This window comes from Salvelinus namaycush, chromosome 21 (assembly GCF_016432855.1).
Source record: "Salvelinus namaycush isolate Seneca chromosome 21, SaNama_1.0, whole genome shotgun sequence".
Lineage (NCBI taxonomy): Eukaryota > Metazoa > Chordata > Actinopteri > Salmoniformes > Salmonidae > Salvelinus > Salvelinus namaycush.
Genome location: NC_052327.1, coordinates 20,211,930 through 20,438,184, shown reverse-complemented (window position 1 = coordinate 20,438,184; position 226,255 = coordinate 20,211,930). Strand labels below are relative to the sequence as shown.

At 42.7% G+C, this 226,255-nt stretch overlaps 4 protein-coding genes and 1 pseudogene across 6 annotated transcripts; 2 read left to right on the top strand and 3 right to left on the bottom strand.

The window, feature by feature from the left end:
- Positions 1–5,967: 5,967 nt before the first annotated feature.
- LOC120066167 (serine/threonine-protein phosphatase 6 regulatory subunit 3-like) lies at positions 5,968–24,841 on the top strand. 3 transcript variants are annotated; one of them, XM_039017335.1, is made up of 25 exons: positions 5,968–6,196; positions 9,829–9,981; positions 10,112–10,345; positions 10,572–10,758; positions 10,884–11,021; positions 11,114–11,179; positions 11,262–11,374; positions 12,964–13,077; positions 13,163–13,292; positions 14,808–14,960; positions 15,215–15,367; positions 15,453–15,517; positions 15,683–15,798; positions 15,916–16,001; positions 16,176–16,262; positions 17,786–17,832; positions 19,679–19,733; positions 20,414–20,544; positions 20,681–20,796; positions 20,917–21,130; positions 21,340–21,437; positions 21,529–21,703; positions 23,636–23,758; positions 23,885–23,968; positions 24,084–24,841. In XM_039017335.1, the coding sequence occupies exons 3-25, from the start codon at positions 10,119–10,121 to the stop codon at positions 24,133–24,135; spliced, it is 2,730 nt and encodes a 909-aa protein (XP_038873263.1). In that variant the 5' UTR covers positions 5,968–6,196; positions 9,829–9,981; positions 10,112–10,118; the 3' UTR covers positions 24,136–24,841. The 3 variants fall into 3 exon arrangements, with proteins under 3 accessions (XP_038873263.1, XP_038873261.1, XP_038873260.1); XM_039017333.1 differs by having other exon boundaries at positions 17,735–17,832; positions 20,932–21,130; XM_039017332.1 differs by having other exon boundaries at positions 17,735–17,832.
- Positions 24,842–30,873: 6,032 nt separating this feature from the next.
- Positions 30,874–48,548, bottom strand: LOC120065815 (sodium/hydrogen exchanger 10-like). The gene is made up of 16 exons (XM_039016866.1): positions 48,463–48,548; positions 46,521–46,677; positions 46,247–46,387; positions 45,695–45,792; positions 39,173–39,292; positions 38,853–39,048; positions 38,534–38,728; positions 37,720–37,869; positions 36,979–37,030; positions 34,944–35,092; positions 34,641–34,766; positions 34,426–34,524; positions 32,561–32,713; positions 31,983–32,120; positions 31,521–31,709; positions 30,874–30,903 (listed from the first exon to the last, which is right to left on the bottom strand). Exons 1-16 carry the CDS (start codon positions 48,546–48,548, stop codon positions 30,874–30,876), a joined length of 2,079 nt encoding a protein of 692 aa, XP_038872794.1.
- Positions 48,549–62,256: 13,708 nt separating this feature from the next.
- Positions 62,257–66,263, top strand: LOC120065999 (galanin peptides-like). Its single transcript, XM_039017038.1, has 6 exons — positions 62,257–62,337; positions 62,810–62,864; positions 64,651–64,722; positions 65,615–65,701; positions 65,859–65,930; positions 66,202–66,263. The coding sequence occupies exons 1-6, from the start codon at positions 62,257–62,259 to the stop codon at positions 66,261–66,263; spliced, it is 429 nt and encodes a 142-aa protein (XP_038872966.1).
- A 478-nt stretch (positions 66,264–66,741) lies between these two features.
- LOC120065814 lies at positions 66,742–68,478 on the bottom strand (annotated as a pseudogene).
- Positions 68,479–91,394: 22,916 nt separating this feature from the next.
- LOC120065813 (A disintegrin and metalloproteinase with thrombospondin motifs 20-like) lies at positions 91,395–215,215 on the bottom strand. The gene is given in 41 exon segments (XM_039016864.1): positions 91,395–91,710; positions 91,914–92,018; positions 92,420–92,511; positions 93,760–93,893; positions 96,315–96,409; positions 96,500–96,594; positions 98,485–98,614; positions 98,806–99,012; positions 99,284–99,454; positions 101,331–101,504; positions 110,431–110,598; positions 131,440–131,616; positions 132,630–132,791; positions 133,245–133,508; positions 133,865–134,029; positions 138,260–138,487; positions 139,815–139,985; positions 140,564–140,728; positions 141,004–141,214; positions 141,286–141,412; positions 145,143–145,272; positions 145,417–145,583; positions 148,228–148,323; positions 150,186–150,303; positions 150,691–150,827; positions 151,801–151,982; positions 152,348–152,493; positions 172,746–172,850; positions 173,811–173,952; positions 180,613–180,759; positions 186,367–186,472; positions 186,768–186,808; positions 186,924–187,048; positions 187,392–187,475; positions 189,811–190,057; positions 191,313–191,316; positions 197,749–197,765; positions 203,603–203,651; positions 207,452–207,593; positions 214,503–214,867; positions 215,125–215,215. Coding segments are annotated over 41 exon segments (5,772 nt in total). The 3' UTR covers positions 91,395–91,620.
- Positions 215,216–226,255: the final 11,040 nt, after the last annotated feature.

The following is a 226,255-nucleotide window of genomic DNA, read 5'->3' as shown; positions in this document are numbered from 1 at the left end:
TGTGCTTCTGCATTGCTTGCTCTTTGGGGTTTTAGGCTGGGTATCTGTATGGCTATTTTGTGATAATTGATGATGTAAAAAGGGCTTTTTTTTTAAATACATTTGAATGACTTGTAGCTAAATGCTGCCACCATATGGAGAAAAGTTGGACCGTCCTTTTTATTTGTAAATAAATGCTTAATTTCTCTCTCACTTTTCACAAGTGAACATCCATGTCTAAAAATATCAATCTACCCTAATTAAAGACTAGGTATGGCCACAGTATTTTGAGTGAGAGCTGAAAGAAGAATATACAGCAGGTGTACTTTATTGATTGTCCTAGAAACACGTCTGTGGAGCAATTGCTGCTGCATACAATGTTCTTCAGCATAACACATCAGTCTGCAGTTCGAATAAGAAGATACAGTATGTCAATATCTGTGTTCCATTGCTGAGCCAGTGTGGTATGTCACCCTCATAAACACAATAACAACCTGTGTAAGCTACTCTGTGACCTGTATTAACAAGGATTAGACTGTTTTTTTTTAATATGGACAACTCCTTAACTTCAACTCTCATCCCTTAGGTATGTAAAACTGAAGGAAACTACATATGAGGAAACAAGTTGCTATTTAATATATTTTATGCTCTCATTTTGCTCTACATTGCAGAAATAATTGTGCATACATGAAAGATTCCTGTGAAACTTTTGAGTAGGTTGGTTGAGGAGAAGAAACAACTATGTAAGACTTTAGACATTTGGTGGCTGGCATTCGAGGTTACTAACAGTGAATGGTAGGGGCACATTAGGAAACTGCTAAAGTCTCCAGGTGAAGTTGCTCTCAAGGACAGGCATGTAATGACAGGTCTAAACGGGTTGTTTTGCTCATTTGGATGTCTTCCGTCTCTGCTCAATGATGACAAAGGTATACTTCTCCTTTCCATAATCCCTGATGTTACCAATGATAACCCAATCACTGTTTTAGGGAGTAACAGCAAGAGACGGGTGGCCAAGGAGGTCCACAGTGTCTGCAGGATTTAAACATGACCACACCTATAGGTAGTCTTTACTCTGCCCCCTGCATTTGTAACATAACATACTGAAGGCCTGCAATACATCACCAGATTAAGGTCATTTCCATTTTCAGTCCCTAAGGTTACAGGTTGTGATGTCACAATAAGAGAAAAACAATTCAGAGAACAAAAAAACGAAATACTCATGACACACACACTTTACAGCAATAATAACCACGGGGACAACATCAAATCAAATCAAAAACAGCAGGTCCGGGACAAGGTAGCACGTCTGGTGAACAGGTCAGGGTTCCATAGCCACAGGCAAAACCGCATAAACTGGATCAGCGGCACGACCAGGTGGACTGGGGATGGGGACAGCAAGGAGTCATCAGGCCAGGTAGTCTTGAGGCGTTGTCCTAGAGCTCAGGTCCTCTGGGAGGGGAGAAAGAGAGAGATGGGAGAATGAGAGGGAACATACTTAAGTTCACACAAAACACCAGATAGGACAGACTGACCCTAGCCCCCCGGCACATAGACTATTGCAGCATAGATACTGGAGGCTGAGACAGGAGGCCGGGGGACACTGGCCCTGTCTGATGATACCCCTGAACATGGCCAATCAGGCAGGATATAACCCCACTCACTTTGCCACATCACAGCCTCCACACCACTAGAGGGATATCAACAGACCACCAACTTACTACCCTGAGACAAGGCTGAATATAGCCCACGAAGATCTCCTCCACCGCACAAGCCCAAGAGGGCACAAGACGGGACAGGAAGATCACGTCAGAAACTCAACCCACTCATGTCGAGTATAGCGAAAAAAGCCTGTCACGACGTGACGCACACCTCCTAGGGACGGCATGGAAGAGCACCAGTAAGCCAGGGACTCAGCCCCAGTAATAGGGTCAGAGGCAGAGAATCCCAGTGAAGAGAGGGGAGCCGGCCAGGCAGGACAGCAGGACAGTCTAAAATATATGCGCAATAATATGGTTTAACACTATCAGATTAGATTTGCTTTATGCTAAGAGATGACCTTAGATCAGTTGCATGGGCTGTAAATCCTTGAGATGCAAAGGTGAGCATCTCCTGGCCTATAATACATCAATATCATCACACTGAGAAATGATATACTGGAATACACCTTTCAGGTAATCTGGTGTAATTTTCTATTATCAACTCATAACAATGAGTGGTAATCATGTAACATTCATTGTAGATTGAACCATAGACTATGCCCACAGAAGACACGTATGTCACGTGTAAGACATGCTGCATCCCCCTGTGTGCAAGAACAATAAGAGCTTATTTTTCCAGAAGTCGGGGCGGCAGGTAGCCTAGTGGTTAAAGTGTTGGACTTGTAACCGAAAGGTTGCAAGATCAAATCCCAGAGCTGACAAGGTAAAAATCTGTGCTTCTTCCCCTGGACAAGGCAGTTAACCCACTGTTCCTTGTCCCTCATTGAAAAAGAATGGACAGCCACATGCTGCCCTAACGCATGTTTGCCTAACTCATAAATATAGAAAAGTATGTTTTCAGGGTATGCATTTGATACCACCAATCCTCTGACTGCCGCAGTGATGGACATGAGGGATTTTAGACCCATGGCAAGTGACCCAGCTCTTTTTTTTTCTTTAAAAAAAAATATATATTTAAAAAGAAATATATATATATATATATTTTTTTTAATTATCAACAACAAATCAATACATAAAGTACATGAGGGAACACAAGTATATATAGATTATATGTAACGGATGTGCAATGGCTAGCTAGTTAGCTGTGGTGCGCGCTAATAGCGTTTCAATCGGTTACGTCACTCGCTCTGAAATCTTGAAGTAGTGGTTCCCCTTGCACTGCAAGGGCCGCGGCTTTTGTGGAGCGATGGGTAACGATGCTTCGTGGGTGACTTGTTGTTGATGTGTGCAGATGGTCCCTGGTTCGCGCCCGGGTCGGGGCGAGAGGACGCCATAAAGTTAAACTGTTACATATATAGAATGGACAATCGAGCTAGGGGGTACAATATCACATTACAATTACACAAGGACCTTAAGGGACATACATACACTTACAATTCTAACAGCCTTAAAATACAGTTCAATTTCTTTTTGTAGGGTAAGAACATGTGTTTTTTTGTTTGTAAATTTACATTTGTGTATATGAAATTTGGCCAAAAGAATAATGAAATTAATTACATAAAAATGTTTCAGCTTATTTCTATCGTATGTAAAGAATCCAAACAGTACGTCTCTCCACAATAGTGTCAAATCTTCATAAATGTGTTCAATTATAAACCTACTGATGTCTTGCCACAGTTTTATTACATGAATACAATGCCAAAAAAGATGCAACACTGTTTCTGGGTGGTCATTACAAAAGGAGCAATTTGAGTTTTCCTTAAACTTCTTCATATAGTGGTAGGCAGGATAATATTCATGAATAATTTTAAAGGAAACTTCCTTAATTTTGTTAACAAGTAGGTATGTGTGTGGCAACATCCAAACTTTTTTCCAACAGATATTATCAATAAATCCATTCCAATAAGGCATGACATAAGGTATAGATACAACATCCTGCTGAAACAAGGTTCGTATCGCTCTGTTGTTGAATGGACCAAAAGAGAAACAAATCTTTCCTACTGATGAGTCAACAGGGTCAATAGAAGGTAGGCTCTGAGGGTCAGGTCTTGACACGTTCCTGAATAACATAGCAACACCTGAGGGAATGGCATCTAAAACAATTGCACAATTTTTAGGTGTTACAGGGACCTTGTAAAATGATAAGAATTCCTTATAACTGAGTAAAAGACCCTCTGCATTTACCAGTTGGCTCACCAATAGGATATTATTTCGGAACCAATATTTTAAAAACAAAGAATTATTTTTATACAATATATCCCGATTATTCCATATATAATATCTGTGTTGAGAAAAATTGTGTTTATAAATTAAGGACCATGATAAGAAAACCTGCCGATGAAAAGCAGAAAGTTTCACTGGAACTTTGTCAATATTATAATTGCAAAACAACATGAAGTTAAGGCCACCAAAAGTCGAGAAGACATGATGAGGAATACAATTCCAGATAGAAGTGGGTCTTCTTAGGAATTGTTTTATCCAATTGATCTTAAAAGTATTATTTAAAGTAGTAAAGTCCAGAAAATTCAGCCCACCATTCTCACAAGTGTTCATTACAACAGTTTTCCTCATGTAATGGTACGGTTTCTCCAAAGAAGGTTGAAAAGCATCTGGTCTATCTCCTTGCTTATTTTACTGTCAAGATATAAAGATAGAGCGCCATATGTTAGTCTAGAGATACCTTCAGCCTTGGTTATTAGGACTCTACCTTTTAAAGATAAGTCCCTCTGTAGCCATTGATTTAGCTTCTTCTGTGGTTTTTTAATAAGAGGGTTAAAATTTAGTAAGCCTCTAGACTTCTGATCCTTTGTAATGGTTATGCCTAAATATGTAAGTTCTTCTTTTACTGGAATACCATAATATGAAGGTGTCACACAATCTTTGACAGCTATGAGTTCACATTTATTAATGTTAAGATATAGACCAGACGCTTTGGAAAAGGTTTGTATCACATTGATCGATATGGGAATTTGGTTAGCGTCTTTCAGAAAAAGTGTAGTATCATCAGTCAGCTGGCTTATAATAATTTCTTTACCAGCTATGGAAATACCTTGTACAGGACTATTATTTAAAGAATTTGCAAGAAGTTGGGTGATTAATAAAAACAGGTACGGAGAGATAAGACAACCTTGCCTAATTCCTCTCTTTAACTCAAATCTAGGTGAGGTGTCATATTTCAATTTGATAGAGCTGTTACTATTTGCATAGAGAGTCTTAATAGCCTTACAGAAAAAAATCCCCAAAGCCAAGTCTCTCAAGGGAGTGGAAGAGAAACTGATGCTCTACTGTGTCAAATGCTTTATAAAAATCTAAAAATAATATGAAGCTATCCTCAGTTATTAGGTCTGAGTAGTCAAGTATGTCTAATACTAGTCTGACATTGTTAGAAATATGTCTGTTCCTCATGAAGCCAGACTGTGTTTCATCAATGATTGCATCCAGGACTTCTTTAATTCTTTTAGCAAGTAGTAAGGCTAATATCTTATAGTCATTATTAACAAGACAAATTGGACGCCAGTTATGATGAGCAGCACTTCTTTTTTAGGCTTAGGTATCAGTGTTATTAACCCCTGACTCATTGTAGGAGGGAGAACATTGTTTTAAATACTCTCTAAAAAGACTTTAAATAGGAAGGGAGCTATTTGTTCAGAAAATAATTTGTAAAATTCTTATGTAATTCCATCAACACCTGGTGATTTATTGTTCTTTAAATGTTTGATAGACTCTATAATCTCTTCAACTTTGATGGGTTCATCAAAGTTGACATCGTGGCTACCCTCAACTGACCCTGCTCTATCTGCGGAAATGGGGAGTTTCTCGACGCGACAACGTTTTTTTACGCAAGGGAGTGGACGCAGTTTAATGACCGTCAGTGCTATCCGGAATCAATGGGACGTCCCTACCCTAAACCCGAACCATTTTACTTCTCAACTTCAATGGGGTAGGGACGTCCCAAGGATCAATAGCACGGACCATTTAATGACTTGTACACTACCAAATCACAAGACTGAGCTCGCAAGAAGTCTGATTGGCATGATTAATTAGCCAATAGAGCTCAACCGGTCTGTTTGATTGACTGGTACTTTAGTTGTGGCAAAATTACTGTTGTCACTGGCACAGCCACACTAATTAAAACAAAAATGTGCTTTTTGGTCTTAATTTAAGGTCAGGCATAAGATCAGTCGTGTGGTTAAGGCTATGCTTAAGGTTAGATTTAAAATAAGATTTTAAGAAGATAAATTGTAGAAATAGGCGGGGTTTAGCCATAATTATGTCTTTGTGGCTGTGGTAACTAGTGACGACCAAAAGACATTGGTATCTGGTGTGTGCCTGCCTGCCTGCCTGCCTGGTTGTGGTGGGGGAAGGGGTCGTTGAAGTTGATGGAACCGCCATCTTGAAAAGTGCCATCTGACAGTCTAGCTACATTTTCTCGCCTGTCAGAATCCGTTGAAAACACTTTTTTTTCTTCTTAGGATTCGTGGCTTTTTTGTTGTTGACACTTTAGGCTAATGACCCAATAAGCTACATGCCGGGGACTCACCATTTACCGTTGTTTATTGGTACGTACTTGCTAGCTAGTGCATGCAGTTCAGGAGACAGGAACAGCTACTGAGCTAGCTAGCTAGAGCAACATTAACTACCCATTTCTCTTTAGCTACCGGTAACTTAGCTACACCGATGTATTTATAAGTACGAATCGTCTTTACTTGTTATTGTACTCGATAGATAGCTACGATACGTTAGTCTTATTGTGTGTGAAAAGCCACTGCACTGGGGTCCATTGAAATGCACTATGTTGTTTGCTAGATAACGCTAGTTAGCCGTATTTCAGACCAGTGTGTTATACACGGTTCGGTTTGGCCTGTCTGCGTTGGTTAGCTGGAAAATGCTAACTGACGTTATCTATCTTGCGCCCACCGTTTGGATATTGATGTTAACGATATACTGTTAGATGTTGGCTTCGGTATTTTTTTGCCAGTTAACGTTAGATAGCCATCTAGAGGCGTCAAGTTGTTGACGGGAACTGGCTAACGTTAGCTAACAAAAAAATATTTGGCTAACGTTAGTTGGCTACCTAGGAAGCGTTAGCTTTTTGGGTAACGTCAAAGTAGCTAGTTTGCGTTAATGTTAGTAGTTTGTGAAAACCACGTCAGCTGTAACTACGTTACTTCAATAACTCTGGTAAACGGACGTTGTTAGTTGTCCGCAGCGAACCTACTTAACTAGCTATCAAGCAGCTGTCTATTGTGTTAGTTAGCTAAACTCGGCAAAGTAAACGTCCTCTCACTGTCAACTGCGTTTATTTTCAGCAAACTTAACATGTGTAAATATTTGTATAAACATAACAAGATACAACAACTGAGACATTAACTGAACAAGTTCCACAGACATGTAACTAACAGAAATGGAATAATGTGTCCCTGAACAGAGGGGGGGTCAAAATCAAAAGTCAGTATCTGGTGTGGCCACCAGCTGCATTAAGTACTGCAGTGCATCGCCTCCTCATGGACTGCACCATATTTACCAGTTCTTGCTGTGAGATGTTACCCCACTCTTCCACCAACGCACCTGCAAGTTCCCGGACATTTCTGGGGGGAATGGCCCTAGCCCTCACCCTCCGATCCAACAGGTCCCAGACGTGCTCAATGGGATTGAGATCCGGGTTTTTCGCTGGCCATGGCAGAACACTGACATTCCTGTCTTGCAGGAAATCATGCACAGAACAAGCAGTATGGCTGGTGGCATTGTCATGCTGGAGGGTCATGTCAGGATAAGCCTGCAGGATGGGTACCACATGAGGGAGGAGGATGTCTTCCCTGTAATGCACAGCGTTGAGATTGCCTGCAATGACAACAAGCTCAGTCCGATGATGCTGTGACACACCGCCCCAGACCATGATGGACCTTCCACCTCCAAATCGATCCTGCTCCAGAGTACAGGCCTCGGTTTATCGCGAGACAAAACCGCGACTCGTCAGAGAAGAGCACTTTTTGCCAATCCTGTCTGATCCAGCGACGATGGGTTTGTGCCCATAGGCGACGTTGTTGCCGGTGATGTCTGGTGAGGACCTGCCTTACAACAGGCCTACAAGCCTTCAGTCCAGCCTCTCTCAGCCCGTTGCGGACAGTCTGAGCACTGATGGAGGGATTGTGTGTTCCTGGTGTAACTCGGGCAGTTGTTGCCATCCTGTACCTGCCATCTGCAGTCCTCATGCCTCCTTGCAGCATGCCTAAGGCACGTTCACGCAGATGAGCAGGGACCCTGGGCATCTTTCTTTTGGTGTTTTTCCAGAGTCAGTAGAAAGGCCTCTTTAGTGTCCTAAGTTTTCATAACTGTGACCTTAATTGCCTACCGTCTGTAAGCTGTTAGTGTCTTAACGACCGTTCCACAGGTGCATGTTCATTAATTGTTTATGGTTCATTGAACAAGCATGAGAAACAGTGTTTAAACCCTTTACAATTAAGACCTGTGAAGTTATTTGGATTTTTACGAATTATCTTTGAAAGACAGGGTCCTGAAAAAGGGCTGTTTCTTTTTTTGCATAGTTTACATGTTAGCTTGGTCGTTTTGGCATAGTTTCAGGATTTTCCGGCTCAGGCTAAGTGTTGAATTTAGCTAGCTAGTTCAGTTTCTGACCCCTATAACCACAACTAACTTGGCTGGATAGTTAGTCCCAGGCTGTCCTGAGACATGGATGTTGGTTACTTAGCTAATGCACAAAAGTATGTAGTCTTGCTAGCTGATACAGTAAGAACAACACTGAACAGCAAATGGGGCTAAATGGCAATGTAACCCTTTGCTCCCAAGGCAGTGCATTACATTTGACAAACAATAGTGTACTAAAAGAAGGTTGCCTATACAAAAACACATCAAGTTATGACACATTCTGGTTTAGTTTACATGAAACAGAATGTTACCTTGGGCAACCCCTGGGTTTCAGTTTTACACTGTCACTGGAATAGTCATATGTGTATAGTTGAGTAACCAACCATACATTACTGTGTTGTGATTTAGTTGACAAATAGTTTTTGTCTTCACCCACTGGAGATTGGCTATTCTGCATTTGTCATATTTTCGTCAATTGAGACAGATGGGGCTATTCCTTAAATCATGGAATTAAGTGTTCATAAGCTTTCTCAGTAGCTGGTAGAGCAAACACTTCAGCACCAGGCCATAACCATATAAATAACCATATAACAGATGTAAACCAGCAGCTGAAAGTGCTTATTTTTTGTTGGGCTCTTGGGTGGCGATAAAACAGTTTTCCTGTCGTTATTTGATCGCCTGTGGTAGACAGAATTTAATGCCAGACAACAACCAATGTTGTGCATGACATTCATTTTGACATCTTCAATTTATTGTATTTTATAGAGCGGTGATTGAGTTGCACACTTTCATCAAAGAATGCGCCTGGACAGGGACCAATGTCAATGGTCCCTCAGCACAGCCCCGATGCTCAGTCTATTAATACACTTTCTTTTCTCAGCCATTCACTTATCTGAGGTGCTGCTTAGCATAAGCCAAGATGGCTTCACTGTAACCTTTAACCCTATTTCTCCCAGGCTTCCCCACAAGATGGGAATTCCTAGCAAATACTTTGACTTTTATTATTTTTTTACCAGAGGGCCAGGTGTACACAGTGGGAAATTCTGTTTATCTTTTGAGGCGTATGCCTAGTGTGTGCACTGAACATGTTATGCTGCTTTGTTCCTACGGTGAGTGAGTTGACACAGTGTTCTATATTGCCACTTAAGATGTGACACAAGGTGATTTGACTAAGCACACTGTTCTGAACTAACAATGATCTTGCCAGTATGTTGAGTGTGGAGAGGTTCGCCCAGTAGTGCTTGTCTTAATGCTTTGAAGTTTAAACAAAGTTTAGACTGATTTTGGGGAGAGTTGTTGGGATGCTGACATGTCGACAAGGAAGTGCACTCTTTTCCTATGATGGAAAAGCTATGGTTTACTGGCTCTTTGCCAGAGATTTAAAGTTTGTCTCATGACCTAGACTAAGTATTTGTTTTCACCTGGTTAACACTTCTTATTTAGAAGGTAATCTAACACAAAATAATTAACTTATATTACTACTTGTTTCAGTAGCATGTGACCTTAACGTAAGAAATCTTACTGTTAGTAAGAAAATGTTCCATTACAATGAGTAATATGCTAATTTATTTTTTGTTTGTTTCAGGTGTGCGTTGATCTGTTGAGGTTGAGGTGGTCGTTCTGCTGCATGTGTCAAAAAGTCTGTCTTGTCACTGCTGCCTGTGGAGCCTGTAATGGGCCAGAACTCCCAAAGAGCAATATCATTTTATTTTTAACCTCTGGACTCTATCCCAGTCAGGTACATTTGTGAAGCTGTCTGTTTGACCACCACCTACTTTCTATTTGACCACCTCATCTCAACCCACATTGTGTACTTTGTGTCACTGAGTGCTTTCCCATTGTCTTATGAATGTTTTCCTTCCTTGCAGAAGCATCATGTTTTGGAAGTTTGATTTACACACGACGTCCCACATCGACACCCTCCTGGAGAAGGAAGATGTGACTCTGACAGAGGTGATGGACGAGGAGGATGTCCTGCAGGAGTGCAAGGCCCAGAACCACAAGCTGGTGGACTTCCTGGTACGGCCTCAGTACATGGAGGACCTGGTAACTTACATCACGCAGGAGCCAAGTGATGATGTGGAGGAGAAGATCAAGTACAAGTAAGTGGGATTCACACACTAGGCCAGGATATACTTACGGATATATGCCAATTTTGAGAACGATTTCTTGTTTTATTTCAGTTTCCCTTGCATTTGTTTACCTCAAGGGAATTCCCCCTACAATTGCTAGACAGTCAATTATATAGGACCTTTGATGTGCTCTTTTGTGTGGTAGTGGTACTGTATTAATTGATCATTAAATGTTCTACTTCTATGCTATTTTCAGGTACCCCAACATATCGTGTGAACTCCTTACCTCGGACGTTGGACAGATCAATGACAGACTGGGAGAAGATGAACGTTTACTAATGAAACTTTATGGCTTCTTGCAAAATGAATCTCCACTAAACCCTTTACTGGCCAGTTTCTTCAGCAAGGTCCTGAGTATCCTCATCGGTAGGAAACCGGAACAGGTGAGATCAATACAAAACGCTTGTATAAACCACACGGGTTTTAAAAAGTGTATGACTTTTCACGAATGCTCCGGGAGAAAAGATTGTCCTTTGACACATCCTTAAACTTCAACTATCTCTTGCAGATTGTGGAGTTTCTGCGGAAGAGGGAAGACTTTGTGGACTTGATGATTAAACATATAGGGACCTCTGCCATCATGGACCTGCTGCTCAGAATGCTGACCTGCGTTGAACCACAGCAGCTCAGACAAGATGTCTTAAATGTCAGTGTTGTTATTTGGTTTACTTCGCGTTTTGGTCTTCTTTTTTTAGTGTGTGTTCAATTATTGACCTCTATCATCTTCTCCTCCCACAGTGGCTGAACGAGGAGAAGGTGATCCAGAGGCTTGTTGATATGGTCCAGCCTTCTCAGGATGAGGATGTAAGTCACATTTCATCAGCAGTTTGTTTGGCGTCCTGTTGCTCTTTTACAGTGTTTTACAGTCTCTCTCTTCATCATCCAGAGGCACTCCAACGCATCCCAGTCTCTGTGTGAAATCATCCGCCTCAGCAGAGATCAGATGTTCCAAGTGCAGGGCTGCTCAGAGCCTGACCCATTACTGGCCACACTAGAAAAGTAAGTCTCTACAACCTGTTTCTGTTTTTTTTTCCCAAGAAAGAATACTCATTATTACTGTCATCATCGTTAATGACTTTGGCACAACAATAAAATAACTTAATTAACTAACCTACTCATTCAAGGGTTTTTCTTTATTTTTACTATTTTCTTCATTGTAGAATAATAGTGAAGACATCAAAACCATGAAATAAAACACATGGATTCATGTAGTAACCAAAACAAGTGTTCAACAAATCAAAATATATTTGATATTCTTCAAAGTAGCCACCCTTTGCCTTGATGACAACTTTGCACACTCTTGGCATTCTCTCAACCAGCTTCATGAGGTAGTCACCTGGAATGTATTTCAATTAACAGGTGTGCCTTGTTAAAAGTTAATTTGTGGAATTTCTTTCCTTAATGTGTTTGAGCCAATCGGTTGTGTTGTGACAAGGTAGGGGTGGTATACAGAAGATAACCCTATTTGGTAAAAGACCAAGTCCATATTATGGCAAGAACAGCTCAAATAAGCAAAGAGAAACGACAGTCCATCATTACTTTAAGACATGAAGGTCAGTCAATCTGAAAAATGTGCTAACTTTCAAAGTTTCTTCAAGAGCAGTCGCAAAAACCATCAAGCGCTATGATGAAACTGGCTCTCATGAGGACCGCCACACGATAGGAAGACATGGAGTTACCTCTGCTGTAGAGGATAAGTTCATTAGAGTTAACTATACCTCAGATTGCAGCCCAAAATAAATGCTTCAGTGTTCAAGTAAGAGACATATCAACATCAAATGTTCAGAGGAGACTGACTGAATCAGGTCTTCATGGTCGAATTGCTGTAAAGAAACCACTACTAAAGGACACCAATAAGAAGAGACTTGCTTGGGCCAAGAAACACGAGCAATGGACATATTAGACTGTGAGTCCAGATTTTTGGTTCCAACCACCGTGTCTTTGTGAGACGCGGAGTAGGTGAACAGATGATCTCTGCATGTGTGGTTCCCACCGTGAAGCATGGAGGAGGTGGGTGCTTTGCTAGTGACACTGTCGGATTTATTTAGAATTCAAGGCACACTTAACCAGCATGGCTACCACAGCATTCTGCAGCGATACACAATCCCATCTGGTTGCGCTTAGTGGGACTATCATTTGTTTTTCAACAGGACAATGACCCAACACACCTCCAGGCTGTGTAAGGGCTATTTGACTAAGGAGAGTGATGGAGTGCTGGATCAGATGACCTGGCCTCCACAATCACCCGACCTCAACCAAATTGAGATGGTTTGGGATGAGTTGGACCGCAGAGTGAAGGAAAAGCAGCCAACAAGTGCTCAGCATATGTGAGAACTCCTTCAAGACTGTTGGAAAAGCAGTCCAGGTGAAGCAGGTTGAGAGAATGTCAAGAGTGCAAAGCTGTCAAGGCAAAGGGTGGCTACTTTGAAAAATACACTTTTTGCTTACTACATGATTCCGTATGTTCATAGTGTTTATGTCTAAATTATTCTACAATGTAAAAAAAATAGTCAAAATAAAGAAAAACCCTGGAATGGGTAGGTGTGTCCAAACTTTTGATTGATACTGTACATGTCCCTTTCTCTCAGACAAGAGACTGTGGAGCAGTTGCTGTCCAACATCTTTGACAAAGAGAAAAATGACTCTGCAATAGTCAGTGTAATTCAGATTCTCCTGACACTCTTTGAGACACGAAGACCAGCGTAAGTTAACGATATCCCATTTGAAAGTTTTATGTGTCATATTTGTTTTGTGACACTTTCTGATGTACTGTTCTGTCGTTTGCAGGTTCGAAGGCCATTTGGAAATCTGTCCTCCTGGTATGAGCAACCCGTCCTTCTCAGTCAATCAGAGCATTCTGGAGGCTGTCAGACCCAGGCTCAAAGACTTCCATCAACTGCTGCTGGAACCCCCAAAGGTAATACAGTACTTTACATATACTATATACACAAAAGTATGTGGACATCCCTTCGAGTTAGTGGATTCGGCTGTTGCAGCCACACCTGTTGCTAGAAGGTGGGATCTCCACAGACAAACTTTGGCAGTAGAATGGCCTTACTGAAGAGCTCTGACTTTCAACGTGGCACTGTCATAGGATGCTACCTTTCCAACAAGTCATTTTTATGCCCTGCTATAGCTGCCCTGGTCAGTTGACCAGGGCAGCTATAGCAGGGCATAAAAATGCCTTGAAGTGGAAACGTCTAGGAGCAACAGCGGATCAGCCGCGAAGTGGTAGGTCACACAAGCTCACAGGACGGGATCACTAAGTGCCAAAGCTCGTAGCGTGTAAATATCGTCTGTCCTCGGTTGCAACACTCACTACCGAGTTCTAAACTGCCTCTGGAAGCAATGTCAGCACAAGAACTGTTCGACGGGAGCTTCAAGAAATGGATTTCCATGGCCGAGCATCCGCACACAAGCCTAATATCACCATGCGCAATGCTAAGCGTCGGCTGGAGTGGTGTAAAGCTCACCGCCATTGGACTCTGGAGCAGTGGAAACACGTTCTCTGGAGTGATGAATCACGCTTCACCATCTGGTAGTCTGACAGACGAATCTGGGTTTGGTGGATTCCAGGAGAATGCTACCTACCCGACTGCATAGTGCCAACTGTAAAGTTTGGTGGGGGAAGAATAATGGTCTGGGGCTGTTTTTCATGGTTCGGGCTTGGCCCCTTAGTTCCAGTATACAACGACATTCTAGACAATTCTGTGCTTCCAACTTTGTGGCAACTGTTTGGGGAAGGCCCTTTCCTGTTTCAGCACGACAATGCCCTAGTGCACAAAGCAAGGTTAATGCAGACATGGTTTGTCGAGATTGGTGTGGAAGGACTTGACAGAGCCTTGACCTCAACCTCATCGAACACCTTTGGGATGAATTGGAACGCCGACTGCGAGCCAGGCCTAATCGCCCAAGATAAGTGCCTGACTTCACTAATTCTCTTGTGGCTGAGTGGAATCCCCGCAGCAATGTTCCAACATCTAGTGGAAAGCCTTCCCAGAATAATTTAGGATGTAGCAGCAAGGGGGGGGGACCAACTCCATATTTCCCATGATTTTGGAATGAGAAGTTCATCAAGCAGATGTCCACATACTTTTGGTCATGTACTGTCGTCTTACACACACACTAAACATTGCAGATATTTCAGGCCATTTCAGTTAGCTAAATAGAGGTTTTTCACTTTGTTATTAACTTGAAATAAATATAACTACCACAATATTTTAAATAAACTATTACTACATTTCTCTGTTTGTTGTGATCCTGCTATCTTAATCTCGGTTTAACTTTGAGTCATATTTATCTTCAGAGTGGGTGGTCTTTCCTCTAAATTGACTACAAGTGCAGTCCACTCTACAAGTTCACTCCAATGGCGGTTGTTTGAGTTACCAACTGAATGAGAGCCTGATTGTTTCTTTCATCACCATATTTGCAGAAGAATATCATGAAAACCACATGGGGAGTGCTAGACCCCCCAGTGGGCAACACCCGGCTGAATGTGGTCCGTCTAGTGGCCAGCCTCCTGCAGACCAACACTCATATCATCAACATGGAGCTGATTAACCTCAACACTCTAGGAGTCATACTCGTAAGTTTCCTGTCTTTTATATTTTACACATGGTTTTTAGTACTAGTTGTTCCTGCCGTAATCAGCACCTGGATTTAGACTGCTATGCACAGGGATTTCTGTCTTTCATGACACTAGTTCCTTTACTACCCCCTTCTCATAACTAAGGTCAACAGGGATGATGCACACTTCAACAACTTGGTTTGGAACATTTTCTTATTAAATAAATGTATGGGGTTTTTTTTAAACAAAAAAAACTATCTGTTTATTCTCAGGACATGTACTTCAAATATATATGGAATAACTTCCTGCATTTACAAGTTGAAATATGCACTGCAATGATCCTAGCGATGCCCCCAGCCCAAAGTGAGAACCTCAAAATCAACAGTGATCAGGAGACTGTCAGAGAAAGCCACCTCATCAATCATGTGAGGCTTCAGCACCCTTTTCTTTACATCTAGAATGGTACTCATCAGACAAGTCAATCAACTATTTTTGTGCGCTGTGGTTTAGCTGTTTCAGAAGTGCCAGTTTATACAGAGAATTCTTGATGCATGGAGCTCCAATGAGAAAGCGCAGTAAGTACTGTTATTATTAATGATATATGTGTCTAGTTGTTACTAGACCACTGCAGATTTGTTTTTTATATCTCTTGTGAGCTCTTGGGTTTTTCCCCTTGCGAAGGCTCACAGAAATGTCACCACAATGTGCTGGTAGGCTTCAGTAAGTGTTTCCTGTTGCAGGGCTGAGGGTGGACGTAGACAGGGCTACATGGGCCATTTGACCAGAATAGCGAACTCAATAGTGCACAACAGCGACAAGGGCCCCAATGGTGCACAGATACAGCAGCTCCTCTCAGGTGAGTGGGCTTTGACACCCAAAAGGAATGAGGTTGTTGGAGCGAAAAAACAATCCTTACTATATCCTGAAAGGAGGTGGAATAGACTCATCTTGTTATTTCTCTGTGTTATTTCAGAGCTCACGGAGGAAGACAGAGAGAGATGGGAGACCTTCATTTCTGGTCAGCTAGCTGACACAAACAAGAGAAACACTGTAGACCTAGTAAGTCTGATAGACACCTCAGTTACTTAATGGCAAAATATGTTTTCAGAGTACACTGTTACACAGTATTTACACTGACGTACTGAAAGGTGAAGTGCCAGTAATGCCAAAGCTGTTTGAAGGATGTCTCGTGGTTGTCCTCTTAGTAATAAGGTTGGTTGCATTGTGCACTAGGTGAACACACACCATATTCACTCATCCAGTGATGACGAAGTAGACTTCAAGGACAGCGGATTCCACCAGGATTCCTCTTTACAACAAGTAAGTCTATAACTGGATGAGACTATATAAATGCTGCTAAATCTCCATATTGATACTTAAATTTTTTTATTGTTAACATTATTATACACTGCTCAAAAAAATAAAGGTTACACTTAAACAACACAATGTAACTCCAAGTCAATCACACTTCTGTGAAATCAAACTGTCCACTTAGGAAGCAACACTGATTGACAATAAATTTCACATGCTGTTGTGCAAATGGAATAGACAAAAGGTGGAAATTATAGGCAATTTAGCAAGACACCCCCAATAAAGGAGTGATTCTGCAGGTGGTGACCACAGACCACTTCTCAGTTCCTATGCTTCCTGGCTGATGTTTTGGTCACTTTTGAATGCTGGCGGTGCTTTCACTCTAGTGGGAGCATGAGACGGAGTCTACAACCCACACAAGTGGCTCAGGTAGTGCAGCTCATCCAGGATGGCACATCAATGCGAGCTGTGGCAAGAAGGTTTGCTGTGTCTGTCAGCGTAGTGTCCAGAGCATGGAGGCGCTACCAGGAGACAGGCCAGTACATCAGGAGACGTGGAGGAGGCCGTAGGAGGGCAACAACCCAGCAGCAGGACCGCTACCTCCGCCTTTGTGCAAGGAGGAGCACTGCCAGAGCCCTGCAAAATGACCTCCAGCAGGCCACAAATGTGCATGTGTCAGCATATGGTCTCACAAGGGGTCTGAGGATCTCATCTCGGTACCTAATGGCAGTCAGGCTACCTCTGGCGAGCACATGGAGGCCCCACAAAGAAATGCCACCCCACACCATGACTGACCCACCGCCAAACCGGTCATGCTGGAGGATATTGCAGGCAGCAGAACGTTCTCCACGGCATCTCCAGACTCTGTCACGTCTGTCACATGTGCTCATGTGGCCTGCTGGAGGTCATTTTGCAGGGCTCTGGCAGTGAGCTGATGATGGAGGTTGAGCTGCACTACCTGAGCCACTTGTGTGGGTTGTAGACTCCGTCTCATGCTCCCACTAGAGTGAAAGCACCGCCAGCATTCAAAAGTGACCAAAACATCAGCCAGGAAGCATAGGAACTGAGAAGTGGTCTGTGGTCACCACCTGCAGAACCACTCCTTTATTGGGGGTGTCTTGCTAATTGCCTATAATTTCCGCCTGTTGTCTATTCCATTTGCACAACAGCATGTGAAATTTGTCAATCAGTGTTGCTTCTAAGTGGACAGTTTGATTTCACAGAAGTGTGATTGACTTGGAGTTACATTGTGTTTAAGTGTTCCCTTTATTTTTTTGAGCAGTGTACTTGTCTAGTAATAGTAGTACTGATTTTGTGAATTTTAACGAATATTAAACGTGTCTTCCAATTGTAAGTATGCTTGTGCTCTTAATCTTTAAACGATTAACCTATAGCTACAGTATTAGTCAATTGTTTTGAAGTACTTGAAGTTTTTTGTAGTGCCAAGACTATATCATTATCGTTGGTCCTGGGTTTGCCAGGCCTTTTCTGATTATCAGATGCAACAAATGACGTCCAATTTTATTGAGCAGTTTGGCTTCAATGACGAAGAGTTTGCCGATCAGGATGATGTCGTGGAGTGAGTACTGAATCCTGCATGTTTTCTTCATAACCTGCTATTCTACTGGTTGGGAGATTTCAATAAGGGTGTGGGGTGACTAGACTGGTGTTCTATTAATACATTCTTTGCTTCCTTAACAAAGGACTGGGAATCAGTTTCTTTCTCTGTACAAAGGTTTAGGTTACATACATGTTTGCAATTAACATTTACATATGAAAATAAAATGCCACTGTTTGGATAATGATATCTCTAGTGTGGGGGAAAGTAAGTGGTAGGTTAATTGGATGCCAGTTTGAATTCAGCAACCCGTGAATGTCAAATGTTCTTATTACATTTAAGTAGCTCATATTATACAGTTCTACCATTAAAGTAGATTGCCTGTGTCACTTTCAATTAAGACTGATGCTTTGCTTGGACCAGAGTCCAGATAGTAACTTTGTAATTGGTAATTGCAAAACAGTTTAAAATAATTTTTTCTTGATCAAAATGGGGCTTGTGGTGGGTGTGGCCATGGGTGTGGCCTCTGACCAAACATTTGAGGCCCTCCTGTTGGCCACAGTGACAATGTAGCTGTTTTAAAGCTCACTTCCTGCAATTCTACACATTTTGCCATCCCTTACGCTATCTGAGTCAAATATCCCTTTTCTACCAAGATGTTTTTCCGCCAACCTTATCATCCTGCCAACTTTTACCGCCTCTTCTTTATATCTGAAAGGTATTGCCGGTATCAAAGCCCAAAAAATGTTCTGCCAAACGACCTACTAATCATTTCAGTAAAGTTCTGCCTACGGCATAGTATGAAACGTTACCGTAATGCTTTGGCACCCACTACGCTCTTAAACTCTTGGTGGTTGCTAGACAGCCAGTTATACATTTTGCAAGACATGTCGCTTCACCCATCTCTTCTCATAGCCCACCACATGCACTTTTATCTTAAACATAACTGGATGGATACAAAGAATTACTGTGGGAATAAATATCACTGAATGATGAAACTATTGGAAAAAAAGTATGTGCAATTGAAGGCATGTATCAAGTTGTTGCTTACTGAAACGTCCCAAAGTCATCCAATTCTTAATAAATTTGAAGCAAAAGCCTACTAGATTATAATTTCAGCACTGTTTTGATTGGGACGGCACAATTGCGCTGCTTTGAGACAAGTGTGGGGACTCATCTTGGTAAATCAATAAACTTTTTTAAATCTCTGTTTTGAATATTGTTTAGGATAGAATTACTTGCCTAGTTAAATAAAAACATTTTTTTAAATACCATAAATCCTATGTGAAAGCAGCAGAATATTATAAAATCAATCATAATTTGGGGAATTTTTGATTCTCCCTAACTGTCTAGCTTTTACTTAGGGGATTGTTTGTTTTGAAAGATCTTATTTAAAAATGTATCCGTTATCTTTCCTACATACTTAGGTCCGTTATCTTTCCTACATACTTTCTGGTTTTAGTAGTTTGTTTACACTGAAAAACGTCTTTCCATGTACTTTTTTTTAACTCTTTGGACATAGGCGGCCCGAGGAAAAACACTTAGGCGACCCGCCCAAGACTTTTCTATGCAGAGTAAAAACCCTGCATAATTCAGTTTAGTTTGGAGTAAATAGCGCACTTCAACCCTGCTCTGTGCCTCTGGCTCTTGTTATGTGGGTGATCTGCTGGCGGTTGGGCCCCTGAGGAGAATGACCAGATGGGAATGGCTGGCTGGAGTTTCTGCATAAAGCTGCTTTCATGTGAATAACATTGTGCCATCCTTCTACCTGTTAATGGGCCTCTGTAGGTAGGCGTCCTGAAGCCATTGTGTTTGGTCATTGTCTAATTAATATAACTAAACTAAACTCTTTTCTTTAACATTTCAGTATTCCCTTTGATAGAATATCAGACATCAATTTTTCCTTGAATACAAATGAAAGTGTAAGTATCTTAATATAATTTAATGCATTTCAAAGGTAGTGAAAGGATGTTAAAATGAATGCCATGTTGTCTTCCATTTGTACTGGAGATCTGTTCAATTCTAGTGAAAATGAGTAAGATAATTTTCCTCAAACTGCTACTTTATTATCTCCCAAAGCCTTAAAGTTTACAATTTTTATAATGCTGTTAGTCTTTACCCTGGGAATTTTTTCAGCCGCAGAGACAGAATGTCTGTTTTGAAGCTAATTTCCTGCAAGGCTACACATTTTGCTATGGCTTATTTCTTGTTCTTATGCTATCTAAGTGATTAAAACACAAGTCAATGGGGGGCCACATGACATTTTTGGAATTTCAGATTCTCCCAGACTAGTTTTTATTTTGGTAATTGTTAGTTCTCAAAGATGATCCTATTTTTAAAAAATAATAATAAGTTGCTCCATTATCTTTTCAACAATCTTTTTACCTGGTTTTAGTCGTTTTAAGTTTACACTGAAAACGTTTTACTTTAGCTAATGCTGCACTCTAGACGTCTGAAGTTCTGTTACCTATGAAAATGATGCACATACATATTTTCTTCCCTTTCCCTTTCTTCCCATTTACAGTAATGAGGAAGTGGAGGCATCATAGCATATCTTTTTGTGTATCTTGTGCTTTACCCTGGTACTGGTGTTGTCTTCCAGGCGAATATAGCTCTGTTTGAGGCCTGCTGTAAGGAGAAGATCCAGCAGTTTGAAGATGCAGGCTCTGATGAGGAGGATATCTGGGATGAGAAAGATGTCACTTTCGCACCAGACGCTCAGAGACGTCCTCGGTACGGCAGCGCCTCTTGACGGATATGTCAATCAAATGACTAACATATCTTCTGAGGCTGATTCAAAGCACCAATTTGGGTTTGGGTGATTTTGATACATTTTCTTGACTTTTGTCCATTCTGTGCCTCCCATTAGGAGCTCTGGCAGCACAGATAGTGAGGAGAGCACAGACTCTGAGGAGGAGGATGTTAAACGTGATCCCTTTGACCCCAACAACGCCAGCTCTGATGACAGAATGGAGGTGGACACTGGTGAGGGATTGTTCCGGGTTGGTGCACTGGGGTTGAGTTAGTGGTTCGTTGGGTAGGTCGGTCTGGTATGATCTTTTCAAGATGATGCCTTGCTTTTTTGTGATGGCTGCCCTGTTTCAGGGCCTCTGTGGACAGCTAACTTTGACGACATACCCATGGACACCGGGAGTTCTACGGCGATGGGAGAATCTGCCCCAGCCTCCACCACCGCTGCCCCAGCCTCCCCCTCCTCCCCTGCGGTTATACCAGAGTCTGCTGGCTGGAGCTCCCCCAACGCCTCCCCTGACAAAGCCATGGGCTGGGCAGACTTCTCTAGAAACTTCTCACCAGTTAGGTAAGGGTTTATCATCCCACCACCCTCAGTCCCAAGGCCTTAGGTGACACTATTGCCACACGTTTCCATATTGCGTTATCCTTCCATGTAGTATGAATAAGGATGGGGGTGACGGGTGTTCTGTTTATTCCCCTGCCTTTCCATGTCTTATATTTGAGTTTGGCTATTTTTAAGAGGACAAATTCAAGACCTTTTCTTGAATCTTCCAGACCCAAAGATCCTTTGAGGAGCAATTCCCCAGTAGCAATGGAGACCTGTATAGAGACAGGAGACCCCTTGGGTGTCAACGCACCAATGCAGCCTGAAGGTGAGGTTTGCCACTGAGCTATACAGGAATAAGTGTGTTACGGCTCACTCTGTGGTCACTGTTATGATGCTGTCCCTGTGTGACGTCGCAGATTCTGACCAGTGGCCAGGGGACGAGGCAGCCCAGCCAGCCAGCTCCCCTGGAGGGAAAGCCGGAGGCTCGGACGCAGAGGAGTCCGTCACCACTGAGACGGTCATCAATGGATCCATGAAGGAAACAGTTAGCCTTACTGTAGATGCCAAAACTGAAACTGCCATTTTCAAGAGGTAAGGCTTTTGATGACTCTGGTCACCAATCCTTCATTTACAACACAGCCATTCACCTCACAGAGCATGTGGAATTGACCTCTGTTTCTTGCCACGTTTTCCCCCTCCTGCACTGAGTGACTTAAATCCATGCAAGGCAGGGACACTCCAGTAGACTTGTATAAATATCTATATACCATTTATGTATCACCAAACCTGCCGAACCTACATTGCTGTCTGTCTGTGTTGTTTGAGAAACTGTCCTTCACTTTAACTGCAACACTTACAACATGAGCTTCCTCTTTCTCTCTGGCGTGCGTGTGGCTTCAGAGTGTTGAAATCTTATCGGTATGTACAGCCAGTCGGGGGGCAGACATCTGCCGTGTCTTGTTTTCATGTCAGCCACTGAGTTTTTTTTTATTATTAATTATTTTGCCATCTCCATTTGCATGTATATCTCCGATGTATTGATTTGGTCGTCGCTTGTCGTCAATGACGTCGTGAATTGGCCGTCAGCCCTCAGGATTAGCCACTCCCAGGCTTTGAGTTGGCCTTGTTCTCCTTTCTGTCGTTGTCCAGGTGGGGGTGTGGATTGGCAGAGGCAGTCTTCAAAATGTATCCGCCACCTCCTTGTGCTGGTGTCTCATTGCCTTTGGTTTGTAGCTCATGGCATTGTGAGGTGGCTGGAATAAACTGGAGAGAGATGAATCTTAGCCTAGCAGTAGTCCTGTTGTCACGCAAAACTCAGCTCTACTAGCAGTAGTCCTGTTGTCGTGCAAAACTCAGCTCTACTAGCAGTGAGCTTTGTTTTTATGCTTGGATCTCAAGTCCAATAGACCTTCAAAATGCCATCTAGCGGCCTCCCGGGTGGCGCAGTGGTCTAGGGCACTACATCGCAGCGTTAGCTGCGCCACCAGAGTCTCTGGGTTCGCGCCCAGGCTCTGTCGCAGCCGGCCGCGACCGGGAGGTCCGTGGGGAGACGCACAATTGGCCTAGCATCGTCCGGGTTAGGGAGGGTTTGGCCGGTAGGGATATCCTTGTCTCATCGCGCTCCAGCGACTCCTGTGGCGGGCCGGGCGCAGTGCGTGCTAACCAAGGGGGCCAGGTGCACGGTGTTTCCTCCGACACATTGGTGCGGCTGGCTTCCGGGTTGGAAGCGCGCTGTGTTAAGAAGCAGTGCGGCTTGGTTGGGTTGTGCTTCGGAGGACTCATGGCTTTTGACCTTCGTCTCTCCCGAGCCCGTACGGGAGTTGTAGCGATGAGACAAGATAGTAATTACTAGCGATTGGATACCACGAAAATTGGGGAGAAAAGGTGGTAAAAAAAAATTTATAATAAAAAATAAAATGCCATCTAGGTAGTTGTAAATATAGTTCACTTTGCCAGGTCATTTTAAATAAGAATGTGTTCTAAATTGACTTGCCTGCTTAAATTAAAGGTTAAATAAATCGTACATAACTGCCGGCCTCAAAGAGAAAATGAACAAGACCCTTACAAATACCCAAATATCCTGGAGTGCGTTAGTTTTGCCTAGTAATTATGACGACGTAGTCGTGGTTTTAATGACAAAAATCAAGACCGATGGCTGACACAACTTTGAATCATTTCGGTGAGTTTCAAAACTGTCATTATCTCCTCGTGTTCTGCTCTTCAAAACAAGCTCACTCTTAAAAAGAGGCAACTGCTGTAAGTGGATGGTCAGAAAATCTAAATGGACTCTTGCTGCTTCTGTCCATTTGCTGTCCATTTTGTTCCTTGCATCCATTTTTAACCGCCATACGCATTTCGACACATTCGTTTGCCCAATGCTTTGATGTGGTCTGTCTCTCCCATTCTGCATGCGTCAGTCTTTTCCGTTCTGTGTCTAAACAGTGGGGGGTTTCTGTCTACTTTTGTCATTCTGAATGTTTGAAATGGCAAGAGCTCTGTAAATGTTCCCTTTTTTCTCTGCAGTGAGGATGTGAAGTTGTCTACCTCAGAGGACGCATCTGCAAAGTACGTGGTGGGGGAGAGTGGAACACCAGAGAAGAGGGTCCCTGCATCTGTCCAGCCTGTCAGCAACTGTTCGAAACCAGGGTCTGGCTCCATGTTGTGAACTTATACCTTCACTGGAACTGTCTTGTACTAGTGAGCTATTTTCAGACATGCTGTTGTACCGGTTCTGTCTCATGATGTCCTATCTTTATTTCTTCCCTTCCACAGTGCACAACATTCAGATGAGAAATCAAAAGTCCCCAGTGACGCTGTTAATGGTCCCCTAGAAGGAACAGCAATGGACGAAGCCAAGTAAGTGTCAGCGAGAATGAGGTTGTGCTGTGGGGTTAGTCTGGCATGTCTAATCACTTGTGATGTGTGTGTCATCCAGTATGTTACACTGTGTCCTCTGTCTGCCCGCCTACAGAACAGAGCAGAGCGTAGCCTCACCGGCGGCAGCTGTGAACGGCCCAGGGTGATGTGTGGTTCCTGCCAGCCTGTTCCTGCCACGCACAGCTCTCTCCCTGGGCCACCAGTAGAGGGCATTGCAAGTCCAGAGTCAGAGCTGCTGCTGCACTAACTTCACCAGATCAGGACCAGCAATATTAATATTAGGCTATTACAGACAGTTGGAACTGAATGAAGAGATACTCTAATGGATACAGTTATTATTATTTTTTTGCATTTGTTTATATACTATTGTTATGAGGTGATCCGTCTGATATTTTGCCACTCCAAGTTAAATAGTAATGTTGCTATAGTTAAAATGATTGTATGAATAAAATATTTTATAAAAAGAAAATGTATACAGAAACGGAAGATACCTGAAATATACCAATTGGAAAACTTGGTGTGATTTTGATAGGGTTTTCCTTCTGCACAAAATCGGATAATTTTATTTCCAGCTACCATACAATGTTAATCGGCAACCCATGTTGGTATGTTTATCAGTACGCTTGTTGGTAGGAATCAAAATAATTTTAAATATTCAAAGGTTTATTTTGCCACAGCTATTATTTGTAAATGTTTCTTGTATACTTTCAACATGAGCAAGATTTGAAAACCTTTGGTATAGTTTTTAACTTAATTTATTAAGGTAGATAATGTTCTGTTACTTAGTGCCATACACATGTTCTCTCCCCGTTGACAACATTAAACTGTACAAACCCAAGGTGAACAACTGTAGGAAATGGTTTCCAGTTGCACGTATCTAGTGAGTGTTAACTGTCTGCAGTCTTGTGGTAAATGGGTTCCATTTTACAACTGTTACAGTACCACTCAAGTCAAACATTCTACCTGCATAATGATGCGTGTGTAATGAATATTCTTGGTATTGCTTCAATCATGCATCAACCATTGATTATTTTTATACAGTGCATATGGAAAGTATTCAGACCACTTAACTTTTTCCACATTTTGTTAAGTTACAGCCTTTGTCAAAATGGATGGTCATTTTCCCCCCCCTCAATCTACACACAATACCCCATAATGACAAAGCAAAAACAGGTTTTTAGAAATGTTAGCAAATTTCTTAAATACAAACCTGAAATATCAAATTTACATAAGTATTCAGACCCTTTACTCAGTACTTTGACGCACCTTTGGCAGTGATTACAGCCTCGAGTCTTCTTGGGTATGACGCCACAAGCTTGGCACACCTGTATTTGGGGAGTTTCTCCCATTCTTCTCTGCAGATCCTCTCAAGCTCTGTCAGGTTGGATGGGGAGAGCCGCTGCACAATTTCAGGTCTCCAGAGACGTTAGATCGGGTTCAAGTCCTGACTTTCCAAAGCCACTCCTGTGTTTTCTTAGCTGTGTGCTTAGGGTCGTTGTCCTTTTGGAAGGTGAAACTTTGCCCCAGTCTGAGGTCCTGAGCGCTCTGGAGCAGGTTTTCATCAAGGATCTCTGTACAGTTGTGGCCAAAAGTTTTGAATGACACAAATATTAATTTTCAAAGTTTGCTGCTTCAGTGTCTTTAGATATTTGTCAGATGTTACAATGGAATACTGAAGTATAATTACAAGCATTTCGTAAGTGTCAAAGGCTTTTATTGACAAGTACATGAAGTTGATGCAAAGAGTCAATATTTGCAGTGTTGACCCTTCTTTTTCAAGACCTCTGCAATCTGCCTTGGCATGCTGTCAATTAACTTCTGGGCCACATCCTGACCGATGGCAGCCCATTCTTGCATAATCAATGCTTGGAGTTTGTCAGAATTTGTGGGGTTTTGTTTGTCCTCCCGCCTCTTGAGGATTGACTGCAAGTTCTCAATGGGATTAAGGTCTGGGGGGTATCCTGGCGATGGACCCAAAATATCAATGTTCTGTTCCCCGAGCCACTTAGTTATCACTTTTGCCTTATGGCAAGGTGCTCCATCGTGCTGGAAAAGGCACTGTTTGTCACCAAACTGTTCCTGGATGGTTGGGAGAAGTTGCTCTCGCAGGATGTGTTGGTACCATTCTTTATTCATGGCTGTGTTCTTAGGCAAGATTGTGAGTGAGCCCACTCCCTTGGCTGAGAAGCAACCGCACACATGAATGGTCTCAGGATGCTTTACTGTTGGCATGACACAGGACAGATGGTAGCGCTCACCTTGACTTCTCCGGACAAGCTCTTTTCCGGATACCCCAAACAATCGGAAAGGGGATTCATCAGAGAAAATGACTTTACCCCAGTCCTCGACAGTCCAATCCCCGTACCTTTTGCAGAATATCAGGCTGTCCCTGATGTTTTTCCTGGAGAGAAGTGGCTTCTTTGCTGCCAATCTTGACACCAGGCCATCCTCAAAGTCTTCGCCGCACTGTGCGTGCAGATGCACTCACACCTGCCTGCTGCCATTTCTGAGCAAGCTCTGTACTGGTGGTGCCCCGATCCTGCAGCTGAATCAACTTTAGAAGACGGTCCTGGCGCTTGCTGGACTTTCTTGGGCGCCCTGAACCCTTCTTCACAACAATTGAACCGCTCTCCTTGAAGTTCTTGATGATCCAATAAATGGTTGATTTAGGTGCAATCTTACTGGCAGCAATATCCTTGCCTGTGAAGCCCTTTTTGTGCAAAGCAATTATGACGGCACGTGTTTCCTTGCAGGTAACCATGGTTGACAGAGGAAGAACAATGATTCCAAGCACCACCCTCCTTGAAGCTTCCAGTCTGTTATTCGAACTCAATCAGCATGACAGAGTGATCTCCAGCCTTGTCCTCGTCAACAAGAGAGAATAACTGACATGTCAGCTGCTTCTTTTGTGGCAGGGCTGAAATGCAGTGGAAATGTTTTTTGGGGGGGGATTCAGTTCATTTGCATGAATTAATTGCAATTCATCTGATCACTCTTCATAACATTCTGGAGTATATGTAAATTGCCATCATACAAACTGAGGCAGCAGACTTTGTGAAAATTTATGTCATTCTCAACTTTTGGCCATGACTGTACTTTGCTCTGTTAATTTTTCCCTAGATCCTGACTAGTCTCCCAGTCCCTGCTGCTGAAAAACATCCCCACAGCATGATGCTACCACCACCATGCTTCACCGCAGGGATGGTGCCAGGTTTCCTTCAGACTTGGCATTTAGGCCAAATTGTTCAATCTTGGTTTCACCAGACCAGAGAATCTTGTTTTCTCATGGTCTGAGAGTCTTTAGGTGCCTTTTGGCAAATTCCAAGCGGGCTGTCATGTGCCTTTTACTGAGGAGTGGCTTCCATTTGACTACTCTACCATAAGGACCTGATTGGTGGTGCTGCAGAGATGGTTGTTCTTCTGGAAGGTTCTCCCGGAAGGTTCTCCCATCTCCACCGAGGAACTCTGGAGCTCTGTCAGTGACCATCTGGTTCTTGGTCACCTCCCTTACCAAGGCCCTTCTCCAATTACTCAGTTTGGCTGGGCGGCCAGCTCTAGGAAGTGTCTTGGTGGTTCCAAACTTCTTCCATTTAAGAATGATGGAGGCCACTGTGTTCTTGGGGACCTTCAATGCAGCAGACATTTTTTGGTACCCTTATCCTGCTCTCTGCCTCGACACAATCCTGTCTCGGAGTTCTACGGACAATTCCTTCGACCTCATGGCTTGGCTTTTGTTCTGACATGCACTGTCAACTATGGGACCTTCTATATACAGGTGTGTGCCTTTCCAAATCATATTCAATCAATTGAATTTACCACAGGGGAACTCCAATCAAGTTGTAGAAACATCTCAAGGATCATCGATGGAAACAGGATGCATCTGCACTCAATTTCGAGTCTCCTAGCAAAGGGTCTGAATATATAAATAAGGTATTTCAGTTTTATATTTGCAAATATTTCGACAAAGCAGTTCTCGATTTGTCATTAAGAGGTATTGTGTTAAACAAATCAAAATATATTTTGAATTCTTCAAAGTTAACACCCTTTGCACACTCTGGCATTCTCTCAACCAACTTCACCTCGAATACTTTTCCAACAGTCTTGAAGAAGTTCCCACATATGCTGAGCACTTGTTGGCTACTTTAACTTCACTCTGTGGGCCAACTCATCCCAAACCATCTCAATTGGGTTGAGGTCGGGTGATTGTGGAGGCCAGGTCATCTGATGCAGCCCTCCATCACGCTCCTTGGTCAAATTGCCCTTACACAACCTGGAGGTGTGTTGGGTCATTGTCCTGTTGAAAAACAAATGATAGTCCCACTAGGCGCAAACCAGCTGGGATCGTGTATCGCTGCAGAATGCTGTGGTAGCCATGCTGGTTAAGTGTGCCTTGAATTCTAAATAAATCAGTGTCACCAGCAAAGCACCATCACACCTCCTCCTCCATGCTTCACGGTGGGAACCACACATGCAGAGATCATCCGTTCACCTACTCTGCGTCTCACAAAGACACGGCCGTTGGAACCAAAAATCTCAAATTTGGACTCATCAGACCAAAGGACTTCCACTGGTCTGATGTCGATTGCTCGTGTTTCTTGGCCCAAGCAAGTTTCTTCTTCGTATTGGTGTGCTTTTAATAGTGGTGGTTGGTGTTCTTTAGTAGTGGTTTCTTTGCAACAATTCTACCATGAAGGCCGTATTCACGCAGTCTCCTCTGAACAGTTGATGTTGAAATGTGTCTCTTTCTTGAACTCTGTGAAGCATTTATTTGGGCTGCAATCTGAGGCTGGTAACTATAATGAATGTGTCCTCTGCAGCAGAGGTAACTTTGGGTTTTCCTTTCCTGTGGCGGTCCTCATGAGAGCCAGTTTCATCATAGCGCTTGATGGTTTTTGCGACCACTTGAAGAAACATTAAAAGTTCTTGAAATGTTCATTATTGCCTTAATGGTGGACTGTCATGTCTCTTAGCTATTTTGAGCTGTTCTTGCCATAATATGGGTATTTTACCAAATAGGACCTTCTTCTGTATACCAGCCCTACCTTGTCACAACACAACTGATTATCTCAAATATATTAAGGAAATGAACTTTTAACAATGCACACCTGTTAATTGAAATGCATTCCAGGTGACTACCTCATGAAGCTGGTTTAGAGAATGCCAAGAGTGTGCAAAGCTGTCATCAAGGCAAAGGGTGGCTACTTTGATGAATCTCAAATATAACTTTTATTTTGATTTGTTTAACAATTTTAGTTACAACATGATTCCATGTGTTCATAGTATTGATGTCTTCACTATTATTCTACAATGTAGAAAATAGTAAAACTAAAGAAAAACCCTGGAATAAGTAGGTGTGTTAACTTTTGACTGTATATATACACACACGTGGACAACCTTTCAAATGAGTGGATTTGGCTATTTCAGCCATACCTGATGCTAACAGGTGTAAAATGGACACAGCCATGTAATCTCCATACGCAAACATTGGCAGTAGAATGGCCTTACTGAAGAGCTCACTGACTTTCAACGTGGCGCCGTCATAGGATGCCACCTTCCCAACAAGTCAGTCTGTCAAATTTCTACCCTGCTAGAGCTGCCCCAGTCAACTGTACGTGCTGTTATTGTGAAGTGGAAATGTCTAGGAGAGAAAACGTCTCACCCGTGAAGTGGTTGACCACACAAGCTCATAGAACGGGACCGCTTAGTGCTGAAGCACAAAAATCGTCTGTCCTCAGTTGCAACACTCACTACTGAGTTCATGCTGCCTCTAGAAGCAACATCAGCACAATAACTGTTCGTCTGGAGCTTCATTAAATGGGTTTCCACGGGCGAGCAGCTGCACACAAGTCTAAGATACGCAATGCCAAGCGTCGGCTGGAGTGGTGTAAAGCTCGCCGCCATTGGACTCTGGAGCAGGGGAAACGCATTCCTTGGAGTGATGAATCACGCTTTACCATCTGGCAGTCCGACAGACGAATCTGGGTTTGGTGGATTCCAGGAGAACACTACCTGCCCGAATGCATAGTGTCAACTGTAAAGTTTGGTGGAGGAGGAATAATGGTCTGGGGCTGTTTTTCATGGTTCAGGCTAGGCCCCTTAGTTCCAGTGAAGGGAAATCTTAATGCTACAGCATACAATGGGTGACATTCTAGACGATTTCTTCTATCTTCGTGGCAACAGCTTGGGGAAGTCCCTTTCCTGTTTCAGCATAAAAAAATGCCCCAGTGCACAAAGCGAGGTCCATACAGAAATGGTTTGTCGAGATTGTCGTAGAAGAACTTGACTGGACTGCACAGAGCCCTGACCTCAACCCCATTGAACACCTTTGGGATGAATTGGAACGCCGACTGCGAGCCAAGCCTAATCGAGGGATTCAATTCAAACAAACCTGGGGGCATTTTCTGTTCAATTAATCTAGGTGTTCAAATGCTCATGTGCTTTGCTAGTACAGTGTTATTTTCCCAGAGTAGATTTTGGATTAGTCAAACGGCAGTTAGTATAGCCACTGCACAATAGTTGAGCCTTGAACAGCTTGGATGACAAGTAGGTTTGAGCTTAAAACAGTAACACACAAACGCTATGAAATAAATATGTTTAATATTAAATCAGTATGATACATTTGAAAACATATTTGCTTATATAAGTTTTACAGATTCAGGTTGCCTGGCAGGTTGTGTCTGGGCCTGTATGGCCAGCAGCTGCACAGTCATACCCTATCATCACGTGGCCTTGTCAAGTGATGAACAACTTCTCTTTGGAGAACCCTTCTCAGACGTCACCTTCAAAGAAAGACGGATGTTCCTCTCTGGGGCCACTATTTCACTTCATTAATGTGTTAAACATGATAAGATACAGTTCATTATATTAACTTACGCTTACTGTTCTCAGCAGCCCTGATCGATCATCTCTAGATGCTGCCGGGAGAGAAAGAGGAGAGTCCGATGTCAATTCACTTCCAATACTTGTAAAGCCAGTGGTGTTGGTCGTTGTACTTAAAATATCAATTATCTAAAGCCCATTTGAAATAATAGTACTGAAGGGCTTGGTCATAATGCTAGTTTATCATTCTGCCCATCTTACAAAGACGTGCATCATTCTAGGTTCAGAAGAGAGCAGGGACACCCCACGTAATCACCCTGAGGCTGACTGCAAGCCCTCATTCACCTCTCCTATGAGCTGCATGTCTCAGACAGGGAACACTGTCCTGTCTTGGAAGCTCTGAGACGGTCCGCTTCATTTCAGAATGCTCACTTGGCACGATCAACAGTTTGGTGGTGTTTGCTGTGCCCAGTACCTATACCGAGTTGAGTTAAAACAAAATAAGTTAACACTTTCTCCATCTGAATGAAGAGGTAAAAACAATAGAAAGACATACAATAGCGCAACTTATCTGAGGATGTCGGCCATTTTTAACATGACACTGTTGCACTGACAATGTCTCCAGCAGGTGGCACTATTTCCCAGTCAGTGAATGTCAAGTTGACTAGTGTAGCCACAGTATGAGAAGGTGACATCTGAGTTGTATAGTAACCTGGTGAGTAGTCCTGCTGATGAGAGCTGGGGCGTTGTAGGAGCACTGGGACGCAAGGTCATCACAACTCCCATAGATCACCACCACGTCCTCCATGGTGCCGTCGTACACGTCAAACTTCCTGTTCACCTCCACGTCTACCAGATAGGCCCGGGCCAGATGAGAACAAATCCTGTGGTAACTCCAGCCCTGTGAGGGAAAAGTATTTTGTTCAAATGATTTTGGAACTGTCTAACAATACTGTCTGTTGTCCGCTGGTTCTACAGAATGCTAAGTAACGCGACTCACGCTCTCAATCTGTGCTGCGATTATGGCCATTTTCTTTGTTTAACTTTATAGGAATGCTACAGTGGATGTGTAACTTGCAGAGTGTGAGACTCCCATTTATTTCAATGAAACCTGGGCGTAAGCAGTTTGGCTCTTTACTACATATTGCACCATAGAGCGCTAAGTTGATAGTACCTGATAGATAATGTGCTCCATGAAGGTGCTGGTGCTGATTTTCACTGCCAGGGAGCGCCAGATCATATACTCCAGAGACGGGAACTCGGGGAAAACATCAAACGCCTCAAACAGAGATTCAATAGCAATGAAGCAGGTCTGGGGAGAAACCATGGACAAACAATCAGGAAAAATATAGACAGGGGAAAAAATGACGGATAAGGTTTGTCTAACAATTGTCTCCATGGTTACGTGGAACAGTTGGAGAAGAGGCCTTATGGCTAGTTTATCAACCTCACAGTGACGTTTTTGCACTCAATTATCTATGTCGTGAAAGATCACACCCTTGTCTGACATAGCTATTATCAGACAGCGGAGTGGATGTTCAGTTACTTGGGCTTTCTCCAAAACCTGCATCAGATACAGGGCCATTCTGGAAAGAGTCTTGATAATATTGCCCACTTTGTCCATACTATTCTCCTTTACATTTGTACTGATCTGACCTTTGAGATTGGATAAGGTTCTCAAACACTTGTTTTCACTGACATACGTAGGCCATTTCATGCGAACAAAGTTTAGTAAATTAACTGTAGAGAGACCTGAGTGGCTGTCTCACAGGTGACCGTCATCTCCATAGACTGCTGGGTGAGACAGTTGAGTTCTCCCATGATGGCCCCGCAGCTCCTGTAGTCTGTCAGTCTGGTCTTCTCCTTGGGCCTCTTGCCTCCAAGGTTTGGGCTTCCTCCAGTCATCTGCGATACAGTACGGTTCAGAGATTCACATCCATACAGTATAAGGTTATGATCACAGAGCGTCAATCAAGTGATTTTGGTATTGTTTGATGATTAGGGGAGCTTACGCTATAAGACCAGCATTGGATATAAATTACCTCGTAAATAATACAAATAGCATCGACATAAGAGATCATTTCAAGGTCCAGCTTCCATTTCAACAACCGGAAACCCTTCCATGTAAAGTATAATGTAAAAACATAAGCTGGGGATGTGTACATTTAATTACGCCTCTTGAAGAAGATGCATCAACCAGCGTCATCAATGTGACCCGGGGAATAAGGATGGGAGCTCTGACAAGAGGATACTGCAGTTTGTAAGTGTGACAGCTGGTCTACCTCATAGGTAACAAAGCATTTGCTTTTATGCCCATCGTGCTGCTCCATGACTCAGAGTCATAGAGCTTATTACACACTCTGTCTTCATACAATGTGAAAATGACCTGTGAGGTTGGTAAGTTCAAACCATTCTAGGATAAGGAGATCAAACAAACAAAAAAACGTAGCAAAAGACAATTTCTTAATACAGTAATTGCGGAAGTTCAGCTTTACAGCGTGATTGAAATTTAAAAGGCAATGTTCCCACTTAGTGGAGACTGCATTCACGGTAACCACTGCATATGTCGTTTCAATCGGAAAATTCCCTTTAAATTTCTATTGCGGAATCTGTAGAGCTTCAGTGTTAAAGATTGAATAGAGCCCTAAGTAACAAAGGGATGTTTGTGCTTTTAACATTTTACGACCTTGCTAATTACAAAAATAATTTTGAATAAAATACTGTACTACAATACAGCCCTCCTTCTACTTAGAGATTGTTGTTGCACTCAATATTTCCATTTGAGACTTCCCTTTCTAGTTTGTTTTCTACTATCCTTAATAAAGCTTCAACAAATAAGTGTCCCTGAAGTACTTTGGCTTACTGTATCTACCGAATGAGAAATTCGATATAAAGAAAATGTAGGAAACGTGTTCATCAATGTTTCTGAATATTGTTTAATATCAGGTCCTGAAACCAATGCCTTATACTGCATTAACAACATGAATGGGACAATGACTTAAAAAAATAATAATCCAGTTTTGTATTCAGAGGCAAAGAAACAAGAATTGGTATAGAAAATGAGCTGATTTTGAACAACGGCGTAAGATCACAAGGTAAGTAAAGGTGTCTGTACAAAGAGAGCGCTATTATCCCCTGCCTTTCAAAATGACCCATAATTGCACTGTCACACTGTAATGTGTTGAAATAGCTTACATTGTGTTCCATTTTAAGGTGACCAAAATGACAAGTGATTAAGTGTAATTTCCAAATATTAATAGCATTGACTGTATACTTGATGTTGTGTTCTACAGAGTTACAATGTGACGGAGAGAGGTAATTAGTTTGTGGTGAAGATTGGGAAAGAAACTACTGGTGAGTAGTAGGCAGATGAATATCAGCCAGTCATTATTTTGTTTGCTATGAAAATAATGTGTCATGCCAAAGACATTCATTCCCAACTATTACGTCTAGCAGTGATGTTTCAAGTTTGTGGTTTTTGTGTCTGATCATATTACAAATGAAAACCGCTTGATACAAAAACGGGAATTCATTTTCAGAACAGTAACCACTGATTAACACAACTTCAGCTCAGTAGTATGTTATCCCTTTTACTATTTGTGCATATCAGTACATACCTTAACCAGGCCAGAGACAATCAAGTGTATTCCTTGAGGGTCATCATTTTCTTGTATGATGGTGTCTCCAAAGTCAAAGAAAAGAAGCTTGGCCACTGTCTGAAATAACACAATAAATAGAAGAAAAAGAATTGCATGAAAGAAACATTGGTATAATACAGAAAATAAAAACAATTGTCATTCTAAGGCAAGGGTCTGGGAGAAGTGTGCTCTACCTTGATGAACTGAATCTGGGTGCTGTCTTTATTCAGCCAAGGCAAATTCTGCAGAAGCTCCTCTGCTGTTGCTGCTGGGATTGTTGGCGGAAATTTGATCAATTTCTTCATTTTTATTTCAATCATCTGCCAAAGGGAAAAATGTAACATTCATTAATTTAATTTGTCAATAATAAAACGAACTCTCTGTATAGTCAGAGGTAACAATATATGTATGTATATATTATATATATACATATATTTCTCCAATGAAGAAATTCATTGGAGGCATTGTAAATGGCAGGAGGAGCAAACTGAAAGCACCTTCTCCAGCTTTGATGCTTCTATGTCATCTAAGAGTCCCCCGGACACGAGTGTATGAATGGCGTCTCTCTCACTGTTCAGCACGGCTCGTATGGCCTGTCTGGTCTTCACCGAGATGGCAATCTCAGGATGGTCTCTCTGCAGCAAGCCTGAGAAAAGATCCCACACGGTGTCCTCAGTCACACTCCTGTCAGTTGTAAACTTAGCACACTGTGCGTAAGCTTGCTATCAAATAACAAAAAGAACCTGAGATGCACTGAGGGCTACATAATTCTATTTCACAAATAGAAAATCAAGCTGTTTTACATATACTTGTAGTGTGTAATCCTGCTTTGTGCCTGTGAAGACTCCCTAAGGTCACCACAGATCTGCTCTTTCTAAATGCTAATGAAAGGTGTTATATAGTTTTCAGAAAGAAGCATCAATCTCGTCCAGCAGGAGAGCATGCTGGGAATCTGAGAAAATGGCTCGATGAGGCATTATTACCAGTATCCTACTGAGCCCTTGTGTTCTCCCAGAACACATTTAGGTCCCCTACTTTGAGGAGTCACCTATGTCCTGTTTCTGTCTTTGATGGCGTACAATGGACTGGTAGTTACATCCCATACCTTTTCTCCAAAGCCCTGCTAGCTTCCCGATACCAGGGGCCCAATCATTAGTATTTCCTGATGTGTCCCATTTCCTTTGATGGTTGTATCTAAAAAGATAGTTGCTCTAAAAGTACACAGACTTGATCCCCCAGCCTGCTCCCTTTTTCTCCCTCTCAAGTAAGTTTGGTCAGAACGTAGGACCGTAGAATCCCTACATGCATGACTAGAACAACTTCAACTATACACAAGTTAAAATGATTGTATGATGATTGGCTAGCAGTGCATTTTCCTCCATTAACCAAGGTACACAATTAGAATATCACACATTATAAACTGGGTAGTTCGAGCCCTGAATGCTGATTGGCTGACAGAAGAATGAAGAATTCCATGAGAAGATGGAACGAGATGGATTTTGGTTGACATTCTGCACATTTTCTCATCGATTAAACATTTGATCTCAATAGTTTTCTGTTCCCAAAACTAGAATCTGTTATGAACAAAGTGTACTAAGGTTCTGTAGACTTTCGCCTTTGCAAAAAACATTTTTTTTTAAATCGCCATGGCATTGTTGAATACTTGTTTCTGATTGGCTTGAAGGGCATTGTAGAGCGTGCATTATTTGCCTATAATGTACTGTAGAATTAAATGGCTATAATTTATTCTTACATGTTCTATGTTTGAGCTGCTTTTGAATACAAAAGTCGAATTGAAAACATTATTGGCATTGTTGAATTAGATTTTAATAATGGCAAGCTAGGACTGATGGTTTGGTTAGCTAAACTAGCAAATCTGTTTGGTTACCACGGCAACTACTATAGGTATCTACTAAACATGCTAGCTACTTGTGGATGTTGAACACATTTCTACCAGCAAATTAACACATTTATACAGGAAAATGAACACATTTATATCGGCACATGTGTTAAATTATAGCCATGGTATAAAAGGGATAATAAACTGGGGACTCTATGCGTTCTTTGGAAAATAATGCAACTCGGTGGAACGTAAGTTCCACTCTGCTAGTGTATAGTGGAACACACTTTACACGTTGTTCATTATTTCCCATATAACGGATAGCCCCTCGTTGGTTATCCCTTACTTACTATAGCGGCCAGTCAAGAGCATCAACATCAGTCCATTGAAGGATTCTGTCATTGTTTCATTGAATACTTTTTTAATCTATATCAATTTAGGGGAGGTTCAATGTAGGATACTTGACATGTAAATAGGACTGAAGGATTGTTGCTGTGAAAGATGTTGGTGAGTTAAAGCCAACTAACTATACTATATTTGTGATCCCACAGTGACCCTGGTTAAGTTAAGAATAAAGTGATGGCCTTTATTTAGCATGACTGATATACTGAAGATACAGACAGTGTACACAGTAACATTGCTTGTATGTCAGTAACAGTAACATTGCTTGTATGTCTCCCCTACTCTCTTACCAATCTCCCTGACAGCTTGCTGGCAGTTTCTCTCCAGTATTCTTTTCAATTTCTGCAACACAAGATGTGGTGTGATGTACATAATCCCAACACATTATAGGGCTATGGAGTAATTATTATTTGGCTAGATACATATCTGTGTTGCAAAAAAAGCAACAAAATAGGGGCCTCCCGGGTGGCGCAGTGGTCTAGAGCACTGCGCTAGCTGCGCCACCAGACGGGGTTCGCGCCCAGGCTCTGTCGCGACCGGGAGGTCCGTGGGGCGACGCACAATTGGCTTAGCGTCGTCCGGGTTAGGGAGGGTTTGGCCGGTAGGGATATCCTTGTCTCATCGCGCTCCAGCGACTCCTGTGGCGGGCCGGGCGCAGTGCGCGCTAACCGAGGGGGGCGGGTGCACGGTGTTTCCTCCGACACATTGGTGCGGCTTGGTTGGGTTGTGCTTCGGAGGACGCATGGCTTTCGACCTTCGTCTCTCCCGAGCCCGTACCGGAGTTGTAGCGATGAGACAAGATAGTAATTACTAGCGATTGGATACCACGAAAATTGGGGAGAAAAGGGGATAAAAAAATAAAATAAACAATAAAATAAAAAATAAACCTTTACTAGAGATTTCTTTACTATGAGGTCTAAACATGATATCATTTTGTGAAAAGATGTACAATCTGATATACAGATTGTATATGATATACAGATATACAATCTGTTGTTGTATACTGTACTGTAAATGTAATTTAAAAACACCTTAGATATGCTTTTGTCATCAGAGATATGGTCAATGATCTTGCTTATGTGCTCCTCTCCGATGACATAGCCTTTCCCGATGTCATACCCAAAACTGAGCTGCTTATGGATCTGACGGTTTATGATTTCTATGAGCTTGGGAATGATGATCTGAAACATATACATTCAACAATAGATTATTAAGATTCACAGCATTGCTAAATGCAACTGGATAACCTTAGAAAAATGTACTGCAAAGCTATGTAAAATCTACACTGAGTGTACACAATATTAGGAACACCTGCTCTTTCCATGACATAAACTGGCCAGGTGAAACCAGGTGAAAGCTAATTATTGATGTCACCTGTTAAATCCACTTCAATCAGTGTAGATGAAGGGGAGGACAGGTTAAAGGATTTTTAAGCCTTGAGACAATTGAGACATGAATTGTGTATGTGTGCCATTCAGAGGGTGAATGGGCAAGACAGAATATTTAAGTGCCTTTGAACGTGGTATGGTAGTAGGTGCCAGGCGCACTGGTTTGTGTCAAATGCTGCAACGCTGCTGGGGTTTTCACGCTCAACACTTTACTGTGTGTATCAAGAATGGTCCACCACCCAAAAGACATCCAGCCAACTTGACACAACTGTGGGAAGCATCGGAGTCAACATGGGCCAGCATCCCTGTTGAATTCTTTGCCCTGACAAATTGAGGCTGTTCTTAGGGCAAAAGGGGGGCAACCCAATATTAGGAAGGTGTTACTAATGTTGTTTTTTTTACACTCAGTGTATATCACTGATCATAGATTTTATGGTCCCGTCAAACCATAGCATACCTTCACCAAACGAAGTGCCCTGGTAAGGCGGATCATTTTAGACACCTTCACAATTTTTATCATGTGAATATTGACAACATATGCTGTGGTTTCTAAATAATGGTCCAGGAATATGTCAACACAAGCCAAGACGATAATGAAGAGGTCAAACTGGTTCCAGTGATTGAAGATATAAGCCTTCCTCATGGCCAAAGCCTGTAGAACAAGAGGAAATGTGTCACAGAGGGTCTTAAAACCCAAATGTCTGACATTATGCGAAGGTATTGTGTATTAGATCATTTTTAGTTGACATGTATTTTAGTGTAGGCCTATGTCCTGCCTTCAGTATAGCCTCCACAAGATAGCCGCTGAAGAAGATGTAGTTGATAACACTGAGTTCTAGGTTATGTTTGTCACTGATCGCTGGGATGAACTCCAGGATGATGGGGAAGATGTTGAGGACAATCAATGCGTAGATGAAATACTCAAAGGGGAGGCTGAAGACAACCTGGTAGCACCGCTTGAGCATCGCATTCCTGAAATACAACATATCGTTGTGTACATTATGTGTCATTAGAGCAGTTATATAATACCGTTATTTCACTGTGTAACCTGGTGGTCTAAATTCATTTACAGTAAATCTCAGCTGTGCTTTCTTACCTTGATGGTTTAAGTTTATCAAGCTTGACATTGTACAGCCAGTCCTCTAGACTCCTCCGAAGAGACACAAAAACACCTTTCAGCTCCCAGTATTTCTTGACATCCTGAACACTCATGAACCTAAACAAAGACAGAAACATATGCATTACTCTCCCAATTTTTGCAAACATTTCTTCTCCTATACTTAAACAGTCCTCAATATATATCATATACCTATTTTTTGAACTCATATTTCCACTTTCTAAAAATAAACCACACATAACTAAAGTGCATTCGGAAAGTATTCAGACCCCTTGACTTTTTCCATATTTTGTTACGTTACAGCCTCATTCACAGTACCCCATAATGACAAAATGAAAAATAGACTTTTATTTAAAAAAATGGTAAATTGATTAAAAATAAAAAACAGAAATACCTAATTTACATAAGTATTCAGACCCTTTGCTATGAGAATCGAAATTGAGCTCAGATGCATCCTATTTCCATTGATCATCCTTGAGATGACAGTGCATGTCAGAGCAAAAACCAAGCCATGAGGTCAAAGGAATTGTCCGTAGAGCTCCGAGACAGGATTGTGTCAAGGCACAGATCTGGGAAAGGGTACCAAAACATTTCTGCAGCATTAAAGGTTCCCAAGAACACAGTGGCCTCCATCATTCTTAAATTGAAAAAGTTTGGAAGCACCAAGACTCTTCCTAGAGCTGGCTGCCCAGGGGAGAAGGGCCTTGGTCAGGAAGGTGAGCTTCAGAGTTTCTCTGTGGACATGGGAGAACCTTCCAGAAGGACAACTCCGCAGTATTCCACCAATCACACCTTTATGGTAGAAGGGCCAGACGGAGGCCACTCCTCAGTAAAAGGCACATGACAGCCCGCTTGGAGTTTGCCAAAAGGCACCTAAAGGATTCTCAGACTATGAGAAATAAGATTCTCTGGTCTGATGAAACCAAGATTGAACTCTTTGGCCTGAATGCCAAGCATCACGTCTGAAGGAGACCTGGCACCATCCCTACTGTGTAACATGGTGGTGGCAGCATCATGCTGTGAGGATGATTTTCAGCGGCAGGGACTGGGAGACTAGACAGGATCAAGGGAAAGATAAACCAGGGATGCAAACTGGTGAAGGCCCAAAAAAGTGACACTTTTTTCCCCTCCTCACTGAAACATGCAAAAAAATCCCTGCTAGGGGGAAATGCAGGTTTTAACTAATTAAACAACAAATAATGTGATCTACATGATCAGTCTCTGTGTGTAAAATAAAAAAGTGGTTAATGTGAACCTAACTCACAGCAAAAGATTTTGCCTAGACTAAAAATGACACTCAAGTCTTGAGAAAAAACAATACACTAATATTGCAGTTAGCCATGACAGCCTTTATAATAGAACGCTTGTGACCACACACATCTAAATATTGCACTTGGGGGAAAAAATCTTAAAGTAGAAATAGAATGAAACAAACAGGCATTCTATTTTTGCTCTATTATAGTGGCCACTTTGTAAGGCTACAAAAATAACATTCACTGAGTAAAAAATTTAATAATCCCCCCCACTCACACAAGTGTTACTGTCAAGTTCCACACAACAAAAGCAATATCGTTGCGCTACACTGCACGTTATTACATTGTACACTTTCTGCCTGTGGACATCTGTTCTACAATGTGCCAGCAGAGCATAATACCCTTTGTTGGCATAATTGATCTCTTTCAAGAAGAGAGTACACCTGGCATACCCCTTTTTATCCACTGTATTGAAAGAGGGAAAGTGTGTGGCATTTCTTTCACCTCTATTGGCATCCAGCATAAGCCAGGCCCAGCTCTAGCTACACTTGATACCTGAATCCACTTGTTTAAAACCTCTATGGGATCGGTGTCCCCCCTGCGGGACGGTTGAGCTAACATAGGCTAATGTGATTAACATGAGGTTGTAAGTAACAAAAAAAAAAATCCCAGGACATAGACATATCTGATATGGGCAGAAAGCTTACATTCTTGTTAATCTAACTGCACTGTCCAATTTACAGTAGCTATTACAGTGAAAGAATACCATGCTGTTGTTTGAGGAGAGTGCACAACTAACAAACCAATTAGGCACATTTGGGCAGTCTTGATACAACATTTTGAACAGATATGCAATGGTACATTGGATCAGTCTAAAATTTTGCACATACACTGCTGCCATCTAGTGGCCAAAATCTAAATTGCGCCTGGGCTAGAATAATACATTATAGCTATTATAGCTGCATTTCAAAGATGGTATAAAAAAAACTTTAAAAAACAATCTAATGTGTTATATTCTCCTACATTAATTTCACATTTCCACAAACTTGTGGAACACAAAAATGTGTTTCCTTTCAAATGGTATCAAGAATATGCATATCCTTGCTTCAGGTCCTGAGCTACAGGCAGTTAGATTTGGGTATGTCATTTTAGGCGATTTCTTTTTTAAAGGGTCGGCTCCTCCAACAAGCAACGCCTCTTTTTCATGTAATTCTCTCATTCTGAAAATTAACCACATACTGTAGCGGGAAAACATGAATTCAATGCTAACAATACTTGTTCCAGCACACTTTCTCCCTCACCTCAAATTTTCCAAATGCCAGTTGTTTTTCAGTTACAGCTCATGAAGTACACTTCATCACCTTCTCACCCCCGTCTCAGTGGTCAGGCTTCTCACCTACCTCTTCGTTATCGTTCAAGGACACACTGCTGTAACTGGCAAACTGCCTTTGCACCCTACTGCTGTCTTTCCAGAGCGAGCGCTGATTCTGTAACTAGCAAACTGGTTGTCTTTTCTCTCTTCAGTCGCATGCTGCATTCTGTTGTTATGTGAACGATTGGCTGAGCCTTAGATACAGCCAGTATTGCTCCAAACGCGCATCACTTGTTTGCTTACAAACGCGCATCACTCATTCGTTTACAGCCAGTAGGGCTCCAAGTGACCCCCCCCCCTCAAACTTTTCTCATCGAATCTACACGATTCACGTAGGTCACCTATTTTGGATTCAAAACGGCGAATTTCGCCGAAAGGTGACTAGTTTGCATCCCTGATGAACAGAGTACAGAGATATCCTTGATGAAAACCTGCTCCAGAGCGCAACATGACCTCAGACTGGGGTGAAGGTTCATCTTCCAACAGGACAACGACCCTAAGCACACAGCCAAGACAACGCAGGAGTGGCTTCGGGACAAGTCTCTGAATGTCCTTGAGGGGCCCAGCCAGAGCCCGGACTTGAACCCGATCTAACATCTCTGGAGAGACCTGAAAGTAGCTGTGCAGCAATGCTCCCCATCCAACCTGACAGAGCTTGAGAGGATCTGCAGAGAAGAATGGGAGAAACTCCTCAAATACAGGTGTGCCAAGCTTGTAGCATCATACCCAAGAAGACTCAAGGCTGTAATCGCTGCCAAAGGTGCTTCAACAAAGTACTGAGTAAAGGGTCTGAAAACTTATGTAAATGTGATATTTAAGGTTTTACATTTTTATAAATTTGAAGCAATTTCTAAAAACCTGTTTTTGCTTTATCATTATGGGGTATTGTATGTAGTTTGATGAGAGAAAAAAAACTATTTAATACATTTTAGAATAAGGCTGTAACGTAACAAAATGTGAACAGTCAAGGTGTCTGAATACTTTCCGAATGCACTGCATACTCAAACTTAATGGTTAAATATATTTGCTTTGCATAAGTAAATATATATATATATAAAGTTTGGACACACTTACTCATTCAAGGGTTTTTCTTTATTTTTACTATTTTCTACATTGAAGAATAATAGTGAAGACATCAAAACTTTGAAATAACATATGGAATCATGTAGTAACCAAAAAAGTGTTAATCAAATAAAAATAGATTTTAGATTCTTCAAAGTAGCCACCCTTGACAGCTTTGCACTCTTGGCATTCTCTCAACCAGCTTCATGAGGTATTCACCTGGAATGCATTTAAATTAACAGGTGTGCCTTGTTAAAAGTTAATTTGTGGAATTTCTTTCCTTCTTAATGTGTTTGAGCCAATCAGTTGTGTTGTGACAAGGTAGGGGTGGTATAGACAAGATAGCCCTATTTGGTAAAAGACCAAGTCCATATTATGGCAAGAACAGCTCAAATAAGCAAAGAGAAACGACAGTCCATCATTACTTTAAGATATGAAGGTCAGTCAATGCGGAACATTTCAAGAACTTTTAAAGTGTCTTCAAGTGCAGTCGCAAAAACCATCAAGCGCTATGATGAAACTGGCTCTCATGAGGACCGCCACAGGAATGGATGACCCAGAGTTACCTCTGCTGCAGAGGATAAGTTCATTAGAGTTACCAGCTTCAGAAATTGTAGCCCAAATAAATGCTTCACAGAGTTCAAGTAACAGACACATCTCAACATCAACTGTTCAGAGGAGACTGCGTGAATCAGGCCTTTTTCTGCAAAGAAACCACTACTAAAGGACACCAATAAGAAGAAGAGACTTGCTTGGCCCAAGAAACACAAGCAATGGACATTAGACTGGTGGAAATTTGTGAGACGCTGTGTGGGTGAATGGATGATCTCCACATGTGTATTTCCCACCGTAAAGCATGGAGGAGGTGTTATGGTGTGGGGGTGCTTTGCTGGTGACACTGTCTGTGTCACCAGCAAGACACACTTAACCAGCATGGCTACCACAGCATTCTGCAGCGATACGCCATCCCATCTGGTTTGGGCTAAGTGGGACCATCACTTGTTTTTCAACAGGACAATGACCCAACATACCTCCAGGCTGTGTAAGGGCTATTTTACCAAGAAGGAGAATGATGGAGTGCTGCATCAGATGACCTGGCCTCCACAAATACCAAATACCCGATCTCAACCAAATTGAGATGGTTTGGGATGAGTCAGACCGCAGAGTGAAGGAAAAGCAGCCAACAAGTGCTCAGCATATTTGGGAACTCCTTCAAGACTGTTGGAAAAGCATTCCAGATGAAGCTGGTTGAGAGAATGCCAAGAGTGTGCAAAGCTGTCATCAAGGCGAAGGGTGGCTATTTGAAGAATCTCAAATATAAATACTCTTTTTTGGTTACTACATGATTCCATATGTGTTATTTCATAGTTTTGATGTCTTCAATATTATTCTACAATGTAGAAAATAGTAAAAATAACAAAAAACCCTTGAATGAGTAGGTGTTCTAAAACTTTTGACCGGTAGTGTCAATACTTTTATTTTCTGCACTTTGAGATTCTTGTATAATGAAAATCGCTTTACAAATGGAATAAATTATTATATGTTTTTCAGCATCAGACCTGCCTAATTCTCACTCGAAACAGTTTGGTGTTTAATAAACTAAATTACACATTCTCGTAACATCTGACTCCATAGTGATCTGTACTTGCAATTTCTAACGTTAGTCTAGTTAGCTAACAATTCATATTTAGATATGATAATTTATCAAAAAGTAGTTTGGAAGTAACTAACATTACTAAGTTGTGAACTAGCTGGCTACTTTTCAAAGTAACTTTAGTTAGCTAGCTAAGTAAACTAATGTTACCAATATGTATCTTAATGGTAACTTTATCGCAGTCAAAGATTATCTATTATATTGGCAAAATAGTCAGGTGACCGCTCTAACAATGGAAATTCATGTCCTCGAAGATGGAAGGCAGGCGAGAGGAGGCGAGATCAGGTGGGACCATTCTAGCCAATGAAAAGGCAGATACGCGTGTGAACAACAGGCACAACTAAGTCATTTTTCTCAAAGTTGCGGGAATGCCACGTGCATCCGCTTATAGCAGTACGTTATTTGTAACAGCATAAACATTACGAAACTTCAATTCGATCAAATAAGACTCATGTTATTCGACACTCTCCCATAGACCTCCATACAAAAAAAATACCACTTGGTCTGCTTATCTCATGTGAACAGATTTTGGCCGTTTTTATTTATTTTTGTTTTAATTCTAAAAACCTGTTTTTGCTTTGTCATTATGGGGTATTGTGTGTAGATTGATGAGGGGGAAAAATGATTTAATCCACTTTAGAATAAGGCTGTAACGTAATAAAATGCGGAAAAAGTCAATGGGTCTGAATCCTTACCGAATGCACTGTATATTACTTGGCCTATTAACATTGCAATAGGCCAATAAACCTCTAGGACTATGACATGAACAATAATAGAATCATGACCCAGAGATGTCAAATATTTAAGGGGTGCTTAATCTAAGTACATAATAAGGTGCAATTACTGAGGTTAGAGTCTTCCAAGTGGTGCCCCCTTTTCCAAAGGGTGCCACACACTTACACAATGACTATAAAAACAATGGAAGATGCTCATCAATCATAGCCTCCATTAATTCTAGCCAAATGTCTTTGTTGTAAGCAGTATAGCTCGATCAGCTCATTCAAAAAAAGAACAGTATGTAACAGATCAGTATTTCTCACAGGTAATGATGTCATCAGCTGCTGTCTTAGCTCAACGTATGCGATTATAAACACATAGACCCGGACTGAACCAAGTGGTCCTATATCTTTTTGAGTGAGGTCAACGAGAGCAGCACTTACTTTCCCTTGTGGTCTGTCATGTTCTCAGCTGTATTGATCAGGGTCCTGGCTGCCTCTCGGTTCAGCATTCCAGCGCTGTACTGCTTCCAGTAGCTTGTCTGGTAGGAAACCAACATCAGTTTCCAGTTTAGGCACCATTCATTCTGGACTCTTAATGATTCATCTGTCAACTTCATGCTAAACCCATTACATTCACCAAAGTCAATAGTTCCTTCCCTGTGGGCTAAAAAGTTAATTATATTCTTATGGGTCATCCTAACCAAATTATAGAAGTGTATCAACAAGGCTACAACTAAGTGAGGAAAAGCAGAGGTACAGGCTGTGATTAAAGAAACAAAAACAATTTCTAACGTAATATCCTATCGAACACATTGATTTTACATATTTCAGAACAACAGAACATTCGACCTCATCCTCTTTTTAGGTGACCATTGCTTCCATGTGTTGTACATTGAACAGGCTGAACGGGCGATTAGACCCATCTCTGTACGCAAGGTCAGGGTGACTATGATGAACATTGTGGTTAGTAGGATCCAGTGGGGTGAACCATACCTTCTGAGCCTTCAGGATGCGCATGCGAGCCTCCTCCATCATGTCCTCCAGCTCCTGTGGTGATGGTGCATAGGGAATGTCCCTGTCACAGTCTGGGCACTTAGTCATCCTGGCTGTGGGAGAGAACTCTTCAATGCTAACCTGGAAGAAAGGGCACAGGCAAAGACATATATTTTCACTCATATGTCAAAGTAGGAGTAAAATATAGATATACTGATATGGGTGTTTACACTGTAACACAGTGTCAAAGAAGACAGAAAGAGACACACAATACCTTTTCATTGGGTGTTTTATAGGGGTCCTCTATGAGGACTCTCTGCTCTGCCATTTCCCAGTTAGCATCTGCTAAAAACCTGTCAATCTTCAACAAACTGAAAGTGTTCTGCGAGCTCTCCCGCACCCGCTGCACCGCACTATACATGGCCATGCGCCTGGGCACAGACACATCATACAGGCCTGGGAACACAACATACATTATATAGGCCTGGGCACAGACACATCATACAGGCCTGGGAACACAACATACATTATATAGGCCTGGGCACAGACACTTCATACAGGCCTGGGAACACAACATACATTATATAGGCCTGGGCACAGACACATCATACAGGCCTGGGAACACAACATACATTATATAGGCCTGGGCACAGACACTTCATACAGGCCTGGGAACACAACATACATTATATAGGCCTGGGCACAGACACTTCATACAGGCCTGGGAACACAACATACATTATATAGGCCTGGGCACAGACACATCATACAGGCCTGGGAACACAACATACATTATATAGGCCTGGGCACAGACACATCATACAGGCCTGGGAACACAACATACATTATATAGGCCTGGGCACAGACACTTCATACAGGCCTGGGAACACAACATACATTATATAGGCCTGGGCACAGACACATCATACAGGCCTGGGAACACAACATACATTATATAGGCCTGGGCACAGACACTTCATACAGGCCTGGGAACACAACATACATTATATAGGCCTGGGCACAGACACTTCATACAGGCCTGGGAACACAACATACATTATATAGGCCTGGGCACAGACACTTCATACAGGCCTGGGAACACAACATACATTATATAGGCCTGGGCACAGACACTTCATACAGGCCTGGGAACACAACATACATTATATAGGCCTGGGCACAGACACTTCATACAGGCCTGGGAACACAAGATACATTGTCAGAGAGAGACAACCTCTTGCTGCCTAGGTACTCCTAAGTGCAGTTTAGTTGGCCTCGCACACATAAAGAGCAATTGTAATGGCGCCTTTTTGTAGGCACTAACTCCGCTATGGTTCGTTGGACAAAGCCTACGAGGAAAATTAATGGTGTTCTTGGAGCGTTTTTTTGGCCGAACCAGAGGTAACTTATTTACGGATTTGAGGAGGACTACAAGCTGGCGAGCTCTATTGTGAACAACCTGTCAAGGAAGAGAAACTACTTGACACAGTATACCTCACCTAATAGTCTAAGGAACCAAGTCATCGATGACGCATTGATAAGAAGTGTTAGGACCACCATTCCAGAAGACAGGACCAAAATCTGTAACAGAGATGATATTCAACTGTCAAGATTGCAATTACATTAATCGAGGCCATAAGACACTGCTATCATCATGGTAGCCTGCTAAAGGGGTAGAAAGTAGCAAATACAAAAAAATCCCTACCTTTTCTCTCACTTGCTCTTCATCCAAATCGCCTGACTGAAAAGCCATGAGTGTAAGACTTAGACAAAAGGCCCCTTTGGTCCCTCCCCAAACACAGACTGCTGCCCACCGCCAGCTGAAGCCATAGCCAGTGCGTACCAGGAAGGGTGACAGTGCAATAACAGTCACAAGTCTGTAATAGAGAAAGAAGAGTCCCAAACCAAACTGATACATAACATTAGTACATGGTAGAAAAACTGGTTAAATGCCTGATGTAAACTCATTAAAACAGTGATGTTCTTTACCTTATGATGTACATAGCAAAGTAGAGCACTACAATGTTGAAAAAATCGTTGACGCCCACATGTTGAAATGCTCTGGCTACCACAATACCAACAATGAAGAAAATTAAGGTGTTGGCCAAATAGGTCAGCATCTCCCAGAACCTATAGAAAAATTAGAATCTTGTCTTTAGAAACTATTTTAAATTCAGAAAGCACCACAGAAAGTGGATTTAATTATCTATACTCACCGTAAAAGAAACACTTCAATTTCTGGGCTGAAGTTGACAGTGTCCAAGAGAAGCCCCATAATGAGGACAGCTATGACCCCAGACATGCCTAGCCATTCAGCTAAATGACATCAAAAAGTTACATAAAACATTTATTAAACAAATTATATTTATTTAAGATACATTTCTTGCTATTGAACAAACCAAATGACGTCATTTCTAAAAGGACGTAAGAAAAACTCCCTTACCGAAGTAAAATGTGATGTACGTCATTGCCAGGCTGATGGTTATTTCAATCAGTCCATCGTTGAAGATGTAGGACAGCCAAAACATAATGATCTTAGACATGATGAACCCTAAAAGAGGGCTCCCGAAGACTTTCAATATCAGCTTGATGGTGAAAGTTGTTGCTGTTGGATGAAAACATGATTACAGAATATTCCTTCTTTGTACCCAAAAATAGATACAACTGTAAATTTGACAGATAATGCACATTGTACCTTCAAAATGACTAAGATCAGTGGCAAGGTCTTTGAATGCATCAAATGTAATGATAGAGGCACCATCACTGAACAATGACTCTCCCTCTATCAGAAGTATGAGGGGTTTAGCTGTTCCTGTAGAGAGGGACATAGTGAGTTCCTACCAGTACAGCTGATATCATTAAATTGCATTATTCTGCAGAAAGATGTGTATTCTTACCGAGACTGCGTAACAAAGCCGTTGATATGAAAGGGTCAATGGTGCTTACAATGGCTCCAAACATCATGCCAACATACCAGTCCCAGTTGTAAGCATACACTTTCACAACTAGCAATGCAATCATAGAAGAACTGAGCAAAAATCCAGGTATTGCCAGCAGTAGTACCTGTTTAACACAAAGTTTAAATAATCTGTTTATGTTATTTCTTTAGTCATTTCTAGTGACGTATTTTAGTGTAGTTAACTTATGTTTCTTTTAAACACCATAAGGCTATTCACAAAATGAATTATATTGCAACCTGTTCATAATAACAACAGTGCAGGGAAGACCTCACCTGTATTAAAGATTTCCAAAAGATGTGGGATTCGATTTCGAAGGCACTACTGAATATCAACACTGGCATAAACGTGTGAATCAACAGTTTGGGGCTGATGTGTGCAATCTCCTTTGTGTAATAACTGACCTGGACAGCAATAAAAATCCATATCAGCAAAGGTATCATAATTCTGATTCTGATCATATGGCCTATGTTTAACATCAGAATTTGGTGATGTAGCCAGTCTATAGAGGACTACAGGGGCCTTACGGCAGAAGATAAAAAATAATAAAACACACTTTTCTCAACAGTATATTTTAGACTTTTAGATATTAAATAATTGGATAAATATGATACAGTTGAAGTCAGAAGTTACATACACTTAGGTTGGAGTCATTAAAACGTGTTTTTCAACCACTCCACAAATTTCTTGTTAACAAACTATAATTTTGGCAAGTCGGTTAGGACATCTACTTTGTGCATGACACAAGTAATTTTTCCAACAATTGTTTACAGACAGATTATTTCATTTATAATTCACCGTATCACAATTCCAGTGGGTCAGAAGTTTACATGCACTAAGTTGACGGTGCCTTTAAACAGCTTGGAAAATTCCAGAAAATTATGTCATGGCTTTAGAAGCTTCTGATAGGCTAATTGACATCATTTGAGTCAGTTGGAGGTGTACCTGTGGATGTATTTCAAGGCCTACCTTCATACTCAGTACCTCTTTGCTTGACATCATGGGAAAATCAAAAGAAATCAGCCAAGACCTCAGAAAACAAATTGTAGACCTCCACAAGTCTGGTTCATCCTTGGGAGCAATTTCAAAATGTCTGAAGGTACCACGTTCATCTGTACAAACAATAGTACGCAAGTATAAACACCATGGGACCACGCAGCCGTCATACCGCTCAGGAAGGAGACACGTTCTGTCTCCTAGAGATGAAAGTACTTTGGTGTGAAAAGTGAAAATCAATCCCAGAACAACAGCAAAGGACCTTGTGAAGATGCTGGAGGAAGCAGGTACAAAAGTAGCTATATCCACAGTAAAACGAGTCCTATATCGACATAACCTGAAAGGCCGCTCAGCAAGGAAGAAGCCACTGCTCCAAAACCACAATAAAAAAGCCCAACTACGGTTTGCAACTGCACATGGGGACAAAGATCGTACTTTTTGGAGAAATGTCCTCTGGTCTGATGAAACAAAAATAGAACTGTTTGGAGGAAAAAGGGGGGTGCTTGCAAGCCGAAGAACACCATCCCAACCGTGAAGCAAGGGGGTGGCAGCATCATGTTGTGGGGGTGCTTTGCTGCAGGAGGGACTTGTGCACTTCACAAAATAGATGGCATCATTAGCAAGGAACATTATGTGGATATATTGAAGCAACATCTCAAGACATCAGTCAGGAAGTCAAAGCTTGGTCGCAAATGGGTCTTCCAAATGGACAATGACCCCAAGCATACTTCCAAAGTTGTGGCAAAATGGCTTAAGGACAACAAAGTCAAGGTATTGGAGTGGCCATCACAAAGCCCTGACCTCAATCCTATAGAAAATTTGTTGGCAGAACTGAAAAAGCGTGTGCGAGCAAGGAGGCCTACAAACCTGACTCAGTTACACCAGCTCTGTCAGGAGGAATGGGCCAAAATTCACCCAACTTATTGTGGGAAGCTTGTGGAAGGCTACCCGAAACATTTGACCCAAGTTAAACAATTTAAAGGCATTGCTACCAAATACTAATTGAGTGTATGTAAACTTCTGACCCACTGGGAATGTGATGAAAGAAATAAAAGCTCAAATAAATCATTCTCTCTACTTTTATTCTGACATTTCACATTCTTAAAATAAAGTGGTGATCCTAACTGACCTAAGACAGGGAATTTTTACTAGGATTAAATGTCAGGAATTGTGAAAAACTGAGTTTAAATGTATTTGGCTAAGGTGTATGTAAACTTCCAACTTCAACTGTATGTCCATACCTCTGGATACTGGAAACTGAGTGTTCCTAGTAACATCCCACAAAGGGCTAATAGTACAGTATATGGCAGCTTCAGAGTCTGCAAGAGGGTTCTGACAACAGCTGTAGAAACCAGAGGAAAAAAACGTTTTCATGTTTGTGAGGGATTTCGGATCATCTGGGTAACACAGGGGTAATTGTAGGGGTAGTGTATATTTGTACGGCACTGACATGGTTTGCAATTATATATTACATTTAGTTTTGGGTTGTGCACAAGAAGTGACTAGTGTATACGGTCTAGCTAGTTATCTAACTTTACCTCCAAAGAGACATGCTCCAAACACAGTGAGTATGATCCCTGGTTGACTCTGGTCACTTAAAAGAATCCAGGGCATGAGGCTGGTGTCATTATCAGACGTCATATTACTGATTCCTGAATGGGATTCGGTGTGTAGGAAAGCCATTTTTGCATGCAGATAGGCTGGGAGGGAGGGACAGAAAAAAGGTTATTGCACCCATCGGTGACAACGGGTGGGCATTGTCAGCGGGCTCGGACGGGTTACAAATCACACTAGCTAACGTTAAAGATACACAGCCAGGTCAAACTGTTCAAAAGACATCAGGCTTCTTTTGGATATCTGGTGGTTAGACAAAATAGGTCTGGCTAGCAGTGTTGGGGAAGCTACTATGAAAATAGGCCTATAGTTTTCCAAGCTACCAGGTACTTCACAATGAAAGAAGTTAAGCTACACTAAAGCTACCCTCAAGAAAAATATAGCTTACTTAACTGAAGTTACTTTGAATACATCCAAACTACTTCCTGAAAAGTATCATATGTACAGTGTAAATCTGAAATGCAAGAACAGATCATTTTGTCATTTAGTCTATTAAACACTTCTCTCATATTTATTTATTTTTGAACATAAAAAGTAGTATGTAGTACAGTATCTAGCTACACCACTACATGGCAAAAAAAGTAATTAACTAAGTTACTGAAAACATTACCTAGATTTGAATTTAGTTCAACTACTCAGTGTTGGGGAGTAGTGAACTACATGAAGCTTATTCAACTAGCTAGTAATTTAACTACATTTTGCAGTAGCTTGGTGGTTGTTCAACAAGCTAAATTCAAATATTGGTAGCTAGTGTTGTCAGTAGTTAGCTAGCTAGTTAATTAGCTAGCTAGCTAACTTACTTACTTGTTTGCCATGTAGGGGTGTAGCTAGTAAGCTAACTAGAACTGAAACTACATAGCTACCCACTGGGCACAGATGTCAATTCAACGTCTATTCCACGTTGGTTCAACGTAATTTCATTTCAATGATGTGAAAAAAACATTGATTCAACCAGTGGGTAAACAAAATATAGGTGAAGCAGGCAGATATATATTAATAGTTGTTTAAGTAAATATATACAGTACCAGTCAAATGTTTGGAGACAACTACTCATTCCAGGGTTTTTCTTTATTTTTACTAGTATCTACATTGTAGAATAATAGTGAAGACATCAAAAAATATTAAATAACACATATGGAATCATGTGGTAACCAAAAAAAGTGTTAAACAAATCAGAATATCTTTTATATTTGAGATTCTTCAAAATAGCCACCCTTTGCCTTGATGACAGCTTTGCACACTCTTGGCATTCTCTCAACCAGCTTCATGAGGTAGTCACCTGGAATGCATTTCAATTAACAGGTCTGCCTTGTTAGAAAATAATTTGTGGAATTTCTAACCTCCTTAATGCGTTTGAGTTACTTCTGCTGCAGATGATAAGTTCATTAGAGTTACCAGCCTAAGAAATTGCAGCCCAAATAAATGCTTCACAGAGTTCAAGAAACAGACGCATCTCAACATCAACTGTTCAGAGGAGACTGCGTGAATCAGGCCTTCATGGTCGAATTGCTACAAAGAAACCACTACTAAAGAACACCAATGAGAAGAAGAGACTTGCTTGGGCCAAGAAACACGAGCAATGGACATTAGACCAGTGGAAACCTGTTCTTTGGTCTGATGAGTCCAAATTAGAGATTTTTGGTTCCAACCGCCGTGTCTTTGTGAGACGTAGAGTAGCTGAACGGATTAATTCCATATGTGAGGTCCACCATGAAGCATGGAGAAGGAGGTGTGATGGTGTGGGGGTGCTTTGCTGGTGACACTGTCTGTGATTTATTTACAATTCAAGGCTAACACTTAACCAGCATGGCTACCACAGCATTCTGCAGCAATACGCCATCTCATCTGGTTTGCGCTTAGTGGGACTATCATTTATTTTCAACAGGACAATGACCCAACACACCTCCAGGTTGTGTAAGGGCAATTTGACCAAGAAGGAGAGTGATGTAGTGCTGCATCAGATGACTTGGCCTCCACAATCACCCAACCTCAACCCAATTGAGATGGTTTGGGATGAGTTGGACCGCAGAGTGAAGAAAAAGCAGCCAACAAGTGCTCAGCATATGTGGAAAAGCATTCCAGGTGGAGCTTGTTGAGAGAATGCCAAGAGTGTGCAAAGTTGTCATCAAGGCAAAGGGTGGCTACTTTGAAGAATCTCAAATATAAAATATATTTTGATTTGTTTAAAAGTTGTTTAGAAGCCTTTTGAACCTAGACGCTCCGGTACTGCTTGTCGTGCGGTAGCAGAGAGAACAGTCTATGACTAGGGTGGCTGGAGTCCTTGACAATTATTAGGGCATTCCTCTGACACCGCCTGGTATGGAGGTCCTGGATGGCAGGAAGCTTGGCCCCGGTGATGTACTGGGCCGTACGTACTACCCTCTGTAGTGCCTTGCTGTCGGAGGCCGAGCAGTTGCCATACCAGGCAGTGATGCAACCCATCAGGATGCTCTCGATGGTGCAGCTGTAGAACCTTTTGAGGATCTGAGGACCCATGCCAAATATTTTCAGTCTCCTGAGGGGGAATAGGTTTTGTCGTGCCCTCTTCACGACTGTCTTGGTGTGCTTGGACCATGTTAGTTTGTTGTTGATGTGGATGCCAAGGAACTTGAAGCTCTCAACCTGCTCCACTAAATCAAATCAAAGTTTATTTGTCACGTGCGCCGAATACAACAGGTATTTACAGTGAAATGCTTACTTACAGGCCCTGACCAACAGTGCCATTTTTAAGTAAGAAATAAAAGAAGTATTAGGTGAACAATAGATAAGTAAAGAAATAAAAACAACAGTAAAAAGACAGTGAAAAAAAAACAGTAGCGTGGCTATAACAGTAGCGAGGCTACTGTATATACAGGCACCGGTTAGTCAGGCTAATTGAGGTAGTATGTACATGTAGGTATGGTTAAAGTGGCTACAGCCCCGTCGATGAGAATGGCAGCGTGCTCGGTCCTCCTTTCCCTGTAGTCCACAATCATCTCCTTTGTCTTGATCACGTTGAGGGAGAGGTTGTTGAGGGAGAGGTTGTTGTACAGGAGTCCAGTTGCAGAGGAAGGTGTTTAGTCCCAGGGCCTTTAGCTTAGTGACAAAGGAGATGATTGTGGACTACAGGAAAAGGAGGACCGAGCACGCCCCCATTCTCATCGACGGGGCTGTAGTGGAGCAGGTTGAGAGCTTCAAAGTTCCTTGGTGTCCACATCACCAACAAACTAACATGGTCCAAACACACCAAGACAGTCGTGAAGAGGGCACGACAAAGCCTATTCCCCCTCAGGAAACTAAAAAGATTTGGCATGGGTCCTCAGATCATCAAAAGGTTCTACAGCTGCAACAGAAAGAATCCTGATGGGTTGCATCGAATCAAATTAAATTTTATTGGTCACATACACCTGGTTAGCAGATGTTAATGCGAGTGGTCACTGCCTGGTATGGAAACTGCTCGGACTCCGACTGCAAGGCACTACAGAGAGTAGTGCGTACGGCCCAGTACATCACTGGGGCAAGCTGCCTGCCATACAGGACCTCAACACCATCCGGTGTCAGAGGAAGGCCCTAAAAATTGTCAAAGACCCCAGCAACCCCAGTCATAGACTGTTCTCTCTACTACCGCATGGCAAGCGGTACCAGAGCGCCATGTCTAGGACCAAAATGCTTCTCAACAGCTTTTACCCCCAAGCCATAAGACTCCTGAACAGGTAATCAAATGGCTACCCAGACTATTTGCATTGTCCCGCCCCACAAACCCCTCATTTATGCTGCTGCTACTCTGTTTATCATATATGCATAATCACTTTAACTATACATTCATGTACATACTACCTCAATTAGCCCGACTAACCGGTGCCTGTATATAGCCTCCCTACTGTTATAGCCTCGCTACTGTTATTTTTCACTGTCTTTTTACTGTTGTTTTTTATTTCTTTACTTATCTATTGTTCACCTAATACCAATTTTTTACTTAAAAATGCACTGTTGGTTAGGGCCTGTAAGTAAGCATTTCACTGTAAGGTCTACACCTTTGGTGGCACACGTGACAAATTAACTTTGATTTGATTAGTGATGAGCTTTGAGGGCACTATGATGTTGAATGCTGAGCTGTAGTCAATTAATACCATTCTCACATAGGTGTTCCTTTTGTCCAGGTGGGAAACGGCAGTGCAATAGAGATTGCATCATCTGTGGATCTGTTGGGGTGGTATGCAAATTGGAGTGGGTCTAGGGTTTCTGGGATATGAGCCATGACCAGCCTTTCAAAGCAATTCATGGCAACAGACGTGAGTGCCACGGGTCGGTAGTAATTTAGGCAGGTTACCTTAGTGTTCTTGGGCACAGTGACTATGGTGGTCTGCTTGAAACATGTTGGTATTACAGACAGACAGGGAGAGGTAGAAAATGTCAGTGAAGAAACTTGCCAGTTGGTCAGCGCATGCTTGGAGTACATGTCCTGGTAATCCGTCTGGCCCTGCGGCCTTGTGAATGTTGACCTGTTTGAAGGTCTTACTCACATCGGTTGCGGAGAGCGTGATCACACAGTCGTTTGGAACAGCTGATGCTCTCATGCATGTTTCAGTGTTACTTGCCTCGAAGCGAGCATAATAGTTATTTAGCTCGTCTGGTAGGCTTGTGTCACTGGGCAGCTCTCGGCTGTGCTTCCCTTTGTATTCTGCTCCTTGAGAGCAGCAGCTCTACCCTTTAGCTCAGTGCGGATGTTGCCTGTAATCCATGGCTTCTGGTTGGGGTATGTACGTACAGTCACCGTGGGGGGGACGTCATCGATGCAATTATTGATGAAGCCAGTGACTGGTGTGGTGTACTTCTCAATTCCATCGGAATATCTATTATATTAGCAAGAAATTCAACAATGGAAATTCATGCCCTCAAAGATGGAAGGCAGACGAGAGGAGGCGAGATCAGATAGGACCATTCTAGCCAATGAAAGGGCAGATACGCATGTGAACAACAGGCACAACAAAGTCATTTTTCTCAAAGTTGCCCAGAAAGCCACATGCATCCACTTATAGCAGTACATTATTTGTAACAGCATAAACATTATGAAACTTCTATTAGATCAAATAAGCCTCATATTATTGGAAACTCTCTCATAGACCTCCAAACAAACAAAAAAACACCACTTGGCTTCCCAAGTGGCACAGCAGTCTAAGGCACTGCAGTGCTTGAGGCGTCACTACAGATCTGGGTTTGATCCCGGGCTGTGTCGCAGCCGGCTGCGACCAGGAGATCCATGAGGCGAAGCACAATTGGCCCAGCGTCGTCCAGGTTAGGGGAAGGTTTGGCTGGCCAGGATGTCCTTGTCCCATCGCACTCTAGCGACTCCTGTGGCGGGCCAGGCGCATGCACGCCGACACAGTCGCCAGTTGTACGGTGTTTCCTCTGACACATTTGTGCGGCTGGCTTCCAGGTTTAGCGAGCGGTGTGTCAAGAAGTAGTGTGGCTTGGCAGAGTCGTGTTTCGGCGGACGCATGGCTCTCGACCCTAGCCTTTCCCGAGTCTGTACACAAGTTGCAGCGATGGGACAAGACTGTAACTACCAATTGGGTAGAAAAAGAGGTAAAAATTTAGAACAAATATTAGAATAATAAAAATGTAAAGCTCCACTTGGTCTGCTTATCTCATGCGAACAGATTTTGGCCGGAGTACTGTAAATACTCTCGCTTTGCCTCTTCCTCTCTGGTGCAGCTTAACTTCTTCCAGTGTAAAGTAATTGGTAGGTTGTAAAATTACTTTGAACTAGCTAGCTATATTTTCAGAGTACCCACTGGGCACAAACTGGTTGACTCAATGTTGTTTCAACGTAATTTCTCAGCGTATTGTGACATGGATTATGTCATCATGGTTACCAAATTTCAACATAAACAAACCTTAAAAACAATGTCAGATCTACAACGTTGTACACTATAAGAATATAAAACAGTCTGGGCAGCACATCCTACTGGAAAATGTATCTATCTACAGCTACCCTTTGGTCTCCCATCCAGGGTTTTAACCAAGCCCAGCTAACCAATGTGCTATCATGAGATTGTTGAGAGATCTCCACTTAAAAACTAAAAAGATTCACTATTGCTGTCGAAGTCATTCCAAAGAGTAGGTTTAACAGAGCAAATGAAATGTGACCATACTTTATCAAACATATATCATCAATGATGCTATTTTTATAGTATTTGCTAAGTCATCAACAGCTATTGTTTCAATTCAACACAGAATTCAACAAAAAAATAGACAATACAATAGGGCTAGGGTTTCAAGCTCTGGTTGATTTCAAATGTAATAATATTTAGTGATATTGAATTGGGTTTGGTTGTCAACGCAACCAAATATCAACATTTGAAGGAGATGTATCTTCTGCTTGGATAATTCCATCTGTGCCACTGACTTAGTCTGGCTTTAATTCCAGTTTATTTTGGATTCAAGTTAAAGTCTAATTTAAAGTTAGATTTGATTTAGTACTATTCTTTAAGTTTGATTTTTGATTGAGACTTGAATCCAACATATCAAGGAAACATGTCAAGGAAACAGCAGAGGGAGCACCCCCCCTATCCACATTGATGGGACCACAGTGGAGAAGGTGGAAAGCTTCAAGTTCCTTGGCGTACACATCACTGACTAACTGAAATGGTCCACCCACACAGACAGTGTGGTGAAGAAGGCGCAATAGCGCCTCTTCAACCTCAGGAGGCTGAAGAAATTTGTCTTGGCACCTAAAACCCTCACAAACTTTTACAGATGCACAATTGAGGGCATCCTATCAGGATGTATCACTGCCTGGTACGGCAACTGCACCGCCCGCAACCCCAAGGCTCTCCAGAGGGTGGTGCAGTCTGCCCAACGCATCACCGGGAGCAAACTATCTGCCCTCCAGGACACCTACAGCACCCGATGTCACAGGAAGGCCAAAAAGATCAGACTGTTAAATACTGTTAAATAGCTATCCCTAGCACATTAGAGGCTGCTGCCCTATATACATAGACTTGGAATCACTGGCCACTTTAATAATGGAACACTAGTCACTTTAATAATGTTTACAAATTTTGCATTACTCATCTCATATGTATATACTGTATTCTATCCTATTCTACTGTATCTTAGTCTATGCCGCTCTGACATTGCTCGCCCAAATGTTGATATATTCTTAATTTCATTCCTTTACTTTAAATGTGTGTGTATTGTTGTGAAATTGTTAGATATTACAGTTAGATATTACTGCACTGTTAGAGGTAGAACCACAAGCATTTCGCTACACCAGCAATAGCATCTGCTAAGCACATGTATGTGACAAATAACATTTGATTTGATTAATTTGTAGACAAACTGGAATTAAAGCAAGCCAAGTCTGTGGCACAGATGGTACTATTCAAGCACTAGATGAAGCACATTCTTTAAAATGTTGACATTTGGTTGTGTCAAAACGCGCATTGATAGACATTTGGGTAATGTTAACAACTAAACAAAAATCAGACATTGTTTTTCCATTGTAATTTGGTTGTGCTTTTAGATGGTTGAAAGCATAGTGATAACTAACTGTTGGCTGTTTTTTTGAGTGGGTGAATATAGGTTGTAATCTCATTGATCGACAATGTCTCAACCAAATATTACCCAATTATCCACATTGAAATGACGTGGTGTGCCCACTGCCCAGTGGGTAGCTTCCTCGATACTGATTACCGCCAAGCTACTAAAAATGTAGCTAGCTGGCTAATTACAGAAATTACTAATATTAGCTAGCTATTAGCTAAAGTTAGCTAGTTGAACTACATGTAACGTTAGTTAGCTAACTTTAGATCACTAGCTACTACACGACACTGCTGGTTAGCTTGCGTGGCAACCACTGCAACAGTTAGCTAGTTAGCTACAGTAGCTAGAAAAACACTTTTACGAGATCGAGCCCCTTTCCCACTGCGCTGATCAACGGCTTCTGTGGGCAAAATAAGCTAGCTAACGTTAGCTATGTTAACTTACGTTAGCAAGCTAAAAACACTACTCAAATAAACTTACCTCATGGATTTATTTTGGAATTTGAGACAACGTTTTTTTCTCCAAGTTCATCCAAATTTCTGAGAGACCAGTGTAAACGTTTCAATTTAACGTTGCTAGGCTAGAACGATGTTTCGATCTTTATGATCACGTGACGTCATCGTACGACAATCGACAACCTTCGCCTTTGGTTGAACAGCCAGTGCGCTACGCGACAGTGCGCTCCACACAGGAGCTGTCTCGGACAAGCAAGACTAGTAGTACGCTGTCTGTTTACATTGCGAAAACAGACATTTAGCCACTGCTATAATCTGTAATAAGCAGTCTTTCACAAATTCAGAATTTGTGTAATTAATTTAGCGCTTGTAAGATAACTGTAAAAATGTGCGATCATTGGAGACACAGAGGGCATGGCGTCTCAAAGAAAATAAGGGTTAGTGCAAATGTATGCAGACTCACGTGACGTCATTGATGCAAATAATGTATTTTGGGAATACTTTACTTTATAAATGAGTTAGGTACTTTGCTTAACTTCATCTATGATATTTAATATTGTAGAAAGTCGGAAGAAAACTGTCAGGCTTCAATGGTCCACTTGCAGAGGTTGAAATGTTGCCCAATGGATTGTCTGCTAAAATAACGCATTGTGACCTATGGCGAGAGACCTCTGATTCGGAGCAACAAAGACCATTACCTACAACAGAAGTTGCACGTTTCCCTAAAGCACAACCATGCGGAGTCCAGTTAAACAGTGACGGCAGATATGGATGTGTTGCAATTACCAAGGATGGGGTTATAGCACTGTTCCTTCCAGACAAGAGCCCTACCTGTGCAAGAGACCTACCTGGAGTCCAGGAGCTAAGGCCATGCTGTGATAGGACTTTGCAATTAAAGACAAGGCAAAGAAAGAACATCGAAAGCAGGTAGGCCTGGACTTTAGCTGGAATAGTGGTTGTATCCAAATAGATCTGTCCTGTGTGGTTGGTACAGGATGGAGTGTAGATTGTATAATACAAGGTGTTGAGTCAGGACAGTGCTCATAAAAACTTGATTTTCTCTTCAGCAACCTCTCCCTGCAGAAAACATCAACACATGGATTGTGTGGTGGTGTGATAAATACTCATGTCATCAATGTGAAAGGAGACAGCCATAGATCTTCAGCATTGAGTTCTTTGGATGGAGTTCCTTCCTCATGTCATAATGGACCAGAACATTGCCCAAGGTGTGATGCTTGTTACAATGGAGGATTTCCCACACAGACCAATGACAAATGGAGAGAAGAACTTTCAGAACTGCCAATGCCTGTTGCAGAATCAGACCGAACATCTAAAAAAGGACAAACCATTTTACAAAGAGCCCTAAGGTTCCTGCCTTTGTTACACACTGTTTTTGTCCCATTTTGCTCTCTGTTGGTGGCTGCTGACCTGTACTGTCATTGGAATGGAAGGTCATGGTGCCCTGAGAGTGGCTTTTCTAGTCTATTATTTAGTGTAGCTTGTGACTACCATCCTCCAGTATGACTAGTTAATCTCAATGATAGGATGACATTTTCATATAAGTCATGCTCTCATTATTTCTGATCTGTTAATGAAATAAAGAACTTCATTTAAATCCCTCTTATTGATCTCATATATATGTAACCTATAACCATTTCTGAAAAGTGTTATTTTAACACCTTCAAACTAATATTTTATGGCAACTATTTATGAATAAAGGCTACAGAAAAGTTCCAATGTATTATCACAAAATAGATATCGCCCTTTGATTCAGGATTTCCTGCTTTCATAATCGAAATGGGCCAGTCCACAAACCCATGGAAATATTCTAACTTTCTCCTTGTCTGTAAGGGTTTTGTATTTTGACATTTTAACCACTCTGAGAGGCTCTAAAATAAATATTTTAGATTCACTGATCTTATAGCAGTTTTAGTTTAGACATACATGATAAATGTTTTTTCTAGAAATGATATCACGTGCGATTCTGTTAATGAGAAAATTGATCCGACTTTCAGAACTATTGTCCAACTCAATGTTTCAGGTTGCAAAAAGTACATGACGATGTTATTGTAATTTCATCGTGACATGAACACTAAGCCTACAGGAGGGGGTAGGTGGTTGTGACGTCTGAATTTGAGGAACAGGTAGACCCCCCCCCTCCGCTTTATCCCCCCCTACACTTTTTTTTGTTGCTTGGGGATTATAAAAGGCTACCAAAATCATCCTAACCCAAACGAGAATCCCTACATGGACATTGAAGATCTCTCCTCATCTATGAGCATACCTATTTTGAATAAAGCCTTATAAACGTTTACATTATATTTTCTCTTCCACCGCTGAACAAAACTTTAAAGGTAAGCAGATTTAAGACTTCTTTATAAATGTTTGTTTTGCGACTTTTAACTTCTAAAATGTTGAGATTTTCCAAAACTAAAATGTTTTTTTTTATATCTTGCCTTAGATGCAGAAGTCTATTGGAGTAGTTTGCATATCACTCATTTTTTGCGCAGCTCTGTCAGAAACAATTGGATTAGTGATTGCGGTAGGTCAACGTTTTATTGTATTTGGAAAAATGTTGTCTAAAATGCTGTGATTTTCTCATTGGTTTAACTAGAAGTAGGCCTAGGCTATTGCAAACAACATACAAATTATATTAACGTTTTAATGACATAACACCATAACGTGGCATTGAGAGAATCGAGTTATTGCAATATAGTCAAGTTGAGCAATTGGCATTCAAAAAATGTAATTTATTAACAAGTGAAATACTGTAGTGTGAGGTGTGTGTGTGTTTGTTGAGTTAACTGATGAGTATACAGTGTGTATAATGAATCTGATTTAAGCGTGTGCGTGTGTGTGTGTGTGTGTGTGTGTGTGTGTTTGTGTGTGTGTGTGTGTGTGTGTGTGTGTGTGTGTGTGTGTGTGTGTGTGTGTGTGTGTGTGTGTGTGTGTGTGTGTGTGTGTGTGTGTGTGTGTGTGTGTGTGTGTGTGTGTGTGTGTGTGTGTGATCGCAGGCTAAAGAGAAGCGAGGGTGGACACTGAACAGTGCTGGCTACCTTTTGGGTCCTCGTAAGTGACTTCTAACCAGGGTTGGGGAGTAACAGATTACATAATGTAACGTTACATCTAAGGGATTACAAAAACGGTAACTGTAATCCGTTACAAGCAAAAAAAAATGTAATCAGATTACAGATACTTTTGAAAAACTAGATGATTACTTTTAAATTCACAAAGGATGTTTGCGAAAAAAGTATTTGACACTTCTGATTGCTCAATGACATTCAAATCAACATCGAAAAAAAGCTCAAGTTTCAATTTGTTCCACCTTAGGGAGTCTGACCGCAAGTCAGATGCCACTATGATGACACACCAAATGTGTTTGATGGATCGCGGGAAAAGAGCAGGGATATGATTTTGTAGGCTACAGTCCAAGCTATGTCTTCCAATGGTGCGACTGCTGTCGGCATCCAAAGATTATCCAATTTGAATCATGTTTGGAGGTAAGGATGACAGCAGTGGTGTAGTCTACGGTGATACGGATATCACTTATTATTGATATCTACATAGCGCAGTGATGTAAATCACACGGCTGCTCTCATTTAGCTATTTGCGCTTTACGGATTGTGGTTGTTGAGGATGGCTGTTCACAAATCTAAAAGTATATTTGAACCCAACAATGGTTGAATTCAATACATTTAAGCTGCCTATCAATAATTGTTTTTGAAACCAGTGGACAGCCAGTGAAAATGCGCTCTTGCAACAGCTACATAGTGCGGATCCCAGCCTATGGAATAAATGTAGGGCTTTTATTGCTCAATCTAATCCATGCTGATGAGAAAATACATCCATAGGCCTAATGGACACATGCTTAAACTCACACACTTTTGATAGACTTAAAGGGGCCATTTGTAGTTGCTATATCCATTTTTGGATTTATAAATGATATACATTAATGTAAAGATGCAGTAGAAAGCGATGGGTTAGAAGAAGTATACATAACCAACCCATAATGTAAAATGTAACATCCATGTATGGCCAGCTATGTAAACTTTAACATTGATTTATCCTGCAATAGATGTCGTTCAATTGGTAACATACATTTGTGTCTTCTTCTAATGCAGCTTAAGGGGAAAGTAATCTAAAAGTAACTGAATGTAATCAGATTACGTTACTGAGTTTGGGTAATCCAAAAGTTAAGTTACTGATTACAAATTTCTACAGGTAACTAGTAACTGTAACAGATTACATTTAGAAAGTACCCAACCCTGCTTCTAACTTATTAACAATATATACATGTACAGCCTCTCAATCACAACAGTCAACTCCTTTCTCATAGTCTTAACCTCCTACACACCTGTGCTATCTAAATGATCATGCTCTTCTCATATTTGTTTGCCCATTGTATACTTTTTCACCTTTCACCTGGCTGTGTGATGTGGCATGATGGTTTCCAACATACATGTTCTGTGTAATTATTGGACTTTTAAGTTGTCATCCCGGACTATATTCACTATATTATAATATTTTGGAAGGTATCTGCTTTAAACAGGATAACCTATTAATTCCAAAGGTTAATGGATTCTTGTTAACAAAGAATGAGGATGTGTCCTAAACTAGTTTAATTTTCAAACACAAATGCAATATGCAGTACCTCTGTCATATGCAACTTTGTACTTTTAACTGAGGATTTATTTAAATATCACATTTAATCCAATCTGTCTGCTGAATGCTAATGATGGTAAGTGGTTAACTGCACAATGTTAATTTAAACGTCTCAATACTCAGTGTGCACTACTTTATAGACACAGGTCAGTGTTGTAAGTTCAGGTAAAATGCCATCATCCCTGTGTTTCAGGTCGTATTGATCACCTAATACAGATAAAGGATAATCCCAGCGTAAGGGGGAGAGAAGAACTGCTAAGTCAATGTAAGATAGCTCCTGCAGGACATTGGAGTCAATGGAGGAATTGCTCTGTGACGCATTGCTCTGTGTGCTTATTTATTGTTTCCAGATTAAGCATATTTCATGTCTCATAATGTATTAAACGACCAAGCAGAGGTGTTTTATCACGGCCATGGTCCCTTTGTTAGTTTATTTTTCTACCTGTTTATGAATTATTAAATTGTCATACAGGAGCTTAAATCTCAGAAAGGCACTGTGAGAACAAAGACAATGATGCTAATGTTATTTTAGTATTTAATTATACTTGATGTTTGATGACTGAGGCTATGGGTTAAGGTAAAAATTCAAGGATTACAATTCAGATAATTAGTGCACTTACATGATTGTTCAGTGCATTTTTCCAAGCCCTCTTGACTTAAACCTCTATTAAAGTTGTGAAAGGGGAGTGGTATTGCAACCATTTTCTGGTCTGCACCTTGCCCTTTTGGCTATAAATTAAAAACATAAGCAATGTGCTCTCTGAGATGGACAGTGAATGAAATTACTCTCCAAATGTTAATTTAGCCTAGCTTTCTTGGTTTTTGTTTGAATTTTTTTCTTAGCATGTGGTTGGACTGTTCCTTAATATTTTTTCCTTTTTAGGTTCTGTTTCCATTCTCAAATGTGTATGTGCCTATCCTTCACTTATTCCATTGGTGAATATAAGTTGTAAAGCAATTCCGAGACTCAAGCCCTGCAGGTTGCTTTTCAGACTCATGACAGATAAAAGGAAAAATGCACCCTCATAAATTACAAGGGTGCCTTGAGGCTTTAGGCAGGGCTGTGGTGTTTGTGCGTGGTGTGCAATGAAGGGGATTTCATCTAGGGAATGGGTGAAAGTCAGCTGTGCAAACTATGATTTTGTCTTGTTGTTCAGATGGCATCGACGGTCACCGGACGCTCAGTGACAAGCATGGCCTTGCTGGTAAGAGAGACATGCCCCGGGACTATGACTTCAAATCAGGTGAGAAGCTCTAACAGCCATGTAAAACCTGGGGCATGTATCCTACAGTTTATAGACCCTATGAGGGCAAATACAACGTTTAGAGTACTGCAGAACAGTAAGTCTGCTTTACTCAGTATACGTCTTCTACACCTCATGAGGATCTTTAATTTTGCAGGTTCCTTGAGAATAACAGATGAGGATGTATTACACAATGTCATTGACTTCTTAACATACATGCAACTTAAAGGTGAGTTAATGAAGGCTGTTATGAATGTTTAATTACAGCAAAATATATGACTGCATACTCCATCAGGAGTTTTATTCATATCATAAACGGTTATGTTGACATGTTCCAGAGTAAAATTATCATATTTTTATTTAATATTTACATTTGTAGTCAGATTCCTGGCAATATATAGTTCAAACATATTTGGAACAGAACAACTTACTAGCATAGTCCTAATCAGATATAACCATCTGACTGTGCTCACTCAAATGTTTTTTCATCTACTTTGCAGAAATCGGAGCTCTGGATACCCTGCCTTCCTTGCTCACATCAGAAGAGATGAGTCAGCCCTAGTTCAACTTCAACATTCATTGATCTATTCTTTACGCTTCAAAAGCCTGCAAACTACAGTGTCTGTGCATATCCCATTATACTGGATACTGGTGTCATGATTTACAACAATCTACTATACAGAGTAAACATGTTCCTATTATAATTTGAAAGAAATGTATTGAATAAAACTTTTTGAATGGCAAAACTTTTTTGTTCCTATATATTGATTATACACTATATAGTTGTTCTATGCAAACAGTGAGATTACCTTAGAAAGTGCAACAACCCAAACCACTCAGATTTAAAATGTCAAGTCTCCAGCTTCTCTCTCACACCAACTAAATACAAAGAAATCAGAGATTGCAGAGCAACCTAACAGCATGATGTTGCAATTGTGCATTGTATTCTATGATCTCTGCTCAGTGTTTTGTCCCAGTGAATTGTCGGCAGTACAACTACACATAACACATTCCACAAGTTACTGTTTCAAAGTTGAGGTTCACCATGGTAGCTTGTTTCCAGAGTTGTCGAAGAATCCTCCATGATGCTTTTCTGTCAGAGAAAGCAAAGATGATACGCTCTCTTCCGCACTCAAATCTGCCTAATCCATAATAGACAGGAAATGCTGCATAACAGTCAATTTATTGAGATACACAGTAATATATTATAATGTATTCATAATAAGGACCCAATCATAAAACACCTCAACCAAGAGTATGGGACACTCACATATGGGCCACCCACGTCAGTGCGCACCCAGCCAGGGAGAAGGGCTATATACAGAATCCCTTCAGATTCCAGGTCAATGGCCAGACACCTTGTCGCCATGTTCAAGGCAGCCTACATATGTAAACAAAATGAGATGGACAGGACATGTAATGACTGTGTACACATACAGATTAATTATCTTCACACCCAAACATCCTATGGCCAATATTGCAACCGGAGATGGTCTGTAATGTTTATATGGGCTCTGTTGAAAGGACAATTACTGTTGCTGTTCACCTTTGAGGTCCTGTAAGCATAGCTTTTGAAGGCTGCTCCGGCTCCCCAATTGGCCTTAATGGAGCCCAGTATGGAAGAGATGTTTATCACAGCTGCCCTATTGATCCCCATTACAGTGGTCCATGCAGCAGCTGCCTGGAGCAATGTCCGAAATGCCTACAAGAGCCAACAACGTAAACAACTCAGTCAAAAACATGACAATGTGATCTGAACAGTTACAATGTAGGTTTCTTAGATGAAGTAGGGAACCGGTCATAAAACCTGGGTATGTGAAGATCCTCTGTACTCCAACAAAATTAAGAGGTTTCTCATTCATGCTCGTCTAGAGGTGAAACAAATACATTTACCTTGGTGGCAAAACGAGTAGAAACAGTATTACTCTCGAAAGTCATCAGGTGTCACTGTCTTCAGGTCAGTGGATAAACTGATGGCTGTGTTGTTTATGAGGCAGTTGAGCCCATCACCTCCCAGTATGGATGACACCTCGTGAAATGCTGAGTCTATACATGACTGGCTGACAACATCTGATAACAAAGAGATAGCATGACCATTTAAAAAGGAACATTCTTCACAAGAAACAATTTTTGTTGTTGCTTTTTTAAATTTAAGAGTATAAGATTTAATTAGCTAATGGTTATTTCAGTTTGGTATCTCTTCATGTTCTGTTGAGTACTTGAAACATAACAAATTGAGTATGTAATCAAAGTTACTTGAATGTTTTAATTAAAAGAAGCCCTGAGAGGAACCTCAAGCCAAAACCCAATACAGTGCCTTTTGCGCCATCTGCTGGAATACCAAACAAGGCACATGATACACATAGGATCATATCCCCAACAAAATAATGAATCCATCCGCATTACACTGCACTCTCTTTTATGTGTCCAAGTTATAATAATTATGTTGGCTATGTTACTCACCAAGCCGTACAATATAAACACCTTTGCAGGATTTGGCAATAGTATGAAGATCCTGATGAATAACAACTTTTATCATGCATCCCTAGGTTTACAGTCAAGACATATCCTCACACGTGTATTCCCATTAGATGGAAATTCATAAAACAAGTTGAACATGATGTTCTCCTACCTGTGCTGCGGCTGGTTTGCGCACAGTCACTTATTGTCGTCGGTCGCTCCGTGCTTCTCGCCAGGTCTTTCACAATTTGTAGACCGAGGCCTCTGCTCGCCCCAGTAATTAGTACAGAATGACATTTTCAAAAATGTAGATTCATACTATTTATAATATGTCTGTCAGTTAACTTTGTTTGATGATTAGGAAGTATGATTGGCCTGTCCAGACAGAACTTTAGTAGCGTTTCAATCTGAAGTCGTGGTTATTAAACAACCCGACTGGACCAATGAGTGGAGGTGCGCTTGATTTAGTGTCTGTCAACTCTTTTTTATTTCTTGCCATTTTTACAGAAAAAAATGTCAGTTTGACCTGCCTGTTGCCTTCTAAACGTGCAACTTTGTAAGAATATACAATCTTATTTTATACACAGGATACTATGAAGGGTGATCAGAGCAGGTTCAATTTAATTGTGGCATGAATCATGCACACTGATTTGAAAATACAAATGCATTTACCATTTTCACATTAATATTTAGCGTTTAAACATTGTATTTTCGAACTGACACTGATCACCCTCCATAGGATACTAACAAAATATTCAATAATAACAAATATGTATTCTATTTAGATGTGTAAAAATACAAAGGATGTGTGTTTTTGGCAAACCCCACAGAATTAGTAAACTATACAAGCCAATCAAAAATGATTTCCGTCTTAAATCGGTCCAATCCCTATTCATTACTAATTTAAATTAAATAACATTATTACTAGTCCCAAAGTGCAAATCCAAAACACCCCCCCTTGCACCAGCCAAGCCATCGAACGCATCCATTTTGAAAGATGGATGTGGCTCGTGCCCCCCTCCCCTAATCTAAATAATTTCTATCGCCAGTCACTTCGCCTCAGGAAAGGTTCTTCCACAACTGACTGTCAGGTAAAGTTATTGGTGGAGGTAGCTAGCTAGTACTAATTAGCTTTGAAACACCAGGATATTGTTATTTGTTGTGAACTGTCCAACTAATAGCTATTGGAACAAGAGAGGTCGAGAAAAATCCCTTAAAACATGTATATGAATAGTATTGTACTAAGTTAGCTAGCTACAGTAATTAGCTCAACTATCTATTCTAGCTAAGCTAACGCCTAAAACCATGACGAAGGAAAGCTATATGTCAAATGTATTATTGAATGGTGAACTGACTGATTTTCTAGCTAACTTAACTAGACTAGTACATCTGGGCCGCTTTCCCAAAAGCATCTTAAGGCTAAATGAATCGTTAGAACCATGCTCATTGATTCTAACCATGAAGTCAGCCTAAAATGCTTCTCTGGGCCAGTATTTTACTACCTACCAAGGCTAACACCACTGCCACTGATTTGTGCTTCTGTCAGGTAGGAGCCTTGTTTAGAATGAGTTGCCTCAAAGAACAAAACCAAAGAAGTCTGGACAATGGATCCGAAACCTCCGCTGTCTATTCCTCTGAGAACTATGGTCGCCACCTAAGAACATTGGACGTCAACATTGATTCAGGAGATCACACTGACTTCAGTGTGCCAGGAGTGATGCCCCATGGTTCAGGTGGAGAGTGGTCAGGGTACAGCAGAGAAGCTGGGTCCAGCAGGATGGACCACCACTGTACCAACTACAGATTCTACCCACCTCCACATGATGCTGAGCCCTCACTTCCTCAATACCAATTTGCTACTCATGGAGATTATGTGCTCCCCCAGTCTAGCCCGTTCCATTTAATGAACCCCAGTTTAGCTAATAACAGTCATCTCAGTTCACTTGGTGGCCAGTGGTCATCGGAGGGCCCAGTCCACAGCAATATGTTGTCAGTAAGTTGTTCAAACCAACAACAAACCTTAGAAATTACATTAAAATCCTCAATCTATGGGTGAGTTCGTATTGCAACGCCTGGTGCCCCGAGTGGGGGGAGATTTTTTAAATGACCAATAGAATGGTCTAAAAGGTGCAAACCCTGGGCATCCGGCGATGCAGAATGTACTTACCCAATACACTGATATTTTATTGGATATTTTGATATCACAATCAATTATTGAGGTGGTACAGTATATTACTCTAATTGAAGTTTGTGTTATGTTACATATTCATTTTGTTTTGTCCAGGGTGAAATCTATGATGCTGTGGCGAGCATTTGCCCAGACAGCAAGGATGACCACGGACCAGAGTCCTATCGCAAACAGGAGACTATGGCCGAGCTAATGCCTCAGAATCAAATGGACATCAGTCAGTCTGTAAGAGGATTTCCAACTTACTGTATGATGTGTACAAGTGTACATGTAACCTACATACTGCACATGCTTGCAATGACACAGATAAATGGTCATGCGTAATAATGTATAATGCAGGACCATATACAACCTTTACCAGAAAGCATTTATTTCATGAATTTTGCACTGTAGGAATAGACACATTCTTGGATTCATGTGATCAATGAAAAAGTGTTGACTCTGAAAAACAGGCTAAATGTCAGCATGACAATTCGAATATGCAGTCTCGCATAGCAAAGAGAATTATATGATTTTATCTAGCCTTGGAAACCTGATTGAATGGTTATTATTGAATAGGGCTCTCTGAGTCAAAAGAAAGAGCAGTATTCTAAACATGATCGCAATGACCTTACAAGAGTCAAATGGTGTGTTAGTTTGTGTTAATAAGCAATAATTCTAACAAGAGGATATGTGAAGGTCCTTTCATAACAACCATAACTCAAGACCATTACTGTGTGGATTCTCAGTGATATGCATCTTTAGCTATGAAATGCCAGGCATCTCATTATAAAATCTCTGTGTTTCCGGTCTCTAGGCCAACGGGCCGCTCACTGTGTATCTACAGCACCTAGACCACCAGCTTGGGGAGAATGCCACTGTGAGTGTCTAATTGTTTAGCTGAGAGCTATATATAAAACCCACTGGGCACAGACTTCAATTCAACGTCTATTCTATGTTGGTTAAATGTAATTTCATTGAAATGACGTGGAAACCATCGATTCAACCAGTGTGTGCCCAGTGGGAAGTTTCCATCATTACACAACATGTATTACCTTCAGGCACTACAGTACACATTCAATTCCACAATGAAGGCCTACTCTACAGATGGACATAGTTCTGTGAGTGTGTAGAAGTCAACTGTAACTCCATAAGAGTACCACAGTATGAGTCATAATACCCATAAACCTAGCAATTAAACAGAAATAGTTGAAATAGTTTTTTCCCCATCCATTATCCCATAAGGGATTTTAGAAACACTTAAATAATGGCTGTGTTTCGTGTAGGCTTACCCTGGCGTGACGTTTTGATAACGATGGAAATCTCTCTCGGGCAAGGTGACTTTTATCAATATATTTGCCTGTATTTACCCCCTCAAAATGAAACGCTAATTAGCTCATACAGAACTACAAATGCCATGATCTGGATGAGACTGCCGAATCAAGGCAAAGGTAAGAATCTCTGGATTAACTATCTAATGTTAACAACATTTACTAATGAATAAATAAGCAACATTTCCTTAAATTGACAATTCTGTGAACTGTCTCGGCAAGTTTTAAATTGACACAATGCCTGTTAGCAAAGATGTCAGCTAAAAATGATGTACAAAAGCTTGCAGGGATTTGAAGTCTTGCATGATGTCTACTTTGATGCTAATTAGCATTTTCGAATCTCAGAGTAGAGCTGAATATATTGATAAAAGTCACCTTATCCGAGAGATTTACATGGTTACCAAAACGTCACGCCAGGGTAAGCCTACACAAAACACAGCCCTTATTTTAAGTGTTTCAAAATCCCCTATGGGCAAAAGGAATGGTGGAAAAACAATTGGAACCATTTCTTTATTTGACTGCTTGGTTTTATGGGTATTATGACACGTCCACTGTGGGGCTTTATCTAGGTTGTGTGCAACATGAGTGGCCGAGGGCAGATGGTGGTAATGAACCACTGTAGCCCAGGTCAGATGCTCCACTCCCTGCCTCCTGGCCACCCTGACTCCAGTCCAGAGACCCACTACTACACCACATCCTCTAAGGAAAACTCAGAGCAGAGCTACTCAATGGGAAAAGGTTAGAGGCAGGCAGATCACATCTTAGTGCTGTGTTGTTGATGTGTAGGCTGACATGAAGAATCTTGATCATCCCATACAACATAGGCCTACTGTTGTTGAGCTGTTCTGGTTATTTGAATACGTTTTAATAAGTAAGCCAATATTGATGTATAAACTATTTAATCCCAGAATGTTTATTATGTATTTGTAGATACATAAATATTCATAGCAGGGTATAATGTGTTGTGGTATCGATCCTGCAATCTCATTCTTCATGTACTACAGCTTCTCAGTCCTACCTGCCCTCTATGAGCCTGCCTCCCATTGGGCCCAACCACAGCCTCCTTTCCCCCAACCATCTGGTCTCCTCTGGTCCTCCTGGCTCTGGATACAGCTACAACCACATGCCTGCACCCTACTTCTCACAGGTCAGTAGCATGTCTGTCTCATCCTCAAGTCTCATGACCTGCATAAGATCAACTGTGGCTCTAACAATCAAAACATATAGGCCAGAATGTTTGCTTTTACTACTGATAAATAACACTAAATCAACCATCAAACTTGAAAAGCTAAAAAGAAAAATGAACTTCATAACAATTGACCATGAAGTTGAAAGGTGACATGTATATGGTTGTCCTGCCAGTACCACCAGTATCCTGAGTATCCTGACTCCCTATGTCTGGTCCCTGATGGCCAGTCCACGGCAAGCAGTGTCTTACGGTAGGAACACTAGGGATGTGACAAATGGAAACTGTTTCTTAATGTTTAAACTGCAAATTTTCCCCCCCGTTTTCCATTAAAACGATAAGGAAAATGTAAAAGATTCCACATGAATCCACTTAAATACTACTTTACTAAAAGCCTAAAAGTATCTGGTTTTAGATGTACTGAAGTACAGTGGTGGAAAAAATTATCCAATGTCATACTTGAGTAAAAGTTCAAAATAAATGCTGTACATCAAATTACCTATATTAAGCAAACCAGACGGCTCGATTTTCTATTTTCTTTATTTACGGACAGAAGGACACACTTCAACACTCAGACATCATTTACAAACGCAGTATTTGTGTATAGTGAGTTTGCCAGATCAGAAGCAGTAGGGAGGGCAACCTGTTATATTGATATGTGTGTGAATTGGACCAGAATTCTGGCCTGCCTGAGCATTCAAAATGTAACAAGTAATTTCTGGTGTCATTGAAAATGTATGGGAGTAAAAAGTACATCTTTTCTTTAGGAATCTAGTGGAGTAAAAGTTGTGAAGTTTCAATATTTACGTTTTTGGGCGACCTGACCAAATTCACATAGAAATGTTGGTTATAGATCTGTAATTTGCATTGAAAGCAAGTCTAAGAAGTGGTAAATCTGTTCTATGTGTGTTATGTCTATGCTTTGCGGTCTTAAGTAAAAAATGTGTCTCTTTCGTTTTTGTACACTAGCTCCAAACAGCTGAAAATACAATATTTTTGGTTATGGAAAATATATTTCTGTGGTTTAGATGTTACAATGATTCTCTACACTATACTTGCTTGTTTTGTCTGCATAGTGCGTCTTTAAGTACTTTACATCACTAGTGGCCACTTGCTGTTGTGTTCAATAGTGATCACTCAAGTCTGAAAGTGTTTTGAGAAGGGTGTGACTGCAGCCCGCAATTCGGGGCGTTCCTGCATGTGGGCATTCCTGCATCTGCAGGAACCCCTCTTTATACTTGTATTTGTCAATTTTTAAGCTATGACTGCAGTACTTAGGCAGGAGGCAGAGGCGCTCCAGTACAGTAAATGGCGGTAATTGACCATAACGTTGAATGCCAACGGCTGATAAACCCCACAGAAGAAAAGTACACACCGGTAGTGTCCCTCGCTCCTGTTCTGTTAACGATGCCGAGGACACTGTGTTAGCTTAGCCAGCTAGTCCTAAGGAGGACTCCGGTACACAGCAGGCGGGAGGCGGGGGCGACACCGTGTGCTAGCTAGCTGACTATGACACTGCAGATATTGTCATAGATCATATGGTCAGCAGGTCATGGTAGTAACTGTGCATCTTCTCTTTCACCTTGATCAAGTCTCAGTGGATCTCTATGGGACTCCAAATCCAAGAAACCCTGCAACTGCACTAAATCTCAGTGTCTCAAACTGTGAGTTGTATCACAACCAGTGACATATACAGTAGTTTCTTTCCTACTCTGTTATCTGTTATGTAGACTGACAAGTGTGATCTCACGTGTGAATGTTTGTAGAATGACCAAGCAATGACTCAGCAATTATTGGGTGTGTCCTAAGACCTTCACTCATGTTATTTGCCATTGTACACTATGTCATCATGACTGGTCTAATCACTGTGTATGCCGTCTTTGTAGTTACTGTGACTGCTTCGCTAACGGCGACGTCTGCAGCAACTGCAACTGCATCAACTGCTGCAACAACAATGAGCACGAGTCAGAGAGATACAAGGCCATCAAGGTACAGTGAAACACTTGTCTCATTAGAGTTTTTCCTGGTTAGGAACAACTCCTGTCCCTACTGATTACAAGTTGTCCATTCTGTGGCAGTCATGAAATTTTGCCAGCCGATAATTGTCATGCAAAAGACTGCCGGTCTCACGGTAATTGTCCATTAATTAACATAAACACGTTTAGTATCTCCAGGCCTCCACACACACACGCCGCTGATGCATGCCTTTGGAACATTTACGTTTAAAAAAAGTATAATAAATCAATTTAATATACACCATCACAATAAATCCATTCTATATTTTAAGCAGGTCTAAAGAAACATGATATGAAGAAAATGTATTTCAAAAGAACAGAATATGAGTTGACCTTCTGTATGTTATCTGGCTATGCGCCATGCTATGGGCTTGTTCATTTAGCAGACAAGATATGCTTACAAGTCTGCCATTCTTTTATATTATATGATTTTATAGTAAGAAGAACATAATTGAACATAGCTGAATAAAATAGAAAGGATATTTTTCCCATTCCGGAATGCATATGAAGTGGCTATGTTGAGCGTAAAAGGGATAATTTGAAACCGGTCCTATACGCTAGATTTAGACTTATTTGTCAACTTTAGACGTGAATGATACAAACCGTAGAATGTCTTAGAAATCAGAACATATATGGGCTTTATGATGTAACTATAGGCTAGGCTATTGATGATTTGAGAAGCTTGCGCTCTGTTCATTGCCTCAGGCTGCACACGCTGTTCTCTTATCAAGTGTTCATATTATTTTCACTATTCTCAATTTTATCTTGTCTTTATTTCGATTTAGAAAAAAGAAACAACCCACACGCTGCTCTTGCTAGTATCACTGTTCTTTTTTAAGCTCTACGCATCGGCCTCAAGGCCTAATAAAGAACAGTGACACTAGCAAGAGAGGCATGCAGCTTTCTTCTGTCATGTTATTAAATTGTTACCATACACCTGCAACAAAGATAACTTAAATGTGCGAGTTCCTTTTGAATTTAGAATGGCCCATTATCAAATAGGCAGGGGAAAAAGACGTCAGCCATATGCACTCGAATAGCGAGTGGAGCCCCCCGTTGGTTCCTTTTTCAATCATGCTGGTAGGCTTCTCCAGTTATTTCACTCCGCCGCTGTTTGAGGAGCATGCAGACTCTCACTGTGCGACAGGTGATATTCCGCCTAAACTCTGTATGCCATGGGCTCTCCAATTATGTTCCTGCAGCTACCCAGTGCTTAATTTGCGAAACCAAGTGAAATCTGTTCGGGAACATCGATGTTTTCACAACTAAACATATTTCATTAAACTATTGACAGCCCCTCTCTCTGCTCGCTGGAGAGAGGAATTGAGGAGAGAGAGGAGATGGAAATGCACAGTGGTGAGATATTCTGTAGCTAAAGGCCATGTCAGCCTTTTAATTATGAAAATATTTAAAAAATGCCCTATTCAAATACAAATTCACTATAACTGTAGGCTTATCCGCCCTGCACAATTAATGAACCAACAGCATTGCCTAGGCCTATAGGTTCTCTCCCAGACTCATGATTAGAAAGTTTAGAGCGTAGCATAAAGGTAACCAGTCCATCCAGTATGCATAATAATACAGTCCACACAAAGGTGATTACTATAATTTAAAAAAAAATTGGAGTATAGGCTGGACCAATTATGTACGAAATAAATCTTTAAATATATATATATTTTTTTTGTATGTTTTTCTGTCATGCGTAGGGTATGTATTGCATAACAGCACAATCATTATTTTAAATCAGGATTTTCCGGATTGGGCTCATAGGCCTATGTGTATACATGAGCTCTAATATGCGAAGGGATGTTTTGAAGTAATCATCACTTTAGAAAGCACAGTCCATTTCGTTGTGTTAGGCTTTAAAACAACATCCACAACTACCATGTTTTACACTCAGTTTCAACTTATTGTTGAACTTCTTTCTTCATCTTGATCAAATCAAAAAGATGATTTATTATTAACCGACTTGCCTAGTTAAATAAATAAAAAATCGAATAACATTTTATTTGTCACATGTGCAGGTGTAGACCTTTACAGTGAAATGCTTACTTACAAGCTCCTGGCTCTTAACCAACAATGCTTTTAAGAAGTTTTAAGAAAAAAAGTGTTAAGTAGAAAATAAAAGTAACAAATAATTAAACAGCAGCAGTAAAATAACAATAGCGAGGCTTTATACAGGGGGTACTGGTACAGAGTCAATGTGCGGGGGCACCGGTTAGTCAAGGTAATTGAGGTAATATGTAGGTGGAGTTAAAGTGACTATGCGTAGATAATAAACAGAAAGTAGCAGCAGCGTAAAAGAGGGGTCTGGGTAGCCCTTTGATTAGCTGTTCAGGAGCCTTATGGCTTGGGGGAAGAAGCTGTTAAGAAGCCTTTTGGACCTAGACTTGGCACTCTGGTACCGCTTGCCGTGCGGTAGCAAAGAGAACAGTCCATGACAAGGTTGGCTGGAGTCTTTGACAATTATTAGGGCCTTCCTCTGACACCGCCTGGTATAGAGGTCCTGGATGGCAGGAAGCTTGGCCCCAGTGATGTACTGAGCCGTATGCACTACCCTCTGTAGTGCCTTGTGGTCGGAGGCTGAGCAGTTGCCATACCAGGCAGTGATGCAACCCGTCAGGATGCTCTCGATGGTGCAGCTGTAGAACCTTTTGAGGATCTGTGGACCCATGCCAAATCTTTTCAGTCTCCTGAGGGGGAATAGGTTTTGTCGTGCCCTCTTCACGACTGTCTTTGTGTGCTTGGACCATGTTAGTTTGTTGTTGATGTGGACGCCAAGGAACGTGAAGCTCTCAACCTGCTCCACTACAGCCCCGTCGATGAGAATGGGGGCGTGCTCGGTGCTCCTTTTCCTGTAGTCCACAATCATCTCCTTTGTCTTGATCACGTTGAGGGATAGGTTGTTGTCCTTGCACCACACGGTCAGGTCTCTGACCTCCTCCCTATAGGCTGTCTCATCGTTGTCAGTGAATTAGGCCTACCACTGTTGTGTCATCAGCAAACTTAATGATGGTGTTGGAGTCGTGCCTGGCTTTGCAGTCATGAGTGAGCAGGGAGTACAGGAGGGGACTGAGCACGTACCCCTGAGGGGCCTACGTGTTGAGGATCAGCGTGGCGGATGTGTTGTTACCTACCCTTACCACCTAGGGGCGGCCCGTCAGGAAGTCCAGGATACAGTTGCCGAGGGAGGTGTTTAGTCCCAGGGTCCTTAGCATAGTGATGAGCTTTGAGGGCACTATGGTGTTGAACGCTGAGCTGTAGTAGATGAATAGCATTCTCACATAGGTGTTCCTTTTGTCCAGGTGGGAAAGGGCAGTGTTGAGTGCAATAGAGATTGCATCATGTGTGGATCTGTTGGGGCGGTATGCAAATTGGAGTGGGTCTAGGTTTCTTGGATAATGGTGTTGATGTGAGCCATGGCCAGCCTTTCAAAGCACTTCATGGCTACAGATGTGAGTGCTACAGGTCGGTAGCCATTTAGGCAGGTTACCTTAGTGTTCTTGGGCACAGGGACTATGGTGGTCTGCATGAAACATGTTGATATTACAGACTCAGTCATGGACAGGTTGAAAATGTCAGTGAAGACACTTGCCAGTTGATCAGCGCATGCTCGGAGTACACATACTGGTAATCCGTCGGGCCCTGCTGCCTTGTGAATGTTGACCTGTTTCATGTCACTGGGCACCTACTTTTTAGTCTGTAACTGTTTGCCAGCCCTGCCACGTCCGATGAGCGTCGGAGCCGGTGTAGCACAGTGAGGTGAGTTTTAAAAGCACGATACTGTCTTGATGATGAGTGTTTGATGTGATTTTCGAATGCATTTGCATAGATGTCAGAGTGGTTAGAGGGACAATAGAGACCTGAGTTCCAGGCCATTAGGACCTGATGGAGGGACACTAGAGCCCTGAGTACCAGGCCATTAGGACCTGATGGTTGTTAGTGAGTTGGGTACAACCAACGCGTGTCCAGAGTGTATGAAAGGAGATTAGTTGATTAGTCACGTGGAATTTTGTTTACCGGTGTGCCAATGATATGGTCACCACAACAGTGCTAGTCATTTCTTGAAACAACTGATGAAGTTGTTGAGAGGACACCCATAGTATCTGCCTGCTGTCATTGGTAACAGGCACTACACTGCTTGAATGAAATCATCAGGGTTTGTATTGAACCATTTTTAAGGATTCGCCCAAGGTTAGAGGGTCAGACTATTAGGGGAGTTTGATGGCTCAGTGAGCCACTGGAGTTAAGGCCAGCAGACAGGAAGACAACAGCTTCAGTGGACCAGGGTTCCCCTACACGCGTAGAAAAAAGGGTTCCAAAAGGAACCTTTGGCTGTCCCCATAGAACACGTGTCCAACTCATTCCACAGAGGGCTGAGTGTTTGCGGGTTTTCGCTCCACCCTTGTACTTGATTGATGAATTAAGGTCACTAATTAGTAAGAAACTCCCCTCACGTGGTTGACTAGGTCTTAATTGAAAAACCCGTAGACATTCGACCCTCCGTGGAATGAGTTTGACACCCCTTTCATAGAATAGCACTTTTGGATTCCAGATAGAACCCTCTGTGGAAAGGGTTCTACCTGGAACCAAAAGGGTTCTCCAATGGGGACAGTCGAAGAAGCCTTTTAGGTAGAACCTTCCTTTGTGTGTATGCTTTAGTGTTAGTCTGTATCTTTCATCTTGTAAGTGAAAAATATTGTCAAAGTCAACTGAGCTAGATGTATAGGGAGTTGGTGATAAATAATGTTTAATTATTATTGGTAGACTGGTTTCTATGTTATTTTAAGATTGATAAACATATAATTTTCCTGAAGATTTGTCTGGACAGAAATCCTGAGGCGTTCAGACCAAAGATTGGAAACGGGAAACTGGGAGAGATCAAAGGACGCCACAACAAGGGCTGCAACTGCAAACGCTCAGGCTGTTTGAAGAACTACTGCGAATGCTATGAGGTACGTATGGATAAAGCATTACTCTGTTTGACTTAAGAGGAACTGAGAACTGCAACGCTGCTGGGTTTTTCACGCGCTACAGTTTCCTGTGTGTATCAAGAAGGGTCCACCACCCAAAGGACATCCAGCCAACTTGACACAACTGTGGGAAGCATTGGAGTCAACATGGGCCACCATCCCTGTAGAACGCTTTCAACACCTTGTTAGAGTCCTTGAGGCTGTTCTGAGGGCAAAGGGCACTGCAACTCAATATCAGGAAGGTGTTCCTAATGTTTGGTATAGCCAGTGTAGAATACTAGTCTGTAACAGTAGTGTTTCTATTGTCCCATACAGGCCAAGATAATGTGCTCATCCACCTGTAAGTGTGTGGGCTGCAGAAACTATGAGGACAGTCCAGAGAGGAAGACCATGGTGTGGGACAGCCCTGACACCACCTTCTACAAGAAGGCCAAATGTGACAAGGACAAGTGAGGACATCTAAATTAATTCAATGTCAAATAGATTTAAAAAAATGTTTTTTTCGAAAGCAATCATTCCCTGGTTTCTGTCCAACTCCCTTACCCCCCCCCCCCCCCCAGGTTTAGTCAATTAAATCATGAATCGTTTAAAAAATCATAATACATGAATCCTAAACATGATGGCTTAATAAGTAATTGACTAGGAAGTAGGCCATGAATGAATATCAATGCATTAGTAGTGTAAGATGATTTTGATTTCACTTGACAAACAAATAATTTGGTCTCTTCAGGCCTTGCTAATTGCATTATGTTGTTGTTGTAAGGAGAGGAGAATGGTCTCCTGCCTCCTTCTTTTGGTCACTGTTGGTCTTTTGGCTGATAGGTGTCCTCTGTCGTGCATCACGCTCGACGTCGTGGAAGCCACATGCGGCTGTCTTCTGGCGCAAGCAGAGGAGGCTGAGAAGGAAGGCTACACGCTGTGTCAAGCTGAGAAAATGATTTTGGAGGAGTTCGGCCAGTGTTTGACGCAGATTGTTCGGTCAATATTTAAATCTACTAGCTTGTAGATAGAATCTCAGGTAGGACAAGTTGATTAACATTTTGGATATGGTCTGTTCTAGACATGGTGACATTTAAGCTGCCATTTTTTATCAACATGTTTATCAACAAGATGTTGTGAATTGTGTATGCGTATGTATTTATTTGTTACATAATTGATTTATGCATGTATTTATGCATTAATTTATTTAACTTATTCACTCACTTTAGTTTAAGTCTCAGAATGGAGGACAGTTCCATCAGCTCTGGGTCATATGTCATTGGTTTGAAATATGAATCAAAAATGAGTTCTTGTGAACAATTCTTTCCATTTCTTTCATCCTTTCCTTTTTAAGATGTAGAAAGAACATTTAATTTTATGCAAATGTCTCTGTTAAAATACAACATCCAAATGTACTGATGAGCATTCTGTGAAAATAAAATATTAAATACAGACAATGTGATTTGTTTTAATGTTTCTAAATGTCTGCAAATAAATGATATGCAGAATCTTTAAAAACAGATCTAAAGATCCAGGCTACACCAAGATACTCTAATTGTATTGACTTTCATTATGTCAATTGAGGTCCTGACGTAAGCTTTTTGTTTTTGAGCTAACATCAACAGCCTTCCTAGGAGAGCTCAGAGTACCTGCAACAGTTGTCTCACACAGGGGGTACTATTGAACCTGAGACCCTGTTGCTATCCCTAACAATAAAAGGGGACAAGAACATTGGCCCAATCATAGATGGTTTGGCTTGGCTGTAGACAGGCAGCTCTTTTGTAGACATGGTAAGTATTAGATATTACAATTTTGAGTATTTTCAACAACAAAAAACATAGGCTATAAGGAGAAGTAATGGGATGTTTATTTATTTGTAGAGGTCAAGAACAACGATTCAATGGACTTGCACAATCATTGTGATTTTGTTGATTGTGGAATCACATGCTCAAAAGGTAAATCATTTTATTAATCTTGTTATTTTCTGAACTGTTTTTAAAGAACATGTATTGATATACTTGTACTGCTAGTGAATGCAGCAACTACAGCCATGTGATCTAAATTAGTTTATCTCTACGTTGTTTGACAGATTAAACTTAATCCAAACCGCTGGGGCCCTCAGTCAATGATGTATCTCAAAGGAAAATGTAAGTTTAACTTCTGGCTCTGCTTCCATGTCGTGAGAGCATTTTTTCTCGTCACATATTGTTTCCCAAAAGAGATCGATAATGGATATTGTATTACATGACTTTCAGATGGCACAAGAGATGTACCTGACTATGATGACAGTGTTTACAAATCAGGGTTGAATGGCTGGTACACACTTATTAAAGGTTTGTCTTCATTTTAGAATATGCCAAATGTGAAATGGTTATACAATGTCATAGCCTATTGTATATATTGAACATCATTGACAGACTTTAGTAATGTGAGATTGACTACACATTGTCATATTCCAATTTTGACCATAGGGTTCCAAAGGTTGAGGTCACTGAATTTCAGAAAACCCAGAAGACTTCGAACAACTAATCCACTACTTGGAGTATTGAAGATAGATGGATATTTTGAGGTTGAAGTAGTTTAGTTATGGGACAATTTTACCTCAAAGAATTGTCTTAAGATGATGAAGGCTTAAGTATTTTTTTCATTTACTTTTTCACTGCTGACATTGTTGATATGTTCTTTATATGATAAAATGGTAGTAATTTGTGCTGTGTAAATTTGTACATGTTCTCTTTAAAAAAATATTGTTGGAGAATTTCAACTGAAAATGACTTAATATTGTAATAAATTATTCAAACGGTGAAGATAATGATCCTCACGTGTCTGTTGATGTTGCTCTGAGTGCTCACAACAGACAGTCACGTAGTAGGCATCATCTGTATGTCTAGCACAGACGTGGGCTAAACTGACCATGAACTGTGCTAAATTGTTAACAAACGTCCTATACTTGTCATCTGATTAAATGAGACTAGCTTCAGGCTGTTCTTCACACAGCGTTGAATGTTATTATTATAAGTCTATAGAGCAGCTCCAGTTCTTTCATATCTAGGAACACCAAAGGTGTAAGGGCTGTGGATCAGAATGGAGCCAGGTAGGGAGTACTAATGTGTTTTAGCATAGATCCTTCAGTTATTATTTGGCATTTCCTTAAGATTCATATTTATACAAAGAACAGCAGTTGAAGTTCTCCATACTATTTGTGTTTATTAACCCAGAGCCCAGTGATACACTATATACAAAAATATGTCGACACACCTCCAAATTAGTGGATTTGGCTATTTCAACCATATCCGTTGCTGACAGGTGTATAAAATCGAGCACACAGCCATACAATCTACATAGACAAACATTGGCAGTAGAATGGCCTTACTGAAGAGCTCAGTGACTTTCAACGTGGCACCGTCATAGGATGCCACCTTCCCAACAAGTCAGTTTGTAAAATTTCTGCCCTGCTAGAGCTGCCCCGGTCAACTGTAAGTGCTGTTATTGTGAAGTGGAAACGTCTAGGAGCAACAACGGCTCAGCCGCGAAGTGGTAGGCCACACAAGCTTACAGAACGGGATTGCCTCGGTTGCAAAACTCCCTACTGAGTTCCAAACTGCCTCTGGAAGCAACACCAGCACAATAATTCTTGGCTCCGCCTGACTCACTCATTGACCCAAGGTGCAGGAGCCTGGCTCCGCATTCCCCCCAAGGTGCAGGAGCCTGACTCCGCCTGACTCTCCCATTAACCCAAGGTGCAGGAGCCTGACTCCGCCTGACTCTCCCATTGACCCAAGGTGCAGGAACCTGGCTCCGCCTGACTCTCCCATTGACCCAAGGTGCAGGAGCCTGGCTCCGCCTGACTCTCCCATTGACCCAAGGTGCAGGAGCCTGACTCCGCCTGACTCTCCCATTGACCCAAGTTGCAGGAACCTGGCTCCGCCTGACTCTCCCATTGACCCAAGGTGCAGGAACCTGGCTCTCCCATTGACCCAGGGTGCAGGAGCCTGACTCCGCCTGACTCTCCCATTAACCCAAGGTGCAGGAGCCTGGCTCCGCCTGACTCTCCCATTGACCCAAGGTGCAGGAGCCTGGCTCCGCCTGACTCTCCCATTGACCGAAGGTGCAGGAGCCTGACTCCGCCTGACTCTCCCATTGACCCAAGTTGCAGGAACCTGGCTCCGCCTGACTCTCCCATTGACCCAAGGTGCAGGAACCTGGCTCCGCCTGACTCTCCCATTGACCCAAGGTGCAGGAGCCTGACTCCGCCTGACTCTCCCATTAACCCAAGGTGCAGGAGCCTGGCTCCGCCTGACTCTCCCATTGACCCAAGGTGCAGGAGCCTGGCTCCGCCTGACTCTCCCATTGACCCAAGGTGCAGGAGCCTGGCTGCGGGAAGCTCCGGTTCAATTTCACAACTGCTTTAGACCTACACCTATATCTAACTATTTAACCTATGATTTATGGACTTGTTAACAAAATGTTGCTGTATGTACAAATAAATGAAGTGCACAGTCCAATGACTGTGACACGGCTTGTGTAGTCTCACTGTACCTCCAACAGAGGGCAGTGTTTACCCAAATCAGGAATTTGTTACCCAATGAACCAGGGCCCAATGCGATTTGATCAGATTATACGTTTTTATACAGACCTCTTTTTATAACCTTGACTGTCACTGCATGTACATTGTAATATTAAACTAATGTACTTTCTAATGTGTGGGGAGAGAGAATGATCTTTCCATTGTATACAGTAAAATACTCAGTGGAAAAGCTTTTAGAATGCTCCATGTTAGAAGCAATGATGTACTGTGATAAAACCTGAATTGCTTATGCTACGCATTGGCCAATGAGAGGCTTTGAAGCCACCACCGGTCGGCCATATTGGCACTCCTCAGAAGACCAGTCTTCCATAGGAATCGCAATGCGTAGTCTGACCTTGAAGTTAAGCATGAGAATAGCATGCTATTTATCCGTTATTCGTTCGGGGTGGAGATCTAAGAAATGAAGGCGTGGTGGAGGTGTGTCTACGGAGACAACATATTCTGACTGACTTAATCCCTCATAATTCCACCATCTTTACACAGGAGGAAACTATGAATAAGCATTAACAACAAAAAATCTGATAGAAATGACAGCACTCTCCATAAACTGTCATTTATAATTGAGAAGAGCTATTGATAAGAGCTAGTTAAATGAGTAATCCGTTTGGAGAAGCGGATTGTAAATACACAGACATCGTTTTAAATAATTTTTCCTTATGATCCCTGGAGACGAATGTGAAACCAGTCATATGGAAGCAAAGTGAAAATCATATCAATATGACATATATTGTGGCACCTTTTCCACAGTGAAGTAGGCTATAAATAACTGTTTGGTCAGAATTTTTATTGTGTGCCCTCATAATTTTTGTGAATGAAATTTGGAGACCCAAGCTATGCTTCTGTAGGGCTAAACCTGCCGAGTTGATGTATGTGCTTTAGAATGTTTTAATTTTAATATACCCAGACTTTTCTCCATTTTATTTTACAACTTGTATCATGTTAAATATTAACCTCTATCAGGAGCCACCGTCAGTAATACCCACATACATTTATAATTGTCACTTTAGTGTTAGTTTTCTTACATTTCTAGCTTACATTTTGCATCATTCCATTCCGTTTACCTTTCTGTCCTCTGTCACTTCTATGTAGTTGTTCCTGAGGGTCACTAGCATTACTGGATCATATTAAGCTAACGTTGGGCAATAATTTAGGACTTGTAGTCTATTTGAATCATTATGGAACTCAGACCTTGAGCCTGGCGCACGGTTCAGTTGTCATACTTTTCCATGATTAGTGAGGATTAGGGTAGATTTATATTGTTCATCCCTTATTGTACACTTTTTTCCACCTTCTAACATTTCCTGGATTGCACTTGAATATGACAACTTTCAGCATGAATCAAACCATTGTATTTTTGATTCATCAATATATTTTGTGCGTAAAGGCTCTCCAAACCAGTTAGTTTTTTTCTTGATTCATACATACTTTCCTATCCCAAAAATGTGCCTAAATAATCTACAAGATCAGAGTATTTTTAAATCTACCAGTTGGTGCTGAAACAGAGACAATTACGCATATATTTAGATGTCTTTCTTTCATTGATCCCTGTATTCTGAACCCGTTCTCTCAGTGTATTCTAGTCTGACAACAAAATTCTAATTAAAGGTAGGCCTAGACCATATTTTAAGGGATGGCTTAAGATATATGTACTGAAAACCCTATTGAATGAAAATTGCATGAGAAAATCTGGGTTTTCAGCTGTTTAATTTAATGTATTCAGCGCCCACAAGGGAACCACGTCTGCAAAGCCTGTTATGCACCTACATAAGGTGTCTGAATACCAACTACTGAGAAGTGCATAGGAAAGGCGTGGGTAGTTAAGCCGTACATTTCTTAAGTCTGAATCGGGCCCATAGTGTATACCATATATAAATCATTGGTTAGAAATGATGTGGTAATAGAATGCAGAGTGGATCAACTAGCTGGGCCGCTTCCTTTAAGTATTATGTTTTTCATGTTTAACATCAATCATTAGTTGCTTTTATGAGGATCCTCTGTGCTGGTCTATGTTTCTCAACACATTCATTAGGGATGTCTGGTTTCTCTGAGCATAGAACAGAGGAGCCCAGCACATCTAATCTGACTTCTCTCTCTTTAGCCAGAAGACTCAATGTGGACTTCAGCACAGCTTGGCTTCCCTCGAAAACTGCTTTCGGGGAGTTCTTGTTGTGATACAACCCTTCTTCCAAATCATTAGATTAACTTTTTGGGGAACCAAGCTAGTTTTTTTTTTTTTTTTTCTTCTCCACTCTACTGGCACAGAATCAAAGAAGTTCTTTAGGGATTACGGTATCTGGTTTTATTTAATGTACAAAGCTGAGCCTGCCTCATACATAAACAGCTCTTCTCACTAAAGTACCTGTGCCTTCATTGTCAAGTAATTTTCAGTGACATAATTATTTAGAATTTTGCTTTTTTAGTCATGTTTTCAAAGAGAATTGGAGAACTGTACTCACTTTTTGATTTGACATATAGATTTGGTGACTCATTGATAAGTTGACAGCCCAAGCTGTAGGGTTCAACACTGAGTGTGCCTGGTGTAGTGAGAAACTACAGCCAAAGTATTTGAGTGAAATTGAACTCAAGTCATGTTTTGGAAATGCAACCTGCACAAATAAGTGAATCCACATGGACCCACAAGCCAGCGGACACAGCCATCTAACTAGCTCTGACCCTCTGCCATTCATGTTTAACCAAAGGCCACCTCTGTTGAAGAGCACACCAGCATTGATCTGTTAACCATTCACTCTGTATGAAGCAAGACAAAAGCATTGTAATATGGAAGCGTTCAACACACGGCAATCAATTGAAAAGCATTAAAATATTTTATTATTTCTTATTTTACAGTATTAGTAAAGTAGCAAGACCTACGATGTTGATACAATTACAATTAGTGACCATAGCACCAGGATCATTCCATTTTATATAACCTACAGTGAAGGAAAAAAGTATTTGATCCCCTGCTGATTTTGTACGTTTGCCCACTGACAAAGAAATGATCAGTCTATAATTTTAATGGTAGGTTTATTTGAACAGTGAGAGACAGAATAACAACAAAAAAATCCAGAAAAACGCATGTCAAAAATGTTATAAATTGATTTGCATTTTAATGAGGGAAATAAGTATTTGACCCCTTCTCAATCAGAAAGATTTCTGGCTCCCAGGTGTCTTTCATACAGGTAACGAACTGAGATTAGGAGCACACTCTTAAAGGGAGTGCTCCTAATCTCAGTTTCTTACCTGTATAAAAGATACCTGTCCACAGAAGCAATCAATCAATCAGATTCCAAACTCTCCACCATGGCCAAGACCAAAGAGCTCTCCAAGGATGTCAGGGACAGGATTGTAGACCTACACAAGGCTGGAATGGGCTACAAGACCATCGCCAAGCAGCTTGGTGAGAAGGTGACAACAGTTTCTGCGATTATTCGCAAATGGAAGAAACACAAAAGAACTGTCAATCTCCCTCAGCCTGGGGCTCCATGCAAGATCTCACCTCGTGGAGTTGCAATGATCATGAGAACGGTGAGGAATCAGCCCAGAACTACACAGGAGGATCTTGTCAATGATCTCAAGGCAGCTGGGACCATAGTCACCAAGAAAACAATTGGTAACACACTACGCCGTGAAGGACTGAAATCCTGCAGCGCCCGCAAGGTCCCCCTGCTCAAGAAAGCACATATACATGCCCGTCTGAAGTTTGCCAATGAACATCTGAATGATTCAGAGGACAACTGGGTGAACGTGTTGTGGTCAGATGAGACCAAAATTGAGTTCTTTGGCATCAACTCAACTTGCCGTGTTTGGAGGAGGAGGAATGCTGCCTATGACCCCAAGAAACCATCCCCACCGTCAAACATGGAGGTGGAAACATTATGCTTTGGGGGTGTTTTTCTGCTAAGGGGACAGGACAACTTCACCGCATCAAAGGGACGATGGACGGGGCCATGTACCGTCAAATCTTGGGTGAAAACCTCCTTCCCTCAGCCAGGGTATTGAAAATGGGTCGTGGATGGGTATTCCAGCATGACAATGACCCAAAACACACGGCCAAGGCAACAAAGGAGTGGCTCAAGAAGAAGCACATTAAGGTCCAGGAGTGGCCTAGCCAGTCTCCAGACCTTAATCCCATAGAAAATCTGTGGAGGGAGCTGAAGGTTCGAGTTGCCAAACGTCAGCCTCGAAACCTTAATGACTTGAAGAAGATCTGCAAAGAGGAGTGGAACAAAATCCCTCCTGAGATGTGTGCAAAGCTGGTGGCCACCTACAAGAAACGTCTGACCTCTGTGATTGCCAACAAGGGTTTTGCCACCAAGTACTAAGTCATGTTTTGCAGAGGGGTCAAATACTTATTTCCCTCATTAAAATGCAAATCAATTCATAACATTTTTGACATGCATTTTTCTGGATTTTTTTGTTCATATTCTGTCTCTCACTGTTCAAATAAACCTTCCATTAAAATTATAGACTGATCATTTCTTTGTCAGTGGGCAAACGTACAAAATCAGCAGGGGATCAAATACTTTTTTCCCTCACTGTACATACACACTGTAAGTACATATGATTCTTAAAATCATCTTTGGATAATACATAGCAAACAAGCATCTTGTTCAATTCAGTACCAATTCCCATTACATTCAAAACACAGCACGAATATTAAAAAATAAACATACATCATAAGTTACAAATCTGAACTATTATTTTTTTAAAGAAACAAACAGGATTACTTTTCTACAAAATCTATGGCACATAGTGCATCAAGTATTCTTTCAATTTCTGATACAGACCTCATCATAGTACAATTGCCTATCAAACATGAATGATAGCCAAAGGTTTTCTAGCTGCTCCTTGACTTTTGTAAGGGGTTTTCTACCTACCATTCCTTAAATCAAAAGTAGCTGCATTGTCTGACAAAAGTTCTAATCTGCATCTATGAAACTTTGGTTAAAGCTTAACATCGGCGTACCAGCGTGGCAGGGTTGCCAAATCTGCCCCAGTTATAGTGGTGAAAAAGAGTTCCATTTACCTAAATGATGATAGGGCTACTTCAGGCAGGTTCCCTCATGTAGTTCTGCATATCTGGCAACCCTCCAGGTTGGTCTTCAGCTACATTAATAAAAGGACCATGACATGTTCTGCAAAGCATTGTGGGCATTATTCTGTAGTAGTACATTTACAATAGGCATGAAGCTAATGGCACTTCGAATGCCAGTAGTGAGTTCTTTCTCAAGATTAGTGGTGATGTCAGTGCTATTAAAGCACCATTCAAAGAGCCTTTTTCAGGTTAGTAGTTACTCACCCTACACACTGTAATACCTTTTCAGCAACAAAAAGTAAACCAAACAATAGCTTCCCGGCTTCTAGTAGTCATTGTAGTACAAAAACATGTATCTATGTATCATTACAGTATAAATATGGTCAAAGAAATATTTGACGATATAATGAAATACATCTCATGAGTATGGATGCTTGTGAGAGGTAGGGTCGCATGCACCTATAGGACCTAGAAGAGACATGATCTGGAAAACAATGTCACAAGTGAACTAAGCCAAACTAGTTACTGACTGGAGATGAGAGCTCGGCCTTGACTTTCCACCTCTTAAATGATGTAGACAACAGTTACTACCATATGAATTCATTTAAATATATAAACAAACTGTTTTCCAGGGACAAACAACCCATTTTTCCCCCCCAGGCCACATCACCAATGAGTTAGTGTCTATTGGTTGTCTCTCTATGACCTGCTAGAGATATCGTTCTAATCACATTGTCAGTCAGTAGTCAGTAACATTGGGTTCTGAACAGTGAGGACTAGTCTGAGATGGTGGTCAGAAGGCATAGTACTCCTCACTGTAACCTTTGACCTTTGAGATAAGGCAAGTCTGGGTGACCATTAGTAGAAGAATGCATAACAACAGTAGTACACAAACCCTAGCTAACTAATTGGTGAACAAATATTTCCCGAAAAACCCATGTCTGGACGTATCTCCTGATCTGTAGCTTTCTTCTTCCTATCATTTTGGATGAATACTAATCACAACAAAAACAGCCTTTTGGCAGGAATGAGTAATAACCCACGTGTCATGACACTATTAGCGGATACAATTCAAATATTTAGCGAGATGTTCCATTTTAAGAACAAAATGTTCCTCGCTGACGGGATAGAAATAAAAATACTTTGTGCCAGTTCTATAATGACTATTTCACGTTTCTTTTGAGCGCCATAAGAAAATGGTACCTTTGTGAGATGAGGAAGATCTCACTTCCAACCATGAGAGGATTCTTCCCTAAGCTCTGTACTATGCAGTGGCTACCTCAGTGTTGCAACTTCCGACCAGAAATATGATTGTGGCCCTTTAAGACTGTACAATGCTGGAATATGTGAGAGTGTCTGACAAATTCTGCTTTTCATATTCCAATGCAGATTGGTAACCACTACAATTACAAACACTAGCGAGGACGGACATAATACGGTTGTCTCGTCTTCTTTTAAAGGACCCTGCATAGCTAGCGGTGTGTACACTGAGTATACAAAACATTAAGGACACCTGCTCTTTCCATGACATAGACTGACTAGGTGAATCCAGGTGAAAGCTATGATCCCTTATTGATGTCACTTGTTAAATCCACTTCAATCAGTGTAGATGAAGGGGAGGAGACAGGTTAAGGAAGGTTTTTTAAGCCTTGAGACAATTGAGACATGGATTGTGTCATTCAGAGGGTGAATGGGCAAGACAAAATAATTAAGTGTCTTTGAACCGGGTATGGTAGTAGGTGCCAGGCGCACCGGTCTGTGTCAAGAACTGCAACGCTGCTGGGTTTTTTCCGCTCAACAGTTTCCTGTGTGTATCAAGAATGGTCCACCACCCAAAGGACATCCAGCCAACTTAACACAAATGTGGGAAGCATTGGAGTCAACATGGGCCAGCATCCCTGTGGAACGCTTTTGACACCTTGTAGAGTCCATGCCCCGACGAATTGAGGCTGTTCTGAGGGCAAAATGGGGGGGGGGGGCAACTCAATATTACTAAGGTGTTCCTAATATTTGGTATACTCAGTGTAGATTCTTTGAGCTGTCCCTATGTTCTAGCTGCCGGGTGGGGAGGAAGGGGTGATGAAGGGAGGAGTTAGTGGCCACATTCACAAATGAAGTGCATTGGATCCCCGGAAGCTCTGGTCTGGTGTATGTTTCACTGCCTGGTCTGACGTTGCTCCGACCCTTACTGGACCTGAACCAGCAGGCCGTTGTGAGGCTGGGGAATGCACTTCCCACAGAAGCCACCACAGCGACCGTAGATTCTTGCCCCGTCCTACAGACAGAGAAATGAGAATGGAATGGAGTGGGACAGCACAAAAATTAACTTTCCATAGAGAATGAGGATTTTTATTAATGCCTCTAGAAATTCCTCTTGAATGAATCAGATTCGAAAATACAACAAGTGACAATTCAGACGATAGGAGGGTTTAGAGTACAGTCATTCAGAACACCCAGAATTTCTAGAGTCCTCCTTACCTCTGATCTGTGGACTTTGACAGAGACATAGTTGCCCTGTGAGGTCCATTTGGTTGCCTCAGCCACCTTCAGACCAGTCCCTATGAGGTTGATGCTAAACTGGCCCTGCGGAAGCACACCAGAGTGATTACAATAGACCAACAAACTGAAACTGTTTTAAGTGGACCTGATCAGGAATCAAATACATTCAATTAGGCTGTATCTAATTTCCATTCCGGTGGCTGACAACTAAAGCACCACGGTACAGTGGGCAGACACACTGAGCTCCACTGGACGGTTAAATGTGATTCTTTGGTTACTACCCTGGTGGAAACTGGGAAAACGTACGATTTCACACTTCTCTCCAGTTAACAGACTGGACGGGTCAGGTCAGTAAAACCCAGTCAGACAGAACTGAATATCAACACCCGCCCAGCAAAGGTTGGCTCAAGGCCCCCATCAAGACATACAGGCATACAGATTATAGTCTGTCATTTATAGACTCACAAATGGTCTCTGTTTCATACCTGAGGACACTTGGCAGCGCTGTAACAGTCTCCCGCCGTGGCGAACGGGACGGGACGGCCAAGCAGGGTCTGAGAGAACTGCAGGTCTGTGACTGGTACACAATGCAGAGACACAGAGCATATGAAGGTTACAGTCAATACACAGACACATGAGTTGCTGTAGGAGACGAGGGGCTCTAAACAACTACCTTGGCTTAAGGCCTAACGACAGGACATTTAAGATGATCTTAGTTCCCCTGTTTTTACGGCTTTTTCACGCATGGTGACCATGACCAGTGCGTTCCCTCCCTGTCTCCCTCCCTCTCTCTCCCTCCCACCCTGTCTCCCTCCCTCTCTCTCTCTCTCTCTCTCCCTCTCTCTCTCTCTCCTTCCCTCCCTCCCTCTCCCTCCCTGTCTCTCTCTCTCTTTCCTTCCCTCCCTGTCTCTCTCTTTCCTTCCCTCTCTCTCCCTGTCTCTCTCTCCTTCCTTCCCTCTCCCCCGCCATCTCTCCCTCCCTCCATCTCTCTCCCTCCCTCTCTCGCTTTGTAAAGTTAATGAGAAACACATTGCACAGCTAGAGCAGCTCATAATCTAAGTCATTCTTCTTCTTTTTTTTTTATTTTTTTTTTAGAGTCAAGCCCAAATGAGTTCCTTGCAGTGGGAGGGGAGGGCCTGGCGTAGTGGGAACATGTGCTGTCAGGACCAGAGTAGACAGGGAATGGGATGGGATGGGAAGATGACTGCATGGGTTCTGTGAAGTGGTGGATTGGAGTGGTGGGCTCCCTCCTCCTAGCCGCACACACATATAATTACCACATATCCTGACCACGCCACATGTGCACTAATCTAAGGCATGCTCAGGGACAACAGGAGAGGTTGGCCTAGACGTCGTAATGGGCAGAGGATAGGAATATCGCCTGGAGATGTTGCGTGTGTGTGTGTGCGTGTGTGTAAGAGAGAGAGAGAGAGAGAGAGAGAGAGAGAGAGAGAGAGAGAGAGAGAGAGAGAGAGAGAGTATGTGTGACTCCCGATGTGTGTGTCAGAAGACACAATCGATTTTGTGTGTGTGTACGAGCATTTGTGTGTTTGTGAGTCTGTGAGTCTGTGTCTCAAAGGGGACCATGCTGCTTTGACTCTATCCCAGTGACATGATCAAGGCCTGATGAAAGGTGATTATCGCGATTTCTGTGAGGAGTATGGCGAAAGGTGTTGAAAATTGCATTCGGTGAGTAATTCCCTCTTAGCAAGACGTCATTTAGTGCTGTGGGTAAGAGGAGTGGGGTGTGTGCAGGGCTAAAACAACATGGATGTGTGGTCTCATTACAGTAGAGTGGTCAGGCAATCACATGGTCATTACTCACTCATTATCCTCAGGGAGCTGATGTCCAGACGGACCTTGTGGAAGAGAGTGTATCCGGCTGCAGAGTAATCGTTCCTGCAGTCACAGTCCTGCCTTCTGCTGCCATTATACGGGCACTCAAAAGGGTTCAGCAACCTAGACGTTAAAAATAATGTTACAGATAAGGTACATTCCTTATATGGAAAATACAGTACATTCTGACCGTAAACAGAACATGTTGCCTGGTCAGGCTGTATCACAACCGGCCGTTATGGGGAGTCCCATAGGGCGGCGCACAATTGGCCCAGCGTCGTCCGAGGTAGGTCGTCATTGTAATTAAGAATTTGTTCTTAACTGACTTGCATATATACATTTTTTTATTTTTTTTATTTAACCTTTATTTAACTAGGCAAGTCAGTTAAGAACAACTTCTTCTGGCTGCAAGCCCGAGGCCGGCCACAATATGACAACAGCCACTTCAAGTGCAGGGCGCGAAATTCAAAATATATGTTTTAGAAATATTTAACTTTCACACATTAACAAGTCCAACACAGCAAATGAAAGGTACACATCTTGTGAATCCAGCCAACATGTCCGATTTTTAAAATGTTTTACAGCGAAAACAGCACGTATATTTATGTTAGCTCACCACCAAATACAAAAAAGGACAGACATTTTTCACAGCACAGGTAGCATGCACAAAGCCAACCTAACTAACCAAGAACCAACCAAACTAACCAACAAACAACTTCATCAGATGACAGTCTTATAACATGTTATTCAATAAATCTATGTTTTGTTCGAAAAATGTGCATATTTCAGGTATAAATCATAGTTTACATTGTAGCTACAATCAGAAATTGCACTGAAAGCAGCCATAATAATTACAGACACCAACGTCAAATACCTAAATACTCATCATAAAACATTTCTTAAAAATACATAGTGTACAGCAAATGAAAGACAGGCATCTTGTGATTCCAGCCAATATTTCCGATTTATTAAGTGTTTTACAGCGAAAACACAATATAGCGTTATATTAGCTTACCACAATAGCCAGAAACACAAGCCATTCCCCAGTAGCAAAGGTTAGCGATCGTAACAAACCAGCAAAAGATATATAATTTTTGACTAACCTTGATAAGCTTCATCAGATGACAGTCCTATAACATCAGGTTATACATACACTTATGTTTTGTTCGAAAATGTGCATATTTAGAGCTGAAATCAGTGGTTATACATTGTGCTAATGTAGCATATTTTTCCCACAACGTCCGGATATTTTTCTGACACTTTTTCTGACACACATATTCTGACCAAATAGCTATTCATAAACATAACTAAAAAATACATGTTGTATAGGAAATGATAGATACACTAGTTCTTAATGCAATCGCCGTGTTAGAATTCTAAAAATAACTTCATTACGACATACAGCTTAGGTATAGCGAGAGAGTACCCAAAAGCTAGGCGCAAACGACTAGCACAACATGTTCGACAGATATATGAAATAGCATCATAAAATGGGTCCTACTTTTGCTGATCTTTCATCAGAATGTTGTACAAGGGGTCCTTTGTCCAGAACAATCGTTGTTTGGATTTAGAACGGCCTTTTTCCCTCTCGATTTAGCAAGCACACTTGCCAAGTGGCGCGAATCTCTCCATGTCAACAAACGGAAGAGAACGGAACACGGCAAAACTCCCGAAAAATTTCAATAATCTGATTAAACTATATTGAAAAAACATACTTTACGATGATATTGTCACATGTATCAAATAAAATCAAAGCTGGAGATAGTAGTCGCCTATAACGACAGCTTTTCAGAAGGCAATCCCCGGTTCCTTCTCGCGCCTTCCTGAAAACAGGAAATGGGTGACACGTCATTCCAAGAGGATTTATTCCACCTCAGACCAAGATAAACACTCCATTTCTTCTCTCACTGCCTCTTGACATCTAGGGGAAGGTGTATGACGTGCATGTATACTAATACGTATCATGCCCATTTATAGGCAGGACCTAGAACAGAGCATAGTTTTCAGACTTTCCACTTCCTGGTCAGGAAGTTTGTGCCAAATGAGTTCTGTTTTACTCACAGATATAATTCAAACGGTTTTAGAAACTAGAGAGTGTTTTCTATCCAATAGTAATAATAATATGCATATTGTACGAGCAAGAATTGAGTACGAGGCCGTTTGAAATGGGCACCTTTTATCTGGCTACTCAATACTGCCCCTGCAGCCCAAACAGGTTAATTAAGAACAAATTCTTATTTACAATGGCGGCCTACACCGGCCAAACCCGGACGACGCTGAGCCATAATAAAGGTACATTTAAAAAAATATAAAACACAGGAAGGAACCCTATACATGTTGTCACTCATCACATACACTGGAAACAGGGTGGCTCAGTTGGTAGAGCATGGTGCTTGCAAGACCAGGATTGTGGGTTCAATTCCCATGGGGGACCAGTATGAGAAAATGTATTACACTACTGTAAGTTGCTGTGGGAAAGAGTGTCTGCTAAATTACTCAAATGTAAATTGTTGCAGGAGAATAATCTGATTTCAACTTGCACACCTGTATCCATAGACCTCAGAGTAGTTGTCTGTCTGACCACTCCGCAGAGTAATGTATTCTTTAGGGAAATCAGTCTGCATCTCAGCACAGAAGATCTAGGAGGAAACACACATCGAGACAACAGATGATGAGGATGTGGCTGAATGAGGAAGTGATAGGAAGTTATTTTGACAGAGCACACACACCTGCAGTATCCTGGACTTGACCTTCAGGTAGAACTCCCCATCCATCCTCACTCCCTGTCTCATCTGGATCTCTCTGCAGGACATGAACAGCTGACCTGTGATCAGGAATAAGAGGGAGCACCTTTGGTTTTACAGTATTATAGGGGATGGTGCTGGACTGTAACGTAGGTCAATTTGAACATAACAGGATACTTAACACGAAAATGAAAATTACCTACCATGAAAAACAAAGTTAAAAAGTACCGGTATTAGAAGGTTATTTAACTAATCATTTAACATACATTACCGTTCAAAAGTTTGGGGTCACTTAGACATTTCCTTGTTTTTGAAAGAAAAGCACATTTTTTTATCCATTAAAATAACATAACACTACACCCTTCTGTGAAGGGAGTAGTACACAGCGTTGTACGAGATCTTCAGTTTCTTGGCAATTTCTCGCATGGAATAGCCTTCATTTCTCAGAACAAGAATAGACTGACGAGTTTCAGAAGAAAGCTCTTTGTTTCTGGCCATTTTGAGCCTGTAATCGAACCCACAAATGCTGATGCTCCAGATACTCAACTAGTCTAAAGAAGGCCAGTTTTTTTGCTTCTTTAATCAGAACAGCAGTTTTCAGCTGTGCTAACATAATTGCAAAAGGGTTTTCTAATGATCAATTAGCCTTTTAAAATGATAAACTTGGATTAGCTAACACAACATGCCATTGGAACACAGGAGTGATGGTTGCTGATAATGGGCCTCTGTACGCCTATGTACATTCAAAATCAGCCGTTTCCAGCTACAATAGTAATTTACAACATTAACAATGTCTACACTGTATTTCTGATCAATTTGATGTTATTTTAACGGACAGAAAAATGTGCTTTTCTTTAAAAAACAAGGACATTTCTAAGTGACCCCTAACTTTTGAACAGTAGTGTAGATGTAGCGTATAATGGAAGAGTCCCCGTAGTGCTACAGTAGACTTCACATAGGTCAAATGAACATGTTACACAAAACGTTAGAAGCATTCCAATAAATAAACAGCAGGAAAAACTCAACGAAAATGATTTGTATCTGGCCAAGGTGTGAGTAGGAGTTCAACACTGGGGGGCCTTGTTAAAAACATCTCTCTTTGTTTACATTCCCCCCACAGTTGTTCCTGTGCGGTTGGAGGCCAGATCTCTCTGATTAGCTGATAGTGTTAATACTTTACTGGTGACCCGGCTGTCAACCGAGCATTTTAATTTCGCCCGATGCCTGACTTGGCAAGAGACTTAACGGCAGAATGCTCCACAGTGAGGCCGTGTCTAAACATCTGAGATGTGGGGAATGAACCTGCAAACCTGGAGCCGACTCAGTTAACACACAGCCAGGGTCAGGAGTGAAGGTCTCCCCCAGCCTCAGCCCCGGACCCAGTCACGGAACCAGACCCAATCTCAGACTCAACTCCAGTCTTAACCCCAACCGTAGCACATTGCAAGCTGTCTGTCACCAACTCACTATATATTGTTTCAGAAATCAATTTCTCAGAGAGAGGCTTAAAGTCAAGGTTAACGTAAAGTGTTAAAATAAAGAAACAAGTTGACATTCTATAAACACTATCAGCCAAATCACGATGGCAGTAGGCTGATTTATACAGCACAGTCTATTTAATACTATTACTATACACATTCCTGTTTGGCAATAAGCACTGCATGGATCAGAAAAGTTGGCAAGGAAAGCACATCTATGTTTTAGGCCTAATACTTCAGGGAGAGGCTGTGTAGAAATAGTGGAGATGAGTAGCAGAGAGGCTGTGTAGAAATAGTGGAGATGAGTAGCAGAGAGGCTGTGTAGAAATAGTGGAGATGAGTAGCAGAGAGGCTGTGTAGAAATAGTGGAGATGAGTAGCAGAGAGGCTGTGTAGAAATAGTGGAGATGAGTAGTAGAGAGGCTGTGTAGAAATAGTGGAGATGAGTAGTAGAGAGGCTGTGTACACTAGAAGTAGTATTGTAGAGACTCACACTCTCTCTCTCGGCAGGCGGCCCGTGGCTCGGGCCTCTCGGCTGGACGGCAGTGTTTGGACGGTTGGCCTTTAGAGGCCAGACACTCCAACCTGCGCTCCATCACTCCCGCTCCACACGTCTGGGAGCACTGAGGAGCACATAAAGGACATCAATTACATGGAAACTACTGACACATTACACACTCACCGTACAAAACAAAACTGTATCAAGTAACTGTTGTTTCAATATCATGACCTGATACTGTTTACCAACCCCTCTCTCTCTCTCCCCATTCTCTCCATCCCCCTCTTTCTCTCTCTCAAACACACTGAAACACACCTTGCTCCATGGGCCAACTTTCCAGTAGGCAGCTTGTGGGCAGTCCCTAAGGAGGCACTGTCTGGTGCCAGGCGGGTGGGGCTCTGGACAGTGGGGGCGGGACTGTGCAGAGGACTGGGCATCATATGGGTGCAGGGTCTGGGAGGATGGCATCACGGAGCAGGACACTATACGCTGCTGGTAGCCCACTCCACAGCTGGTAGAGCACTGGAAATCACACACATTGGAGATCACACCTTAGCGGATATAGAGACACGTGGAATAACACAATATATCCATTTGTCTTTGACGACCTAGGCTAGTCAAATACTGTTGGTAAATCGTTACATCGAATGACGCAAAGGTAGGCCTATCTAAAGGTATAATAATACATGGGATTTGAATAGCGCTTTTCAAGGACGCAAAGTCGCTTTGCAATTATAGAAATGAAAAAGCGACGCAAACAGGAGGCAGGGGTTTCCTAAACCAAGGTTCCTACCTGTGACCACTCCCCTGTCATCCACGTGTAGTGGCAGGCTGCTCCGCTGCAGGGCTGGCGCAGGGCAGGGCAAGACGAGGGGTCACAGAGGGCGTCCTGGACAGGGGTCAGCCCAGCCCTCACGCACAGAACCTTCCTGTTCCTCATACCCTCTCCACAGGTGACGTTACACTGCGGAGAACAGACAGAGGACGAGAACAATATGAAGGTCAGTCATCGTGTCAAAATCAAAAGGCATTATACGTAATACAAGTGTAAACTTGTCCTCAGTCTCAATTGCTACCGCATATAGATTCGACAGAGAGAGAGAGAGAGAGAGAGAGAGAGAGAGAGAGAGAGAGAGAGAGAGAGAGAGAGAGAGAGAGAGAGAGAGAGAGAGAGAGAGAGAGAGAGAGAGAGAGAGCGAGAGAGAGAGAGAGAGAGAGAGAGAGCGAGAGAGAGCGAGAGAGAGAGAGAGAGAGAGAGAGAGAGCGAGAGAGACAGAGAGAGACAGAGAGAGACAGAGAGAGAGAGAGAGACAGAGAGAGAGAGAGCCGGCTGGCGGACGAGATGAATACAGTAAAGTGTGGAACAAAGGGTAATGTCTTCAGATTGGCATAGGGGGCAGTGTTGGACCGCTAGCAGAGATAACCCCCGAGAAGTTCTGTTTCCTCCAGATGGTCAAACTCCAGCAGAAAACGGTTCTGTCTAAAAAAATATATTCTACACTTTATCCAGGAGAGGAACAGTAAGCATGATATGACATCTCACGTTGCTTTCAAGAACAACCCCAAAGATAAAGCAAATGGCACGTCATGGGTGGAGACTCGAGTTGGTTTTGAGTGAATTCAAAATGATGGTTTAGAGAGGTAGTCAAGAGTGAAGACAGGTATGCCGATGTGAGAGTAGGCACACTACAGCTTGAATGGCTAAAGCATTATGTCCTACGAAATCAAATAAGATATCAGTTTTGTTTGTAAGAATCTCTCATATTCTAAGCCCGAAATAGACAGGAGGCTGTAAACGATCAGTGGAATGCACAGCAACACAGGCAGACAGGATCTGAGTGCGTGCAAACATTCCTGCACCAGGAAGCAGCACAAAGTCCTTACATGGCGCTCATCTTTTTGTATCCTGAACTTTGGCGACAGTGTAGGGGGGGACATGAAAGAAAGAGAGGGGCCAAGAGTAGAAAACACTGAGTTCAAGGGGACTGCTCAGTGCTCACGTCACACAGTGTAGAGCCCCTCGACAAGACAAAAGCCGCAGATCTGATACGGATCAGTGCTTTGAGGTTTGGATGTGATTTATCATAGAGTGATGGTTATCATTCAAACCCTCGTTGTGTGATGCAGGAGTGCTGGGCTACCTTAGCGACCTCACAAACACAGCTGGTCTGGTCCACTTGCTCTAGTCTAGTGGAAAGAGCTGTGTCCGAGCGCTGCCAATAACAAATCTCCAGTATGATGATTTTATGTCTTTCTCTCGCACACAAACACCATAACCGCTGTGTATTCATTAAACACACATGCTAGCAACTGGAGTCTGCCTCTATTAACAAATGTATGCGAATATAATCTAATGATGAAATCGTATTTAAAAGCACATTGGCTCTCTGAAGTTCTGTCTCGGACATTCAACAAATTCTCTTCCCCTTGTGGAAGCGATGCATTCTAAACTGAGGTTCCACTGGGGGCTTGGTGTTTTGTGTGCTTGTCCAGTTACCCATTAGACAAACACGTCCAGTGGACAGCCCCACTCTGTCACTGTGCCTCACACATGGCGGCCTTGCCTGGGTATTCTGGAGTGTTTTGGGGGGGGGAGTTGGATAGTAAAGAGAGCACGTTGACGGTCGGCTACTGTTCAAACCCTGAACAGGACCAATAGTACATAGAGGTGAATTTGAAGTTTGATGGGAGAAACCCCAAACCTACAATAAGACAGTTATATGGAGGGGCTGGTGACGAGCCCCTGTTTGTGTCAAAGAAGAAGGAAGAAGAGAAAAGGGAAGTGAAATAGAAAGGAGATGGAAAGACAAAGAGAAAGATAGACAGCGGTCAATACTTACATCTTGCCACTCTCCGGCTGCCCAGGTGTAATGGAGACACTCAGTAGCCTGGCAGGGCTGGGCAGTGGCAGGATGGTTGTGGGCACCACACAGCTCTTCTCTTACCCGTCCTGTACCCTTCAGTCTGCAGTACACTTCTCTGTTCTGGACCCCTACTCCACAGGGGACAGAGCACTACAAATACACACAAACGTTAGATTGCCTGGCACACAACACACACTGACAGAAAGAAGCACACACTATATAAGTCTGTACACAAAGGCGTTTCACGAACACCTTCAGCAGCCACTTGTTATTCCCAAATGCATGCAATGTTTCAAACTCAGAGTGAGAGTTAATCATCTGATTACATTTCCAGCTCAGAGAACCTTTTTTGTCATTCCACTGTTACGCCGAATACAACAGGTGTAGACCTTACAGTGAAATGCTTACTTACGAGCCCCTAACCAACAGTTAGGGGCTCGTAAAAATATATGGATAAGAATATGAGATAAAAGTAACAAGTAATTAAAGAGCAGCAGTAAAAAATAACAATATATACAGGGGGGTGCCGGTACAGAGTCAATGTGCGGGGGCACCGGTTAGTTGAGGTAGTATGTACACGTAGGTAGAGTTAATTAAAGTGACTATGCATAGATGACAACAGAGAGTGGCAGTGGTGTGGAGAGGGGAGGGAGGGGGGGTCAATAAAAAATAGTCTGGGTAGCCATTTGACTAGATGTTCAGGAGTCTTATGGCTTGGGCTGTAGCAACCAGATTTGAAATTAAACTAAAACACATCCATTTTCCCATCATGTCCCCTCTCACCCTCTCTGACCAAGACTAAGTGTGACTGTTTTGTAACATAAACTCAGCAAAAAAGAAACGTCCTCTCACTGTCAACTGCATTTATTTTCAGCAAACTTAACATGTGTAAATATTTGTATAAACATAACAAGATACAACAACTGAGACATTAACTGAACAAGTTCCACAGACATGTAACTAACAGAAATTGAATAACGTGTCCCTGAACAAAGGGGGGGGGGGGGGGGGTCAAAATCAAAAGTAACAGTCAGTATCTGTTAACCGATGAATACAGATGCACAAGTAACAGTCAGACTGCATTAAGTACTGCAGTGCATCTCCTCCTCATGGACTGCACCAGATTTACCAGTTCTTGCTGTGAGATGTTACCCCACTCTTCCACCAAGGCACCTGCAAGTTCCCAGACATTTCTGGGGGGAATGGCCCTAGCCCTCACCCTCCGATCCAACAGGTCCCAGACGTGCTCAATGGGATTGAGATCCGGGCTCTTCGCTGGCAGAACACTGACATTCCTGTCTTGCAGGAAATCACACACAGAATGAGCAGTATGGCTGGTGGCATTGTCATGCTGGAGGGTCATGTCAGGATGAATCTGCAGGAAGGGTACCACATGAGTGAGGAGGATGTCTTCCCTGTAATGCACAGCGTTGAGATTGCCTGCAATGACAACAAGCTCAGTCCGATGATGTTGTGACACACGGCCCCAGATCATGATGGACCCTCCACCTCCAAATTGATCCCGCTCCAGAGTACAGGCCTCAGTGTAACGCCCATTCCTTCGACGATAAACGCGAATCCGACCATCACCCCTGGTGAGACAAAACCGCGACTCGTCAGTGAAGAGCACTTTTTTCCAGTCCTGTCTGGTCCAGCGACGGTGGGTTTGTGCCCATAGGCGACATTGTTGCTGGCGATGTCTGGTGAGGACCTGCCTTACAACAGGCCTTAAAGCCCTCAGTCCAGCCTCTCTCAGCCTATTGTGGACAGTCTGAGCACTGATAGAGGGATTGTGCGTTCCTGGTGTAACTCGGGCAGTTGTTGTTGTCATCCTGTACCTGTCCCGCAGGTGTGATGTCCGGATGTACTGATCCTGTGCAGGTGTTGTTACATGTGGTCTGCCACTGCGAGAACGATCAACTGTCTGTCCTGTCTCCCTGTAGCGCTGTCTTAGGCGTCTCACTGTACGGACATTGCAATTTATTGCCTTGGCCACATCTGCAGTCCTCATGCCTCCTTGCAGTATACCTAAGGCACGTTCACGCAGATGAGCAGGGACCCTCGGCATCTTTCTTTTGGTGTTTTTCAGAGTCAGTAGAAAGGCCTTTTTAGTGTCCTAAGTTTTCATAACTGTGACCTTAATTGCCTACCGTCTGTAAGCTGTTAGTGTCTTAACGACCGTTCCACAAGTGCATGTTCATTAATTGTTTATGGTTCAATGAACAAGCATGGGAAACGGTGTTTAAACCCTTTACAATGAAGATCTGTGAAGTTATTTGGATTTTTACAAATTATCTTTGAAAGACAGGATCCTGAAAAAGGGCCGTTTCTTTTTTTGCTGAGTTTATATGCTTTGTTTAGTCTGCTGGGTTTGATTCACAGGCTTTAAAGGAAAACTCCACACAAAAACGATATTTTGGTATTTGTTTCATAAATCCATTGTTGACATAGTCCCAAAATGTTTTGCTTGTCATCAAATCACATTTTCAATATATGGAACTTCCAAAATACAGAAATACTCCCCATTTGATGCATTTTGCATCATATGATGCTGCGTATTGACCAATACAAACAGAGAAATATGTTTTCCTCTGAGCCTGCATTCGTCGTGCCTGTGTGAGCCGTATTGTCAGTTCACTCACAGGTCTATCACATGGCCCATCTCTTTGAAGCCATTGAGAATCCTACCTGCATGCCGAAGAAGCTCTCCAGAACATTAGAAAGAGGTTTCCTAGACAAAAGATTAAGCCTTATCCTGGACTAAGAAGCATGTTCAATGGAGACTCTCCACTCAAAGTGCTTTTTAGTCCAGGACTAGCTTAATCTGGGTCTGGGAACCAACCCCCAGGGTTCAAAAAGAAAGCTGTGTAAATACTATAGAGCCACATGTACTGTGAGTACCATTTGTCCCGTTCGATCATTTATACAGTAGGCTATATCATGTTGTACTACAACTGTTTGCAGGCCTACGTTGTCGTCTCTATGGTGTGCGGTTAGGTGAAGTTTTACTCCTTATGTTTGGAAGGAGAACAAAAGGCATTAAGGGGAATCTGAACTCAGATGAAGGTCTAAGCCAAAGAACGAGGCCTCATTTAAAGGCTTGCATTTTTAACATCCCATAGCGGGGTGTAATAGAGCCTCCAATTGCGATTTGAACAACAGTTATGGGTTAAGAAATGTGATTCTAATCTCTTTCCAAGAGACTTTTGGTTTTCATTGCTGAAGATCAAACTTATCACAGTTGAGCACACTATTCAATGTTGGAGACTATTCACTATTCAATGTTGGAGTTGAGCTTCTCCACAGACTGCTGCTCTCTACCCATCTGCAGTACGTCTGTTTGACATAAACATAGAATTTAGAATAGAATTAGAATAAGAATATACTAGAATATGAACTAGTTATTCTAATTCTATGGGTTTTGATTGGATAGGACAGCGGACCCCAAAACACGTCTTAGCACAGTGTGGTTGACCATAGAGAGGTGGAACATGCAGCTGTCACAGACGAATCAGTGGGATCGCCGCCACTCCACTCCCGAGCACGGGCCACCCCACACCAAGAGCTCTACAGGCAGTCCTCACCCCTTCCTCATTTACCCTTCTCACACCCCCTTGTACCCCTTCACAGACCCCCATTCAGGCGAATGTGAGGGGGTTGATTGGCTAGCTGCTGAAAAGCCCAAACGGTGGGTGCTGAGGTTTCCAAAGTTGTCACAGGCATGAACGTTTAGATATAAAACATGTCTTTATGTTATAGTTGTGGATTTCATGGTTTCTGGTGGTATGTGGAGGGAGATGATTGCTTCCAGACACCAGGGAGGAAGAGTGAGAGGGAGAGTGAGGCCCTTAAGGGGAGTGGTCTCATGTGGGAAGACAGAGATGGGTTACCATTGCAAGCCCAATTGCGATTTCACAACCGCAGTTTAGGCGTGGAGAGCAGTGTGAGTTCACTTCATACAAGACCTGTTGATCTCACTTTACTCCCCATCCTATGTCCAACACAAAAATAACTTAAATATATCATTAGAGTGAGAGAAGCAGTGAAAAGGGGGGGGGGGGGGGGGGGCTGGGGGGTAATATAATATATTAGCATGAATATATACTGACAAAAAAGCACATATCATAGCATACTACAGGTTGCAGAGGGACCTACCATTTTTGGGGGGAGAATGACTGTGAGAACGTCATAAGGTCAGACTTTTGAAAAGGGTGTTTTACTCCAAAATGTAGGAAAATAAAAGGATGCTGACATCTAAAATATAATTTCCCCCTCCAGAAATGAGCCCAATATAACATATTGGTCCATATTATCAGGCAGGTGTGCTATTTAGCAATAAGCATCATCACCTGATGTAGCCCACCTGATGCAGCATAGTGGCTCTAAATAAACAGGCTGAGGGTTGCCCATCTGCTTTTATCCCATTGGGCTAATCATTAGCTAGAACTCACATTCTAAAGTCTAAACATTAGGCTCTTGTTGCTAGTTAGCACCATATTGATTACTTGATACCTTCCACTGGCACTCAGCCAACCAAGGATCATGTACTGTGAATATCATTTAGGCCGACCTGTTACAGCTGACCCTTGTTACATTTAGCCCTGGTCTTCCATATGCATTCAACGCCATTGGGGAGCGAATAAACCATGCTGCTGCTGAAAACTCAGGTTCTAAAATGATGCATTTTAGCCAACTAATTTATTGGATTTAAGAAATAAGTGTAGCCGAGTAACACTAGAAAGCTCCGTGATCCTCCTCTTTTAACAGTGGCCTTCACAACTCCTTTGAAAAGTGTGTTTTCCTGCGACTGCATTAAGAATGTACAATGATGACTGGGTATGCATATTTCTCCCCTGTGCGGCACTCGCAATTTGAATGCGCCTCGAGATTAATATTATTTTATCTCGCATAGAATACGACAGGCTGAACAATTGAATAGGTAAACTACTCTACTACAGTATGGGGTTGTCTGATTTTGCTGTTGCTTACTCGTGTTGTTGGCTGTGGAAAATGTAATGTGTACAACAGTTTTTCATTAGATCATTCAAATAGTTTAATGAAAGGTACCGGATTTCAGCTCTGCCCGGCTCTCATTTGGATCGTAGGTGTCGGTTCTCGGACCTGGCGGGACCCAGGTCTCAGACCCGGCCGGACCCCGGCCCAATTTAACCCCTGTGTATATCTTCTCTAGAGTGTGTTTTATGGACAGATACAGATACTCCCTATGCTCCCTCCACCTCCATCTCCTTTACTCTCTGGTGGTGATACATTTAGGCTCATGGCCTTTCCCCTCTCCCTCCGCTGGCCCCCCGGCTGTGCCTTCTGACCCAGTGTGACTCTGGTTCCATAAGTGCTGTCACACCCCTGACACAGTCGCCGCACGCTCGTTCGGCAGACACCAAGGAAGAGGAATTGGCTTGGGGGTGACCATATACCTGCTGGGGGTGAAATATACCTGCTGGAGCGGGTGCTACGGGTGGGTGCTGCTATGGTGACCAGTGAGCTGAGATAAGGTGGGGCTTTACCTAGCAAAAACTTAAAGACTTGGATTGGAGATGCTTAATGTGAGTCTGGAAGGAGAGTTTACAGTCTAACCAGACACCTAAGTATTTGTAGTTGTCCACATATTCTAAGTCAGAACCGTCCAGAGTAGTGATGCTGGACGGGCGGGCAGGTGCGGGCAGTGACCGTTTGAAGAGCATGCATTTAGTTTTACTTGCATTTAAGAGCAGTTGGAGGCCACGGAAGAAGAGTTGTATGGCATTGAAGCTCATCTGGAGGTTAATTAACACAGTGTCCAAAGAAGGGCCAGAAGTATACAGAATGGTGTTGTCTCTATAGAGGTGGATCAGAGAATCACCAGCAGCAAGAGCCACATCATCGATGTATACAGAGAAAAGAGTCGGCCGTAGAATTGAACCCTGTGGCACCCCCATAGAGACTGCCAGAGGTCCGGACAACAGGCCCTCCGATTTGACACACTGAACTCTGTCTGAGAAGTAGTTGGTGAACCAAGCGAGGCAGTCATTTGAGAAACAAAGGCTGTTGAGTCTGCCTAAGAATGTGGTGATTGACAGTCAAAAGCCTTGGCCAGGTCGATGAATACAGATGCACAGTATTCTCTTATCGATGGTGGTTATGATATTGTTTAGGACCTTGACCAGCTCGGAAACCAGATTGCAAAGCGTACGGTGGGATGTGAAATGGTACGGTGGGATGTGAAATGGTCGGTGATCTGTTTGTTAACTTGGCTTTTGAAGAACTTAGAAAGGCAGGGTAGGATAGATATAGGTCTGTAGCAGTTTGGGTCTAGAGTGTCTCCCCCTTTGAAGAGGGGGATGACCGTGGCAGCTTTCCAATCTTTGGGGATCTCAGACGATACGAAAGAGAGGTTGAACAGGCTAGTAATAGGGGTTGCAACAATTTCAGCTGATCATTTTAGAAAGAGAGGGTCCAGATTGTCTTGCCCTGCTGATTTGTAGGGGTCCAGATTTTGCAACTCTTTCAGAACATCAGCTATCTGGTTTTGCGTGAAGGAGAAATGGGGGAGGCTTGGGCAATTTGCTGTGCGGGGTGCAGGGCTGTTGACCAGGGTAGGGGTGGCCAGCCGTAGAAAATTTATCGGTGGATTTATGGATTTATCGGTGGTGACAGTGTTTCCTAGCCTCAGTGCAGTGGGCAGCTGGGAGGAGGTGCTCTTCTTCTCCATGGACTTTACAGTGTCCCAGAACTTTTTGGAGTTTGTGCTGCAGGATGCAAATTTCTGTTTGAAAAAGCTAGCCTTTGCTTTCCTAACTGCCTGTGTATATTGGTTCCTAACTTACCTGAAAAGTTGCATATCGCTGGGGCTATTCGATGCTAATGCCGTACGCCACAGGATGTTTTTGATCTGGTCAAGGGCAGTCAGGTCTGGAGTGAACCACGGGCTATATCTGTTCATGGTTCAACATTTTGCTTATTTAAGATTGTGAGGAAAGCACTTTTAGAGAATAACCAGGCATCTTCTACTGACGGAATGAGGTCAATACCCTTCCAGGATACCCGGGCCAGGTTGATTAGAAAGGCCTGCTCGCTGAAGTGTTTTAGGGAGTTTTGACAGTGATGAGGGGTTGTCGTTTGACCGCAGACCCATTACGGACGCAGGCAATGAGGCAGTGATCGCTGACATCCTGGTTGAAGACAGCAGAGGTGTATTTGGAGGGCAGGTTGGTTAGGATGATATCTATGAGAGTGCCTGTGTTTACGGATTTGGGGTTGTACCTGGTAGGTTCATTGATAGTTTGTGTGAGATTGAGGGCATCAAGCTTAGATTGTAGGATGGCCGGGTGTTAAGCATGTCCCAGTTTAGGTCACCTAACAGCACAAGCGCTGAAGATAGATGGGGGCAATCAATTCACATATGGTGTCCAGGGCACAGCTGGGGGCAGAAGGTGGTCTATAGCAAGCGGCAACGGTGAGAGACTTGTTTCTGCAAAGGTGGATTTTTAAAAGTAGAAGCTCAAATTGTTTGGGCACAGACCTGGATAGTAAGACAGAACTCTGCAGGCTATCTCTGCAGTAGATTGCAACTCCGACCCCTTTGGCAGTTCTATCTTGTCGGAAAATGTTATAGTTATGTATGGAAATTTCAGGGGTTTTGGTGGCCTTCCTAAGCCAGGATTCAGACACGGCTAGGACATCCGGGTTGGCAGAGTGTGCTAAAGCAGTGAATAAAACAAACTTAGGGAGGAGGCTTCTAATGTTAACATGCATGAAATCAAGGCTTTTTCGGTTACAAAAGTCAACAAATGAGAGCGCCTGGGGAATGGGAGTGGAGCTAGGCACTGTAGGGCCTGGATTAACCTCTACATCACCAGAGGAGCAGAGGAGGAGTAGGATAAGGGTACGGCTAAAGGCTATAAGAACTGGTCGTCTAGTACGTTCGGAACAGAGAGTAAAAGGAGCAGGTTTCTGGGAGCGGTAGAATAGATTCAATGCATAATGTACAGACAAAGATATGGTAGGATATAAATACAGTGGAGGTAAACCTAGGCATTGAGTGATGATCCAGGTGAAGAGGTTCAGAGCTTGCGGTAGGAATCCGGAGATATGGTGAAAAAGGAGTCCGATAAGCTCTGGGTTGAATCACGCTGTGCAGACTGGCAGGAGTTGTCTGGGCTAAAGGTTAGCTGATGACCGGTTCTAAAGTAAATAAAATAGCAGATCCATACCACATTGGGTGAGGCGGATTGCAGGAGAGTATTTTGAAGTTGGGGATAAGAAAAATATAAAAAAGATATGTGAAGAAAAAAAGATATATATATATAAAGATATATACACGGTACACGACAAGACGAAGACAAAAGACGCCTGACTGCTACGCCATCTTGGAGAAGAAAAAAATATACATATTTAAAAAAAGTGTCTCTCCTGCGCCTGCCCTTTGCACTGAAGTGTCTTGATTGCAGCCAGTCCAGCACTTCAGTAACCTGCTGTGCTTCGTGAATGATGATGTCTCTCTTACCACCATGCTTTTATCTGTGTTGGACCGCCAACCGGGCTGTCCAAGTCTGGAGCCATGTGCAGTGTGTCGTCCGTCTGTAGAAAGTAGGTACCTTCTTGCATTTGTGATGTTTGAAAAGTGTGAATTGCACGTTCAAGATGTTGTCTAGCATGCTGCATCGGAGCAGCAAAATGCACCAGAAACGCATTGGTCAATTAGCCAATGCTGTCTTGAAAATAGTCCAAGAAAGGCAAAGGAACTAGCCTGATAACTAGTCAACCCCAGAAGAGGAAGAGAAAGCACAGCACAAGCTTTTTAGTATTCCCATAACATTTCCTCTCTCAAGTATACATGTCTAGTGAATTGCATAAACAGTTATGTAAATCCAGCCTGTGGTGTTTAACTCACATCGGAAGGACATAAGAATATGTAAACTGCTTAGTGATAGGACAGGTTCTTATTGAGTACAGTACTCTACATCATCTACATCTGTGTTTGAGTTGTGTGTCCCAGCTGCTAGAGGTGACTGTTAGCGTTAGAGAGGCCCGGGGGTATTTTGAGAGTGTGTGGGGACGGGGTGGCATGAACACATACCTCGCTCCACCTGTTGGCTTTCCAGCTGGGGCATCCCCGGGCTCGGCAGGCCTTTTGTGTCCGGGGACGTGACAGATGACTGCAGTGATCTTCCTCTATTTGGGTTTGGTTTGAGTAAACACAGGCTATCTCCCGCTGCTTGGTCCCACGGCCACAGCTCACAGAACACTAGAGAGAACGACAGGGAGAATTTTTTTTAAATGGCGGCAGTGAGTGTAGAGGTTCTACTGAAAGCTTTTCCAACGACATTTGTTGAAATAATGCTGATACCCGCTGCTCGGAGCCATGTTCTAAAATGTATATAAGTATCCAACACACTGCTTTGCTCAATATAGAATCTTCAGTGTATGAGATGGAGATAATCGCTCTTGATTTGTTACTGCATCTCATGGCCAAGTAAACAAGCTATAAACCACTTTTGGCTAAACTAATCATGACATGGATCTCTGTAAAGCATCCACTGAACACCCAGGTTTGAATGCAGTCCCGTCTTTAACCTGTAAACACTGAACTTAGTGTAGGGCACAAACTAGAGAGAGAGACACACACACAAGCTTAGGAGAGAGAAGACTCACAGGGCTAAAATACCAGGATGCATACATATGGCTAGACAATCATCTGGTTTCAATAAGAAGCTGTACGATGCTTCAGGAAAGCTACAGAGAGAGAAAAAAAAACTAAACGAATAAAAGCAGAGACCCTGATGAGACAGGAGCCTTCATAAAGCCCCATGCCTGAGATGACAGTCGGTTGGTAGATGAAAATATTCTAGATTATTGCGTCTTCATGAGGCCAGACAGCAATTAGAGAGCCAACTATTTCTGCTCTGCTCTCAGTGAGAGAGGGAGTGAGCCCCCTTACACAAAGACACTCCAAAATGGGGTATTGGAATAGAGTACAACAAGACGAGGAGAACTCTGTTTTGTCTTTAGCATATGTTACAGCCCAGATAACATAATATGCATTTTCCCTTAATTATGATGTCAGAATGTTGTATAGCACCAAATGCCATGCATTTTCCTGCGTCAGGCCTCATGGTAAACATGTGGTGGTTATAGTACACTCTATTGGACTGACTGTGCTGTGATGGAACTATTTGAGGAAAATGTATTTGAGACAAGTAGACATACTGTAGTGAATTCTAAGAAAAGCTGTTCCTTTTTTTTTTAGGTTTGGACAACAGGATCTGGAAAATAAGATTTTTTTCACTAACGGAGGAGAAGCATTCTAGCACTCAGAGAGACACACGTCTGCGCAACACTCGGTGAGTGTACTCTAGTACCCAGTAACCCCTTCAAACGGAGGCATCTCCTGCTCTCTTCTCTTCTTTACTGTGGTGCGGGCAGTGCTCGACACCACACACACACACATCGGACACAGTGTAATTACCAAGGTATTTTAAACACAGGGCTTAGCTCGGGTGACAAGGAGACATCAAAGCTGCCCGCGTTGACTGACTACTCCTAAACGTGGCAGACTCTCATACCCGCTGCACGCTCACTCAGAGATGATAACACTACGCCTTCCACTTCAGGCAGGAACAGAGACAGGCAAACATGTATGGGCGGGGGGAGCGGGGGGTGTTAGCCCCTCCTTACTGCTGTAAGAGAAGAAGAAAAAATTTGAAAAAGAAAAAAAAGCAGGAGGAAGAAAGCAAAGCAGAGCCATACGGGCAGTGCTCCTCCGCTGAACTGTATCTCCTGCCTGTTTAACGGCGGGGAGAAGACACTATATGGCGGCGTGCTCCTCCCTCTCCCCAGCCAGGCAGCCTCATCTGTCAACCATTAGTTAATCAGGGCGGGTAACGCACAAGGAGCGCAGAAAACTGGCACAGCGCGTGTGACCCAAAGGACAGCTTCACCTCTGAGAGCAGAGCAGGAGGAGGGCAAGGACCCAGGGGACCGACGGAGTCCTCCACTCTGCACTCTACTACTGCCAGGCTCACTCTACTCAACACTGTCTCAGGTAAGTCTACTATCCACTTCAACTGCTCAATTGGCTTATCTGTGAATAGCTTCTGGTCTGCTAACTAACATACTAAGGTCAAAAGATGTGATTGAAAATGAGTAAATCAAATGAATATGACCGATGAAGGTTTTACAGGCTGGTAATGCATGAACAGTAACTGAGCATGGATGACTAAATGCAATGGTTTGAAATCCATTGTTTTACTAGTGGTGCTACTTCATTATTGCATGTGATCAAAAATGTGTTTTACAGATATCACTGCTGCTTTTATCAACTTTTAACAAAGAGCAATGTTACTACAGTATTGACTACAGTGTGAGAATTTCTAACAAAATAGAGAATTAATGGGGTGAGGGGGAAGACTCAAGGTCACATTCACAGAAAATGAATATCGAACACAAACCCTTAGCCACTAAAATGTAAGCATTTACTGTACTGTAAGTCACTTTGGATAAACGTTCCTGCTACAGGTTGTAAATATTATCATTATGAAAACTTTCCTGCTACAGGTTGTAAATGTTATCATTATGAAAACTTTCCTGCTACAGGTTGTAAATGTTATCATTATGAAAACTTTCCTGCTACAGGTTGTAAATGTTATCATTATGAAAACTTTCCTGCTACAGGTTGTAAATGTTATCATTATGAAAACTTTCCTGCTACAGGTTGTAAATGTTATCATTATGAAAACTTTCCTGCTACAGGTTGTAAATGTTATCATTATGAAAACTTTCCTGCTACAGGTTGTAAATGTTATCATTATGAAAACTTTCCTGCTACAGGTTGTAAATGTTATCATTATGAAAACTTTCTTGAAAAGAAAAGAAAAAACAATCCGCATTAAAAAATGACTTTCTCGCAAGACAGATTTGCCCTCCCAAGTTGTAACAGCAATTCATTTCACATGATTAGGTGGGTTAATTCTAGTATAAGCCAGTGACATTCATCTGGAAATAATATGGATTACTATAGTAGACAGAATGGGATTGTTGCCTGAAAGCAACCACATAGCTGTGGTTTTGTTTAACAACGTTTTTCAACCAGAACGGGAGATGTATTAGGCAGAAAGACATAGGCGATGTTTAACCATGTACTGCATTGTGCTAACAGCTAAGCTGCTTGTACTTGTTCTGCTTCTTTCAACTGCTTTCCTGCTTTTCTAGTGTTTAAGGGTTCTGGAACAGTTGACTTAATCGATTGCCAAACCAAACCAAATCCAGCTATTTCATGTTTATTCTGTGTGGCATAAAGAATATACTAGAAAACAGCATGTAGCCCTTGAAGTTAAATAGACAGAGCTGCCTTTCTTTTTCTATGGTGTTGATAAGAGCATGTCTTTGTCTAGGATTGGCAGGCTGCAGTCGCAGGATGACCCCGCCCATTCCATCCCAGAGGACAGGTAAGCCAATGGCATAGAGCGACCACGCTATTGGGTAACCTATGAGACCATTATCTGTTGTTCAGCCTATACCACTATGCCAGGGTATATGCAACTTTAACAGAAAGAAGAGAGAAATCCCTACAGAACAACTAACTTTAAATTAGTAGTTCACTTCAAAAGTTTGTCAGATGTTTTCAAACCTCAAAAGGCACCGTACAATTTCCCAAATGTTCTTAAGTATCTATGTTATCCATTAATTTGGGGTTGAAAAATATAGCTGGATGTGCACAATAAATTACTTAGGTTGTGGACTAAGGGTGTGGCTTTTAGGAATGGTTTATTGATATTTCATGCTGTCCACTCTGACTTAAAACCAGTATAGGGATGTACAGTTGAAGTCGGAAGTTTACATACAATTTAGCCAAATACATTTAAACTCAGTTTTTCACAATTCCTGACATTTAATCCTAGTAAAAATGTCCTGTCTTAGGTTAGTTAGGATTACCACTTTATTTTAAGAATGTGAAATGTCAGAATAATAGTAGAGAGAATGATTTATTTCAGCTTTTATTTCTTTCATCACATTCCCAGTGGGTCAGAAGTTTACATACACTCAATTAGTATTTGGTAGCATTGCCTTTAAATTGTTTAACTTGGGTCAAACGTTTTGGGTAGCCTTCCACGAGCTTCCCACAATAAGTTGGGTGAATTTTGGCCCATTCCTTCTGACAGAGCTGGTGTAACTGAATCAGGTTTGTAGGCCTCCTTGCTCGCACACGCTTTTTCAGTTCTGCCAACAAATTTTCTATAGGATTGAGGTCAGGGCTTTGTGATGGCCACTCCAAAACCTTGACTTTGTTGTCCTTAAGCCATTTTGCCACAACTTTGGAAGTATGCTTGGGGTCATTGTCCATTTGGAAGACCCATTTGCGGCCAAGCTTTAACTTCCTGACTGATGTCTTGAGATGTTGCTTCAATATATCCACATACTTTTCCTGCCTCATGATGCCATCTATTTTGTGAAGTGCACCAGTCCCCCCTGCAGCAAAGCACCACCACAACATGATGCTGCCACCCCTGTGCTTCACGGTTGGGATGGTGTTCTTCGGCTTGCAAGCCTCCCCCTTTTTCCTCCAAACATAATGATGGTCAATATGGCCAAACAATTCTATTTTTGTTTCATCAGACCAAAGGACATTTCTCCAAAAAGTACGATCTTCGTCCCCATGTGCCGTAGTCTGGCTTTTTTATGGCGGTTTTGGAGATGTGGCTTCTTCCTTGCTGAGCGGCCTTTCAGGTTATGTCGATATAGTATTCGTTTTACTGTGGATATAGATAATTTTGTACCCGTTTCCTCCAACATCTTCACAAGGTCCTTTGCTGCTGTTCTGGGATTGATTTGCACTTTTCGCACCAAAGTACTTTCATCTCTAGGAGACAGAACGCGTCTCCTTCCTGAGCGGTATGACGGCTGCGTGGTCCCATGGTGTTTATACTTGCGTACTATTGTTTGTACAGATGAACGTGGCACCTTCAGGTGTTTGCTCCCAAGGATGAACCAGACTTGTGGAGGTCCACAATTTTTTTTCTGAGTCTACAATATTTCTTCTTGGCTGATTTCTTTTGATTTCCCCATGATGTCAAGCAAAGAGGCACTGAATTTGAAGGTAGGCCTTGAAATACATCCACAGGTACACCTCCAATTGACTCAAATGATGTCAATTAGCCTATCAGAAGCTTCTAAAGCCATGACATCATTTTCTGGAATTTTCCAAGCTGTTTAAAGGAACGGTCAACTTAGTGTATGTAAACTTCTGACCCACTGGAATTGTGATACAGTGAAATAATCTGTCTGTAAACAATTGTTGGAAAAATGACTTGTGTCATGCACAACGTAGATGTCCTAACCGACTTGCCAAAACTATAGTTCGTTAACAAGAAATTTGTGAAGTGGTTGAAAAACTAGTTTTAATGACTCCAAACTAAGTGCAACCTAAACTTCCGATTTCAACTGTACCTATTTACTGTAATTCAATACATTGTGGTCAAATTGTGGTACAAAATGTAAAGATTGAAAGATTACATAGAAAAGGAAATAATGTAATAAAAAAATCTGTAATATTGGAACAGACACTGGATCAGATTACTGGTACTGAAGTCTTATGCCTTCAACTTCACAGGTGGATTTTGAAGATGACTAGTGTAATGTTTAGTAGAGGTGGACTTAACATGGGTTAATAGCACGTGTAGTGTGGGAGCAGACTTTTCCCCCTAATATTTATCCTATATTCCCGAGTTCTAAGAAATACCATATCTCAGAACATGTGAGTGCCAAGGCTGAATTCCTATCACATTGCGGAGTGCTCGCAGTGCAACTGGAATGGTAATACCAAGCACATGATAACCATAGTGACTGTACACTGTCTCTTCAAAGGGGATCAGAGCTGACCTGAATGAAGAACAAACTCACGATTGTGTGAAGATTGTCCAGAATATTACAATCTGTTTTAGCAAACAGATACCCAAATACTCTTTATAGTAATTGGCAACAACTTCTTAAAAAATATTGTCATCTCAGCCGTATTGAAAATAATCAAGGTTTATGATCCTCCTAACAATGCAATATGTACACATTTCCCCAGGGCCAAGAAATATCAGTGAACAAGATACACTGATAGAGAGATAGTAATACTATGATCTCATTACAGCTTTGTCAGTGTCACTGTGGGGAAAAGAAGATGTTTGCAGAGCTCAGAGGGTAAGACATACGCCAGTGAGCCGTTGCAGGCTGCTTTTACAGTTCAAGGTCCTGTTTTGCAGGGAAGTTTCAAAGACACAAGTCAAAACAACACGTTGTCGACGTGGGAATAGCTGGTAAGGGCAGAGCGTTGTGGTGCGGAAGAATGTTGGAGTCATAGATCTTTCATCCTCATGGCCAAAATAGCCACACACAGGCCTGATCATCTCCATGCATAGGAAGAAACACTAACCAACACCTCACTAACACAAATACAGTCCAATCCAACCCTGGTCAATGCGGTCCAAATCTTGCATCCAGAAATCCTTAGATAATTACTACATGAGTAAGTAGGTTATATTTATTCAAATTAACTGGTATTAACTCACAAATAGGATTCCTTCACAAAACAGTTGGTACAAACCAATGACATAAGTATATTTAGGTACCAAATGTCAAAATAGGGACTTTTCTTTAAGGGTCCTTCCACGAAGAAAATCCCTTTTGCTTTCCTTTGATATTTTAAGTAGGAATTGTACACCAATATTGAATTTTAAAAGCATGGTATATTAAATTAAGTACCCTTTAATATAGACCACATGGAGAATTCAATAAATATTATTTAGTATATGAACAAAGACTTGCTGTCCCTCGGTGCACCCTGTGACCTTTATGCAGATTTGAACCCTCTTAATAAATCATTGTAAAGCCATAGTTCATTTGTTGCTATGACAATGCCATTTCTGAACATTATAATTGATTTCATGTGATTAATGATTAATTGTAAGGGGGAAAAAACCTGTCCCTCATTTTAAGGTCAACCCTGTTACGTGAACTGAACTCTAGTTTTAATATAGTGAAACTATTCCTTCTATTCCTTTAATTTGTGGAATTTCTTTCCTTCTTAATGTGTTTGAGCCAATCAGTTGTGTTGCGACAACGTAGGGTTTGTATACAGAAGATAGCCCTATTTGATAAAAGAAAGTCCATATTATGGCAAGAACAGCTCAAATAAGAGAAATTACAGTCCATCATTACTTCAAGACATGAAGGTCAGTCAATCTGGGATATTTCAAGAACTTTGAAAGTTTCTTCAAATGCACTCGCAAAAACCATCAAGCGCTATGATAAAACTGGCTCTCATGAGGACCGCCACAGGAAAGGAAGACCCAGAGTTACCTCTGCTGCAGAGGATAAGTTCATTAAAGTTAACTGCACCTCAGATTGCAGCCCAAATAAATGCTTTACAGAGTTTAAGTAACAGACACATTTCAACATCAACTGTTCAGAGGAGACTGTGTGAATCAGGCCTTCATGGTAGAATTACTGCAAAGAAACCACTACTAAAGGACACCAATAAGAAGAAGAGACTTGTTTGGGCCAAGAAACACAAGCAATGGACATTAGACCGGTAGAAATCTGTCCTTTGGTCTGATGAGTCCAAATTTGAGATTTTTTGGTTCCAACAGCCGTGTCTTTGTGAGACGCAGATAGGTGACGGATGATCTCTGCATGTGTGGATCCCACTGTGAAGCATGGAGGTGTGATGGTGTGGGGGTGCTTTGCTGGTGACACTGTCTGTGATTTATTTAGAATTCAAGGCACACTTAACCAGCATGGCTACCACAGCATTCTGCAGCGATACGCCATCCCATCTGGTTTGCGCTTAGTCGGAATATCATGTTTTTCAACAAGACAATGTACCAACACACCTCCAGGTTGTGTAAGGACTATTTGACCAAGAAGGAGAGTGATGGAGTGCTGCATTAGATGACCTGGCCTCCACAATCACCCAAACTCAACCCAATTGAGATGGTTTGGGATGAGTTGGACCGCAGAGTGAAGGAAAAGCAGCCAACAAGTGCTCAGTATATGTGGGAACTCCTTCAAAATGGTTGGAAAAGCATGCCAGGTGAAGCTGTTTGAGAGAATGCCAAAAGTGTGCAAAGCTGTCAAGGCAAAATGTGGCTACTTTGAAGAATCTAAAATCTAAAATATATTTTGATTTGTTTAACCCTTTTTGGGTTACTACATGATTCCATATGTGTTATTTCATTGTGTTGATGTCTTCACTATTATTCTACAGAAAATTCAGTGGAAAATAATAAAAAATAAAGAAAAACCCTTGAATGAGTAGGTGAGTACAAACCTTTGACTGTTACGTGTAACCCATGTACTTTATTTTGCACTTAATAGGCACTAGGGCTGGGCGATATGGCCAAAATATCATATCACAATATTTTCTTATTTTTGACGGTATGACAGTATTTTATGTTTTTGAATAATAAAACGTATGTATATGCTTCATGGGTAGCGCATGACCTTAGGTTGCTAACAAATATAATCTAAGTGGTTTTAATGGGTCTTTCTCTCTTCTGATTGTTTTATCAATCAAACTTCAACCAAAGATTATTTAAAGCATTTGTATACATTTCTGCATTTCCTTTACTCATTTGCTATAATTTCAATATGCTCTATTTTGTGAAAAGGTAACTTTTCCTTTCTCAGAACCATTATTATCCTTTATGATCATGTATTTTGAATAGATTCAATGGCAGTTCTTACTTTTGCCACAAGGGGGCGGTGTGTCGACTAAGGCACCTGCACCTGCACTGCCTCACAGGCAAGATTCATGGCAAAACCAAACATTACATTACATTACATTTAACAAACCAAACATTATCTTTTTAAAATTGTATTTTTTATTTTTTACTTTTTACCTCTTAAGGTCTTGTCCCATCGCTGCAACTCCCGTACGGACTCGGGAGAGGCGAAGGTCGAGAGCCATACGTCTTCCGAAACATGACCTTGCCAAGTCGCACTGTTTCTTGACACACTGCTCGCCAGCCGCACCAATGTGTCGGAGGAAACACCGTAACACTGCTGACCGAAGTCAGCGTGCATACGCCCGGCCCTCCACAAGGGATCGCTAGAGTGCTATGGGACAAGGACATCCCGGCCAGGCAAACCCTCCCCTAACTCGGACGACGCTGGGCCAATTGTGCGCCGCCGCATCGGTCTCCTAGCCGCGGCCAGCTGCACAGCCTGGGATCGAACCCGGGTCTGTAGTGACGCCTCAAGCACTGCAGTGCCTTAGAATGCTGCGCCACTCGGGAGGCCAACAAACCAAATTGAAAAAAACGTTATGTAAGGAAAAGTACAAATCCAATCCGGTATATAGTAAAATGCGGTTTACTGCCCAGACCTAATAGGCACTTACTAGTCAGTTTTCGTATTTAAACCTCTCTGGGATATGTGGGACGCTAGCGCCAAATTCAAATAAATTACTATAAAAATCAAACTTTCATGAAATCACACATGCAATACACCAAATTAAAGCTACACTTGTTGTGAATCCAGCCAACATGTCAGATTTCAAATAGGCTTTTCAGGCGAAGGCAAAAGATGCTATTATCTGAGGATAGCACCATAGTAAACAAAGAGAGAGAAGCATATTTCCACCCTGCAGGCGCGACACAAAACGCAGAAATAAAAATATAATTCATGCCTTACCTTTGACGAGCTTCTTTTGATGGCACTCAAATATGTCCCATAAACATCACAAATGGTCCTTTTGTTCGATTAATTCCGTCGATATATATCCAAAATGTCCATTTATTTGGCGCGTTTGATCCAGAAAAACACCGGTTCCAACTTGCTCAACGTGACTACAAAATATCTCAAAAGTTACCTGTAAACTTCGCCAAAACATTTCAATCTACTTTTGTTATACAACTTTAGGTATTTTTTAACGTAAATAATTGATAAAATTGAAGACGGGATGATCTGTGTTCAATACAGGAGGAAAACAAACAGTAGCTAGCTTTCTGGTCATGCGCCTCTATCTAACAGTACACTTCAAGATACCCTCGTTCAAGATGGCCGTACTTCTTCATTACACAAAGGAAAAACCTCAACCAATTTCTAAAGACTGTTGACATCCAGAGGAAGCGGTAGGAACTGCAAGAAGGTCCCTTAAATCTTAAATCTGGATTCCCAATGAAAAACCATTGAAAAGAGAGTGACCTCAAAAACAAAATCTGAATGGTTTGTCCTCAGGGTTTCTAAATAAGTTATGTTATACTCAAAGACATGATTCAAACAGTTTTAGAAACTTCAGAGTGTTTTCTATCCAAATATATTAATAATATGCATATCTTATCTTCTGGGGATGAGTAGCTGGCAGTTGAATTTGGGTATGCTTTTCATCAAAACGTGAAAATGCTGCCCCCTATCCTAGAGAAGTTCCTCTTGGGATAGGAAAACATGTTTCTATTAAGTTGAGCATGTGCTCTTCAGAATGTTAAAATTAGGTGAAATACAACTTTTTTTACCAAGTTACCAAGTTAATTTTGTGGAATGACCCACCTACAGTCATATTGGGATCACCATGGAGTTCACTGTCAGGGTAATGATGATTGAAAAGATTATTGCAACGTCTAAACAATTCTAGCTCTGTGTTAACAAAGTTAACAAAATGTCCACTACAGGAGCTTCAGGCTGCTTGTGATGGAAAATTAAAATAGTCAACTAAAATCAAACGCGTAGTCTCCCATTGTTGCCAAACTGTGCCTCTGCCATGGCCAGAAACTCAAATAAACAACCCAAAAAGAGGGCATATTTAGTTTCCCCAACACAATTCTCTTTTTAAGTCAACACCACTCCGGACATATAAACTGAGCAACCATAAGTCAACTTTTGGAATGACAAAAAACAACCAGTTTGTCAGCCTGTCCAAACATTCACCTGGAACCAATTTCCATTTCCATGTCCCATTCCAGAAAAAATCCATTGGTGCTCAATTGAGCAAACCACTACTGTCTCGTAAAGTTATGCCAGACAATGGTAGTGAACCTGATTTCTAACAGCCAAACTAAAAAGACGGATCAGGTGTGAGGTTCTAAATGGACCTTTTAGCGCAGGATCTCCAAGGGTCCCTATTCCTGGCAAATTCTATCCTTCCAAATTCCATCCAGCCAATTCTTCTTACTCAACGCCGGTTTACTTTGGGTCTGTCAAAACCCCAAACTCTAGCCTAATTTATTGTAGAGACGAGCTCGCAAGCCAAAGACAAGGAGCGCCTTCACAGCCAAGCTCGCATTCTTTTTTGGCCTGGTTCGTCCTGGTCCTGATAATGGAATTGCGCCACAAAAAAACAACGACGTTTACCTTGCTTTTAAACCAAATAGCTACAGTCCAGTTATCAGTCAAAGGGTAACATTTTCCTCTCTCAAATAGACAAGAAAAATGTGAAAGTGTTGCATGTTCATCGTGGGACGATCCCATTGTTGTTAGAGGTCTTTGTACTTTAGAGATGGTTGAACGTCAACACCTGGTCTGTGTGTGTCTCATTAACACATTCCTCTAAGCTGAACACTCTGTTTACACCGCTAGCTTTTATGGGGGCGTTATGGGAGAGATGTTGTTGTGTGTCGCTGGTGTGTTTACCAAGCCTGCTATACTATCTCCCTTTGATTCCACCCACCCCCACTTCAGCAGTCTTTGAAGATGTGCAACAAAGTTCAGTCTGCAGCTGGGCTCCGCGGACTCAAAAGGTGGTTTTAAACCTTGAGAATAACTATGTGTCCTCAACAGTAAAATGTATGTTTTTTTCCATAATAGCAGTGACTACAAAGTCAAAAGAAAACTATTCATCCTTGGTTTGGAACACATCAGATTTCATATTTGCCCACCAATGGCTGCCTCAGACTTCAGCACTGTATATTTTTAAGAACCTAGAGCCTTTAAAATGGGCTTGCAATTTACTCGGGCGAATACGACGCTGTAGGACGATATGGGAGGAGAACTGAACGTTGCGCGATGTGAACTTCATATAAAGGGTAATACACTGACGTCTATTGTATAAAGGGTAATACACTGACGTCTATTGTATAAAGGGTAATACACTGACGTCTATTGTATAAAGGGTAATACACTGACGTCTATTGTATAAAGGGTAATACACTGACGTCTATTGTATAAAGGGTAATACACTGACGTCTATTGTATAAAGGGTAATACACTGACGCCACATCAGAAAGCAGCGGTGTCGAGTGCCTATGGTAAGATGTGAGGTGAAACGTGATAAGCCCTACTTTCAAGGGAGATCTGTTACTTTGAGTAGGTTACCACGCTCTTCTAGGACACTTCATCCATCAAACTCTTTCCCACTAAACCAAGTAAAAAAAAAAAGAGTTTAATACAGTCCAACTCCCAAGGTACAGTATATCAACCTGATAGCCACCAACAAACCCCAACTTGAATCATCCCATCACGTCTCCGGTAAAGACGAGGTGAGAGGAACATGCATTTAAGTCCAATTTCAGAGAGGATTCACCACCCCATAAGCTTTAGAGACCTTCTCTCAGATGTGTTGCGATGCCAGTTGAGAAAAAGCAGCCGCTCTTCAGAGGGGACCTGTTCCCGATCATTGGAAGAGCCAGGGAAAGCCTGGGTTAAACGCTTCCAGATCTTTACCCTACATCTCTCATTCTATCCCCCTGCATTCATCCTCAGCTGAAACACCAGCGAAACAAATTTCTGCCTAAACTAGTCACTTCCCCTCTCTTGATCTTTCTCTTTCTCCCCTTTCTCTGCTCTGTATCCAGATATTCTTTGTGGTCGCGAGGAAACTCCTGCTCTCAAAGGTTTGGGCCATTTTATGTCATCACCCTCCCTCACTGAGACTGCATTAGCGGTTATGTCTATATGAGTGAATTCAGAGGACTAGGCCACATACAGTAGAGCCGACTATATATCACGACTATATATGACGTTGACCGTGCTCAATGGCAGATGTCCATAAAGAAAGTAGGGTCACTGGTTTACATAAAATACTTTCCCCACCACTGATGTTTAATATTTATTCTCCATATGTAACATATAAATATCGTGTCTATTTCTCTTTCAGTCAAACATGTCAAGATATGCTTGTTTTGCTAGTCGATCTGGGATAAAAACAAATCCATCTTTGTATGCAAGACATGTCTTTTGTTGGTCATTTGTTTGTATTGAGGCCTGGCAGCATAATTTAATTGCTCTCTAAATTGCAATAAATTGGAAGAAAGAAAAGCTTGGACACATCAATGTTGGCGAAGAGCATCATGCTATTATTACAGTTGTTTTGGAATGAAATCCCATGCCAAAAACGCCTTACTTTGATTTGAAACAGACAGGAAATTGAATAATGGAGAAACTTAAAAATAAAAAACAACTTTTCTCTATTTCTCTTCTTTCAATATATATGTTATTCTCCATGTTATTCTCCATGTTTTCCCAACTCTTTGGCCTTCTGATACAGACTTTACTGCTGCTGTCAAAGCTCTACTCATGTCCAAAGATTTTGCCTCAGATAACATAACTGAAAGCAGCATCTGGTTTGGTGTCTCCAAAGGCTTCAGCCTCCTGGCAAGCCAAAACCTACAAGATACAGCAATCAACTATTGACCAATACAACTAATGAATTGCATAATTTGGTTTGATTTAACATCAAATAATCAATCACTAAAGGGCCCAAATGTAACATTAGCCGCCTGCTCTGGTTTCAAACCTAAGCTATGACAAGAACCATGCTTGAAGAACTGGGGCTGAGGGAACCTCCGAGTCTCCAGGTCCTAGCTAGTTCCAGTTGCTAGACTGGCATATGGGCTGGATCAGGAAACACAAGCTCAATGATGTCATGACCATCTGACCCCAGGGTGACAGGTTTGGGGAATTTGTCTGCAAGTGGCCTAAGGCCAAAGTCAAGTATGTCTATGTTGTGCATGTGGATTTCATTTGAACCAATGCGATCTCTCCAACCTAGATTGCTCTCCTTGGGAACCCTCACTCACAGCAGGAAATGGTTTTCATTAGCAACAAAATAGGCACAAATGACTCAAATGTTTGCCAATTCATCACACACTGCATTATTGTTGGTTAATGTTGCTTCACACACATTTTTTTGCAAACGGTTTTTAAAACAATCATCATTACTTAAAATGTTTACATTGTTGCCAATCTGTTTTGTGTGGAACTTTACTGCTCCTAAACTGTGTTTGACCACCAAAATCTGTGCAATAAATGTCAATGATTTTCTGTCTTTGGTGAGTCATTCTCTTCGGTATCAGTTAATGCTTACATGACTTGATTGTTAAATTGGATAAACCCTGACTGAAGAATGCCACAAGACACCCTAATTATCTCGCCAGGTAAGTCCATGACAAGGTTTAACCCACACAACTGCCACTTGAGAAAACAAATCCCTTTGTGAAGCATGGCAACATACTGTATATACATAGCCACAAAGATTACAGGAATTCCATATGGAGGCATCTGTAGTCCAGCATCTAACTCATTCATGACTGTTTGTTACCGAATACTGTCTCAATGATTGAAAACGCTAATCACTGCGAAAACACAAGTCGTTACCATAGCTTAATAAAGTACAAAATTATTTGAGATCACTGACCAGGTCTCTCTTGAAAAATTGATTTTATCTCAATGAGAAAAACCTGTATAAACAAAGGTTAAATAAAAATAAAATAGATTAAAAAAAGTGAAGGGCCACCCCTCAAAGTAAGGTAAGGTTCAATTATGCCCACCACAAGAAGTATTTCAGGAAATCCGAAAGCTCCAAAGCTATGCTATTTCCTTTCGCTCACCAGACAGACCATAAGGCTCTAATAAACGTTGCGTCTCAACAGGACACCACTTGATACAGGACTTTCTTTCAACACGACATTTCACAGAAAAGGAATCTAAACTTTCATCTTGTTTAAATTCATCTTATGTAAATGTTATGCGTGATTCACTATGTAACTGAACCGTTTAGTCAAATAATTACCTCAGGGTTTCAGGTTCATGTTCACTCAATACACTGACTTCCCTGTCGCTGTATGGGTTATTTTGTATGAAAGATTGTCTAAGTTACTATTGCATAGCTTAGCATACTGCTTAGAAGTTGGGATGGGGGATAGCATTTGTACACCCTAAAAAATGTTATTTGTACAAGCTAAAAATTGGTTATAGATACATGGCTATTAGAGGCCAGTATAAAAAGGTAAAAACGTCAACTCCATGGCATTAGCTGAGGTATTGGCTCTGCTTCTTTTATTTGTCCTGTTAAAATACCCTCCTCTATATGTGGAAGCATGATAAAATACAACAGAAGAAAGGCACAAATTAATCCATCAACAATATTCTATAAACACTTTTTTCAGGTTTCAATTTGGGACCTCTTCAAATATAACAAGCTTGCCAACATCGATTTATACCAATTATTTTTGTAGTAAAACTGAATACTCTGTTGGTCTCCAGCCAAAGGCATTACGGAGAGAGCCCTATTACTACAATTGTAAACAGATGTGCCAGCCTGTGCCAAAGTTGGATTTGGAGTAAGTATGTTTTCTCTTGAGTTATGTAAATTATGTAAAAAATATATAATAACGATATGAATAAAGCCTGCAGTCCGTTTTACACTATGTGACAGGGGTGGAAATAACCCAAAAAATGATAGGTAGAAATTGTACAGACCATATTTATAACAAGCATGTCCCAAAAAGATGGCTAGCGTTTCTGATCATTAGATAAGACTGCTCAAGGGAGTGAGGTCAATGGTTGGTCAAATACCAAGGATCACAAACTGAACTACTATCAACCGAGCCATCGCTATAGGCTTACGGTGAACAGTACAGTTCTATAACCTCAAGGAGGCATACATACAGACAGGAATACTGTACAGTATGTATTCATGAGCAGTTAGGCTAAGCAGTATAGTTTATGACTGGCTAGATGATATTGATCCCAATGATACCACAATATACTTCTAAGCAGACAGCGACCATTGTTATGAATATGGAACAACAATTTTTGAGAACTGAATCTATGTAAGTGATTGAAGTGTTTATGGTAATATGTTTATGTAAAGAGATTGAATAGGCTTGGTTCCAATCAGATAGACATTTGGGTAGTTGTCTGCAGCGCGTCAGTCATATGCATGTATGGATTACCACATATGCAACTAATGGATCAATATTATTTAGTGTGGGTTTTAATATATACTGTTTATGCTATGTTAGAAAGCACACTTTTATGCTATTAAGAAAAGCTCAGATTGTTGGATCTTGATGAGGTGTACAGAGACATCAGGAGGTACTGCAATGGATTTTTTCTGTTTAAGAAAAGGACATGATTGACATTGATTAATTCCTTTCTATCAACAAATATTGCATTATATATTGTATATGAAATGCCATAGGGATATAATTAAACCGAAACAGTTATCTTGAAGTTTGTGTCTGAAGTTAGCCTGTGTACAACTTTTGGGCGGGGGTTCAGCTTGCTTCAGATGTGGGCCTTTATCCTCTTTCTCAGTACTTTTTGCTCAGTGTAGTATATATTTTAGAATGTATTTGGTTTAAACACAAATCAGATAAGCACACAGAGAACCTATGATGCTATTTTCTATACTACGATGAGCATAGAAAGTACATGCTCAACTATATGACTTTGAAGTTATGGAGCAAATGCCATTGCCAAAGAATGCAACACTTGCCAAGTATCACAGCATGATACTACATAGAAAAACAACACAAATGTCACAACCGTTATGTTTCTTTAATATTCTTTACAGTTGGAAAAGCTATTTCAACATGTTTATGTATTTTTGCATGTGAATGAAATAAATAGAAAAAGATGAATAACATTTCAACACAAAAAAAAGAAGCAAAGCACTGTTGCCCCACAGCACTTACACTAAGCACCTTGGGTAAAAAAGTTGGGAGCCGCGAGGTGGCGACTGGGCTGGCGAGGCGGAGTAGGAGTCTTGGATGGAGTGAATGTCTTGGGACGGAAGGAGGAAGAGGACAAGAGAGCCCAGAGTGGACCTCATAGGAGAGCTCACGGTCAACACAAACACAGAGCCATTTTGGTAACACTTCAAATGAACTATGTGTCAGAAAGACTTCACCTTGCTATCACACGTGAAACCATGTTTCACTTAGTATTTTTTATACTGTCATAGGCACAGGAGGTTGGTGGCACCTTAATTATGGAGAACGGGCTCATTGTAATGACTGGAGCGGAATCAGTGGAATTGTATCAAATACATCAAACACATGATTTCCATGTGTTTGATGCCATTCCATTTGCTCCGTTCTGGCCATTATTATGAGCTGTTTTCCCCTCAGCAGTCTCCTGTGGTCGTAGGACATCAAATATAATATATGACAACTGGCTGACTAGCCATCAAGCAAGATGTAGTAGTTGGCCATGAATTGTTTTGAAATGTATGGATCAGTTATGGGATGCCAGGTCAGGTTCACAACTACGAAGGTTATGACAGATAGTTCAACCCAAGTGTTACATATATCTAAACTGAAACAAATAAAACATTAAAGCTGCAACAATAAATAAACTATTGTAAACAAATAAATACGTTTCATTTGAAAAATCCTTCAGACATATAAAAACTGGCCCCAGAAAAAGTGAAACAGCAACAAATGACTACAATATCATGAGAGAGGTATTTGTGTGCTTCAGTTGGTACGAGATTTGCAGATGCCAATTCAGTTAGTTGTATCTTTTGAGCTATCAGACTTTAATTAAGATGAAAGCCACATCTACAGTAGAAGCCACATCTACAGGAAGTTCATCTACAATAAAATCGTAGAGCTTTAAAAACTGGATTGCATAGTTTGATGTTCGTGCATCATAATAGACTGCATTTATCTTGCTACTGCATTAACATACAGGGCCTTTGGGAAGTATTAACACCCTTCCCTCTTTTCACATTTTGTTACGTTACAGCCTTATTCTAAAATGTATGAAATTATATATTTGTTTCATCAATCTACACACAATACCCCATAATGACAAAGTGAAAACAGGTTAAGCATTTTTTGCACATTTATTACCAATAAAAAACTGAAATACCTTATTCATAAGTATTCAGACACTTTGCTATGATACTCAAAATTGAGCTCAGGTGCATCCCGTTTCCATTGATCATCCTTGAGATGTTTCTACAACTTGATTGGAGTCCACCTGTTGAAAATTCAATTGATTTGGAAAGGCACACCTGTCTATATAAGGTCCCATAGTTGACAGTGAATGTCAGAGCAAGAATCAAGCCATGAGGTTGAAGGAATTGTCCTTAGAGCTCCGAGACAGGATTGTGTCGAGGCACAGACCTGGGGAAGGGTACCAAAAAATGTCTGCAGCATTGAAGGTCCTCAAGAACACAGTGGCCTCCATCATTCTTAAATGGAAGTTTGGAAACACCAAGACTCTTCCTAGAGCTGGCCGCCCGGCCAAACTGAGCAATCGGGGAGAAGGGCCTTGGTCAGGGAGGTGACCAAGAACCCGATGTTCACTCGGACAGAGCTCCAGAGTTCCTCTGTGGAGATGGGTGAACCTTCCAGAAGGACAACCATCTCTGCAGCACTCCAACAATCAGGTCTTTATGGTAAAGTGGCAAGACGTAACTACTCCTCAGTAAAAGGCACATGACAACCCGCTTGGAGTTTGCCAAAAGGCACCTAAAAGACTCTCAGACCATTAGAAACAAGATTCTCTGGTCTGATGATGCTAAGATTGAACGCTTTTGCCTAAATGCCAAGCGTCACGTCTGGAGGAAACCTGGCACCATCTCTACGGTGAAGCATGGTGGTGGCAGCATCATGCTGTGGGGATGTTTTTCAGCGGCTGGGACTGGGAGACTAGTCAGGATCGAGTGAAAGATGAACGGCGCAAAGTACAGAGAGATCCTTGATGAAAACCTGCTCCAGAGCACTCAGGACCTCAGACACTCAGCCCCAGTTCTTCAAGCATGGTTCTTGTCATAGCTTAGGTTTGAAACCAGAGCAGGCGGCTAATGTTACATTTGGGCCCTTTAGTGATTGTTTATTTGATGTTAAATCAAACCAAATTATGCAATTCATTAGTTGTATTGAACCCAATTGAACATCTCTGGAGACCTGAAAATAGCTGTGAAGCGATGCTCCACATCCAACCTGACAGAGTTTGAGAGGATCTGCAGAGAAGAATGGGAGAAACTCCCCAAATACAGGTGTGCCAAGCTTGTAGCGTCATACCCAAGAAGAATTGAGGCTGAAATCGCTTCCAAAGGTGCACATTATGTAAATGTGATTTCATTTTTTATTTTAATATACATTTGCAAAAATGTCTAAAAAACAGTTTTTGCTTTGTCATTATGGGATATTGTTTGTAGATTGCTGAGTAAAAAAATCGATTTAATCCATTCAGGAATAAGGCTGCAACGTAACAAAATGTAGAAAAAGTAAAGGGGGCTGAATACTTTCCAAATGCACTGTAAACTAGATAAATATATCAGCTATATGACCTGTGAATAAGTTCTACAATAAAACCATTTTTTATAGTGACTCGTGCTGAACATATTGGCCAACCTACTGTTATGTCAGTCTGTTAAGAGCCCCTACAGCCAACTAATCACAGGTAAAGATAAAATGACAAATTCTCTGACATCAAAATGGCCGACTGGTGTTTCTATAGAAACCCAACTGTAAACAGCATTTTGATGTAAAATTCTCCTTTACTTTAGTGTAGTTTTACAGTAGAGACAAAGTGGTCACCATACAAGGCAAACGTTCAAATCGTTTGTGCCACTATGACCAATTAACACATTTACGAGAAGACAGGAAATATACAACACGTGTACTGGTGAGGGAGAGTGTATTCTGAGGTGATGTTGAGTGTTTTGCCGAACCAGTGATCCCTGTACGATGTTCAGTTTTGTGATCCCTGAAGTGGAGAAGGTGAGCGCCTAGCCGTTGTAGCTACAGTACTAGTTAACATGACTTAACGCACCTGATATTTGCCTTGCACGGGCATTATAGCTTTCTTCCTATTTCAGCAACAGTATTTGTCTAAGCATTTCAAACATCTGCCAATTCAAATTTAACCCTAAAATAAAGTGTTATATCTCGATCTATAGTGTCCTATAGTTACTCTTTTTACATTTTGTGATTTATAATTCATTGGCAGTTAATTTTGGCCGCACATGAGGACTACACAGGGATGGTAGAACTGTGAAAACATCTTAAATATAACATTCTAAGAGACATGACACTTTTGAAAACTGCGTTTCATCCTTAATTTATGAGTCTTTAAAAAAAAACTATTTTCATAACATAAAAAATATTAACAAACATACTGTTGTTTTTAAAATATGTTCCTCTGTACAAACTGTCATTGTTCATGAGACTTAAAGGATCAGACCGAAAAGCACCAGTAGAAATATGAAATATCATATTCAGTTATGAAACCTAGCCACTAAAAATAAAATCACACTGTACAAAGACACATACACAAAACACAGTAACAGTCATTTGTTGCTGTTTGATAAAGTAATAATATTAAAAACTCTTATACACAAATATACACTTGTGTACTTCGGTTACAGGGTGAGACAGCAATCACAAAAAAAAATGTACTTCACGCTTCACATATGAAATAAATATATTTAGAGTTATTAATTCGCCTCTACAAATATATGGCATTGTTGGACAACATTGTCCTTCTAATTTATAGTTTTAATTTTTCAGCCTAAGTTCCAAATGGGAACCATGTGTTTCTGATGATTCCCAATGTGGAGCAGCATTCTGTGTGTGTTCTCCCTCTCCCTTGTTTCTAATCAGCACCATGCCACTGCAGGGCCCAGTGTAGGTGGGCTGGGGCTAACGTAGCCTAGCGCTGATGCTAGCGCTCCATTAACTCTCCTTACAGAACCCCTAAAACACAGTAAGCTAGCCGCTAGCCTCTAGCTGCTAGTCGCTAGCTGCTAGCGGACGGCCAGAAGTACACTCGCTGTAATTTAAGCACACCCCCATGTCTACTCACGGTGACGCGCCCCAGTGAAGGAGGAAGTCAAGGGGGAGTTAGGGAAGAGGAAGTACTATCGTACCGGCTTCCATGGTCGGCGGTGCCAGGATGCGCTGCCCGGGCACAGGTCCAGGTTACACTGCTCCACATCGGGAGGCTTGTCCAGGATGTCACAGTTGTGGTCGTTGAGTCTTTGACCGTTGGGCCGTTGGCATACCACCTGGCGCGTCCTCCTGCCTCCACCACACGTCTGGGTACACTGAGAGGCAACAAGGGAAGATGAGGGGGGTCACTGAGTATTCAGCAGGCTCCTAAGTACAGTATGTCAATAGATCTTCTTTCAGGGCAAGATGAAGAGGTGCAGAGGAAAGGAAGTGACTTTAGACTATTGACACATGCCCAGGAGTCTGAAATGGGTATCTGTAGTTTAGTAGTGGACTATATTGCATGCCCAGGAGTCTGAAATGGGTATCTGTAGTTTAGTAGTGGACTATATTGCATGCCCAGGAGTCTGAAATGGGTATCTGTAGTTTAGTAGTGGACTATATTGCATGCCCAGGAGTCTGAAATGGGTATCTGTAGTTTAGTAGTGGACTATATTGCATGCCCAGGAGTCTGAAATTGGTATCTGTAGTTTAGTAGTGGACTATATTGCATGCCCAGGAGTCTGAAATGGGTATCTGTAGTTTAGTAGTGGACTATATTGCATGCCCAGGAGTCTGAAATGGGTATCTGTAGTTTAGTAGTGGACTATATTGCATGCCCAGGAGTCTGAAATGGGTATCTGTAGTTTAGTAGTGGACTATATTGCATGCCCAGGAGTCTGAAATGGGTATCTGTAGTTTAGTAGTGGACTGTATTGTTGTAGCGTTGTTTAACCGAAGCAGATCTGCTTAATAACCTTTTACTGCAGTGGGCTAAATCAGGATCACAGGGTGTTTCTTGGTAGTCTTAAACAAATCTTTTTTGAAACAAAAGTATACACCTAACACACATGGCTATGGACTTACAAAAAAGAAGACACCTGTACCATGTCAGATATAGAGTTGAATGTATAATATTTTGAGTTTGCATCCCAATACTACAATTTATATACATCACAGAAGACTGAAATATAACAAAACCGTTTGACATAGAAACACCGGATTGTCAGTGTCAAAAATAAATAAAAACTAAGTATGAAATATTAATAACATTCCACCCATGAGGCCACTAGGTCATTTGACTGCAGGAAAGGGATGCACATAGTCCTTGTACTGCCTGTGTACTGACCTCTCCCCAGACGCCGTAGTTCCACAGAGGGCAGGGTCCTGAGTCGCAGTTCTTGGACTCGGCAGGTTTGACCCTCTGGTCACAGTGGCTGGTGCTGCGACCCTCCGCATCCTGACACACCACCACCCTCCTCTGGAAGCCCCCTGCACACGTACTGGAGCACTATGGACGGGCACAGAGTGTGTGTTACAGACAGAGGGGAAACACACAGACAACTTTGTACAGACCAGCTGCAATGTAAACCAAAGCCAGCTGTGGAGTTAGAGTACACTGTGGAGTTAGAGTACACTGTGGAGTTAGAGTACACTGTGGAGTTAGAGTACACTTGGTCCACACACAGATGGAAAGCATCGGCCTTAGAAGGATAACATGACACATAGAACAGCCTTGAACTACGCAGCAGGTATTTTCTGCAACCAATTACAGTTACACATCACATCCTTGCTGTCTCAGTAAGAGATCTCTATGTGAGATACAGCAGCACGCAGTTAGACAATTAAGTGAGACAGAGCAGTGAATGGAGATGGTATCGAAGTGCCAGGGGGTTTTCTTGACCATGTAACCCGACCAGGAATGGCATGGTCAGGTGACATGGTCCTATGGTTCTGTACATACTCCTCCCCAGGGTCCCGTCCTCCACTGGTTGTCTGCCGAGGGGACGTTCCAGCTGCTGTGTCCCGGGTGGGTGGCGGGGTCGTGGGGGCTGTAGGGCTGGTCGTTGGGCCTCTGGCGGTACACGGAGGGGCAGGGGGCGCCTGTACACTCCTGCTCTGTGCTGGGCCTCTCGTCCTGATCGCAGAAGGACTCGTCAACCTGGTGGTGGTAGTTACTGCACACCACCTGCCTGGTAGCCCGGCCCACACCACACGTCACTGAACACTGGGCAGAGAATAGACAAGGTCATATCACTGAACACTGGGCAGAGAATAGACAAGGTCATATCACTGAACACTGGGCAGAGAATAGACAAGGTCATATCACTGAACACTGGGCAGAGAATAGACAAGGTCATATCACTGAACACTGGGCAGAGAATAGACAAGGTCATATCACTGAACACTGGGCAGAGAATAGACAAGGTCATATCACTGAACACTGGGCAGAGAGCAGAGAGAAGATCAAATCATCAGACATAAGTGATGCATTCTTTCAGTAGTAAAGGCAACTTTACTACAAAATAGCTGTTGACATATATTTATACTAATAGAGTTGGAAAAATTACAACTATAACATACAGGAGACCACTCCCAAGAGCGCCACTGGCCACACGGGCTGAAGCAGGCTGAGGATTCTGGGGGCCGGAGCAGCTGGGCACAGTAGGACTCGTCTGCCACTCCACCCTGGGCGTCCCGACAGCTGACGTAACGGGCACGCTTCCCTTTCCCACAGGAGACAGAGCACTGAGACAGGCACACAGAGGAACACAAACATTTAAGATCAGACGTATAGTAAAAGCATTGTGTCAAACTGTCTCCCTTCTATATCTAATAGTACAAATCAAACAGTGAAATGCTTATGGGCCCTTCCCTACAATGCAGAGAGAAAGAAAGTAGAGAAATAATAGAAAAGTAAAACAGGTAATAATAAAAGTAATAATAGATACAGTGCGGAGAAGAAGTATTTGATACACTGCCGATTTTGCAGGTTTTCCTACTTACAAAGCATGTAGAGGTTGCATTTTATGCATTTTATTGCATGACATAAGTATTTGATACATCAGAAAAGCAGAACTTAATATTTGGTACAGAAACCTTTGTTTGCAATTACAGAGATCATACGTTTCTTGTAGTTCTTGACCAGGTTTGCACACACTGCAGCAGGGATTTTGGCCCACTCCTCCATACAGACCTTCTCCAGATCCTTCAGGTTTCGGGGCTGTCGCTGGGCAATACGGACTTTCAGCTCCCTCCAAAGATTTTCTATTGAGTTCAGGTCTGGAGACTGGCTAGGCCACTCCAGGACCTTGAGATGCTTCTTACGGAGCCACTCCTTAGTTGCCCTGGCTGTGTGTTTCGGGTCGTTGTCATGCTGGAAGACCCATCCACGACCCATCTTCAATGCTCTTACTGAGGGAAGGAGGTTGTTGGCCAAGATCTCGCGATACATGGCCCCATCCATCCTCCCCTCAATACGGTGCAGTCGTCCTGTCCCCTTTGCAGAAAAGCATTCCCAAAGAATGATGTTTCCACCTCCATGCTTCACGGTTGGGATGGTGTTCTTGGGGTTGTACTCATCCTTCTTCTTCCTCCAAACACGGCGAGTGGAGTTTAGACCAAAAAGCTCTATTTTTGTCTCATCAGACCACATGACCTTCTCCCATTCCTCCTCTGGATCATCCAGGTGGTCATTGGCAAACTTCAGACGGGCCTGGACATGCGCTGGCTTGAGCAGGGGGACCTTGCGTGCGCTGCAGGATTTTAATCCATGACGGCGTAGTGTGTTACTAATGGTTTTCTTTGAGACTGTGGTCCCAGCTCTCTTCAGGTCATTGACCAGGTCCTGCCGTGTAGTTCTGGGCTGATCCCTCACCTTCCTCATGATCATTGATGCCCCACGAGGTGAGATCTTGCATGGAGCCCCAGACCGAGGGTGATTGACCGTCATCTTGAACTTCTTCCATTTTCTAATAATTGCGCCAACAGTTGTTGCCTTCTCACCAAGCTGCTTGCCTATTGTCCTGTAGCCCATCCTAGCCTTGTGCAGGTCTACAATTTTATCCCTGATGTCCTTACACAGCTCTCTGGTCTTGGCCATTGTGGAGAGGTTGGAATCTGTTTGATTGAGTGTGTGGACAGGTGTCTTTTATACAGGTAACGAGTTCAAACAGGTGCAGTTACTACAGGTAATGAGTGGAGAACAGGAGGGCTTCTTAAAGAAAAACTAACAGGTTTGTGAGAGCCGGAATTCTTACTGGTTGGTAGGTGATCAAATACTTATGTCATGCAATAAAATGCAAATTAATTACTTAAAAATCATACAATGTGATTTTCTGGATTCTTGTTTTAGATTCCGTCTCTCACAGTTGAAGTGTACCTATGATAAAAATTACAGACCTCTACATGCTTTGTAAGTAGGAAAACCTGCAAAATCGGCAGTGTATCAAATACTTGTTCTCCCCACTGTACATAATGAGTAATGATAACTTGGCTGTCTATACACAAGGGGTACCAGTACTGAGTCGATGTGCAGGAGTACGCGGTAACTGAGGTGTAAATGTACATAACTAGTTATAAAGTGACAGGTAGTAAACAGTAGCAGCAGTGTAGTGATGAATCAAAAAAAGTTACTGCAAAAAGGGACAATGCAGATAGTTAATAAAATAGCTACACGGACTAACTATTTAGCAGTCTTATGGCTTGGGGTTAGAAGCTGTTCAGGGTCCTGTTGGTTCCAGACTTGGTGCATCAGTACTGCTTACCGTGCGGTAGCAGAGTTAACAGTCTATGACTTGGGTGGCTGGAGTAAATATTTAGGGCCTTACTCTGACACCGCCTATTATAGAGGTCCTGGATGGCAGGGAGCTCGGCCCCAGTGATGTACTGGGAAAAACGCACTACAATCTGTAGCACTTTGCGGTCGGATGCCAAGCAGTTGCCATACCAAGTGGTGATGTAGCCAGTCAAGATGCTCTCAATGGTGCAGCTGTATTACTTTTTCGAGGATCTGAGGACCCATGCCAAATCTTGTCAGGCTCCTGAGGGGGAAGAGGACTTTTCGTGGCCTGTTCACGGCTGTGTTGGTGTGTTTTGACCATGATAGGTCCTTAGTGATGTGGACACCAAGGAAATTGAAGCTCTAGACCCGCTCCACTACAGCCCTGTCGATGTGGACGCGCTCGACCCTCCGTTTCCTGTAGTCCACGATCAGCTCTCCTTTGTCTTGCTGATGTTGAGGGAAAGGTTGTTGTCTGGGCATCACACTGCCAGGTCTCTGACCTCCTCTCTATAGGTTGCCTCATCGTCGTCGATGATTTAGGCCCACGTGTCAGCAAACTTGATAATGGTGTAGGTTGAGTCGTGGGTGAACAACGAGTACAGGAGGGGACTAAGCACGCAACCATGAGGGCCCCCGTGCTGAAGGTCAGCGTGGCGGATGCGTTGTTGCATACCCTCACCACCTGGGGGCGGCCCGTCAGGAAGTCCAGGATCCAGTTGCAGAGGAAGGTGTTCAGTGTTCAGGGTCCTTAGCTTAGTGATGAGCTTGGAGGGCACCATGGTGTTGAACGCTGAGCTGTAGTCAATGAACAGCATTCTCACGTAGGTGTTCCTTTTATCCAAGTGGGTAAAAGGGCAGTGTGGAGTGCAATAGAGATTTGGTCATCTGTGGATATGTTGGGACAATATGCGTTATTGGAGTGGGTCCAGGGTGTCTGGGATGATGGTGTTCATGTGCGCCATGCCCAGCCTTTCAAAGCATTTCATGGCTACAGATGTGAGTGCTACGGGGTGATAGTCATTTAGACAGGTTACCTTGGCGTTCTTGGGCAAAATGTACGTGAAAACACTTGCCAGCTGGTCAGCGCATGCTCTGAGTACGCATCCTGATCATCCGTCTGGCCTATGGAGAGCGAGAACACACAGTCATTCGAAACAGCTGGTGTTCTCACGCATGGTTCAATGTTGCTCGTGGCTGGGTTTCACTTTGTAATCCATGATAGTTTGCAAGCCTTGCCACATCGGACGAGCGTCAGAGCCGGTGCAGTAGGATTCGATCTTAGTCCTGTATTGACGCTTTGCCTGTTTCATGGTCCGCCGAAAGGCGTAGCGGAATTTCTTATAAGCGCCCGGGTTAGCGCCCCGCTCCTTGAAAGTGGCAGCTCAAGCCTTTAGCTCAGTGCGGATGTTGTCTGGCTTCTTGTTGGGATATGTACTGTAGGTACGGTCACAGTGGGGACGACGGCGTCAATGTACTTATTAATGAAGTCGGTGACTGATGTGGTAAACTCCTCAAATTGGGTCCCGGAATATATTCCAGTCTGTGTTAGCGAAACAGTCCTGTAGCTTAGTATATCAACTCATACTGGTATATAACAACAGTCTCTTTCAACAAACGTTTGAGACACCACTTCAGCCACTTCCTCTGTAACTGTAACAAACTGTGTGAATAATTGGTCATTCTCTCTCTCTGTCTTCATTAAAGACTACTCCATAAGGTTTTCACCTGGTGATATTCTAGCTGCACCCGAGCGAACTCAACAGGAGGACAAGGTGAACATTACCAAGCGGTAAATACCTACAGCAATCAAAAGTTTCACTTCTGAGGGAAATGTACGTGTGTTTTTGTCGGAGGGACCACACTTGCGCTAGCCTCCTCTTAGATATGCGAGCTCACCGCCTCTCTGTCAGACATTACTGATAGTCTGAGATTCATGTTTGAAACCCAAGCCTGGTGTTTAGACCTGGTTTTCATTTGCACTGGAAAACAATGCAAAGCATTAGACAGACAGAAGCCTAAACAAGGCTGACAGACTGCCTAGGCCAGGATGAGGGAGCGGGTGTGTGAAGCAGGGGTGTGTGCTGCATTTTAGAAACTACTGTACCAGTATGAGCACTACTGTATAGGTGAGTGTGTATGGGCCTATATAAGGGTGTGTGTGTGTGTGTGTGTGTGTGAGCCGTTGCTGTGTTCACCGTGGTCCAGGAGCCGTATCTCCACTGTGTGAAGAGCTGACCAGAGCTGTCAGGGCGGACGGTGCTGTGTTGAGGAGAGGCCCAGGGACACGGTGCCACCTCACAGTCCTGGCTGTCCCTGGGTCTGGATGCAGCGTTACACTCCCTGTCATCCACCGTGTCACCATACGCCCCTGACACACACCTCACAGCCCGCATCTGGTAACTATGGCCACACGTCACCGCACACTGCAACAACACACAGGAGAGAGACACACAGGGTCAGACAGTAAAACCTTGGCTAGCAGATCCGTGATTACTTCAAGGAAGGGTGGACGCAGTTTTAACTCACACAGTCTAGCCCAGCTAAGCCCAGTCTAACTCAGTGTAATTGAAGCCTACTACCTCCCCAGATGCTCACCTTCTACCCCAGATCGCTGTGTGTGTGTGTGTGTGTGTGTAGGGGTGCACATTTGGTGTTGAGTTGGTGGAGGAAGTGCTGCAGGATAGGTTTATTTGGGCAGTAGATTATGATTACATAGGTATTAACAGACAGATATATACCAGCTCTGTCAATAGAAGTATCTGAGTATCCCGCCCGCCAACTCGTTCAGCTGAGTCAATGAATGGTCAAAGACATTCCTTAATTCGCTAAATTGCTCATTCATTTATTTATTCGCTAATTTGCTCATTCATTTATTTATTCAATAATTTCAAAATTCAAATCTCCAGACCGGGTATGTGTATAGTAGAGGTCTTCATGGGTCTGAGTGGACCAGACATACCCGAGGCCCGACTACGGCCCAATCGAGTTCGGGTCTGAAATTCTAACTTTTCCTCGGGTCAGGGTTGGCTCCTGTTTGATTGTCATCAGGTCCCGGGGTCTATGTAATTACAGCTGAGTGGATCAAAATGGACCCAACCACGGCTCTGCATAGCCTACAGCATATTTATTTTATGCTAATAAGGTAAATTAATTGAGTTATAGAAAACTTAGCCAACATATAAAAGACTCGTTAACCAGAAGAGCAACTTGGCTGATAAACATATTATTTTGTCACTTGGGTCCAATCGGGTCTGGTCTAGGTCGAGTTATCCTCAGGTCCATTCCGGTCGGGTCTGATTGCCCTTGGGTCCAACTTCTTGGACTCGTGAAGACCTCTAGCGTATAGACTGAGAGTATTGGACTAGCAGACTCACAAGGTGTGTGTGAGTGTGTGTGTGTGTGTGGCTCCTTCTAAGGCAGTGGGGAAACCTAACAGCCTGGTGAGTTATGGAGTGGTGTGCTCTGACTTGAGCTGCCATTTCCTCCCTAGCGTTTTCACTCTGCCCTCATATCCTGTCGGAATAAATCTGACCCCACACACAGACACACAGACAAACACCACCGACACACACAGGGAAAAGAAGGGGATATACTGTATGTACAACCAGACATAAATAACACACACTATAATGTCACATACTCCAAAATTAACTATTGCACTCCTATGCACACACTAAGATTCAAACACAGATGCACACCAAGAATCTGATTCTATCAGACACACACACACACAGATCCATCTGGACTCACCGGTCCCCAGACTCCGACCTGCCAGGAGGCACACTCTGGCAACTCACAGCTCCCCACAGCCGGAGGCTTAGTGTTCGGGTCACAGAAGTGTTCGCTCAGCTTCTCCTCTCCTACCCCCATGCTACAGGACACCTGCCTGTGCCTCATCCCCTTCCCACACGTCACCAAGCACTGGGAGGGAACACAGAGGGAAAGATGGGGTGTAGGAGGAAGACTAATAAAGTCAAGTTGGTCACAACAAAGAGCCGTCGATTTTGGACATTTGAAAAGGTCCAAAAACAAAACAAAAAAACACAAATGCACAGCACTGGCTCAAACTTGATGAGGCTCAAAGCTTAACCCTTTGAGTTGTTTCTGTTTTAACCCTGTAACCACGCGGAATTAACGGGTCAAAAATCAACGTTCATCCAATTACGGCAAATTCCGAAGTGAAACTATGAGATCAGGTTGAATAAAGTCTAAACTTGTTTGTGTGTATGAAGGGCGTGTGTGAGTGGGGAGGGTGATTGTGTGTGTGTAAAATGTGTAAAATGTTATCCTCAAAGTGTGTGTGTGTGTGCATGTTAGAGCAAATCTGTGTGTTTACATTGATACGCATATAGTTTATAAAGCGTGTATATACAGTATTTATGTGTGTGTTATTATGTGTGTAGGAATGTTTATATAATGTGTGTTTATAGACGTGTTTATGTGTGTGTGTGTGTGTGTGTGTGTGTGTGTGCAGGCGCATGTGTGTGTGTGTCCTGTACCTCGCTCCACTCGCTGGCTGACCAGCCAGGGCAGGCCTGGTCGTTGCAGCTCTCGGTGACCAGTCTCAGGGAGTCACTACAGTCCCTGTCCACCAGTCTCCTCCCCAGGTTGTTCATACAGTAGGAGTCCCTGGTACGAACCCCGCGACCACACGTCTTAGAACACTGCTCACGTCACAACATGTTAGAATCAGCATAAGACTCACCATTCAACTTGTACTGCACCAAACGTATAACATACCCACTTTTACCTCGAGTCTATATCATGTCCACTTATAGTAACACGGAAGCAAAAGTCAAGTAACATCTGTCATGGATGAGGAGACGAGAAATGAAGAGGCTTTTTATCAAGACAATGTGCAATAGCATCACATAGTGAAAACAAGTATTATAATCATCTTTCACTTAGATGTGTGTCTTTGACTGTAGTTTCCACTGACCTGGGACCAGGTGCTATACTGCCAGCTCTTGAGCAGACAGTCCCCGTGGCAGGCCTCTCTGGCCTGTGGTTTGGGTAGGTCAGAACAGGCCCTCGCCTCCAACCTCTCACTCTGCCTCTTCAGCGAGCTGTACCTCATACACTGCACGTCCATGGTCCGGTAGCCAGGGCCGCACTTAGCAGAGCACTCACTCTTCCCTGCTATGTGCCACCTGCAAACAGGCTATATGGGTTAGTGTCTGTTTAACAGATATACAGTGAGTGTGTGTGTGTGTGTATCTACCTGAGTTCACAGTCAGTGTTACATGGCTCAGTGGCAGCGTTGGGACGGGGTAGAGGCTCACAGCGCTGGTCAGAAACCCCCAGGTGGTCACTCTTCCTCACACACGCTGCCTTGCGCCATCGCTCACCTATGCACACACACACACACACACACAGACCAGGGATTCTGTTAGGAAAATGTGGCGCCAGACAACGTGACCTGTAAGATATTAATTTACCGGCCATTTGAGAAATTGACCGAACCCATATGCATTTGGGTGCATAAACCCATTAGGTTGTCCACCCACGGTGCTCAGAATGACAGAAATCACATGTAGATTATGGTAATTCATCTCAACAAAACATGTAGATTATGTAATGAAGCAGCCAATAAAACGTCATTTTCAAACTTTTGCCAAAATGCATTTCGCGGGAAAACACCGTTCTAAATAGCGCACCTGATAGCTGTTCCATATGTGACAGAGACAAAGATCTCTGTTAGAAACTTAGAAAGAGGGTGAATCTAAAGATGCAACAACTAGGATGGGTTGTTAATATGACTAGAATTGCACCTTTTGGATTCTGGACAACGAAAGAAAGTTGATATGAAAACCAATAGAACAGGAGAGAAATGGAGGTAATAGGCCCAGCTGATGATTGAGTTGGGGCTGTCAGTGAAAAGCACCTAAAATATATGTGAAGATAATGTGTCGAGTGTCATTTCAAATGTTGAGACAAGAAGGGGAGGGGTGTTTGGTGAAGATAAAGGTGAGTCTCTCCCCAGTCTGGCTCAGCTGACTCCCGCCAATTCGTGCGCATTCATTGTTTCATTGTGTGAATGTCACCAGTAGTAAAAGTACCGTTAATCCACATCATTTGGTTACACACATTTCTGTTAATGCATGTATTAATTACAGTAAATTACCGTTGTCATTCTCAGTGTGGAAACGTTGTTTGCAGAGTTCACAACCTGCTAAACTTGTGAGAAACAAGTTTTGGTTTATTTCATAACAATAATTTCCAAGATTTGTCTTTTTTTTAAATTATCTTTTGTTTGGAGTGCCTCATGTGAGCATGTGTCTGGTTTCTCTTTCGTCCTGAAAATGTTGAGTGAGCGCGCATGCCTGAGCACCATAGCGCGGAAATGTAGGAAAGTGTTTTAATATCCACTGTGAATGATATATTAAAACTATAGTTCCTCACAGTAAGTCTTTCCAACAATCTCCCCCTCGATAATCACCAATCCTCAGTGTGAAAGAGCAATGGAAGTTATAGGCCTACTGCTGCATTGGCCTATAGGCTACGACTTCAATGCTCTCATTTCTTTAGCCGCCAATGGATCACAGTGTTTCAATGTGTCCGTATGGCATTTTAATTCAGATTTTTATGATTAACCACGTGAAAATGATTTTGAGAAATTAAAACATTATTATTGAAATGAAACTGTTTCACGAAAATGCACATATGAAAATCATAACTGGCACGGAGAAAGTTAAAAATGGTAGGATAAATTAAGTAAGCTTCCCCAAACTTGAAACTCATGCACCGCCTATGAATTCTTTATAAAATCATTGCCTCCACGTTTCCATGGTAGGATTTAGCCTATAGTCTACTTTGATGCAAGGTAAGACATGCCTCATAATATGAAATAAAACATTTAGATTTCCAACAATGAAGTATGTTTTCAAAATGCATACTGCCTCCAGCTCACATTGTAAAGTCGTGGGTGACACGCTGATAGCCTGTCGCCTTCACTTGAAAGGTGACCGCAACGTGCGCTTTAATTAGTTGAGAAATACAAATAGTAACGTTAGCTGTTTTTAATCGTACACCAAAACAGTTTTGAAACACGCGGTTGGATTTAGAATCGTACGAACAAATATGAACATGTATGTACTCACTACTGTACGTCTCTCTGGATCAGAGCGCCTGAAAAATGTCAAAACACTTAAAAAACATGTCGCTCAATTAATGGGCTGATGAAAACATGTTTTACTACAGCAGCAACCAGCTGAGGCTCTGCAGGAGAAATCCCGCTCAAAATAGTATGCTGTGCGCGTGTGATAGTTGGGTTGGATAAATAAGATACATGATGACTAACAAAAATACACACAGGCCAATTGAATTCCACTAAATTATGCAAATTAGACCGATAAGCATAATGGCCAAATGTATTTCCATCTACTGGTTTTGCCATCAATTAATAAAAAGCATTATTTTGTAATGAAATTTCATTTTCTACTGGACATTTTGGCTGGCAAAAGTTGTATTTATTGTCTTTAAAAATAAAATAGGACAACCCTGGTACACGCGCACACGCACACACACACACACACACACACACACACACACACACACACACACACACACACACACACACACACACACACACACACACACCCACAGGTAAACTTTGGATTAGACCCCATTTGACTAAAGGATTGACTGCCAAGGAACGCATTTCCCCCTCCTTTACATGTTTTGATCAACTTCCTGCCATTGGCCAAATGGTCTTAGCTGGGCTGGGATCAAACAGTTTCAACTGGATCCTGCTAATGATGCTGTATGCTCTGAGGCAAAGGAAGTATCAGCCCCTGCTTATAGGCTCAGGGGGTGGAAGGTGTACTGCAGGAGTCCCCAACTAGATTCAGCCGGGGTCTGGTATTTCCTTGAGCGGATGGTCGGGGGGCCGGAACATAGTTATAGATCATTTTTACACTGCAGATTGACCACAAGAATGCCAAACAGATTTAGTATTTTGTCAAAAACAGAATCATTTCAAACCTTGATAACATGGGATACGATTACGTGCCTCTCTATTTATGCAGGGGACTACATGGGAACAGATTTCCTAAATGAAAATCACGTGGAGCTCATTTCCTGGTTATTTCACAGATTTTTATGTCCAAGAACAACAATAATGTTTTTGGCGTGCAGGCCGCCTAGATTAGATGAGTTTATTAGTCACATGCACAGGGTCGCAGATGTAATCGCAGGGTACAGTGAAACTCTTATGCGTCGAGATCCAACAGTGTAGGTAAAATGTTTTATAATAAAGTGAATGAGACAATAATAATATACACTGAGTGTACACAACATTAAGAACACCTGCTCTTTCCATGACACAGACTAACCAGGGGAAAGCTGTGATCCTTTATTGATGTCACTTGTTAAAGCCACTTCAGTCAGTGTAGATGAGGGGGAGGAGACAAGTTATAGAAGGACTTTTAAGCCTTGAGACATTTGAGACATGGATTGTGAATGTGTGCCATTCAGAGGGTGAATGGGCAAGGCAAAATATTTAAGTGCCTTTGAACGGGGTATGATAGTAGGTACCAGGCGCACCTGTTTGTGTCAAGAACTGCAACACTGCTGGGTTTTTCACACTCAACAGTTTCCTGTTTGTATCAAGAATGGTCCACCACCCAAAGGACATCCAGCCAACTTGACACAACTGTGGGAAGCATTGGAGTCAACATGGGCCAGCATCCCTGTGGAACGCTTTCGACACCTTGTAGAGTCCACGCCCTGACAAATTGAGGCTGTTCTGAGGGCAGAAGGGGAGAGGGTGGTGCAACTCATTAGGAAGGTGTTCTTAATGTTTTGTACACTCAGTGTTTACACACTTACAACTGTAGCAATAATAAATGTCCATTGGGGGGTGGGGGCAGGGTAAGTGTCCGTTGGGTGGGAGGCAGGATGTAGAATGTCTATTAGAGGAGCAGCAAGGGGGGAAGTGAGAAATGAATGAAACAATAGCACAACATGATAATATTTATTCTGTTGGGGAACCCTGATGTACTGGGATGTGATCAACCGGGTCAGAGCAGAGGGGCTGCAAGGACACATGGCTAATTGGGTGGACGACTACGACCTTACCCTGACACATGCGGCTGCACTCCAGCCAGGAGCCCGAGGGGTCCCACACAAACTGTTCTCTGTGCTCCTCGATGGGGATGTTGAACGAGTAGCGCACGTCTGGGTTGTACAGATTCCCCACACACAGGACCTAGGGCAACAATTTGAAAAAGCTTTAGCAATATAGAGATGGGGAGATGGGGAAGGAGAGGGGGAGAGAGAGAAAGAGCAGAACGTGAGAAAGACAGAAACAAAGAGCGAGAGAGACAGAGAGACAGACAGATGTCAGCCTTGCCTGTAGGATGAGTTCCTCCTCAACACGTTCAGTGCAGTTGATGCGCTCCTCTTTGGTGTCCGAGCCGCTGTACTCAATGACGGTTCCCTTGAAGGGGATTTCCCTTTTGAACATGGCCACCACAAAGTTTCCATTCAGGAGAAAGTTAGAATGGCTGTCAGATAAAGCTGAAAGGAAACAAAAAAAGAGAGAAAAAATATAAATATAAAATATAGCCTCAACACATTTGAGAAAAACTGCTTTCTTTGCAATTTACTCTGAGTCTTGTGGGTTTCAGGTTTGGACAATAGTTTGAGGGGGAAAGTAGTATAAACATTCATTGACTTCAAACCAATAATGTTCTGCAATGCCATTGTTGCATGGGGGTAAGTAAAAAAAATTGGTGGCTCCAAATTGCAGTAATTTGGAGCTAGACTGCGTGACTCTCCTTGCCAACTGACATTACAATGCTAACAAAGTAGCCTCCAAATCCAAACAATTACATAAAAGCAAGCACAAACACAAACGCACACATGCTGAACCAACTCTGATATACACACTAACAACCAAACACCAACTAGCTAACCCCTTCAACACACACACACAAATGATGGTTCTGAGAAATATGCAGTAATTACAATGTAATTACAATGTGAGAGAGCCCATGTTGAAACAATGTGTGTGTGATTAGGTCTCCTGTGGTTCTCGAAAACCCTTTCAGCGATTAGCTTCGCTCACGGTTGGCCATGTGAACTATAATTCCGAAACTATGTTAGAAACGTCAATCATCGCTTGCAATCGGTTTTCGAAACATATGGCCCTTATCTTTTAAATCAGTGAGAAATAATCTTTCAAATAAAAAAAGATACACCTCCTGTAGCAGATATGAACAGATCCAAACTCTATGTGTGCCTCCAGTTGACAAACTACACTTCCGCCCCAGTTACGCTTACACAGAGGTGTTCGGAGCATGCTAGATAGATAATTAGCACAGGTGGCCGCCTATGTCTTCCGTAAACAAGTGCTGTAAGGTGGAGATATGGCCGTGTGGGAACCCTAATCCTATACAATATGTTTTTTTTTTAAACAATTATTTCAAGCTGATATGAAAGATATGTTCCTTATGTCTCTAAAACCGTACCGCAAGCCATGCGTGTCAACGTTTAGAGCAAGCGTCTGGGCTCATAACAAAAGGCCCCCAGGAAGAAGATGCCTTCATCAATAGGAGGTAAAGGTAGTTAGCGTTTATGAATGGGCTAGGTCTCCAGTAGGGATGGATATTTTAAATAATGTCATTATTTCTGAAATTACAAGGTTTCTGTCACGGAGAGACAAAAAAGTACACTGACTCATGCTAGTTAGACAAACCTGTAGATGCCATAGGTTATCAACCATCCAACCTGGTAGTGCCTGTCTTTACTGCATCAAATCAATGTGAAGAAGCTGGCTAAAATAGCCATCAAGCTAGGCTAAATTAGGCTATTTTGCTATGCTCCCCGTCCTTGTTTACAACAACTCCATTCAGATTAAAGAACAGCCTACCCGTCGGTTGCTTATTGTAGCATCCTCCTTCTCATTTAGCTAATTTAACCCGTCATTTTAATTCCATTTAGCTTTGATTAGAGACCTCCCACTTTACATTGCTTGCTACATATAGAGCCTTTGACTGTAGTGCCACGTTGATTGGCCGACAATAACAACAAGCTACACGTGTGAAACGTGTGAAGGCTAAGGTAGGCTATTGTCACATTCCTCTGCCCAGGCGTTGCTGATGTATGCCAGATCTTACAATGTCTGGATAGGTATTTTACGTATCAACTAACCACATATGTTATAGCACTCTGGTGCCCAACGGCACAGTCAATGGCGTGGCATGCAAGCATTGGTTGATGCATGCAACATCTGAGCAGGGGAACGCGACATGCCAGATCTAACAACGCCTGGATAGATGTTTTAAGTCTCAGTGGTAAACCACATCATATGTTATATCAATCTGTGAGTCGATGACACAGTCAAATGATTTGAGGAATACATATTTATTTCAATAGGTAATGAAACATAGTTAGTGTTAAAGTACACGATCAAGACTGCAAAGTGGGGATGTTTTTTTCTCTATCATAAAAACATCATAAAAAACTACTCTCAAAATGTGGTTGTTTTATTAAATTAAGAATTTCAAACACACACACACACACACACACACACACACACACACACACACACACACACACACACACACACACACACACACACACACACACACACACACACACACACAGCCATGGTCCATCTCATCCAGCCCCTATGTACTTTCATCAGGCCTCGTTACACATGCCTCTAATTAGCACCTATTCTACACTCATTCATCATCCTCTCATTCTGCCACTCCGTTTTCTTTCCCAGCTAGCCCTTATGGCCTGACTATGTGGGCCCACACCCCGCCATGCTTCCTCCATATACATTCTGACTGGTATAAATGACCAGCGGTTTGGCATTAGTCCATACTTCCTCACCCCCTTCCTTACCTTGTACCTACAGCTGAGGTCGCTGGTGGGTAACCATGTTCTGACCAATGGCTGCCCTTTGATAGAGGAGGGGGAGAATCACATTGACCTATTGTATGGTGCACACCATTTAAAGGGGCAAAAATAAAAACCGCTATAAGCCTCTATAGTTAGAAATTATTTGTCATAAACTGGCTGTGAGTGAGTTGGCTTGGTGTGAGGCACAGTGGCTAACTAGTGACACCATCACACATAAGCACAGGGGACTGAGGTGACATCCAGAACAGTGATCTCACACACACACACACACACACACACACACGCTCACCGAGGTAGTTGTCATCCTCCGGCTTCCCAGAGTAGCTGACCTGTTTGATATCAATGTTGGTGGCTCCTGCAGGGATCCGAACTACTGTGTTGTAACCTGGATGGAGAGAGAGAGACAGAGAGAGAGAACGAAAGAGAAAGAGAGAGAATGAAAAGAGAGAGAGAAAGACAGAGAGCGATGTAGTTTACGGTGAGAAAGCTAAGGGCAACCACAACAGTCCCAGTACTCCCAGTATTGAACAGAACAGTCACACCTTTATTTAATGGCTTCACTATGCGGTAGGATTCAGGATCTGTGATCTTCCATGGGAAGGGAAGGCGGGCTCTTACCTCTGGGATTAAAATGTCACACTTGGAAAAATAAGAGGAGCTCTAAAATAACCTGTAGAAGGTTCATTTCACTCACAGAGGCCCACCCGTGAAATAATATGTAATTACTCCCCGGCCCGGTCCGGCGATTGCCCTGTAATTTCCCTGGTTCTGTGTTCCATGACAGGCCGACATGGGAAGAGGTGAACAGGAAGAGGGAGGAAGAGAGTAGAAAAAAAACAGGAGATAGCGGTGAAAGGGACAAAGAGAGAGGTGGAAAGAGGGGAGAGAACTAGGAGGATGGAGTTTGAAGATATATTGGAGTGAGGGGAGAGGAGAGCAGTCAGAGAGGAAAGGGGTTGGAAGAGAGAACTGGATTAAAGAGAGGTGAGAGAGGGGGAGAAATAGAGAAGAGAGAGAACGGCATGGGCCACTCAGGGCTAGCACTACTAAAGGTTATCTCTCGTCACACCGACCAACCGACTGGCCAACCACACACTCCCAACACACAGTTTATCCTTCAATCTAGGAGCATTGGAATAATCAATCATTACACCCCAGTCCAAGATCCGCGGTCAAACGATCCCCATAGCAACATTACACATAGGCTACATTCGGTGGTTACTATTGTTGATTGAAGTGCATTGTCTATGTAGTCAAAGTAATAGCCCCTTAACCCTTATATGCTACAGTAACTCTGGTACCACAAGAAAAAAGTCTTACAGCATCAACCAAAACAAAAATAAACGACATAAAGTAGTTGGTAAACAGCAATTGCTGAAGAAGGTTCGTGACAAGTCAATTCAAACCCATTCACTTCAGTGCTAAAAACAAACAGCAGCATAAATGTCTCTTCTGTGCTGTTAGGATTTAAGTAGCATGTTAAATTCCCGCTCTAACTGGTGAAGACAGCTTAAGCACATAGGTACAAGGAGTAGGTGAACTGAGTAAACCGCAGACCAGGTCCCCCTTAGAGAAAGCCACAGCGCCTCCACAGGCCCTCGAAGCCCCCGAAACAACCATTGACCACACATACAATCGAATGCAACCGCAGGGCGACCGCAGAATGTAAACACAGTCCTAACGGAAAGACACCCCTGTGCACCCTGGGATAGCTGAGCCTGGCTGGAGAGAGGGAGGAGGGAGAGAGAGGGTCTGGTTACACATGCTTGGCCCAGGACTCCTCGGTACAGACACAAGCGGAGGAATGGACATACAGAGAAAGAGAAGCGAATAGCAAAACTAATATTGAGTAAACTTGACCGGAGCCACACCTATGGTAATTTCTATTTTGTTCTTTTGCAGCTCAGACTTGAAGGTGATTGGATGTAATTAGCGATTGGCCTGGGATGAGATATCATACTAATCATGAGTTTGAGGGGGTCAGTTTGAGAACTTCCAGTGTTTACCTGGGCTTCCACATGCAAAGCAATGTCCCAAAGCAAAAGGAAAATAATAATTGCCTTTACTAGCATCCAAAAGTTATGTCATAATTCTGTGGTCATTTGTGCAGTATTCAAGTGTCAAATAGTTTATGGCAAGCGTATTGTATTTCACCTGTTCATCGACAATTGTTATTGTGAACAGTGTGCAATACCTTCTTAAGTATTTTGGAATACAGGGAAACAGAAGAAAGGCAGCCAGGCTTACCATACTCGGCATCATTGAAGGTCCCAGCGAGGGTTTTGCAGGAGGAGTTGTCCCCTCCACACACTCCACACTTGTCGTTCTTCGCCTTGGAGTTCAACACATGGTCACAGCCTGCTTGCTGTGGAAATGCCACAGAGACAAACCAATCAGACAGGCGGTCACACAGAGACACACCAATCAGACAGAGGGTCACACAGACACACACCAATCAGACATGGAGTCACACCAAGGGCTATCTCTGTCATCAGTGGTCACAAACCTGCACTAAAAATAGATGTTGTTATCCTCAACCCAACATCCACAAAACTGCAGCTTTCTCTTTGAGGAGACAAAAATTGGGAAAACGTGGGTGTGTGTGTGTGCGCACTCTGATACAGAAGGTCAGCATCAGCAACATTTCACAACATTGTAAGCGATATGCTGATATAGACAGACACATCTGAGAGAACATATAAGTGTGTAGCTGTGTTTGATACACAGTGTTGATGTAAGGGAGTACAGCTACCCGACAGAGGCCTTGAACGCAGATGTCGTAGGTGTCTGGGCCACATGGTGTGCCGTCGATGACGCGGTCCTTCAGCTGATAGTAGGCCATTGTCCCGGTAACCCGACAGAAGAGCTTGCACCGATCCTTCATTAGAACTACAGAGGAAGGAAAGATAGAAAGAATACTCCATAGTTCGTTTTTTCTTCTATGTGACATATTACAGTGAAACACATAAAAACAACAGTATTTTACAGTAGAAGCCTACTGTTGGCAAATTAACAAAAAAAAATGTTATTATACACAATAGTACTGCTATTTACATTTTTGCTAGGGTCAGCAGTTAGCTTTGCTGAAATACCAACATTTGTACCAGTTATTTGGAAATATTCCACTCTGCTTGACAGCATTTTGGCCTCTGTGCTTGGTCAGTTTGCTTGTTTAACATTGTGACAGCTTGAGGTTACTTCTTCGAAATCATCAACACTGCGCCAAAGCCCTGTCTCCTTTGCCAAACGGCATCTTGTCCAGCAGAGCAAGCCATCACAATAATTATAACAACGCATGAGGTATAGAAGAGGGAAGCTATCCAGGAGCATCATATGGTAGTACTGAATGTTTCTATAGTGTTGATTACATTCATCCGTCTGTTCCTATCCAGACTAGGCTAAGCGTTGAGGGAAGAACACACTGACAGAATCTGCCTCTACGGAGTCAAAAGCAAACAGTAGAGTTAGTCTATTTACCAGGACAAGATGGGGATTGAGGGTATGAAGACAGAAGCACCAGAGACATGTTTTTATTTATATCATCCTGAAAAATATTTACTAATAATCCCATTTAGCCCTCAATTAGGCATGGTGGACTTTCTGACAGTTGACTTAAATCCGGTAAAGTCTGGTTCTTTGAGATCTGTGAGGGGTCATCAAGAAGTGTCTATAGGGGTCGTATAGTATAATGGTACACATAATGTTATCATGTAGTGCCTCCATTACAAACTATAACAGATGCCTGGTGTTCTCATGGTTGAACTGCTTATGCAGTGTGCACTAGCACGAATAATACATGGAGTTTTATATACAGTAGTGATTTTCAAGGACCCAAAGACGCTTTAAAATAAAGGGTACTCACTACCGCTGTACTTGGGCATCCAGCGGACGGTGGGAGGTAGACCGTTGATGTTGAAGTGCTTGCCGTCAAACTGAGAGCACTGCTCCTCGCGGAAGTCTCTTTGTCCTCTGGGACACGGCTCAGTGTTGCACGACCGGAACTTCATCCTTCGACCCACACAGAACTTTCCTCTGTTCCTGGGCCTGAAGAAACATTACGGCAAAAGAACTTGATTAAAACATGACTGACATTCACAGAGGGTTTGACTCTTTGATTGACATGTGTTTTGCCAAGTACGCAACTCAAGCTTTTTTTGTGGCTTTTACTCAGGTGTAGTATTGTTTTGACGAATCAGAGCCCTTACTCAAGGTGTGTTATTATTGCTTTGACTGGCTACTCCTGGTGTGTTTTGACTTAGTTTGGCTTAGTTAGACTAAGACTCAGTCTTACTCAGGCTTGAAGGAGTCTCCTGTTGTGTTTGGACTGGTTACTCTAAGACTCCTAAGGCCCTAACTCCGGGTTGTTGCAGTCTCCTGGCATTTTGCACTAGTAGGAATAAGAGTCTTACTCAGGGTTGTTGCAGTCTCTGGAGGTGCTCCTGGTGCCTCCTCCACAGGTCCTCGAGCAGACACTGTAGGGTCCCCAGGGGCCCCACTCCCCATGGACCGGCCGCAGGTCCAGCTCCTTGTTCACACACTTCCCATGTCTGCAGTGCTGCACAGAGAAAGAGTACACTATATACACAGAAGTATGTGGACACCTCTTCAAATGAGTGGATTTGGCTATTTCAGCCCCACCCGTTGCAGACAGGTGTATGAAATCGTCACTGCCCTTCTAGAGCTGCCCCGGTCAACTGTAAGTACTGTTATTGTGAAGTGGAAACGTCTAGGAGCAACAACGGCTCAGCCGCAAAGTGGTAGGCCACACAAGCTCACAGAACAAGACCACTGAGTGCTGAAATTTGTTTCCATGCCCGAGCAGCTGCACACAAGCCTAAGATCACCATGCGCAATTCCAAGCGTCGGCTGGAGAGGTGTAAAGCTCACCGCCATTTTACTCTGGAGCAGTGGAAAAGCGTTCTCTGGAGTGATGAATCACGCTTCACCATCTGGCAGGCCGACGGACGAATCTGGGTTTGGTGGATGCCAGGAGAACGCTAACTGCCCCAATCCATAGCGCCAATTAAAAACGTTTGTTGGAGGAGGAATAATGGTCTGGGGCTGTTTTTCTTGGTTCGTGATAGACCCCTTAGTTCCAGTGAAGGGAAATCTTCACGCTACAGCATACAATGACATTCTAGACGATTCTTTGCTTCCAACTTTGTGGCAACAGTTTGGGGAAGGCGCTTTCCTGTTTCAGCATGACAATGCCCCCATGCATAAAGCGAGGTCCATACAGAAATGGTTTGTCGAGAGTGGTAGGGAAGAACCTGACTGGCCTGCACAGAGCCCTGACCTCAACCCAAAAGAACACCTTTGGGATTAATTGGAACGCCGACTGCAAGCCAGACCTAACCGCCCAACATCAGTGTCCGACCTCATTAATGCTCGTGGCTCAATGGAAGCAAGTCCCCGCAGCAATGTTCCAACATCGAGTCGAAAGCCTTCCCAGAAGAGTGGAGGCTGTTATAGCACCAAAGGAGGGTCCAACTCCATATTAATGCCCATGATTTTGGAATTAAATGTTCGACGAACAGGTGTCCACATACTTTTTGTAATGTAGTGTATAAGTGGTAGGTAAAATTTCCAATGTATTCCAATGTATTCGTGATGGACATTTGGAAAAATAAACTTGAAGCTTGAATTTGAAACTTGAGACCACAAACACACACAGGGGGATCATCTTAGAGAGTGTGACATCATCACTCATCCAAATCCCAACCAACACACCACAGTGCAAGAATGTCAACTCAGCTCTGGTTGGTGCAGAACCACATTTAGCGCAGGCAGCGATCACAGCTGGGAGTGTTGTCCCTCCTTCCCTTCCTTAATCCTCTGTTTAGATGTAAAACTATACCCTAAAAGAAACTGAGGGGGATGCTAATCCTACTATCATTTACCCAAGAGGAATGTTTCCGAGTTCCCCATGCAGCTGTGGGGATAGGGCCTGTCGGCTCCGGTTCAGCGCCTAGCCTGCTGTGTGGGGAGGGATGAGGGGAGAGGAGGGGATGAGGGCAGTGCCAGTGAGTGGAACCAGAGCCAACAGCACTCTGCAGAGCTGCACACCGCAACACTTCCATGTTGTCAGCCTTTATTACATCATGGATTGACCGAGGGGGCAGCCAATAAAATCTTCAAATGCGTTTGGCTGTTTCTTCTCAATGAGCTAAGCCAGGTCCTCTCCTGTTGAATTCCTTCTCTGCTGGTGTCACATGCCCCCCTCTCGTGTGGACAGCCAGCTATTCCTCCAAACTATGTAAGGGGGCATCCCAAATGGCACCCTGTTCCCTAAATAGTTCCATAGGTATCTGGTCAAAGTAGTGCGCTATGTAGGGAATAGGGTGCCATTTGGGACGCAACACGAGCCTGCCATTACTATGGAAGGATTTCATCAGCAGTGATGGAAATTGAAAGTCACCCTACTCTTACAGAAAAACCACATTCATTTTACATGTGATCTTATGTCAAGTTGATGTGATAACATGTGACAATATGTAAAAGCAACGTGATACCATGAAACTACACGTAAAAACATGATCTCAAGTGCTAACTCGATTTTCACATGACGTTTTCCACATTTGAAAATGCAATTCCACATGTGAGAGTTAGATTTTCACATGTGAAAGTGCAAATTCGATTTTTACATGTGAATGTTTTTCACATGTGAAATTGAATGTGAACCTGCAATTCACGTGAGGTGAAAACGTTATTCTCCTCGTGTGAGAAGATGGTGTTAACATGTGAACTCTAAACTTAATACATGTGAACATATTGTTTCATATGTTTCATATTGTGAACATATTGTTTCATATTTCATATGTTTCATATTGTGAACATATTGTTTCATATTTCATGTTTCATATTGTGAACATATTGTTTCACATGTGAACAACTGACCTCATATGTGTCTCTTTTGTTTTAACATGTGGACATTTCGGCTCAACAGGTGAAAACAGCTATTTCACATGTGACAATGCAATTTCACATGTGTTTTTTGTAAGGGAATGAAATGGTATGGGGGTTTGAAAGTAAGTGGTACACTGTTCAGCTAAAATAGTGTAAACATCTTTAGCCAATGATAATATGCTTACATTTGGCATGATCACAGTACTGACTTGTCAATATGATCCCATCTGGGATTTAAACTCACAGCTTCTTGATTTGGGGTATGCTGATCTTTCTGCTGCACCACAAAGTCTGTAACACATGGAGCAAGAGTGCCAACTGAACTGCTATTTTAGTTATCAGTTAATCTAATCTTCTCTCATCATTCATTTAATTAACTTATTTAGCCAATTTGAGGGTTTTCTGTATAGCTGTCTAATGTTGGCGGGGCATATTACTCAGTTTCCATGTTACTCCTGAATCACTATGATCAATATATTCCTTTTGTATTTTTAACCAACACAACCAACACGTGAAGTGTTTCAAAAACACATGGTTCCAATTTTCACGTCAAATAAAATGTCACGTGCAAAATGTCGAAATTTCACATGTGAAATCATGTGGTTTTTCCGTAAGAGTATGGACATATGGAGTGAGGAAGGGCTGTTTAATAAAAAACATAGGAGAGGAAGAAACAGTCAACAGATTTATCACAGTATGGCCATACATATACTACCCATTCACATTGATTCATAACCTTTTTTTTTTAAATTACATAAGCACACTGTGCATGAAGATAGTGTGGTATGAACTCACGAAATCCTGCATTTATGCTGGGTATCGGGAAACCTACCGACCAACCCCTGCCAAGAAGAGGTAGACCTAACAGTGCTTTCATAAACCAAACATGGAAGCCTACTTAGTTCTGTATGTGTAACCAAATCTCTCTCTCCGTAGAGAAGATAGCAGGAGGGTCCTTTTCAGAGAAAGAATGCGGGACAAGACGGCGTCTGTCTGGGTGCACTGCGGCAGGCAGGCAGGCAGGCAGCCCGTTGTCTGGGCACAGACATGGGGAGTGGTGGCGTGGTGGCGATAAGAGAAACTCTAGAGTTGTGATAACAGGGTAACAGAGCTCATTACTGGCTTGACATCAGGAGCGGTTTGCCTTTCTCCCCATTCAGACAGAAACCATGTGACCAGACCACAGCCCATTGGGCACACTCACCAAGGAGGCTGCTGTGCTGCTTTGAATGTACACAAACTGTCTTCTATGGTATGTAACATGTATAGATACAGTCCCATCTGCATGTTCATTTGTCATGCAGAAGGCCAGGAGGGAAAGCTCCTACGGCTAAATCTCCAATTTGCCTCAACTGTATACTTTTACTACTGAGCAAATTACATTTTACTTATTGTTCAAACTGCTCACCCGCTCCCCTATGGAACAGATGTTGTTTGACACTATGAGACCCTGTCATAGATGTTCATAATGACTCTATTAAGTCAGAGAGAATGTCAATCACAAGGGGTCCTCGTCAGGGGAACAGTGAGGTTGAGGTGTCCCTGTGTATGCCTGAGAATGAATGTGCTCTAAGCTGTGCCATGACCTGGGGTGAACACCTGTGGATCTCCCTTCCATACCGCAGACACACACACATCCCGAATCTGGCACGGCCACTCCGACGATGGCTATGGTGTAATACACTCTAAAGAGCAATGATGGAGTATAAGGGATATACATAATGACAGGCAGGTGTTAAACAGCCCGCGGGGATGAACTAAACAAAACCACAAACATTTCCATAATTCAGACAAGTTTTGAGTAATGATCTGGCCTTTCTTATCCCCCCACTCCTCAGCTCACCCTCAACATTCCACATGCTGGCCCATTTTGTAATGACATTAGCCAATTGAATTCCACAGCTATATTAGATTTGTTCTAAAGACAAAAAGTGGAATGTGCTAAAACGATCCACTCACACACATGAGTAGACGCAGAAATGGGTTCCACACAGTACTAAGGCGAGGCAGGCCTTTCTTTGGGTTGAGAAAAGACTGAACACCAAAGATCTCCGCTCGCTCAGGAAATGTAAAACATCATAGGAAATGGTATGAGAAACATCTGAAGCCCTCCCAATAGAGTTGATTGAACCAATGAAGAATCCTCCTAATATAACACAACACCAGAGAGCCAGGCAGAGCATGGTGGTGGCTTACTGACACTAACCTTACCTAAACTCAGCTTACTGAGTGTCTCTCACCATGGTCTCAGCATGCCCCCCCCCCCCAGAATGAGGATTGCCAAGACCTAAAAAGTGTAACCCCCCTCCAGCCTCCTTCTCATTGCACTATGTTCAACCATGCACCTGGTGATAGAACGGGTTACCAGGTGCAAATTCGGGATGCTCTTAATGCCTTCAGAGGGGTGCTGGAGGTCCATGGCCGGGTAGAGAGCACCCCCCATCCTGGCCCAGCCAATGAGGGGCACCCCTGGTCATTTTGGATGTTTTTCAAAAAATCATTAAAAAAACGACAGTATGGGATAGGTGAGGACCACCACGGTGCTGCTAGGTAGTAAGACCTGTCAAACACAATGGGCTGTCAGATAGGACCAAAGCCCCTGTAAGCCTTTAAGGCATTCCACTCCCCTCTGGCGCTTCATGTTTACAACTGTTTTGTTTAGCTTGAAAAGTGTGTGTGTGTGTGAGTGTGTGTCTGTGTATGTGAGAGAGGTGTGTGTGAGTGCGTGTGAGTGTGCTGTATATGCTCTGAAGCATCTGGGGCCCCATTGATTGTAATTAGCACGTCTCAGGGATGCACAAATACAGCTTTGGAAAACGCTGAGGTGAAAAGACCTCGGTAAAGCTGGCATAACCCTTTTGGGCTCTGGACCACAGTTTCCTCGACAGATTGTCAAAATGTGTCCTCAATTGGGAATGCAGTGAGACATTTGAAGGCCTTGTGAGAGAAACTTGCCCAGCTGTTGCTAGCATTTGTTTCAAATTAGACATTTTCACACACACACACACACACACACACACACACACACACACACACACACACACACACACACACACACACACACACACACACACACACACACACACACACAAACACACAAACACACACACGTTGTTGCTTAACAACGTTTAGTGAGGCTTCATGTTGTTGAGGAGGGAGAATGGTTAGCTAACAGCAAACCAAGTCTCAGCATCTGCTCTACTCTAAGTTCAGCTGGCTGGTTAGAGGTTGCGCCCTGTAATTGCGAGGAAGTTGCTCGAGAGTACATCATTTCTCCCCAAGCCATACATCATCACAGGAATGAGAGGGCAGAGGGATTGATTTAAAAACCTCCCAGTCTTTAATTTTAACACAGCCATTTCCAAAAGGCATCACCTTTCATGTTCTGGTTCTCACAGCCCCGGGTTGGAGTTCAGACAGACAGACTGGCCAGCCACAGCAGGACATGATTTGTATGCTTCTGTCCCTGACGGTCTGAACAGCTCAGTACCACATCCATCTAGCTAGCTACCCCATCGCTATACTCCTCAGACCAAAAACAGACTGCGTAGTGTGCTGCATATCAGGGGTCACTTTTAGATATAACACGATAGAGACCACCACCAGACCACCATGGACGTGTTTAATCAGTAGCACAGTGTAAGCTAGCATGCATAGCCATGGGAAGATGTTTTGAGTTTGGGGTGCTGCGGGGCGTTAGAAAAAAATCCCATTTATAATAAGGCGTTGCATGCATCTAAGTATAATCACATTAGCGTAGTGGCATACAGTTGAGCTGACCCGATTTTAGGATTTCCACACAAGGGGATATTTTTTGCCTTTTATAAATGCATTTCATGCAATTCTACTTCATTTACATAATATTTTTTAATACCACACAAACGGCCAAATGCAGGCTACTGTGAAACTCACTATTCAGGTAGGACGTCATTTTTGAATTTTTTATATTTTAATTTTTATTTATAATAATTTGTTTTATAAATATAATTATTGTATATCATTGTTATTATTGTAGGCCTATTTATTAATCCAAACCAGTTCTTTAAATACGCAAAATGTGTTTTGTTTCATTCTGTTGAGACATTTTCGTTGGCTTAACTTCTTGACGCTAGGGGTCAGATTATTATTATTTTTTTTAAATAACGTTCCCAAGGTAAATGGACTATTTCTCAGGTCCAGATCGTAGAATATGCATATAATTTACAGAACACTCCAAAGTTTCCAAAACGGTCAAAATATTGTCTGTGAGTATAACAAAACTGATTCTGCAGGCGAAAACCTGAGAAAATATAACCCGGAAGTGATATATATATTTTTTTAAATCTGTGTTTCCCGGCCAGTCTTTCTTCCATTTAAAGGGGTATCAACCAGATTCCTTTTCCAATGGCCTCCTCAGGCTGTGACCAGGCTTTAGACATAGTTTCAGGCTTTTATTTTGAAAAATGAAAAACGAGATTTTTCAAAAGTAGTCAGGTGTCCTCTGAATAGTGCCTGCGCGCCAGAGGGGAGCTCTCCATTTTCATTTTCTCTCTTATTGAATAGGTTACGGTCCGGTTGAAATATTATTGATTATGTTTGTTAAAAACAACCTGAGGATTGATTATAAAACACATTTGACATGTTTCTACGACCATTACGGATACTTTTTGGAATTTTCGTCGAACGGAACGAGGCTGTAGTTTTCTCAACATAACGCGCAACCCAAATGGCGTTCTTTTGTTATAAAAGTAATATTTATCGAACAAAAAGAACATTTGTTGTGTAACAGAGTCTCGTGAATGCAAACATCCGAAGATTATCAAAGGTAAGCGATTCATTTTATTGCTTTTCTGACTTTCGTGACCAAGCTAACCAAGCTAATATAAGGCTAACTGTTCTAGCATTGATTGATACACTCACAAAAGCTTAGATTGCTTTCGTTGCAAAGCATATTTTCAAAATCTGACACGATAGGTGGATTAACATATATATTTGGTATATTTCACTTGTGATTGCATGATTATAAATATTTTTAGTAATATTTTTGTATCTGATACGTTTGGGAATTCTCTTCTGCCTTTCAACCTTCTGCCTTTCAAGGTAAGCGATTCATTTTATTGCTTTTCTGACTTTCGTGACCATGCTAATTTGGGGCTAGCTGTTGTAGCATTGATTGATACACTCACAAAAGCTTGGATTTCTTTCTCTGTAAAGCATATTTTCAAAATCTGACACGATAGGTGGATTAACAACAAGCTAAGCTGTGTTTTGGTATATTTCACTTGTGATTGCATGATTATAAATATTTTTAGTAATATTTTTGAATTTGGTGCCCTGCAATTCAGCGGTTGTTTAGGGAAATGATCCCGTAATCGGGATCTGTGCGCAGAAAGGCTAATTAAGTTCGATCTGTCTTTTTAATTGTGTGCTCCGTATTTAGTTTAAGATGCGTCATAAGAAGGACTTTCATACAATAAATATTATTAGCCTATTGCTGTCATTTTTTGTGAAGGTTTAAACCAGTTTGCAAGTGTGTCGTTTCATTCTGTTGAATCATTTTTTGGGGCCAAATTAACTTACAACTGTTGTGTTTGCCACGCTATAATATCCTGCTCTTATTTTTCCCTATAAACAATGACTTGACTTACTTTTGATATTACCCTAATAAAATTTTGAAACTTTGTTTCGTGGGGTGGCTATTAGCCTATCATATTGCAGGCCTATGAAATGAAGGCAATGCGCATCATCACTCCAACTGACTCTGACAGGTGAGGTAAAACATTGTTTTAGGCCTACCAGAGATACTCCTATAATCAAAACAATATAATGCTTATCTTTCTAAAAAAAATTCTGATCGAAAAATAACGAATTAGCTTTAAAGAAAATAATAATATTAGCCTTTTTCTGTACCCCTATGTCTGTATAGCAAACACATTAGCCAATCTGACAAGGATAAAGAAATGCATGTTGGTGTCATAGCATGTCGCCGGCATATCTCAATCTCTCTCTAAGCTTCCTTCATAGACATTTTTTCTATATTAATATTATACAGTGGACACCTACGCCTATAGGAAAAGGTCTATGCATGCAACGGCCTGATGCATTTAGTGCTTAAATCTTTGACAGCTGAACTGTGAGGAGGACAGTTATTGTTTTAGGAAAGTAAAAACCAATAAAACAATAGGCAACACCCCCAGCACCCCTACTTTCCAAGGCTATGCTAGCATGGTACAGATCTCCAATAACTCTATCATACGGCTGAGTGATGCTGAATATATCCATACTACTGCTTCAACAGACTTGTAGAGGTGCAAGGTGAGAAAGGAGAAAGGGGATTTTTACAGTGCCTTCGGAAAGTATTCAGACCACTTCACTTTTTTATGTTACAGCCTAATTCTAAAATAGATTTTTTTTTTACCCCTCATCAATCTATACACAATACCCCTTAATGACAAAGCAAAAACAGTTTTTTTTAGAAATTGTTTCAAAATTATAAAAAATAAAAACTGAAATATCACATTTACATAAGTATTTAGTATTCACATTTACTCAGTACTTTGTAGAAGCACCTTTGACAGCGATTACAGCGTCGAGTCTTCTTGGGAATGATGCTACAAGCCTGGCACACCTGTATTTGGGGAGTTTCTCCAATTCTTCTCTGCAGATCCTCTCAAGCTCTGTCAGGTTGGATGGGGAGCGTCGCTGCACAGCTATTTTCAGGTCTCTCCAGAGATGGTCAATCGGGTTCAAGTCCGGGCTCTGGCTGGGTCACTCAATGACATTCAGAGACTTGTCCCGAAGCCACTCCTGCGTTGTCTTGGCTGTGTGCTTAGGGTCATTGTCCTGTTGGAAGGTGAACCTTCGCCCCAGTCTGAGGTTCTGAGCGCTCTGGAGCAGGTTTTCATCAAGGCTCTCTCTGTACATTGCTCCGTTCATCTTTGCCTCAATCCTGACTAGTCTCCCAGTCCCTACCGCTGAAAAACATCCCCACAACATGATCCTGCCACCACCATGCTTCACCGTAGGGATGGTGCCAGGCCAAAGAGTTCAATCTTGGTTTCATCAGACCAGAGAATCTTGTTTCTCATGGTCTGAGAGTCTTAAGGTGCCCCAAGCGGGGTGTCGTGCCTTTTACAGAGGAGTGGCTTCCGTCTGGCCAATCTACCATAAAGGCCTGATTGGTGGAGTGCTGCAGAGGTGGTTGTCCTTATGGAAGTTTCTCCCATTTCCACAGAGGAACTCTGGAGCTCTGTCCGAGTGACCATTGGGTTCTTGGTCACCTCCCTGACCAAGGCCCTTCTCACCCGATTGCTCAGTTTGGCCGGGCGGCCAGCTCTAGGGAGAGTCTTGGTGTTTCCAAACTTCTTCCAATTAAGAATGATGGAGGCCATTGTGTTCTTTGGGACCTTTAATTGCTCCATAAATGTTTTAGTACCGTTCCTCAGATCTGTGCCTCAACACAATCCTGTCTTGGAGCTCTACGGACATTTCATTCGACTTCATGGCTAGGTCTTTCAAAATCATGTCCAATCAATTGAATTTACCACAGGTAGACTCCAATCAAGATGTAGAAACATCAAGGATGATCAATGGAAACAGGATGCACCTGAGCTCAAATTCGAGTCTCATAAGAAACGGTCTGAATACTTATGTAAATAAGGTATTTCTGTTATTCATTTTAATACATTTGCTAACATTTCTAAAAAACTGTTTTCACTTAGTCATTATGGGGTATTGCATGTAGATTGCTGAGGAGAATTTTTTTTTAAATCCATTTTAGAATGAGGCTGTAATAATTTTTACTTAATTATTTCAATACAATACAAAAAACTCTAGGAACGATATTTGTTTTTGCAGTGCTGCTTCATCAACAAAACAAAAACAATAACAACGATCGTGTGGCGGACAGTGGCGCTGTTTCCCCCTACTGCGTATTCAAGCAGAGGTTGAAGTGGATGGTATTTCCAATAGTGGTCTTATGTTCGGGGTACGAATATTGTTTAACAACAAACAATAACCTTGTGGAGAGATGTGAACCATCATGGGAAACGGTATCTCCTCTCTTCCTTGTACTCTAAGAGGTGAGATAGGGGCTTATAGGGATGATGCAACCACAAGCTGAGAGCCACCCCCTCAACCCCTCACTCCATCCTCTCTACGCAGCAGTGGAAGGTTATCATTAGTGTGAATGAGTGGTTTTGCCCATCAGCTGTTCCATTCACATGTACCGATACTTTTACCTTTGGTGTTTGTTCCTCTCTCATTTCACATAGACAGACTCAAACCTAGGCTGAAGATAACAAAGGTTAAGACAAGAGGATTCTAATATCCCATAACTTGCTGCATAAATGCGGAAGAATTCTAAGAAATGGGACTAGCGATGCTAGTTAGCATCAGCGCTGGTCCCATGAATCTGTTTATTTTCAAAAGCTTCCCCAATGAATGATTAGGTTGTCCTAACCTGGGTATCTTCAACCTAGGGTCAAATTAGGCTACCTCTTCCTCTTCAGGCACATATCTCTGGATTATTCCATAGTTATTTGCTTCATAATGTTCATGTTCAGGTATTAAATTGTCTTAATATGTGGATTCAAATCGGAAAGTTAGATAGGAAGAAAATATATGCTGTACACAGCATGCTTAAAAAAACGTCCATTGTGAAGAAGGACATAGTATATCCTAATTTGTCTCAGTCATGTAGCAACCTCCTGTTATCCAATCAAAATGAAATCCATCCTCTGTCGCCATAAACTTCCATCCCTACCGTACAATATTATACATAGAAATTACATGATGGAGAGAGCTAGCAAAACAACAATCCACTTGTTCAGCCAAAGCAATAGGTCTGTGATGATGGGAAGTGGAAACATCCCAGAGATTAGCAGAGAGTGATATTGATACGAGTCAGAGATTCCAGAGCCTGAGCTCACAGGCAGCATCGTACGACACTGGCGTGTCTGGCTGCCAGGGGGCCGAGCCAACACTCACCGCCTCAGCCAACACATTCTATTCTGCCTGAGCCTGGCTCTGCTTTTCAAGACCTCACTATCGCTCTCTAATTGGCTGAAATGAGAGGAGAGCAGCTTGCAGTTATGAGGAATGTTCTGATTGGAATAATACAACTAGGACTTCCTCTCTGGCTCTTTGACACGAGTCATTCAAAACAACCTTTCGGAAAGAAGTCCGGAAGCGTTATAGTTCAACTAAAATGCAGAACTCTAAAGAATTGACGGCCTTGAAATTAAATGCAATTTAAATTTCTATCTATCGCACCAAGCAGAACAAAACCCACAAAAAAAACTTCAACAGAGTTTTCTTTCAGCCGCACACTCAGGCCTAAACACTGGGTAAGGTGCTTAATAACTGGTGGGCCCCAACAACAGCACATTTGCTTCATTCAAGTCAGGGCTGCATTCTTCTCGCCACCCACCAAGCCTCTGTGAGGCTGCCTGCCCTGCGTGGTGAGAAGAGAGGCAGTGAGGGAGGGAAGGCTGTTCTCTTCAAATTGAGGGCCTGCCTTTGGGCTGACATGCCCTGATTGAACGCGCTGGTTGGCCCCAGAGCTACACACACAGGCAGGGCCCTTTTGAAGAAGACGCGAGGAGGAGGAGGAGAGGAGGAGGAGGATGGTGGCGGTATTTATAGACAACAAGTGATGGGATGCCCTTGTTAACACACGGCCCACTGGGCCAGATGACAGAAGCACCGCCAAGGGTCACATGACCACATTACTCACTCCAGCGCCCAACAAGAGGAGAGGGACTGCCGCGCAACAGAGAGCATAGTGAGAGAGGGAGGGAGTGGGAGAGAAAGACAGAGTGTTTGGAGAGAAAGAGAGAGGGAGGAGAGAGCGAGAGCATACTAGAGAGCACAACATGAGCTCAGCATAGTGCCCCAGTTCCTTACTGATGTACACAAACGCACATTTTTTTCACGTTCTATTTAGAAGACTTGCAAGCTGGCCTCATTTACTTAGAGGCACTCAACATTATTATGATTTGTTTAATTTAATACGTTTCACCTTGGATGAGATCTAACGGGGAGAAAAAAGTGTTGACAGGCATTCATAAATTCTTCAGGGCTTTTTGGAACACATTCAGGTAAATATTTATGAGACTATGTTTCCTTTCAATGGTTTAAATTACACATCAGGTCGAGCATAATGTTAGGTTCAGAAATGCCAGTAAAAGAAGCAGCTCTGGTTAATAAGACAATACCTGCTGCATTTCCCCAAACAGCCCTCACAATTTCCCAGACTTAAAACCTCCCTCACCAGGGGCCCTCTCACACCTCAGAGCCAGGGGCCCCAGACCAGGCTCAGGATCCAGCCCGTCCACTAACCCACAGACCCCTAAACCCAAACCCCATGAGCCTGAGAAAGAGAGACAGAGAGGTCATAGAGAGGGAGAGTACAAAGAGCGAGAGGGTACAGTATCTATGGAATGAAAGACCAGGAGATGGTAAGGTGAGTAGGATGAGTCTAAGTGAGAGAGAGACAGTGAGACAGAGAGAGACCCATATTTATGCTGATTTATTTTCCCTTTTGTACTTTAACCATTTGTACATCGTTACAACACTGTATACAGTGGGGCAAAAAAGTATTTAGTCAGCCACCAATTGTGCAAGTTCTCCCACTTAAAAAGATGAGAGAGGCCTGTAATTTTCATCATAGGTACACTTCAACTATGACAGACAAAATGAGAAAAAAAATCCTGAAAATCACATTGTAGGATTTTTAATGAATTTATTTGCAAATTATGGTGGAAAATAAGTATTTGGTCAATAACAAAAGTTTATCTCAATACTTTGTTATATACCCTTTGTTGGCAATGACAGAGGTCAAATGTTTTCTGTAAGTCTTCACAAGGTTTTCACACACTGTTGCTGGTATTTTGGCCCATTCCTCCATGCAGATCTCCTCTAGAGCAGTAATGTTTTGGGGCTGTTGCTGGGCAACACGGACTTTCAACTCCCTCCAAAGATTTTCTATGGGGTTGAGATCTGGAGACTGGCTAGGCCACTCCAGGACCTTGAAATGCTTCTTACGAAGCCACTCCTTCGTTGCCCGGGCGGTGTGTTTGGGATCATTGTCATGCTGAAAGACCCAGCCACGTTTCATCTTCAATGCCCTTGCTGATGGAAGGAGGTTTTCACTCAAAATCTCACGATACATGGCCCCATTCATTCTTTCCTTTACACGGATCAGTCGTCCTGGTCCCTTTGCAGAAAAAGAGCCCCAAAGCATGATGCGTCCACCCCCATGCTTCACAGTAGGTATGGTGTTCTTTGGATGCAACTCAGCATTCTTTGTCCTCCAAACACGACGAGTTGAGTTTTTACCAAAATTATTTTGGTTTCATCTGACCATATGACATTCTCCCAATCTTCTTCTGGATCATCCAAATGCTCTCTAGCAAACTTCAGACGGGCCTGGACATGTACTGGCTTAAGCAGGGGGACACGTCTGGCACTGCAGGATTTGAGTCCCTGGCGGCGTAGTGTGTTACTGATGGTAGGCTTTGTTACTTTGGTCCCAGCTCTCTGCAGGTCATTCACTAGGTCCCCCCGTGTGGTTCTGGGATTTTTGCTCACCGTTCTTGTGATCATTTTGACCCCACGGGGTGAGATCTTGCGTGGAGCCCAAGATCGAGGGAGATTATCAGTGGTCTTGTATGTCTTCCATTTCCTAATAATTGCTCCCACAGTTGATTTCTTCAAACCAAGCTGCTTACCTATTGCAGATTCAGTCTTCCCAGCCTGGTGCAGGTCTACAATTTTGTTTCTGGTGTCCTTTGACAGCTCTTTGGTCTTGGCCATAGTGGAGTTTGGAGTGTGACTGTTTGAGGTTGTGGACAGGTGTCTTTTATACTGATAACAAGTTCAAACAGGTGCCATTAATACAGGTAATGAGTGGAGGACAGAGGAGCCTCTTAAAGAAGAAGTTACAGGTCTGTGAGAGCCAGAAATCTTGCTTGTTTGTACGTGACCAAATACTTATTTTCCACCATAATTTGCAAATAAATTCATTAAAAATCCTACAATGTGATTTTCTGGATTTTTTTTTCTCATTTCGTCTGTCATAGTTGAAGTGTACCTATGATGAAAATTACAGGCCTCTCTCATCTTTTTAAGTGGGAGAACTTGCACAATTGGTGGCTGACTAAATACTTTTTTGCCCCACTGTATATACAGTTGAAGTCTGAAGTTTACATACACTAAGGTTGGAGTCATTAAAACACATTTTTCAACCACTCCAGAAATGTCTTGTTAACAAACTATAGTTTTGGCAAGTCGGTTAGGACATCTACGTTGTGCATGACACAAGTAATTTCCCCAACAATTGTTTACAGACAGATTATTTCACTGTATCACAATTCCAGTGGGTCAGAAGTTTACATACACTAAGTTGACCGTTCCTTTAAACAGCTTGGAAAATTCCAGAAAATGATGTCATGGCTTTAGAAGCTTCTGATAGGCCAACTGACATAATTTGAGTCAATTGGAGGTGTACCTATGGATGTATTTCAAGGCCTACCTTCAAACTCAGTGACTCTTTGCTTGACATCATGGGAAAATCAAAATAAATCAGCCAAGACCTCAGAAAAACAATCGTAGACCTCCACAAGTCTGGTTCATCCTTGGGAGCAATTTTCAAACGCCTGAAGGTACCACGTTCATCTGTACAAACAATAGTATGCAAGTATAAACGCCATGGGACCACGCAGCCGTCATACCGCTCAGGAAGGAGACGCGTTCTGTCTCCTAGAGATGAACGTACTTTGGTGCGAAAAGTGCAAATCAATCCCAGAACAACAGCAAAGGACCTTGTGAAGATGATGGAGGAAACAGGTACAAAAGTATCTATATCCACAGTAAAACTAGTCCTATATCGACATAACCTGAAAGGCCGCCCTGCAAGGAAGAAGCCACTGCTCCAAAACCGCCATAAAAAAGCCAGACTATGGTTTGCAACTGCACATGGGGACAAAGATCGTACTTTTTGGAGAAATTATGAAACATAAATAGAACTGTTTGGCCATAATGACAATCGTTATGTTTGGAGGAAAAAGCGAGAGGCTTGCAAGCCAATGAACACCATCCCAACCGTGAAGCACGGGGGTGGCAGCATCATGTCGTGGGGGGGCTTTGCTGCAGGAAGGACTGGTGCACTTCACAAAATAGATGGCATCATGAGGTAGGAAAATTATGTGGATATATTGAAGCAACATCTCAAGACATCAGTCAGGAAGTTAAAGCTTGGTCGCAAATGGGTCTTCCAAACGGACAATGACCCCAGCATACTTCCAAAGTTGTGGCAACATGGCTTCAGGACAACAAAGTCAAGGTTTTGGAGTGGCCATCACAAAGCCCTGACCTCAATCCCATAGAACATTTGTGGGCAGAACTGAAAAAGCTTGTGCGAGCAAGGAGGCCTACAAACCTGACTCATTTACACCAGCTCTGTCAGGAGGAATGGGCCAAAATTCACCCAACGTATTGTGGGAAGCTTGTGGAAGGCTACCCGAAACGTTTGACCCAAGATAAACAATTTGAAAGCAATGCTACCAAATACTAATTGAGTGTATGTAAACTTCTGACCCACTGGGAATGTAATGAAAGAAATAAAAGTTGAAATAAATCATTCTCTCTACTATTATTCTGACATTTCACATTCTTAAAATAAAGTGGTGATCCTAACTGACCTAAAACAGGGAATTTTTACTAGGATTAAATGTCAGGAATTGTGAAAAACAGAGTTTAAATGTATTTGGCTAAGGTGTATGTAAACTTCTGACTTCAACTGTACATAATATGACATTTGTAATGTCTTTATTATTTTGGAACTTCTGTGAGTGTAATGTTTACTGTTCATTTTTATTGTTTATTTCACTTTTGTATATTATTTACTTCACTTGCTTTGGCAATGTTAACATATGTTTCCCATGCCAATAAAGCCCCTTGAATTGAATTGAATTGAGAGCGAGAGAGAGAGAGAGACTGAGAGAGAGCGACTGAGAGAGAGAGACAGAGTAAGAGAGAGAGTGATAGAGAGAGAGTGACCTGTTGCCACAAAAAAAGTCAGTGAAGAACAAACGCCATTGTAAATACAACCCATATTTCTGTTTATTTATTTTCCCTTTTGTACTTTAAATATTTGCACATCGTTACAACACCGTATATAGACATAATATGACATTTGAAATGTCTTTATTCTTTTGGAACTTCTGTGAGTGTAATGTTTACTGATCATTTTTATTGTTTATTTCACTTTTGTTTATTATCTACTTCACTTGCTTTGGCAATGTTAACATATGTTTCTCATGTCAATAAAGCCCTTGAATTGAAATGAATTGAATTGATAGAGGGAGTGAGAGTGAGAGAGAGAGAGAGAGAGAGAGAGAGAGAGAGAGAGAGAGAGAGAGACAGAGAGAGAGAGACAGAGAGGGTGAGAGAAAGACAAAGAGAGAGAGAGAGAGACAGGGAGAGAGATAGAGAGAAAGACAAAGAGAGAGAGAGAGAGAGAGACAGGGAGAGAGACAAAGAGAGAGACAAAGAGAGAGACAAAGAGAGAGAGAGAGAGAGAGAGAGAGAGACAGAGAGTGAGAGAGAGACAAAGAGAGAGAGATAGAGACAGAGAGAGAGAGATAGAGGGAGTGAGAGAGAGAGAGAGACAGAGAGATAGAGGGAGAGAGATAGAGGGAGTGAGAGACAGAGAGAGAGAGAGAGAGAGCCTCAAAACGATCTAAATATGATACAGAAACATACACACCACACACATGCACATACAAATGCACACAGAACAATGCAGTGACACTCTCCACATAAAAGGCTCCAGTAGAAGCAGGTGAGTGCTGGAATGGGATGCCCCTCTCTTTCAACTTCCCCCACTTCAAAGCACCCCCATCTGGAGATGACACCAAGCCCTCAGCATCATACAAAAGGTGGTGGCACCAGAGATTAAAAATGTCAGAAAAAAACCTCTGTGTTCTTCTTTTAAGCATTTAAAGTGAATGAAGCGAAAATACTGTACTTGAGTATGTCCCAAAGACAGACCTGTTATGCAGTAGGATACTATTGTGGATATTCTGGGAACAAGCCAGAATTTCTCAATCAATCAATCGGATTTAAAAATGCCATTTTACATCAGGAGTTTTCACAAAGTGCTATACAGATACCCAGTCAAAATCCTCGAAGAAAAACTCCCTAGAAAGGCAAGAACCTAGGAAGAAACCTAGAGAGGAACCAGGCTCTGAAGGGTGGCCAGTCATCTTCTGGCTGTGATTATAAGAGTACATGGCCATTAAGGCCAGATCGTTCTTCAATTTATATTAGATAGATTAAACAGGATTTATGGCAATTGACTCCTGGGATAAGTCATTTTCCATAGTATGTTATGTTCTAAACACATACAGTAGGTATTAAGGTTATAAAACAGAAGATAAAGGATATATATATATATATATATATATATATATACAGGTCGTCATGGCAATCAATCAGGTGTGATCAAAATAATGCAGAGTCTTCTCATGACGGTTTCCCACAATCCAACACAGTTAATGACACACATAGGTATTTAGAGTTGATATCCCACGACATTATACTGCAGCTGTTTTGGTTGGATTAAGATGTTAGCCATCCCAAGTTAATTTATCTTCATTTAAGTGTAGTAATCCAAGCCTTAACAGGATGGTACAGGGGGAAAAATACAGAGAGATTGTGGAACATATTGCTTACATGGAAACACACTCAATATATTTTATATAGAGTGCTAGTTCTTGTTTTTTCTTACCAAGGTAAAGTATCTAACGTCACTGGCGGATCATTTTGCTTATTTTAACCAAAAAATGGCTCAATACAAGTCATTTATCTTATTTCAAGATATTTTTCAAGATACTTTAACTTAAGGTAAAAAATCTTGAGACATTTCTTGAAATAAGATGAATTACTTGATTAATTCATTTTGCTTATTTTAACCCCCAAAAGGTTTAATACAAGTCATTTATCTTATTTCAAGAAATTTCTCAAGATTTTTTACCTCAATTTACCTTATTTTTTACCAATATATTTTTTTAGATATTTTTCTATATTTCCCTTAATTTCCCTTATTTTTTTACCAATATATTTTTCATAAGATAAAATATCTTGAAATTAAATAAATTGCTTGTATTTAGCCTTTTTTTAGGCTAAAATAGATAAAGTAGATAAAGGGCCTCATTGCCAAAATCCCAAAGTATCCATTTAAGTAAATTAATGTAAGATATTTACGCTTGCTTAGATTTCACTTTTTACAGTGGGGGGGAAAGAGTTAACTAGAAGATAAGGTCCTCTCCTTCTCACCCACCACCACCACATACAAACACCCCTAGCCCACCTCTCCCTCCTTTCCCTCCTCCTCTTTCCTCTCCTCCTTTTTGGAATCATTGATGTGAGGTCTATTGTGTGAGCTGAGCTGAGCAGAACAGAGTGGAGGGAGTGTAGAGCTGCATGGCCTCAGCCTTGGGCTCTGTTATGGCCTGTCCACTGACCCACTTACCTGCCTTTTAAAGAGGTTTTAGGGTCACGGGTTCACAACTTGGTGACTCAACTGTGAACGGCGGGCGGCATCTCCTTTCAAAGTGCCCGAGCCTTCACCTCTACTGCTCCCCTCCCTTTCTCTTCCTCTATCTCCCTCTCTCCCCATGTCCCCTCTTTTCACTCTTTGACCAAACACCATCTCACCCTTCTCTCTTCTCCGCAGCCCCATATCATCCCCCCGTTCCTCTAGCCCCATATCATCCCCTCATTCCTCCAGCCCCATATCATCCCCCCATTCCTCTAGCCCCATATCATTCCCCCATTCCTCCAGCCCCATATCATCCCCCCATTCCTCTAGCCCCATATCATCCCCCCATTCCTCCAGCCCCATATCATCCCCCCATTCCTCCAGCCCCATATCATCCCCCCATTCCTCCAGCCCCATATCATCCCCCCATTCCTCCAGCCCCATATCATCCCCCCATTCCTCCAGCCCCATATCATCCCCCCATTCCTCTAGCCCCATATCATCCCCCCATTCCTCTAGCCCCATATCATCCCCCCATTCCTCCAGCCCCATATCATCCCCCCATTCCTCCAGCCCCATATCATCCCCCCATTCCTCCAGCCCCATATCATCCCCCCATTCCTCCAGCCCCATATCATCCCCCCATTCCTCCAGCCCCATATCATCCCCCCACTCCTCCAGCAGGTTGACGTTTATTGTCATGAGTCTTGTCCTGGAAGCAGAACTGGGCGATTTCCCCTTAGAAAGGCCAGCTGCAAAGTCAAAATGGTCTATATTGTAAAAATGTATTTAAAAAAAAATTTCTTCTTAATTTAAGATTAGGATTAGGGTTAGCAGTGTGGTTAAGGTTAGGGTTAAGGTTATGTTTAAAATGTGATTTTATGACTTTGTGGCTGTGCTAGCTAGGGAACACTTTACAGAGCAGTCTCCAGAACAAGATTTATGATGAAAAACACTAACCTGCTTCCTTCAGCCCATCTAACCCCTCTCTACCCCCTCTCCCCAACGATTTCACCTCTCCTTCTCCCCCAGCCCTGTCTTACTCTTCTTTCCCTGAGCACCTTCCTCAGTACCTTTCACTATGTACCCACCACCACCCCTGCCACAGTGCTAATTAGCATAGTATCCCAAGGCGGTGAGCACATGAGGTTTAATGAATGTAGGGGCCTCAGAGCATGGTTAAGGCTAATGTTCAAGCTTCAGGTTACTTGCTTGAATGTTTTGTTTGAAATATGCTCTTTGATAACAGAAATGCAAAACATGAACAGTGGTATTACAGTAATACTGCAGTAGATAATACACTTTGTTTGTCATCCTACCCTCCATTTAAACTTCATTACTCGATCCAACGCAAGAAATACAACATTCTGTCCTACCATTCCATGTCCACAGTCTGTCCCATCAGCCAAGGGCATGTGCTGAGTCCGACACCCTTTATGGTCCCCCTCAGCACTCGTACACCAAAGCCTCTTGCATTGTTTCTACGTGGAGAGAGAGAGAGAGAGAGAGAGAGAGAGAGAGAGAGAGAGAGAGAGAGAGAGAGAGAGAGAGAGAGAGAGAGGGAGAGAGAGAGAGAGAGAGGGGGACAAAAATACATGCGGGAGAGAGAGACATGCGGGAGAAAGGGTGAAGAGAGAGACACGTTGGAGAGAGAACGGGAGAGACAGAGTGAGGAAGGAAGAATCAAACAATGTTACAAAATCCCACTGCCCACTGCATGAGAATCATTCAATTGTTTTACACTAAACTATAAATCCCTAATATTGACAGTCAGACAGGAGACAGGAGACCTGTACTGTACCAGTGAGATGTGTAACAGACTTTATGGACAGTTCAGCCACTAGGAACCAAACCACACGGTCACTTTTACAGCCACCTGGGCAGCTGTTACTGTCACTATAGATTAGCTACCCATGACTCCAGAAGTCTCCAACCAGACAAGAGCGGGCCGAGCCCACAGGGTAAGTGACCGGCAAGAGAACCATTTCTTCATTCCCGCCTTAAAGGATGTTCAACATGAGAACGTGTGCTGCTCTGAAGGAAATCAACCTGCCTCCCAGCAGTCTGTTAAACCTGAACAAAGCCAATTGTCTCATGAAACCACCAAAGCTGTCCGTCATACAGACAGCTCATGAAAAACACTGACTGGGCCCTACAGTGTTGTCTATGTAACGTTATGACTTCATCATCTCAGCACCTTATCACAGACAAGACACATTAGAACCTTAGAAGCATATAACATCCTTCTCCAAGGGCGTTTGTTTGAGGCCCTTTTTCTGTAGATAATAGAGGGACTAAGGGCACATCCCAAATGGCACCCTATTCCCTATATAATGCACTACTTTTGACCAAAGCCCTATGGAATTGCCTACACCCATAGGGAATTGGGTGCCGCCCTGAGAGACACTTGGTTGAGAGGAACGGAATGCAACCCGGCTCACCATGTAAGGGCAGACCATGGAGCCGGGGCCAAACATGAGCTCACACTGCCGGTTGGCGTTGTAAATCTGACCAGGGAGGTGGTTGGGCAGCTCGTACGTTCTGCTCACTGGCTCGTCCAATAGGCACTCTCCATACCCTGTGCTGAAAGGTGGAAGGTAACACGCACACATTCACAAACAGGAAATAAACATGTGTAAAAGGTGTATTAAGGTGATCCGAGTGTTCCTGCTCTGCTTCCTGCATCCTCACACCAAGAGCTTCCTGTCAAGATGCGTACAATAGTCGTATGAGAGAAAGTAGGCGATGTGTCATTTCTTTGACATTTAGAATTGGAAGTCAAACATCTCCAGGAGTGATGATATTCAGATGTATACTGCACCTTGTCCCATGTGGGTGGTCTGCTCTGGTGTGTGGTGTTACCTAACAGTGAAACTGACACCACTTCCCCTCAGTGACCTGATATATTAGCTAATGCCGTCACCATGAAACCGGAGGCAGGCACCATCACACAGAGGGAATAAAGCTGCATTTCCATACAGACACAAAGCTGTCCCAACCACATGTTTATTTAACAGACATTTCTCTGTGCAAAAAAAAACCCCCAGAGGATTTGAAGTACCTTCATTGAGTTAGCATAAATCAGGCTAGTTCACCAGAACTATTATAATGATAGATTGTGTGTCAGCCACACCCTACCCCTACAGCAACACAAAAAGACAACAGAGCACAGCTGGATAAAATGTACTGCATGCAGGGCTATTTACCCAAAACACTGAATGAAGCACTAAGCGTTAGACAATGTTAAAAGCATGGTCACAAAACCTAGTCAAACAGCCATTCACCAAATGTAAACCCTTCCTCAAAAGATCTTTCCTCTGTATTTATTTTGCGACACAAAACAAAAAAGAAACTGGGGATGAAACAGTGTAGCCTATAATGTGTGTAATTACATGACATGTCGACACTTCTCTTACAATTTGTACCCTGTGTTGAGCTCAGGCACCTGTTACATACAGACTACAGTGTGTGTGTGTGTGTGTGTGTGTGTGTGTGTGTGTGTGTGTGTGTGTGTGTGTGTGTGTGTGTGTGTGTGTGTGTGTGTGTGTGTGTGTGTGTGTGTGTGTGTTTGTGTACACTACAGTACACCACCAGCTGATATGAGGAGGACCGTAATTACCTGGGCTTATCTTGTGATACTGTTTCGGTTTTCCCTCATTTCCACACACACTGTAAGAAACCATTGGTTTTGTAGCCAGAAAAGACTATAAGTGCTTGGTGGAATGAGTTTGCCTAACAATGAGCAAGGGAAGAGACAAATGATGAAAGCTATGACGGGGTCAGTCAGTCCGTCAGGGCCATGAGAAGCAGAGAGAGAGAGACGCCACATATTAAAGCTATAAGGTCAGTGGTCTGTCTATCTGTCTTCTGAGTCCAGAAGAATGAGAAGAGATGATGCCCCATACTCAAGCTTCTTTCACCAGGTTGTCATTGTCTAATCAGAACTCCAGAAACCATATGGGCCTGTGATTAAAAACTGGACGGATAGGAGGGAAAAAAGCAGCAATTTTTCGATTAGGCACGCTGTTTTTTAAGGGACTGAGCAGAGCCCGAGACAGGTGATACGACTCCCTTCTGGCAACGACAGCGGTTCTACACGTGGCAGCCGTTGGGAGGCTTTTTAAAAGTGAGTTCATTTAGAAAATGACCGATAGTTATCTCTCAGAGTTCGTCATAAGAAGCTGCTCTCTAATGAGTTCCATAAAGGCAGACTGTTCCCTGTGAGCTGTTAGCCGCTACGAGGCTGCTCATATGTCAGATTTATGATTGACACATTGTATGAATGACACAGCACATCCCTGTTGCACAGTTGGATTAAACTCAATGCAAACAGTACTTGAGTGATTCCCCTTTTCATAGGGAGATATACAGTCAGGTCCAAAATGACACCCTTGATAAAGATTAGCAAAAAAGACTGTATAAAATAAATAATACAAATATTGAGCCATTTTCAATTCTAAAAATAAATGGGAGATATATTATTTTATACGAATACCATTATTCAGAGAGAGAGAGATTTTGTTTAACAACTAATATCTTTTTTTCTCAAAAAGATAGGTGTCAAAATTATTGGCACCCCTGAAGATACTTGTAAAATAAAACGAAATAAAATATGCATTTATATTCAACTTTTTAAAAGTTAATCTCAGTTTAAGGATCTGTATTTTGGCCTTACATGGTTTACTGTTTCACAGGGGTATTACAATGTGGTAACGCATGACAAATCTGAAAAGAGACAAATGGTTGTTGACCTCCATAAATCAGGCAATGGGTACAAAATAATACCTTAAAAAATAAAAATATCCCTTACCACTATTAGGGAAACAATTAAGAAGTTCAAAACAACCGAAACAGTGGCAAACTTGCCTGGTATTGGACGCAAGTATATCTTGTCAAATCAAATCAAAAATAACATTTTATTTGTCACATGCGCCGAATACAACGGGTGAAATGCTTGCTTACAGTTCCTTCCCAACAACGCAGAGTTAAAAAAAATATATAAAAAGAAAAATAGTAACACAAGGAATAAAATACACAAGAATGGAGCTCTAGCATATACAGGAAGTACCAGTACCAGATCAATGTTCAGGGCTACAAGGTATTTGAGGTAGATATGTACATGAAGGCGGGGTAAAGTGACTAGGCATCAGGATAGATAATAATAGGAGTCAAATAAAGAACAGAGTAGCAGCAGCCAATGATGAGTGTAAAAGTGTGTGTGTATGTGTGTGTCTGTGTGTTTGTGTTGTGTCGGTATCCTGGATGGCAGGGAGCTCGGCCCCCATGCACAGTGAGGAAGGTGGATCAGGAGGCAAAGAAAAGACCAAGGGCCAAAGTTGGAGTATTACAGAAATTTGTCGCATCTTTGGGTCACCAAGTCTCCAAACCTCTAAGCCAATAGCCTCTTTGGAAGGGTTGACAGAGAAAAGCCAGTATTGAGACCACAGGAGGCTGCTTAGGGGAGAACGGCTCATAATAATGGCTGTAACAGAGCAAATGGAGTGGCATCAAACACCTGTATTTGATACCATTCCACTCCTTCTGCTCCAGTCATTACCACGAGCCCGTTCTCCCCAATTAAGGTGCCACCAGCCTTCTATAGTTGAGAGCCACCAACAGATGTAAATACCTGAGTTTGCTAAACTGCATTGGCACTGTGATTGGAACCAGGGCTATGGACAGATGACTGACCACAAAATCAACAATTTGCAATGGCCGTCTCAGTCTCCGGGCTTGAACCCCATTTAAACCTGTAGATTGAATTGAAGACCACAGTCCATAAGCATAGACCTAATGATATCAAGGATCTGGAAAGATTATGTATCGAGGAATGGTCTAAGATCCCCCCCTAAAAGGCTCAGTGCCGTTATTGTAGCAAGGGAAGGGTGTCGGAGAATTGAAAACGGGGGTGCCAATCATTTTAACAAGTATCATTTTGAGAATTTGGTTTATAACCTGTTAAACAAAATCTATTTCTTTCAGCAATTTTATTAATAATATTTTGTTTTGTATACAGCATTGCTCAGTATTTGTATCGTTTATTTTATAAAGTATTTTTTGCTCATCTTTATCAAGGGTGCCAATAATTTTGGACCTGACAGTACAACAGTCATTGCCATTGTAACACTGAAATAACTGGAAAAGAAAGAGTCATCAAAAGATCATTTTCACAGAAGACGCATTTTGAATTAATTGAGGATTTTGGTGTACATTTTTTACCAAAACGTGAGAAAACTTTTTAACTGTTTTGGGTAGCGACTAGCGAGACATCTGATGTTGGTGTGTGGTTAGGATAATTCCCAACGTGTGCGCCTGGCATTGGAATGGAAAATGATAGCCTTGGCCTGTATTAATGATTATGTGGTCTCCACACAGGTGTACACATCAATTAGTGGGTGGCAACACAGAGAGATTTGAATTTTATCTTTATATAGGTTTAGTGGCTTATACCAGCTGGCGGGCTGCCAGGAGCGGAATGAATAGTGTCTTTATATCACGGTCTACACAAAATAACAACAAGAACACCAAAGACACTTTCCACTCAGCTCTCAGAGTTCACATTATTACACATACACAAAAATAAGAACGAGGGGGGTTGGCTCCTGAAGAGGGGTTGAGAGGTAGTGTGTCCCTCCATCTTTAAGTTGACATGAGAGTGTTTTGCATTAGAGAGCTCTCAGAGAAGAATAAGTAGTCAAAACAGTGATGTATTTGACCAGACCAGCATATTGGACAGCGGAGGTACCGTTTAGATCATTGTTGAAGCCACGCAGACTTCAAAAGCAGTGGGCCTCGCTCTCAGGGGCCTTTCCCAGCACCGAGGCTCCTCCACACTGAACCCTGCACTCCTCTTCACAGCCACACAGAACTGTTTAGAAATATGGCCACTGTTAAACAAATCAGCTCGGCTCTTCATGCAGCATAGAAAGTTTCGCTCACTCATTGACATTTATCTCTCGCTCACACATCGAGTGCTTGAACACTCAGCCTGCTTAACACCGCTGACATTTAGACAAAAATATTCTGCAGTAAAAAATGAAAAGGAGTTTTCTTTTTCTTGCTTTTAAAATTGTTCAAATCAAACACTCAAAGCTGGGTGAATGGATTAATCTGCTGGTAGGAAACTATGCAGCACAGTTGCGGGGAGCGTCGGGCACGTAACCTTACAGCCTCGACAGGAGGCGTTCGCATTGGAAGCGACCGCTCGCTTCCCAAGATGCAACTCGTCAACAAGGCAGCCTTTTGTGAAGCCTCACAATCAACAAAGCGGGAGGAGAGATCAAAGGGTCACGTCCAGGGAAAATCTAATTATAACTGACATTTCCCATCTTAAAGGGAAGCCCTTCAGAAGAGGTTGGTGGCCACCGCTTGGCTTTGGAGCCCGCTGAATGAGCCGTTGCCCTGCGTTACCGTTATCGCGGGGAAAGCACGCCAGCGACTAAATGACTGTTTGTCCAGCATCTCAAGAGCTGGTTCTGCCTGAGTGCAGAGACAGAGGAGGAGCAGGGGGAGGATCAATCGCTCAGGTCACCCCAGGAAGACTCCAGCTTCAAACAGGAAATGCGGTCTCACACCAAGCAATAACACAGTTTACGCTGCTCTACATTCTCCCTCTCTGAGAAGGTAGCAGAGGTTGCTTACCAGATTATGTCACAAGAATACAAACACTTTTTGTTTGTGTTATTTTTTTTGTCTTGCATTTCCAATGAAAAGGGAAGATATTAGAACGTTTTATTACAGTGGCTAATGTATCTCTAAAAGTCATAGGGCCCGATTCAGACTTGAGTAGACTTAACACAGAAGTAAGTAAATAAAACATGGACTCAAGTAAACTTTTTTTGACTATATTAAGTCAACTTATCTCAAGTCTGAATGGGGCCCATAATGAACAGTATATCTGTGAAAAGCAGTGGCGTGCCGTGGGCCTGGGGCCTGGGCCTTCAGTGAGGTACTACACAGTCACACCCGAATTAATCCACCTCTCATTACCATCATTATGATGCCATGGCTCTAGACACTATACATTTAGACAGAAACGCAGTATAACCAGGCGTTGCGTCACCTTGAAATTGACAAATTGACATTTTTGGGTAAACAGTGTTTACCCAAAAACATGACACAATCAATGAGTCTTTTCAATATTTCCCTTCACCTTTTCATTGTGCAGCTCCGTTGCCCTGCGCGCTTGTTCTTTGAGCTGTAGATCCACTCCGGTGTCCCCAAAAGTTTTCAAAAGCACCATTGCTTGTAAGTGCCCAGCCGTACTTTGGTGTCTCGTTGCTGCCTTGGTTAGACAACTCAAGTTTGCAAAGCCAGTGTGGCTCCAAACACCAAATCGATCACTTGCAAATAATAGGCATTCCCAGCAGTACAGTTTGCAGTGCTTCTCGGAGCCTGTGAGCCATTGACAGCGCTCGTAGTTGAAACTTTGAAAGTGGCGAGCGAACGAACCCCTTTCCCGCCTGTGACAGGCTTTGTGGCGTCGGGCGACCTCTCCTTACAATGTCTAACTTTTCTTGAAAAGTTCGTCTTGAGAATGGCGTTATAATTATATCCTCGACCAAATCGATATCTTCTCCTCCTTCCGCCATTGTGGGTTGAAAAAACAGCTTAGTAGTACGCAAATTAATTCGTTTATCAAATTCAGTTTCCTAGATCTGCATAGACCTGCCCATAGGACCTGCCTCTCAATATTGGTAATCCAATCAAAAGACGTGCACGCACTACGCCTGCTAGCTGGCTCCTGTGTAACACTGGAGCCAGCCAGCAGGCGTACAATAGCCAACTCTAAAGCTGATTGGTTGACACTAAATTTTAATTTCCATTCACTATAAGCTACAAGCGCCCGCACTGTTGATTCTGAAGGCCTGAGGGCAGATTTTAGACCCCTGGCAACACATGATGGCTGAATATGATTGGATAAAAGATCTAACATAAAGACCAGCCCTCCAAATCTCAACCTGGGGCTGGAAGCAGTGCAACCAAGAGGAAAGCTATGAAATGAAGAGTATAACTCTTACTCTGGGGAATAATTTAATACATATTTGTGGGAAAATATATTTAAAAAAAAATTATATTCTGATGATGTTTAGGCCAGCAGAGAAGGCCTTGCAGGCCCTGACGGCCCACCACTGGTGAAAAGGATCTGTATATCTGTGAAAATGTGTACATTATGAGAATGATGGCATCCTGAACATCGTGTTTCATAATTGCAGAAAAAGGGACGGGGCGGGAGGTACCTACTCCAGAAACTCTGTGATGTACTTGCGACTGCATTTGGACCAGGACCAGGGGCTGGTGTCGTAGTTGAGGGTGGGCGCCATGACGTGATACTGGTGCTTCATGCCTGCCTCCCTGCATTTGGGGTTGTCATCGTGGGGCATGTTGAACCTGCCCAGGGGGGGAATACAGACAGAGAGAGATTAGGGAAAAGGGGGGATGGCTGCAAAATGGATCAGCCCTAACCAGGGGGATGAGTGTCAGAAGGTTTATAATCAGCCATTTTTAACAACGGATGACCTCAAACCTTTTGTGGACTTTTTCAGGCCTGCCACATACCACACACACTCACCACACACCCACAGAGAGAGAGAGCACACGTGCATACGTGCGCTCACACACACACTTCCCGACCAAATCATATGGCTTCTCCCACCTGTTTTCAAATGCCTCAGTAAAACTCCACCCGCCAGAAGGACATGTTTTAATGTTTCCTGATCTGTATATCTGACCAGCATAATTCCCTCACTGCACTGCCCACATACAGAACACACCACATCATCTCCCGCTCATCTCCCCGAGATCAGGGGTCAGCTTCTCAAGGGGTTTAAGGCTGAGGGAGATGGGAGGCCATCCATGGACTTCAGGTTCTGAACACTCAAATAACATCAGCCTCAATCACGACCACTGACTATGATATATAGAACTAGAGACACACACTCACCACCAACCAAGCAATGGTCTTCATTGAACTATCTTCCGGAACTAAGATATAGAGTTGAAGGCCTATGAAGCGTTGCATCTCAGATTGAATTCATTCTAGCCAGCTGAATAGTGAAGAGTCTAATAAAGTGGCTCATCTTTTTTGAAGTCCAGAATAGTGCTGCTGAGCTGTGCTGTGTTGATCTGAGCGGATGTCCTGACCTACTCAACTGGCTGTGTGTGCTGTGTTAGTGGAAGGATGAGGTCGGCCTTAATCTGCACACACACACACACACACACACACACACACACACACACACACACACACCACACACACACACACAGCTGCGTGGTGTTTACTGCAGGATGTGATCCTACTATATGGCTGGGCTCTCGGCTGGGGCTTTGGTCTGACTGCCACACAAAGAAGGCAGGCCTGGCCCAGGTTCTGACCCTGGCATGGGGCCCACCCTACAGGGGCCGGCGGGGGTGGAAGGGGGTTGTGGGGGCCCGGCCGCTCAGGGCCTAATTGAGTGCTCTGAGCCGCAGCCTGCCCCTGGCCTGTAATGAGGTCCTCACACACCGGGAGAGCCACTGGTTGTTACTGGGAAGCGCATGCATGAGGGCATTGGCTGGAATATCAGAACGGACTTCATCTATTACGTTGATGAAGTTGTAAATTACGGTAGAGTGGGAGCTACTGTAGCTCTCTGTATGTTTGAGAGAGACATACGCGGTCTGAGTTCAATCAGGAAAATGGCATCTCTGGAGAGAGATTTGCTGAAGTAATGTGCACTTAGATCATAATCTTCTCCAGCTATAATAGCGTACTGCAATACTCTACTCATACAGTCAGGCTCCTATTATTGAGCTGCAATAAAACAAGCTTCATCCCAAACAGATGACATCATCATATCCATCCCTCCAACTTCTACAAAACAAAACATCTATAGAACGACTCTAGAAGACAAATCAACTTTTTTCTAGACTTAACACCCTATAAATAACAGTGAGAGTAAGGGAGTAACTTCCCCGGTGAAGAAGAAGACCTGATGACTTTCTCTCCATATGGGGGAGAACAAAAACAAGACTTAATAAGTCTGTGGGGACTGCAGCAACAGGCTTTGTCAGCACTCTGACAGAGCGAGAGATCAGCAACGTCATCATAACATCGCTGCAAAATCACAGTCTTGTCACTACAGAGACGGAGCTTTGGGAGCCACTACACACACACGCACGCACACACACACACACGCACGTCCCTCTAGATTTATGGCCTCCAAAATCCAAACCTCATCCAATCAGCCACTCTGCTTGTCCATCCTGAGATGCCAGTTTCCTTCCATGTCTCAGACTTTTGCATATATTTCTAGGACGTTAAAAAAGCTAGCCTGTCTTCCATCCATAGCTCTAATGACTCATCAAAACGTCCGGAAGGATCAGCTGTGATCTGAATCTAAGACGGCAAGGACTTGGTAACATTTGACGATTAAGCACTTTCAACATTATTAAGCCATGTAAGTATTTTTTATTATTAATATCAAGTGACTCCAACACACTAGCAGAGCCCAAAGTGGCTATTTGTACCAACACATTTCCTGAGTTACTGTATATGAAAAAGGCCTCCTATCCATTAGTCTGAGCTAAGGGTTCCGTTTCGTTATCTGCAACAGAGCGTTGGTTTGTTCCACTACCTGGCTGACACTCTGTTTCTCAGAGCGTTACACACTCAGGAGAGGGTCTTATAGCCCAGCGATTAAACGCACCAAGAGGCAAAGCCAACTGCCTGTCCAGCTGTTTGAACTTTAGCATAAACAGATCCACACAAGAGGGCTGGTTTCCCCTCGCTAGGCCCAAAGAGCCCTGTCTCTGGAGGAATGTGTGAGGAGCAGCACTGAGTCTCAGGCGGACGGTAAGCCAGCGCTGGTTCAATAGTAGACAGAACACATGTTGGATTATTTTGACCCAGCCAATTGGGTTGCGTGAATAACCCAACATGTTGGGTTGATGGAAATACCCAAACATGGGTTAATTTAACCATCAGTTGGGTATTTTTGGTGGCGTAGTTAAGTGGGCGGCAGGTAGCCTTGTGGTTAGAGTGCTGGGCCAGTAACCGTAAAGGTTAGTATATCGAATCCCCCGAGCTGACAAGGTAAAAATCTGACGTTCTGCCCCTGAACAAGGCAGTTAACCCACTCCTAGGCCGTCATTGTAAATAAGAATTTGTTCTTAACTGACTTGCCTAGTTAAACAAAGGTAAAATAAAACCATTTTTATTCTCATGCTGGGTTCAGTGGGTTGACCTAGCAGCTGGGTCTTTTTCAACGATTATTTTCAGGAGGTGTGGCTTTAATTAAGAAAGATCTTATTGGCCACCTGTGACATTACTAAGATTATTTATTACATATTATTATAATTATTGTATCCCAACAATGGAATTTACATGGGCTTTTAGGGAAGTCATTTTAAGCCACCCATGAGAGTAAATCCCATTCCTGTTCATCTGGTCTGGTGCATAGTTATCACTTATTAAGGTCAAACACTGACATTTCTGGAGCTTCAATGACAATTGCAGAAGTGTATGACTGTCTAATAGTCACACCCCTACTTAACTACGCCACCAGTCTTCTGATCTGACGCACTGGTTCATATCTCAACAACCCAGCGGTTGGGTCAACCAAACAACCCAGCGGTTGGGTCAACCAAACAACCCAGCGGTTGGGTCAACCAAACAACCCAGCGGTTGGGTCAACCAAACAACCCAGCGGTTGGGTCAACCAAACAACCCAACGGTTGGGTCAACCAAACAACCCAGCGGTTGGGTCAACCAAACAACCCAGCGGTTGGGTCAACCAAACAACCCAACGGTTGGGTCAACCAAACAACCCAGCGGTTGGGTCAACCAAACAACCCAGCGGTTGGGTCAACCAAACAACCCAGCATTTTTTAGAGTGTAACAAGCAACAACTGGCCAGAGTAGCTGGAAGGGAAAGCTGTCACTTTTAGTGATCAGGGGAGGCAGGAGAGAGGGAGAGGGGGAGGGAGGAGAGAGAGAGAGGGGGAGGGAGGAGAGAGGGAGAGGGGGAGGGAGGAAAGGGAGAGAGTTAAAGTTAAAGACAGTTTGCATCCCTCATAACTTATACCCAGTTTTTCATGGTGATTTGGGCCTAATGTTTAGAATGCATGCAGTCTTATGAGAGATTGGGTCATATGTTGTGACACAAAGCGGTTATTCATATGGCTTCTCTTTCCATTCACACATGTGGTGACATCTGTGTGTTGTGGAAACAGGCCTAAGCGGGGACCAATGTTATCATAACAGTGCTATTACACAGTAATTATGCAGTGTAGTATGAACACATTGTGATGAGCTCTATTTTACACAGTTCAGGTAGTGTTATCTTTCTTTACGGGGTAATGTTTAGGACAGGCTGGTGGACAAGTCAGCCCCTGAAAACCAACATTATTCAGCCTTTGATAATGAATTGTGCTCCGTCCCCACTAAATTAAATACATTTAATATGTATGTACATGTACTTGTCCCTACAATGACCACCTTCCATCTCGACGCCTAGTTGAAAGCAATGGCTGCCCCATGCAGAAGCCCCTGGTCCACCACATCTAAAGCCCAGGCAGCAGTGGCTTTCAGCCCCAGCTCCTCCTCATCCCCCTGGCTGCCTCTACAAAGCTGGAACACCTACAGGTTTAAAGCGATACTTCGGGATTTTGTAGTTTGAAGGATGTTGCTAACTAGCGCTAGCGCAATTGCTAACTAGCATTCACGCAATTACTGGTATCTGCTACTTCAGTCATTGCGCTAATGCTAGTTAGCATTGGCTCGTAAAACTACCTCTAACTTCCTTCATACTGGACACAGAGATATACAAATGGTATCCACAAGTTCATCTGACTCTGGGGAAGTAGATAAAGGGCATCATTGCCAAAATCCTGAAGTATCCCTTTAACTCAGGGCACTACACTAGGAAATTAAGACTAGCATGTTATTAAACCTCTTTTTTTCCTTTATTATGTTTTGCACCTGCATGCACATGCACACCCAGGATAATAGGGCTTTTGTTGTGCAGGGGGCCCGAGAGGTAGGCCCAGGAGGGGCAGGCCCCAGGGGCCCAGAGAGGTAGGCCCAGGAGGGGCAGGCCCCAGGGGCCCTGAGAGGTAGGCCCAGGAGGGGACAGGCCCCAGGGGCCCGAGAGGTAGGCCCAGGAGGGGGCCAGGGGGTTGAGAGGGGTAGAATGTACTTACACTAGTGATAGGAAGTTCGACTCTTTTTACTGATTCAGATCTTTTCAACTCCTTCAGTTAAAAAAATTAAAAATCATTCAATTAATTTAGTTGATTTGATTCAGTAATGCCTAGGGCGTGCAGGACCACCTTACCAGCAAACAATGAACTAAAAACTTGAAAGACTCATGATTCTAAAAGCCTCTCATTTATCATAGGGCTCTTTTAGAAGCTGTCATTTGGGACTGAGACTTACAAAAGTGTGCTTCAAACAATGTACATTTGTGATGGCTAGGGATACAAATAAGATAATTTCTTGATACCTTTAAAACGATGTCTAGTTGTGGCCGCAACTGGACTAGATTGTGAACAATTCTTGACTTTCGTGAGGAAGATAAGCACATACTGTATTGTTCGCGAACTGCAGCAGCCCCCCAAACGATTTGTTCTCGAGTTTGTTGAGCAGAGGCAGGCTGTGTAGGCTGTGTCTTGGTTCTACAAAGCTGTGTCATTCGATAACATTCAACAATCAATGAATTACATTCATTCTTGCACCATGAGATCAATTATCAGTTCTACGTGTCTTTTGCTTTCTCTATGCTGCCTGCAACATGATCTATGTTAGACAGTTGGTGGTTGGAGCACGTCTCTGGAGCCGCTGAGCTGGGGAAGTGCGTAATAATCCTGCTGTAGGTTTCATTTCGGCCAGCCAGCAGGTCAAACAAACGACTAAAATGAACGAGTCACTTGGTAAAATGAATCATGACTCTCGAAGTCAGTTAAAAAGAGTTGCTCAAAAAGAATGAATCGTTCGCGAACTGCACACCGCTAACTTACACATGGCCCAGCTCGTGAGCGACGGTGAATGAAGCACTGAGTCCGTTCTCTTCGCTGATGGAGCAGCTCCGGTACGGGTCACACATGGTCCCCAGCTCCGCCAGCCCTGGAACGTCACCAATACACAGCGGCTTGAATGGACGGAGAAAAAAAGCCTTCCACCTCTACAGGCGATTAAGCCGTCAAACTTGTGTTTCATAAGAGAGACCAGTACTACCCTCCATCCTCCCTCTCACTACACCGTTCTAATCGGTCACTATATTAGCTGTAAGCTCCTGAAATAAACTCATTATTGTATATTAGCTGACTGTGGAACATTGAAACAGGAGTGGAAAGTTAACCCGGAGTCACTGAAGGTGACATGGGCACAGTTAAATCTGAACGTGAATCCGTTTGTTTACCCAATGTGTCACACTTGTCTTTCGCTCGGCAGATGTCTTCCCTGTGAGAAGACACAAGCACAAGCAAAGGACACCATTATTCATCATCTCCATGCAGTTGTGTGTGTGTTAGGGTAGTGAGACAGTACAGTTCAAAGGTGAAATAGCAGTAAGCACCTTGTTATGAGGAGTGCAGTGTCGTGGTGGGAAGGGTGACTGTCGTCCTGGACATTTTGGGTCTGTTGCCAGACACAGAAGTTGTGGAGGGTAGTAGCAGCATTGAAATTGATTGAGGGCCCATCCTGTGAGAGATGACATAGAGACAGTGGTGAGGATTTGAACAGGTGTTCCTAGCTAAAAAAAAAAAAAGCTACAAAATGTAACCATGTATCTGAAAGTGTCAAGTATTTTCATCTGAGTTAGTTATCTGCCATTACAAGGTCATGTGCTGAATGCCCCTCAGTCAGTCCTAGTTGAATCACAGCTGTGGTAGTAGCACAGGATAGTAGCATCCTTTTCTCTGAGGATATTTCTCTTGAGGCTTTCCTCTGAGTGCAGTGTCCTTCTGAAGGGCCATAGAGAGAGGCTGACGTCAGCTGTCTCAGAAGGTACTCACTCACTGCAGCCCTCAGGGCTTGTTCTCACCTGTTCATTGTGGATGACGATCAGCTTGACAATCATGACGTTGATGAGGTTTCCTACACTTGGGTCGCTGTAGACCGCAGCAACCTGTGACAAGATGAACACACAGGCAAGAAACGCAAACATCTACTAAGGGTACAGAAACAGACAACACGGACTAATGTAAAGATGATTATTACTTTGAATGAGAGTAGGTCTAGAGACCATGTTCCGAAGGCTTGAGCAAAATAACAGGAACAGTTGAAGAAAGGGAAGATTTTATTCCTTCAGGGGGGGAGTTGACATTTTGAACAAAACGTCAACATTTCAGCAACGCTTGACTTGTGTGTATCCCACCGCCCCTTGGACAAAACTGTTTTTGTGTGCCTTTCTTTTGGTTCAGCCCTGTCAGTGTGGGTCACTATCCTCCTGGGGCTATCCTAACAGAGCTCTGACAGGAACTCATTAGCCCTCTATAAACATTTAGCTTGTCAGTGCCTGGGGGGCTGAGTGAAGCAGATACCTCCTCTGGTAGGGGGAGAGAGAGCGCATGAGAGAGAGAGGAAGAGTGCAAGAGAGAGGGAGAGAGAGACAGAGAGAGGGAGACAGAGAGAGAGAGAGACAGAGCGAGAGAGATTCAGAGACAGAGAGAAAGAGACAGAGAGACAGAGAGAGACAGAGCGAGAGAGACAGACAGACAGACAGACAGACAGACAGACAGACAGACAGACAGACAGACAGACAGACAGACAGACAGACAGACAGACCGACCGACAGACCGACAGACCGACAGACCGACAGACCGACAGACAGACAGACGGACAGACAGACAGACGGACAGACAGACAGACAGGGGGGACAGACAGGCAGACAGACAGACAGACGGACAGACGGACAGACAGGGGGGACAGACAGGCAGACAGGGGGACAGGCAGACAGGCAGACAGGGGGACAGACGGGCAGACAGGGGGATAGACAGGGGGACCCCAACTGTGTGCTGTAGCCTAAACTACAGCTTCACACTGGTACATAAATGGACAGACAATCAAGGCTGTGATACACTGGAGGAATGTGTCTCTGTGGTCAGTGTAAACACTATGACATCATATCAGAGGGCTAGCAGCCCACCCATTAGCCCCCTTCTCCACTAACAGGCACAACGTGCTGTCACCATGACGATGACGGATCAGTCTTGGCTGATTTCCCTGTTCTTGTTTAAAATGCTGGGTCTGGTTTCTGTTGGTTTGGCCGGAGCGTGGCAGGTCTTTTTGATTGAGTGGCCTTGACAGGTTTTTCTTTGACAGCTGTGTGCACGTGTGTGTATGCACGTATGTGTGTTTGTGTTTGTGTGTGTGTACAGATGTAGGATCTTAATTTGAACCAGTTTGCTACAGCAGGAAAATTATCCAACAACAACAGGAAATGTGAATTATTATGTGGATTATATTTCATGGACGTTTTGTAGGGATTGATACATTTTCTGTTAGGGCAAATAAAGTCTGCAATTTTCAAGTAGAAATTACAAGCTTTAGAAGCCTTTTTAAACCTTGAATACACTATAAGTTTGCATTTCCTGATATGCAGGAAAATTCCTGCAACAACAAGATGATCAAATTAAGATACGGCATCTATATGTGTGAAAATGTTTGTGTACGGCCATAAGGTCATTCATAATGTCTTTAAGGGCTAATGCAGAGGCCCATGTGTTTCCAAATAGATATTTGTATTTGTGTGTTGTGATAATGTGGTAATGTGGTAATGTTGTTGTGGTAATGTTACCCAAACTAAAAGCCAATAAGATCATAAAGAGTTGAGTCAGCTCATTGAACCCCCTTATGAGCCACATCTCTGACTGTGCAGGAGAGCTTGTTATCAGGTTAACATTAGGAAGAGAAAATTGTCTATCAGCATTTCTGTCTTGCAATCTTAGGGATCCAACATACTGTTTACATACAGGTAAACACAAATCCAAGTTGTATCGTTTGGCAGAATTTGGCAGAATTCGGCAAGTCAAGGCTTCCAGGGTGTTACTGTATGAGTGACACACTGAACAATACTGTATGCATCTCCTTTGTGTAAAACATAGTTCATGGGTTAAACCTCAATCCACATGGCTGAAAACTAATGGGCAAAACCCAAACAGACCATTACAGTGTAATATAATATATACTCAACAAATTGGGAGACACAACAGTGATCTTGACATTGATTAACAAAGAGGGGTAATGATTGCAGGTGAAAACTGTTATCCTTAGATAATGAAAACAGGGTACAATAAAAACTCAACCAAGCTACCAACCAGACACCAATATCATTAACCAATAAGTCAATGACTTTGTACCACAGAAAAGTCACATTTCCTGAAATCCGAGTAAGTTACAGCAAAGAACAAATCTAGATTCAACAATGTGTTTTTCATAATAAAAAAAATTATTTTACTTACTACTGACATGATTGTTAGGATGTAGTGCTCGAGGTTGTGTCCGTGGTGGCGCGCCATCTTGACGTCAGCAGTCAGCATCAGTTCCACGTAGCGGGGGTATGAGAGGAACCTCTTCTGCCTGGACGGGGCTCTGTGACGGGGGTCGGAAGAGTTGGTGGTGTGGTTGCCTACGTGGTGTTCTGTCGTGTGGTCTATCTCGTGGTGGATGTCCATTCTATCTCTCAGGGAATCCAACTCTTCTCCCATACTCCTATCGCTCTGAAGATTGACAACTGGTCTTTCCGATCCTTCCCCTGTCGGAAAATAGAACAGAGTAACAGAGTAGAATAATCGGGTTGAAGGTCTTATGATTATAGGAACAGACTTGGACCTGAGAGTAAATAGTGGAACACGTTAAATTATTTATAGAATACAAAAAAAAATGAATACCGGACATACCTTTTATTTGACATCTACTGGCATTTCATTCCACAGTATTACATGTCTGAAGCTAAAGAGAAAGGCCTCAGCTTAGCCACATTCCACTGACATACAGTAATCACCACATATTGGACTTTAAACCAAAAAAACGTTCAAAGTTCTGAAGAGAAGTTGTAACGAACGACATAGGGTCAGTCACAGAGGTCTGAGGGTTAGAGCTTGAAGGTCAGAGAAGCTGCACCCTTGGGCTTCAAATTCGACTTCTACAAACACAGAAAACCACACTATTTCTACTGCTGTCTCTGCATTCAACAGGGGCCCTCCAAACGAGAACATGAAGTTAAACCACTTCACTTAAACCACAGCCCGTATATCACAGCAAATGAAAGGGCCACTAAGGGATGACAAGTTGAACAGTACAGCTGAAATGCAACAGATACTAGATTCAGACGTTCAGACAGTTATATTCAGGCCAAAGGAGAAAGACCTTAACAACCTCAAAAGGTAAAAAACGGTATGGAAAGCAGCCATATTCTCTGGCTACATGTAGTCCATTGGCATCACTTCCAACCCTTTCCTCTGTTAGGTGGACCTCAGATGAACTGCACGTGTAGCACAGCAGAGCTCAGTCAGTGTGAGATGAGAGATTCCTTTACCATGATGACAGGGAAGGTAAAGAGAGGGAGAGAATAGGAGGAAAATAGAAAAGAACCCTTAGGACAACCTAGAGAGAGCGAGAGAGAGAGAGAGAGAGAGAGAGAGAGAGAGAGAGAGACAAAGAGAGAGAGAGAGAGAGAGAGAGAGAGAGAGAGAGAGAGAGAGAGAGAGCGAGAGCGAGAGCGACACAAAGAGAGAGAGAAAGAGAGAGAGAGAGAGAGAGAGAGAGAGAGAGAGAGAGAGAGAGAGAGAGAGAGAGAGAGAGAGAGAGAGAGAGAGAAAGGGAGGAGGAGAGAGTAAGAGAGAGAAAGGATAAGAAGATTATAGGAAAGCACCCTGAGGCCAACCTGTGGAGGTAAAGGAAGGGAGAGAGCTTAATTATGCGTATCTATTTTGTCTGAGAACAGGGCAGTTTCCTGGGATACTTTGCTGTTGAGGCACAACAGCACCAGGGAAGAGAAGCTAGGGCCAGGGTTGTGGGACTGTGGGGGACCTAGCTTCTAGGTGACACTCGGAGGACCTGAGCCCTAGGACCATGCCTCAGGACTACCTGGCATGATGACTCCTTGCTGTCCCCAGTCCACCTGGCCGTGCTGCTGCTCCAGTTTCAACTGTTCTGCCGGCGGCTATGGAACCCTGACCTGTTCACCGGACATGCTACCTGTCCCAGACCTGCTGTTTTCAACTCTCTAGAGACAGCAGGAGCGGTAGAGATACTCTTAATGATCGGCTATGAAAAGCCAACTGACATTTACTTCTGAGGTGCTGACTTGCTGCACCCTCGACAATTACTGTGATTATTATTATTTGACCATGCTGGTCATTTATGAACATTTGAACATCTTGGCCATGTTCTGTTATAATCTCCCCCCGGCACAGCCAGAAGAGGACTGGCCACCCCTCATAGCCTGGTTCCTCTCTAGGTTTCTTCCTAGGTTTTGGCATTTCTAGGGAGTTTTTCCTAGCCAAAATGCTTCTACACCTGCATTGCTGGCTGTTTGGGGTTTTAGGCTGGGTTTCTGTACAGCACTTTGAGATATCAGCTGATGTAAGAAGGGCTATATAAATGGATTTGATTTGATTCGGGGGGCTTCACTTTCCGCTTAGGCAAGCTCCCGGCTGCCCACAAGAGGCTACATTGTTTGGGAGACAGAGTGCAGCAGTAGAGTACAGCTGCAGAGGGTCGTACACACCCCCAACCCAACCCTTCCCCACTTCTGAAATAACGGACCATCTCAGTCAAAGACAACGTGCTACTACGGAAGGGAATATTGGTATCACATTAACAAAAAGCATTCAAGAGCAGAGAGAGTATGCATGACATGGCTGCAATGTTTTGGTCCAAGATCAACAATGTATCTGGATGGATTTAGTTTGGCCAGAGATATGTACAGTACCAGTCAAGTTTGGACACACATACTCATTCCAGGGTTTTTCTACATTGTAGAATAATAGTGAAGACATCAAAGCTATGAAATAACACATATGGAATCATGTACTAACTAAAAAGAGTGTTAAACAAATCAAAATATATTTTATTTTTGAGATTCTTCAAAGTAGCCATCCTTTGCCTTGATGACAGCTTTGCACACTCTTAGCATTCTCTCAACCAACTTCATGAGGTAGTCACCTGGAATGCATTTCAATTAACAGGTGTGCCTTGTTAAAAGTTCATTTGTGGAATTTCTTTCCTTCTAATTGTGTTTAAGACAATCACTGCCCTGTGTATTGGGAACACTGCCCTGTTGTAGGGTGCCGTCATTCGGATGGGACGTTAAACGGGTGTTCACTATTATTCTACAATTTAGAAAATAGTACTACTTTGAAAATTCCATATGTGTTATTTCATAGTTTTGATGTCTTCCCTATTTTTCTAAAAAGTACAAATAAAGAAAACCCCTTGAATGAGTAGGTGTGTCCAAACTTTTGACTGGTACTGTATGTTGAAAAGTACACCACGCATCAGCTTTTCCGCATTTGAGCTGATTTATAGCCACGTGCTGAGATGTCTGACTCGGAATGAGGACTTGCAATTTTTATGCTGCCTCACAGCTGAGGTAAGACCAATCTCTATGGCCAGACAAACCGTCCTATCAGAGAGAAAGAAGAAGACTAGAAGACTGTGATCCAAGCAGCTGCCGGAATGAGCAGTTAACTGGTTATATTCATTCTTTATCATGTTGTTGTCCTGCACTGAGATCAGTACTGAGACTGCATCAAAATACAATACTATATCGTAAAGTGTCTTCCATGGCAATAGACAATATATTGCCCAACACACTTTATTTCCTACCAACTGCCTTTTACTTCAGTATCCCGATGAGGAAGTTACTACATATACTATACACTGTTTACCTCTGGTTAGTGCTGAGTGATTAGTGCCTTTTGAGGTTGGTCGGGTTTTGGTTCGATTATTTAAAAAATAATCACGGCTTTCAATTTTGGTTATTTTCCACATTAAATGCACTATGCATTATGTGGCTTTAATGCTGTAACAACACAGAATAAAACAATTAATCAAAGTCCCATGATGGTAGTAACTGCCCATTACTGCCTATCACTTATTAACCATAATTTATTCACATTACTTAACCTTAATAAAATATTTCAGTTGTTGTCACGCCCTGACCTTAGAGAGCCTTTTTATGTCTCTATTTGGTTTGGTCAGGGTGTGATTTGGGGTGGGCATTCTATGTTCGGTTTTCTAGGTTTGTGTATTTCTATGTTTTGGCCGGGTATGGTTCTCAATCAGGGACAGCTGTCTATCGTTGTCTCTGATTGGGAATCATACTTAGGCAGCCTTTTTCCCTTGTGTCATTGTGGGAAGTTGTCTTTGTTAGGGGCACTATAGCCCTTGTAAGCTTCACGGTCGTTTGTGTTATTTCTTGTTTTGTTGGCGACATTTTACTAATAAAAGAAAATGTACGCTGACCACGCTGCACTTTCGTCCACTTCTTTCGACTTTCGTGTGTAACGGCTGTCATCCTCTTCTTCCTCTGAAGAGGTGTAGCAAGGATCGGACCAATACGCAGTGTGGTAGGTGTCTATGTTTTAATATGGAAAACTGAACATGAACACAAATACAAAAACAATAAACGTGAACAAACCGAAACAGTCCCGTGTGGCACAAACACTGACACAGGAAACAATCACCCACAAAATACACAAAGAACATGGCTGCCTAAATATGGTTCCAAATCAGAGACAACGATAAACACCTGCCTCTAATTGAGAACCAATCTAGGCAACCATAGACTTACATAAACACCTAGAATGAACACAACCCCATAAATCTACAAAAAAAACCTAGACTGTACAAACACCCTAGACGAGACAAAAACACACAAACCACCCTCGTCACACCCTGACCTAACCAAAATAATAAAGAGAACAAAGATAACTAAGGCCAGGGCGTGACATCGTGACAGTTGTAGGTTTTTGATTACTTTATTATTTAATTCCAAGTCATCATCTCATCTATAGAACTGCTGCCTACGTTGTCTGACAAAATCACTATTTTAGTAGTTCTTCAAAGTAAATAAGGCATACTTTTATGAATGTTGAATATCAACTATCAATCACTTAGATCATGTATTTTTCAGGTAGAGATACCCCGCGAAGCAACTACTCTCTATCCCTCTCGGTCGCACGTTCTTCTGTGTCTTCTTCCCCCAGACCGTACCAGTAGGCGCATAATATATTATGGTCATTCTAGTTAATTACCACGTTTTCTGCAATAAACTAGGTAGAATATTGGCCTGTTGGAAACTATAACCTCCCATCGCACAGTTCGGGCTTGATCTGATATATCTCTAGAGAAACTGTGCATTGAGCTCACAGAGAAAAACGAACGGCACTCAAATAACTGAACCAACGTTGGTCAATTAGTTGTTTAAAAAATGAAAAATAACCAACATTTCGGTTAATCACTCAGCACTACCTCTGGGTAACCCTGTCATAGTGAGTGTCACGTTGTGGTCTGATCACCCACCAGCTACTCTATCAAACCACCAAGACAGAAAGAGACTGTAAGAACGATAGAGAGGGAGCGAAAAGAGGGAGCGAAAAAGAAAAGGAAAAGTCCAAGATCAATCGAGCGATGCCCCTGGCACGGCGGGCACACGAGATGGAGCGTGACACCCTGGCACAACGGCACACAGCTCCTGCCGCCGTGATGCCCTACCCCGTGCCAGCGGCAGGCGCCTGTGTCAGCGCCAAGCCCATCAGCCGGTGCCCACTGCCCATCCACACAGCAGCTGAGGCCGCTGAGCCGTGGCGAAGGATTCTTTTTCCAGGAACTAGAGCGAAAGAGAGCTCCAGAACGCCACCAGACAGATTTCTCACTGCAGAGCAGAGTGGACAATCCCGCATTGTGGAGAAGGAGAAAGGGTGGACTAGACGTTTTGATGTTTCTATGTAGTGTGAAGTGAGAAGCGAATAGGGTGGAAATGGAGTACAGTAAATTGAGGAGCAAGAGGAGGAAATATGGCCAACGTAATAATAGCCTTTAAATCACATTAGATTAGCTACACAAAACCTTTCCGAATTCGCCTTACAGTCAAATCCCCTCTCTCACTGGCCGGTGAGCTGCTACTTACACTGTGAGAAGAATAGTTTGGGCTGGCCCTGGCCTGAATCACTCACAGGACTAAAAGTATTCTCTGACAAACCCAAAAATTGGGGAATTTATCGCTCAATTAAAAAACTATAAAACATGTAGAGATATTTATCAAACATTTATTAAAAACTTCTGCCAGATGTTTATAAAACATAATTAAACATCCATAAATCCCCTCTTCCAGATAACTACAGCAGTAACTCATACTAGCAATGCAGCCCAACACATAATGACATTGCAGTCCAGCCCTACACTCTTAGAAGTAATGGGGCCTGGAAGAACCTTTCGGAGTTCTGAAAACTGCCCTCTGAAAAGTGTTTGAGGAACCCCTGTGTAAAGGTTCAAACCAGAACCTTTTTGTGACGGGAGGGGTTACATTTTTTTACTTTTTAATAATATATTGTAAAGGTGTCAGCCTATCAGAATATTGGAGGCGTTGCTTATTTGAGGTGTGGCTTTCAGATAGTTCTTTTTGGTCACCTGTTTGAGTAAATGTCATTTGTGTTCATATTGTTACGTTTGTACACTGCAAACGTCAATTTCCCTTGAATATTTCTGCAAATTACATAGTCTAATATAATTTTAACATTGCTGATTACTTTTAGTAATAAAGTGGTAACTACTCCAACTTCGGGATTTGCATAGGCTCTTGAGGAACTCATACACCTCTATAAGCCCCAATGAAGCTACAAAATTGTCAGTGTTCAACCTTAACATGTGATGACAATACAACAGAACATATGGACAGCAACGACATTTACTCTAACGGGTGGCCAAAAAATATCTATTTGAACACCACAACCCTACTAAGCTACACCTCCAGTCCAGGGTTCTTCCAGGAACCCTTTGCTACATTGAAACATCAAAGGATCCTTCAAGAACCCGCCAACTAAACAAAGGTGCAAATATAAACCATTGACCAGCAATGGTTCCTTGAGGAACTCCAGGGGTTCCTTGAGGATCTCCAGGGGTTCCTTGAGGATCTCCAGGTATCCTCGAGTCACCACTAATTCTAAGAGTGTATAATGGCACATATTTCTGCAATGCGTGCCATCAATAAAATACAGTGTTTTTGTTGGCACTTATATACTCATACATGTAACTGAGGAATCCAAAGTATTTTCTGGTACAACGCCTGCCTTTACAGAGCAGGAAACGGTAGGGATTTCTAATCCCAATAACGTTTTACGACTTAATAATAAATAACAAAAGTTATTTATGTATTCTTTGATTAAGATGTATATTACCCACTCACACAAGCACAATCGCACACAGGGCGTTGGAGCACAATAGCCCCCCAAAAATGTACCCATATCAATTATTTTGGTTTACAATCCTTTTAGAGACATTAAAGCAATAGTACATCACTTCAACGCTTGATCCCAGATTGTTGTCCCTTTTTTAAATCTTTTTTTTTACAACGTAGATGTATCTTTCAAGCATGATGTCAACAAACATGACGTTCTCCTCCACTTCAGCTGGATTAAAGTCAATTTATATTTATACTACGACCTCTTTTCACTCTTATTCAGAAGTGTCAATGCCAAAAGGCCAACAATAGGAAACACTGATTTCATTGTTCAGCTAATTAACATTATTCTACAATAACCCACTGGGAGAGAAAGAGCTCTATCACTTGGGTGCCAATTACGGAGACAGTGTAGCATAGTGTATCTGTAGCATACCTTACACCAAGCATAGGTCATACCTGGGCCAATCAGGGGTCAGGTCGATTAATAATGGACAGCACAACATCCTGTAGACCCCCACAGACCTACAATTAAGAGCAATTACTGTGGCTGCTGGCTAGACAGAGAAAGGAGGGCACTAATTGTTGCTGAGGAACGAAATCTTTTAAAACTGACTGCATGACCCTTGACCCGCAGAAAGAAATATAGCAGGTTTCACACACACACTGTCTGCCCACAGTGGTGTCAGTGTTACTCTCCAGATCCATGGTAAAATCCATAGGGTGGCCAGGGGGTTAAGGGTTAGAGTTTAGGTACCAGATGGCCAGGGGGTTAAGGGTTAGAGTTTAGGTACCAGACTTTCTCAACAGGGAATCCCATTCCTCTGCTCTGGAGTTCAACAACAATGACGCAACAGCTAGGAGCCATCTCTACCTCACACGATAAGAACAGTGAAAGCTGCCAGACATTCCTTGCTTCTCTCATGTTGATGAGACAGCGTAGAGATGATGGTCGGTTCATTTCTGTTAGCTCTGTTCTCTGGGGAGAGTGTACAGTAAAGATGAGAGGGGCTGCAGAAAACCACACTCGTAAAACCACGGCACTGAATCAATTACCCCAAAGCATCTGGCATCTACTTTCCCTTCAGCTTCTAATGAGGACATGAGCGCTCTTTAGATGATGGGAAGTAGATATTCCCCGTAATGTGTCTGAACCCCTTTTAAAATGAGACGACAGCAGCAACATCTTGGATTCCACTCTCCATCCATATTCCGTTGGTCTCAATTCCCCAAGATCAAGTAACCTCTATAGACGTTCCAGACATAACAGTAACATTTCAACCACTTGTTTTGGTGCCTTTAGGAATTCTAGATGGACAGAGGGGTTGGCCTACACCCGTCCTCCCATTAGGGTCCGTTGTGTCTCAGCCTGTCCAGGGCCACGTTGTGGGGACCGTGTCCCTCACCTGTTAACACCTCTCACCTCTGACAACTGCCACTATAATAACACTATAATAGAAAACTGCAGGTCTGATGGATCCCCGTCCCGTCCATCTGTTCAGACAGAATACCAAAAGCAGAGTACCTCGGCAGAAAATAGCTGTTAGAATTTGAACACCAGATTGAGCAATGAGGGCTCTATTATTGCTCAAGTGCAGAACTGGTGTCCAGTGATGTTTGTTGATACTAACTATAACATACTGGTTCACAATTACCATTGGCTAGGTCGGAGAAGCATCACAGCACTTCGTATCTCAATCGATAATATACAGAGGCACGATGTTCACCAAATGTATCATCATGTCCGATATTTTTCTGCCCCAGTCTACTTTCTCCTGTGTAGATGTACAGTTGGAGTTGAGGATGAAAACTCTGATGTGGATTGAGGGGCTACTACAGATAGAGACACAGGTGTAGAGGGGAGGAGGAAGGCAGAGAGGGCCTGAGAAACGTCCGGGGCCGGTGCCAGGGTTTAGAGCGAGTGTCACGGCTGTTGCAGGAAGTAGACCAAGGTGCAGCGTGGTAAGCGTACATGTTCTTTATTTAGACAAGACGCCGAACAAAACAATAAACACTACAAAACAAACCGTGAAGCTAAAGGCTATGTGCCATAAACAAAGTCAACTTCCCACAAAGACAGGTGGGAAAAAGGGCTACCTAAGTATGGTTCTCAATCAGAGACAACGATAGACAGCTGTCCCTGATTGAGAACCCTACCCGGCAAAAACATAGAAATACAATTAATAGAATATAGAATACCCACCCCAACTCACACCCTGACCAAACCAAAATAGAGACATAAACAGGATCTCTAAGGTCAGGGCGTGACAGCGAGACAGGCACATGCAGCGCAGACTAGGCTGGGCACACAGATGAAGAGAGAAACTTGCTCCTCTCCTCTCCTCGCTCAGCGATTCCAACCCCTCAGTGGGTTGTCTCATCCACAGCCACATTAACAGAGACAACAAGCACTCAGTCAAAGAGATGAGCCCAGCAGAGTTCAAACACAAACACAGTCTGTGCGTACACTTACTTACACACACGCACACTTCGCCACGCGCACACACGAACAAAGCAAACATTTGTACACACTCAGTCATTGAACAAAGCACTGCCAGATACTCATTTCAGGATGAGCAACAATAGCGGCTCCATGGTGGGGGGGCTGGAGGGAGGCTCAGAGTTGCAGGGCCTAAGCCAGGGATCCCCAATTATATTCAGCCGGGAATTACATTCAGCAGTAGGACGGTTTATGCTTGAGCGGATGGTCGGGAGGGCGGAACATAGTTACAAATCATTTGTACACTGCAAATTGACTGCAAGAATCCCAAATATATATAGTATTTAACAAAAACAGAATCATTTCAAACCTTGATAACATGGGATACGATTACGTGCCTCTCTATTTATGCAGGGGACTACATGGGAACAGATTTCCTAAATGAAAATAACTTTCCGCTCATTTCCTGGTTATTTTACAGACTTTAATGCCCAACAACAACAACAAAAAATTGGCAACTTTGGGGGCCAAATCAAATTTGGCCTCATGGGCCGCCTATTGGGAAGTCCTATGGAGCCAGATGACGAAAGCCCCAACACCTATCCGAGCCAGACCCTAAAGGTGAAAGAGGTTGTCTGACCGATAACCATCCATCCATCACACCGTGCCTACCTCTGCTGACCTCATTCCAAACACGCCATGAGAGGCAAAAACAGCTTCAACTGAGAGCGTAAACAGATGAAACGGAGGGCCGAAAACCTCTAGGGAAGAACCCAATGTCAAATCCCCTCCAATGAGAGACTCCAAACAAAGGGTGACACAAGCGCGAGGTCACACACAACAAGTGCTTCCATTCACATACATGAAAGCGCTAAAGAACAGCGAGCGATTCAAGTCGGCTAGTTCAATAACCGGACGTACGGGGCAGAGCACGAGAGAGCATTTCCCTGCGATGCTTTGTGCCAGGGAAAACCACAGGCCCACAGCCAACCAACTCTGTACACTCCAACAGAAACAACTTCTCTATAATCACACTAATTGTTCCATTCACAGCATCCCAGTCCTAGTACCAGGGACGAGTCAGGCCTGCAGTATGGTAAGTACATCATGAGAGAGAAACACACAACTACAACCTCTAATTACCTGCGAAGCTCTCGTAGATGTCAGCTTTGCAGAGACCTAGTTATCAGAGCGAGCAGAGACTGTCCGCCCCTATCCTGGGCCATTCCCATCTTTCTGATTATCTCCATCTCAAGACGACCGACACAGAGATTCACATGACATGCAAGCCTTAGCCCACAGACAGATAAACCAACAGAATGTTTCATTAAGGGACCGACACGGTCACAGGATTGGGATTTCCGTCTGACGAGCACCTTTGGAGAAGCTTTTAAACCCATCCTGGCACAACGAGGAACATTCGCCTCTTAAAACTGAATCCCCCACTGAACAGCTCCCAGCTTCACAGTTATCAAAAACAGTGGTAAAACCACCCAAGATGGCTTAGTGTACATAAAGAGCTGTAGACCTAGACGTGGCTGCTTGATGCCTAGTGAACAGTAGTAGGGAGGAAGATATGGGTCATGTTAGTGTCAAGGAAGGTACTATCTCTGAACTTGAATTTCGTAACATAGTATGCCTAAATGATATATTGAGTTTGACAAACATTTTACTGTGAATCAAATGGAAAGCATGAGTCATGGAAGGATGCTGTAGTGCTCTAACAACAATGGATAAACACACAGCCAATGACAGCTTTATTACTGTGTAATGATTCATGATGAAATAACAGAAACTCTATCTTCCCTAAGAGGTTACACTTTAAAAGCCCTTATTATCACAGTAGAATTTTCAACACTCCCTTGTTGGTGGCGGCATATGAGAGGAAAAAAATCAGAGATTTCTGTTGAAAGACCAAAGACGACTGACTGCACAATGGTGGACACAAGGATCTCTTCAACTTGATCTTTGTTCACTTTATCTCAGTGGACACATACTGTTCTGCTTCGATCAACACATTTTACCAAGGAGTGCAGAGATAGGACTACAGTAGGACTACACCAACTATGGAAACCAACAGGACTACACCAACTATGGAAACCAACAGGACTACACCAACTATGGAAACCAACAGGACTACGCCAACTATGGAAACCAACAGGACTACGCCAACTATGGAAACCAACAGGACTACACCAACTATGGAAACCAACAGGACTACGCCAACTATGGAAACCAACAGGACTACACCAACTATGGAAACCAACAGGACTACACCAACTATGGAAACCAACAGGACTACACCAACTATGGAAACCAACAGGACTACACCAAACCAACTATGGAAACCAACAGGACTACACCAACTATGGAAACCAACAGGACTACACCAACTATGGAAACCAACAGGACTACACCAACTATGGAAACCAACAGGACTACACCAACTATGGAAACCAACAGGACTACGCCAACTATGGAAACCAACAGGACTACGCCAACTATGGAAACCAACAGGACTACACCAACTATGGAAACCAACAGGACTACGCCAACTATGGAAACCAACAGGACTACACCAACTATGGAAACCAACAGGACTACACCAACTATGGAAACCAACAGGACTACACCAACTATGGAAACCAACAGGACTACACCAACTATGGAAACCAACAGGACTACACCAACTATGGAAACCAACAGGACTACACCAACTATGGAAACCAACAGGACTACGCCAACTATGGAAACCAACAGGACTACACCAACTATGGAAACCAACAGGACTACACCAACTATGGAAACCAACAGGACTACGCCAACTATGGAAACCAACAGGACTACACCAACTATGGAAACCAACAGGACTACGCCAACTATGGAAACCAACAGGACTACGCCAACTATGGAAACCAACAGGACTACACCAACTATGGAAACCAACAGGACTACGCCAACTATGGAAACCAACAGGACTACACCAACTATGGAAACCAACAGGACTACGCCAACTATGGAAACCAACAGGACTACGCCAACTGTGGAAACCAACAGGACTACACCAACTATGGAAACCAACAGGACTACGCCAACTATGGAAACCAACAGGACTACGCCAACTATGGAAACCAACAGGACTACACCAACTATGGAAACCAACAGGACTACGCCAACTATGGAAACCAACAGGACTACACCAACTATGGAAACCAACAGGACTACGCCAACTATGGAAACCAACAGGACTACGCCAACTATGGAAACCAACAGGACTACACCAACTATGGAAACCAACAGGACTACACCAACTATGGAAACCAACAGGACTACACCAACTATAGAAAGTCTTATACAACTAACAGTAATAACACAGTATACCACCATAAGCCTATTTTCTTCTTCTATAACATTCCTGAACTAGCATGCATGCTCAAATGCAGCCACAAGAGCCAACACAGGCCTATCTGAATATAAACCTTATCTTTTCGCTGATACACATTTTGTTTGTGTCCTGGAAGACCACTTGACAAAACAGACAAAACGTTTCATCTTTGTCTTTTTCAAAAATATGTCTCTCCCTGAACAGCATAGCAGCATAGAGACGGGGAAGAAATACTTCCTCACTGAATGACTAATGGAACAGCAAAACAAAATTATTTTTTAAATGTACAGAGGGAAGAAGGGCTGGCAGGATGGTTCATTGTGAAACGTCTGGCATTTCCATGTGTGTTCTGTTCTGACCAACCAGGATAGTTGGCAGGTTTTGAGCCTCCTTCCAACCCTCCAACCCCCCAAAACCCTTCAGCCTTCAGCAATGAAACTCCGGCTAGCGACTTTGATTTAAGAAAATACTCTCTTTTCACAGGGACATAAAGAGTGGAGAGAGAGGACCATGAGATCATTGACCCTCACAAAGAGTGCTTTTATTCCTCATCAGGAAGAGGAATAGAGGGATAGAGGGATTGGATGAGAGGAATCTGACCTCTGCCAGCAACAGGTTATCTTTTCTGTCACTACTGTACAGGTGCGGACTGGGACCAGAAATCGGCCCTGGAATTTCTAAGACGTCTGCCCAATTTGTTTCTTGAGGCCCCCATTATTAGCTGAATGTTAATTTTGTGCAACAAAAGAGAAACTAGATAGACAGGCCCAACCATCTGGCATTTGCCCGAAATGCCAGATGGCCAGTCCGCCCCTGCTACTGTATAGAATACTAACTGACATTTAGAGAGTAACTGGTTATTTTAGGTGGCTTGCACAGCAATGCAGGTTTACTCTTGCTTTTGGAGCACAATATCTTAATCACATCTAGCTGCTTGTGCATTCAAGAGGAGCTATACCTACTTCCTATTGTATAGACAGAGAGTTTCCCACCTACAACTGGACTCTGCCTGGTGGTCCTGACAGTGTTGCTCAATGCAATTTGCTCTCAGCAATTAGGCTGCAGTAAAGAACTGCATGTTTAGGCAGTCTGTGGTGGGATGGAGGAGGAGCGTGGGAGAAAGAGAGAGAAAATTAGTGAGGAGAGAGCCAGAGAGAGAGAGAGAGAGAGAGAGAGAGAGAGAGAGAGAGAGAGAGAGAGAGAGAGAGAGAGAAAAGGGCAGCTGAGCCCACCAATATTTATCTGTTTTTATCTTCCCCTACTATTTCTACTCCAACTATTTGCACATTGCTAAAACACTGCTTGAAATGTCTTTATCTTTTTGAAACATTTTTGAGTGAAATGTTTACTTTTAATTCTAATAGTTAGTTGATGTTGTTTTGTGTCATCTTACTTTTGCTTATTGCTTATTTCACTTGCTTTGGTAATGTAAAAACATGTTTCCAATGCCAATAAAGAGAGGGGGGAGACAGTGCCCCTAGTGCACCTAATCTATCTGACCAGTTGACCATTAACTGTATAAGAATGTCAGCCCTAATTTACAGGCAGCGAATAGATTGCTCTTCCACACCATCAAAACCAATTATGCATTTGTTGTGCTTCGAGAGCAGCCAACCAACACAGTGTTTACTCCTGACCTGATAGTAGCAGGCAGTGTGTGCACTGCACACATTCCCATAAAAATAAATGAGGCCTACTAGCAGCCAGCCAGCCAGGCAGGCAGGCAGGCAGGCAGGCAGGCAGGCAGGCAGGCAGGCAGGCCTACTGTGGCCTTCAAAGAGAGGCATTTATCAGTGCATCTGGAGTGGAGCCTATCAGGCAAAGGCGTGGAACCATAGCCCAGGACACCTCACAGTCCTCCTGTCCTAACCCGGCCCTGTGTCGTCTCTCTCCTTTAATCCTGCCTCATTGTGTGTCTGCTCTACTGCCCTTTGATGAGGCCTTCTGCAGGTGTCTTCTCTTTCTCCTGCTATCTATCTATGTTATAACAAGACCCTGTTGACTTATTAAAAGGTGAGCAGGAAGCTTGTGTTTGCTTGGGCTCTTTGAATAGAAAAACCTGCTGATGTTGTATCTAATCTGTGAGGTTAGGAATATATTAAAGGAAGACTGGGTGGTTGGTGGATATCGATATTGACAGAACCACAACTTGTGTGAGCAAGATAGCTGCTACACCTCCTTTCTGTTGTCGTGTCTTTGGCTATGCCGGATTAAGTAATATGACATGCTATTCTATAAAATCGTTTCTCCGTAATTAATATTACCTGATTGAGCTAATCATGTAAATGTAATTAACTAGAGAGTCGGGCCACCACGAAAGAATATTAATAGAGCTGTTATCTTCCGAATAAACTCTTAAAGACCTAGTAATATTTTACATCAATAGCAGTCAATATTAATCGTCACCTTAATTCAGTCTCATCTGAAAGTTGTAAATTCTTGGTTATCTTCACGAACCCTGGCTAACAAGTTGAATCAGCAATACAAATTGGGTTTAATTATTTATTTACTAAATACCTAACTAATCACACAGAATTACATATACACAGAATGAATCATACCTTGATTACAAATTACGTCATAAAGGAAAACGTCCCTAGCAGACGGAACAGATATGACAGCTGGTTACACAAAAGAAAAGGGGGCTGCGTTTGACTGAAAGAGCGGGAAGACTTGAGGAACAAAGGTACCAGCCATGCTATCGTAAATACAGTATCTTATGAATTCTAAATTACCGCCCATTTGGAAAAGGAAAATGCAATAAATATTTACTCTGAGCTGCGCTTCGGTAGGTTGGTGGTAGATGGAAGGCCGTGTTGCCCAACCGAGTCCTTTGTCCTTTGAAGAATGTCTCTGGTGGTAATTGGATACGTTGTAGTAACGTCGTTGTGTGGTAGACGGGATACTCTGTCTGTTCTTTCCTAGCCCACGTTTGCAGCTGCTGTTGCTAACTCAACGGCTAGGAGGTATCACTTCTGTAGTGAATAAGAGTTCAAAGTTCATACCATTCGCAACCAAAGCTCACGCTGAGGTTGGCTTAGTTCTGTAGTTGACATGTTAGTCCTTTTAACGCAAAAGGCTGCAGACCTCACGTACTTGAAACAGGAGGTTATATTGTCATCAAGGCTTTATATAGGAAGGGAGAGGAGGGCGTGTTTGAAAAGTTTTATAACCCATGTTTCTTCACAGGTGCGGGCCACTGATTGAGCAGAGCCCTAACCTTATGAAAACCCAAATCTCTCATTTGGAAGCTAAAATTACATTTAATCTCTTCACCAATAATTTTATATTCAAACATTTAAATTGAACAACAATTCCATGTGACTCCGATAACTACAATGTGCAGACTTTCCACTGTGGATGTCACGCCCTGACCTTAGAGATCCTTTTTATGTCTCTATTTTGGTTTGGTTAGGGCGTGAGTTGGGGTGGGCATTCTATGTCTATGTCTTGGTTCTATGTGGTCTATTTCTATGTGTTTGGCCGGGTGTGGTTCTCAATCAGAGGCAGCTGTCTATCGTTGTCTCTGATTGAGAACCATACTTAGGCTGCCCTTTTCCCTCTTTCTGTGTGGGATTTTGTTCTTTGTTTGTGTGCCGCTAGGTTGCACGACGTAGCTGTTCGGTCGTCGTATTCTTTATTGTTTTGTTGTGTCGTAGTTTCACTTCGTGATTAAAATTATGTGGAACTCAAAGAATGCTGCGCCTTGGTCTCATTCTTCCCAGGATGATCGTTACAGTAGAGTTTATGTCATTCTATCATTGATCAGAATGTCTCAGATGACAACCAAACCGACATCATATTCATTAAGTACCACCGCATATGATCAATTGATCGGATTACCAGAATATAGTTCATTTCCCCCTCCCCTTCTGATGTTCCCAGAATCTCTATGTTAACCAAATGTCACATCAGTAGGGTAGAGAGAGGAAAAAGGGGAGAAGAGGTATTTATGACTGTCATAAACCTACCCCCAGGCCAACATCATGACACTGTTAAACAATGGCCTACCAAGAGTCTTCCGCCTCCCACCCACTATCTGACAGTGCCTACAGAGACAGAGAGCATTTTTCAAAGGTCTCCAGTGCCTGGCTGATACCCTCCAGATTGTTGTCCCTCTGTGTTTGCCACACACAGACTGATGGAGTGAAAGGCAAGCATATTAAGGAGGTATTGGCCTGGCCCCTCAGGTCACTCCAACTACTTCACAGACAATGGCCACAACCAGCGGACAATAGCCGTGTTCAGACAACAAGCAAATCAAGTGTCCAGCATATAAAAGATTTATTGCATCAGCCAACAAAGGCTGTCACAAAGCTCCCCGCGAGCTCTCCTTTAAGGGCCTGCGTCAGGGTGAACTCTGCTGGGTCACTTAGCTTTTTGTGGGCCTCTCCACCACCTAAAGGCTGTAGCTATAAAAATTCTAATGAAATGGAGAGCATTCAAATAGCAGCCTACAAGTGCAGTGCTCTCCAGTTTCTATATTTGTCTTCGCCAGTGCTACAAAGTAAAAAGCCGTCATTTCTTTCTCTGTTCCTCCGCGGTCTTGGGTGTGACAGGGGATGGCTGGCTGGAACGCATTTTAGCTTTATTAAATAAAGGATTTCAATAACCCGCTTAATCAAGGCTCAAATCTTCTTGGTAAGCCAGCAGCCAAGGATCGTGACTGGGTAGAATTTGCATTTAGGACAGTTATTACGGCTGTGGCACAGAGCTGAAGAACAGAACAGGTCATACTGGGGCTAAGAGTGAGGGGAACCCCAGTAACAATCACAGTAACAATCAGACTGTGGTTATATAGTATAATATAGGAGCAGAACCAGACTGTGGTAGGTCTGTTACCTGAGGCTGAACAGGGTTGCGTGGGTTCACTGGCAGGGCCCTCTCTCCTCTTCCTGTCCTGTCTGTAGACGAGGTGAGGTTTGTTGTGCTCCTCGTCGTACTCCTCCCCCTCCTCCGCCTTCATCAGGGGCTCTAAGAAGTATTCACCATGCTGGGTGGTAAAAGTCCCGATCTGGAGGGGAGAGAGAGAGAGTGTGAGAGAGAGAGTGAGAGCGAGAGAGAGAGAGAGAGAGAGAGAGAAGAGTTGGTTAGAGGTCTGTGCAGTGTGGGTCATATGAGTGACACGGTCAGTGTATATGACAGCTATAATATGACGGTTGGGTGTCCATTTACTTTCAGTGATCATTACCTGCAAGTGCATCGAAGTAATAGCTGAACTTCTTATGGTAATTAAAACGTTTGTTCATTCAGATTTTAGAGTGATGTAGCTGTTACAGCATGTGTGCTGTTACCCTGAGTTAATGTTCAGTACAGTACACAGTGTGCTATGCATCATTAGTTCCATGACTAGCCCGAACAACACAAGAATAACGCAAAATTAATATCTTCCGATAGTACACTGTTTTCCGAAAATATCTATTTTTAGCCGGTGGAAATGGAAACAACATGGAAAATAGTAGCACGATCTTGCCACGGCAGTATTTGAATGGGCCTTCATGGTGCCGCGGTATATGGATGGGCCATCAAGCCCTCCATTTGAATGCAAATTCCATCATTTGCATTCTGGAATGCCTGAAGAAATATTGAGTACTTTGAGTAGAGGACATTGCGTAATAATCGGTGAGATGACAGCATCACCCTCAGGCAATTTGATGATAAAAGATGGGCTTGATTGACACATACAGTATATCCATCATATATCATAGCATTTCTTTCATATTACACAATATTAGCATCCCACCTAAATCTTACAACCCGTGTCTTTAAAGATGTCATTATGAATGGTATTTGAGTGCACTACTCAAATCCTGTCTTGAATGAATGACAACCAATGGGAGGAGTGATATCATTGTGACAGGATTTGGCAAAGCAAATATTGATGTGGAGGATGAGGCCCTCACAAAGCTGCTTAGTTCAACAGCCAGTCGCTCGCTGGCTCACTCAGCCGCGAAGACAAAGGTGTTTGTGTGGTCATTTCACACGCACACTTTAACAGGATATTGTGTGGTGGAATGTTATCTTTTTGGGGGTAATTTCCATGAGCATCCCCACAAGTGATCGGTGTTTGAAAACAGAAAATATCCAGAAGGGCCATGGAAAATAAAGGACGTACCATGTGTACATTTCCTCTTTTCCGTTCACGGTAGATGGGATAAACACTTGAACACACATACCCTTGTATGTTGGAAAGCCTGAGTGCTGCAGACCTACAGTAGCTATAGGATGAGAGCTCAACCTAAGCCCAAGGACAACATAATGACTGGGTTGTACTTGTAATAACAGGACCCAAAGCAGAGGAAGCAAACTATGGCTATAGTAGTTAGAAGCTCTCTCTAAGTCTCAGTCTTGTAACACCGTGTGAAAACCACCTCGATCGCCCCCCCACTATGCTCCTCTGACGACCTGTCAGTATAGTGAGGATGAAGGAATGTGAATGTGAACATGAATAGAGCAGAGTACTAACAGAGTCCAGTTATACTGTCTCATTACAAGGCATGGTACTGGCAGCATGTGCTGGGTGGGAGTTTTTGTATACAAGGCCATCAGCAAACATCTTGTAGCAGTCTATCCCATGCAGCGTTATGTCAAGGTGCACGCAGATACTGGCAGCCTAAGGCACTCACACCGGTACTGTACAGTAATGTCAAGGACTGAGTGATTACTGAGTTGATGAACTGTAGACTGGGCACCGGGCACTTCCTGTATGCGCTTTGCACCAAAGAGCCTGGGGCCAAGACTGTGGTGATGCACAGACTGACTACGACCTACCTAACATTGCACATTGTATGACATCTATCAAGTTCTATAAGAACAAATATGAAAATGCTGTAGTAGTAGTACATCGTCGGTATGAGGAATGGACTTCTTCCCATAATCCCACCAAGCGTTCCCACACGGCTAAATACACAGCAAGTGTCAAGTCTTTGTTTGCACAAACTAGGAAGCATGGTGTCAGGGGTTTAGTAATAGTTTCTATTCACTTGTAAATCTGACAACCGAGTTTGGACGAACACAATAATGTTGCTGTTCAGGAACAGGTGCTGTAACGAGCCTTTGGTGGAGGGGACTCCACAGAGAGCTACAGGCCAAGGCCATGGTGAGGAATCTCTGTCTGTTGACACACAGCTAGCAAAGACCACTATGACTGAGTCATCTAATGTGACATACAGTAAAGACAGCCCATCTCTTAAGTTAAACAGACCGTTAAAGTGTCTAGCATCTGAGCTTTACATACACTTTACAACCCAGTGCTGGGTAAATACACTCTTAGAAAAAAGGGTTCCAAAAGGGTTCTTCGGCTATCTAGAACTTTAAAAGGTTCTTCGGCTGTCCCCATAGAGAACCCTTTGAAGAACCCTTTTTGGTTCCAGGTAAACACCTTTTTGGTTCCATGTAGAATCATCTCTGGAAAGGGTTCTACATGGAACCCAAAATGGTTCTACCTGGATTCAAAAGGTTTCTACCTGGAACCAAAAAGGGTTCTTCAAATGGTTATCCTATGTGGACAGGTTCTAGATAGCACCTTTTTTTCAAAAAGTGCAATGAACAGAACACATATTGGGTTATTTTTGACCGAGCCTGTTGGGTCACTTAGTTGGGGTTTTGAGCTACATGTATGATCCACCGGGTCAGATCAGAAGACTGGATGCGTGGCTTAGTAGGGGCGTCACTTTTTATAGTTATTTTTGGCCACTCGTGAAATCAAATGTCATTTCGGTTCATCTGGTCTGTTGTACTGTCAACTCATGTTAAAGTTGAGCAATGATACTTTTGTAGCTTAATGAGGCTTACACAAGATCCTCAAGTGTCTATGTGTGTACCAATGTTGGGATAGTTACCACTTTGTTATGTTATTTAAATAATAATTATATTAATTGTATAATAAAATATGTTATGTGCAAAAATATTGAAGGGAAACTTTATTTGCAGTTTACAAACATAAAATTATGAACAAGAATGACATTGACTCTCACAGGTGGACAAAAATACCTAGAGTTGAAGTCAGAAGTTTACATACATTGGAGTCATTAAAACTCATTTTTCAACCACTCCACAAATGTCTTGTTAACAAACTATAGTTTTGGCAAGTCGGTTAGAAAATCTACTTTGCGCAGGACACAAGTAATTTTTCCAAAAATTGTTTACAGACAGATTATTTCACTCATAATTCACTGTATCACAATTCCAGTGGGTCAGAAGTTTACATACACAAAGTTGACTATGCCTTTAAACAGCTTGGAAAATTCCAGAAAATGATGTCATGGCTTTGGAAGCTTCTGATAGGCTAAATGAATTCATTTATTAATAAATGAGCCAAGACCTCAGAAAAAAATTGTAGACCTCCACAAGTCTGGTTCATCCTTGGGAGCAATTTCCAAACGCCTGAAGGTACCATGTTCATCTGTACAAACAATAGTACACAAGTATAAACACCATGGGACCACGCAGACGTCATACCGCTCAGGAAGGAGACGCATTCTGTCTCCTAGAGATGAACGTACTTTGGTGCGAAAAGTGCAAATCAATCCCAGAACATCAGCAAAGGACATTGTGAAGATGCTGGAAGAAAAAAGTTTAAAAGTATCTATATCCATAGTAAAACAAGTCCTATAAGGAAGAAGCCACTGCTCCAAAACCGCCATAAAAAAGCTAGACTACATTTTGCAACTGCACATGGGGACAAAGATTGTACTTTTTGGAGAAATGTCCTCTGGTCTGATGAAACAAAAATAGAACTATTTGGCCATAATGACCATCGTTATGTTTGGAGGACAATAGGGGATGCTTGCAAGCCAAAGAACACCATCCCAACCGTGAAGCACGGGGGTGGCAGCATCATGTTGTGGGGGTGCTTTGCTGCAGGAGGGACTGGTGCACTTCACAAAATAGATGGCATCATGAGGTAGGAAAATTATGTGGATATATTGAAGTAACATCTCAAGACATCAGTCAGGAAGTTAAAGCTTGGTCACAAATGGGTCTTCCAAATGGACAATGACCCCAAGCATACTTCCAAAGTTGTGGCAAAATGGCTTAAGGACAACAAAGTCAAGGTTTTGGAGTGGCCATCACAAAGCCCTGACCTCAATCCTATAGAAAATTTGTGGGCAGAACTGAAAAAGCGTGTGCGAGCAAGGAGGCCTACAAACCTGACTCAGTTACACAAGCTCTGTCAGGAGGAATGGGCCAAAATTCACCCAACTTATTGTGGGAAGCTTGTGGAAGGCTACACAAAACGTTTGACCCAAGTTAAACACTTTAAAGGCAATGCTACCAAATACTAATTGAGTGTATGTAAACTTCTGACCCACTTGGAATGTGATGAAAGAAATAAAAGCTGAAATAAATAATTCTCTCTACTATTATTCTGACATTTCACATTCTTAAAATAAAGTGGTGATCCTAACTGACCTAAGAAAGGGAGTTTTACATGGATTAAATGTCAGGAATTGTGAAAACCTGAGTTTAAATGTATTTGGCTAAGGTGTATGTAAACTTCCGACTTCAACTGTATCTGAAAGCCATACCTCCTGAAAATAACCTATGGATTGCATTCAAAAAGACCCATCTGCTGGGTCAACCCAACTTGAAAGTTAATAAAAACCCAACTGATGGTTAAATTAACCCATGTTTGGGTAATCCAAAGGGGTGGCCTATTGGGGCTGTGGCTTTCAGCTAGTTATTTTTGGCCACCTGACAGAGTAAATGTAATTCATGTTCATCATGTTAAGTTTGTACACTGCAAATTTAAATGTTCCTTCAATATTTTCACACATTCCGTATTATTTATATACAATTAATAACATTTGTATTTCAATATTATTCCAAAGTGGAAACTATCCCATGTCAACAATGGACTAATGAAACAAATACCATAAGATCGTTTTTGGGTGAAATTTTCCTTTAAGGTACTCTTACTCTTGTGTAAGCCTAATTAAAGCTACTAACGTGTCAGTGCTCAACCTTAACATGTATTGACAATACAACAGAACAGATTAACCCGGAATGACATTTACTCTTACAGGTGGCCAGAAATAAATGTCTGAAGCCACGCTCCTACTAAGCCACACCTACCATTTTCTGCTCTGACCCGGTGGATCATAGCTCAATAACCCTGCATCAACAACCCAACTTAAAGAAAACAATTGGTTGTTTGTGACCCAGCAATTTTTTTTTAGTGTAGACATCTATCACATGGCAGCTGACAGTAGAAACAGAGAGAGGGACATACTGAATGGGATACATTGGGGGTATTCTGAACGTACCCCCGTTATGTTCCTTTAAACAGAGAAACCCTAGGAGGACACACATTTCCCACGGTGTGAGTCATACTCTAGATTCCTCTCAGCACCTTCATTAGTAGTTATCCACAGGCCAGCCACTTTCTCCTGTTCCCCCACAAGTCACAGCACACTTTGAAAAGACACAAGGCCCTTAGCTCCCTGGAGGGAAGCCTTTGGGCACCAGAGGCAAGAGAAACTTCCCCGTCTCAAAATGACCCCTTTGTTTCAGAGGCTTAATCATCCCTTAAAGCCCTCATCACACCAACATGTGCTCATCCGATGAAGCCCCAGCAGCCTCAGCGCTCAGAGACTAAGCCGACACGTTTATGACCCAATAGCCTAGAGCCATGGGTGTACTGATGCTATTGTCCTGTCTCTCTCAATGACTGATGATAACATCACAGAGGGTACTAACACACTGTGCGGAAGCAAACATGTTTGGAAAGGAGCTTGAAGTCATATATCAATGTTTGGAAAAGAGGTTGAAGTGACATCAAGTTGGAAAGAATGACAATCAAAGCTTGTAATATGATATCCTATTTCTTCTTTACCAGTAGATGAGGTACTGTATGAACGGTATAACTGAAGTCATCCACGTAACAATTAAAGTACATAGATAACGAAGTAAGAGAAGGGTGTGTTTCACTGGAAACACAATCCGTTGATTATGTGTTGTGCTAGTTATACAGCCATGCAGTACATCTTATACGTGGCCAGTGCCAGTCACCCCAGGCCAGGATCATGCAAACTGTGCATATCTAAAATAAGTGTGACGTCACTGATAGGGCTGCAGTGACATATGCAGCGGGAGACTCGAAGGCTATGGCCCTCTGTTACTTTCTGTGGCCAGCTAGGCAGACGTTCAGTTCCCACTGAATCAGACTGCCGCGACTGAGGTCAAACCCTGCCCCTGTACCAGTAACCTTAGCTGACCCATGAAGTCATCCCTTCAACAGTATCTGATATTCTCTCACCCACTGAAACTAACATCCAATAACTCCATTATAGCCCCATGAGATATAAGTCCATGTGTAAGATAGATACACAATAAAAGTGGCCAGAATGACAGAAAGTATAGTGGGTAGGCTTAACATCCCTGATGACATAATACACCGCGTCATTATAGAAAACACCAGGATGCTTAAAAGTTGATTAGTATATTCCAAGAGGCCTAGGCTATGTGTCATTCCATAATTGGCACAATAAAAACCAACAAAATGCGTGCCAAAGGACTTTCATAATCTAAAAAAAACATTATGTCATAGATACCCACTTTGGAATTCTATCCAGCAGAGGAAATGATGTGAATTGTGTAATAGCAACATCAACTCAGTGGTATTACTGCTGAACAGGCAAGAGGTGGGATGCTGCCCTGCCCCTGTCCCTGTCCCTGCTCACACTGTGGTCAATAACACTTCAGGCCATACATGCTCATGTTACATATATGCACTTCAAACACAAAACTAATATATGTTTTATTGTCACATACACTGGTCAGGTGCAGTGATATGTGTTGCTTTACTGGTGCTGTGAGTTATGGGGGATATCCATGGAATCCGTTGAAATGGGAATAACCAGGGAGAATCAGCAGAGCCTATTAAAAGTATTTAAGTTTAGAGGGGAAAAGTCATACTCACAAGACCAGTGCACAGACTGAAGACTGCAGTGGATTCAATCTTGGCGTTGACGTGTCCGCGGAAAAAGCAGTGCCGCATATCGCTGTCTTCTTGTTGTTGGGACTCCGTTGCGTTGCTGTGTTCCGCTCCCAAATGTGTCACAGTGTACGTGGGGGCAATAAAACCGGAGTCGGCGGTTAGATTGAGATGAAAGCGTTGTCCGAATGCCTCAATTCTGTAGTGAGCACTTAAACCATCCGAATAATCAGAATTAACACTTCTCCGTTTCCTTTTGTAGTGAAACTTGTGGGTGAATGATTCTCCGAAATCATTTATCCGCAGCGGGGTGATAATTTCATAGGATGACAACTGTTTGATGAAACTTTCTGAAATGCAAGGAAACGTGCATTAGTGAGATACATTCAGAGAGATTATAACGGTAAAATATGTAGCCAATAGAGATACGTCAATGTAACAGTTTTTGACAAGCAACTATTTTGTGTCACTTAGCCTACAATGTACTCTACTGGCATTTTCCTTCAGCGCCATTAGGCTACTAAACAGTTCAAACATATACTTTCAGATTTCGCATTTTATCCGGATGGATCCTACCATCCATAAATCAACGAGATAAGTAGCCTACCTTGTTTCGGATGCAATCGGTATTCCAAGGAGTTCCGGACAAGTGCTGACAGATGACACATTAGTCCAACCAGCCAGATTGCAAACTGCATGATTTCCCGGGTGAAGAAACCACCGGCTCTCGTCTCCAAGGCAGTAGGCTACCCTTCTCAAGCGGCGCTCACCTCTCCTTCTCCCAGCTTGTCAGCAACAGGTCGTGGGATCTGCGGAGGCTCTCTGCAGCACAAGTCTTGCAAAGTGCACTGGCCTCATCGCATGGCTAAACATGCATCCACTATGCTCTGTAAACACGCACTATTTACGATGCATAACACACTATTTGCTGCCTAATGTAAGCTACGTCTATATGGAAAGGAGGGATCAGTGCCAACTAAGCTTTTCCTTAGCCATCCATAGAACACCCCTTGCACCCTAAAGGCTCGCCAACACAGGAACACAAGGAACGCCCCTAGGCCGAAGAGCCAATAGTGAGTGCGCCTCGACCAACACACAATTGGGGCCGTCTGTACTCTGTGTGAAGAAGAACTGTAAAAGAAAACTGTCTCCATCAACAAGTTATAAAGCATTATACCTGCAGGCGTTTAGTTAAACAGTATAAGTAAAGTGTTACCAAATGTTTTGCTGGGCTATTACAGAGCCCACTGCACACCTCTTTGCAGAATTTGATCGAAAAGTATACTCATTATTGTCCTATGGGTATTACGTATTATAGCCCACATAAAAGTTAGCAGAATGAATAACGTTTCCTCATTAAACCCATGGATCAGGAGCAATAATAACATCTAAATAAGGATTTAACCTATAATATGTGTTTAGAGTAAACTGTGGACCTACTTCATAGAGGCAGAGGTCAGTCCAGTTCTTCATTAGTCATTGTGGCACATAATGTCTAGAGCACACTTGATGGACACATGAAAGAGACCTTGGTTTTTTCATCTGCTTTGGCCAGAAATGTCACCTCATTGTGGGTGATTAGATTCGGTGGGCTCACCGGAAGAGCTTTCGGATGTGGTGAGGTCTTTTGCTTTGACTTTCAAACAAAAAGAAAAACATTCAAGAAGACATTGATGTTATGGCTATTGTCTATTCATTCAAAGATCCTCTCTGCAGTCGCAATTCTTGTTTCATGCAATCTACTGCCACTCAAAAGTTTGCCTTAAAGTCAGTAAGTGAGGCCTACAACAGGATCCACAAGATGAGGTAATAAAATTATAAAATTCACTGACTTCACTTTTATAGGGCTATCACGGTGACAAGAGACCATTCATCCATTCTGATTAAGTGAAGCCAATTCAACTGAGCACTTGGACGGCACATTGACTGTCCAAGAACAACAGTATCTGTCCAAGCCCAACAGTGTCTGTCCATGCATCACAGTGGGTGTCCAAGCACCACAGTGTCTGTCCAAGCATCACAGTGGGTGTCCAAGCACCACAGTGTCTGTCCAAGCATCACAGTGTGTGTCCAAGCCCAACAGTGTCTGTCCATGCACCACAGTGTCTGTCCAAGCACCACAGTATCTATCCAAGCACCACATTATCTATCCAAGCACCACAGTATCTATCCAAGCACCACATTATCTATCCAAGCACCACATTATCTATCCAAGCACCACAGTATCTATCCAAGCACCACATTATCTATCCAAGCACCACATTATCTATCCAAGCACCACATTATCTATCCAAGCACCACAGTGTCTGTCCAAGCACCACAGTGTCTGTCCAAGCACCATATTATCTATCCAAGCACCACAGTGTCTGTCCAAGCACCATATTATCTATCCAAGCACCACATTATCTATCCAAGCACCACAGTGTCTGTCCAAGCACCACAGTGTCTGTGCAAGCACCACATTATCTATCCAAGCACCACAGTATCTGTCCAAGCACCACATTATCTATCCAAGCACCACAGTATCTGTCCAAGCACCACAGTATCTGTCCAAGCACCATATTATCTATCCAAGCACCATATTATCTATCCAAGCACCACAGTGTCTGTCCAAGCACCATATTATCTATCCAAGCACCACAGTGTCTGTCCAAGCACCATATTATCTATCCAAGCACCACAGTGTCTGTCCAAGCACCATATTATCTATCCAAGCACCACAGTGTCTGTCCAAGCACCACATTATCTATCCAAGCACCACAGTGTCTGTCCAAGCACAACAGTATCTATCCAAGCACCACAGTGTCTGTCCAAGCACCACAGTATCTGTCCAAGCACCACAGTGTCTGTCCAAGCACCACAGTATCTGTCCAAGCACCACAGTGTCTGTCCAAGCACCATATTATATATCCAAGCACCACAGTGTCTGTCCAAGCACCACCGTGTCTGTCCAAGCACCATATTATATATCCAAGCACTACAGTGTCTGTCCAAGCACCACATTATCTATCCAAGCACCACAGTGTCTGTCCAAGCACCACAGTGTCTGTCCAAGCACCATATTATATATCCAAGCACTACAGTGTCTGTCCAAGCACCACATTATCTATCCAAGCACCACAGTGTCTGTCCAAGCACCACAGTGTCTGTCCAAGCACCATATTATATATCCAAGCACCACAGTGTCTGTCCAAGCACCATATTATATATCCAAGCACTACAGTGTCTGTCCAAGCACCACATTATCTATCCAAGCACCACAGTGTCTGTCCAAGCACCACAGTATCTGTCCAAGCACCACAGTGTCTGTCCAAGCACCATATTATATATCCAAGCACCACAGTGTCTGTCCAAGCACCATATTATATATCCAAGCACAACAGTGTCTGTCCAAGCACCACAGTATCTGTCCAAGCACCACAGTGTCTGTCCAAGCACCACATTATCTATCCAAGCACCACAGTATCTGTCCAAGCACAACAGTGTCTGTCCAAGCACCACAGTATCTGTCCAAGCACCACAGTGTCTGTCCAAGCACCACAGTGTCTGTCCAAGCACCACAGTATCTGTCCAAGCACCACAGTGTCTGTCCAAGCACCACAGTGTCTGTCCAAGCACCACAGTATCTGTCCAAGCACCACAGTATCTGTCCAAGCACCACAGTGTCTGTCCAAGCACCTAAGCTGCATTTGAACCTGAGAGGTCCTCCTGAGATGTGGATATCCACTTCTCTGTAGTATAGCTCTATAAAGGTGATGAACCTACCTTTTCAGCTTTCCCCCACAGAGACACTATTTTACAGTGAACTTTCTGGTCCAACTCCCTGAAACCAAGAGAACAGGATGAAACCACAAAGAAGAAGCCAGGAAGAAACCACAAAACACATTTATTTAAGGGACATATCCTCCATTGGATTGCCAAACAGGTGCCAAGCCCCCCTTGGACCGTCACTTTATTAACCCTAGTACCTACCGCCTCACTCCCAACAACCTACTCCACCCCTAAAAACATCACTCCTAACAACCAACCCCACCCCTAACAAACATCACTCCCAACAACCAACCCCACCCCTAACAAACATCACTCCCAACAACATACTCCACCCCTTAACAAACATCACTCCCAACAACCTACCCCACCCCCTAACAAACATCACTCCCAACAACATACCCCACCCCTTAACAAACATCACTCCAAACAACCTACCCCACCCCCTAACAAACATCACTTCCAACAACCTACCCCACCCCCTAACAAACATCACTCCCAACAACATACTCCACCCCCTAACAAACATCACTCCCAACAACCAACCCCACCCCTAACAAACATCACTCCCAACAACCTACCCCACCCCCTAACAAACATCACTCCCAACAACATACTCCACCCCCTAACAAACATCACTCCCAACAACCAACCCCACCCCTAACAAACATCACTCCCAACAACCTACCCCACCCCCTAACAAACATCACTCCCAACAACATACTCCACCCCCTAACAAACATCACTCCCAACAACATACCCCACCCCTTAACAAACATCACTCCCAACAACCTACCCCACCCCTTAACAAACATCACTCCCAACAACATACTCCACCCCTAACAAACATCACTCCCAACAACATACCCCACCCCTAACACACATCACTCCCAACAACATACCCCACCCCTAACAAACATCACTCCCAACAACCTACCCCACCCCTTAACAAACATCACTCCCAACAACCCAACCCTAAAAAACATCACTCCCAACAACCTACCCCACCCCTAACAAACATCAATCCCAACAACATACCCCACCCCTAACACACATCACTCCCAACAACATACTCCACCCCCTAACAAACATCACTCCCAACAACCAACCCCACCCCTAACAAACATCACTCCCAACAACCTACCCCACCCCCTAACAAACATCACTCCCAACAACATACTCCACCCCCTAACAAACATCACTCCCAACAACCAACCCCACCCCTAACAAACATCACTCCCAACAACCTACCCCACCCCCTAACAAACATCACTCCCAACAACATACTCCACCCCCTAACAAACATCACTCCCAACAACATACCCCACCCCTTAACAAACATCACTCCCAACAACCTACCCCACCCCTTAACAAACATCACTCCCAACAACATACTCCACCCCTAACAAACATCACTCCCAACAACATACCCCACCCCTAACACACATCACTCCCAACAACATACCCCACCCCTAACAAACATCACTCCCAACAACCTACCCCACCCCTTAACAAACATCACTCCCAACAACATACTCCACCCCTAACAAACATCACTCCCAACAACATACCCCACCCCTAACACACATCACTCCCAACAACATACCCCACCCCTAACAAACATCACTCCCAACAACCTACCCCACCCCTTAACAAACATCACTCCCAACAACCCAACCCTAAAAAACATCACTCCCAACAACCTACCCCACCCCTTAACAAACATCACTCCCAACAACATACCCCACCCCTAACACACATCACTCCCAACAACATACCCCACCCCTAACAAACATCAATCCCAACAACCTACCCCACCCCTTAACAAACATCACTCCCAACAACCCAACCCTAACAAACATCACTCCCAACAACCTACCCCACCCCCTAACAAACATCACTCCCAACAACATACCCCACCCCTTAACAAACATCACTCCAAACAACCTACCCCACCCCTTAACAAACATCACTCCCAACAACCTACCCCACCCCTAACAAACATCACTCCCAACAACCCAACCCTAACAAACATCACTCCCAACAACCTACCCCACCCCCTAACAAACATCACTCCCAACAACATACCCCACCCCTTAACAAACATCACTCCCAACAACATACTCCACCCCTTAACAAACATCACTCCCAACAACCTACCCCACCCCCTAACAAACATCACTCCCAACAACATACCCCACCCCTAACAAACATCACTCCCAACAACATACTCCACCCCTTAACAAACATCACTCCCAACAACCTACCCCACCCCTTAACAAACATCACTCCCAACAACCTACCCCACCCCTTAACAAACATCACTCCCAACAACATACTCCACCCCTAACAAACATCACTCCCAACAACCTACCCCACCCCTTAACAAACATCACTCCCAACAACCTACCCCACCCCCTAACAAACATCACTCCCAACAACATACCCCACCCCTTAACAAACATCACTCCAAACAACCTACCCCACCCCCTAACAAACATCACTTCCAACAACCTACCCCACCCCCTAACAAACATCACTCCCAACAACCTACCCCACCCCCTAACAAACATCACTCCCAACAACCTACCCCACCCCCTAACAAACATCACTCCCAACAACCTACCCCACCCCCTAACAAACATCACTCCAAACAACCTACCCCACCCCCTAACAAACATCACTCCCAACAACCTACCCCACCCCCTAACAAACATCACTCCCAACAACCTACCCCACCCCCTAACAAACATCACTCCCAACAACATACCCCACCCCTTAACAAACATCACTCCAAACAACATACCCCACCCCTAACAAACATCACTCCCAACAACCTACCCCACCCCCTAACAAACATCACTCCCAACAACCCAACCCTAACAAACATCACTCCCAACAACCTACCCCACCCCTTAACAAACATCACTCCCAACAACCCAACCCTAACAAACATCACTCCCAACAACCCACCCCTAACAAACATCACTCCCAACAACATACCCCACCCCTAACAAACATCACTCCCATCACCTACAGCACCCAGTGACTACTCCTTAAATGAGCCAAGTGCCTGCATGGGGTTGTCTGTATAACAGCCCACCTTCTAATTAAGCCTCCACACATGCAATGGTTCATTCATGTAAAGTCCAGCAGGCTTATTATTATGTGACTTAGTTAATCCCTCACCAGATGGGCTGAGAGTCAGGCATTCTGTAACATATTCATAACCCCTCCCCTTACTGCATCTGTACCCCTTGTTTTCTTACCTAAAATTATCCTAACCCCTAACCCAAACCTTACCAATTGTGATTGCTTGCCTAAAGGTTGCCTAAATCACATGAATTTCTGCCCTCGAGGCAAGAATAAGGAAAACTCCTATCTGCCTCCTCTCATGATGGACATGCATCAGATACTTCATCATCGGACCATTTGAAGGACTCTTGGAATTATGGGATTTGGAGGCTAAACACCTGATCTTGCAGTTGCTCACATTGTTGCTCACAATATTTAATGTAAAGCAATCAGTGCAGCAAATGGAATGGCATCAAACATGGAAACCATGGAAACCATGTGTTTGATGTGTTTGACACACCATGTGTTTGACTCCGCTCCTGCCATTACCATGAGCCCTTCCTCCCCAATCAAGGTGCCACCAACCTCCTGTGACGTAAAGGCACAAACAGCATGGAAATTCGCTCACTGTGTGGCCAATGGCCTAGTTGAGTTCCTGCCTCTCCAGTCTTGGACAGAACACAACTCATGTAGGCAGGAGGAAGGAGAAAAAGAGAAGTCATGCCCTTGGCAGCCACTAATTGTCTGCATATTGAGGTCATTCCTCCACATATCAGATGACAATGATATTAACAAATTGCCATTTAGTGCCTATGAGTTCCACATGTTGAGCAGGCTTGTTGTCTCGTGAAAACAAGCCTTGGCCTGGCTTGACCCAGTGAGGTCGGGAAAGGGGGTTAGGGGAACAGGGTGAGCGTGTGGTGCATGTGCTTTGAAGGGGTTACTGATTGCAATGCAGTAGCAGTGGCAGTAGCAGTAGCAGTAGCAGTAGAGGGGATTAAAACCATGAGGATGTGACTCACGGATTGTTCGCTTAGGATGCATGTGGTCGATTGTGGTTTGACGCAACACATCAATGAAGCATCCTGGAAGTCTGACCAGAGGAACACATGATTGCTGCTGACTACTGCAGATAGAATAGATTGAGCAGTACGCTTTTCTAAAACAAAGAGACTTCACATATGGAGAACAAATGTCTTTATTGCTTTCATTGATAGAATGTCCTTGGAATATATATTTGAACAATGTTTCACGTTTTTGTATTCAAATGATTTCAGGGGAATATGTTGGAGGGCCTTATTTGGTTTTGAGGAGAGGATATTTCGTGTAGCGTAACACATCTTGGCTTGATTTGGACTACTCTGAAAAGGGACATGTGCGGAACAAGTTTTTCCATTGTGTTTAAACTTTTTACCAGGGTTGATCATTTACTCAACTCAATAGTGTGAATTTTTGTCACGCCCTGACCATAGAGAACCATTGTTTCTCTATGGTGTAGTAGGTCAGGGCGTGACTAGGGGGTGATTTAGTATATGTATGTCTATTCTAGTTTATTATTTCTAATTGGGGTTCTAGGTTATTATTTCTATGTTGGTGATTTGGTATGATTCCCAATTAGAGGCAGCTGGTAATCGTTGTCTCTAATTGGGGATCATATTTAAGTAGCATTACTTCCATCTGTGTGTTATGGGATATTGTTTTGAGTTCGTGCACGTAGCACCGCTGTAGTCATGGTTTGTTGTTCATTTATTGTTTATTGTTTTGTTTCACTTTTAATAAATTATGTGGAACTCAACATCCGCTGCGCTTTGGTCCGTCTCTACAAACGAACGTGACAGTTTTGACCCTGATTGATGACTGAGCGATATTGTTGCCATGATTTGGTAAAAAAGTGGTCTTGTTTTGGTGTCATAGCTCAATGAGAATGTGACAGGATCAAGTAACTCATGATTAATCTCATAATTAAGAAGTTGTAGCCTACTTGCACTTCTAGTTCAACAATCTGGGCCTCATTAATACTATCCATACAATAACTGGTGCTATTCAATAACAAGATGGTTTTAACACTTACATGCGCAATATACCAGTGTCAACCCTTGCCAAATGCGAAGGCTCCAAACCAAAACCATGAGCGCTGGTCCTGGTCAGTAATTCCTACTGTACGGCTCGGCTGTTCAACTGGCTTGACAGGTGATTTATCATTCAATGGGACGCCCCCTATCAAACCTCCCATCACCCCTCCCTCCGCCCTGCCCTGCTCTCCCCCAGTTTGAGCAAAGCTTGGCCTTGAGTGTTCAAACAACCCCCATCTCCCCTCTTAAGTGTGGTTAAGTGAGTTTGAACCTCCAGTCACAAGTGATGTATATCTCCAGATATACAGTACCAGTCCAAAGTTTGGACAAACCTACTCCTTCAAGGGTTTTCCTTTATTTTTACTATGTTCTACATTGTAGAATAATAGTGAAGACACCAAAACTATGAAATAACACATATGGAATAATTTAGTAACCAAAAAAGTGTTAGACAAATCAAAATATATGTTATATTTGAGATTCTTCAAAGTAGCCACCCCTTTTCCTTAATGACAGCTTTGCACACTCTTGGCATTCTCTCTACCAGCTTCACGAGAATTGCTTTTCTAACAGTATTGAAGGAGTTCCCACATATGCTGAGCACTTGTTGGCTGCTTTTCCTTCACTCTGCGGTCCAACTCATCCCAAACTATCTCAATTGGGTTAGGTCGGGTGATTGTGGAGGCCAGGGCCCAGATTCACAAAACCTTCTTAAGGAGAAATTTCTTCTTAACTGCTGTTTTTTCCCTTAACTATAGACTTAAGAAGAAAGTTAAGGAAAGTTGCTATTCCTCTAAAAGGTTCTTGGAAATGTTCTTATGTTTCTCCTTAAGCAAAAAGTTAAAAAGAAATTAGATTCTTGAAAGTAAGGTTCTTGGAGATGTTCTTGAATTCCAAGATAGCTAAACCCTTTGTCTTAAACCCAGGGCAGTGAGAGAAAAAGCTCATGAAAGCAATTGAACATGTTTCATTCACTCACAAACTTCATCTGAAAGTTTCAGTATGGATTATTTGAAACTCAATAAAAAAAATTCAGAACAGTAATCTCAGTAAGAAATATACTAACGTGATTGCCATTGCTAGCTAGATAGCTAGCTAAAACGGTTGCCTAGCAACAAACATCTTAAGAAGATTCATAAGAAGATATTTGAGAAGTTCGTAAGAAAATCATTCAATCTTATGATAGTGTTGAGGAATTGCTCTTACAAACTATCTTATGAATTTCTTATTTTTTTCTTAACACTATTCTTTAGTTTTGCGTAAGAAGTGTTTTGTGAATCTGGGCACTGGTCATCTGATGCAGCACTCCATCACTCTCCTTCTTGGTCAAATAGCCCTGGAGGTGTGTTTTGGGTCATTGTCCTGTTTAAAAGAAAAACAAGTGATAGTGCAAAACCAGATGGGATGGCATATCACTGCAGAATGCGTATTTTGTATTACATTGGGCTGAACTACACTCCAACATATTTTGTAACAAGATACTTTCGAAAAGCTGTAATTTGTATTTTCAAAATACAAAATACTTTCCTATACTATTTCTTTACAGTGGTTCACAATTTTGTGGCCCCCTTTAACAGTACATTGGTATCAATAGTCTGATTGCACTATGGTGTGACAAGAGCGTCTGCTAAATTAGATTTAATTAGATTTTAAGTGAACTATTGTAAATGTATATGTAAAAATTTACAATTGTGAAGCTTGGTGAGTATTACTATAATGATCTCCGCGCCGAAACTAAGCCAATGACAATACCTAGTGTGCTTTGCAGTTGTACATTTTCACATATACATTTTGGTCATTTGTCACGCAGGTGTCAAACTCATTCCACAGAGGGCCGAGTGTCTGTGGGTTTTCACTCGTCCCTTGTCCTTGATTGATGAATTAAGGTCACTAATTAGTAAGGAACTCCCCACACCTGATTGTCTTGGGCTTAATTGAAAGGAAAAAACAAAAACCTGCAGGCGCTAGGCCCTCCATGGACTGAGTTTGACACACCTGATTTAGCAGAAGCTCCTATTCAGAGAGACAGTGCATTCAACTAAGGTAGATAAACAACAACATATCACAGTCATAGCAAGTAAGACGTTTCTGTAACCATTACTGAGAATGTTGTTGCTGTTCGGCTGTGTCAGAGTCTAGGTGATGTGGGTAAGGCGGAGTCAGGCGCAGGACACAGAGATGAGTAATAATCGTAACTTTACTCAACAAACAAACTTCCAACAAGGAGAACGAATATCCAGAATCACATAAACGAGACAACTGACAACAATAAACACGCACAAAACCATGATGGAACCAGAGGGTTAAATAGGGAATAAATTAAAATGTAATGGAAACCAGGTGTGTACAATCAAGACAAAACAAATGGAAAAAGAAATGTAGATTGGTGGAGGCTAGAAAGCTGGTGACGTCGACCGCCGAACGCCGCCCGAAAAAGGAGAGGCACCAACTTCGGCGGAAGTCGTGGCAGTACCCCCCCTGGTCCGCTCCAGCAGTCTAAGGTGCGGGAGGTTCCTCCACCCCCTCTGGACATCGAGGGGGCCCCAGCGTATATTGTGCGAGCCATCATGGACTCAAGGCGTCGGGCGAGGGGCCTTCAGTACCTCGTGGAGTGGGAGGGGTACGGTCCGGAGGAGAGATGCTGGGTGCCGGTGGAGGACATCCTGGACCCTTCCTTACTGCAGGAATTGACGCGCGGCTCCAGCAGCGTGCCGACACCGGCGTCGGGGACGACCCGGAGGACGAGGCGCAGGACGATCCGGGTGGAGACGGTGAAATTCCTGCAGTAAGGAAGGGTCCAGGATGTCCTCCACCGGCACCCAG

Excerpts from the sequence above, each read along its gene's own strand:
- LOC120065999 (XM_039017038.1), top strand. The coding sequence starts at position 62,257 with ATGCAGAAGTCTATTGGAGTAGTTTGCATATCACTCATTTTTTGCGCA. Across the intron at positions 62,338-62,809 it reads CAATTGGATTAGTGATTGCG|GCTAAAGAGAAGCGAGGGTG; the intron begins GTAGGTCAACGT and ends GTGTGATCGCAG. Across the intron at positions 62,865-64,650 it reads TGGCTACCTTTTGGGTCCTC|GTCGTATTGATCACCTAATA; the intron begins GTAAGTGACTTC and ends CCTGTGTTTCAG.
- LOC120065815 (XM_039016866.1), bottom strand. The coding sequence starts at position 48,548 with ATGTCTGGGGTCATAGCTGTCCTCATTATGGGGCTTCTCTTGGACACT. Across the intron at positions 34,767-34,943 it reads AAGCATCAAAGCTGGAGAAG|ATGATTGAAATAAAAATGAA; the intron begins GTGCTTTCAGTT and ends TCCCTTTGGCAG. Across the intron at positions 32,121-32,560 it reads CCTGTGAGACAGCCACTCAG|ACCTGCTTCATTGCTATTGA; the intron begins GTCTCTCTACAG and ends GTTTCTCCCCAG.
- LOC120066167 (XM_039017332.1), top strand. The coding sequence starts at position 10,119 with ATGTTTTGGAAGTTTGATTTACACACGACGTCCCACATCGACACCCTC. Across the intron at positions 11,022-11,113 it reads TCAGACAAGATGTCTTAAAT|TGGCTGAACGAGGAGAAGGT; the intron begins GTCAGTGTTGTT and ends CTCCTCCCACAG. Across the intron at positions 11,375-12,963 it reads TTACTGGCCACACTAGAAAA|ACAAGAGACTGTGGAGCAGT; the intron begins GTAAGTCTCTAC and ends CCTTTCTCTCAG.